This window comes from Catharus ustulatus, chromosome 1, assembly GCF_009819885.2.
Source record: "Catharus ustulatus isolate bCatUst1 chromosome 1, bCatUst1.pri.v2, whole genome shotgun sequence".
NCBI classification, from domain to species: Eukaryota; Metazoa; Chordata; class Aves; order Passeriformes; family Turdidae; genus Catharus; species Catharus ustulatus.
This window is the reverse complement of record NC_046221.1, coordinates 1,015,092-1,280,786: the sequence shown is the minus strand read 5'-3', so window position 1 is coordinate 1,280,786 and position 265,695 is coordinate 1,015,092. Positions and strand designations below refer to the sequence as shown.

At 53.4% G+C, this 265,695-nt stretch overlaps 17 protein-coding genes and 1 long non-coding RNA gene across 23 annotated transcripts in view; 11 read left to right on the top strand and 7 right to left on the bottom strand.

The window, feature by feature from the left end:
* Positions 1-53,042: 53,042 nt before the first annotated feature.
* CCDC12 (coiled-coil domain containing 12) lies at positions 53,043-68,561 on the bottom strand. Its single transcript, XM_033066755.1, has 7 exons — positions 68,342-68,561; positions 62,952-63,022; positions 56,222-56,301; positions 54,948-55,009; positions 54,387-54,421; positions 53,933-54,009; positions 53,043-53,701 (listed from the first exon to the last, which is right to left on the bottom strand). The coding sequence occupies exons 1-7, from the start codon at positions 68,465-68,467 to the stop codon at positions 53,622-53,624; spliced, it is 531 nt and encodes a 176-aa protein (XP_032922646.1). The 5' UTR covers positions 68,468-68,561; the 3' UTR covers positions 53,043-53,621.
* Positions 68,562-68,629: 68 nt separating this feature from the next.
* NBEAL2 (neurobeachin like 2) lies at positions 68,630-97,189 on the top strand. Its single transcript, XM_033066746.1, is given in 55 exon segments — positions 68,630-69,018; positions 73,515-73,603; positions 74,278-74,442; positions 75,419-75,500; positions 76,621-76,967; positions 77,040-77,122; positions 78,086-78,171; positions 79,128-79,413; positions 79,616-79,722; positions 80,198-80,275; positions 80,357-80,440; positions 80,554-80,652; positions 81,446-82,017; positions 82,107-82,239; positions 82,312-82,431; positions 82,513-82,843; positions 82,941-83,023; positions 83,130-83,222; positions 83,471-83,642; positions 84,040-84,173; positions 84,254-84,413; positions 84,487-84,589; positions 84,967-85,120; positions 85,242-85,400; positions 85,481-85,640; positions 85,788-85,873; positions 86,126-86,785; positions 86,858-87,036; positions 87,107-87,266; positions 88,004-88,141; positions 88,213-88,518; positions 88,610-88,759; positions 89,445-89,602; positions 89,682-89,806; positions 89,971-90,091; positions 90,167-90,324; positions 90,440-90,581; positions 90,583-90,760; positions 91,407-91,502; positions 91,580-91,704; positions 91,787-91,927; positions 92,010-92,140; positions 92,216-92,325; positions 92,405-92,522; positions 92,599-92,696; positions 92,776-92,892; positions 92,972-93,061; positions 93,179-93,288; positions 93,373-93,545; positions 93,917-94,011; positions 94,091-94,207; positions 94,289-94,450; positions 94,522-94,670; positions 95,944-96,079; positions 96,779-97,189. Coding segments are annotated over 55 exon segments (8,817 nt in total). The 5' UTR covers positions 68,630-68,715; the 3' UTR covers positions 96,884-97,189.
* Positions 97,190-98,157: 968 nt separating this feature from the next.
* Positions 98,158-103,379, top strand: LOC117008110 (D-threo-3-hydroxyaspartate dehydratase-like). Its single transcript, XM_033081698.1, has 8 exons — positions 98,158-98,245; positions 99,293-99,442; positions 100,300-100,580; positions 101,075-101,261; positions 102,341-102,462; positions 102,537-102,726; positions 102,807-102,912; positions 102,982-103,379. Exons 1-8 carry the CDS (start codon positions 98,226-98,228, stop codon positions 103,069-103,071), a joined length of 1,146 nt encoding a protein of 381 aa, XP_032937589.1. The 5' UTR covers positions 98,158-98,225; the 3' UTR covers positions 103,072-103,379.
* A 305-nt stretch (positions 103,380-103,684) lies between these two features.
* Positions 103,685-109,017, top strand: LOC117008114 (death domain-containing membrane protein NRADD-like). Its single transcript, XM_033081711.1, has 6 exons — positions 103,685-104,381; positions 105,213-105,297; positions 105,384-105,443; positions 107,604-107,778; positions 107,848-107,978; positions 108,841-109,017. Exons 1-6 carry the CDS (start codon positions 104,337-104,339, stop codon positions 108,975-108,977), a joined length of 633 nt encoding a protein of 210 aa, XP_032937602.1. The 5' UTR covers positions 103,685-104,336; the 3' UTR covers positions 108,978-109,017.
* A 715-nt stretch (positions 109,018-109,732) lies between these two features.
* SETD2 (SET domain containing 2, histone lysine methyltransferase) lies at positions 109,733-157,997 on the bottom strand. Of its 2 annotated transcripts, none has more exons than XM_033061392.1 (21): positions 157,866-157,997; positions 147,733-147,748; positions 140,080-144,473; positions 139,036-139,167; positions 138,070-138,198; positions 136,813-136,936; positions 135,764-135,841; positions 135,419-135,516; positions 133,307-133,433; positions 131,679-131,813; positions 131,214-131,342; positions 129,255-129,905; positions 121,893-121,941; positions 121,263-121,431; positions 118,387-119,065; positions 117,085-117,219; positions 116,836-116,975; positions 115,866-115,977; positions 112,104-112,184; positions 111,920-112,021; positions 109,733-110,497 (listed from the first exon to the last, which is right to left on the bottom strand). In XM_033061392.1, the coding sequence occupies exons 1-21, from the start codon at positions 157,901-157,903 to the stop codon at positions 110,336-110,338; spliced, it is 7,680 nt and encodes a 2,559-aa protein (XP_032917283.1). In that variant the 5' UTR covers positions 157,904-157,997; the 3' UTR covers positions 109,733-110,335. The 2 variants fall into 2 exon arrangements, with proteins under 2 accessions (XP_032917283.1, XP_032917291.1); XM_033061400.2 differs by having other exon boundaries at positions 110,130-110,497; positions 121,263-121,428.
* Positions 157,998-158,087: 90 nt separating this feature from the next.
* LOC116997774 lies at positions 158,088-159,365 on the top strand. Its single transcript, XM_033062874.1, has 2 exons — positions 158,088-158,572; positions 158,935-159,365. Exons 1-2 carry the CDS (start codon positions 158,128-158,130, stop codon positions 159,159-159,161), a joined length of 672 nt encoding a protein of 223 aa, XP_032918765.1. The 5' UTR covers positions 158,088-158,127; the 3' UTR covers positions 159,162-159,365.
* Positions 159,366-159,722: 357 nt separating this feature from the next.
* KIF9 (kinesin family member 9) lies at positions 159,723-178,348 on the bottom strand. 2 transcript variants are annotated; one of them, XM_033062856.1, is made up of 23 exons: positions 178,016-178,348; positions 177,477-177,554; positions 176,915-177,054; positions 176,131-176,218; positions 175,399-175,564; positions 175,161-175,267; positions 174,123-174,347; positions 173,102-173,185; positions 172,885-172,977; positions 172,209-172,356; positions 171,463-171,527; positions 170,749-170,826; positions 169,639-169,707; positions 168,918-169,019; positions 168,570-168,625; positions 168,085-168,229; positions 167,239-167,354; positions 166,483-166,647; positions 163,936-164,150; positions 163,378-163,557; positions 161,870-161,985; positions 161,069-161,173; positions 159,723-160,368 (listed from the first exon to the last, which is right to left on the bottom strand). In XM_033062856.1, exons 1-23 carry the CDS (start codon positions 178,259-178,261, stop codon positions 160,261-160,263), a joined length of 2,895 nt encoding a protein of 964 aa, XP_032918747.1. In that variant the 5' UTR covers positions 178,262-178,348; the 3' UTR covers positions 159,723-160,260. The 2 variants fall into 2 exon arrangements, with proteins under 2 accessions (XP_032918747.1, XP_032918754.1); XM_033062863.1 differs by lacking the exons at positions 159,723-160,368; positions 161,069-161,173; positions 161,870-161,985; positions 163,378-163,557; positions 168,085-168,229 and having other exon boundaries at positions 164,065-164,150.
* On the top strand, positions 178,301-193,059 carry KLHL18 (kelch like family member 18). Its single transcript, XM_033069670.1, has 10 exons — positions 178,301-178,348; positions 185,892-186,022; positions 186,153-186,293; positions 188,001-188,199; positions 189,238-189,398; positions 189,502-189,638; positions 190,672-190,894; positions 191,528-191,632; positions 191,809-191,920; positions 192,673-193,059. The coding sequence occupies exons 1-10, from the start codon at positions 178,301-178,303 to the stop codon at positions 193,057-193,059; spliced, it is 1,644 nt and encodes a 547-aa protein (XP_032925561.1).
* A 3,272-nt stretch (positions 193,060-196,331) lies between these two features.
* Positions 196,332-197,799, top strand: LOC117002332 (cathelicidin-2-like). Its single transcript, XM_033071320.2, has 4 exons — positions 196,332-196,667; positions 196,926-197,033; positions 197,131-197,214; positions 197,653-197,799. The coding sequence occupies exons 1-4, from the start codon at positions 196,494-196,496 to the stop codon at positions 197,761-197,763; spliced, it is 477 nt and encodes a 158-aa protein (XP_032927211.1). The 5' UTR covers positions 196,332-196,493; the 3' UTR covers positions 197,764-197,799.
* Positions 197,800-200,634: 2,835 nt separating this feature from the next.
* Positions 200,635-220,501, bottom strand: LOC117001041 (antimicrobial protein CAP18-like). Its single transcript, XM_033069206.1, has 4 exons — positions 219,929-220,501; positions 208,365-208,472; positions 208,184-208,267; positions 200,635-200,826 (listed from the first exon to the last, which is right to left on the bottom strand). The coding sequence occupies exons 1-4, from the start codon at positions 220,421-220,423 to the stop codon at positions 200,635-200,637; spliced, it is 879 nt and encodes a 292-aa protein (XP_032925097.1). The 5' UTR covers positions 220,424-220,501.
* On the bottom strand, positions 201,346-202,141 carry LOC117008042. The gene is made up of 3 exons (XR_004420241.1): positions 202,023-202,141; positions 201,507-201,732; positions 201,346-201,406 (listed from the first exon to the last, which is right to left on the bottom strand). It is a non-coding gene; the product is annotated as an uncharacterized LOC117008042 (long non-coding RNA).
* A 2,196-nt stretch (positions 220,502-222,697) lies between the features above and the next one.
* LOC117000989 (cathelicidin-2-like) lies at positions 222,698-224,295 on the top strand. Its single transcript, XM_033069122.1, has 4 exons — positions 222,698-223,181; positions 223,440-223,547; positions 223,642-223,761; positions 224,203-224,295. Exons 1-4 carry the CDS (start codon positions 223,008-223,010, stop codon positions 224,293-224,295), a joined length of 495 nt encoding a protein of 164 aa, XP_032925013.1. The 5' UTR covers positions 222,698-223,007.
* A 7,294-nt stretch (positions 224,296-231,589) lies between these two features.
* LOC117008037 (cathelicidin-2-like) lies at positions 231,590-232,852 on the bottom strand. The gene is made up of 4 exons (XM_033081556.1): positions 232,679-232,852; positions 232,313-232,420; positions 232,132-232,215; positions 231,590-231,685 (listed from the first exon to the last, which is right to left on the bottom strand). The coding sequence occupies exons 1-4, from the start codon at positions 232,850-232,852 to the stop codon at positions 231,590-231,592; spliced, it is 462 nt and encodes a 153-aa protein (XP_032937447.1).
* Positions 232,853-235,424: 2,572 nt separating this feature from the next.
* LOC117000953 (cathelicidin-2-like) lies at positions 235,425-237,025 on the top strand. The gene is made up of 4 exons (XM_033069072.1): positions 235,425-235,917; positions 236,176-236,283; positions 236,370-236,477; positions 236,933-237,025. The coding sequence occupies exons 1-4, from the start codon at positions 235,744-235,746 to the stop codon at positions 237,023-237,025; spliced, it is 483 nt and encodes a 160-aa protein (XP_032924963.1). The 5' UTR covers positions 235,425-235,743.
* A 2,880-nt stretch (positions 237,026-239,905) lies between these two features.
* On the top strand, positions 239,906-241,686 carry LOC117000924 (cathelicidin-2-like). Its single transcript, XM_033069011.1, has 4 exons — positions 239,906-240,389; positions 240,649-240,756; positions 240,851-241,030; positions 241,489-241,686. The coding sequence occupies exons 1-4, from the start codon at positions 240,216-240,218 to the stop codon at positions 241,684-241,686; spliced, it is 660 nt and encodes a 219-aa protein (XP_032924902.1). The 5' UTR covers positions 239,906-240,215.
* A 2,788-nt stretch (positions 241,687-244,474) lies between these two features.
* On the top strand, positions 244,475-245,821 carry LOC117000885 (cathelicidin-2-like). Its single transcript, XM_033068944.1, has 4 exons — positions 244,475-244,648; positions 244,907-245,014; positions 245,112-245,219; positions 245,717-245,821. The coding sequence occupies exons 1-4, from the start codon at positions 244,475-244,477 to the stop codon at positions 245,819-245,821; spliced, it is 495 nt and encodes a 164-aa protein (XP_032924835.1).
* A 1,543-nt stretch (positions 245,822-247,364) lies between these two features.
* Positions 247,365-248,744, bottom strand: LOC117001221 (cathelicidin-B1-like). Its single transcript, XM_033069354.1, has 4 exons — positions 248,174-248,744; positions 247,821-247,925; positions 247,642-247,725; positions 247,365-247,538 (listed from the first exon to the last, which is right to left on the bottom strand). Exons 1-4 carry the CDS (start codon positions 248,627-248,629, stop codon positions 247,410-247,412), a joined length of 774 nt encoding a protein of 257 aa, XP_032925245.1. The 5' UTR covers positions 248,630-248,744; the 3' UTR covers positions 247,365-247,409.
* Positions 248,745-259,114: 10,370 nt separating this feature from the next.
* Positions 259,115-265,695, top strand: part of LOC116993996 (zinc finger protein 777-like) — a 7,423-nt gene continuing 842 nt past the window's right edge. Inside the window, exons 1-7 of one of the 4 annotated variants that reach the window (XM_033055357.1) lie at positions 259,115-259,152; positions 259,816-260,085; positions 260,218-260,344; positions 260,775-260,960; positions 261,777-262,505; positions 263,102-263,209; positions 263,819-265,695. The exon at positions 263,819-265,695 is cut by the window's right edge and continues 842 nt beyond it. In XM_033055357.1, the coding sequence (XP_032911248.1) occupies positions 259,129-259,152; positions 259,816-260,085; positions 260,218-260,344; positions 260,775-260,960; positions 261,777-262,505; positions 263,102-263,209; positions 263,819-264,861 (2,487 nt within the window). In that variant the 5' untranslated portion in view covers positions 259,115-259,128 and the 3' untranslated portion in view covers positions 264,862-265,695. Of the gene's footprint in view, positions 259,153-259,815; positions 260,086-260,217; positions 260,345-260,774; positions 260,961-261,770; positions 262,506-263,101; positions 263,210-263,818 lie in introns of all 4 variants that reach the window. The other 3 variants (XM_033055350.1, XM_033055342.1, XM_033055366.1) reach the window with 3 other exon arrangements.

Sequence of the window (265,695 nt, the reverse complement as noted above, 5' to 3'; positions counted from 1 at the left end):
CAAGCAGGCAGGATCAGGTGCCTGAAGAGGATCAATTTAAAGCAGAGCTTTATGGGACATGAGCCAGCCTAAACATAGACCTGAGCTCTTCTTGCCAGGCTTGTCTTCAACCTCATTCTCTATCTAAACAAATCCTTCTTCCTTGAGAGCTGCAGGAGAGGAGGAATCAGAGAATCCTGGGATGGTTTCGGTTGGAAAGGAGTTAAAAACCACCCAGTTCTGGTTCCATGGACAGGGAACCTTCCAGGTTCTCCAGGGTTTGGACAAGAAGCCGTGTGTTGGGATATTTGGGAGGCCAGGCTGGATGAGGTGGAGCTGCTGGGACAAGAGTGTTGGATGTGGGAAATGAGGAAGGGCAGGCACAGCCCAAACCCATCCCAGATTCCAAATCCTTTCCCAATCTCTTCCCATCGGGATCCATCAGGAGGCAAATCTGCTGCTAAACTCCTTTGCTTCATCTCAGTAGCTCCAGGGTGACCCAGCCCTGGTGGTCACCACAAATATTGGGGTCTGGGCTTTGGAAAAAGGGGTTTTTCTAGGATATCAGCTCCCTTTCCCAGGATATCAGCCCCTTTTTCCAGGATATTGGCTCATTTTTCCACTCGGACCAGGGGGTGTTTTTCCCTCTGCCACACTGAAGAGGGTTTCAGGATTTTTTCCCATCCAGAAGAGGGACAAACCCCCAGACCCTGCAGGATAAAGGTGTGATCCCAGGGGCATTGCCATGTGTGTGTCTCCAGGCAGGAATTGGGTTTACATTCCTCCACTTCTGCTTTCTGCATGGACCAAAGCAACGAGCGGGAAAAGGCAAACCACAGGTGTATGTAAAAGGGAATTCCAATAAAAAAGAAACCTTTATTGATTCTCATGGGATCTTTCTCCTGTGTCTTTTCCTGTCTCCTGGACTCAGAAGCTCAAAAATCCCGTTGGGAACGCTTGGATGGAGGTGGGTTAGTTATTCCTCTGGGATCCTGCAGTTCATTAAGGATGCAGAAAGATGGGAGCGAGTTTCTCTGGAAATCCTTCAGGAAAATCTCACACTGGGTGGGCTTCAAAACCTCCTTAGGCTTGGGATTTTCAGGAGCCCTGGGAGCAATCCTGGTCAGCTCCCATCCGTGCTTCCAGGAGCTCTGGGGATGGAATTCCATCCTTATCCTTAGGCCTGGTTTAGCTCCTTAAATCGGAGAATTCCAGAATGGTTTGGGCTGGAAGGGATGATCCAGCGCCACCCATTTCAGGGTCTTTATCCTTCAGATCCAGAATCCAACAGGATGCCTAACGTCCAGAGGTAGGAGAAGGCCTGAGGGGCAGCTTCCTCTCCTAAAATTCTTCATTTTCTCTTGGTATCAGCTTCCCCATGTGGAGGTTTGGGATGTGGGAGAGCCTTGGCTGGAATTAAAATGTTTGGGATGGAGGGATCAGTGTGTGCCTGGTTTCCAAAATGCCCAGGGTTGCATCCTCTGGAATAGGGACACAAAATCCACTATCCCAGGCTGCTCCAAGCCCTGGATATAGAAGAGCTCCAGTCTCACTGAAATAAAATTCACCACTAAACTGGGCTTTGTGGAGTTTTCATTTTGGAATGGCTAAAATGGGAAGAGCTGCAGGAGGAGAGAATCCCAAGGAGGGTTTGATGGTGCTAGGCAGCCAGAGCAGTGGGAATGACATTCCATGATGGATCCCCCCATTTCCCTGGGATTGTACTTCACATTTACAGCAGGAGCAGCTCATGCCCTGTTCCAGCCTCTCCCTCTCCAGGGAACCCCCGAGGTGCCCCCAGACCTGGAGGGAGCTCCCTCCAAAATGGGGGAACAGGGCTGGAGGGACAAAAGGGACATTGGGCCAGTCCAGCTTGTCCCACCTTTCTGTTTATTCCTCAATTTCTCCTACTGGGATTTAGGGCCATGCTCAGGGAGATGCTGGGCAGCCTTTTATCCAGGGAAACCATGCAGGAAAAGCTCAGGCTCTGTGTGAGGAGAAGGAATGCTCAGATTTACTGAACTGAGTGATCCAATAAATTGTTTTCCCCATGGCTGGTTCATGGAAGTGGGTCTGGAGTGATCCCTAGGCCAGGACTGGAGAAGGGTTTAAAACTAAATAAGGGAAGATTCAGGCTGGATAAAAGGAAGATAATTTTAAGATGAAGGTGGGGATGGATTTTCCAGAGAAGCTGTGGCTGTCCCTGGATCCCTGCAAGTGTCCAAGCCAGGTTGGACACCAACCATGGATAATTTTCCCCCTGTGGCCGGCTGAGCTCCAAATCTCTGCAGTTCTCTCTCGAAGAACAAAACCTTCGGAAAACATTTTCCATTTCTCTTTGCCCCACGCGAGGATTAACAAGTAATATCGGCTCTGCTGAAGTGCCTTCATCTGCTCCTGGAAAAGAGGGAACATCCAACAGCCCCTGGAAAAGAGGGAACATCCAAGCAGCCAAACTTGGAGCAAGGAAACGCAATTTAATCCAAACGATGTCTGTTTGGAATCAACAGCCCTCGGAGCAGGGCAGGATGGAGACGTGCCAGAGGCAAACAGCTGGATTCCATATGCAGCACTGTGGGAATCCTGCTGGATGCAGGCATGGGGAATGATTTCCCTGGAGCAGCAGGTGGATCACAGAGCTGAGCTGGATTGGCTTCAGCCAGGGGTAAACTGAGGCCGTGGAGCCCTGGGGTGGGACCAGCCCGGCCATTCCATGAGCATCCCTGAGCTCCGGCCCCCAGACAGCTCCTGCAGGGCTCCCTGGATGTGTTTTATCCCGTCTAGGAGATGGCAAAGCAGAGAAATCACTGAAATGGTGAAGGAGAACCTGGAATTCTGGCTTTGAAAGGCTCTGTTTAACCTGGAGCTCTCTTTTCAAAGGCTGCTCATTCCTGTTTAACCTGGAATTCTCTTTCCAAAGGCTGCTCATTCCTGTTTAACCTGGAATTCTCGTTTCAAAGGCTGCTCATTCCCAGTGGATGCAGCTCCTGTGAGTTTGGGAAGGATTGGAGAGGGATGGAGAACATTTCCTGTGAGGAAAGGCTGGGAGAGTTGGGAATGTTCAGCCTGGAGAAGTTTGGGATGATCTCATTGTGCCTGAAGGAGCCACCAGAAAGATGGAGAGAGAAAATTTCCAAGGGATGGAGGGACAGGAGCCAGGGAATGGAGTAGCTGTGGATGGGATTTTGGGAAGGTGGGGAGCCCTGGCACAGGTTCCCAGAGAAGCTGCAGCTTCCACTTGAGGACTGGAAATTTCATTTGGGGTTTTGAAGGAAATCCACCCTCCCTGGGAACAACCAGAAGCAGAATCCTGTGAGGAAAATTCTCTTGGAAGAGCTGCAATAAATCCAGAGGAGCCAGCAAGGCTTGAAGGGCAGTGAGAGTTATTTGAGGCGAGGAAGAGGCGAAGGGAAAGAGGACACGAGACCAATCCCGAGGGATCCAAAGGATCCAAAACAATTCCTGTTGTTTGTTATTGTGCACATTCCCTTTGTCAGCTCCTATCTGCCGCTGCATCCTAAGGAAAAACAACTCTGGTGCATTCTGAATCATTTTCCTTGACAAAAACAGCTGAGGGACGTGGGGAACGGAGACTTGGGTTTCAGGCAAAAAAAAATTAAAAAAAAAAATCCAACGTTAAACAGCTGGAATGCTGCCAAAGGAATGCTGCAAATCCCTCTTTCCCTCAATCCCACGGTGAATTCCAGCCATGTTTGGAGGTTTTTTTTTTTTCTTCTCTTGGATTTGGCTCTGTCCTGCCTTGTCTGTCCATCCTTCCTCCAACGCCTTCCCCAAGCCTGGTGTGGGATTGGGGTAAAGGCACTTCCATAAATCCCCATCCAAGATCTTGGGAAGTGGGAATCCTGGGCAGGGTCCCAAAACACGAGGATGGAAAATTTGCAAAAAAAGAAAAAAAAAATTAAATTATTTGTTCAGAAAAAAAGGACTTGGGATTTTTCCAGTCAAAACTGGAAAACGGCTTAAAATCCAGGATGATTCCCATTAAAGGTTTGTTTCCAATAATTTCATGGAGCACTATAAAAATCAGAATATTATTATCATTATTATTGTTATTATTGTTATTATTGGTTTTTGGGGGGGGGGGGTTTGGGGGTTTTTTTGTTTTTTTGGTTTTTTTTTTTTCCCTTTAAGTTTGATGTCAAACTCTCCATGCCTCTAATTCACTGAAATTCTGGGAATGTCAGCTCTGGAATTGACTCCCGGATTTTAATCAGAGTGGATTCTCTTATTGTCCCCAAACCCAATGGAGACATGGGGGGGACACTGAGGGACAGTGACATCACTGAGGTCAAATTTGGGGATTCAATTATCCCATTTCTTTTAAATCCCACAAATCCATGTGAGGCTGTTTGGAGAATCGCATTACAGAGGCAAAATTGGTTTTTATTCTCTGCCCAGACAACTCTTTCCCAACAGGTAATAAACAACCTTCTCCTCATGCTTTGATTGGATTATGCTCTGGATCAAATCCAATTCCATGGGCATCTCCCGTCTCCAAACATCTCTGATCAGTTTATGCCGTCTGAAATGATTCATTTCCTCAATAAAGTCATTTTCCCTGGAAAATTCCATATATTTGATACATCCCCAGCTTCATTAGTCCTGTCCAGGGCAGAAGAAGCTTTTCCACCCTCTGGATTTCAGGAGGTTCCATGAAATCTCTCTCTGGAGCAAAGTGAGGAGGTTTTGTCCCTCCTTCTCAGGGCTTTGGACACCCACAAATTCCAGCCAGCTCCAAACATTTCCCTTTGTGCTTTGTGTTAAATCCAGCCCAATCCATTGGGGAGATTTCAAAAAACCTGGAAGACACGAAAGGCCTAAATCCTACGGGAATTTAAATCCTATAGAAATTGTTGCTTTGCACTCCTGAATTTTCCCTGGAAAATGTTACTGCTGGCATTTTCCAAATTCCCTTTTTCCTCATCACAGCAATTCCCAAAATATTTATGGGAGCTCCACCTGCTCTTATTCCCACCTGGATCCCTTCAGCAGATGAATTAAACCAAATCCATGTTTATTTTGTTCTCTCTTCCCAGGCAGGAAACAAAAATTCCCTGGAAAATTCCCTCCAAGGGGCAGAGGTTAAAGATCCTTTGCTCCCTGAAAATCTGGGATACTCCTGGTGCCACCACCAAGGGAAGAACCCAGATCCCAGCCAGTCTGATTTTTCCCTAAAGAGGGAAAAATCTAATTCCCTTCCATTCTAAAATATATCCTGGCAAAAAAGAGAGAAGAAAGAAAAAAAAAAAAAAGAGAAAAAAAGAAGAGGGAGAGACAAGAAATTCCAGAACTCTGGGAAGTTGGGAAGCTGTCAGAGAATTTTAAAAAAGAAAAATATTCTGAGCCAATTAAAAGCCAATAATGGTAATTTGCTTGTGTCATTAAACAAACCCTGCTGAGCTCTGGGGGGATAATATTCCAAGGGAAAACAGGGAGTGGGGATGGGAAGAAATTCCCTTTCCTTTGTCTGAAGCTCCTGAATTTTTCATTGCTCTGCAGGAGGAGAGATCCCAGGGCCGTGTCCCTGACTTCAACTTGCCTGACACAATTCCAAAGGAAAAGGGGCTGTTTCTCCAAGGTGGTCTGTATCCCACTGGGATTCATCCTGGGCTGCAATTTTCCTTTCACACAGATGCAGGAAGGAAGAAGTTCTGCTTTTCCTAGAGCTGGAAGGTCCCAGGTGGATCTGGGATCTCCATCCCTCTGCATCCTCTCTCTGAGTGTATTCCTGGATTGATACCCCTGGATTGAAATCCATGGATTGATATTCCTGTATTGATATCCATGGATTGATATCCCTGGATTGACACCCCTGGATTGATATCCATGGATTGATATCCCTGGATTTATATCCATAGATTGATACCCCTGGATTGTTATCCCTGGATTGGAATCCATGGATTGATATTCCTGTATTGATATCCATGGATTGATATCCCTGGATTGACACCCCTGGATTGATATCCATGGATTGATACCCCTGGATTTATATCCATGGATTTATACCCCTGGATTGATATTTATGGATTGATATCTATGGATTGATATGCATGGATTGATATCCCTGGATTTATATCCCTGGATTGATACCCCCGGATTTATATCCCTGGATTGATACCCCTGGATTTATATCCATGGATTGATATTCCTGTATTGATATCCATGGATTGATACCCCTGAATTTATATCCCTGGATTGACATCCCTGGGTTGATATCCATGGATTGGTACCCCAGGATTGATATCCCTGGATTTATATCCATGGATTGATACCCCTGGATTGGTACTCCTGAATTGATATGTATGGATTGATACCCCTGGATTTATATCCATGGATTGATATTCCTGTATTGATATCCATGGATTGATACCCCTGGATTTATATCCATGGATTGATATTCCTGTATTGATATCCATGGATTGATACCCCTGGATTTATATCCATGGATTTATATCCATGGATTGATATCCTTGGATTGATATCCTTGGACTGATATCCCTGGATTGGTATCCATGGATTTATATCCCTGGATTGATATCCTTGGACTGATATCCCTGGATTGGTATCCATGGATTTATATCCCTGGATTGATATCCTTGGACTGATATCCCTGGATTGGTATCCATGGATTTATATCCCTGGATTTATATCCATGGATTGATATTCCCGTATTGATATCCCTGGATTTATATCCATGGATTGATATCCCAGCTCCAGGACATCCCTTCTGCCTCAGCCCATCTGTCCCCACTCCGGTTTGTTCTTCCCAGCAGGAATAGTTTCTTTTTCAGTGCAGTAATTGTCCTTTTTTTCCTGTCCTGAGGCTCTGTGTTCTCCCCAGGAGCAGTGAACCCAGGGAATAAAGACACCCCTTTTCCCGGGAATGCTGAGCTCCTGCAGCACCAGGGACAAAATTAATGATGTTAATTAGGAACGTGCTCATTATAACCACCACCTTTTCCACTGATAAGCCTTTACTCCAAGAACTCCTGGCTCTGCAAACCCATGAATTTCCACTCCTAAATTTGGCTTTTCCAGGCATTTTCCATGGTGACAAATTCCATGAAGGCACGTTCCTTGATTTAATCAGGAGATTAACTAGACTCAGCCCTTGGCCTGAGCTCAAGTTTAAATCCCCCTCAGCTCTGGATGTGCTGCTTTCCTGATGGTTCCTCCTGGAGATGCTGCCAGGGGCTGGAAAAGCAGCAGCGCTTCCTACAAACATTTATTCCAGCCCCGGCACGGAGCGCCCAGCAGGAACCTCAGGATGTAAGACCAGCAGCCAGCTCTGGATGCTCTTTCTCCATGGAAAAACAGCATCCAGACAAAAGAGAACGGCTCCCAGGGAAGAGCAGGGCTCTAATGCACTCACCGAGTAATTACAGCGACAAAACCGTGCCCCCAGCTGGGAATTCTCTTCTGTGGAATAACGAGGAAAGTGGATTCTGTGCCTTTTTGTGGATCCTCGCTGCTCCCTTTCCATGTGGGCTTTGGGGCCTGCCCAGAGCTCCCCACATGAAAGAAAACACATCCAGGAAAATCTCTCCCACTTCTTCATGCAGATCCCAAAAAGTCCAAGCTCCCTCCCAGGGCAGGGAAAAGGGCACAAAGAGAGTGGGGAGAGTCCCTTTGGAATTTCATCTCCAGAGTCATCACCCCCTCAGTTCAGCATTTTTTTCCTCTGCAAATCTCACCCTCAGGGATGAATTTCCTCTCCTTATTCTAAGCATCCCTCTGGATTGATGGTTTCGATTTGGGAAGCAGAGTGCTGCTAATCCAGGGAGAACAATTCCTCTGCTTTAAATTCCCTATGGACCAATAATCCATGGGGATTGCCATTCCCGTGGAATAAAAAAAATAACATAAAAAGGGGAAGAGATCTCGTGACATAGCTGTAAAACCTCCCCAGAGAGTAATTCAGGGTGGGAATTGGAGAATCCTGGAATTTTGGTGTTGGGAAGGACCCCAAAGCCCATCCCATTCCATGGCAGGGACACCTCCCACTGTCCCAGGCTGCTCCAAGCCCCAGCCTGGCCTTGGATCAGGGATCCAGGGGCAGCCACAGCTCCCTCAGCCCTGCCATTCATGGAATTTCATCCCCCACCCATTTTTAGGGAGCCAGCCATGGATTGTTGGCTCTGGATCCAGAATTTGTGTTGTGAAGGTCAGGTCAGCCAGTGCTCAGGAATTTTCACTCCTGGGAAAGCGGGGGAAGTTCTTTCCTGCCTTTTTTTTCCTTTTCTGCCTGACTGGATTTGCCAGATCCCTTTCACCAAAGCCAGGCCCACTTAAGCTCAGCTCTAATTTAAGCAGGGAAGATCTTTCCAGCTCCTTCCAGCCTGGATCCCAGCACATTCCTGGGCAGCTCTGGCTCTCTCCTTGTCCTCCCTGCCTCCTTTTCCCTGTGCTCTCCATAAAAAGGATGGAACACCAGCTCCTCCCCTGTTTACAGCTCCAGTGACTCCACTCCATGCTTTTCCCTGGCCAAACTGACACCATTCCATGAAAAAAAAAAAATAAAAATAAACCCTCAGTCCAGCATGTTCTTCTAAACAGGACAGAAAGTCCAAACGCTGTCCTTGGAGGCACAGGAACACAAAAACACGGGAGGGGAGGTCAGTGCTGGTGCTGGAATTCCCCCTCCTGCTCCTCAAGAGCAGCATTGTCCTCGAATCCACCGGGAATGGCTGCGGGGCTGCGGCACGAGCTGGGATCAGCTGTGAGGAATTAGGGCAGGAGAAGCAGCCTGGCTTTCCCCCAGAGCTCCTGTGGCTTTGGGCAGCGGCCCCAGCTCCGCTCGGTGCACGCTGAGCCCAGCACGTGCCCTGCTCCAAGAGTTCAGGATGTTTCATTCCTAACCCGGGATTCCTGGGAGAATTCCCAGCCCTGACCCTGCCTTGGGCCTCTCCCCCTCGTCCCAGTTGGAATAAATTGGGCCAGCAGACCAGCTCCTTTGTAAGGCCTTTATTGAAAAGTCAGCTTGGGTGGGGAAGCTCGAGGGCCCAAAACCCCTGTGCCTTTGGTTTTAGCCCCTGGGAAAAATTGCATGAAGAGTCACAAGTCCAAAAAATAAGTAGAGTGTAAGTTAGTTTATCACAGGGTGAAAAAGTAAAATTTTAAGATTTTTTAGAATAGGAGTCTGGGGTCAAGATGGAGGAATTTGGGAGTGTTCTGTCCTTCTTTCTCCTTGTTCCTAGCATCCATCTTCTGGGTGATGTTGGCATGTTTGGATTGGTTTAGAGTAGAACTGGACTGTACAACATAGGTGATAGGTATTGGAAAATAACTGTAAATAATGTTTATGTAGTTTGTAGTATAAAAAGACAATGCCACCCTGAAGGTGGGCAGCATGCCTGGGAGTGACCTGCTGAGCGGACCTCAGTGATCAGGGAAAGAATCTGTTAGATAAGATAAAATAAACAACCTCAGAAACTGCAGGCGCCAACTCCTGAGTCCTTCTTCAGTTCTCGGGCTGAACAAGAGACTTTTAAACACACATAGGTGTGTCAAGCTCCTGAGAGGCACCAACAGGAGTGCAGCTTGGTTTTCTCAGGCAGAGCTGGGGCTCCCATCCTCATGAGAATCCCCAGAAAAGTAGAACTGCCTCCTTGTCGGGGGTGTCATTCTAGCCATGTACTGTTGAGTTGTGGTGACAGAATAAAGCAGCTCAAAATGATAAATTCATATTCTGCACTGTTTTCCCAACCTGGGAACACTATCCTCAGTCCCAGATGTCATTTTGGTCTCATTGTTTTAAGGGGTTTTTAACTCCGAATAGTGTCCCAGTGTCCTTTGCACTCTGTTCATTTGCATACAGATCAATGATGTCACCCTCCTCCCAGGCGCCATTCCAGGGGAGCAGCAGCAGCGTTACCTGATGGAAGGGAAAGGGCACATGGGTGAGACAATTGGGGACTGGAACAGAGTGAGGCCAATATTTTAACATTAACAATTAACATCAATTAGGAATCAGAACAGGGGAAGGCTTGAAATCTAGCATTAGCAAGTAACATGGAAACTTGTAACTTGCCAACAAACTTGGGAACTTGTTCCTAACATGGCCAAGGAGCTCCCAGAGCCCGAGGGGACTCAAATCCCTGGAGGTGGCACCTGGGGACACAGATCTGGAGATTTTTTCCCAACCCTGGGGATTCCTTATCCCCTGCTCCAGCCTCCAGCCAGCCTGGTGTCCCTTCACTGCCTCCAGTATTCCCATGGTTTTACTCTGCCGGGAAGCCCCAAACTGGATCCAGAGTCCTCTCCATTTCCACCAGGACCCCTCATTCTTTTCCATAAATCCCTTTTCCAGCTCACCTGGCAACAAAGCTGTGGGGTTGGGGATCCCAAATGATGGAATTGTTCATTCCAATCCTTTCCCTCAGCAGTTTCCCATAACTGACTCCTCGGTGATTCCTTCCTTTGTCTTTCCTTTTTAAAGCCCTGCCTTGCACTTTTCCCTCTCCCCAGGTCCCTCATCTCTCTTCCATGAGCACCAGCCCTTGGAAATCCTGCAGTCCCACTGCCTGGCTCCTAAAATATTTAAGGATGGAGGGAGGGCAGCCAGCTGGAAATTCTCTCATGCATTGGAGTGCTGAAACCATCTCATTCCCTGTTCCAGAGCGGGATTTCCCTCCCTTTTCCCTGCTTTTAGTGCTCCCTGGTCCCAGATGACATTTTTGGGATACACTGCACAGGCAGGGCACTCCAGCCTTCCCAGGAATATCCACTCATGGATCCACATCCAGCTGCCTCTCAGATCTCCAGTTTATGATGGCAGGGCCATAAAAGTGCCTCTGAGAGGGGCTGGTTTTGTGGGATTCCTTTGGGAATCGCTTGGAGGTGTCCTGGGATTCATCCCCTCACGGAGCACAGCCGGGGGGTGTTCCCAGTGCCCCGGCCAGATGGGACACACATTTCGGGAATCCAGATTTAAAGGCTCCATGGAATTCCTTTGTTTGTTTTCTTCCCAGAGTGGAGAGATAATTTAATAACCCAGCCCTTAATTAGTACCACAATTAACGAGATTTAGGAGCTGCAGCATGAGGACGTTCCCTGGAGCTCCTACAATCCCTTTCAAGTCCCATTGCTTCATCCTGGCCTTGGAAATTCCCAGGGCTCTGCTCCCCGAGCTGCACAAAGCCTCTGGAGCAGGTCCCACCCATTCCAGAGGCTCTCCAGGCTGGGAATTGTCACTCCTGGATTTATTCTCCATCAGTGGGAAGAGCCTGGGATGGAGGTGTGGGTGCAGACACAACAGGCACAGCAAGGTACCTGGAAAAATCCTTCCTGGACTTTTTCTGGGATCTTGGAGGGGCACATCCAGCTCTGGGCAGGACAGAGGGATCCTGAGCTGGGACAGGGCAGAACTTCTGTGGGGAATCCCAGTGGGATTGGAATTTCATTCCCATTTCCCACAATTTCCATCCCAAGTACGTGTGTTGGGTTGGCATGGCCAGGACTTGGGAGTGAGGGAAAATCCATGGGCAGGGAAAATCCACTATCCCAGGATGGTCAGAATTCCATCCAGCCCAGCCTTGGGCACTTCCAGGAATCCAGGAACACCCCCAGCTTCTCTGGGAATTCCAGCCTAGCTTCTCCCAACCCTCCAGCCAGGAATCCCTTCTCAATATCATCTAACCCTGCTGGTTTTGAGTTTTAATCCATCCCTCCTCATCCTGGCATTCCAGGTTCTTGGGAAAAGTCCCTCTCCATCTTTCTTGTAGCTCCCTTCAGGTTCTGGAAGGCTGCAAGACGGAATCCTGGAATGGTTTGTGTTGGAAAAGATTTTAAGGATCATCCAGTGCCACCCCTGCCATGGCAGGGACATTTCCCTGTGTCCCAGAGGGATCCATCCTGGTTTTGGACACTGCCAGGGATCCAGGGCAGCCACAGCAAATCTGGGAATCCCATCCCAGCCAGGAATTCCATCCCAAAATCCCATCTAAATCCACCCTCCTCCAGCTCAAAGCCATTCCCTGTGTCCTGTCCCTCCATCCCTTGTCCCCAGCCCCTCTCCAGCTCTCCTGGATCCCTCCAGGGGCTCTGAGCTCTCTCTCCTCCGGGCTGGAATCCTCTTGGGTGGGATTCACCTGCAGCTCCAGCCTCTCCCACGCTGCCACTGCATCCCAGTGGAACAAAGGGAGGGGAGCAGCTGGGTGGTCCCTCCTGCAGGACCCGGGATCCGAAGGGAGGAGAAGCTGCTGAGCTCTGGGAAAGCAGAGCCTGCAGGAAGCTGCTGGAGCCTCTGTGGTGAGCACACACATGGCAGCTGGGATTTCTGGCTGGATGGGATTTATTCCAGCCGTGGGGATGATTAGGATCAGGAAAAGGCACAGCTCACACGAGTTCTGCAAGGAGGGGGGAAGCAGCAGCACACCCCACACAATTCCAGGGAAAGCTGAAAAACCTTTCTCCCAGGGATAAGGAGGCTGAAGTTCAGGTGCAGGCACCCCTTGGATTGCAGCTCTGCAGCCTCTCCCTCACATCTGGAACTCCAAATCTCAGCAAAATCCCAAATTCCGGAGCTCCAGGAGGGCTGGGGGGATGTCTGGGCAGGACTGGATGATCCCTGTGGGTCAGCTCAGAATATTCCATGATTCCCCAGCTCTCCAAGGAGTGAGGTGGGGTTTCCATGGGCAGCTCCCTCCCGTTTTATCCAAATAATCCTCTCCATGGGGATGAAAGTTTTAATGGAGGGATTGCAAATTAGATCTCCTGCACAGCCAGGGGGACGGAATTCCCTCTTTCCCGTTCTGTTCCCTGCTCCCTGCTCTGCACAAGCATTCCTGGTGGGAAATTGTGATGAATTTGGCCTGACATTCAGGATTTCCCAGGATTTCTGCAGTCGGGTGATGCTGGGAGCTCTCCACACTGGGAATGTCACCCCCAGCTCTGTGTCTCATCTGTTCACACCAGGCACCTCCAAATCCAAGCTGGACCTGGCTCCTGAGGTGCCCAAATTCCAGCTGATCCCAAGGCACAAAGCTCCTGTCCCTCTGAGAGGATCCACTAAAACCTCTTCCAGCCCATCAGCTCCATCCATCCTGTACCTTTCCCTGCTTTTCCATGGATTTATTTACTCATCCTCCCCCTGTGCTCCATGAGCCATCCCTGCTTCCCAATCCAGCTGGGAAGTGAGAGGAGCCCGCTCAGTTTAGGGATTTTCCTTCGGTGTCACGTCACAGGACAGCCAGGAATGCCCTGGAGGGAGAGGGCACATCCCAAAATTCCCTCTTCCTCCATTTCACTCCGCCTGGGAGCCACCCATGTGGATTTTAAGGCTCTGCTCTGCGAGCTCTCAGGCCCCCATCCCATAGGAATGCTGTTCCCTCTCTCACAGAGGGAAATAATTGAAACCGAGGAGGGGAAAAAAAAAAAAAAAGGGGGAAGAAAGATTGGAGGGAGAACTAGGGAGTCTCCCAGGGATTCTCTGGAAAACAGGCAGCCCCTCCAGGCTTGGATTGCATCCCAGTCAGCCAGGGAGCAGGACTGGGAGGTTGCCACCCAACAGGACACTGGTCTGGGAAGGGACTGGAGAGCTGTGGGCTGGGAGTCCAGGCTGCATCCGGGGGATGAGACGGGATCTGAAGGCAGGGAAAGCAGGAGAGATGGGAAATTGTGCCTGGGGGAGGCTCTGAGTCCTTATCAGAGCCTGAGGGGCTCATTAACATCTCATTTGCATATTGTTACATTCGTTAATGTACCCAGATGATCACCAGCCTGTGCTGGTGCTGATGCAGTGCAGGGAAATCCTTGGAGTGCTCAGCAGCTGCTTCATCCCACTCTGGGATAATGTTGGGATTTCCCATCCCAGTCCGGGATAATGTTGGGATTTCCCATCCCACGTTGGGATAATGCTGGGATTTCCCATCCCGCTCTGGGATAATGCTGGGATTTCCCATCCCACTCTGGGATAATGTTGGGATTTCCCATCCCACTTTGGGATAATGTTGGGATTTCCCATCCCACTCTGGGATAATGTTGGGATTTCCCTTCCTACATCTCCTCCATCCCACTCTGGGATAATGTTGGGATTTCCCATCCCACTCTGGGATAATGTTGGAATTTCCCATCCCACGTTGGGATTTCCCATCCCACTCTGGGATAATGCTGGGATTTCCCATCCCACGTTGGGATTTCCCATCCCACTCTGGGATAATGCTGGGATTTCCCATCCCACTCTGGGATAATGCTGGGATTTCCCATCCCACTCTGGGATAATGCTGGGATTTCCCATCCCACGGTGGGATTTCCCATCCCACTCTGGGATAATGTTGGGATTTCCTATCCCACTCTGGGATAATGCTGGGATTTCCCATCCCACTCTGGGATAATGTTGGGATTTCCCATCCTGCATCTCTCCATCCCAGTCCAGGATAATGTTGGGATTTCCCATCCCACTCTGGGATAATGCTGGGATTTCCCATCCCTGCATCTCCCCCAGTCCTGTCCTGGCTCTGCTCCCCCCACGGAATGACCACTCCCCTTTCCAGTCCCTCTGGTCACTTTGGGGCAGTGCTCCAAGGTGACCAATTTGGGACAATAATCCCTGCTTTAAGCCTGAAGGATCCTTGGAATGCTTGCTGGATTCTCCCATCATCTCCAGGCAGGACAAGTGCAGGAAGCAAAGCTCTGCTCACAGTGCCAGTGATAAACACCCCCCATTCCTGACAATCTTTCCTCTGGAAAAGATGGATAGCCCAGCCAAGGAAAGCTGGACAATTTATTTGGAAGATTTAATCCCTTTCCTCATGGACAACCTGTCAGAGCATCCAAACACCTCCCAGTCCATCTGTTACCCAGGAAATGAGGAGGAGAGCAGGACTCCCAGCCACAGAGGGATTTTTTTATTGCCACTTCAGGGGATTATCCAGCATTTATCCTGTTTTGTCTGGAATTATTGACCCCCCCTTCCATCAGCCCTGCCCTTGCTCTGAGTGGTTTGGGATTTTCAGACTCTGATGAGATTCCAGGGATTGTCTATTAAATTTTAGCAGCCAATTAAAGCTCTGTCCTGCCAGGACTGGGGAAATATTGGGGAAAAAAATATTTGAGTTTGAATTTTTTTGCTGCCTCAAATTCAGATTGTTGCAATATGAGGGTTTTCTACCGTACTGTGACCCTTTAATCCTGAATTCCTGGAATGGTTTGGGTGAGAAGGGATCTTAAGGATCATCCCATTCCACCCCCTTCACACCTTCCAGGCTGCTCCAAGCCCTGCCCAGCCTGGCTTTGGACATTTCCAGGGATCCAGGGGCAGCCACAGCTGCTCTGGGCACCCTACAGGGCCTGCCCATCCTCATTTCCATTTGATATAAAGATCTTTGTGTCCAGATTTTTCCTTAATTTTTTTTTTTTTTGTCAGCATCCATGTTCACGTTCTCTTCCATGAGAAGCATTCCCTAAAAGTGGATTTTTTCTGTTCCCTCTCCATGGAGCTGGCTCATTTCCACCCTAAGTGTTCTCCCAAGGGGTTCTGCCTCCAAATTCCAGTTCTGCCTCCCTTTGGATCATGGTCCTGTCCTTAGGATCAGCTGTTTGCTCCCCTGGATTTCCCAGCATCATTTCTCCATCAGCCAGTGTAGAATATCGAGGGAGTTCCGCTCCTTTTTGAATCTGGTGACCCTCATGGAGGTGTTTTCCCTACACCAGAACGTGATGGAGGCCACCTGGGTCACCACCTAGAAGCAATCCAGCAGCAGGAATTCCTTCCAGGATGCAGGAGCCAGAAATATTTTTACAGCTCTGAACATTGAACAACTCCGATGGGGAGAGCTCACGGGATCTCCTGAGCAGACCCAAACAAGAGGATAATCAATTCCTTAGGGAGCAAAAGGTCAGAGGAAGGGATGGGAGGGCTGAGCCTGGAAAAACAGATCCCAAAAAAGCCATGGAAGGATCAGGGCAGAGCACACCAAGCTTTCACAGGGAGGGAAGGAGCTTTCCCAACACGGGGTGTTCCCTATCCCATGGAAGCGATGGCTCCGTGTGAAATCACCTCTTTCAGTTCACAGGAACTGGATTTTTCCCAATCTCCATGGGTTCAAAGCATTAATTCTTGGAGAGTCTTTGGGTTTTCCTTGTTTTTTTCCTGGTGAGGGCACCCTGGGACAGGCCCAGCTGAAAGGGAAGCTCCAGCACCAACCAGCATCCATGGCCCAGGAATTCTTGGCATTCCTGCCTCTCCTGTTGGGAATTCCAGGTTCCCCACCTGCTGCACAAGACTTTTCCCTTCCCCAGGAATCTTGGAAATCAAACCTAAACCCCAGGAAAATGATGGTGTTCCATCCTTGCAGCAATTCCCTCATTTTTAATTGGTTTAATTACAATTCCTGGGGATTGTCTGGAGCAGGAATCACCTCATAACCGGAGAGCTGTGGACAGCTGGATGGTCTGTTTGCTATTAATCCTTGATTTTGTGTTTTCCCAGGAAGGGTGGGGATAGGAATGCTGTGTTTACCAGCCCTGCTCACCTCCCACATTCCCCACGCTTCCAGAGGCAGTCACATCCCTCCACCAGGTGCCTGCTCCCCTTTTCCAGACCCTCAGCAGGGAAAGAATCACCCCAGGCCCCCCTTGGGCACACCCAGCTGGAGCCATGTGTGGAAGATCCTGGATGTCCCCCCATTCCAGCAGGGATGAAGGAGACCCCTGGAGCTGCCTCCCCTCCTTCCCACAGCTGGAATTCCCTGGGAGCAGCACACAAGGAAAGATGAACTCATGAGAAAATCCATGTCAGGCTCCACGGTCTGGGATCCCTCTTTGCCAGAGGTCCTTCCTGGAGGTGTGGGATGGGGGAGAGCAGTGGAGGCCAGCAGAGGAACGGAGGCTGGGAATTGTTGGCTGCTCTCCCTTCCCCTTGGAGTTTGTGGAGAATTCCGGATGGGGACACGGAGGGTGCTGGGCTCGGTGACATCCTGGCCCTGCTGGCTCTGGGTTCATCCCAAGAATTCCACACCCAGGTCAAGGAGCTTTGGGAGAGCAGAGGGGTCACCCAGCAGCCAGGAGAACATTCTGAGGGCAGCCGACTGTGCTGGGTGTTAAATCAGGGAGCCACGGAATCTTTGGGGTTGGGAAAGCCCTCCAGGATCGTGGGATTCCAATCCTGTCCCCACGTGCCACATCCACACAGATTTTAAATCCCCCTGGGGATGGGGCTCCACCTGGGAATCCTGTTCAGGGAAAGGAGGGAAATATTGCATGGAAAACACTTTTGTGGAGCACAGACCTTCGGATCTGACTGAAGGGAGCACCCCACAGGTGTCCGTGGGGATTTTACTGTCACTGGTTTTAGCTCGGATTGGAACCAAGCATCCTTCACTCCAGGGAATAAATCTCCCTAGATGTTCAGTCCAGGGGGGATCCAAGCAGCACCTTGGCATCTTCCAGGTGTGTTATGGAATGGTTTGGATTAAAAGGGACCTTAAAGATCATCCAGTGCCACCCCTGTCATGGCAGGGACACCTTCCCTGGCTGCTCCACCCCAGCCTTGGGCACTGCTAGGGATCCAGGGGCAGCCACAGCTCCTCTGGGAATTCCAGCCCAGCCAGGAATTCCATCCCAATATCCATCCATCCCTGCCCTCTGGCAGAGAAGCCATTCCCTGTGTCCTGTCCCTCCATCCTGTGTCCCTCCATCCCTTGTCCCCAGTTCCTCTCCAGCTCTCCTGGAGCCCCTTTGGGTCATTTCCCAATTTCCACCCTGCCCTCCCTTGGTCATTCCCTCTCCTCCTGTCCCTGTTCCCTGGAGCAGATCCCAAATCCCCCCAGCTGTCCCCTCCTGTCAAGGACTTGTGCAGAGCCACAAGAATCCCCCTGAGCCTCCTTTTCTCCTTCTGAGCCCCTTCCCAGCTCCTTCAGGAATTCTCCAGCCCCTTCCCAGCTCTGTTCCCTTCCCTGGACTCGCTCCAACCCCTCATAACAAACTCTGAAGCAGCACCAGGAGGTTCCAGGTGAGGAAGGAGAAGAATTTGTGTTATTCCAGCTGACAAGAAGCTCCAACCCCAGAGGAAAGCAGAGGAATGACATCACATCCCCCAAATTCCTTCTGGCTGATCCCTCATTTGCAAACCCAGTTTGTGGCCAAGAAAAAGCTGGGGACAAATGGAATCAGTACCCTGACCCGGATGACTCAGGAAATTTTACAGAATTAAAAATTTATTTTAGGGACAGCGGCTGTCACGTTGAACGGCACCGATCCAGCATTCCCAGGAATTCCAAGCTTTGTCCCAAAGGAAAATGTGGAGCATGGGAGAGACCCCTCAGCTGAGGCACAGGGTGGGAAAAGCCCACACAGCCTGGGAATTGTCATTCCTGGTTGACTTTGCCCAAGAACAATTCCACCAGCAGTGATTGCTATGGAAAAAAAACAAAGAAAAAACCCAAAAAAACAAACAAACAAACAAAAAAAAAAAAACCCCACACAAAAAAAAAACTCTCAAAGCAGACACAAATTTCTGTTGATTTTTTAAATTGGCTGTGTTGTTCTATGATGATCCAGAAATACATTCCATTGTCAGGAAATACAGCCCAGAAATCCATTCCATGATCCAGAAATCCATTCCATGATCCAGAAATACATTCCATGATCCAGAAATTCATTCCATGATCCAGAAATCCATTCCATGATCCAGAAATTCATTTCATTATCAGGAAATACAGCCCAGAAATCCATTCCAAGATGATCCAGAAATACATTCCATGATCCAGAACTGCAGCCCAGAAATCCATTCCATGATCCAGAAATACATTCCATCATCCAGAAATACATTCCATCATCCAGAAATACAATCCAGGGCAAGCTTTAATCAGAGAGATAATTTCTTTTATTACACAAAAATCAGGTAAATTTTTCCTGGATGGAAGTGTTTCCACCTCCATGCAGATCCATGGAATAAAAAAAAACATTAAATAAAAAAATCCCACAGGACCTTATTTTTCCAATAAAAATTGGCTTTTGCTTCTCCAAAAATACTTCACCAGTGGAATCTCATTTGCACAGCTGGAAACCAGAAAAAAAAAATTGGGGAAAAGCAGAGAAAAAAAGCGGGTCGGAGTGACAAGCTGAAATGTTCCAGCGTCTTTCCAAAGAGGAATGTTTCATCCCTGTTTAAAAGCGTTCCAGTCAGGTCTGCTCCTCCCTCCTCCATGTGCTCCCCATGGAATCAGAGCCGTGCCAGAGCTCCCAACATCTGCTCCCGGCTGCGTCAAGGAGCTGCTCAGACTCATCCCTCAAAAACCCATCCTGCTTTTCCTGGCTCCAGGCGGTGCCAGCTGGGAAGCAGAACCGGTGGCAGAGGCGCAGAGCAGGGAGGAGAAGCTCTGATGTCCCACAGAGCCTTTCCCTGAGGGGCTGGGAGAGCTCCTTGGAATTTGTGAGGATCCAGAGGGGAGGACAGGTGAGGTTTTGTTGGCTCACTGGGAATCATTTGTCTAGGGATGATGTTCCAGTGTTCCCAGATCTTCCTTCTCAGATAACACCGTGGTTTTGGAATATACAACAGCTGGGATGTGAATTTTGTGTTTCCTTCACTAAATCAGTCAAAGTCACTTAATCAGAAAGAGGTGAGGTTTTGATGGGATATGGGAAGGAATTGGCTTGCTCCAAGGTGAACCATGGGGAAAAGATGCTCATAAGGAGGATTATTCCCTAGAAATCCTGTCCTTTCTGGAATGTCTTGGATGAACAGGGTAGATAAAAGATGGGAGGGGAATTCCTGTTGGGAGGGCGGGAGGGACTGGAATGAGATTCCCAGAGAAGCTGCCCCTGTATCCCTGCAAGTATCCATGGCCAGCTTGGACAGGACTTGGAGCAACCTGGAATAGTGGGAGTGGACAAATCCTGCCCAGACCTGGAGCACACCAGGATGAATCCAGCTCCAAATGTCTCCAGGACAGATGGTGATTGCACGACTCCCACAGAAACAAGCAGGAAATCACGGAATCAGGGATTTATCAATTCTGGATGAGATCATCATTGATAAAGTTTCAATAAAAGCTTCCCAGGGGGGCTGGGAACATCCAGAACATCCGGCTTGTCCACATCCAAGGATGGACGTTCTGATTTTCCATGAGGAAAGTGTAGGGAGAAGCCAGGATCATTCAGGAAAACATCCCTGTGCTCAGGCTGTCTGTGGTGCAGACATTCCTCCCCTCTGGCATTCAGGAGGGGGTGTCGAGACAGGGAAAGAGGAGCGATCCCAAATCCTGCTGGGATGTCCCGTGCCAGGGTGTCCCACAGGAGCCAGGCCATCGCTGCCCTTGCTCCTCACCCACCCTGCCCGCACACGGCTCCGGGAACACAAACACATCCTGGCTCCGCACGGCGCGCCAGGATCAGGGAACAGCACATCCCGCCCAGATGTGCCTCCCGAAATTAAAACCCGCTGCGCTCAGAGGGTTCTGCTCCTCTCTGCCGGCAGATCCAAATTCCTCGCCTTATTTTGGGATTTGGATGGGAGCAGGATCCAAGATCAAACACACAGGGTCCAGATCTGCCTTGTTCCCCATTCCAGCGATTCCTCGTGCTTGGCAAAGGCAGCTGGCGAGGTCATTCCCACAGATGGTGGAGGAGCAGTCCCATCCCAAATTCTGGGCTTGAAAAGAAAGATTGGGATGAGTGGGAGGCTCAGCCACATCCCAGGGATGCAAGGATTGGGATGGAGCTTCCAGTCTTGTCCCTTTTCCTTTTCCACCTGTTCCTTTGTCTTCATCCAGATCCAAGCAGGAAAATTCAACCAAAGAAACCCCAAGTTACAAACACTGCTGGCAACTCTGGAAAAGCTCCAGTGGGAATATTTCAAGTTCCTTTTCCATTTGTTTTTTTGTTGTTGTTGTTTTTTGTTTTGGTTTGGGTTTTTTGTGTTTCCTTTGCTTTCAGTTAGAAGATCCCACCTGGATTTTTGTGTCCATCCCATTTTCTGCCAGAGCTTGTCCAAGGTTTATTTTGTGTATTTTTCCTGCCCACAAACAGATCCCTCTTGGACATGAACCCAGGAATCACCACTAGAGTTTAATTTTGAGTTTAATTTTGAGTTTAAATTTGGGGTTTTTTTTACTGCTTGGAGGTGATCCAACAAGCCCTGATATGCAAATCCCACTCTCATCCTGAATTAATCCATCAGGAAGGAATTCCAGAATGTGAATGAAAGAAAATAATCCTCTAAAAAGAAATTATCCTTTGGGAGTCTTGGACAGTTGAGAGGGTCCTTCCAGAGCCAGAGGGGAGGGAGAGAATCCCAATTTCTCTGGGAATAACCACTGGCTTGCTCCAAGGTGAGCCATGGGGAAAAGGTGCTTATAAGGAGGATTATTCCCTAGAAATCCTGTTCTTTCTGGAATGTCTTGGATGACCAAGGTAGATAAAAGTTGGGAGGGGAAAAAAGAAGAAAAAGGAGATAATATATATTAAAAAATCATCCTGCTGGCTGCTAGGATAAATCATGGAATTCTTTGGATTTTCCATTTTTCATGGAATTTTTTTAAATTTTGGAATTTCCTAAGCTGGATCCCAAACTCGACCCCCAAAATTAACATCCCATGATGGCATTCCCTTTTCCTGGGTGGCACAGAGGCTCCAAATCCACTTCCTTCTCCCTTCGGCACCAACCAGCCAAGGGTTCTGTTGTGCAAAATTCTGGGGAAATCCAACAAATCCAACTCTGGGATCATTCCTGCAGAATTTTTTAACTCCAAGTCCAGACCTTCTCCATTCCTGCGCTGCTCTGGACACCAAAGGTATGATTCCATTGTCCCATCCCATATTTACAGAACCCTGGCCACCAGCCAAGGAAGCACAACTGTGCCTGATCCCAAAATATCCCTCTGCCAGCTCCCTCTGGATTTTTCATGGCCACTGAGCAGAGGGATGGCTTTGAACCCCAACAGAGATCCCCAATAATGGAGCAAAGCCTTGAGGAAAGCCGGAATTCCGGCATGGAATGACGGAAGCGGAGACAACGGATGATGCAAAACATTTTGGGGGATGGCACGGGGCTGGAAATAAAAGAGACCTCTGGGGTCTGGTCTTCTCCTGACATGGGAGAAGTGGGAATTTGCACAAATCTGCAGCAGGAAAATCGTTTATAAAAAATACAGAGGCGGCTCCAGCGGGTGTGGAAGCGGAAGGGGAATTTCAGACACGTTCCAAGTAGCTCTTCCTGCACCTTTTTCATAGCAATGGGAAATAATCCTCTGGAAACAAGGCAGGTTATCCTGAAAAATGGGGCCTCTGGGTGTTGTTTTTCATTTCCTCTGAGTCCTTTAGAAAATGCAGCTGCTGGGAGAGAAATGAGGTTGTTAGAATCAAGGATTTTACAGTCAGACTCACTGGATAACCTGGAATTTATATTCCCCAGCCTGGATCATAAATCTAGGATAAAAAAAGTCTGGATTATCTACTCTTTTCTCTTTGCTGGGAGCTCTTTTTTTCCCCCGGCACGGTGAGTTTGATTCTGTCTGTGCAAAAAATTCCAGTTATAAATAAAGGCTGTGCTGCCTCTCCCTCAGTGCTTCCCATGGAATATTTTATAAAAGGACATTTCCCAAGGGGATTTCGCATCCCACTGAAAGGTTCCTTGTGGTGCTGAGCCCCAAACACCCTGACATGCAGGAATTGCTGAGTTTTTGGGAAAATTACAGGAGCAGAGAAGCCTGGAAATGAGAGGAAGAGGGAAAGAAGGTGGGAAGGAGGGGAAAACGGGATAATGGATTGAAACCAGAAAATTATCTTCATGTCACACCAAGAGAAGCAAACCAGGAGCATCCTATTTCCACCAGCAATTCCAAAGCCAAAAAAATTGTTGGAGAAGAGGATAAGTAAAGGAGAGGAAGCAGAGTGTGGGAATTACTGCGGAATTCAGTAGGGACAAAACCACAGCACAGAACTGGGGAAAGCCACAGGTGCATTCCAGGCACGGCCAGCCCAGCTCGGAGCAGATTGTGGAGTCAAGGCCTGCCATGGGCCACAGGGCTCAGCTTCCCACTGGGGCTTTTCCAGGGAAAAACGTGCAAACAGCAGGAGCAGGCCCAGCAGTTCCTGGCTGAGCAGGGGAGGGAGGGATGAAAGGATGGATGGAAGATGGATGGATGGATGATGGATGATGGATGGATGGATGAGGGATGATGGATGGATGGATGGATGGATGGATGGATGGATGGATGGATGATGGATGGATGGATGGATGGATGGATAGATGATGGATGGAGGATGGATGGATGGATGGATGGATGATGGATGGAGGATGGATGGATGGATGGATGGATGGATGGATGGATCATGGATGGATGATGGATGATAGATGGATGGATGGACGGATGGATGATGGATGGATGGATGGATGGATGGATAGATGGATGGATGGATGGACGGATTTTTTTTGGTTTTGTTTGTTGTTTTTTGTTGGGTTGGTTTGGTTTGGGTTGGTGGTTTTTTGTTTGTTTTGGGTTTCTTTTCTCTTTTCTTTTCTTTTCTTTTCTTTTCTTTTCTTTTCTTTTCTTTTCTTTTCTTTTCTTTTCTTTTCTTTTCTTTTCTTTTCTTTTCTTTTCTTTTCTTTTCTTTTCTTTTCTTTTTCTTTTCTTTTCTTTTCTTTTCTTTTCTTTCTTTTCTGTCCCATCAATCCCAGACACAAAGCTACAGCAGATTCCTCTCCCAGCACAGCTATTCCCAATCCCTGCTTCCCAAATAGCATCCAAGGCTTTGCCAGAACCACCTCTGCATTTTTTAGGATTTCTGGGATCATCCTCGCACTGAGGACTCTGGATTTGCAGAGCATCACAAGCTAAAATCCCAGATTTTGCTGGAGAGGGAATACGAAGGACACGTGAGGATTTCAGGATCACATTCCAGGCTGGGAATCGATGCTGGCTCTGTCCATCCCCAGCCTGGCTCGGGTTACAAACTCTTTCCAGGCAGGAAAATTGATCTCCCTCCCCAGCCCCGTCCTGCTGGATTAACCCTTGAGGCGCCCTGGGAATGCTGGAGCAGGGAAAAGCGTCCCGGACTTGGGGAAAGGCTGGAGTCAGGAAAATGAACATGGAAATCACTGAGGAAAGGAGAAATTCTTGGACCTCCTGAACTCTCAGCTCCTTCTCTGCTGGGATTTCACACTGGGGAATCCCTTGAAATCTCAGCTCTCAAAATCTCTTCTGTCTGCGCTGATTTTCCAGACTTTGCTCCCTGAGTTTCTCCCGTTCTCCCTGTGGTTTTTCCAGCCATTGCTCCCCATGATTCTCCTCTTTTATCTTTATTTTTCCAGCCATCATTTCTCCCTTTTCCCCTCTGCTTTTCCAGTCTTTTATCTTTGTTTTAGTCCCTTTTTCCCTTTGCTTTTCCAGCTTTTTCTGTGTGTGTTTCTCCCTTTTCCCCTTTGTTTTCCCTGCCTTTTCTCTCTATTTCTCCCTTTTTCCCCTTGTTTTTTCAGCCTTTGCTCCCTGAATTTCTCCTTTTCCCCCTTTGTTTTTCCAGCCTTTTCTCCCCCTATTCCTCCCTCTTCCCCTGTGTTTCTCTCCCTATCCCAAATCCTGACCCTGACCCTGTTGGGCTTCATTATGTCGGAAAAGGAGACACTTGGATATGAGACTTTCCAGGACAATTCCTCACTCATTTATCCAGAATAATATGGTTCCTGAGGAACACCTTTCCAGCAGAGATTACAATAATTTACCCTTCCCAGGCAGGCCACAGGGTTTTTGCCATCCCAGATCCTGGATGGATCAGCCTGAAATCTCCCAATCCCAAATAAAATTTGCTCTGGTGTTTTTCCACCTCCTCCTTTTCTCCCTGATTCCCAACAGGAATTCCTTTGTCCCTAATTGTCCTCATAATCTCCCAGTTGCTTCAACATGTATCCATGGCAGATTTTCCCTTTTCTGGTGAAAAATAAGGAATATTTTTATAGGAAAGAGAGGATTTTAAAGGTTTATCCCTGAACTCTGTCCCATATTCAGGGAAAAGAGACATCCATGGGGTCTGGAGGTAGCAATAATTTCATCCAGAGCCATAAATTATTCCAAAGGAAGCTCTGACAAATAATTGAGTCTCCTTCACTGCAGAAGGGGAGAAAATAAGATTTTGGAATCAGACTGGGAAGGACGTTTTGTAATAAACCCTGGATGTGATGGAAAAGCAACACCCAAGGTGAATGAACAATTCCCTGCCTGTTCACTCTCATTCCCACTCCCTGCTGCTTCCCATCCTTCCTCCTCATTTCCCAAGGGATTAAAATAACCAGGTCAAACGTGGGGCTCCTGTTATCACCTGGTTTTATTCCAGGTCCTTATCAGAACCATAAGGGATTAAGTGCTCTGAGGGGTTTTATGTTTTTATGATTATTAAGGAAATTCTCTTTCCCAAGAAGTTGTAGATCCCTAAATGCACAGGTGGGAATGGTTGGGATTTTGGAGCATTCACTAGAGGCAGGATTTGGTTTGGGATTAGGGAAGGGCCACGGAAACACCAGAGAAACTGGAAAACATGGAAGGATTCAGGAAGAGCTGCAACCAGCTGTCCTGGGGGAAATAACAGCTTAAACTTGGGAATCTCAGCTAGGTGACAGAATCCTGGAATGGTTTGGGTTGGAAGGGATCCTAAGGATCATCCCATTCCATGGGCAGGGACACCTTCCATTATCCCAGGCTCCAACCCAGCCTTGGACATTCCAGGGATCAGGGGCAGCCACAGCTGCTCTGGGAATTCCATCCCAGCCAGGAATCCCTTCCCAATATCCACCCATCCCTGCCCTCTGGCAGTGGGAATCCATTCCCTTGATCCATTACTCACATCCTAAGAAGATTCCAAATGAAGAGTAAGGGCTGTGCTTCCCAATCCAGCAATTCCAGGAAGATGTGGCCACCCAGGGAAACTGAGGCAGCTGGAAAAAAGGACCCAGGTGATTTATCCCAGGGATCCAAACACCACCTGAGGGAGAGATGGATCATGGAAAATCCTGGCTTGTTCCCACAGTGACTGACAGTGCCCAGACCATTCCTTTGAAAATGAAATCCAAGGTTTAGGCAATGACAGGAAGATGAAATCCCAACTTCAGTCAATCCTGGGATATTCCCACAATGTGGGACTGAGAAAAATGTTGGATGGGAGCACAAGGACATTGAAGGTAACACCTGGAGCAGCAAATTTATTGGAATGATGGTATTGATTTATTGGCATTGCCCCTGGATCCCTGGAAGTGTCCAAGCCAGGCTGGATGGGGTTGGAGGAACCTGGGACAGTGGGAGATGTCCCTGCCTTGGCGGGGGTGGCACTGGATGACCTTAACATTCCTTCCAACCCAAACCATTCCGTGATTTTCTCCTGCAGGAATACTGCTGCCCAAAGAGCAGAGCACGGCCTTCTCCTCAAGGACATCCATGGGTTTGATCCATGCAAAACTTCCCTGTGCATCCTCACCTGGAAATTCCTGATGCCCCCAGACCATCTCCAGGGAGTGGAGGCCAAGGGAATGTGGGATTTGTGGGGAGCAGGCAGTGGAAAAGACGATGGGAGAGGGAATAGGAATCTCAATAAGGAATCCAGAGCCACCAATGGAAGGAGACGGGAATGTTGAAAAAAAAAAAAATTGAGGGGAAAAATAATCAAAAGGCCCAAACATTGCTGGGTTTGGTGGAGAAACTCCACACAAAGAGAGCCTTTTTGGGAAAGAAAGACAAAGCGCTACCTTTGCTGGAATTCAGGGATACAGACGTCTCTTTTTGGGAATTGTTTACACCTGGACACCAGGGAGGGAACGGAACAGCCAAAAAAGACTGAGGGAACGTTGAAAAAATCTGTGTCGGGCCTGTGGGTTTTGTTTTATATGATTTGTTTATTTAAATGGGTTTTTTTCCTGATGAAGCAGCCACTGTTTGAAGAGCTGGAGCGTGGTGGGATCAAGGAACATTTTTAGGTCAGTGGTAGCTCTATTTATCATTTTTAAGACAAATTTGATTATCCTGATGGGAATTCAGGTCTTCAGGGAAAGCTGCCCAGTTGTCATATTAATCATTGCTTTTAGTGTTTTCCTTAGGCTTTGGGGTTTGGGTTTAATAGGGAATATTCATTTTTTTTTCCCCTTTTAATTTAGCTTTCAGTTGCCCCAGGGCTTTGGCCTGGGAACCTTTGCAGAGTGTTTTTCCAGCCTTGGAATTCTGGGAAGTCTGTTCACTCCTAGCATAGCCCTTGCTGCAGGTCCACCCCTCCTTCCACTAGTGGGATTCAGGGAATTCTTTCTTGGAAGAAGAAGAAATAAAGGAAAAAATTTCAGAGTGAAAATAAACATTTACAGTTCCAACTACGGAGCACATTGTTGTCCTTCCATTGGTTTTGTGGGACAATGGTCCTGTTTTTTTCTATAAACATGGAATCATGGAATGGTGTGGGTGGGAAGGGAGAGCAAAACCCATCCAGTGCCACTCCTGCCATGGCAGGGACACCTTCTGCTATCTCAGGGTGCTCCAAAACCCATCCTTGGAGATTCCAGGGGAAAATGGGACTGGATTGAGGGAGGAGGGGAGTGGAGGACACCAAAACCTCGGCCTCCTCCAGTACATCCCAGTGCTCCATGCAGAGACACTGGGAAGGAATGAAACCTTTGGAAAAGGGGGACCAGCGTTTCTGGAGGAGTTGGATCCTCTACAACAGCAAAGGAGTTTGGTTTGAGGATGTTTCTGGTTTGAGAATCTCCATGGAGTGGAAAACCAGGAAGGGAAATCCAGCTGCAGCAGGATCGACCGGCAGCGCCGCCGCTCCCGCTCCCTGAAATGAGAACAGGAAAGGAGTCAGGAAAACAGTCCGTAAAACTTAACTAGTGGCCATATTTAAGAGAAATTAGAGGAAATGGCCCCACATCCTGTGGAATTTGCCTTTGCCAAAGTCTGCAAAGCCCAGTCCCAGGGCCGGATTTAGAAAGGGAGCGGAGGCTTTAACGGCCAAAAACGTCGGGAAGGAAAAACGCTCCATGGCCACAAGAGTGAGGCTTCTGTTTGGGCTGGGATCGCTGGAAGCGTGGCCAGGACACGGGGCAGGAATGCCCCAGGTATTCCATGGAAATGTCTCCATTACCATTTCAGACATGGAAATGTCATTAGTGCTTCAATTACAGCACCAAGGGCATCCAGGAGATGCAGGGAAACACATCCAAGGTTTTAGAGGCAAAATCCATCACCCCTCAGCTACAGCTGCCTGCAGTTCAGCTTGAAATAATCCAAATTTTAAGCTCAGCCCAGTTCACTTTGCAAGAGGTCACAGGGAAGAAATTCAGGAATTTTTTATCCCTATGGAATGAAATGGCGCCACAAGGGATGGAATGGGAACATCAATTTGCGGTTGCAGCATGTCCCACGACAGTTTTGGGTGCTGCTCCCAATTTCCTAAATGTTTTCCATGAATTCCCTTCATGGCCCAGGTGCTGCTGTGCCTGATGATTTCCACCAGGAGCAAAGTTCAGATTCAGCTCCTGCAGAAGGGTGCTGGATTCAGTCCAGGATCTACAGGAATTCAGGAGGCAGCAAAACCATGAACTAAGGAAAACAGCAAGCCAGAATTCCCAATGTTCCTCTTCCAAGTGTCTCTCCCAGTTTTTGGACTTGTCCCATCACCTCTTCATCCCTCCCTTCCCTCACTCAAGGTCAAAACCATGGGAAATGCATTGCAGACATATAAAGAGGTTTAGACTCAATATTAGGGTTTTTTTTTCATGGAAAGGGGGGTAAATCATTGGAACAGACTGCTCAGGGCAGTGGTGGAATCACTACCCCTGGAAATGTTCCAGAAAAGGTAGATGTGGCACTCGAGGTTGTAATGCTGGACATGGTGGCAGCACTGGGTTGAGGGTTGGACTTGGTTTCAAAGGTCTTTTCCAACCTTAACAATTCTATAATTCCATTTCTGTCAGTGGGGTGTGCAGGCCATTTTTCATGGCTTGCATGAAGTCTGAAGGCAAACTGTTCTTCTTCCCCTTTTCCCTTTTTTCCTTCTTCCTCTCTTCCATTCTTCCTTTCTTCCCTTTTTTCCTTTTCCCTTCTGCACTTCCCTTTTTTCCTTCGCACTTTTTCCCATTTTTCCTTCTTCTTCCCTTCTTCATTTCTTCCCTTCTTCATTTCTTCCCTTCTTCCCTTCTTCTCTTCTTCCCTTCTTCCATTCTTTCCTTTTTCCCTTTTTTCCTTCTTCCCCTTTTCCATTCTTCCCCTTTTCTATTCTTCCTTTCTTCCCATTTTTCCTCCTTTCCTTCTGCACTTCTTCCCGTTTTTTCTCCTTCTTCCCTTTTTCCCTTCTTCCCTTCTTCCCCTCTTCCTTTCTTCCCTTGTTTCCTTCTCCAGAGGTTCTCCCCATACAAACAGAACCTTTGCACCTCCCTGTCACCCCCAGGAAAATCCCCATTAATTGGGATAAAAGGTCATGTCCATAAGGGATGTCACTGAAAAAACTCAAGGAGACTTGGATTGCTAAATCCATGAAAACCTCCTGCTCTCAGTTCTTCCTGATGTTCGGAGCAGCACCATGGGGATGGTGAGTGGGGCAGAGCAGATCCCATCTGGGGAAGGATTGTCCCTCCTCATCCCATGAAAATGAGGGTTTATAAGAGGCATTAAAATGCTGAATAATCCCCGTGGTGCAGATGGAGTGGCTGCTCTTTGTCTTTTCCAGAACCAGCCATTATCCCAGTGCTTCCCTATTTTTAGGAAGGGAAAATTCGTTTAGGATGGAGTTCTCAGTGGTAGACTTGGGATCACAGCAGGACTGAATTGTTGAGGTTGGAAAAGCCCTCCAAGGTGGAGTCTAACCCTTCCCCACCACTGACCATGCTCCCAAGTGTGACATCCACAGGGATATTAAATCCCTCCAAGAATGGGAACTCCATGGATTCCACCAGCCTGGAACTGGACTCACCACAGATCCCAGACGTGATCCCTCTGCCCAACAACAGGATCAGGAGAGAAAAGCTGGATCTCCTGGGCTATTCCACACAGATTTCCAAGCAGATATGTGACTCTGCTTGTGGGATCCACATGGGAGCAGGGACAGAGATTATCCCACCATGGAAAACATTCCTGTTTCCAGAATATAAAATGCCATTCAGTCCAAGGCCTGGTCATTTAAAATTAGTTCCTCCAATGCTGAAACAGAGGCTTCTCCCAGTGTCCAGCTCCTGCTTGGATCTCCCTCAGGTCCAATTTAAATGATCCATGTGTTTCATTCCCAAAATCCCTGGAGAACTGCTCGCATGTGCCGGCGCGCTCCGTGCCCGACGCCCAGGTTATTTTTATGACTTCCATGCTCAAGGAAGTGAGATCTGAAATTGAAATGTCATCTGCTGTCTGATCCCAATTCCCAGCTTTCTGACATCTCTTTTTTCCTTAACATATTCCAGATGAGCATGAAAAATCCCAGGAAAACATCCGCAGTTTATTTAATAAACTGAGGAGGATTTGTTATTTTCATTTTCCTGAGGTCTGAGGGAGCCCTTTGGGCAATGTTTTTCTGCGTTTTCCTTCCAAATTCCTGACACTTTGTTGGTATCAACATGTCCGGTTGCCTTTTTTTTTTCCTGCCCTGGATCTGCCTGCTGAGACTCCTGGCTCCGTGGTGTTGATGTGTATATGAACTCCAGAATTCCCTGGATTTTACGGCTCCCGCGGCGTTGCGGTGTTAGATTTCATAAATCGCGCATCACCTCCGCTCATATTCCCGGTTCTGGGCGTGATTCACGGCGTTGGGGAGCAGGAATTCAGCGGGATCTGGGAAGATGCTGACAGGACCACTCAGAGCCTGAGCCCCACTGAGGTTGTTCCCGACTTGTCTGGGGAATTCCTGTCTTGCTGGAGATGAGATACAGCAGGAATGTGCCTGTGGAGCGTCCTCACAGCACCAGCAGGCTGAGAATGCTGCACTCGAGCTGGGCCAGAGGAGTTAGGCTGGATTTTTGGGAAATTTCTTCCTGGAAAGAGCTGTCCAGCCCAGTGGAGTCTCCATTCCTGGAGAGGGATTTAAATCCATGCGGAGGTGGCACTTGGGGACGTGGTCAGTGGTGGGGACAGTTGGACTTGATATTGGAGATCTTTTCCAAACTTAATGATTCCCTGATTCCATCAAGGATCCAAAGAGCTCCAGACCAAGAAGAGGGGGATGTAAATCCTGCTTGGTGCTCCCAGTGTGGATCTGGGGCCCCTCAGCATCCTGAGAACCCCAATCCCCGTCCTGGCATGGGGATGCTGAGGTGGGATAAGGAGGAACATTCCACATCTCATTCCAAAGCTGATCCTGCCCACAGCCAGAGGGGATCACACAGGGATTCTCTTCCCAAATGTGGGATGTGACCCCCTCCAGCTCTCCCAGCTCTTCCCAAGCCAGACTTGGAGCTCCTCCCCAGCTGAAAGGAGCCAAGGCTGAACAAGAGAAGCAAAAGAATCCTGGGGTGGTTCTGATCCTCAGAGAATCCCACAGGAAAAAAGAAACTTGGAAAGGAGATAGCAACAAAAAAGAATAATTATAGCAACAATAATAAAAATCATTTCTTTAGGCCCTGTGTGGATGTTTTTAAAGCACAGCCAAACCAACCATCGAAGATTTGCAGAGCCCAGAGTGAAAAGAAAACTCAAAGACACAGAAACACAGAAGCAAAATATTTCAATGGCAAATCCTGGGAATTCATTCCTGCCAAAGGACTCTCCTGGAGTGTCCATGTTATTCAAGTAATGTCCAAAGAATAATAAGGGATGAGGTATCACAGGAAGAGTCTGATTACAGGAGATGGAGGGACAGGACACAGGGAATGGCTTCACTGCCAGAGGGCAGGGATGGATGGATATTGGGAAGGGATTCCTGGTTGGGATAGAATTCCCAGAGCAGCTGCGGTTGCCCCTGGATCCCTGGAATATCCAAAGCCAGGTTGGAGCAGCCTGGGACAGTGGGAGGTGTCCCTGCCATGGAACTGGGATGGATGGGATGATCCTTAAGCTCCCTTCCAACCCAACCCGTCCCAGGGTTCTATAAATGCACCCATCCCACCCAAGACCTCTGATTTCCTGCACCAATAAAACCCAAGAAAAATGGCCCAAAAGTTGGGCCAGAATTAAAAAAAAAAAAAAAAAAAAACAAAAACATTTGAAGCTCATGAGTCTCTGTCACCCTGAACGTTACAAGAAACAGAGATCAGCTTGGTTTCATTCATCTGACAGCAGGAATTTTTTCCAAATGGATGAGTTTTAAGCAGCTGTCACAAGCCCAAATTAACTCCCAACGCATGATCCATGAAAGTGGGCAGATAAATCATCCAGGAATGCCAGCCACACTCTCAGTGGGAAGAGAAATGGATCCACACTGTTTTTTCAGGGATGAGTTCAGCGATTTGGTGAGAGGAGGGGTGGCCAAAAAAACAACTGCCCTGACAGCTCCGGAAACAAATTGTTCCTTTTCCAGTCACCAAAACTCAGCTGAGGTTTTGTTTGCCTTTGTAACCTTCTTCATTCACCCCAAAAAGTCTCTGCCAGCCAGGGAAATGCTCTGCAGAGCCCAAATCCTGCCTGGATTTGAAGGGATCCCAAAATTAGAATCATTTACAATGTTCTGGAAGGAATCCCACAGAGCAAAGTGAAAAGAATTCATGAATGGGGCATGGAGCTACGGGAGGATGGAAGGATGGAATCTTCTCCTCGGTCATTCTGGGATGGAGGTGATGTGGGGATGGGGTGAGAGGCCCCAGTCCTGTCTCAGATTGGCCTCAAGTCCTCTCCCAGCTGGCAAACTGGGCTGAGGGAGGGTTTGGAGCCTCCCAGACTGGTGTCCCTGATGGCCACAGAAACCCCCATGGCCAAATTCACTCCTTGCCCTGTTTGTTCCTGTCTCAGCGGGAGGAGGAGTAGAAATATCAGATTTTTCCACTCCAAAATTTCTGCTGAGGTGTCAGAGCCGTGTTGTTTTGAAGGGAAAACAGGAATTACCTGGATCAGCCTGCACTCCTGGTGTGAGGGAGGGGTCTCACACTTTCCAAATCCTGGGAGCTGCTGCTTCCCTCAAGGACAAGAGAGATCAGGTTGGACTGGTTTGGCTTTTTGTCATTGTCATTCCGTGAATTCTGATGTCCCGTCCAGGGAAAAGTCCACCATCCATCTCTGTCCCATCTCATCACTGAGTCAGGGCCCATCCCAGAAAACACAGGATGAGCCATGGAAGTGACAGCTCCACCAGGGATTGGAGAAAATGGACCAAAAAACACAAAAATGTACCAAAAACTCCATCCAAGAAAGGAGTGGGAAAGGGGATTTTTGGGGAAACAGTGTTTTATCCAAGCAGGCTTGGACAGAAGATCCCTGGGGTTTGTGCATAATGGGAAATATCCAGGAAATCCCAGGATTGTCCCAGGCACTCGTCCCAGTGTTGGGATTCTGTCACTGCCTGTTGGAGGCCAATCCAAGCAGAGCTTCAGTTCTGATATTCCCAAAAATCTGGGCCAACAATCAAATCCATGCCCAGCCACTTCACTGTGCTATGGTCATGGAAAAATGAGTTGGAAATTTAATGAGGAGTGGGAAAAAAATCTCTGAGTCATGGAATGGTTTGGGTGGGAAGGGATCATGATGATCCCATTCCATGGGCAGGGACACCAACCTGGGTTTGGACACTTCCAGGGATCCAGTGTTGGTGTTTTGTCACCTTTTGTCTCCTTTTGTCACCTTTTTCCTTATCTACACCTCTTATCTCTTATCTGTCCAGGAATTTTCCAGAGCTCCACCTCAGCTGGAGCACCAAGCCAAGGAATTGGCGGTCCTGGTTCCCAAAGGTGGATCTCAAAGTGCTTTAGTTGGCTTTGGGATGCACCTCCAAACTTTTGGGAGCATTAAACAAGGAGCAGCCGCTTTGCAAAGCTCCAAAAACTCCCTCAGGATTCGTGTGGAATCGTCAGGGGCTCCCAAGAGAGACCCAATTAAAGCTAATTAAACACAATCACGGGTTAAAAAAAGTCATGGAGGGGTCGGGTTGGAATGACTTTAAGGATCATCTATTCCCAACCCCTGTGGCATGTAGAAATTCCATTTTCCAGCCCGGCTGGAGCAGGGCTTGGGTGATCCCAGCAGCACCATCAGTGATCCCAATCCAAGGGCTGGGAACTGCTGGGACATCCCTCCAGCCATGGCAGCATCTCCTCAGGCACATTTTTGGCCCAAAATCCTCTGGAATCTGGGGAAGAGGGAAGAGCTTTGCTCATTTTCCGCTGATTTATGGCAGGAATGTCAGGAGACGTGGAATTCCTTGTTGTTCCTGCAGGGGAATCACTCCTGGCAGGGAGATTCCCCACCAAGGCACCAACTTCCCTGGGCTTCCCATTCCTTCCTGCCAGCACAAATTGCAGGGAATGGGAGAGGGGACAAATTTTGGAGCGTCTGAAACGCAAGGTTTGGTGTCCTGCTCACCCAGGAGCCCCCGAGCAAACAGAGCTCCTCAAATCCGACTGGGAATGCAGGGGGGGAGGGAAGCTGAAGGAAAATAAATAATTTCTGGCTGCTCTGAATCAAAGCCTGTTACAATCAAAACAGTTCCCTGCTGCAGCAGGACCCTGGGGCCTCGTTCCCAAAAATTATGTGTGTGCTGGAAGCCACAGGGAAAAACTCTCTGACAGAGGAGACCTTCCCGCTGTCCAAGGGAGCCAGGGAATGCTTTGAATCCCAGATCTCTGTCCAGGCTCTCCCGGAGCTTGTGCAGCCTCTTTGTGCAGAGTCCAAGCTGGAGTGGGTTAATCCCGCACTGGATCCTGCCCCTGGGAATGCCCAGAGGGAAAAACGGGAAAGGAAATGAGGATTTGGGGGCTAAATTGAAATGGGAAGTGCACAAGAGAGCATTGAAGGAGGTTGGAGGGCACAAACGCCAGCAAGGAGCCCTGATCTGGTTTGTCTGAGTGTCACTGATTTCAGGGGAACTATTCTGATTTACAGGAATTATTCTGATTTACAGGTATTATTCTGATTTTCAGGAATTATTCCTGATTTTCAGGAATTATTCTGATTTACAGGCATTATTCCTGATTTTCAGGAATTATTCTGATTTACAGGCATTATTCCTGATTTTCAGGCATTATTCCTGATTTTCAGGAATTATTCTGATTTACAGGAACTATTCTAATTAACAGGAATTATTCTGATTTTCAGGAATTATTCTGGTTTTCAGGATTTATTCCTGGTTTTCAGGAGTAGGATGTGGATGCATGCACAGGAATGGAGCAGCTAAAATGGGAATTCAGAAATCTCATTGTGAGGGATCTCACGAGGTCCAGCAAGGGCAAAGTCCTGGACCCAGCTCGGGGCAATCCCAGGCACAAACACATTTGGGTGGAGAATGGATGGAGAGCCCTGAGGGAAGGATTTGGGATGTTCAGGGAGGAGGGGCTGGATGTGCCCACACCAGAGACTCCCCTGCCCCAGAGCTGATCCCAGGAGTGGGATGCAGGATTAGGGATGGGAATTCTGCCCCTCTGCCCCATCAGGTGAGACCTCATTGCAGAGCTGCCCTGGATCCAACAGCACAGGGACCTGGAGCCAGGCTGGGAGAGCTGGGAATGTTCATCTGGAGAGGAGAAACTCCAGGGAGAGCTCAGAGCCCCTGGCAGGGCCTGAAGGAATCCAGGAGAACTGGAGAGGGACTGGGGACAAGGGATGGAGGGACAGGACACAGGGAATGGCTGCACTGCCAGAGGGCAGGAATGGATGGATGGATGGATGGATGGATGGATGGATGGATGGATGGATGGATGGATGGATGGATGGATGGATGGACATTGGGACAGAATTCCCAGAGCAGCTGTGGCTGCCCCTGGATGCCTGGAGTGTCCAAGGCCAGGTTTGATCACCCTGGGACAGTGGGAGGTGTCCTTGCCCATCCAGGGGTGGCACTGGATGAACTTTAAGCTCCCTTCCCACCCAAAGCATTCCATGATTCCATCCATGACCTTGCCATGGTCAAAGGGAAATGAGTTCCACGCTCACCATCCATTAGGGATGAGCAGAGGACAAAAGGAACCTGCTCCAATTGTCCCAGCTCCCAGTCACGACCTTCTCTGAACTTCCATGGAGTGACCAGAGGCAGGAAAACCTGATTCCATGGAATTGGGGAATTGCCTGGATCCCTGGAGTGTCCAGGGCCAGGCTGGATCAACCTGGGACAGTGGGAGGTGTCCCTGCCATGGATGGGGTGGAATGAATGATCCTTCAGCTCCCTCCCAACCCAAACCATTCCCGGATTCTGTGGGAGGATGACACATCCGGGATTCCATCCCTAAGAGCCGCTGTTTTATGCTGGATATCCAGACATTTCCTTTTCCCACAGCAAAGGCTGCAAGCTCCACTTTTCCTCCGAGCCCTTCAGCAGCTCCAGGTCCTTCCCCATCCCAGAGTGACACCAGAGCCTGTCACAGGGATGGGACACAGAGCAGGACCCGGATCCTGCTACTCCAGAGGATCCCAAGAGCAGATCCCACCCCACCAAATCCCAGGTTGTGAGGAATCCACATGGAAAATCAGGGCAGCAGGATAAAGCAGCGATTTTCCTCATTCCCCAAGTGCAACCTGCGCTCCAGAAATTCCAGGTAAACTTCCTTGGCACCTTGAATTTCCTGAGGGGATGGAGAGGAGAGAAAACTGGGATCAAGCTCAGCCACCTGGGATCCCAATTTCCCTTTTTTCCCTCTCCTGGTGCTGCTGTAAGGACAGAATTCCTTTCACCCTGGATATATTCCAGGCCCTTTTTGTGGATACAGAGCTTGTTCTCCCTCCATGACCTGTCAGATTGGGCAGTGCTTGCATTTTTTAACCCCAAAAAGAGATGGAAATCCAGTCAGATCCCAAATTCTGATGGAGACATCACTGAAAGCAAAGAACTGGATGGATCCAAGGATATCCAGAGGTGCCTTCCAACCCCAGTTACTCTGATTTCCAGCAAAAATCCACAAAAGAAGGGCAGAATCCCTCTGCAAAAAAAAAAATTAAAAAGTGACCAAACCTCATTTTCTGTTTGATTCTCCAGCAACAAGGACATTCCATGGAGTGGAAATGTGGAAATGGAATGAAAGGAGAAGCTGGGAACAAGGAAGGTGGGAATTGGAGCTGAATAACCTCGGAGCAGTTACAATGGATCCTTGTCCTGCCCCTGGAATGTGGCCAGGAGGTGCTGAACAAGGAACTGCTCATTCCCTCGGTGACAGATAGGATTTCATGGCTTGGTTTTATGGGATGTGGCCATAAATCCATGGATTCTGCATGGCTGCAGTGGGCTGGGCTCCTGCTTATTCTTTCCTGGCTTAAAACAACTGGTGGGGAGTGAGGAACCAGCTGTGGGCAGATGTGGCACCTTCCAGGCTCCAAGGAGGATCCTGCATGGAATTCTCACTGGGCAGAGCTTTCCATGGATTGCAGAGAAACCCTGGAGCTGTTCTTGATTAAAATGATGAGCTGGACTTAAAACAGGACGAGGAGTCTGGGCCAGCTTTGGCTCAAGCCCATCCTGGGAAATCCAGCTTGTCCTGCCTTGCCCAGGCCTGAGAGCTGAGAAAATTCCTTGGAAAACAAGGAAGGGAATGGGATTTTCCAGCCTGAAAAATAATAATAGTAATAATAATAATAATAATAATAATAATAATAATAATAATAATAATAATAATATTTGGGGGGTGTTGTGGAGGATTCAGGTTCTTTGAAATATCCAAAGCTGATTTTACTGGGATCTCCAAGCTTGGCATAAATCCTGATAGGAGAGGTTGGGAAAAGAGAATATGTTGGGAGGAAACAACATTCCCACCTGGAAAGACCACAGGGATTTGGGGGAGTTCCTGCCAGAGAGGGATAAAAGGGGCTGGGCTGGAGTTCATCCCAAATTTTATGGATCCTGCTGAGGAAGAGGACGGGTAGAGAGGAGCCTGGATTGGGATGGGGACACCACAGGGTTCCTGCAGGTCCTTGGAGCTGGATTTAAGAAGGAATTGAGGGGGGGAAATGATCCCAGAGCACAAAATCCATCATTTTTGAGGGGTTTTCCTCATTTTTTATGATGGATAACTTGGCCACGTGAGGATGGAATGAAACAAATCCAGTGGGAATCTGGTCTGGAAGTCAAAGGAATGGTCAGAGAGACCCAGGGCTTCCTCCTGCTTGGAGCCCCCTCACCAAGCTCAGCTTCCATTCCCTGCCTTTATTCCCTTTTTCCCACTCAGTTTGTAGTGGATTATAGGAACACAGCTCCCATCCTTTTGGAGCCCCCTCCTGCCAGCTGGAATTCCAGGGAGGCAGAGAAATCCTTCCAAGGATTTCTGGAAGGTGAGATGTGGTTGTGCACGTCCCCATTATTCCAAAAAGAATCCTTTCCTGCCAGTGGGATGGGGCCAAAATGTTGGATTTGGGAATTGCCCCAGGGTTTCAAGGGTACCTGAGGCACCCTGGGCCTTCAGCTCCACAAATCCCAGATTTTCTCCTCACCAAGCAGAGCTGGCACAACACCTTGACCTCCACATCCTTTTGTCCCAAAGCAGCCATTCCTGGCAGAGGTTTGGGGAGTTTTCCCTTCCCTTTCCTGCTTTTCCGAGTGAAATTCAGTCTCCAGGCTCCTGTGCTCCTGCTGGGATGAGATTTGGAGGAGATGGTTTCCAACGTTTCGTTTGGGAGCCAAAAGGGAGGAAAAGCCACAACTAAAATTCCAATGAACGGTTTTACCAAGCTTGGGATGAGCCCAGGGATTTTAAGGAAAACCTCCAGGTGTCCCTGCAGCTTCCCAGCCACCAGGAACAGCCACTTTTCCATCAGATTTTTTCCACTTTTCCATCAGATTGGGAAGAGCAAAATGTTCTCCAGGAGCTTTAAATCTCCAGGGTGCAGGAGAACCTTCCCTGGAATTTCCCAGCTCCAGACTCATCCCAGAAAGTTGTGAAGTTAAACTTTATAGTCTGGGGTGATCCTTTCACTCTTCCCTTTCCTGGCCAGGAGCCAGGGCTGTTTCCTTGGCATCCCTCTGCTTTTCCTTGCCCTGATATTCCAGGTCTGCAGCGCCAGGAAAGGGAAGGATTTAAGGAAGGCTGGCAATGGGATGAATCCAGCAGGAGCTGAAGATCCATTCTGAGGCAAACCCAAGTGCTTTTCCTTGGGAATCCTCCCTGTCCTGGCAGTCTTTGACTCCACTGGGATTTGTTTTGTGGGCAAGCAGCGCTGCACAACCCTGGAATTCCAGAATTTGGGCTGGGAGGGATCTGAAGGATCATCCCATTCCCACTCCTGCCCTGGCAGGGACACCTCCCACTATCCCAGATTGTCCAACCTTGGACATTCCAGGGATCCAGGGGCAGCCACAGCTGCTCTGGGAATTCCATCCCAACCAGGAATCCCTTCCCAATATCCATCCATCCCTGCTCTTCTCCATTCCCTGTGTCCTGTCCCTCCATCCCTTGTCCCCAGCCCCTCTCCAGTTTTAAGTTTTCTCTGGATCCTTCTCCTCTCCAGGTTGAGCATTCCCAGCTCTCCCAGCCTGTCAGAATTCCCAGCATTTCCAATTCTTCTACTGAAGGGCTCCACCAGCAAAATCCTGACTCCGGTTTTCCTTAACTTCTGTCAGCAGGAACAGGAATTCCTGAGGGAAACAATGGTTTGATGAAACTGTGGGATTGTGAGGGTGGGAATGGGATCAGTCCTGCAGGAAAATTGGTTTTATTGGGAATTCTCAGCCTCTTGGCCAAGGAAATCCCTTCCCAAGTGGGGGCTGCAATCTCTGCCCAAACCCAGAATGAGTGAGAATTCCCAAAAATAGGAGGGGAGAGATGAGGCTGGGAAATGAAAAAATTTCATTGGGAATATCAGAATTCATGGATGACAAAACACCCAAGGAATAAAAAAAATAAAAAATAAAAAACCTCTCCAAAATTCCCAAACTGGAGCCAAACCCAAGAAAGAGCAACAACTTTCCTGCTTCCCTTGAGTCTTGTTTTCTGGGACAAGGATGGATGGAATCCCTCTTTTCCTTGGAATGGGCTTCCCAAGCTTTGAGGAGCTCCTGCTAAACTGAATCCCTGCTGTGCTTTGGATAATGGCTCATAAAAACCACTCAGGAGGGGTCAAAAAACACACAAAAACTCCACAAATGTTGGTTTTCCAAAAAAATTCCTGCCCTGGACATTCCCTGCTCCGAGGGGAAGTGAGGCAGGAAAGAAAATTCCATCATTTCCCGAAGGTTTGCAGAGGAGCAGGAGGGGGCTGAAGGTTCAAGGGATCTGAGCTCCAGCTCCACAGGAAGGGCAGAGATGCCCTCTCATGGGGGATCAGGGAATTTTCCCTCCAAAATCCCTTTTTCCCAGATTTTCAAGGCTTCTGAATTCATGGAAGTGGGATTCCATACTGCCCAACTCATCTTTTAGGGTTTTGGGAAGGAAAAGCCACCCTGGAGCATCACTGCCCAGTCAAAAGCTGCAAATCCCAGTTTTCCTCTCAATCCTTTTGCTGGAAAGCCTCTTTGGAAGGAAAAGGAAGGGAAAGGTTGAGCCTATGGAATGGTAAATGTTTTGGGAGGGACAGGAATTGTCCTTGTCCTTTAATAAATGATGGAGAGGAATCATGGAATGAGTCCTGGGTGTGCCTCCAACTCCAAGGCTGATCCCAAACATGGAAAAACTGATCCTGGTGGAAAGAGGAAGGGTTTTCCATGGGGTGGGGATGGTGGGAAGTGGAAGCTTCCCTCTGCTGCTTGGGATTGGGGCATGCTCCCCAAAGGAGGAATTTTATACCTGGAATATTTGGGATATTAAACCACACAAAGGGAATTCATGGGCTGGGAGGTTCTGGCTTCCAAAAATTCTTCCAGGCTGGGAATTGACCCAGGAATAGGAGAATTCTGGAGTCAGGGCCTTCATGGCTCCAGACTGCCTGGAAAGGATTGGATGGAAGGTGAAGGAGAGCAGGGATGTTGGAAAGGAATTCCTGGCAGGGATTTCCTGGAGAAGCTGGGGATTAATAATGGATTAATGTCCAATAATGGATTAATAAGTGATGATAGGAAAGAAATTGAGCAGCCTGGAGGGAAAACTCAGAGACAAAAAATTCGGCTTGGATTGGATGGAGGATTAGGAAAATTTCTGCTCAGTGGCTGAATCCCAGAATCCTGGAATGGTTTGGGATGGAAGGGGCTGAAAGCTCCATCCCATTCCTAAATCCCAATATCCCAGGGTGCTCCAAGTGTCCAGCCTGGCCTTGGACATTCCAGGGATCCAGGGCAGCCACAGCTGCTCAAGGAATTCCATCCCAGCCAGGAATTCCCTCCCAGTATCCATCCATCCCTGCCCTCTGGCAGTGGGAGCCATTCCCTGTGTCCTGCCCCTCCATCCCTGTCCCCAGCCCCTCTCCAGCTCTCCTGCAAGGGGCTCTGAGCTCTCCCTTTGTTCTCCAGGCTGAAGGGACAGGAAAAGGGATAATCCTGAAGGGATACTGGATTTTGGAGATTTTTGGACAGCCTGTTCCTATTCATATTCTTGTTCCTATTCCTGTTCCTATTCCTATTCCTGTTCCTATTCCTATCCCTGTTCCTGTTCCTATTCCTATTCCTGTTCCTATTCCTATTCCTGTTCCTATTCCTATCCCTGTTCCTGTTCCTATTCCTTTTCCTATTCTTATTCCTATTCCTATCCCTATTCCTATTCCTGTTCCTATTCCTGTTCCTATTCCTATCCCTATTCCTATTCCTGTTCCTATTCCTGTTCCTGTTCCTGTTCCTATTCCTTTTCCTATTCTTATTCTTATTCCTATTCCTATTCCTATTCCTATTCCTGTTCCTGTTCCTGTTCCTATTCCTGTTCCTATTCCTATTCCTATCCCTATTCCTATTCTTATTCCTATTCCTATTCCTATCCCTATTCCTGTTCCTATTCCTTTTCCTATTCCTATCCCTATTCCTATTCCTATTCCTGTTCCTATTCCTATTCCCATTCCTGTTCCCATTCCTGTTCCTATTCCTATTCCTATTCCTGTTCCTGTTCCTGTTCCCATTCCTGTTCCTATTCCTATTCCCATTCCCATTCCCATTCCCATTCCCATTCTCTGGATTTTGCTCCTTCCCTGGTCTCTGCACCTTTCTGGGATCATCCCTTCCCAGCCTTTCCATGTTTGTTCCCACCTTGCTGTCTCCCAGATCAGAATCCCACTGGGATTCTCTTCCTGACCCAATTCCAGCACTCCAAGACCTCTCCCCACCCCCTCACACATGGAAAGGTCTCTCTGTGGGGACCTGGGGAGCTCCAGGATAAAGGAGGGATCCTTGGAGAGGGAAATCCTTGGAGCAGAAGGTCTGGGAGGGTTTTTCCCTCCCTCATTCCATACCAGGTTCAAAAATCCATCTTTTCCCTCTGCTCCAGGGATGGGAAGGAGCTCCTGGAGAGCTTTCTCCATAGGCAAAGCATTCAGAATTCCAACTTAACGAGGAGATTTTACAGGTTTCCAAACATTCCCTGGCTCCAGGCTCTCCCCCTGTGGTGGATCCCCAGGCCAAGGCTTCCATGGGGGAATTATGATTTTGGAAAATTCCATTTGAAAGATCCCAAGGGAATTTATTAAGACTTCCTGTAAAAGGACAGGGAGTTTAATACAGAGGGGAAAATCAAAAAAAAAAAATTTAAATAAAAAAGGAGAGGAATTTTGATTTCCACCAGAACAGGACTTGACTTCATAAATTAAATTCCCTCATGGTCTCCCCCATCCTGTTCCCATCCCATTTTCCCCCCTCCTCATCCCATAAAACAGAGCCTGGGATCAATGCCCCATGTGTATGGGAATAAAGAGGAATCCTGGCATTCCCAGGATTTTCTGTGGGATGGGGCAGGGACAGAACTGCTGGGAAGGGCACAAATCCTGGGAATTTTCTTCCCTTCCAACCAAACTTTTCTGGGATTCTGGAATTCTATGGAAAAGCACTGAAATATTCCCAAAAATGTTTTTCTCGTGCTTTTCCTCGTGAACATCATTTATTTCCTCTTTTCCTGTCCGTTTTGTGTTGGGATTTCTCACAGGGAACCATCAGAGAGGGGAAAATCCTCATTCCATAGGGAAGGGAATCAGCCAGAGGCTTTCCCTCCATCCCAGTCATCCTGGTTTCCCTGGTGGATTTGACAGAATCCCAGGATTATGCCAAGCACTTTTTCCCAAATTAATTAATTTACCTCCTCAAATCAATTTTCCCAATAAATCCCACCTTTCCATAGCCAGGAATTTTTTTTTTCCCTCAAAGCCAAGGCCCAGCACCTCAATTCCCTCATCCTGGATTGCAGAGAGATCAGGATCTGACCTTCCCTTTTCCCAAGCAGCTCCTCAGTAATGTTGGAGTTCTGGCACCTCCTCCTTGGCTGCTTTCAGAGCTCACTCCAAGATTTAGGAATCGTGTTTCACTCCATATTAATGCCTGAAATTTTATTATCCCAGGATCATAAAAGCCCAGCTGCTGATGGCGGCCCCAGCCTCGGTTATTTCACCCTGCTGAATTCCTGGGACTGGATCCAGAGTTTCTGTGTCAGCGTGTGGAGAGAGCCCTCTGCAGATCGCTGGGTAAATCCATCCACTCTCAGGAAATAAATCCGTCCACTCTCAGGAAATATTCCAAGGGAGCTGCTTTCCTCCTGCAGGAAAATCCCTGGGAACGCACCAGGATCTGGGATCAGCCCTTCCCAAGGCCAGGTCACCCTTCAAGAACAAGTTTGTTTTATCCAGGACAATGATTCCCCCTTTTCCTGACATTTTTCCTGCTCTTCCATAGGAGGAGAGAACCTGACAAGGGACCAAATCCAGGATTTCCTGAGCTTTTTCCTCATTTTGGCTGAAGATGCACCAGAATTTGGTGAACTTCTCCTTCCACCATTCCCTTCTTTTCTCCCTAAAATGTTGGTTAGATGTGGAATCATAAAATCCTGGAATGGTTTGGAAGGATGATCCCACTCCATCCATGGAGAGACACCTCCCACTGTCCCAGGGTGATCCAAGCCCTGTCCAGCCTGGCCTTGGACACTTCCAGCGATCCAGGGGCAGCCACAGCTCCTCTGGGAATTCCATCCCAGCCCCAAAATCCCATCTAAACCCCAGGAGAACAGGGAAGAGCCCCTATGCTGGTTCAATCCACAGGGATCAGAATTTCCCAGGATTGCAATCATGGGAGCAGGGAAACTCCACCCTTTGCCCTCCACTGAGGTGTTAATTCCCAATAAAATCCTTGATCCAGAGCTACTGGAATTCCTGCACCTGCTAATGAGCTAATTAAACAAATTGTGCATGGAGTTGGTGCAGGGGTGGCTGGGACAGAGCAGAACAGCAGGATCACCATGGGGACATCGGGAGAGAAGCCCCTGGAAGTGCCTGGCACCATCTGGGATTTCCAAGGATGTTTGGATGTGGATTAGGAACCTAAAATTCCCTTTCCACTGAAATTATTCTCCACTTGGCTTCCAAGCACCATCCAATGAGAAATGTCCAGAAATCCTGCTCTTGTGCTATCCCAACTTTCTGGAGCTTTGGGACCAGGCAGAGCAGGAAATCTGGGACACCCTGGAATTCTGGAGCTGTGGAGCAGGAAGAGCTGGTAGAGGCAAGGAGAGGATCTTGGAAAAGGCAGGAACAATGAGGGCGAAGGGAAGAAACTCCAGCCAGGAGCAGGAAGGGAGGAAGGAAGCCAGGAGTGGAAAAATTCAGAAGTTTCCTTGTGGAAAGATATCCAGAATAGTGGAGAGGGTTTTCCTAAAGTCTGGGGATAGCTTGAGCACACCCCACCTCTCTGGGTGCTATTCCAGCTGAAAGAGCAAATCATGGAAAAGCCATTCCTAAAACCCTTCCAGGAGGTGGGAGAGGGACACCAGAGCAGGGGATCCAGCTGGATTTCTCCTGGTGGAATGTGACAACTCCAGGAACAGCAGGACCAGCACCTCCCCATCAGCCTTTGGGGTGAAAAGTGAAAATTTTGGGAAGTTTTGGGCTTGATGGTGCACAAAAGAATTTGAGATTGATTGGGTTGGAGTAGAAGAGGATCGTGGAACAGGATGATCCTGAAGGTCCCTTCCAAACCTCTCCATGATTTCATGATGGTTCAGGCATGGGAAAGGACCAAGGTGGAGCAGAACTTGCTCCAGGACATTCCCAACTCCCATTTCTCGCTGGATAAAGGATAAACCTCAGCAAAATCCAAGCACATCCCAACCCCTCATCCCACCCTGCTTTACAGCTCTGCAGGGACAAAGCTTCTGTCCACCCCAAGACAATCCCGCCCTGGAATCTTCTGCTTTTCCAGCACACACAGCGCGGCTGCGGGAGCGGCAAACGAGGCTGGAATAAATCAGGGAGAGCAGCAGGAGGGGCCCGGCATGCGGCTGGAATTAGTGGAGAGGGGAATTGTAAACAACTGGGGAAACGTGCCTGAAATTAATTTTTAGGACCTAATGGGATTTTGTTTGGAGCAGAGTCAAGAATGAGGAGCTTTCCATGGCAGAACGAGGCACTTTGCATAAATTTGCGTCCTGGCATGGGCTGGCTCTTCCCAGTCGTGCGTCCCTGCACGGCTGCAGGGAGGATTTGGGGATTGCTGTAGTCGCTATCCATGGCTCCTCTGGGGAAGTTTTCATGGCAACAGACACTTGAGAGCCAGGATTGCTGGGTTCTGGAATGGAGGAGAGGGAAAGGGAAGGACAAGTCACATCAAGCCCATGGTGTTGTCTGTGAACTGGAGGGAATTGTTAATTCCACAGGAAATGGGACTCCCCAGGATGGATTGAACCCTGTGGAAGAAGGGATGAGGTGTTTTGGGAAGTGAAAGGATCACAGAATAGGATCAGGGAATGGTTTGGGAGGGAAGGGACCTTCAGGATCATCCCGTTCCATCCATGGGAAGGGACACCTCCCACTACCCCACATTGCCCCTTCCAACCCAAACCAGTCTGGAATTCCATCCTTCCATGATCCTATGATCAGGAAATCCCTGCCAGCTCCCCAGAACCCTCAGTTTTCCCTGATCTCATCCCAGCAAAAGCCAAGGAATTAAATAATTTCCAATTGATTAAGCTGTGATTTAATTTGCAATTATGTTCATTCACCTCCCATCCCACTTCACACTCTGCTTGGAAATGGGATCCACATGGATCAAACTCACTGAAGTCAGTGAAAGTTTTTCCCTGGATTGCCAGAGGCTCCAGCTCTGCCTCTTTATCCCTTTGCAGGATATTTGGTTGGAATCTCCATCTCCAAAACACCACCAGGGATCAAAGAAGCATCGAGGAGCTTAAAAATTCCTTTCCTTTATTATTCCCACAGAATGAGGAAGGATTTCCATCCTCACTGGAGGCAATAAAATCCACCCATTGGATCATTGGGAAGTGGGAATGTTCAAACATGACTTCCAGCCAAATTTAAAGGTTCTTCATCAACCAAAATCAAAGGTCCTTCAACATCCAAACTCCTCCTTCATCAGCCAAACTTTTCCTTCATCATCCAAACTCAAAGATCGTTCAACATCCAAACTTCTCCTTCAACATCCAAACTTCTCCTTCATCATCCAAACTTCTCCATCAGCCAAGCTCGAATTTCCTCCATCTCCCAAACTTGAAGTTCCTTCATCAGCCAAATTCTTCCTGCATCTACCAAAATCGAAGTTCCTCCATCATACAAACTCAAAGTTCTTTCAACATCCAACTTTTCCTTCATCATCCAGACTTCTTCATCAGCCAAACTCCAAGATCCTTCATCAGCCAAACTCTTCATCTCCCGAACTCCTCCTTCATCTTCCAAACTCAAAGGTCCTTCAACATCCAAACTTTTCCTTCATGATCCAAATTTCAAGATCCTTCTTCATCTCCCAAACTCCTCCTTCATCAGCCAAACTCAAAGGTCCTTCATCAGCCAAGCTCCTCCTGATTTCCACAAATTTTAGGCAGAAAAAGGATGAAGGAGAGCAGAATCCTCCTGGGATTAAAGTGTGGAGTTACCTCCCAGCAGCACCTTCAGAAGAACCTTCCAGACTTTTTTAATACAACCCTGCTGCCCAAATACCTGTCCCAATTTTCCAGCTGGGAGAACATGGAAAGAGAGAACATGGAAAGAGAGAACATGGAAAGAGAGAACACGGAAAGAGAGAACACGGAAAGAGAAAACACGGAAAGAGAAAACACGGAAAGAGAGAACATGGAAAGACAGAACATGGAAAGAGCGAACATGGAAAGAGAGAACATGGAAAGAGAGAACGTGGAAAGAAAAAACATGGAAAGAGAGAACATGGAAAGAGAGAACATGGAAAGAGAGAACGTGGAAAGAGAGAACATGGAAAGACAGAACATGGAAAGAGAGAACACGGAAAGAGAGAACACGGAAAGAGAGAACACGGAAAGAGAGAACATGGAAAGAGAGAACATGGAAAGAGAGAACATGGAAAGAGAAGCTTTTCCTGCTATTTCAGGCCTCCCCAGGACTTCCAGGCATTTCCATTAATAAACTTTCCAGGCTGTCTTTTTCTTTGGCACAATCCAACCCCGACTCCAACGGAGACCAGCTGGGGAGTTTTTCTCTTTCTTGGCTCCGGGTGCTGACAGCCATGGGAAGAGCCCTCTCCTTACATCTCCAACCGCGGGAGCGTTTTGGAGCTCCCAGCTTTTGTTCCCTGCAGAGACACGGACAGGTCCTTCAGAAATCCCACACTTCAGCTGCTCCTCAGCTTTTCTGAAGGACACAATCCCAGTAGCTCCAGTGCCCCCGGGAAGCATTTTGGACAAGATCAAGCCAGGATGACTCTGCCAAGTATTCCCAGGGCAAGAACCACCCTCGGCTTCCCGAACATCCATAATTCTCCATTAAATACAGAGGAACGCCAAGTCCTTCCCTCTTTTCTCTTCATGTCATTATTTTTGGGAACAATAGGTCAAAATCCTGCAGCCGGGCAGCTGGAAAGGAAATACTCCCGGGAAAAACCACGGCAAAACTTTGCTGGTGCTACCTGGGTGGGATGAGCTCATCCAATTTCCACTTTTCCTCAATCCTTGTGATTCCCCGGAGGGAAAAATCCTTAATAAAGGCACAGATTTGCTATTTTTAGTTACATTTACAATCTCCAAACGCCTCCAAGATGTTTTTGTCCTTCCAGTCCATCTACCACAGAAGAGCTGTGGGAGGTTGGGCTCTTGTTGAAAATTCCTTTTTATTGGACGTTTTCTGCTCTCTAACAATCACGTCATAAATTCAGCAGGACTTTTATGGGAACTCCCAGGGTGTTTTTATTTCAAATATCATAATATGAGGGGGGGAAAGAAAAAATCCTACAGAGCTGGAAGCAGCTCCTGGTTTTCTTGTTTTAACAGGGATTTTTAAAGCAATAACAGTTCTGAACCAATGGCAAAAACTCTTCAGGAACGGCCTCAGTGGGCCAAGGAAAGGGGTTGGGATTCTGTTGAAATATTGGAATTTTCTGCTGGAAAAGGGAATCCAGGGGTGGGATTCTGCCCCTCTGCCCCCTCAGGTGGGACCCTGGATCCAACAGGACAGGGACCTGGAGCTGCTGGGGAGATCCAGAGATATGGAGCCATGCTGGGAGAGCTGGGAATGTTCCCCTGGAGAGGAGAAGCTCCAGGGAGAGCTCAGAGCCCCTGGAGGGATCCAGGAGAGCTGGAGAGGGACTGGGGACAAGGGATGGAGGGACAGGACACAGGGAATGGCTGCACTGCCAGAGGGCAGGAATGGATGATGGATGGATGGATGGATGGATGGATGGATGGATGGATGGATGGATGGATGGATGGATGGATATTGGGAAGGGATTCCTGGCTGGGATGGAATTCCCAGAGCAGCTGTGGTTGCCCCTGGATCTCTGGCAGTGCCCAAGGCCAGGCTGGATCACCCTGGGACAGTGGGAGGTGTCCCTGCCATGGCAGGGGTGGCACTGGATGAACTTTGATCTCCCTTCCCACCCAAAGCATTCCATGATTCCATGACCTTGCAATGGTCAAAGGGAAATGAGTTCCACACTCACCATCCATTAGGGATGAGCAGAGGACAAAAGGAACCTGCTCCAACTGTCCCAGCTCCCAGTCACGACCTTCTCTGAACTTCCATGGAGTGACCAGAGGCAGGAAAGCCTGATTCCATGGAACTGGGGAATTCCAGAAAGATTTGGGTTGCAAGGGAACTTAAGGCTCATCCCATCCATCCCACTTCCATGGGCAGGGACACCTCCCACTACCCCCAACCCTGCTCCAAACCCTGTCCAACCTGGCCTTGGACACTTCCAGGGATCCAGGGAAGTGCAACATGGGCAGCAGGAGCAGCTCTCCACCCAGGAATTCCCTTTGGATTTGATCCCAGCAGGAATGGGCTCCTCCCTGCCCAGGGCTCATTGCTGTTCCCAGGAATTTGGAGCAGGTTCTGGAGCAAATCCCACGGGCTGTGTCCAGCAGAGGCTGCTCCACCAAGCTCCAACATCCACATTTTCCATTCTCCCTGGAACAAGCACAGGAAAACTTCCCAAGGTAATTCCTGCAATGCTGGCTGGAAGAATTGGACAACAAACAAACCAGGCAGGAGGATAAAAGGATGGCAAAGTCCTGGGATAATTTTCCTGACTGGAAGTTTTGGAGTGCTTGGCCAGACCCCAGGGCTGGGAGTAGCTCTGCAGGGGGGTCTCATCCCTTTGGAAAGTACCAAAGAATTCCAAGAGCGGCCACCCCCACCCCCTCAGAGGCCATTTCTGATGTGGGGATTCCCAATTCCCACATCTGAGTATCCTGTGCTGTAGGAAACATCCCATGGGATCCCTCCACTCCCCTCCTGCCATTGCCACAGAGCTCCCAAAGCCCCTCCATCAACCATCCCAGAGCATCCCAGAGCCCTTCCCAAGCATTTTCCAAGCATCCCAAATGTTTAAGGAAAAAACTATTCCCAACAGCTCTGCTCAGACATCCCAAAGGAAAAATTCCCAGGAATTTTTTAGAAGGCTGGGACCTGTAGAGTCAGGCCAGCAGCCCAGCAGAGGGGTTTGTTCCCAGAAGCAACAACGATCCCAAATCCCCCCGGGGCTGGAAGAGGCGGCACAAACCTCGGCTGGGGCAGAGTCCGGCCGGGAACACCACAAAAGGAATTTCAGCAGCTGTCAAAAACTGGGAATTCCTTTCAAGTCCCTGCAGCAGATGGACACTTGAAAGGAAGACCTTGTCCGTGGGTGTGACCACTAAAACCACGCCTGGAGGGCCGGGGGCTTGGGATGAAGGTTCCTCTCCATCATCCCAGCAGGTTGGAGAATCCCAACCACTCCGGCACTCCAGGGCCGCTCCTGCTTCGTGTCACGGAGCCCTCGGAGGCTCCTCCAAATTCCAGCCCACCCTGGTGCCTTTTATCCCAGCCAAGAGCATCCCAGGGCCTGGTTTTTATAGGGCAGAGGGATGTCAGAACTTCCAAGGCTGGAGCGTGGAGAGCGCAGGAGGGAATCCAATGAAAAGAGGCAGGAGGTGGCATTTCCAGGGAGGGAGAAAGAAACATCCCAGTTTTTAAAAGGCCAGAATGTTGGTGGGGGATAATCCAGAGGGAATGGCCAGGAGGATCCTGAGGGATGGATGTGACCCTGGTGCCAGTTTGGGGCCGTGTCAGAGCTGTTCACATTTTCCCAACAAAAGGCTTTGACATCAGGCTCCAAATCAGCCAAAGGAAAACAGATTTTCCTATGGATGAAGGAATCCCTGATTTTCCATACAGGGATCCCTGCTCCTCACCAGAACCCAGCACCACACCAAGATCCCTGTCCCATTCCAGGATCTCTGTCCCATTCCAGTGTCCTGTCCCACACTGGGATTCTTGTCCCATGCTGGGATCCCTGCCCCACTCATGATCCCAGTCCCATATTGGGATCCCAGTCCCATTCCAGGATCCTTCTCCTGTACAGGGACCTCATTTCCATGCCAGGATCCTTGTCAGGATCCCTGTTCCACACTGAAGTCCCTGCTCCACACTGGGATCCCTGTCCCAGACTGAAATCCCAGTCCCACTCCATGATCCCTGTCCTGTGCTGGCACCCCAGTCCCATTCCAAGATCTGTGTCCCATGCCAGGATCCCATTCCCATATTGGGATCCCATTCCCACACCCAGATCGCAATCCCACACCCAGATCCCAATCCCACACCAGGATCCCAATCCCACACCCAGATCCCATTCCCACACCCAGATCCCAATCCCACATCAGGATCCCAATCCCACACCAGGATCCCAATCCCACACCCGGATCCCAGTCCTACACCAGGACCCCACATCTGTCCAGGGCTCTGGAATTTCAGCCTGGAATAAAAGTGAAAAACACATAGGAAAGGGAAAATTCAGGATATTTCATATGAGGTTTGTCCTAAATGAAAATATTGGGATTTTTCATTTCCAAGTCAGATTTTTCAGGAGAGCTGAAAGTGAAAATTATCCCTTCAGGGACTGGGAAAAGCTGTGCCTGGAACTGGAGCCAGTTTAAAGGGAATTTCTTTCCTTGAGAAGCAATGAGGAAAATTTCTTCTGCTTCCCACCTCTGGTCTGGCTTCAGCCAGGGAAGGAAGGGATGGATGGATGGATGGATGGATGGATGGATGGATGGATGGATGGATGGATGGATGGATGGATGGATGGATGGATGGATGGATGGGAATTCCAGCTGGCAGTATCCCAGTCAGGGATGCAAAGCCAGGCTTTATCCGGATTCTGGCTGTTGGACACGGCACAGTTTTGTGCATGGAGATCTGCTGACATCTACAGGGCATTCCAGAGATTCCATGGCTTCATGGAATCAGGGAATTCCAGAGCAATTTGGGTTGCAAGGGAATTTAAGGATCACCCCATCCATCCCAATTCCATGGGCAGGGACACTTCCCACTGTCCCAGGCTGCTCCAACCTGGCCTTGGACACTTCCAGGGAATTTTAGATTCCAGGAATCTTCCCAGTGCTTTTCCAGAAATATTTTGCCCCAGGACAAGGGTGAGGAGCACTTGGATGTCTCCCATCCAAGGAAAAATAGGGAAAACTGCCTGTTCAGGTGGTTGGGCTCCCAGCCCAGGTGTTTTCCCACCAGAGAATCCAGAGGGAATTCTGAGCCTGGCCCACCCCACACCTGGGAATGGCCCCTCCAAGGGGAGAGGAGGAGCAGGAATGGCTGCAAACACTGGGAACAGGAGAGCCAAGGAGAAGGAAGGAAGCTGGGAATGAAGGAGAAATCCAGGAATTTTCCAGTTGCTCTTTGCTCCCTGGCCTCCCCTGGAAGCAGGAATGGGATTCCTGCAGGTGGAAAATCCTCATGGAGGAGCAGGGAGCAGTGGGAAGCAGCAGATCCTGGCACAGGGACAAGGATCCATCACCCTGGGAATGATCCACCAGGGAAAAAGCAGCAGGATGTGGGAATTACCAGAACAGCTCTTGTCAGCTTGGCAGATCCCACCTGCTCCGCTTTTCCAGAGAAACAGGGCTGGGATCACCCCAGGAACCTGGATCACACAATAACCTGGATCAGCACATCCCAGGAATCGTGCCTGACCTGCTGTGGCCACCTCCAACTTCCATGGGCTCAATCCCACTGCTCCTCAAATTTCCATGGATTCAATCCCACTGCTCCTCCAACTTCCATGGGCTCAATCCCACTGCTCCTCAAATTTCCATGAACTCAATCCCACTGTTCCTCCCTCCAACTTCCATGGACTCAATCCCACTGCTCCTCCAACTTCCATGGATTCAACCCTGTTGCTCCTCAAACTTTCATGGATTCAATCCCACTGCTCCTCACATTTCCATGGATTCAATTCCACTGCACCTCCTCCAATTTCCATGGATTCAATCCCACTGCTCCTCAAATTTCCATGGATTCAATCCCACTGCTCCTCATATTTCCATGGACACAATCCCACTGCTCCTCCAACTTCCATGGGCTCAATCCCACTGCTCCTCCCTCCAACTTCCCTGGATTCAATCCCACTGCTCCTCCAATTTCCATGGATTCAATCCCACTGCTCCTCCAACTTCCATGGACTCAGTCCCACTGCTCCTCTTCCCACTCCTCTGCAGGACAAGCGACAACTTTTCCCACATGGAACTGTTTTATTAGGAAAAGATCCATTAACAATAAAAAACCCCAAGAGGGGGAACAGGAGCTCCTGGAGGGTCGGGAAATTCCGGGAGCAAAGGAAATCCCACGTGACACTCAGCTGGATGCAGAGCAGCCAACAATTCCTGAGCCACACAGCCCCTTCCCACAGGAATTCCAGGGCTGGATATTCCCAAATACTGAGCCTCAAGGAGTCTGTGCACAGGAACAGGAGCACCAATCCTGGGAAATGATCCAGCTTTTCCAACAGCTGTTGGAATCTCCCTCCTTTCCCAGCGAGTCTGGATTGACATTCCCAGCCCCAGCCTGGAGTTTTCCCACTTTTCCTTGCTCCAAGGAAGTTCCAGCTAACTGGGGGGTCTGTCCTGCTCCCATCAACCCCCCATGATCCCAGAAAGTTTTTCATGGAATTCCTCAGCAGCCAGAGAGGCTCCTTGGAGCTGCCTCTCCTCCAGGCACGGCAGGATTCGGGAAGTTTGGAAAAAAGGGATGAGCAGTCCCAAAAGGGGTCGGTGTGAGGCAGATCCAGAGCCTGTTCCTGATGGATTCTCCTCAGTCAGAGTCGCTCCCCTCCTGCTTTGCTGATCCCACAGCCGCTGCCAGCTCCTCCTCCTGCCCCTTCAAGCGCTCTCCTGCGGGAGAAAATCCATGGAGAAGGGATGGAGGGGTTGGATTGGGAGTGAGGGACCCCACAGCCTTCCCTTGGCACAATCCACGTGCTCCTGGAGCCTTCTGGGGAAGCTCCTTGGGACCAACATCTTCCCAGATGGATCTGGGAAGGGATCCAGCCCCACCAATCCCTCCCTGGCTCCCAGCATGGATCATGGAATCCCTCTGGAAATTCCCTCTGGAAATTCCCTCACGGATCAGCTCGGCGATGGCTCTCTGCGTCCTCTTCTCCAGCTTCTCCAGCTTCTTGGCCACATCCCGCTTCAAATCCCTGGGAAGGGAGCAGCCAGGTCAGGACAATCCCACAGCCAGGCAGGGCCCACCCTTCCCAGGGGAAATTCCTTCTTTTCCCAAGTGCCACCACTCCAAAACCAGCCCATTCCTCGGTGACAATAATTCCAAAGAATCGGCAGGAAAAGGGAATTGTGTCTTCCCCCACAGCCAGGAGGGTTTTCCAATTCCATGGAATGCTCAGGGTTGGAAGGGTCCTTAAAGATCAGCTCATTCCAACCCCCCACAGGATTTTCCTGGCATTTTTAACCCTCAGATCAGGTTTTCCTGGATATTTCCAGCACAATCTCAAGGTGTTGGAACCCCCTGCTGCCTCCAACACCCTTTTCCTGGGAGCAGCATTCCACAGGCACTCACCAGTCAGGTTTCCTGGGAGCCAAGTTTGCCAAATCCTAGGGAAGGAGAGGAGACATCAGTGAAAGCCAAAGGCAACATTCCAGCCTGGACCTGGCATGGAGCAGCTCCAGATTCCCAGATACAGATTTCCAGCTCTGGATTCCCAGATCCAGATTTCCAACTCTGGATTTTCCAATCCAGATTTCCAGCTCTGGATTTCCCAGATCCTGATTCCCAGTTCTAGATTCCCAGATCCAGATTTCCCAGATCCTGATTTCCCAGATCCTGATTTCCCAGATCCTGATTTCCAGCTCTGGATTCCCAAATCCTGATTTCCCAATCCAGATTTCCAGTTTCAGATTTCCCACTGCAGAATCCCAGACCCAGATTTCCCAATCTGGATTCCCAGCTCTGGATTCCCAAATCCTGATTTCCCAATCCAGATTTCCAGTATAAGATTTCCTGCTCCAGATTTCCCACTCCAGAATCCCAGACCCAGATTTCCCAATCCAGATTTCCAGACCCAGATTTCCCAGTGCAGATTCCCAGCTCTGGATTCCCAGGAATTCCAGCTTTACCTACCACCTCATCGATGATGGGCTCCGGCTTGGCCGCTTCCAGCTGCTCCTTCACCGTGTCCTCCACTAGATGGGGGAACAGGATCAGTGTTGGAAAACTGGGAATTCCATCAGAGCTCCAGGCTGGGCTCCCAAAAGCTTCCCCAAAACCCCATTCCCACAGCTTTACTTAAAAACATGGGAGTGCATCCCTTTGGTATCCAAACCCTTCTGGAGACTTCTAAATATTATCTGGAATTATGGAAGCCTCTTGTCCCAACATCTGCAGAGATTAGCTGCTGCAAAGGTTGGGAATTTTGCTCTCCCTGACTCATTTCCAGGCCTGGGACACTTTGGAGTCGAGCCCAGGTCTTGGGGAAAGGTCTGGAGATGTCTGGGATAATGGGAAAACACTCAAGGAAAAAGCCACAGGGAGCACAGCCCACTCCAGCACATGGATTTCATGGAATCAAGGACAATTTCAGCTGGAAAAGCCCTCTTGGATTGAGTCCAAACATTCCCAGCACTGCCCATGTCCCCAAGTGCCACACCCACAGGGATTTCAATCCCTCCAGGAATGGGGCTCCACCACTGAGGGACAATTGGAATTTTCCCAATATCCAACCTGGCTATTCCCCCTCTCCCATCCCTGCTCCCTGGGAGCAGATCCTGATCCCCCCAGCTCCTGTCAGGGAGTTGTGCAGAGCCAGAAGGTTCCCCCAGAGCCTCCTTTTCTCCAGGATAACATTCCCAGCTCCCTCAGGAATTCCCCAGCTCCCTGGACACACTCCAGCCTTCCCATGGCTTTCCTTTCCCATGGAAGTTTTAGGCTCCTACAAAAACACAAGGAAAAGCAGTGCCCAAATTCCCAGCCATTCCCAGCCCTCCCTTTTTATTCAGGGCACTTTTCAAGGGAATTATTCCAGAAAAGTTCCAATTTCAGGATCCAGGGAACTCCCTCACATCCCCCTCAGGTGATTTATGGAAGTTGCAGGTGAGGAAATTCCAGCCCCAACGCCCTCAACTCTGGACTAAGATTTCCTTCAAGATAAATCCAACCAAAACCAGCCAGAATTTCCAGGAGGCTCCTCCAGGGAGGCTCCTCTGAGGATGAATCCTTGGATTTGGGCCTGGGAGTGTTGCCACCCCTCTTGTGCAATGCTGGGTGTGAATATATTCCAGATATTCCAACCACTCCAGGCTCCATGGACACCTCATCCCAGCAGATCTCCCACCTTGGGAAGAGCAGGGAGCTTCCCAAGCCCTGGTTTCCCTTCCCACATTCCCAGTTTCTCCCACCTGAGGCCGGTTTGGCCGGGGGCAGCTTCCTCTTCTTCAGCTCCGCGTCCTCGGGATCGTAATTCCGCAGCTTGATCTCCCTGGGAAAAGTGGGAAGAGCATGAGAAAAATCCAGGAAAAATCCAGGAAAAGCAGGGATGTTGGAATCAGGAGCCAGAGACAGCTGAAATCATGGAATTGTTGAGGTTGGAAAAGCCTCCAAGATCATCAAATCCATTGATCCAGCCAAAGCCCCCATGGATCTGTGTCCCACATCCATGGATCACCAAGCATAGGGACTCTCATTCCCCTATTCCATGAGGAATATTCCCAATATCCACCCTGAGCCTCCCCTGGCACAGCCTGAGGCCATTCCCTCGTGTCCTGTCCCTGTTCCCTGGAGAAGAACCCAACTCCCACCTGGCTCCAAGCTTTTGGGTCTAAAAACTGGGATACTGAGGATGGAAACCTCAGGGAAGAACCAAAATCATGGAAAAAATTCTTTCAGGGAAAGCCAGGAGGAAGAAAAGGATTATTGGTTATCCAAGCATTTCTGGAAGTGCCAAAATCAGGGAGCAAATCCCAGTTCTGGAATAAATGGATGGTGGAGCCGAGGGAATGAGGAACCCAAACAGTACCTGGAAGTTTTCCATGTTTTCATCTCCTCCAGGAAAACTCAGGAGTCAGGATTGAGCCACAATTCCAGGATATTCCCATCTAATTTGGGCTTTAATTGGACACCCTCATTCCCATGAGTGATTCCTCACTGGAGCCAAACCCTGCAAGCCTCAAGACGAATTCCCAAAGCCACAATCCCAGAAAATCCAGCTGGCAGGAGCTCATCCAGGACACTCCTGAGGCCACGGGATCCATGGGATACATGGACAGCTCAGCCCACAGGGATAATGAAGGGGATGAGGCTCAGGGAATTGGATTAATCGGGATAAACACTCCAAGAGAAGCTTGGGAAGCAGAGGACCAGGATTTTATGGAAAGCACCAAAAAAATCCAACCTTGGAAGTCAGGAGAGCATGGGTGGAAAATCCAACCCTTCCCAGTCCAGCACAGGAATCTCTGGGCCAAGAGTCTGGGGAACACCGGGATGTGCTCCAGGACCTCACTCAGGTAAATTATGGAATTTGAGAATGGAAGTGACCCTTGGGATCAGGGCCATGGGCAGGGACACCCCTCATGATCCCAGAGTGCTCCAAGCCCCATCCTTGGACACTCACAGGGATCCAGGGGCAGCCACAGCTGCTCTGGGAATTCCAGCCCAGCCCCTCCCCACCCTCCCAGCCTGGAATTCTCTCCCAAAAAGGAATTGGGAGGATTTGGGGAGTGCAGCATTCCACTGGGAATCCATGGGCACTGCCAGGGGTGGCACATTTCCTGGTTTGGCATGGGAATATCCTAAATCCACATTTCCCTCAGGCCTGGAGCTCCTGGCTGGGGAAGCAGGAGGGATCCCAGCTTTTTTGGGAGGAGGCCCTTGGCAGCGGCACGCCGGGAATGTGCGGAATGCCCGGAGTGTTCCCGATGGAAACCAGGCCCCTCTGAGCTTGGCTGGTGCTTCACTGTTCCAGCCCCAAGGGTTTTATGGAACAAACAAGTCCATGGATTTTTCCAGGCCTTCTGGCTGTGACAGCAGCACTGGGAATGGTTTTGCCATGAAAAGCTGGAGCAGGGATTTCCTCCGGGGTCACGGGCTCCTTGCTCCTGTCGTTATTCCCAAAAGTCACTTGGAGCTGCTTCAGGAGCAGCTTCCCAATCCTGCTCCCTGAGGATGAGAATTTCACCTCCAGGAACAGCAGGAAAAATGTCTGGAGATCATGGAATCATCCTGGAATGGGCTGGGTTGGGAGGGAGCTGAAGGATGATCCCATTCCATGGCAGGGACAGCTCCCACTGTCCCAGGCTGATCCAGCCTGGCCTTGGGAACTTCCAGGGATCCAGGGGCAGCCACAGCTGCTCTGGGAATTCCAGCCCAGCCAGGAATCCCTTCCCAATATCCATCCATCCCTGCCCTTCTCCATTCCCTGTGTCCTGTCCCTCCATCCCTTGTCCCCAGTCCCTCTCCAGCTCTCCTGGATCCCTTCAGGCCCTGCCAGGGGCTCTGAGCTCTCCCTGGAGCTTCTCCTCTCCAGGGGAACATTCCCAGCTCTCCCAGCTTGGATCCAGCCCTGGAATTCTCTGGATTTGCTCCAGCAGGTGCTGCTGACATTCCCAGATTCCTCACCCAAGGCACTGAAGGAGGAACAGGCAGAGATCCAGGAGAACCCACCCTGAGGAAAAGCTCTTCCCTGGAAAAGCTCCCAAGTGTGTCCAAGCCCATCCTGCTCCCAGAGAGGCTCTGCAAGGAAGAAATCCCAAAAAATCCCACCTCCCTCCACACCAAACTTGCCAGGCTGGTTGGCTTTCCACGATGTGTTCCCTGCTGGATTAAGGACTGGGAGACATCCAGGTGATCCAGAAGATGCCAAATCCATCAGGATTCCCATCCTGTTCCCACAGGGAGTTTCAATATCCATAAATAAAACCAGGACAAAGGCCCCATTCCATGTGGAGTGTGGGATCCTGGGATTCCAAACCATTCCCACCCAACCATGGAACAAAGGACAAACCTCATCCATGTTTTTCTGCGGCTCCTCCAGGCTGGGATGGATCCAAACCCAACTTCCACCCTTGAGGTTCAACCAAAGGGAGCCCTGGAGGCACCTTGGGAGCACCCAGATAACATCCAGGATAACTGCTGGAATTCCCAGGATCAGATCCATGATCCTGGAGCCAGCACAAGGATTGGGAGCAGAAAATGCTCCAGGCTTCCTCTCATTCCCAGGAATTCTGACACCCAAAAATCCATGCCCTAAACACCAAGGGGTGGATGAATTCCCACTAATGATTCCTGGGAAAAAGCAGAGTGCTGGGAAGAGCCAAGGAATGTGCAGCCAAGGGCTGGAAGGAGCAGGGTGTCACCTCTGGAAATGTGGAAAAACTCCAGGATCACTCTCCAGGAGGACCCAGCCAGGACTGAGATCACTGGAAGCTCCCTGGATCCTTCACCAGGGATGGATCAGCTCCATCCTGAGGGAAAATCCTCAGCACCCTCAGCTCCAGAGGGAGGAAGGCACAAAACATGGATCAGAACCTCCAGGATGGAATTTTTCCGATGCTCTCAGCTTCCAGGTAGATTCAATCCCTGTTTTCCAGCTTGGAGTAAAATGTGGCAGATCCCAGCTTTGCCCACTCCCATTCCCACCCCTGCTCCTTTTCCTGAGCACATTCCCCATGGGAAGGGATCCCTGGGATTCTCCATATCCCAGTCCAATCAAACCCTCCCCCTGTCTCAGCTCAGTCCTGATTTTTTTTTTTTTCCATTCTTTTCCTCATCCTCACCCCCTTTCCAGACATTTCCACACTCTGGGATGAAGGGAATCACGTCCTGGCGAGCCCAGCCCCCTCTGGAGCAGAATCCCGAGGGATTTTCAGGCAGGGATTAACAAACAAAAGCGCAGGGGACCTGCCCGGTGACATTCCAGAGGCAGAATTCCTCAGGGAGATCGAGTTTCCCAGCCTGCTCCTCCCCCAGAGCTGGAACTCCCAAGGAGAACTCGGTGTCCAAGGGCAGGAAAAGTAGATTCATTTTTCCTGAAGCTGGAAAAGCGAATTTATTTTTGTGCCATCCCATTCCAAGCTTTTCCTTGTGATATAAATGAGAAATAAAAGTTTTAATTTGCAATAAAATTTGGATTGTTTCATTTTATACAGATAAAGCTGGGGAGCAAAGAGGGCTCACGTTTCACCTGAATTTTAGTTTCCAGCTTTTTTTTATAGCGTGTTTTTTTGTGGTAATTAATAATTTTTGGTTTTTTGCTGTCATAATTTTTTTAGGTGAGCAGTGGTACCTGAAATAAATAATTTATGTGAAATATATATTTTTAATACATATATATTAAGGTTTTAGGAGTTTGTTTCATAGATAAGCATTTGGGTTTGGCAGATAAAGCCAGTAGAAATTGGGAAGTTTTGGTTTTTGCAGATAGACAAATAGACTTTAATTTATTAATAAAATAAAGGCAGGAAGTCTGATTTTGTAAAATTAATCAGAATATTGTAAAGTCTGACTTTACAAACTGGGAGTAGATAGAAATTATTTAGAAACATCATATTCATAACAGGGGGATTTAAAAGAGAATTATTTAATCCCATTTTTCCTCTCTCTCAAGTGTCACTTCTATTTACACAAACCTCAATACTTTTATGATTAACACGAATTTTTATCAATTATCACACTTGGATTTTTAGCTCCACTTTTCCCAGGGAATTCCAGGCTCCAGCAGGTCCCCAATTCCCAAACCCAGCGTTTTACCCCGCGGGAATGAGACGGAAAGGCTGAGATCCTCCCACACCCTTTTCCTGGGAAAGGTGGAGCAGCAGCTCTGCTTCCTGCTCCACACAAAAATCCAAACGATCCAAGTTTCAGGGAGAATTCCCAGAGTTTGGATCGGGGGTCAGAGCTGGGGATTTGCAGGAAAATGAGAAGGAAAAACGGGATGGGGAGGTTGGATTGGAGCAGGAAGTGGCCAAAAAAAATTGGGAGCACAATCCAGGAAAAATGTTGGGAAAACTGGAGCTGAGGGGATCCTGTCCTTCCTGCAGCTGCTGGAACAGGAAAGTTGGGAATTCCATCCCTGGAAGGGTGACAGGAGCAGCCTGGGGTAGTGGGAGCTGTCCCTGCCCTTGGAATGGGATCATCCTGAAGGCTCATTCCAGCATTCCATGGAATGCCTTCCCCAGGGAACTTCTGGAAAAATCAGCAGAGGGGAAAACATGGGGAAGGGGTCAGAGAATCCCAGAATTCCAGAATGGGTGGCTTGGAAGGGACTTAAGGATGATCCCACTGCATGGGCAGGGACACTTCCATTATCTCAGACTTGGGCACTTCCAGGGATGGAATTTGATGGGATTTCCCCATATCCTAAGTAGCTGAGAGGGAATTCCCTAAATCCATTCATAACCAGAGGGAAAAGCAGGAAAAAATATTCTTGGCTACCTCCCAGGATGACTCCATGCCCTGGCAGGGAGCTCCAGCTCCTCCTTCCCAGAGTTTTCCCTCTCCAGTCATTCCTGAGGGGGCAGAGCCTGGGATTAGCTGGGAATGCAGAGCCTGAGGAGGATTCTCAGGATCACAGGGATCCAGGAAGCTTCCAAGCCAATCCACGCTGGAATTCCACACCTGGATGGGCTGAGATGGAGCTGAAGCAGCCAGGAGAGAAAAATCCCAGGATTCTGCTCCATCCATTCCCTGAACCATCACTTCCCTATCCCAGAAAATTCCTTCTGCTTGGAAAATCCAGCCCAGCTCCTGGAAGTGTTTTGGAGGGAAGGGAGATTCCAGCCACCAGGACTCCTCCTTTCCCAAATCCAGATGAAATTCCAGCAGATTTTTTCCCTTTTTCCCCAGGCCAGCAGTGCCCAGCAATTCCCTTTTCCACAGGGAAATCCAAATCCAAGAGGAAATCAAGGGATGGGCTCTTCCAGATCCAATTCCCATGGGGAAAATGGACATTCCACGAGAAAACAACAGCAAATCAGAAGTTGGGAATTATCCAGGCAAAAATTTGGGATTCAAACATTCTCACGGAGCAGATTTTGCTGGAATTTGCCTTGGGAAATTCCCTCTGGATCCCAACAAAACAGGAAAATCCATAGAAAAGTGAAGTTTCCCCCCCACCCCAAAAGGGGGAAATCCCAAAGAATTCCATGAATTTGAGGAGAAAACCAGGATGGAATCTCCCACTCCACACTTTCCTCTCCACCTGCAACTTCCCTGGATTTCCCAGGAAATCATCCTGAGGCAGAGGAAGGATTTTGTCTGGATCTGCCACCGGATGAAGGAAAATCCATGGAAAATCTCATTTCCTGGTGCTGCTGAATGCCACAGAGCCCCTGGATCCCTCCAGGCAATCCCAGGATAAAATCAGCCCCAAGCAGGATTTTTTTGGGGGGATTTGGAGGATGAATTCCTCATTCCACATCTGCAGGGGTGGGAAAACCAACCCGGATTCCATCGGCTGTGGCTCCAGTGGCAGCGCTGGAATCCGAGAGCTCCCGATCCTTTTATTATTCAGGAGCTTCCCAAGCTCTGGTTTCACCTCCAGAGCCTTTCCTGGCACCAGCTCCAAGCACAGAAAGTTCCCTCTCCCAGGAAATTTGGTGCTTCCAGCCCCAAATCCCTGGGGGATTTTTCTCTGTCATTCCCCCCCCCAAAAAAAAAAGAAAAAAAAAAATAAAAGGAGGATTTATTTCATTTTTCCCTGGTTCATTTCTCCCACAGAGGAAGGTTTTAGGGATAAATCCATGGGAATAGGCCACATTCCATGTTTTCCACACAAATTTGTGATCCCAAAAAAAGCCCTGGTGGGATTTTCCCAGCAGGAAAACGCCTTTGGAATCAGCTGGGTCTGCCTCAGCTGCGATTGTGTCCCTGTTTTCCAGGGAAAATAGCCACAGGAATCCATGGAAAAACACCAATCCCTGCTCAATCCATGCAGGAATGGCTGGGAATTCAGCTCAACCTCAGGTTTTCCCTCTCAATCCGTGGAATTTTTCCTCCAAGTTGAATCCACCTCATCCCAAATTATTTGGACCCAAATTCCTACAGAAAATTCCTATTTAATCACAGAGAGCCAAGGGAAAAATCCTCCTGGGAAACACATTCCAGAGGGAAAAGGGGGAATAAAGAAGGAATTACCTGTGTTTGACTGGCTCCTCTTCCTCATCTTCTCTGGGAATTTTGGATTCAGGTTCTCCAGTCTCCTTGTTCTGCAAAAAAAAAAAAAAAAAGGGATAATCCCTGAGATTTTGGTTTCTCTGGAAAAGCAGGAGAGCAAACAGCCCCAAAATCCTCTGGGACTGGGATATTTTTGGGAATCATAGGAAGAAAGGATTTGGGAATGAGTGATGAGAAGCCATAAAAATTTGGGAATTCACAGAGCAGGGTTCTTTTCTTCACTAATTTCTCTTTTCCAGTTCCTCTGGAATAGGGAAAGAGGATCTGGCAGCACCAGAAAAAAAGCAGTGGAATTCCCACTTCCAATCATTATCCAGGCAGGAGCAGGGGTGGAATGAGCACTGGAATGAGCAGCTATGGAATTCTGGAATTCTGGAAGGAAACAAATTTCCCAACTTCCCAAAAAAAGCAAGAGCAGCCCCAGATTTCCCAGGAATGGCAGCAAGGATGGACACAGCACACACTGCTCAGCTCCACTTATCCCAACTTTTATTCCATGGAAGATGATTGGGAATAAGGAGATTTTAGCCCTCTCCATTCCTAAATTTCCTAAAAATTTCCATTTTTTCCCTTTTTTTTTGGTGCCTTTTCCTACAGGCACAAAAGGCTTGGATGGGAAGGGATCCTAAGGATGATCCCATTCCATGGGCAGGGAATTCCCACTATCCCACACTGCTCCAAGCCAGCCTTGGACACTTCCAGGGATGAGGCAGCCATGGAATTCCCTGGGAATCCCTTCCCAATATCCCAACCCTGCCCTCTGGCCCTCTGGAACATTCCCTGTGTCCCATCCCTTCTCCCAGCTCCAGGATCCCAATATTATCCAGGAGCTCTTCCAGGCCTGGGAATGTTTCCCAAACTGCTGACTCATTCCCTGGATTTCTCTTTTCTCAAACTCTGTTCCACAATCCAGGTTAAAAATTACATTCCCAGCAAACAGGGAAAGGAGCCAGGGGCTGGAATTTCAAGTTCAGCTCCTGCTCCAAGGGCAAGGAAAATATTCCCTTTTTTTTTTTTTTAAAGGGAAAACCAACAATAATCATCCCTCAAATTCCAAATTAATTGTTTTAATTCCCGTTTTAAAGCCCATTAAAACTTTGGGATACTCCCAGGAATTCCCTGCTCCTCAAATTCAATAAAAACTGGGAAGAGCCCTCTGGAATTTTCTGCTGGTCAATGTTTAGCTACCCTTGAATCTGTGGAATTCCAAGTCCCTTCCCACACTCTGAGTCCTTCCCCATTCCTTTCCTCTCTTCATTCCCCTCACTCCTGCTGGAATTTTATCCACAGGGTTCAAAGATAAGGAAACACTTGGCAAAAACATTCCCAAGGAGCCCTGGCTGTTCCCACTCCTGACAATTCCTGTTTTTCCCTGGCTGTTGGAATATTGGGATATTCCCATCACAAGCTTCCCCAAAATTCCCAATTTCAGCTTCTTTCCTATTAAACCCCAAGTGTTTTTAAAGGCTTGGGGATATTCCTAGAAAATCAGGGCAAAGGTTTTCCAGGAAGCTGTGGGAAAAAAAGGGAGGGAAAGGAAAGACTTCCCTAAAACAGGAATGGATCCCTCTCTGCCCTCCAGGAGTTTTATCCTGGCTGGAAAAACTTCCCAGGGCTCTGTTTCCACAGCAACACTTTTCCCAAGCCTTTGGCACTCCATTGCTCCAGCAAAACAAATCCCAGCAGGGAATAAAAAACAGCAAAGTTTACATAAAATAAAAAAAAAAATACAGCTGGGTTGTTTTGGGAACGTTTTTTAAAATACATTTTACAATACATTAATTTGTTGTATATTTATAGTTTTTTATATATAGTAAAAAAATTTTTGGGAATTATTTAGTGTGGTTGGTTTTTTGGGTTTGTTTTTTTTTAGAGTATGTGTGTTTTGTGGTTTTAATTTTTTTTTTATTATTTCTTAATTTGGGTGGTGGTTTTGGCTTTTTGTTGATAATTGTCCTGTCAGTAGCAGGGTTTTTATCACACATTCACAGGCTGTTATTTTAATTAGGTGGGGAGCTTAAGCATAATATTTTTTAAAAAAAAATATGTTTAATTTTTGTTATTACAAAAAAAATTAAAACTTACATTTATACAGAAAAGCTATTTCAGCATTGTATATATATGTATATTTATATTTCTGTATATTTATATTTCTGTATATTTATATTTACTTATGTATATGTATATATATATAGCATTTATTTCAATAGTTGTAAGAGTTTCAATATTTCAGTTTAGTTCAGTAACAGCAGGAAAATCCTGTGGGAAGAGCAGTGCCAGCCCTTCCTCCTGCTGCAGCCTCTCCCACCAGGAAGGGATCCCAAATATTGTCCCAGCAAGGAAATTTTTCCTTAAATTGTGAGAAAAGTCCCTCATCCCTTACTTTTCACAGAAAGAAAGGAAAAGTGGGAATCCCAAAGCAGGAATTCCTAAATTCCCAGATTTTCACTTAAATTCTCTGGAATATTTTCCCACAAAAAGCTTTCCCACAGCTCAGCCTCTGCTGGATTCCCTGGGGAATTCCAGCACTGCAGACAAAGGAGGTTCCTGGAGCAGATTCCCATTTTTTCCACAAAATTTCCAAGCAGGAATCTCTTTATTCCATTGATTTCTTCTCCTCTCCCGTTATTTTTTCCACCTAAAGATTTTTGGAGAATTTTCCTTGAGGGAATCTGACCTGAAAACTGAGGGAGCAGACAGAAGAAATTCCCTTTTTCCCCTGTTTTTGGTGCCTCCAACCCTGAGAATCCCAAAAAACCCTGAATTTTTCCACAGGCAGGACACAATCCAGGTTTCCCCATTCCCATTATTTTCAGGGAAAAAAAATAATGTCACTGGAGTGACAGGAAAACTGCAGGAAAAGCAGAATTCCTTAACATAAGGGATGCAAGAAATGGGGAAAATTGGGATATTTTCCTTCTTTCAGCTTCTCCCTAATTTTTAGGAAGTCCTGGACTTCCAAGCATTTTTTTTTCCAGTGCAAATCCATTGCCCTTGAAACGTTTCCCAGAGATCTGAAGCTCAGGATCATTTGCATTCCCTGCATTTCTGGAATTAAGGCTGGAAAACAAAGGGATGAGCTGTCAAAGGGAACAGAACCAACCGGGAATAAAGGAAAGGGATAAAAGCCAGGAAAAGCCTTTCACAGCTCCCAAAAAAAACAGGAAAAAAAAAAAGAAAAAAAGCAGGAAAAAGCTTCCCAAGGACCTTGAGCTGCTCCACAAAATCTGCTGGAATTTTCACCAGCTCAGGATTGTCCTGGGGCGGCTCCTCCTGGAATATCCAGCGTTGATTCCCTTTAAAACCTGGAATTCCTGTTGGAATCACAGCCTCAGGTTTGCTTCCCTATGGATTCCAGGCCTGGAATGTTCTGGGTTCCCAGTCCATGGAACTGGATGAGCTTTAAGGCCCTTTCCCAAAAGAAATCTGGGATTTCAGGATACTCCTATCTTTAACAAAGCAGGAATTTCAATCCAGACCTTTTCCACATCACGACAGAATTCCCAAATTTCTCCCCTAAGGGCTGGGAAAAGTCTCCCTCCATATCCAAGCTCTTTTCCAGGAGTTTGGAGCTCCAGTGTCCATCCTCCATCCCTCTGGAATGACACTGGATCCACCCAGTTGGAAAAATTTCTTTCCCACCCTCAGCTTTCCATTCTCAGAAAACCAGGAATTCTCTGTTAAAAAGCAAAGAGCTGCTTGGAATTCCCTGCCTTAGGAATGGGATGACCTTGAAGGTCCTTCCCAACAAAGCATTCCATGAAAAAGAAGGAAAATCAGCAGAATTCCCAACGGGAATGCTGGCACAGCTGACCCCAGGGAGGCTCCTTGTCACTCCTCATTTCCATGGATCCCATCCCAAAGCTCAGCAAAAAGAGCAAATCCAGCTGGAATTGCAGGAGATGAAAGGAGTTTGGGATCCAATTTTAATCCTTTTTTAATGGAGAGGGATGAAAAGGGGAAATTATGGAAAATCTCTGTGTCCATTGCCATGGAGATGGGAATGGCAGGGGAGATTAACGAGCAGCAGGAAAATCCAATCCTGGCAATTTTCTGCTGGATTTTTTTTTAGGAATTAACCCTCCCATGGAAAAATCCTGGCAGGAAACAGGGAGGTTGTATTCAAGGAAAAGAAGGAAAATTGTTGGAATGGGAGTTTTTTCCAAGATTTTGCCTCCACTGGTAATGGGAAAAGAGGGTCTGAGTTCTGGAATCCTGGAATTCTTGGAGATGGAGTGCAACCTTGGTCCCCAAGGGCCAATCCACAGGGATTCCAACCCCTGCAGAAATGGGAATTCCCAGGGAGCAGGATCTCAAATAATATCCCAAATATTCCAGAGGCAGCACACGGAGGGGGTGAGGAATGGGAAGTGCCAAATCCTGTGTCCCACCACATCCCAAAAATCTCGGGATCCACGTGGGACCCTCTGAGACCCCAAAATCCTCAAATCCTGTCCCACCCAAAGAAATGAGCATCCCTAATATCCAAAAAAACCTCAGGATCCACGTGGGATCCTCTGATTCTCCCCCAGCCCCTCTGGGACCCCAAAATCCTCCAATTCTCTGTCCAATCGTATCCCAAATAACAGAGAATCCACCTGGGATCCTCGGATTCTCCCCCAGCCCCACTCCAGCCCCTCTGGGACCCCAAAACCCAGAAACCCTGTCCCAAACAAAGAATTGGGGATCCCAAATATCCCAAATAACTCAGTATATACATGGGACCCTCTGACACCCCAAAAATCCTCAATTCCTGTCCCACCACATCCCAAATAACTCAGGATCCATGTGGGATTCCTATAACACCTCCAGCCCTTCTGGGACCCCCAAAATCCTCAATTCCTGTCCCATCACACCCCAAATAACTCAGGATATACATGGGACCCTCTGACACCTCTAGCCACTCTGAGACCCCCAAAATCCTCAATTCCTGTCCCATCACATCCCAAATAAATCAGTATATACATGGGACCCTCTGACACCTCCAGCCCCTGTGGGATCCCAAAAATCTTCAATTCCTGTCCCACCACATCCCAAATAACTCAGGATCCACGTGGGACTCTCTAACACCCCCAGTCCCTCTGGGACCCCCCAAATCCTCAATTCCTGTCCCATCACATCCCAAATAAATCAGTATATACATGGGACCCTCTGACACCTCTAGCCGCTCTGGGACCCCCAAAATCCTCAATTCCTGTCCCACCACATCCCAAAATAACTTGGCCCCTCTGGCTCTCCCCCAGCACCCCCAGGCCTCTCCAGCCCCTCCAGGCCCTTTCCGCAGCCTCGGCCCCACCGCGGGTCCCGTCCCAACGCTTCCCCCGCGCTCCCCGCGCCCAGCCCGGCCCCACCTGCAGCGTGCGCTGCCTCAGCGCCTTCAGCCGCTCCCGCCGCTTCAGCGCCTCCTCCTCCAGCCGCCCCAAAACCAATCCCTCGGCCTCCGCCGGGCCTTCCATGCCGCCCCCGGGCGCCGCCATCTTGTTCCCTTGTCCCGCCTGCCGTACAGCGCGCGGTGCGCATGCGCGCCAGGCCGGGCGTGCCGAGCGCCGAGAGCATCGATGCGGGAAATTGATGGGGGGGTGGGAGTGGGAAGGTAAAAAAAATTAAATATTCACTATTTGAAAATGGTTTAAATTGAGATTAAAACGGAAAATAAGGAGAAAACGGCGGGTTTTGTTTGTTCAGGGTGTCTCCAAGGGGGAGCAGGGCTTAGCTGCGCTAATTAATGTTAATTATTTGGGGGGGTGGGGTGGGGCTGTGCCTTGCTCACCCCCTTTTATCAGCCCGTTATGAATATGGAAATGCGGGAACAGGGGAGGAGGAGAAGCAGATAATGGGGAACGGGCGCTTCCTCTCGGCCCAGCAGGTGGAGGGGAGTCCCCGCCCCCCCCACACCTGGGGGAGGTGCCCGGGCTGGGATTGGGGGGGTCCGGGGGGGCGGAGCCGCCGCTCGTTCCCAGCCGGGCCGGCCCCGGGCATGGCTTCCCGGGAGCGGCTGTGCGAGCTCTGGATGCTCTACTTCGCCAAGGTGAGCCGGGCTCCGGGCACCCCCCGGGCGGGCACAGGGGCGGGGGTACCCCCGCACCCCCCCCCCCCACCCCCGCTGGTCACACCCCCCTGTGCCCCCCCACCCCCCAATCCCGCCCCCCGCTGTGTCCCCATCCCCTCCTGTCCCCCTTTGTCGCATCCCCCCGTTCACTGTGTCCCCCCCTCCACGCCCGAGCTGCGCTGTCACATCCTGCGTGTCCCCAAACCGCCCCCCCCGTTGTGTCCGCGCCACCCCCGTGCTCCCCCCCCCACGCCCCGTTTGTCACCGTGTCCCCACCCCCCGCACGCCGTTGTCACCTGCGGGGTGTCCCCAAACCCGCTTGGCTCCCAGCGCCATCCGTGACCCCCCCGGGGACACCGCGGGGACCCCCCCGCCCATCGCGCTCCCCCTTTCCCGCAGGGAATTTGGGGTCCCTCTGCCCCTCTCGGCCCTGCCCGGGGGGTTTGGGGGGTCCCTGAAACCCCCCCGGGAGGTTTTTTGGGGGTTCCGCGTGTCCCCTCCGCTCCCGGCGCCACCGCCCGGCGACAGGTGCGCGGTGACATTGGAACGGCGACAGGGTGGGGACAGCGGGCTCTGACGGGGGGGGGGGGCTCGGTTTTGGGGACCCTCTGCTGAGTCCTGGGGGTGTCCCCAAGAGGGTCCCTGGGTGGGGACGCCCCCCAGGCCACCCCAAAAGTGCCTCGTGCTTCGTTTTGTCCTTAATTACCCCGGGGGGGCGGGTCCTGGGGGAGAGGTGGCACCCAAGTGTCACCCCCGGCCCGTGTCACCCCCCCGCCGCGGGTTGGGGTGACCTGATGGATTTCGGGGGGAAATTGCTCCCCCAAAAGCTCGCCGTGTCCCGGGGAGGTGGCCGGGGACGCCAGGAGGGTGGGGGACATCCATGGGGCCATCCACAATGTCACCCAGGACCCTCCTTCACCCCAGAACAAGGTCACCCCACTTTGGGGGGACACAGAGGGCTTGGACACGTGCTGTGACATCGGGGGGTGACATCGGGACAGGTGCCACTCTATCTGGGTGGCTGTGACTGTGTGGGGACAGGTGCCACACCACTGAGGTGTCTGTGGTTGTACAGGGACAGGTGCCACATGGGGAAAGTGTCCATGGTCCCATGGGGACAGGTGCCACAGCCTCAAGGCATCTGTGGTCATCCAGGTGCCACACCCCTGAGGTGACCATGGCCCTGTGGGGACAGGTGCCACACACTTGAGGTGACCATGGTGATGTGGGGACAGGTGCCACACCACTGAGGTGTCTGTGGTCCTCTGGGGACAGGTGCCACACACCTGAGGTGACCATGGTGATATGGGGACAGGTGCCACATGGTTGAGGTGTCCATAGTCGCAGGGGACAGGTGCCACTTGGTCCAGCTGTGTGGGGACAGGTGCCACTGTGCCAGGTGCCCATCTGGGGACAAGTGCCATCCATCAGGTGGGTGTGTGGTGGCAGGGCACACAGATCACGCTGTCGAGTGTCCGTGGGGACACTGTGGTGTCACCAGACTCTGATGGCCCTGCAGGGTCCCATCGTGCTGTCAGGGCATCTGCAGGGAGACAGGTGGCACCCACAGGGGGACAGGTGCCACTTTTCGGGGTGTCCTGCTCACTATGGATGGCCATGCCACCTCTGAGGCACTGGGGACATGGCCAGGGCCCAGTGTCACTTCCCCAGGAGGTCATTTAGCAAAACCCCGTGTCCCCAAGGCCCTGGCAAGGACAAGGCTGGGGGGACATGGCCCAGGTGATGGCAGTGTCACCTGAATGGCAGTGGCCCTGTGGGTGGCCCGGGGATGGCCGCGTTATCTCCGGTGGCTTTAAACCAGGACCGAGCTCCTGTCACCGGCGCTGGCAGGGGACAGGGCTGTCCCCTCCGAAGGGGTCGGCGGGAGCGTGAACCCGCGGGGTCACTCGGTGCCACCCGCGGCGCTCCGTGCAGGGGGGGTGACATCCCGGTGGCTTTGTCGCTGTCACTTTTTGGGAAACTCCCGGCGGAGGGGCGGCATTCCCGGTTCGGGTTCCCGGTTCTGCTTCCCGGTTCTGCGCTCCCGGCTCGGATTCCCGGTTCTGCGCTCCCGGTTCTGCGCTCCCGGCTCGGATTCCCGGTCCTGCGCTCCCGGTTCTGCGTTCCCTGCTCGGATTCCCGGTTCTGCATTCCCTCCCGGTTCTGCGCTCCCTCCCGGTTCTGCGCTCCCGGTTCTGCGCTCCCGGCTCGGATTCCCGGTCCTGCGCTCCCGGTTCTGCATTCCCGGCTCGGATTCCCGGTTCTGCGCTCCCGGTTCTGAGTTCCCAGCTCGGATTCCCGGTTCTGCACTCCCGGCTCGGATTCCCGGTTCTGCGCTCCCAGTTCGGGTTCCCGGTTCTGCACTCCCTCCCGGTTCTGCACTCCCTCCCGGTTCTGCGTTCCCGGCGCTCCCAGGCGGCTCCGCGCCGGCCGAGCCCAGAAGCGGCCGAACCGGCTCTGCCAGCCGGGAACCGGCTGCGACAGCACCGGGGAGCGGCACCGCCACCGGCACCGGCACCGCGGGCTCGGGAGGGCACAGCCGGAGCTCCGGGACAGCCGCTCCCGGTGGGCGCACCGGGAATTTCGGGACCCCAGCCCTGGGTTTGGGATGCAGCTCCGGGTGGGTGCCCCGGGAATTTTGGAACAGCAGCTCCAGGTGGGCGCACCGGGAATTTCGGGAGCTCAGTTCCGGGTGAGTGCCCCGGGAATTTTGGGACAGCAGCTCCAGGTGGGAGCGCCGGGAATTTCAGGGTGCAGCCCCGGGTGGGTTCCGCAGGAATTTCGGGACCCCGGCTCCGGGAGGGCGCACCGGGAATTTCAGGGTGCAGCCCCGGGTGGGTTCCGCAGGAATTTCGGGATGCTGAGAACCGGCAAACTCAACGCTGGGCAGGGACAGGGCAGGATTTGGGGTTGGATTTTCAGGGAATACCGGGATAAGCTTGGGGGCACCGCGGTGTCCCCGAGCGGAGCCGGTGTCCCCAAGCGGAGCCGGCAGCGGGGCAGGAAGCGCCGTTGGGGCCGCGGGTGACTTGGCATTTCCTGAGCTCTGGGGCTTTTTTGGTGGCTTTGCACAAGCGACAGCGGTGACAAAAAAAGGGGGGGGCCCCCCCCTAAACACCCCACACACGCACACCCCGTTCCGGCCCCGCTGCGCCGGCGCTGCTCCCACGGCTGCGGGGTCATGGATGGCCGCGGCCACCCCCAGGGACAGGTACCGGCTCTGGGGACACCCCGCTGGTCCCCAGGGATGCGGGAGCTCGGGGTGGAGCGGGAAATGCGGGGGGGGAGGATTTTGGGGTCCCCCCCGCTCGCCTGGGGGAGGCATCGGAGCCCCGGGATCCCGGAAAATGGGGAGGCTGGTCCCCGTGGGAATGGGGGGACACCCCGGGGGGCTGCGCTGGGACTTGGGGGACCCCAAGGTGGCACTCTGGGGTCCTCAGGGATCGGGGGTGACCCCAGGGTGCTGCATCGGGGTGTGGGGGTCCCCACGGTGGGACCCTGGGGTGCACAGGGACTGGGGTGACCCCAAATTGATGCATTGGAGCCCCCAGGGCTGAGAGTGACCCCAAAGGGCAGCGCTGGATACTCAAGGACCCTAAAGGTGTCACACTGGGGTGCTCAGGGCTCTGTGTGACCCCGAGGTGCATTATTGGGGTGTTCAGGGATGGGGGTGACCCTAAAGGTGCCACATGTGATGGCCAGGACAGTGGGTGACCCCAAGGAGCAGCACTGGGGTGCGGAGGAGCATGGGGCACCCCAAAGGTGCCCTGTAGGGATTGCTCAGGGACTGGGGTGACCCTAAAGGTGTCACTGAGGTGCTCAGGGTTGGGGGTGACCCTAAAGGTGTCACTGGGTGCTCAGGGACTGGGGTGATCCTAAAGGTGTCACTGAGGTGCTCAGGGACTGGGGTGACCCTAAAGGTGTCACTGAGGTGCTCAGGGACTGGGGTGACCCTAAAGGTGTCACTGGGGTGCTCAGGGACTGGGGTGACCCCAGGGTGCCCTGTTGGGGTGCTCAGGCTGTGGGTGGGGGTGTCCAGCCTGGGTGAGCCCCCTCTGTCCCCGTTGTCCCCCCGCTGTCCCCTCTGTCCCCGTTGTCCCCTCCGCTGTCCCTGCTGTCCCCACTGTCCCCATTGCACAGCCACGGCTGGGCCGGGCAGGACCCACTGTGTCCTGATTGGCTGCAGGGACAGGTGCTCTGCAAGCTGATTGGTCGGTGAGTTCCACAGGTTGAGCCGTGCTGGGCTCTGATTGGCTCAGCACCTCCACAGGTTGTGCGTTTCTGTGCTGTGATTGGTCAGCGAGCCCACAGGTAGTGCTGTGCTGGGCTCTGATTGGTCGGAGGCTCCCAGGGGGTGTGTCACACACCTGGGTGGGCGTGGCTGCTATCTCTGGCTGTGATTGGCCAGTCCCTGTGGGTGGGGCCCATGGAGGGCTGTGATTGGCTGCTGTTCCCAGCCCCGCCCTCCCTTGCAGAAGGACCTGTCCTACCTGCAGCAGTGGCTGGAGGCCTTCGTCACCAGCTTCGAGAGGGTCATCGCCCTGCCCTCGCTGGAGCCCCGCAGGTGGGACCCCAAAACCCTGGGGTGACCCCGCTGAGTGACCCCAAACATCCCTGAGTGACCCCAAACACCCTTGAGTGACCCCAACATCCCTGGGTGACCTCACACTGCTTTGAGTGACCCCAAACATCCCCGAGGGACCCCAAACCACCTTGAGTGACCCCAAACAACCTCTGTGTGACCCCAGACATCCTTGAGTGACCCCACACCGCCTTGAGTGACCCCACACCACCTTGAGTGACCCCAAACACCCCTGAGTGACCCCAAACCACCTTGAGTGACCCCAAACACCCCTGAGTGACCCCACCCATGATGACCCCAGAAGCAATGGGTGACCCCTTTAAGTGACCACCAGCATTGCTGAGTGACCTCCAACACCGCTCAATGACCACTCTGGGTGACCCCAGCACCCCAAATGGCCCCCCCAAGTGATTCCATTGATGACCCCAACATCCCTGAGTGACCCCCCCCCGAGTGACACCCCACACCCCTAAGTGACCCCAAATCCTCGGGTGTCCCCAAACCCCCCGTGGGGCCCCAGACCCGCGGGTTGCTGTGTGTGGGGGTTGTGGCTCCTCATCCGCTCTCCGTGGTCGGAACCATCCGGTGCCGCGGGCGGGGTTTGGGGGGGCCGTGGGGACAGGGGGGGTCACATCCTGCACCCCGATCCCGCCCAGGCCGGAGGATCCGGGCTCGGAGATCCCGGCGCTGCCGCGGGAGGTGCTGCAGGTGCTGAGCCAGAGGCTGGGACACAGCGTGGCCCTGGGGACACGGGACGGGGACAGGGGGACGGGGCTGGGCCAGGCCCTGCTGCTCCTCAAGTTCTTCATCATCATCTGCAGGTGGGTGACCCCAAATCCCTCCATCCCCCTTTACCCACTTGCTCCCAGTCCCGAATTCCCAGCATGGAGCAGCTCCAGTGTCCCCCATCCCCAGGTCCCAGTTTGTCCCAGCGTCTCCTCTGAAGTGCATCCCATCTTTAAAAATAAAATAAAATATTAATACTACTAATACTAACTATACTGCTTCTGATAATAGTAATAATAGTAATAATATTAATTATAACAAAAGTAGTAATAACGGTAATAGTAACAATAATAATAGTAATGGTAATAATAGTAATAGTAACAGTAGTAATAGTAGTAATGGTGATAATAATAATAATGCAAAATAATAAAAATTTTTAAAGTATAATCATTAAAAAATAATGTTATTAACCCCCAAAATTCTGTCATTCCTCCCCAATGCAGTGTCCCTCCAGAAGTGCATCACGTCTGTAAAAACAACAATTAGAAAACCATGATTATCCATAATAATATTAATAAATAATAAATTTATTTATAAATTATTATTATTAAATATATTTATTATAAATTATTCATTTAATAAAAATATAGTAATTGAAAACTATTATACCTGCCCAAAATTTCATCATTCCCTCCCAGTGGAGTATTCTCTCCAAAATGCATTATATTTCTAAAAATATTAATTAGAAAATCATTAATAATAATAATAATAGTAATGTAATACAATAAAAATATAATTATCAAAAACCATCATTCCCCAAAATTCCATCATTGCCCCCCAAATTGCAATACATCTTTAAAATTATAATAATAAATGTTATTTTTATTGTTACTAGTAATATTTAGTAATACAATGGAATATTAAAAATTGTTTCAAATATAATAATAATAATGTTTAATAGTATTTTCCCTGCCCCAAGCACTTTATTCCCTCCCAAATTTCCTCCTTCCCCTTCCCAAATTTCCTCCCCTCTCTCCATGCCGGATGAATTCCTGATGTTTTCCTTTCCAGGAACCTGGAGAACATCCAGCCTGACAGGACCCCCGGCTGCCTCCCGCACGTGCTGCGGCTGCTGCGGCTCTGCGGGAACCAGGTGGGAACGGGAGTGGGAACGGGAGCGGGAATGGGAGCAAGAATGGGAGCAAGAATGGGAGTGGGGGCAGGAATGGGAGCGGGAATGGGAGCAGGAATGGGAGCAGGAATTGGAGCAGGAAGGGGAATGGGAGCGGGAACAGGAATGGGAACGGAAATGGGAACAGGAGTGGGAATGAGAACGGTAACAAGAATGGGAACAGGAATGGGAATGGGAACGGGAATGGGAGTGGGAACAGGAATGGAAGCGAGAATGGGAATGGGAGTGGAAATGGGAATGAGAATGGGAACGGGAGTGAGAACGGAATTGGGAATGTGAGCAGGACTGGGAATGGGACTGGGAACAGGAATGGGAGTGGAAATGGGAATGGGAGTTGGAATGCGAATGGGAACGAAAATGGGAATGGGAGTGGGAACAAGAATGGGAATGGGAGTGGGAACAAGAATGGGTATGAGAACAGGAACGGGAACACTCATGGGAGTAGGAACAGGAGCAGGAATGGGAACTGTCATAGGAACTGTCATGGAAATGGGAACGGGAATAGGAGCAGTCATGGGAATGGGAACGGTCATGAGAATGGGAACGGTCATGAGAATGGGAACGGTCATGGGAACGGGAAAGGTCATGGGAATGGGAACGGTGATGGGAACGGTGATGGGAATGGGAACAGTCATGGGAACGGGAAAGGTCATGGGAACGGTGATGGGAACGGTCATGGAAACAGGAACAGGAATGGGAACGGTCATGGGCAGGGCCTGATTGGCTGGGGAGGGGCTCACTGCTGATTGGTCCATATGTTATGTGAATCTGGGTTCTGATTGGTCAGGAGCTCTACGGGTTGTGCTGTGCGGGGATTTGATTGGTCAGTCCATCCACGGGTTGTGTGACTGAGTTGTGATTGGCCAGCATCCCTGTAGGTTGTGCCATACTGGATGCTGATTGGTCAGTGCATCCCAGCTTGTGCTGCTCTGAGCTCTGATTGATTGATTGATTGATTGATTGATTGATTGATTGATTGATGATCCCATTCTCCCCACACAAAGCAGAGTTTCCCCCCACAACAAAACACATCCCATTTTTTTGGAGCGTGTCAGGGATTAAAGCTCGGCTTTCCCGGCAGCTGCGGAGCATCCCAGGGGACGAGCGGAGCCGGACACAGCTGGGAAACGGGACACAGCTGGGAAATGGGACACAGCTGGGAAATGGGACACAGCTGGAGAAGGGAACACAGCTGGGAAATGGGACACAGCTGGGAAATGGGACACAGCTGGAGAAGGGAACACAGCTGGAGAGCCGGGAGAATGGGGCACAGCTGGAAAATGGGGCACAGATTGAGAAGGGGACACGACTGGAAAACGGGACACAGCTGGAGACGCGGACCCAGCTGGAGAACGGGATGCTCCACGCCCTGCACCTCTGCGAGTGCTTCCTCGACCCCTACCAGACCTGGCGGCGGCAGCTGAGCGGGTGAGGGACACCCCCACACCCCAAAATCCCTCCCCATCCTGCCTTCCCCCACCCTCACCCCTCTTTTTCCAGGGAATCCATCAGCGCCAAGGAGAAGAACAAATACAAGTTCGCCCCCGCCCCGCTGCCCCCCGAGTTCGGTGCCTTTTTCCAAGGTAAAGTCGGGATTTGGGAAAGGGAAAGGTGGTGTGGTATCCTGAAGTGTGGAGGGTGTCCAGGGATTGTGGGGGTGCTGGGGCAGGAGTGGCATCAGGGAATATTTATGGGATCCATGGAGGGATGTTGTATTCAGGGCTAGGTACTGATCCAAGGACCCAAAAAGATCCTAAATCTGCTCGAAGTTATCCTGTACTCATCCTATAAATGTGGGGTCCCACAGCTGCTCCAGGTTATCCTGTACTCATCCCATAAATGTGGGATCCCACTTCTGCTCCAAATTATCCTGTACTGATCCCGTAAATGTGGGGTCCCACACCTGCTCCAGGTTATCCTGCACTCATCCCATAAATGTGAGTCCCACACCTGCTCCAGGTTATCCTGTACCTCTCTCAGGATTATTATAGGATTCCATGGCAAATAGAGGATCCTATACCTGTTCCAAGTTATCCTACACCTGCCCCAGAAATTTAGGATCCTGTACATGCTCCCGTGCCCTGGGAAGAGGAAAGGGATCCCAAAGCAGGAACTGAGCCAGCACCACCTGCAGAACCCACAAAAAGCAACACAAAGGGGGATTTTTTCCAGGGAAGCCCCAAAAATCCCCTTTTGAGGCAGCACCGTTGCAAAAATCCCCTCGAACTCTGCCCCGTAAATCCCCGACTGAACCCGAGTGTGGCACAAATCCCCTTTTTTGGGGACAAAACCTCGTTCTTGGCACAACCAGAGCTGGGAAACCTGGAGCATCCCCATCCTCTCCATCACCAGCAGGGTCCAGCACCCCCATGGGGTGGATTTGAGTAGGAAAGGGATTTTTCTCTATTTTTTGGGGGTAGAAAAATTATTTTTCTTGCCTATTTTTAGCTAGAAAAGAGCGTTTTTCTGTGGGGTTTTGTTTTTTGGTTTTGTTGTTTTTTTCTGTTTGCTCCTCTGCTGAAATCTTTCCCTCCTCATCCTCACAGAGAGTTTCCAAGCTGGGAAGCAGCTCCCAGAAACGATCCAGCTCCGGATTATCCATCTTTTTGGAGCCATCCTCTCTGGATCCAAGGTACCCTTGGCAAGCAGATGGGGAGGAGCTGGGCTCCTCATTCCAGGGATAAATCCCAAAGGTTTATTCATTCCAAGGCTGGAATTAAAACACTGAATTTTCCAAAGCTTTTAAAAAATCCTGTTTAACATTCCAGCTTTAAATTCAGTGGGATCAACTCAGAAACATTAAATTATGTAATTAAATTGAAGAATTAAAATAAATAATAAAATAAAACAAGATAATAAATCAGAACAAAATGGTGAATAATATAATAAAATTATTTAAATAATTTATTAAATTAAGAATTAAAGAATGCAATAAAACAAAGTGATAAAATATAACTAGATAATTAAATAAAATAATTAAATTAAGTAATAAAATGAAATAATTAAATAACAGGAATAATAAAGCAAAATGTGTAAATAATTAAATTATTTTTAAATAATTAAATCAAATCCTGTTCTTAATTTAATAAATCTTTTTAAATCTTAATAATAAAAATCTTAAGAATTAAAATCTTAAGAATTAAAATCTTAATAATAAAAATCTTAATAGTTTCATAAATCTTTTCTTAAATTATTAAATTGTTAAATATAATAAAGATCAAATTACTGAATCAACTTATTTTCTTGAACTATTAAATTTAATTTTTTAAATTAATTTAAATTAGTTTTAAATTAATTTTAAATAATTAATTTATGGGAAGCTTTTAAGTTGCAGCTTCACCTCCAGTTCACCTCTGGGCCAGAAGCTGAAAAATCCTTGGATTAATAAATAAATTAATGGATTAATAAATAAATTTGGAGCTGAAATCAGCTTTAATTTCCGCAGCAATTAAAAACCAATTCCAATCAATAACTCCAAAATCGGCTGTAAATCAATTCACACCCCCAGGGTAAAATCTGTCGATAAATAACGGGCTCAGTGTCGGGTTTCTGTCGCGACGGAATTCCCACGTGTCCCCAACCCCGCAGCCCAACGCGCTCCAGGCCATCACGCCGGCGGCGCTGGAGGTGCTGCTGGGGGTGCTGCAGCGGGGTGGCAGCGGGGCCCCCCCGTCCCCCGCGCTGCTGGAGGTGACGCTGCGCTCCGTGGTGGCCGCCGTGCACGTCCTGCACGGCTCCAGCCCCGGCGCCGGCCCCGTGTCCCTGCGGAACCTACTGGATGGATACTTCAGGGTGCTCAACTCCCACCTGCCCGCGGCATCCCTGGCGCCCGAGGCGGCCGGCGGCCTCATCGCGCTGCGGGTGCTCATGTTGGGTAGGTTGGGGATGGGATGGGCTTTGGGAATGTGGGGATGGGATGGGATGGGATGGGATGGGATGGGATGGGCTGGGATGGGATGGGATGGGATGGGATGGGATGGGATGGGATGGGATGGGATGGGATGGGATGGGATGGGATGGGATGGGATGGGATGGGATGGGATGGGATGGGGCTGAGCCAGGCTCTCTGTCTGCAGACGCCATCCCGGCCATGCTGAGCTGCCAGGACCGGCCGGTGCTCCAGGCCGTGTTCCTCAGCAACAACTGCTTCGAGCACATCATCCGCCTGCTCCAGAACAGCAAGGTGTGGGCTGGCGCCATCATCGTCCTCATCCCCGTCCTCATTTCCATCCTCATCGTCCATCCCCATCATCCATCCTCATCCTTCATACCAGTCCTCATCCTCATTTCCATCCCCATCCTTTATCCCCATCCTTCATTCCCATCCTCATCCTCATTTCCATCCCCATCCTTCATCATCCTTCATCCCCATCCTTCATCCCCATAGTGCATCCCCATCCTTCATCCCATCCTCATCCCCATCCTCATCCCCTTCCTGATGCTAAACAATCCCTGAGGTTTAGGGTGACACCAAGTTTGGACACCTTCATCTCCATCCTCCCCCTTCCCAGCTCTAAATGATGTGACACGCTGGTGTGTCCCTTTTGGTGACACCAGGGTTGGGCACCTCCACCTCCATCCTCACCATTCCTGAACAATCCTGGGACACATCCCCAGAACCATTTCCCTGTGTCCCATGCCCACCCCGTGTCCCACAGCTCTACCTCGGCAGCTCACGGGAGGTGGATGAAACCCGGGATGAGGCTCCCACACGGAATGGGGATGGATTCCAGCAGGTACCCCCCAAAACCCACCCCTCACCCCTGGTGTCCCCGTTCCCGTGTCCCAGCAGCTCCCCCATTCCCGTGTCCCCGCAGGTCAGCGCCTGCAGCTCCGACGCCATCGCTGTCCACGCCCTCGGCGTGCTCACGGCCATCATGAGCAACTCGCCCTCGGCCAAGGTGGGCAGGGGACCTCCCCTGAGGGGGGACACCCCAAAACCAGTGGGATTTGGGTGTTTTTATCCGGGTTGAGGCAGGGCTCAGCTGGGATCCTGCTGTCCCTGTGCTTCCAGGAGGTGTTCAAGGAGCGCATCGGCTACGCTCACCTCTTCGAGGTGCTGAGGAGCCAGGGCCAGCCCACCCAGCGTCTGCTCCAGGAGCTCCTCAACATGGTGAGCACCATTCCCACTTTTCCTGGCTCCAGGCAAAGCTCTCAGCACTGGGAGTTCCTGTGGATCTCAGCCCCCCTTTCTGAGCACCCCCGTCCTCTCCACTCTGCTGGTTTCTCAGCAGCTTCCTCCCGAGGGGTCCTTGGGCATCTTTCGCTTGGACTTTACTTGGGTTTGGGAGTTTTGAGCCCTTTTGGATGTGGAACTGCTCACTCTGGACACAGGAGGGTCTCCAAGGTGCTTCATGCATGAGGGTCTCCGAGATCCTTGATTTGTGGAGGCCTCCAAGACACTTCATGCACAGAGATTCTTAATGCTCCAAGATTCTGGATGCACAAGAATCTTCAGAATGCTTGGTGCATGAGGGCCTCCAAGATCCTTGATACATGGAGGTCTCCAAGATTTTTGATGCTTGGGGATGCACAGTACCTCCAAAACTATGCATGGGAGTCTCCAAGATCCTTAATCCCTGAGGACCTCCAAGATCCCTGATGCATGGAGGTTCCTCAGATTCCTGATGCATGGAGTCTCCAGAATTCTTTATGCACAGGATCTCTGAAAGGATTGATGCATAAGAGTCTCTGACCTACTTGATGCACGAGGGTCTCCAAGATCTTTAATCCATGAGGGTCTCTGAGACCCTTGGTGTTTGGGGTCTCCAAATTCTGGATGCATGGGAGCCCCCAAGATCCTGGATGCACAAGGGTCTGCACAAGGTCTCTGCTGCAGTCCCTGGGTTGGATCCATCCCTCCCCAAGCCCTGGAGCTGCACCAACCCCTTCTTGTGTCCCTGCAGGCAGTGGAGGGTGACCACAGCTCCTTCCCAGTGCACCCCATCCGCAACGAGCAGCCCCTGCTGATCCTGCTGGCCTGGCTGCCGGCGCTGGAGTGCCGGGATCTCCAGGTGCTCCTGTCGGCGTGGCTGCGGCGGCTCTGCGAGGCCTCCCTGCCCAGCCGCCTCACCTGCGTCAAGGCAGGCATGGTGGGCTCCCTGCTGGGCGCCCTGGCCACCGAGCCAGCGCTGCCCAGTGCCTGCTCCCAAAACCTGCTGGAGCTGCTGCGCTCCTTGGGCAGCCTCTCCATCCGGCCCGGGGAGCTGCGGCAGCTCCTGCGGCTGCTGCGGCGTGAGCGGGGCCGGGGGCCGCATCCCTACGTGGCTCCGGTCATCCGGGCACTGTCCGGCATGGCCAGGGGTGAGGGCCCTCCCCGGGCGCTGCAGAGCTTCGACCTGAGCCCCGGCATGGCCGGCATCATGGTGCCCACCATCCAGAAGTGGCCCGGCGGCGCCTTCGCCTTCCACGCCTGGCTGTGCCTGAGCGAGGAGGAGCCGGAGCCGCCGGCGAGGCCCAAGAGGAGGCAGCTCTACAGGTGATGCTCGCTGGAGGGGGTGAGGTGAGGGTGGGGAGGGGCAGCAGCACCATCCCCACCGTGGTTTTCTCCATGGTTTTCTCCACCAGCTTCTTCACGGCGGGCGGGACGGGCTTTGAGGCGTTCTTCACGGCGGGCGGCGTGCTGGTGGTGGCCGTGTGCACCAAGAAGGACTACATGACGGTGGCACTGCCGGAGTTTGCCTTCAATGACTCGGCTTGGGTGAGGATCATCCCCGTCCCTGTCCCCATCAGGGCCACCACAATGCCCTGATGTCCCTCTCTGTCCCCCCAGCACTGCGTTGACATCGTCCACGTTGCCGGCCGCCGGCCCTTCGGCCAGAACATCGTCAGCATCTACGCCGACGGACACCTGCGGAAAACGGCGCAGCTCCGCTTCCCGTCCCTCCACGAGGTGAGGGATCCTCCCAGCGCCCACCCAGTCCCTTCTGCACAGCCTCACTGGGGGCTGAGTGTGATCCCTTCTCCCTCCCAGTCCTTCACCTCCTGCTGCATCGGCTCCGCGGGCCACCGGACCACCACGACGGCCGCCACCACTGCCAGCCACGCTCCGGCATCCCATGGGCCGGAGCTGGTCTTCCCCCAGCACCCTGTGCTGGCACGCTCCCAGTCTGTCCCTGCCACCCTTGGTCCCCACTCTTGGACCCCCACCCAGCTGCCCACGGAGGGGGTGGTGGCCACCACGGCAGCTGGCAGCCAGGACATGGAGTGGGGCAGCCCCACCTCGCTGGAGGGGCACCTGGGCTCCGTGGCCATCTTCTGCGAGGCTCTGCAGCAAACCCAGGTCAAGGCTCTGTTCTGTGCAGGTACATCAGGGTGGGACGTGGAGGATGTCCCCAGGGTGCTGGTGGTGACCGGGGGTCTCTCCACCATGTCCCAGCTCACCCCAGTGCTCTCCCCCAGGACCAAATGTCGCATCCCCGTTCACGCTGGAAGGTGACTTGGTGGAGCTCAGCAGTAAACTCTTGCTGTACTACACCCCCCAGGTGAGCAGAGCCACGCCCCTGGGGACAGGGACAGTGCTGGTGGACCCTGTGCCACCAGGGATGTGTCCAGGAGCATGAGGATGCTCCCATGGTGTTTCTTTTCCAGGCCTGCAGGAACAACATCTGCTTGGACCTCTCTCCCAGCCACGGCTTGGACGGGAGGCTGACGGGACACAAGGTGGTCAACTGGGACATCAAGGTAGGCTGGGCTCAGGGTGACCAGGGGACACCTTCTGGGCCACAGTCCCAGGGCAGGACCCCCACAGGTCCCCTGGACCCTGCAGGGACTCTGCCTGGGTGTTGGGTCCATCTGTCCCACAGGTCTTCAGCATCCAGGGTGGGCCCTGTGGGTGATGCTGGGGGATAGGTGACTTTTGGGGACCCCAGGTGTCTCCTCCTCCATGCTGCTGTCACCACCCAGCAAAGCCTCTCCCCTCCCTCCCCCAGGATGTGGTCAACTGTGTGGGTGGCATGGGGGTGCTCCTGCCCCTGCTCGAGCAAGTGGTGTCCAAGACAGAGGAGCCCGAGGATGAGCAGGAGACCAACGACCTGGTGGGGCCGGAGCTGACATCCTCCAGGAACGCCCAGGGCATGCTCATCCCACTGGGAAAGTCCTCAGGTGAGGATTCAGGGGATGTGAAGCAGGAGCTGTGCTGCTCAGGTGGCTGGAGGTGATCACGGAGGGGTTCCTGGACGTGGCAGGTGTCCACATGGCAGGAGAGGTCCTGTGTGAGGCTCCAGGAGTTACAGGGTAATGGAGAAACCACTTGGGATGTTGTTATGACCCAATTAGTCACAAACAAAGGAAGGGTGGCTCCAGGAGCCTTTGGCATGAGTGGAATGTGCTTTCTCCCAATATCCAGCTGCTCATTCCCAAGCTCAAAGCAGCAGAGGCTTCCACCTCCTTAAATCTGGAGAAAACAGGAGAGCAGGGTGAAAAGTTTGGAGAGACAGTGTGGGATCTCCAGGAAGGGGTTTGGGTGGGCCCAGGGCTCACAGGTGCCGGTGCCCTGCAGAGAGCAGACTGGAGAGGAACAGCGTGGCCGCCTTCCTGCTGCTGGTGAAGAATTTCCTGCGGAACCACGCCGTGAACCAGGAGAGCCTGGTGCAGTGCCACGGGCCAGCCATCATCGCAGCACTGCTGCACAAGGTGCGTGAGGCTCCCAAACCCCACCCCACCGTCCTTGCCGTTCCCAAGGCGCTGGAAGTGTCCCCTGTCACCCGTGGCAGGTCCCCGGCTCGCTGCTGGACATGAGCACCTTGATGGCCTCGCAGATCCTCATGGAGCAGGTGGCGTCCGAGGGCAGCGGGCTCCTGCTGCACCTCCTCTACCAGCACCTCCTCTTCGACTTCCGCATCTGGAGCAACAGCGACTTCGCCGTGCGCTTAGGTGGGAGCTGGAAATCCTGGGAATGTCCAATCCCACGTGGCCTCCGTGGGATCCTGACACCTTCCCCCTGCAGGTCACATCCAGTACCTGGCCAATGTGGTCAAGGACCACAAGCAGCGCATCCGCAAGAAGTACGGGGTGCAGTTCATCCTGGACTCCATCCGGACCTACTACGGGTGAGTTGCCATGTGGGGCTGGAATCCTGGAATGCTCATGGGGTGGGACTGGGGCTGGGCTTCACCCCTGGGAGCTGCAGTTTGGCTAAACACCGTTTTTGTGGGATAATGTCCCTCCTTCCAGAGTGGGAGCGTTGTGGTGGGTGCAGAACCTTCCATGTCCCATCCCTGAGCCCATGCCCAGCTCTAAAATCCAACCCCCAGCAGCCACCAAGAGTGTGGTGGCTTCTGCTGCAAGAAGACCCAAAAGTGTGGAGTGGATCTGTCCCAGGGGCAGATCCCTGGAGCTCCTCAGGCTTTGTGTTGGGATTTGGGATGACGCTGGAGGTGTTTGGTGGGTGACAAGGGACACATCCCCACGGGTGTCTGTCCATCAGCACCTCCAGGGAGAAGACCACAGCCACCGACGACATCAGGACAGTGCAGACGTCCCTTTTCAGCCTGGTGAAGGATTTCTTCTGCCGGAGCTTCTCCGGGGAGGAGATGCAGAGCTTGCTGAACTACCTGGCTGGGGCACAGGATGAGCAGCAGGTGTGTCACCGGCCACGCTGTGCTCCCCAAACCCCCCAGTGAAACATGGGCTGGGGAGAAGCCATTGAGGTCCTGGTGGGACCCTCGGGGGGCAGTGGACAACCATCCCGGTGTGCTGCAGGTCTGTGGGGCGCTGGAGGTGATCCACAGCCTGCTGAAGGGCTCCCCAGCCCAGGAGCAGCTCTTCGCCTTCCTCTTCGAGCCAGGCCACGTGGAGCTGCTCTTCTCCCTGCTGGTGCAGAAGAAGTTCTCGGATGAAGTGCGGGAAAGGGTCTTCAAGGTAGGGAGGATCCCCATCAGCCACCTCCTGCTGTCCCAGCAGGGATGTCACAGCCAGGTGGCCTCTTGCTGTCCCACCAGATCCTCTACAAGATGCTGAAGTACGAGAAGGTCCCCGAGCGCAGCAAGAGCCGCCTGAAGCTGAAGGACATCGGGTACCACGGGCTCATCTCCTACCTCAGCGACATTCCTGGCTCCATGCTGCTCTTCCGCTGCCTCTCGGAGCAGGTCCTGGGAGCAGGTACCGTGTGCCAAAGAAACCAGGCCACCATCCCAGCAGTGGGATCATCGCTGGGGCATCCCACGAGGCTCAGCTGGGCTGGGTCTTTGGTGGCTTTTGGGGACAGCAGGAGGTGTCCCACCACTGTGCTGCTCTCCTTGTCCACAGACCCTCCCAACTACAAGGACCTGGTGGCCGTGGTGTACCTGTCCCACCGGGCTGAGCTGAGCATCCGACTCGACATCTGCCGCAAGGTGAGCAGGGCAGGGACACAACGGGAGGGGACAGAGGTGTCACCTGGGGACTGAGCTCCTTGGACACCCAGCTGTGCCCAAACGTGGGGATGGATGGTGACATGGATCTGCCAGCATGGAAATGGTGCAGCTCCAGCACCCTGTGATGGTTTTGGAGGATCTGGGGTGCTCCTGTTCATGGGGTGGGTCGATCCACCAAGAGCTGAGGCAGCAGCGTCCAATGTCCTTCTCCTTCTCCTCCTCCTTCTCCAGCTCTTCCACCTGATCTATGCGCAGCAGGACCTGGTGAAGCAGCTGGCCAGGTTGGCCGGCTGGCAGGACACGCTCACCAAGCTCTACGTGAAGGAATCCTACGAGTGCCGCCAGCCCAGCCTGAGCACCTCGGGCTGCCCGGAGCTGCTGCGCCTCTCAGAGCCCCCCGGCAAGGACAGGCTGAGCCCTCCGCCCGCCGAGCTCCAGGAGCTCGATGTCTTCCTCCCGCTGGGATACGAGGCCTCGGACCAGGAGCTCTCCGAGGGTTTCTCCGACCACTCCATCTCCCCGAGCGGCCGCACCAAGTCCTTCCACTCCTACAACTTCAAGTCCTTCGACTCCTCGGACCGGGCCAGCCGCTCGTCCTCCAACCCCGGGGACGGTCCCCCCTTCGACGGCGTCTACCACCCGCTGTCCCCCTTCTCCACCTCGCCCTTCGACCTGGGGCTGGACCTGGCCAGCACCAGCTCCATGGCCACGGCCGAGAGCGGCACCCAGACCCCGGCCAGCGGCCCCGGCACCCCCTCACCGCTGGAGAGCTTCAAACCCTTCCCGGGAATGCGAGCACGCAAGAGCTCCAGCCTGTCCAACGTCCTGGACGAGAGCAGCTACCAGGACGTGCTGCCCAGCGACAACATCTCCAACACCAGCAACCCCCAGGTGAGCCCCACACCCTCATCCCCACCGTCCTGCAGCACCGTGGGCACCTCTCACCTCCCTGTCCGCCGGCAGCAAACCCCCGAGGAGGAGCTGTGCAACCTGCTGACCAACATCATCTTCTCGGTGACGTGGCGCGGGGTGGAGGGCTGGGACGAGGCGGCCTGGAGGGAGCGCGGCCAGGTCTTCTCGGTGCTCACCAAGCTGGGCACGGCCTGCGAGCTGGTGAGGCCCCCGGACGAGATCAAGCGCAGGTGAGGCTCGGCCGCTCCCGGGGCTGCACCCCAGGGAAGGGCAGCCTGTGGAGCTGCTGCTGTCCCACAGCCTGCTGGAGATGATGCTGGAGTCGGCGCTGACGGACCTCAAGGAGTCGGGCCCGGCCGCGCTGCCCGGGCTCACCCACAACGCCCTCAAGCTGCTGCGGCTGCTCCAGGATTTCCTCTTCTCCGAGGGACACAACAACCAGGCCCTGTGGAGCGAGAAGGTGGATGGGAATGAGCGGGGATTCCTGCTCCCAAGCCTCAGATCTGCTAATCCCTAATGTCAATCCTGGCTCTAAACCCTAACCCCACCTGCAGAACTTGGATGTAACCTCAGGCTTATTCCTGAAGTGCAATCAAAGCCTAATCTTAACCTTGGGAAATAACCTCACCCTCAAGCCTTGAATTAAATCAAAGCCTAACCCAACCTCTGCCTTGTTGGCAATCTTAAATTGAATCCCAGTCTTAATCCTTAGACCTTAATCCTAACCCCTAATCCTAAATCTAATCTTAAACCCTTTCCATAAATGCAACCCTTCCTACTTTAAACCCTGAATTTAAATCCTAATTTATAAACTCCAAATGTAACTGCACCTCCTAAATCATGGTTCTAAACCTTAACTCCACATCTTTGTCATAAAGCCCAACCCTTAATCCTAATCTTAACCCTAACACTTTCTGTAAACCTAAACCCCAACCTTAACTCACAGCCTGTAATCTCACAGTCCTTCCTACATCCTAACCCTCAACCTTACTGCTGTACCTTTGTCCTAAAGCTCAACCCTAACTCCAACCCTATACCCCAGCCCTAATCCTGACCCCTGAGCCCCAACCTCACGCCAAACCCAGACTAGTTAGTCACGAGTTGAGTTCTGATCCTAAACCCAAGGAGGGCTGGGTGGCGGGGCTGGAGCCGCTGGCTGGGATTGCTGCGGGGCGGGGGCTCACGGTGTCCCCCCAGATCTACGAGGGGGTCAGCAGCCTGCTGGACAAGCTGGGCGTGTGGCACCACCTGGCCAACGGCACCCCCGACCTCAAGGAGATGGCGCAGACGGGGCTGCGGGTGCTGCTGGGGTACATCCTGCTGCAGGACCCCCAGGTGGGTGCCCCCTCTCCGCGCACCGCGGCGGCACCGCGGCGGCCCCGCCTGACGTCCCCTGTCCCCTCCAGCTGCACTCCCTGGCCTACGTGAAGCTGCACAGCCTCCTGCAGACCACGTCGGCCCCGCGGAGGGACGAGGCTTGCTACCTGCTGGGCAAGCTGGAGACGCCGCTGCGGCGCTCCCTGGATTCCAGGTCGGAGATCTTCTCCTGGTTGGTGCCCATCATCCGCACGCTCATGGATCAGTGCTACGAGACCCTGCAGCTGCAGCAGTTCCTGCCCTCGCTGCCCCCCACCAACGGCAGCCCCACCTTCTACGAGGATTTCCAGCTCTTCTGCACCACCCCAGAGTGGAGGGGCTTCATCGAGAAGCACGTGGGTGCTTTCGGGGGAATCATTGTTGTGGGGTTTATCTGGATGATGGGTGGTGGGTACCAAGCCTGGAAATACCTCTCTGCTCATCCAGGTGCAGCCCACCATGGCCCAGTTTGAGATGGACACGTTTGCCAGGAGCCACGACCTGATGTCCAATTTCTGGAACGCCTGTTACGATGCCATGATGAGCAGCTCCCAGCGCCGCGAGCAGGAGAAGGCGGCCAGCCGCAAGTTGTTCCAGGTACTGCCTGCTCCTTGTCCCTGGGGTGGCACCCTGGGGACAGCTTTGTCCTGGGGACACTCTCTTCATCCTGGGATGTCATTCTGGGTTCTCCTTATCCTGGGGACATGCTCCTCACCCTAAGGATGTCATCTAAGGGATGTGCTCCTTTATCCTGGGCACACTCCTCACCCCTGGGGTGTCACTCTGGGTGCCCTTTATCCTGGGGACATGCTCCTCACCCTAAGGATGTCATCCAGGGGATGTGCTCCTTTATCCTGGGCACACTCCTCACCCCTGGGGTGTCACTCTGGGTGCCCTTTATCCTGGGGACATGCTCCTCACCCTAAGGATGTCATCCAAGGGATGTGCTCCTTTATCCTGGGGTCAGGCTGCTCACCCCAAGGGTGTCAAGCAGGGAATATGCTCCTCACTCTGGGGATGTCATTCTAGGAATGTGCTCCTCTCCCTGGGGTGTTAATCCTGGGGTTGTGCTCTTCACCCCAGGGATGCCATCCTGGGGACATTGCCTTCAGGAAGCGCTCCTCCTCCTGGAGATGTTGTCCTGGGGATGTGCTCCTCATCCTGGGGATATCATCCCAAGGATGCACTCCTCATCCCAACCACGTCATCCTGGGAATGTTCTCCTTACCCTATGGATGTCCCCAGCCCCTGTTGTCGCTTCACTCTGGTGTCCCCTCGGCAGGAGCTGGTGCTGGAGCCGGCGGCGAAGCGCTGCAAGGCGGAGAACGCCCGGCACGCCAACGTCCTCAAGCAGACCAACAACCAGCAGAGCACCGTGCTGAAGCAGTGGCGCTCCCTGTGCCGCCTGCTCACCTCGCCCCGCTCCGCCTGGGCCGACCGGTGAGTCCCCGCCTCGTCCCCAGGGATGGGTGGCACAGCCAGGGCTCCCCGGGGTGCCTCACCCCCTGCCTCACCCCAGGAACCCGCCGGAGGTTCGCTGGAAGCTGTCCAGTGCCGAGACCTACTCCCGGATGAGGCTGAAGCTGGTGCCCAACCTCAATTTCGACCAACACTTGGAGGCCAGCGCCCTACGGGACAATCTGGGTGAGGTGGTGGCACCTGGGGGTCCCCCTGTGCTGCAGGCAAGGTGTCACTGATAGGGTTGGGCTGGGAGATGTCGTGGACAGTATTAAATTTGGGAGCCCTTCACAGGAATTGCCCCCAGCTCAGGGGGGTGGTGGATCCTGCTGAGCCCCTCCTCATTTCAGGAGCTGACCACCTGCAGAACCCTGCCGAGTCCCTCCCGCTCGCCATGGCCAAGGAGGCCAAGGTGAGCGAGCTGGAGGATGACCAGCTGGCCGAGGAGGACCTCCCTGTCCTGGACAACCAGTGAGTGACCCCAGCCCTGCCACAGTGCCGTCCCACTGATGTCAGCAGAGTGTCCTCACCCTCTGTGCCACGCAGGGCTGAGCCCAAGGAGCAGAACCAGCGGGAGAAGCTGGTGGTGTCGGAGGACTGCGAGCTCATCACGACAGTGGCCGTGGTCCCTGGGCGCCTGGAGGTGACGACCCAGCACGTTTATTTCTACGATGGCAGCAGCGAGAAGGAGGAGACGGAGGGAGGTAATGGCAGGCACTCCTTGGGGGGGTGGGGATCCCTGCCCAGCCCCATCCCTGCCTTGGGAACAGCGGGATGGTGACACCTGGGGGGACCTCTGCGTCCACCCACCCTCGGCAGGGATCGGCTACGACTTCAAGCGCCCCTTGTCCCACCTGCGCGAGGTCCACCTGCGCCGCTACAACCTGCGCCGCTCCGCCCTCGAGCTCTTCTTCATCGACCAGGCCAACTACTTCCTCAACTTCAGAAAGAAGGTGGGGACCCCCTCATCCCCTCCCACATCCCTCCCAGGGCCCGAGCTCTGGCCATTCCACGTCCTCCTGTCCCCGCCAGGTGAGGAACAAGGTGTATTCCTCCATCCTTGGCCTGCGGCCCCCCAACCAGACTTATTTCGGCAGCCGGTCCCCCCAGGAGCTGCTCAAAGCCTCGGGGCTCACACAGGTACCAGCCCCACCACACCTGTCCCCATTCCATGTGTCCCCTTCCCAGGTGGAAGAGGGGAGGGTGACAGTGTGGGATGGGGATGTCCATTGGATGTGGATGTGGGCATGGACATGGACACAGACATGGGACCAGGGATGGACATGGACAGAGGATGAAAGATGGCTTTTAGGAATGGCCATGGGACCAGGGATGGACATGGACATGGAATCAGGGATGGCTGTGGATCTGGGAGTGACCATGGGACCAACTAGGGATCGCCATGGCCATGGACATGGACAGAGGATGAAGGATAGCTGTTGGGAATGGCCATGGGACCAAGGATGGCAATGGAATGAGGACAATCATGGGAACAAAGGACAACCACAGGACATAGGATGGTCTGAGAGTAGGGATGTCCATGGAACAGGGGATAGTTGTGGGATGGGGTTGGCTGTTGGACCAGAGGTGGCTGGAGAACAGGGATGGCCGTGGGGTGGACAGGGCCACAGTTCCGGGGACAACTGTGGGACCAGTGATGACCATAGGACTGGGGACAGCTTTGGAACCAGGAATGACCAAGGAATGGGCACTGCCATGTGCTGGGGGGTGTCTGCCCTGTCTCCTCCACCACCAAACCCATCTCCTCCCTCTCCCTTCTCTCCAGAAATGGGTCCTGCGGGAGATCTCCAACTTTGAGTACCTCATGCAGCTGAACACCATCGCGGGGCGTACCTACAACGACCTGTCCCAGTACCCCGTGGTGAGCCCCTGCCTCCCCCACTGTCCCCACAGCCACCCTGTGCTCCCCCACCTCACCCACCTCCCACCCTCACCCAGTTCCCCTGGATCCTGCGGGATTACGTCTCGGAGACCCTGGACCTCACCAACCCGGCCGTGTTCCGGGACCTGTCCAAGCCCATCGGGGTGGCCAACGAGCGGCACGCCCGGGACGTCAAGGAGAAGTGAGCACCCCACAAACAAAGGTTTGGGGACATGGGGAGCACCTGGTTGGCTCCTGCTGGACCCCTCCCACCTGGCCTGCAGGTACGAGAGCTTCGAGGACCCCACGGGCACGGTGGACAAGTTCCACTACGGCACTCACTACTCCAACGCCGCCGGGGTCATGCACTACCTGATCCGCACCGAGCCCTTCACCACCCTCCACATCCAGCTGCAGAGCGGCAGGTGGGCACCCAGCAGGTGGCTTCTGCAGAGGGGACACCGTGGGGACACGACCAGGATCCAGCCAGGTGTCCTGTGCCCCCAGGTTTGACTGCTCGGACCGGCAGTTCCACTCAGTGCCGGCGGCGTGGCAAGCCCGCATGGAGAACCCGGTGGATGTCAAGGAGCTCATCCCAGAGTTCTTCTACTTCCCGGAGTTCCTGGAGAACCAGAATGGTAAGGGACACCATTGTCACCAGCTGGGGAGCACAGGGGGCTCTGTGTCCCTCATCATCCCCATCCTGCCCGCAGGGTTTGACCTGGGCTGTCTGCAGCTCTCCAATGAGAAGGTTGGGGACGTGGTGCTGCCGCGGTGGGCGCGCTCCCGCGAGGATTTCATCCACCAGCACCGCAAAGCCCTGGTGAGATGGGGGAGCCCCTTCAGCCCTGGGGGCGTTCTGGGGCCATTCCCACCCCACCTGACACCCCATCCTTGGACAGGAGTCGGAATATGTCTCCGCCCACCTCCACGAGTGGATCGACCTCATTTTTGGGTACAAACAGCGCGGCCCGGCCGCTGTGGAGGCCCTCAACGTCTTCTACTACTGCACCTACGAGGGTGAGCTGTGGGGCAAAGGGAGGGGACACCCACCAGGGACGTGTCCCCCTGTGACTGTGACCATCCCCATCCTCAGGGGCCGTGGACCTGGACGCCATCACCGACGAGACGCAGCGCAAGGCTCTGGAGGGCATCATCAGCAACTTTGGGCAGACGCCCTGCCAGCTGCTCAAGGTAGCTCAGACCCTCCCACCCCCCAAACCAGCCCCTTTTGGGGTTCCCCCCATTTCTGATGGGTGCTCTGCCCCCCCAGGAGCCCCACCCAGCCCGGCTGTCGGCAGAGAGCGCTGCCCGCAGGCTGGCCCAGCTGGACACCCGCTCCCCCAACGTCTTCGAGAACCTGGACCAGCTCAAGTCCTTCTTTGTGGAGGTGAGGGCACCCCCAGGGCTGCAGGACTGGGAGTGGGGAGTGGCCAGGAGGGTGCCCAGCAGCTGCTGTGTCCCCACAGGGCATCAGTGACGGGGTGGCCCTGGTGCAGGCCGTGGTCCCCAAGAACCAGGCGCATTCCTTCATCACTCAGGGATCCCCCGACATCCTGGTGAGTCTGGGGAAACTGAGGCACAGGGATGTTTTGCTGGTCCAGGGAGGTCCAGGACCAAACCAGGGAGGATCCCAGCAGTGAGAGCAGTGTCACCTCCCCTTCCCCTCTGCCCAGGTCACCGTGAGTGCCAACGGCTTGTTGGGGACCCATAACTGGCTGCCCTACGACAAGAACATCTCCAACTACTTCAGCTTCACCAAAGACCCCACTGTCACCAACACCAAGTGAGTCACCGGGGCACAGGGTCCCAGGGATGGTCCCTGGAGGTGGCACCAATCCACCAGCACCATCCCACATCCCCCTCACAGGACCCAGCGCTTCCTGCAGGGCCCCTTCGCCCCCGGGGCCGACCTGAGCTCCCGCACGCTGGCCGTGTCCCCCGACGGGAAGCTGCTTTTCAGCGGGGGACATTGGGACAACAGCCTCCGTGTCACCTCGCTGGCCAAGGGCAAGGTCGTGGGGCACATCACCCGGCACATAGGTGTGTTCTCCTCCCGTGATGGTGATGATGATGATGATGGGGCTGTAGGGCCATGGCAGGAGGCAGGTGACACCACGAGCAGGTGACACCACGAACAGGTGACACTTTGACCTGGTGACACCACGAGCAGGTGACACCACGAGCTGGTGACACCATCAGGGGCATCTCCCAGTGTCCCCATCTCCCGGGCACAGTCCAGGTTCCAACCTCAGAGCTGGAGTGGGGTGAGGAGCAGCAGCTCCACACCCCAAAATACATCTTGGAATGGGATTGGCAGCAATTCCACATCCAAAAACACATCGTGGTGCCATCCCATGGAGTCAGGGGTGGGAGGGGACTGGCACCTCATGGTGTCTCTCTGGCTGTCACAGATGTTGTCACCTGCCTGTCACTCGACCTCTGCGGCATCTACCTCATTTCTGGCTCGCGGGACACCACCTGCATGGTGTGGCAGGTCCTACAGCAGGTAGGGGCTCGAGGAGCAGGGGGAGTTTGTTGTGGGCACTGCCAGCAGGTCATTGATGTCCCGCTGTCCCCAACTCCAGGGTGGCTTTTCCAGCGGCTTGGCTCCCAAACCCGTCCAGGTGCTTTACGGCCACGACGCCGAGGTGACGTGCGTGGCCATCAGCACCGAGCTGGACATGGCCGTGTCCGGCTCCAAGGTGAGCTGGTGGGGCCGTGGGGTGGGCGTGGGATGGGCAGTGCCACCACCATGGTCACCCTGTGTCCCCTTCCTCCCCCAGGACGGCACCATCATCACCCACACCGTGCGCCGGGGTCTCTTCATCCGCTCCCTGCGGCCGCCCGGCGAGAGTTGTCCCCCCGCCGTCCTGTCCCACCTGGCCGTGGGGCCCGAGGGACAGGTGGTGGCCCAAACCGCCGTGGGGCAACCCTCCTGCTCCAAGGTACGTCCAGGTGTCCCCACTGTCCCCTCCCAGCCACCACCACCCCCACGCTCCCCCTGTGCTCCTTGCAGGACAGGTTCGCGCTGCACCTGTACTCGGTGAACGGGAAACTCCTGTCCTCCGTCCCGCTGGACCGGGAGGTGACAGCCATGTGCCTGACCGAGGACTTCGTGGTGCTGGGGACCTCGGAGTGTGGGCTGGAGATCCGTGAGCTCCAGAGGTGAGGGTGCCTGTGCCCTGTCCCGGTCCCGCTGTGCCCTTGGGGTGTCCCATGCCATGGTGTCCCATGCCATGGGTCGTGTCCTATATTGTGGTGCCCCATGCCGTGGTCTCCATGCCATGATGTCCCATGCCATGGGTCATGTCCCATGCCATGGGTTGTGTCCCATGTTGTGGTGTCCCATGCCATGGGTCATGTCCCATGCCGTGGTGTCCATGCCATGATGTCCCATGCCATGGGTCGTGTCCCATGCTGTGGTGTCCATGCCATGGTGTCCCATGTTGTGGTGTCCCATGCCATGGGTCATGGCCCATGTGTTGGTGTCCCATGCCATGGGTCATGTCCCATGTCATGGTGTCCATGCCACGATGTCCCATGCCATGGTGTCCATGCCATGGGTCATGTCCCATGTTGTGGTGTCCCATGCCGTGGTGTCCATGCCATGGTGTCCATGCCATGGGTCATGTCCCATGCCATGGTGTCCATACCATGATGTCCCATGCCATGGTGTCCATGCCATGATGTCCCATGCCATAGTGTCCCATGTTGTGGTGTCCCATGCCATGGGTCATGTCCCATGCCATGGTGTCCATGCCATGATGTCCCATGCCATGGGTCATGTCCCATGTTTTGGTGTCCCATGCCATGGGTTGTGTCCCGTGTTGTGGTGTCCCATGACATGGGTCCTGTCCCATATTGTGGTGTCCATGCCATGGTGTCCCATGCCATGGGTCCTGTCCCATGTTTTGGTGTCCCATGCCATGGGTCATGTCCCATGTTGTGGTGTCCATGCCATGATGTCCCATGCCATGGTTCATGTCCCATGTTGTGGTGTCCATGCCATGATGTCCCATGCCATGGGTCATGTCCCATGCCGTGGTGTCCATGCCATGGGTAATGTCCCATGTCACGGTGTCCCATGCCATGGTGTCCCGCACCATGGTGTCCATGCCATGGTGTCCATGCCATGGGTCCTGTCCCATATCGTGGTGTCCATGCCATGGTGTCCCATGCCATGGGTCATGTCCCATGTCATGGGTCCTGTCCCATGTTGTGGTGTCCATGCCATGGTGTCCCATGCCATGGTTCATGTCCCATGTTGTGGTGTCCATACCATGATGTCCCATGCCATGGTGTCCCACACCATGGTGTCCCATGCCATGGTGTCCATGCCATGGGTCCTGTCCCATGTTTTGGTGTCCCATGCCATGGGTCATGTCCCATGCCGTGGTGTCCCATGCCATGGTGTCCCACGCCGTGGCCGTGTCCCCAGCCTCAGGGCGGCCGTGCCCCCCGTGCCCATGCGGGTGCCTGTGCGCAGCGTGTCCGTCACCAAGGAGAAGAGCCACATCCTGGTGGGGCTGGAGGATGGAAAACTCATCGTGGTGGGCGCTGGGCAGCCCGCAGAGGTGAGCAGGACCTCACCGCCAGGTCAGGGTGGGAGGGGGATGTCCCTCGGTGTCCCTCAGGTGTTCCCAGGGTGGGGACATCGGTGTGTCCTCTCCAGAGCTGAGGGGGACCGGGGTGGGGAAGGGGATGTGGGAGAGAGATGGAGGGAAGGGGGGATGGAGAAGAGGATGAGGGTCTGGAAGGGGATGGGGATGGTGAAGAGGATGGAGATGGAGAAGAGGGTGAGGATCTGGAAGATGAGGATGGGGATGGAGAAGGAGAAGAGGATTGGATGGAGAAGCAGATGAGTATCTGGGAAGGAATGAGGAGGAAGAATGAGGTGAGAATCTGGAAGGAGATTGGGGTGGAGAAGGGGATGAGGACCTTGGAATGGGATGGGGATGGAGAGGATGAGAATGGGAATGGAGAAGTGGATGGGGAACTGGAAGGAGATGGGGATGAGGATCTCGGAATGGGATGGGGAGGGAGATGAAGAGGATGAGGATGGGCATGGAGAAGTGAATGAGGCACTAGAAGGAGATGGGGATGGAGAAGGGGATGAGGATCTTGGAATGGGATGGGGATGAAAGGGATGGGGATGAAAAGGATGAGGATGGGCATGGAGAAGTGAATGAGTATGTGGAATGGGATGATGAAAGGGACGAGGAAGGGGCAGGATGAAGGATGTGGGGATGGGAAAGGCTCTCCCCTGTCCCCAGGTGCGGCCGGGCCAGTTCCACCGGCGGCTGTGGCGTTCCACGCGGCGCATCTCCCAGGTGTCGGCCGGAGAGACGGAATACAACCCCTCCGAGGGCAGGGCCTAGGCTGGCACCCACCCCCACCCACCCACCCCGGGCCCTGAGCCCCCCACACGGACTGGGGGGGCCCCGAGAGCCCTGCCCCGCCCCACATCCGTGGCCTTATCCAGCCCCGCTGGGGTGCGCAGCCCCCCTGGATTTTCGGGAGACGCTTCCCCCGCTCTCACAGCGGGATGGGGGACAGGAGGAGGTGGGGACCCCTCGCTGGGAAAGGGGGGTGGCACAGCCCCCCCTCCCCCCGCCGTGCCCGCTGGCCAGGAGCCGGCAGCGTGTGGGTGTCCCCCCTGATTTTTTATTTCTATCTGTTTTTAGAGCTTTTACAGAAAAAGAATTGTTATTAATAATAATAATTAATAATATATCTGTGAGAAATCACGGTGTGACGCCCGTGGCTGTGCCAAGGTGGGGACACAACCCCTCCTGTGTGTGTCCCTCAGTGTCCCCCCATTGTGGTGTCCTGCATGGGGAACCCAGCACAGGCTGTGCCAGGCACTTGTGTCATGAGCAGCTCTGTGCCCACCTGTCACGAGTTTGTGAGGTCTCAGCAGCTCTGCACACACACGTGTCACGAGTGTCGGGGTGGTCTCAGCACCTGTGCACACGTGTGACAAGTTTGGGGGGGGTCTCAGCAACTGTACACACACCTGTCATGAGTGTGGGGGTCCTCAGCAGGAGCTGGACTTAAATGTGACGAGTTGGGGGGGTCTCAGCAGCTGTGCACCCCCATGTCACGAGTTTAGGGGGTCTCACCACCTCCCCACACGTATGACACGAATTTAGGGGTCTCAGCAGCTTTGCATCACCCTGTCACGAGTTTAGGGGGTCTCAGCAGCCCCCCACACGTGCATCATGTGTTTTGGGGGGGTCTCAGCTGCTCTTCACATGCAGGTCATGACTTTAGGGGGTCTCAGCAGCTCCCCACATCTGTGACACGAATTTAGGGGGTCTCAGCAGCTTTGCATCCCCATGTCATGAGTTTAGGGGGGCTCAGCAGCATCAGCTGTGTCCCCCCACGTCCCAGGCAGGGGCTCCCCAGCAGCCCCCCACACGTGTCACGAATTTCGGGGGTGCCACCCCCCGCCGTTTGTCCCGTGTCACCAGCCGGGGGTCTCTGCAGCCCCCGCAGCACGTCCCGCTCTCGCTGTCCCTGCGTGTCCCCCCCGTGTCCCTCCCGTCCCCGGAGCTTGGCAGCCTGTCCCGGCCGCGTGTCCTCCGCTGGCCCTGCCACCCCGGCGAGGCCCCTCGCTGGCAGTGACCCTTGTCCCCGCTCTGGCGGCGGTGCCACCGCGTCACGTGCGGCTCGGGCCACCCGCGGGGCCACCGCGGAGCAGGAGCCACGGACGGAGCCATGGACGGACACACGGACAGGTGGGCAGGGCAGGGAGGGGGCAGGGAGGGGACAGGTGACACCGCGGTGGCGGGGACACGGGGTCACGCTGCTGGAGGGTGTTCCCGTCCCGCTGGAGGTTGGATCGGTGCCTCTGCTGCCGGATTTTGGCTCGGGTGGATCCAGCCTAGCTGACCCAGTTTTGGGCATTCTGTCCCAAAGATCCCCCCGCGAGTGTCCCTTTTCCCAGCTTTCCCAGTCCCAGCTTTCCCAGTCCCAGCTTTCCCAGTCCCAGCTTTCCCAGTCCCAGTTTTCCCAGTCCCAGGTTTCCTATCCCAGTTTTCACAGTCCCAGCTGTCCCCAGTCCCAGGTGTCCCATCCCAGCTTTCCCGTCCCAGTTTTCCCAGTCCCAGTTTTCCCAGTTCCAGGTTTCCCAGCCCAGGTGTCCCAGTTGCAGGTTTCCCATCCTAGTTTTCACAGTCCCAGGTGTCCCATCCCAGCTTTCCCAGTCCCAGGTGTCCCATCCCAGTTTCCCTAGTCCCAGTTTCCCTAGTCCCAGGTTTCCCATCCCAGGTGTCCCAGTCCCAGTTTTCCTAGTCCCAGTTTTCCCAGTTCCAGCTTTCCCATCCCAGTTTTCCCAGTTCCAGCTTTCCCATCCCGGTTTTCCCAGTCCCAGCTTTCCCAGTCCCAGTTTTCCTAGTCCCAGTTTTCCTAGTCCCAGTTTTCCCAATCCCAGCTTTCCCATCCCAGATTTCCCAGTCCCAGGTGTCCCCCACGTCCCACTCCTCAGTTTCCCACTCTCCCATATCCCAGCCCCAGCACACACCCGACTCCAGGAAAGCCCTGGACTGTGCCCAAGGAGCAAGGGACACCCTGGCGCTGCTCCAGCACCGTCCCCACCCAGAATTCCCCCAGTGCCAGGTCCTTGGGGGAGCCACAGCCCCCACCTGGGATCGGGGACCCCCAGCACCCCCCTCTGGGGTGTGGGGTGGTGCTGGGAGGGTGTAGGGTGGGCACAGGGGGCTCTGGGGCTGCAGGCTGGGTTCACAGCAGGTTCCCCCACTGCTGCCCCCTCCCCACATTCCCAGCTCGTGGCTGGGAGCCCCCCTGGAGCAGTTGCCCACCCCAGCACTGACCCTGGACCTGGCCACGCTGCGTGGGAACGCCGAGAGGATGCGGGAGCGGTGCCGGGCCCTGGGGCTGCGCCTGCGCCCCCACGTCAAAACACACAAAACCCTGTGAGTGTGACCCCTGAAACCCCCAGTATCCCCAGTATCCACCCAGTGTCTCCCCAGAATTCCCCTCCATCCCTCTGTGCCCCCTCAATATCCCTCAATCTTCACCCACTTTTCCCACCAACATCTCCCCATCCTCACCACAAATTCCTTCTCCAGCATCCCCCCATCCTCCCAGCATCCCCCATCCTCCCAGCATCCCCCACCCTCCCCATCAGCATCCCACCAGCTTCCTCCCCAGTATCCCCCAGTATTTCCCAGTATCCCTCCCAGCACTCCCCCATCTTCCTCTCAGGACATCCCACCTGCCCACCCAGTATCTCCCAATCCTGCCCCAGTTTTCTTCAGCATTCCCCCAGTTTCACCTCCAGCCTCTCCCCAATATCCCTCCCAGCATTCCTCAGCTTGCCCCCAAACATCCCAACATTATTCCTGCAGATTCCTCCCAGTATCCCCCCATCCTCTCCTTTAGCACCCCTCAACTTCTCTCAGGCATCTTCCCAGAATCCCTCCCAACACCCCCTCATCAGCCCCAGGTATTTCCCCAACCTCCCAGTAACCCCTCACCATCCTCCCAGTATCCCACATCCTCTCCCTTGCACCCAGTACCCCTCCAGCATCTTCCCAGAATCCTTCCCAGCACCTCCTCATCCTCCCTCTCACCATCCCCACCCTCCTCATCCTCCCTCTCACCATCCCCACCCTCCCCCCAGTATCTCCCCAGTATCCTCCCAGTACTCCCAATTCTCCTTTAGCTCCCACCCTCCCTCCAGCACCTTCCGAGGATCCCTCCCAGCACCTCCCCAGCATTCCCTCCTCTTCATCCTCCTCCTCCTCCTCCCTCAATCCCTGATTCCCAGGGAAGGGGCGGATCTGGCCACGGGCGGGACCCGCCGGGGCATCGTGGTGTCCACTCTGGCCGAAGCTCGTTTTTTCGCGGCCGGGGGCTTCGATGACATCCTGTACGCGTTCCCCGTGCCCCGCTGGCGTCTGGCCGAGTGTGCAGAGCTGGCCCAGCGCCTCCAGGAATTCCAGGTGCTCCTGGACAGCCCCCAGGGGCTGGAGATGCTGCTGCAGAACCCCCTTCCCGGTGGGAAGCGCTGGCTCGTCTGGCTCAAGCTGGACTGCGGGAATGGCCGGGGTAGGTGACCCCCAAATCCCATCCTGGGCTGTGGGGAGGGGACATCGTGTGCTGTCCCCAGGGGTTTCATCCAGGATGGGCCATGGGGTGCTCTGAGTGCCCCCCGGATCCAGCAACTCAACCAGGATGGGGCATTGAAGTCCCTAAATGTTATTAATCAAAGATGTTCCTCAGGGAACGACGTCCTGCGTCCCTCCAAGCCACCAGGTCCTCTATCCCAGCCATGAAGGAGCATCTAAAGCCCCCCAAAATCATTATTTAAGGATGCTTCATGGGAAGGAATCCCCATGTCCCTCCAGATCCTCCATCCCCACCACGAAGGAGCATCTCAGCCCCTCCAAAGTCATTTTCCCATCCGTGCCTGGGAAGCACAGCAATCAGCCCCAATGAGATTCCCAAACCCCCAGCCCCACATCCCCACGGCCAGGATGCTCCATGGGGGCGATGTCCCAGTGTCCCCAACCCCCCTCCCACGCTCGTGTCCCCCTCCCCAGCCGGGATTCGTCCCTCGGATCCCGAGGCGCTGACCCTGGCTCGCTCCATCGCCCTGGGCCACCCGGAGCTGGTGACACTGGTGGGGATCTACGCGCACTGCGGGAACACCTACGGCTGTCGCGACATCCCGGCCATCCAGGCCATCGCCAGGGACACCACGACCGCCGTGCTGGAATTCGTCACCGCGTGAGTGGCCGGGATGAGCGGGATTCCGGGGATCTGGGGACAGGAAGGGTCAAGGCGGCCGCTGTCCCCTGCCCGAAGCGCGGTTGGGGCTGTAAATGCGAATCACCCCCATAAAGGGGCCCTCAAAGCCCCCCCGGGGGGCACCGGCGCCTTTGATGTGGCAGCGGTGGCGAGCTGTGACCTGGGGCATTGTCCCCTCCCTCCCCCCTGTCACCCTTTCATCCCGCCGGGGGTTCGCATCCTGCAGGGAATTGCAGCCGGATGGTTCCTGCTGGGAAAAGGGGGGAGGGAGCTCCCCCCATCCGCCTGGGACGGGGATGTGCCCACCTGGGGACACGTCCTGGGGGTCATCGGCCCGGCTCAGCCCGTGGTGGCACTGGGTGGTGGTGGGGACACCCCAGATCCCATCCCCTACCCAAAATCTGGGGGGTTCCCAGGCACATCTGGGGGTCCAGAAATACCTGGGAGGGATCCCAAGCACATCTGGGGGGTTCGGGCACATCTGGGAGGGGTCCCAGGCACCACCGGAGGTGCCCTGACACATCCTGGGGGCATTTCTGGCACATCTGGGAAGGGCCTGGCACAGCTGGGGGGATCCCAGGCACATCTGGTGGCACTCTCACACATCTTGAGGAGGTCTCCAGCACATCTGGGGGCTCCCAGAAACAGCTGGAGGCGTCTCCAGCACATCTGGGGGTTCTCAGTCACATCTGGGAGTGCTTTAAAACATCTGGGGGTGTCCAGTTCATGCGGGTGGATCTCTGGCACATCTGGATGGTGCTCTGCCACATCTGGGGGGAATCTGGAGGGACACACACCAGCCCTGAGTCTTTGAGGGGGCACATCTGGCTGGCACCTGGGCACATCTGGATGTGTCCCCAGCACATCTTGTGTTCTCCCTGGCGTGCTGAGGGAGGCTCTGTCACATCTGGATGGCTCCCTTGAGTGTTTGGGGCACATCTGGGGGTCCAGAGGTGAAGGACCCACCTCTGGTCTTGTTCCCGGCGGTGTCCGGGGGTGACAGACCCAGCTCTGGCCACCCGGTGTGACATCCCCGATCATCCCCCGTGTGTCCCCAGGCTGCGGCAGGCGGGGATCCCGTGTCCCCAGGCCACCATCGGCTCCACCCCGTCCTGCAGCCACCCGGTGCCGGAGATGTCGCAGCTCACCGAGGTGCACCCGGGCAATTACCTGTTCTACGGTGAGCAATTTCACGCGTTCTACGTGTCCCCCGAGGGTGGGACACGGCCAGGCTGAGCCTTTATCCCCCCGCAGACCTGCAGCAGACCCAGCTGGGCTCGTGCCGGCCCGAGGAGGTGGCGATCCGTGTCCTCACCAGGGTCATCGGCCACTATCGCCACCGCGGGCAGCTGCTCGTGGACTGCGGCTGGTCCGGCCTGAGCCTGCACGGCCGCGACCAGGGACCCCCGGGCTGTGCCGCCATCGAGGGCCACCCCCAGCTCCGGTGACACCCGCGGGGACGTGCGGAGGGGTGGGGGGACAGGCTGGGGTGAGAGGTGACACCCGTGCTTCGTGTCCCCGCAGGCTGGTGGGGCTGACCCAGGAGCACGGGCAGGTGGAGGCTGTGGATGGGCAGCTGGATTTCGAGCAATTCCCGGTGGGAAGCACCTTGGCGCTCATCCCGTACCATGTGAGTGTCACCCCGCGTGTCCCCTCGGTGCCAGCGCTGTGTCACGGCTCAGTGTCCCCTCTGTCACAGGCCTGTGCCACGGCTGCCATGCACCCCGTGTACTTCGTGCACGCTGCCGGGAAGGTGGTGGAGCTCTGGCGCCCCGTGCGCGGCTGGTAGAGAGGAGAGAGAGGAGATTCTGGGGGGATGCACCCGCACCCAGACCCTGCACCCACCTTGGACCAAGACCCTGCACCCACCCTGGACCAAGACTCTGCACCCCCAGCGAGACCCTGCACCCGCTCCAGGTCCTGCATGGGATGCTGCATCCACTCCCACACCCATTCCCACTCCCTGCACCCACTCCCACACCCATTCCCACTCCACGTCCCTCCACCCCCGCCAGGAGTCCCCGCCCACGCTGACACCCTGCGCTCCCCCCAGGTGCTGCACCCACACCGGGGCTCAATAAAGCTGCTTCTCCCGCTTCCAGGCATTTATTCTCGCGGGGAAGAGCCGTGGGGAGGTGGAGGGGGGAGTGGGTGACGCCGTCCCTTCATTGCCCTGGATCCCAGTTCGGACCAGTACGGTCCAAGTTGGACCCGTTCCGATGGGCGAGCCCCGGGCGGGACTCGAACCTGCGACTCCCGGAGGTGCGAGGGGCGGGGTCCGGATCTGGCCACGCCCATCATTTCGCGCGCAGCCAATGGGAGCGCGCCCCGCCCGGCCCTGCCCGGGGGAGCCACGCCCAGCCCGGCCCGGCCCAGGCGCGACGGGGCGGCCGAGAGGAGCCGAGCGGGGCCGGACGGAGCCGAACCGGGACCGAGCGGGGCCGGACAGAGCCGAACCGGGACCCAGCCGGGACCGAGCGGGGCCGGACGGAGCCGAACCGGGACCGAGCGGGGCTGAACCGGGACTCAACCGGGACCGAGCGGGGCCGAACCAGGACCGAGCGGGGCCGAACCGGGACCCAGCCGGGACCGAGCGGGGCCGGACGGAGCCGAACCGCGACCCAGCGGGGCCGGACGGAGACGAACCGGGACCGAGCCGGGACCCAGTGGCGCCGAACGGAGCCGAATCGGGACTGAGCCGGGCCGAACGGAGCCGAACTGGGACCCGGTGGGACTGAACGGAGCCGAGCCGGGACCCAGCAACGCCGAGCGGGGCCGAACCGGGACAGAGCAGAGCCGAATCGGGACGGAGCGGGAACCCAGCGGGATTGAACGGGGCCGAACCGGGACAGAGCGGGAACCCAGCGGGACCGAACGGAGCCGAACCGGGACCCAGCGGAGTTGAACGGGATCAACGAGACAGAGCAGGGACCCAGCGGAGCCGAACGGAGGCCGAGCGGTGCCGGACGGGACCGAAGCGGTTCGGAGCGGTTCGGTGCCGCTCGGTCTCGGTTCGGCCCGGCCCGGAGCGGGGACCCCGGGCCGGTCCCGGCGATGCGGCCGCTGCCGGTGCCGCTGCTGCTGCTGCTGCTGAGCCCGGTGCGGGCGGGACGGGACCGGGACGGGATCGGGACCGGGATGGGTCGGGCCGGGACCGGGATTGGGACCGGGCCGGGACCGGGATGGGTCGGGCCGGGGCCGGGACCGGGATGGGTCGGGCCGGGACCGGGATGGGTCGGGCCGGGTCTCCGCTGCCCCCGGGGCGCTCCGGGTCACTTCGCTCCGTGGCTTTTGGTGAAGTTTTTTGGGTTTGGTTCCGTTAAGTTTGGGCCATTTCGGTTCAGTCCCTTTTCTTTCATTTTATTCCATTTCCCTCCATTTTTTTTCTCTTTATTTTCTTATATTTTCCCGGGTTTTTTTCTTTTTATTTTCCTTTTTTATAATTTTATTTTTATTATCCTTTTTATTTTTTCTTTTATTTTTATTTTCCTCTTTCATTTCATTCGCCTTTTTTGAATTTCACTTTATTTTCCTCTTTTATTTATTTTTTTTCTTTTTTATTGTCTTTATTTTTCGCTGTTTTATTTCATCTCATCCTATTTTACTTTCCTTATTTTCCTTTATTTCAAATTATTTTCCTTGCACTTTAATTTAGCTCAGCTTTTCCCTTCCTTTCTCTTTTACTTCGTTTCTTTCTTTTCATCGTTTCCATTCCAATGCCATTTACCTCATTTTTATTTACTATTTATTTCCTTTCCTTTTTACAATTTCCGCGCTTTTATTTATTTCCCTTTCTCATCATTATTTATTTTTACTACTCCTCAACTCCCACTCATTGCCCCCCATTTTCCATGGGTTTTTTGGGGAGGTTCCCAGCGGGAATTCGCAGATTTGGGGGAAACTGAGGCAGGATCTCCGCTGTGCCCGCAGGTACCGGAGCGGCTCGGGGGCTGCCCCCCGTGTCCCCCCGGTGTCCCCGAGCCCTGCGACAGCCGCTGCCCACCCTGCACCCGCAGTGAGTACCCCCCAAACCACCCCCAACCCAGCGACACCCCCCAAAAACAAAACCCCAAAAAACCCCAAAATGCCCCAAACCCGCAGCGCGGAGCCCCGCGGAGGAGGAGCCGGAGGAGCCGTGCCCGCCCTGCCCGCCCTGCACCGGTGAGTGACACCGGGACCCCGCAGGGGACACTGCCAGGGGGGACCCTCTGTGCCTCAGTTTCCCTTCTGTGCCTCAGTTTCCCTTTTGTGTCTCACTTTCCCCATGTCGCTCCTTAATTTCCATTTTTTGTGCCTGTTTCTCCCTGTGGTGCCTCAGTTTCCCTTTTTTGCCCTTCCCTCGTGTCATTCTTTATTTACCTTTCGTGCCTCAGTTTCCCTTTCGTGCCTCAGTTTCCCCATGTTGCTCCTTAATTCCCTTTTTTTGTGCCTGTTTTTCCTTGTGGTGCCTCACTTTCCCATGTCCTTCCTCAGTTTCCCTTCATTGTGTCTCTTTCCTCATGTAATTCTTTATTTACCTTTTGTGCCTCAGTTTCCCCAGGTTGCTCCTTAACTCTCCTTTTTTGTGCCTGTTTTTCCTTGTGGTGCCTCAGTTTCCCTTTTGTGCCCTTCCCTCGTGTCTCTTTCCTCGTGTCATTCCTTAATTTCCCTTTTTTGTGCCTGTTTTTCCTCGTGGTGCCTGTTTCCCTTCATCCTATCGCTTTCCTCGTGTCATTCCTTTATTTCCCACTTTGTGCCTCAGTTTCCCCCATCCTGCTTCATTTTCCTTACATCGTACCTCAGTTTCCCCACATCATTCCCTAATTTCCCCTTGTCCTGCCTCAGTTTCCCCATGTCCTACTTTACTTTCCTCGTGTTGTGCCTGTTTTCCTTTTTTACCTCATTCCCTTTTTGTGCCTCAGTTTCTCCCTTTTTACCTCGTTCCCTTTTGTGCCTCAGATTCCCTTTTTCACCACATTCCCTCTTTGTGTCTCATTCCCCCTTTTTAACCTCATTCCCCCTTTTTGTGCCTCAGTTTCTCCCTTTTTATCCCATTCCCTCTTTTTGTGCCTCAGTTTCCCTTTCCACCTCATTCCCTTTTGGTGCCTCCATTTCACTTTTTCACCTCCTTCCCTTTTTGTGCCTCAGTTTCCCGTTTTTCACCTCATCCTCCTTTTTCACCTTACTCCCTTTTTGTGCCTCAGTTTCCCATCTTTTACCTCATTCCCTTTCTGAGCCTCAGTTTCCCTTTTGTCCCTCATTCCCTTTTTGTGCCTCAATTTTCCCTTTTCCACCTCATTCCCCTTTTTGCACCTCAGTTTCCCTTTTCCCCCTCATTCCCCCTCACTGTACCTCAGTTTCCTTGTTTTATCTCATTCCCTTTTGTGCCTCAGTTTCCCTTTTTTCACCTCATTCCCTTTCTGTGTCTCAGCTTCTCTTTTTCACCTCATTCCCTTTTTGGGCCTCAGTTTCCCATTTTTTACCTCATCCCCCTTTTTCACCTCATTCCCTTTTTGGGCCTCAGTTTCCCTTGTTTATTCGCTCTTTTCTGCCTCATTCCCCCTATTTCACCTCATCCCCTTGTACCTGTTTCCCCTTTTCTCCCTCAATTCCCCCTTTTGGTGCCTCAGTTTCCCCTTTTCCCCCTCATTCCCTTTTTGTCCCTCATTCCCCTTTTTACACCTCAGTTTCCCTTTCCCCCCTCACTCCCTCTCACTGTGCCTCAGTTTCCCCTTTTTCCCCTCATTCCCCTTTTATCTCTCATTCCCCTTTCTGTGCCTCAGTTTCCCTTTTTCCCCTCATTCCCCTTTCTGTGCCTCAATTTTCCCTTTTTCCCCTCATTCCCCTTTCTGTGCCTCAATTTTCCCTTTTTCCCCTCATTCCCCTTTCTGTGCCTCAATTTTCCCTTTTTCCCCTCATTCCCCTTTTTCCACCCCAGTTTCCTTTTTCCCCCTCATTCCCCTTTCTGTGCCTCAGTTTCCCTTTTTCCCCTCATTCCCCTTTTTCCCCTCATTCCCCTTTGTGCCTCAGTTTCCCTTTCCCCCCTCATTCCCCTTTTCCCCCTCATTCCCCTTTTCCCCCTCATTCCCCTTTTTCCACCCCGCTTTCCCTTTTTCCCCCTCATTCCCCTTTCTGTGCCTCAGTTTCCCTTTCCCCCCTCATTCCCCCTCACTGTGCCTCAGTTTCCCCCCGTGTCCCCCTTGGGGTGACTCTGAGGTGTCCCCAAACCTCCAGCAGTGTCCCCACACCGGGGGTCTCACCCCTTTACCCCTCTCCAAGGGGAAACTGAGGCACGGCCTGCAATGTCCGCTCCCCCTTCCCTTTCTTTTTGGGGTTCCTCAGACGAGGCCGCGGCGCCGCTCCCTGAGGGGACCCCTCCGGTGTGGGGGGACCCCCGAGTGACCCCGCCGGTGTCGGGGGCTCCCCCCGAGGCGCCCCCCGGGGACATCATCCCCCTGTACTGCGCCCTCCTGGCTGCGCTCGTCGTGGGGCTCGTGGCCTACGTGGCCTTCAAGTGGTGAGTGGGGTGTGACGGGGTTTGGGGACCCTGGTGACACCCTGGTGACACCCCGGTGTCTCCCCGCAGCTGGGACACCTGCAGGAAGAAGCGGCAGCTGGACAAGGCGAGGGACACGGGGGACACGGGGGACGTGGAGAAGCTGCGGGGGGACAGCGGCCTGGGGCCCGAGAGCGCCGGCCTGGAGCCACCACGGGCCCGTGAGCGGCTTGGGGACACGAAGAGATGGGGCTGGGGACACTCAGAGCTGGGGTTGGGGACACACAGAGCTGGGGCTGGGGACACACAGATGGGGATTTGGGGACACTCAGAGCTGGGGTTGGGGACACTCAGAGCTGGGGTTGGGGACACACAGAGCTGGGGTTGGGGACACTCGGAGATGGGGCTGGGGACACTCAGAGCTGGGGTTGGGGACACACAGAGCTGGGGTTGGGGACACTCAGAGCTGGGGCTGGGGACACACAGAGCTGGGGTTGGGGACACACAGCCCTGGGGGAATTTGGGGTGAGATCCGAGGGTTTGGGGACACCCAGCCCTGGGGAGGGTCAGGGTGTGGGGGCACCTAAGAATTTTGGCAGAAATGGTGATGGGATAATGGGATGGGGATGGGATGGGATTTGGGATGGGATGGGATTTGGGATGGGAATGGGATTTGGGATGGAATGGGATGGGATTGGGGATGGGATTTGGGATGGGATTGGGGATGGGATAATGGGATGGGATGGGGATGGGATGGGATTTGGGATGGGATTGGGGATGGGATTTGGGATGGGATGATGGGGTGGGATGGGATGGGACTGGGGATGGGATTTGGGATGGGGATGGGATTTGGGATGGGATAGGATATGGGATGGAATAGGGATAGGAATTGGATGGGATTTGGGATGGGATGGGATTTGGGATGGGGGTAGGAATGGGATGGGATTACAGAGTACCTGGATGGGGTCGGGAATCCCCCAGTGAGATCGGGGTGGGGTCGGCGCTCCCCTACACCCCCGGCGGTCCGGAGCCGCCCCCATCCCGGTGTGGAATCGCGGGCTGCTGACCCCTTCCCTCCCGCAGCGACCCCCGAGGTGTCCCCGCGGCGCCAGGAGGAGCCGGGAGAGCTGGAGCGGCTCCTGGAGCTGGGAGCGCCCGGCAGCGAGCGGCGCGGCCCCGGCCCCGCGGTGGCACCGGGGGATGTCACCTCTGCCGTGTGACACTCCCGGCCACACCGGCGCTGCTCCCGCCTCCCGATGGATTCCTGCTTCTTTTTTTTTTTTTACGTGGGTTTTGTACTTTTTTAGGGATTATGGGGGTGGGATGGGGACCTTTGGTGGCTGGTCCTTGGATGGGGACATTAAACGTGTCACTGGGTGCCACCAGGGGTTGTGTCCGTGTGTCCGTGCCTGTTCCAGAGATGTGTCCGTGTGTCCCTGGGGCGTGTCCCTTCAGGTGTCTGAGTATCCTCAGGTGTCCGTGTGTCCCTGGGATGGGTCCATGTGTCCCTGGGATGTGTCCCCTCGGGTATCCCCCAGTGTCCCCAGCTGTCCATGAGTCCCCTCAGGTGTCTGTGTGTCATCAGGATTTGTGTCCCTGGGTGTCCCTGCACCCCTGGGATGTCACCACTCAGGTGGCCCAGATTTCCCCAGGGCCCAGAGTTCCCTGGGATTTGTGTCCTTGGGCATCCAGGTGTCCCCAGGTGTGTCCCAGACCCAGCCCAAGGTGTGGGTGGCCCTAGGAAGAGGAGGGGACACCATAAAGGCTCCAAGGCAGGTGGCACTGGGGACAGAAAAAGCCATTTTTAACCCCAAACTTCCCAGGGAGTCCAGATTCCTGGGAATGCTGAGGGTGGCAGGAGGTCCCCAAGGGAGAGGGGACATCCCAAGCCAGGTCCCCTTTGTGTTGATTCTGGTGTTCAGGGTTACTTTGGGTTTGTTTTGTTTTGGTTTTTTTTTCTTTTGATTTTTTATTTCTCTTTTTTTGCTCTTTTTTTTTACATAAAAAGTTCCGTAAAAATTGGATAAAGTAAAATGCTCAAAGCAGTAAAATCAATCTTATCAACATGGCCAGAAATCCGCAGTATTTACAGGGAAACGGAGGAAACCTCGCAGAACCAAAAGGAAAAACCAAGGAAACAACCAAAAAAAAAAAAAAATTTTAAAATCCAGGAATAACCCCCAAAGTCTCCTGCCAAACGTTCCCGTGGGATTGGCACGTTTGGGGCTAAAAGCAACAGGGGAAAAAAAGCAAATTATTATCAATATATTCACATATACGTTAAAATATAATACAGAGCTTGGGAGCAGCGCCGGGAGAGCCAGGCTTGGCAAAGCCTGGATCAGCAAAACCAGGCTTAGCAAAGCCTGGATCAGCAAAGCCAGGCTTGGCAAAGCCTGGATCAGCAAAACCAGGCTTGGCAAAGCCCAGCTCATCCTCAGCGACGGGAACCAAGTTTGTTTTTCCTTAAAAAACCAATCATCGTCATAATAATAATAATAATTAATAATAATAATAATAAATTCACAGGTTGGTGGCTGGGAAGGGCCAGTCCCGAGGCTGGGGGTTATTCCAGGGGCTATTCCAGCTCCGTGTCCTCTTTGGGCTTGTAGAGGATCCCGAATTTCTGCATGTACTTCTTGATGTACTCCTTGGTTTTGTGTTTGACGTTCTCGTTGCACTCCAGGTCCTCGGGGTTCTTGCAGTACTTGAGCTCCTTGTTCATCACTCCGTGGGTCAGCTGTGGGAGGTGGGAATGGCACAGGAATGTCACAGCAATGTCAGAATTCCTGCCCCAGAATTCCCACCAAGCCCAAGCCTGGGCACTCCCCAAGCCACGCTGCTCCAACTTCCCAAATATTCCCTTTTATTTCCAGATATTCCCTGAGCCACTGTTATCTTATTCCCTAAATATTCCCTAAATAGTTGGTAGTGTTCCCTCAATAGCTGCTGTTATTTTCCAAACATTGCCCAAGCTATTGTTAAATTACTCCTCAAATATTCCTCAAGTATTCCCTAAATATTGCCTAAATATCCCCCAAATATTCCCTAAATACTGCCTAAAATCTTCCTCAAATATTCCCCAAATATTCCCCAAATAATCCCCAAACATTCCTCAAATATTCCCTAAATATTCCCTGAATAGTCCTCAAATATTCCCCAATTATTTGGTACAGTATCTGCTGTTACTTTCCAAATACTCCTAAGATATTTTCCTATTACTCCCCAAATATTCCCCATTATTTCCAGATATTGCCCAAGCTGTTATTGTATTACTCCCCAAATATTCCTCAAGTATTACTCAAATATTCCCTAAATATTGCCTAAATATTCCCTGAATAGTCCTCAAATATTCCCCAATTATTTGGTACTGTTCCCTCAGTATCTGCTGTTACTTTCCAAACATTCCCAAGCTATTTTCCTGTTACTCCCCAAATATTCCTTGTTCTTCCTCAAATATTCCCTGAGCTGCTGTCACTGTTACCCAAATCTTTCCTTACATTCCCTATCACTCCCTAAATTATTTTTCTATTACTTCCCACATATTCCCCAAATAATTCCCAATATTCAATTTCCTATTATTTCCCAAATATTTCCTCTTATTCACAAATATTCCCCAAGTTATTCTATTATTGCCCAGTTATTCCCCAAATCTTTTCTATTATTCCCTAAATATTTCCTATTATTCCTCCATATTATTTATCAATTATTCCCCAATTATTCACTGTTATTCCCCAAATATTCCCTAAATATTTCCTGTTGTTCTCCCAGTATCCCCCCACCATTTCTCCTCCCTCATGCTCCCAGGAGCTGGAGGCAGTTGGAATGACACAATCCCATTTCCTGGGGCATCTCTTTGTCCCCATGTCCCCACACCCCATTGTCCCTGTACCTCCCATGTCCCCATGCCCCACATCCCTGTGTCCCTGTGTCCCCATGTCCCTGTATCCATGTCCCCATGTCCCCACATCCTGTGTCCCTGTATCCACATCCCCATGCCCCACATGTCCATGTCCCTGTACCCTCCACACCCTGTCCCTGTGTGTGTGACCATGTCCCTGTGTCTCTGTATCCATGTTCCCGCACTCCTCGTGTTCCCAAGTCCTTGTACCCCATGTCCCTGTGTCCCCATGTCCCCCCTCCCCATGTCCCCCACTCCCACCTTGCGTGCTAGGTGTTTGAAGTCCTCGGTGGTGGTGATCCGGCCCACCTTGCAGTCGGGTTTCCGGTAGGGATTCAGGCACTGCACGATGAACTGGGACATCTGTGGGGGACAGCACCAGATCCAGCTCCCTGCTCCCATCCCATCCCCATATCCCCATCCCAATCCCAATCCCATCCCTCACCTCTTTCCTGAACACCTCCTTGCTCTTCTTGGCCAGCTCACTGGACGTGTCAGCTTCCGCCGTCTTGGGCTTCTTGGAAGACTGGAGATGGGAAAACAGGGATGGCAACGCTTCCCTTGGGGACAGTGCTCCTGTCCCACAGCCTGGTGGGCAGCACACGCCTCCAGCCCATTCCCAGGGACATTCCCAGCCCATTCCCAGGGACATTCCCAGCCCATTCCTGGTGCTCTTCCCAGCCTTATCCCAGTTAACTTCCCTGCCCCACTCCTGGAGCATTCCCCAGTTCAATCCTGGTGAACTTTCAGGTGAGTTTCCCAGTTCATCCCAGTGAACTTGCCAGCCCAATCCCAGTCTGATCCAGGCACACTTCCCAGCTCATTCCTGGTGAGCTTCCCAGCCCAGTCCTGGAATGCTCCACACCCCAAAGCAGGCATTTCCCAGCCCAATCCCAGTGAGCTCCCCATCCCAATACCAGCACAATTCCCACTCTGATCCCAGCACAGTCCCAGCATTTCCCAGCCTTGCTCCTGGCACTCCCCAGCTCGGTCCCAACACATTTCCCAGCCCAATCCTGGCACAATTCCCAGCACACTCCTGGGCTGGGAGGCACAGGGACCACTCCTTGCTCTTGTTTTCTTTGGGAAAAAAAAAGCTGGAAAAAGAGCAGGAATGGGTCCTGGGGCAGTCAGGCTGGTCCATAGTGGGAATCAGTGCTGTGGTGGTGGATTTCCCTTCAGGAATTCCCCAGGAGGGCTGGGGCCCCCCACAAGCATTCACACGGATTATCTTTAGCTACAGGCAAGATAAAGGGAATTTCCTCGGAATTTGTGGCTGCTTCCCTCAGTACTGATCCCTGATTTACTAACGGAGTAGAATCGGCTCCAGCTGCATCCCGGGGCCCATCCCTTCATGCTGGATCCACACCCACCTCCCACACGCTCCCATCCCAAGCCCTGTGATCTCCTTGGAGCCCAAGAAGGGAACAGCAGCACCCCTGCACCATTTCCTGGGAGAGGTTTGGGATCCAGGTCATCCCAGCTTGGATTGTAAGGACAGGAAGAGCAAAAGGATTTGTTAAAGGTTTGGAAAGCTGGGGGAGGATTCCCTTCTCCTTCTGCTCTTTGATGATGCCCCAATATTTCTTTTAATTGAAAAAATCCCACTTTTAAGAAGTATTTAACACTGCAAAAAGCAGGGAATAAATCCCTTTCAATCCCTAAAAATGTGTCTGGCTGGAGGGCAGAGCTGCAAACTCCCGGGAGCAAAGGGACAGGGTGTAAATCAGCCGTGCCAGGGAGGTTTTATGGCCCAGGCTTGGCCCAGCAGGGACATCAAAGCTCCGGCCCCAGGCTCGGCTGCCACTTCAAAAGGCCGGGAATGGGGAGCAGATGGCTCTGGATGGCTCTGGCACCAAACCCTGCAGTGCTCCATCGGCAAATCCCTCACCATTCCCAAACCCTGGTCATTCCCCAGCCCTTCCCAAACCCCTCATCAATCCCAAACTCTTCTCGAATCCCTCACCATTCCCCAACCCTTCCCAAACTCTGGTCATTCCCCAACCCTTCTCAAATCCCTCATCAATCCCAAATCCCTGGTCATTCCCAAACCCTTCCCAAACTCTTCTCAAACCTCTGGTCATTTCCAAACCCTTCCCAAACCCCTCATCAATCCCAAACCCTTCTCAAATCCCTTGTCATTCCCAAACCCTTCTAAAACCCCTGGTCATTCCCAAACCCTTCCCAAACCCTTCTCAAATCCCTCACCATTCCCAAACCCTTCTCAAATCCCTCACCATTCCCAAACCCTTCCCAAATCCCTCATTAATCCCAAACCCTTCCCAAATCCCTCACCATTCCCAAACCCCTCATCAATCCCAAACCCTTCCCAAACTACTCGTCATTCCCAAATCCTTCCCAAATCCCTCACCATTCCCAAATCCCTCACCATTCCCAAACCATTCATCATTCCCAAACCCATCCCAAACCCCTTGTCACTCCCAAACCCTTCCCAAATCCCTCACCATTCCCAAATCCCTCATCATTCCCAAACCTCTTGTCCTTCCCAAACCCTTCATTCCCAAACCCTTTGTCATCCCCAAACCCTTCTACTGCCCCAAATCCTTTTCCACCCCAAAATCCTTCTCCACCCCAAATCCTTCTCCATCCCCAAACCCTTCTCCATCATGAATCCCCTCTTCATCACCCAATCTTTCTCCACCCCAAATTCCTTCTCCTCTTTCCAAGGGAAAACCAGGATTTTAAGTGTGCTTTAAAGGGAACAGTGACCCTGGCTTCCCACTCCTCTTGTGCCTTTCCATCAAAATCCTCCCCCACGGCCCAGGAACACCGGGAATAGCAGCAGCAGCTGTTGGATGGTGCCGGTGGGTTTAATCCCTCCTGGGTGGGTTTAATCCATTTGGGAAAGGTGTGGGGTGGGGAGGAGAGTAAAAAATCCAAGGAATGTGGTTGTAATTTCAGGGTGGAAGCGTCCGAGGCAGGAGCTGCGACCATGGGAATTCAGTGCCAGGAAAAACCCGACCTTCCGGCCATCCTGGCCCAGAAGAAAAGGAATGAAAGCTCTGGAGTGAGTAGGAACCACCTCAGCCTGAGGTCAGCCAGAGTCATGGCTCATTTAGGAGTGAGGGACTCGTGGATTCAGGGAAATTCAGGGATTTGGGGTTTGGAGTAAGCCACAAAACCTGGAAGGAGCAGCTGGTTCATGTCCAGCCTGAGGTGAAGCCCTCGGCTTCTCTTTATCCCCATTTATGGGATAAAATCCCACAGTGATTCCCTTGCTGCTCCCTCTGCTGTGCAGGCAGCACCAAGACCCTCAAAATTCCACAGGGAAACAGCTCCCAAGCTGGAAAGCACCAGCACAGCTCTATTTCCTTGCTCAGAAAATCCCAACCTTCTCCTCAGCACCTGGTTCCCATCCCAGGGATTTTCCCAAACATCTCCAAGCTGCTCTCCACCACTGAACTCCAGCTCATCCCTCCACAGGGATGCATTTCCCAGCTATTCCAGCTTCCAATCTCCCTTTAGAGCCTCCAAGTCACATTTTCTTGATCAATCCCAATATCTGCAACCCCAATATTTGCAAATATCTGCAAACAATATTTGTAACCCCACGGTCCCAGCGTATCAGGGAATGTCATGGGATAAATGTGACACTGATCCAGGGATAAAAATCCTTGAAAAGGTTTCCCTGGATTCCTCTGTGGAAGCAACAGCCTCCTGGTTGAGCAGGGAGTGCCAGCTCTGAGCTCATTTTCCAATTAACTTTTTTCCAGGAGATATTTGTCTGTAATTTTGTCGGGAGTGAACTCGCCAGGAATCCTGGCAGGAGCACTTGGAGGCGTTCTGGGAATGGGATTAACCCTTGGGATCCTGGCAGCACATGGAAAGGCAACAGCAGCCACGTGGGATGTTCCTGGGTGCTGCAGGATGGACACACCTCAGGAAAATCCTGGGAATGTGGGAGCACAGGAGCAGAGGGATTGATTCCTTTCTTTCCATGGACTTTCTCCAGCTTTTTAAGGAATCAGAAAGATATGGGACAGGCTCCTGAGCCACACCTTTAGTTTGACCTTTTCCACTGTTGTTTCCCCCTCATTCCCATTTTTCTGGCCAGCTCCACACACAGGGCAGAACTTCAGGGAAGTCCACTCGAGCTGTGGCCAGTGGGGCCACTCCAAAGGATCTGGGGTCACTTCTGTCCCTCTGCCAGCTCCACACTGCCCTCCCAAAGATTTGTCCCCCTCACCTTCATGGGGTTCTCGTCGTACGTGGGGGTCCCCAGGTCCATCTCGGCCTCGTGCTCCAGGCTGGCGTCGTCCCCTGGGCTGTCCCAGGTTGGAGGATCCCACTGGGTTTGTCTGGAGGAAGGAAAACAGACCACTGTCACCTCCCTGGAGAAACTCATGGATGATCCCATCAGCTGGGACATCTGGATTCCATCAGCCATCAGAATTCCTGACGCGCGGAATTCACGGCCTTGCTCTTCTCCAAGTTGGAGAAGGTTAAAACCAAGCAGGAACTGAAAAATGGGAATCTGCAGAGTTTTCTACCATGGTGGCACTGTGGGATCAAGGGATGTTCATCACCAGGATGGGATTCTCAGCATGGAAAGGTGGGAATATCCCAGCAGAGAGCCAGGGAAGGCTCAGCCTCCACCAAGCTGGGTCTCCTTATCTAATCCCAAGACTTCCAAACAACACAATTCACCGTTTCCTACTCCACTGGTTGGAATTCCAGGTGTTTGAAGGTCTCCTGTGTGCCAGGGAGCAGGAAGGAATCCAAAAGGGAGATGGAATTGTGTGCCAGGAAGAACTGACAGCAGGAAATGGGTAAGGAAGAAAATCTTCCTGCTTATCCCTTCAGAGGTGGATCCCCATGGAGTTGGAAATTTTTTAAAAGTCTTTTTTAGAAGCCTAAAAGTCATTACAATTTCAGGTAAATTCATAGGGATTGATCCAAAATCTGTTTAATTTCCAAAACTGATGGCAAAGGTGTAGGAAAACCACTGGGAAAATTGTGTTTCTCCCTATGGAGGTGGGAGCTGGGCTCTTGTCCCAAAAAACAAGCGACAGGATGAGAGGGAATGGCCTAAGGGGATGCTCAGGTTGGATATTGGGAAAACTCCTTCATGGAAAGGGTGGAGTGCCCATCCCAGAGGGACTCAAAGCCCCGTGGATGTGGCACTTGGGGACAGGGGACAGCCATGTCACACCCACCTGGTGACCACGTGGTAGTAGTAGATCTTGCCCTCAGGATCCCGGGCTGTTTTCCAGTTGGGAGGGAGGACGATGGTTTTGGGTTTGGGAGGGGAGGGCGGGGGCAGATCCAGGAGGTTGTTGGTGACCACCAGCTCTGGCTGCAAACAGCATGAAAGGGATGAAGAGAAAGTTGTTAGGGATCATGAAGGGTGCCCTGGCAGCTCTTTATCCCATGGGAAAACCCTGCCCATCCCTTTGGATCCTCACCTGTTGGATGGGCTGGGGCTGCCCGGCTGCCACGATGGTGGTGACGGCCGTGGGCGGCTGCACGATGACTCCCTGTGGATGAGCTGTGTAGATCTGCTGGCCCTGGATGTACTGGAGACCTGGCTGGGCATAGCTCTGCAACAGGGAATCATACTCAGCTGCTTTTCCCAAAAAAAAAAAAAATCCTTTACTGCAGGAGTGCAGCTGCCACCAGACCATGGTGCTCCAAGCACCAACCTGGCCTTGGACACCTCCAGGGATCCTCCAGGGATAGCCACAGCTTCTCTGGGAATTCCGTCCCAGGCCTTCCCCACCCTCCCAGCCAGGAATTCCTTCCTAATATTATCCTTAGATTTTTGTAATAGAATTAATTCTGGTAGCTCCAGCCTCTACTTCCAAAAGCCTGTGGAATTTGAGCTCCCACATCCATGTTTTACTCATTTACTCAGCTTTTATCCACAAATCTCCCTTCAACAGTCAAAAAACCAAAATATCCCTGCAAGTTGAAAATTCCTGATTGGCCCTAAAAACTATGGAACCATCATCCCTGGATGAGTTCAGTATTCCCCATCCCTGGATGTGTTCAGTATCTCCCATCCCTGGATGAGTTCAGTATTCCCTACCCCTGGATGTGTTCAATATTCTCCATCCCTGGATGTGTTCAGTATTCCCCATCCCTGGATGTGTTCAGTATCTCCCATCCCTGGATGTTTTCAATATTCCCCATCTCTGGATGTTTTCAGTATTCCCCATCCCTGGACATATTCAATATTCCCCATCACTGGATGTGTTCAGTATTCCCTACCCCTGGATGTGTTCAGTATTCCCCATCCCTGGATGTTTTCAATATTCCCCATCACTGGATGTGTTCAGTATTCCCTACCCCTGGATGTTTTCAATATTCCCTATCCCTGGATGTGTTCAGTATTCCCCATCCCTGGATGTGTTCAGTATTCCCCATCCCTGGATGTGTGTTCAGTATCTCCCATCCCTTGGAATGTCCCAGACCAGGTTGGACAAGACTTGGAGCAGCCTGGGACAGTGGAAGGTGTCCCTGCCCATGGCAGTGAGTGGCACTGGACACTCTTTAAGGTTCCTTCCAACCTTTCACATTCCAGGATTCCGTGATTCCCCAATTTATGCCGTTTATAGAAGGAAAACACCCAGAATGTGCTTTTCTCCTACTCTTGGGTAGGAAGTTCTCTGAGAAGAGCTAAGAAGATGCTCCAATAAGAGAAGTAACAGTGAGTAACTCTTGTGTTTTTCCCAGCTGGTTCCATGGGTGTTCCCAGCTGGAATTACCTGGACGATGGGCGGGGTGGTCTGCGAGTAGGGCGAGGTCACTCCGTACACGGTCTGGCAGGTCTGGCCCTGGTAGTAGATGGCAGGTTGGGACTGTGCTGGGGAGTAGGGCTGCTGGACAGCCACGGGCTGCTGGCTGGAATCCCACACTCCATAACTCTGGCTCTGCACCGCCCCGGCCGCGGCCACGGGCAGCACGGTGGCCACGTTGGCCTCCTGGTGCACCACGGCGTCGCTCTGCGCCACGTACTGCGGCGTGGTCACCTCCATGGTGGTGGCCACGTGCTGCACCACGGGCACCGGCTGCGGGGTGCTCAGGGCCGGCTCCACCGTGTGCCCCACCAAAGTCTGGGAATGCTCATATCCCGCTGGAGAGCACATGGAGTCCATGCTGGGCGTGGGCAGCAGCACCTTGCCGGCGTTGGGGTTGCTGGGATCCACGTAGGCCTGCATGGGGTAGCCTGGTGGGTAGCCAATGAAGCTGTGGTGGGAGGTTCCGTAGCCCATGGAGTCGTAGGGAAGTGGGGAGGTCATTCCCAGGTTTTGGAGCTGCTGTTGTTGTTTCTGGGCTTCCCTCTGCGCCACCTCCTGCTCGAAGAGCTTGCGGCGCTCCTCCGTGGACAGCTTGTTGCGGTCCTTGGGCCGGACTTTCTTCTTGGAAGATGCTGGGGTGTCGTACCTGGGAGAGGGGGAATGGGGAAAGAGGCTGTGAGGACTCAGGAAGCTCCAGCAGCAAAAGGTCAGTGGAAAACCTGGGATGCCCAACAACAGGAATTCCTAAAAACATTCCCGTTTTTCCAGCTGTTTGACCAATTCAAGACAAGCACCCACTGGTCCTGCTCATCCCCAGGGAGCCAGGGAGGGATGAGTAATCCCAATGGATTGGCCAACATCAGCCTGGTGCTGATGGAGATGCAAGGATGCCACAGAAGCTGTGCAGAGGAGCTGCTCCAGGATACCTGGAGAGGGAGGGAACATCTCCAAAAGAACCCAGAGAAAGGTCACAATCTGCAGGGCCCTGCTGGAAACACTCTGCCATGTTTTCCCAAACAAGGAATTTGGAAAAGACTCCCAAACAAGAGAAACTCACAACACAGCACCTTCCTCCAAAAAATTCCAGTGCTGGGGTGAGAATTCCATCTTTCTAGTCCAGAACTCCCACTTGGGAGCTGCAGACACAGCAAAGAACAAGGGAATCACAAGCAGCACATTCCTGTTTGGAATTCTGCTTGCTCCCAGACCGCAGCTTCAGCTTCAAAAAATAATGGTGTGGATGGGTTTTTTTAATTCCTTAAGAGTTTTCATCCCAAAATGCGCAGCAGCTGGAGGGATTTTTCCAGGGAATTAAGGGAGGAGGGAAAAAAAAAAGCCTAAGGACTTTGATCAAAGCCCAACCAAGGAAAATTTCAGATCAAAGGTGGATATTTCCAGACGTTACGAGTGTGGTAAAACAGGGATTACAAGGAAAAATGCTTTGCAGCCTTAATATAATGGATTCTACAAAGCATCCAGGATATTCTCCATATATTCTGTGTTCCTGGGATCCATTTACATATCAAAAGCACATTGCTACCAACAGATCTGCTGGAGCTGTTTCCTGGCATTCCCAGAGGAGCTGCAGGATCCGTTAATGGGAACCTCATTGCCCAGAGGAGTTTGAGTTCCCTAATTAAAGTCTTTCCTGGCAGTGCCTGGAGAGTTTGGAAGAGAAGCAGCTGCCATGGAGGGAGTGGGAAGAAGGGAACTGAGGGTTTAGTGTTCCTTTCTCCATTTATTTGGTTCTTTTCCTTATTAAATCCTTGGGATGACAAAGGGGGATGCTCAGAGTGGGGAGAACATTCCCAGAGAAGGAATTTCGTCCTTCACCAACATGGACACAGGGGGAAGAGCCAGAGCAGCAACTCCTCACCCAAAAAATGCTTGTTTTGTTTAAAACAACCCCCAAAACCCAGGATTTACTTCCTGGGGATGTTTCCAGGCTCATTACAGAGGGATAGATTTACATCTGTATTTTTTTCCCAGATGTTTCCAACTTGCTCAGCTCAGCTCAACGCGAGGTTTCCTCGTCTGGCTGACTCGGCACCAATTGTTCCCTAATTATGGAGTGGCTTTGAGAGGGACAACAGAGAAGTGACTTCTTTAAAGGAAATTCCACGGTATTTTTGCTGCCTTTAACACGATCTCCATTCTCTCTGAACTGCAAGACATGCAATATTTTCCTTCTCTTCATTAGGAGATCCATGCTGAGCCATGGCAAGGAAGGGAAGGCAGGAGACCTGGCACCAGCCTGCTGGGATCACACCCACCTGGAATGCTGTCCTTACAGGTATTTTTAGGGAATAACAACTCAATCAAGGAAGTTCTGGTTTGGGCACTGCTCCCTCCTGTACAGGCAGAGATTGCTCCAAGTTCAGAATAATTCCCAGCACACTGGGAAGAGGGGGAGCAGGAGAAGGGAATGGGTTCTGAAGGACCCAGGGAGCTCTTTGCATTATGAGGGCTGCACCCTGGAATTCCTGGATTCCCCATCCCTGGCAGTGTCCCAGGCCAGGTTGGACAGGGTTTGGAGCACCCTGGGGCAGTGGAAGGTGTCCCCATGGCAGGGTGGGACCGGATGGGCTTTAAGGTCCTTCCAACCCAAACCATTCCATGATCCCTAATTTCAGTGCAGGGCTTCCCTCATTTCCCACCTCATTCCCAAAACACACTTGAAGATGGAGGTGCAGATTATCCCAGAGAAGAACCTGGATTGAATCTCACCACCAGGATTCCTCCAGGAGAAAAGTCCCCTCCCCAGCCCTGGGGGATTCCAGGCTCGTTTTTCCTGGAGATTTGACCCAGGAATGTGAATATGGCAGCTCCCTGCCACCACTTGCCTGTCCTCTGGCCTCTTTGTGCCCCTCTCGTAGGCTGAGGATGGAGGGGACAGGGAATCTCTCCTTCTCTTCCTCTCCTTGCTCTGGCTCTGCCGCTCGGGGTCGCGCTCTCGGCTCAGGATGGGATTTTTGGGAGTGGGGGTCTGATCCCGGAGCCCACGGTCAGCTGTTGGGAAAACAGGGAAAGAAAGGAGGGAAATTTTATCATTTGGGTGTTAAGAGCTCCCCTCTCTCAGAAACAGCCTCAAGTTGTGCCAGGGGACGTTCAGGGAATTTTTCTCATGGAAAAGGCTGGCTTAAGGACAGGGCAGTGGTGGAGTCCCCATCCCTGGAGGGATTTAAAAGCCTTGTGGATGTGACACTTGGGGACATGGATCAGTGGTGGCCCTGGAAGTTCTTGGAGGGCTTTTCCAAGCTCCCCAGTTCCATGATTTTAATTCCAGGTTGCTCCATATCACCCTCAGGGCCCATCTCCCCCCACCCAGTGCTCAGATCATCCTCCCTATTCCCAGGAGCTGTTTCCCAGGAGGAGGAGTTATGGAGGCAGAACATCCTTTGACATTCCAAACTGGGAAAATGAAGCAGTTTCTGGGAGCAGAGAGGAAAACCTGGGAAAAGGTGAGCACTTACCACTGTTCTCCTTTTCTGCTTGGCTCTTCTTGGGGATGCGATAAACCTCCTGTGGAAAAGCCACGAGCAGGGTCAGAATTCAGGCTGCCCCCAAACCACCCCAAACAGCCAAGAATCACATAAACCACACCAGAAACCACCAAAAAAGGGTCCATTGAAGGAAAGTTCTGGGGGTTTTGTGGTGCTTTCCATATATTTCCTCTGCTCAGTGTTTGATTTTTGGTGGGTTTTGGTGGAATTTTGGGCCAAGAGCTCCGGGCAGAGCTGTAGGATCCTCCATGGTGATGGAAGCTCCTGCTGTCCCTGCCCTGCTCTCCAAGGCAGTTTGAGATAACCCAGCAAGGAGCAGGGAGATTAAACCTGTGGGTGATTCCCACAGATCCCTCCTGACTGGAGACATCCCATGGCTCTGGTGGCCAACATCTGCTGCCCTGGATCCCTGGAAGTGTCCAAGGCCAGGCTGGATCACCCTGGGACAGTGGGAGGTGTCCCTGCCATGGCAGGGGTGGCACTGGGTGATCACAAAGCACCTGGGAAGAAATGGAAGAAGAGCTGGGAATGAGGATGAGAACTTCCCTAAAGTCCAGGTTTAGCACAACATCCTTGTTAAACCCCTCTGGACTGGGCAGGAATAACTCTTCCCATGTCACTGGAATTATCTGTGCATCCCTCCAATTAAGAAATGAGGTTTATTAATTAGCACCTTTCCATGTTCCACTGTATTTTTAATTGGAATATTCTGGTATTCCCAGTGTAAATCTCATTTCACCTCAGTGATGTTGAGGTTTTACAGCATTCCTGACTGTCCAAGTGCTGGAAGGTTGGGGAAAAAAAAGCTCCCTTTTGTTTAATTCCAGTTTTTATCAAGCCCTTGCTCTGTTCCCTTCCTGAAGGAATTAAATATTCCCATGAATTCCCAATTATTTCCAGCAGAATGTGATGAACCAGCTGGTTTGTGCCTGATGGAGCATCCCTGATGGAACAGCAGCTGCATCCCAAAAAAAAACCCCATTAAATCATAGAGGAGATGCTCAGTTTAACAAAAACAAATTGTTTTGGGGAGCTGTGCTGACATTCCAGCTTTTCCAGGGCACCTTCCCCAAAATCTCCTTTAATTTAGGCCCTGGATGAGGCAGAGTGGGGGAAAAGATGGATTTAACAATTCCTGGGGGGTGAAGGCTGCTCCACTTGGGAATTTAAAGCTTTCACATGCTCAGAAATGTGGAGTTTACCTTGACTTGACTTTCAGATTTTACAGAATATCCTCTTTTCTTTTAATTCCTTGAGTTTTTAAAGCTGTTTGGGAATTAATTAACGGGTGGCTCAGGGGGCTCATTAGCAATGTGTCCACCCCCAGCTCTAGATGGGCTAAAAATGAGAATTTCCTTTAGCAAAAAAAAAAAAAAAAAAAAAAAAAGGGAAGGAGAAGAAACCCTGTTGTGGTTTGTCCACGAGGCAAAACCACTTCAAAAGTGCTGCTTCTGGTTAAAAAAAAAAGGGATTTGGGCCAAGATTTTTAGGTTTTTAAAGAAAATTTGCTTTTCTGTGGAGCCCAAACGCAGCACGTGGAGTTTGAGGCATCTACAAAAGAGAGGCATTAAAAATCCCCAAAAATGCCCTTTAAAATAAAGTTTTTAAATTTTATTTATGTGTTTGCTGTGGGCTATGATACTTCAAATCCAGGGGGTTTTTTTATTAAAGAAACAAAGCAGCAGCTCCATGTTTGGGGTGGGGAGGGATGCAGGATGAGCCCATAATTACACAGGATTGATACATTTATATATTTATATTTATAAATGATGCAATCCATATAATGTCTGATCATGGAATGGTTTGGGTTGGAAGCTCATCCAAATCCAACCATGGGCAGGGACACCTCCCACTATCCCAGGGTGCTCCAGGCCCCATCCAGCCATAATCTATGGATTTAATTTTATTTTCCTACAGAACTCCATGGGAATGACTTTGCCTCTCACTTCCTCCTGTGGGATGGAGGTGACCACAGGGGTAGGCTCCAGCCAGTTTTGCCTTTTTTTTTTTTTGCTTTTTTTCCCCCCATATTAAACTCCTAAAAATGTTCATTTTCACATCTGCACATCCAAAAAATCCCCCCAGTCCGTCCTGGCTGCTCCCAACCACCAAGGAATGGGATCATGGATGAAGTGCCCAGAGCAGAAGGACAACACAACAGTTGGGAAGAGCTGAACTGCACCAACTCCCCAGCTCCTACAAAAATCTGCCCCATTAAAGAGCAGGATGGGGAACGGGAAATCACCGGGAAAAGGCTCAGTGGGAAGAGAAGGAGCACCTGGAGTGAGGGGACTCAGCAATCCTACCATGCCTTGCTTTAGGCTCACCAGGACATTGGGGGAGCCCATTCATTCCAGGATCCATCCCAACAAACTGGCCAGCCCTAAAAAGTCCAGGAAGCCCAAAACCCAAGATGATTTTGAGCAAGGAGGGAGCTCTCCTGTTGGAGCCTCCAGCATCCCTTCCATGTGGGAAGATGGAGGCAGCAAAGCCTTTGAACCAGGAACAAACGGAGGGATTTGTCCAAATTGCTCCATGAAAAGCAGATGGTGGTCAGGCCAGGCTGGGGAAACTCCCAAGAAAAGTTGATTTTATTTTTGGAAACGGAAGCTGCTGGCTCGGAGCTGCAGAATTCCTCAACGCCGCGACCGCCGCTAACGGGCTCCAAATGGCTCCCGAGCTCCCAGCACAACTTTGAAGGGGTTGCAGGGAAAATTAAATGCAGAAGGAAAAGTGACACGAGTCTCTTCGACACAAAAGAGGGAGGAAAAAAATGGGATTTAGGCTGTCCAGCCTCAGGCACAACCTTGGCTTGGGAAAGGGGAGAGCTGCAGGATGGAGTCACTGCTCAAAGGATTCAGGGGGAGAGGAAGGTTGTGTCTTCCTGGAACCTTCTCCACAAATCTGTCCCTCAGCTGCCAGTCATTCCTGAATTTACAGCTGGACTCCATGAGCTTGGAGGTCTTCTCCAACCTTAGTGATTCCATGAGTTTATCCCATGATTTTATAAACTTCTGTTGACTTGTTGAAGGAACACAGCACAACCAAATCCATCCCCTGCCAGGCTGGGTCCTGTCCTGTCCTCTCCAGCATGATCCCAAGGGATGGAGCAGAGCAGGAGGAAGGACCAACACCATGAAACCCCAGCTTGAAGGCCAGAAAATCCCACAGCAAACCACAGCCTGGCTGCTCCCCAGTCCTACTGCTTTCCCCAATTATTCCTTGCTCTAAGATATAACAAATTATAAAATTCCTGATTAAAGCATGGGATGTGCATGCTGGAGCTGGAGCCAGGCACTCCAGGATGGTTTCAGTGGGAAAGGGACAGGCAAGAGCAGCTTCAAGGGGCTTTACCAGGATAAATCAGAGGAGACTTGGAAAGATCATCCATGGGGAAGATGGAAGCTCAGATGCCTTTGGTCACTCAAGATGTCCCTTTCAGGGTGAAATGGCCTTCAGGGGAGGTTCAGGTTGGATAATGGGAAAATTCCTCATGGAAAGAGTTGTCCAGCCCTGGCACAGCTGGAATCCCCATGCCTGGAGGGATTTAAAATCCTTGTGGATGTGGCACTTGGGGACAGTGGTGGCCTCAGCAGTGCTGGGGGATGGTTGGACTCAGTCATCCCTGAGGGTTTTTCAACCTCACCAATTCCCTGATTCCACGATTATTAAGCTCCCAGATGGGTGCAAATTAAAAAAAAATAAAATAAAAGAGTCCACTTTGGCCCAAGTCAGGGTGAGGACTCAGCCTTGAGCTCCAAGTCACTGCATACGCTCCCAAGAAGTACCCAACTAAAACTTTCAAACCCAGGATTGGCTCTTCCAAAAGATTTTTCCTAAAACCAAGACCTTCTCCAAGGCACAAGGAAAGGGGCTGTGGATCCTCAGAGCCACAACCCCCAGAAGGTGAGAGGCTCCTCTGGGGTGGAGAAGATTCCCAGGTGAGGCAGAGCAGCACCAAAACATCCTCTCTGTCCCTCAGCTCAGCCCTCAAGAGGATGTTGGGAAGAGCTTCCCAAGCTTGGCCCTACGGTGTGTCCTGGAGATTCCAAGAGCTCAGTTGGCCATCACACCACGCATCACCTCCAGCCTCTCCACACAGATCAGCCCACAGAGCCTTACCTGAGCACAATGCACCTGGGAGAACCAGGTGGAAGCACCAGCAGTGCCCTGGCTGGGTGCCCACAGGCAGCCCTGGGCACTGGGAGGGAGTTTTCAGCCCGGGAGGAGCCATGCAGCGCTTCCTCGGAGAGCGGGAACGGCGCCCACGAGCCCGGGCTGAAAACTCATCCCGTGGGGAATGTCAGTGTGTGTCATGCCCAGCACTCCTCACAGAGTGTTGGGAGCCCTGGAAGGACTTACAAGTCCTGTGTGTAGAGGTAGAGAAAAAAATCAAGCTCACTTAAATCCTTTCAGGCCAGGAGCTGGGATTTCCCCGGAGCGACGTCCATTGCCGGCAATGGACGCACCAAAATAACGTCGGCATCCCCGAGTTAACCACCTCTGTCCTCCTTTCACCTATCACACTGCTCATGCATCAGCCAGCTTCCCAACCATCTTCCCGGCTCTTGGCGCTATGTCCTCTCCCTTCTTCCGCACGGAGTTGGAGAAAAGGAGCCCCTTGGTCAGCTCTGGCTGCCCGGAGAAGCTGGATGGAAACGGTGGAAATCACAAGGGGGTCATCAGCAAGGCTGGAGAGGACAGCGCTTAAGTCACCACGTTTCCGACCCTCCCGCCCCCCAGCCAAGGTCTGGTGCTCCACCACTCCAAAATCCCGGCTTTTCCAAAGCTTGGATGTGCTGGGGGTGAGTTATCCATCCCCCTTCCAGCTTGGATTTGTCTTTTAATCCGGGGTGGGCTTTGGTGGCACCTCATGAGGTGACAGTTGGACAGAGGTAGTTAACTCCCAGAGCCATGAAAAGTCCAGGACAGGGTAAATTCCCAGCTCCCAGTTTCCCTAAAATTGTTTTATAGGAGAGAAATGAGCTGTCACAGCCCCATGGCACAATCCTGCTTTTCTTTTATGAGATCAAACCCCAACCCTACAACCACAGCACGACCTGGGGCTCATTAATAAACACACAGAGAGGATGAGAATCCACATCTAAAATATGGGAATGTGTCAGGACTCCATGGTCCGACCACAACTTCAACAAAACTCTGTAGATTCCCAAGCTGAGCTTCTCCAAGCTCCAAAGAAAACACAAATGCTGGGGATGAAACGACACCATCAGATCAAATTTGGTCTCAAACCAAATTTTGGGGGAGTTTTGTGAATTTTCACACATTTTATTAATATTTTATCATTTTCTCTGTGCTGTTCCCAAGGAGCAGCTCAGTCTGAATACCCAAAAGCAGAGCAGGACTAAGGCCTGACTTAACTTTTAGTTTAAAACAGGTTGGACTTGATCTTGGAGGTCTTTTCCAACCTTAACAATTCTCTTGGCAATGATGGAAAAGGAATTTTCCCAATTTAACCACAAATTCAACCTGACGGTGTCGCTTCAAGAGGAAAACCACACCGAGATTCTGCAAATTCAAATTTGGTAAATGATCAGATCCACTTGGGAAAAAAAGGAAGGAAAACACCAAACCACAACCCAACCTCTCTACAGAAATGTGTTTTACTTCATTTCTTCCCCCTCTAAGATTTGTGTCACAAATGATTGTGCCCAAAATCTGTGAATGTTCAGGAGTATCTGATCCTCCTGAAAAATTCAGACTAAGGTAAAATGTCCCTGGATTCTCCTGGGAATCTCTGCATTTCTAAATCCTGGTGTCTGCAGCTCCAGGAATGGCACAAGCAAAGCTTAAGGTGAAGCCTCCTCCACCTGTACCAGTGCCACAGCACAATTAACACCCATTATTTTAATTAGCCTCTTTCAATCATTGCTCATTATCAAAGTCAATAGGTAAACAGCTCTATGATGCATCAGAAAACAGAAATTTGCTTCAAACTACTTCCAGTAATTAAAGCTGGGCTGGTGGTTCATTAAGAGAAGGGCAGAAGAGGCTCCCAGTCCCACCAAGCCCACAAGAAACTGGAATTGCAGCAGCGCCTTCAATTCCTGCTGGATCCTCAGGAATCACTGGGTTTGGATTTATAAAGAGCCCTCCTGCCCTTGAATACAAGGAATATAAAATAATACAGGGAATGCAATCCTACAGGAGCAGCAGAGCGGTGAAGGGCTCCCAAAGATCCAAAGAAACCCAAGGAATGAGGGAATGTTGAGAGGAGAGTGAGATCCACAGAACCATGGAATGGTTTGGATGGGGAGGGACATTAAAGGACAACCAGTGCCACCCCTGCCACAGGCAGGGACCTCCCACCATCCCAGGTTGCTCCAAGCTCCAACCCAGCCTTGGACACTTCCAGGGATCCAAGGCAGCCACAGCATCTCTGGAAACCTGAGCCACCTTCAAAGGAGGAATTAATTCCTTCTTAACCACTGATCTAAATCTTTCCTCTTTTAGTTTAGAACATCACTGGAATGTCATCCTACATCCCATCCAAAAGAAGCTGTTGGCTGCAGATCCCATTGGGACAGGGACACGATTCCAGAGGACAGAGGGAGCCACCAAGCCCTTCTCCTGAAGAGTTTTTCTGCTCCAGGAGACCTTGATGGGACTGAAACCACTGAAGTCCCAAATAACACCCAAATCTGGGCATTTCCAACTGCAAACACCCAGCAGAGCCTTTGAGAGAACCTGGCATGGCCAACAGACCCTTCTCTGGAGGCTCCACATGGTGCAGATGAAAAGCAGAGGACAAGAAAAGCTGGGGATGTTGGGATAATTGAATTCAGAGCATCCCAGAATGGCTGGGTTGGGGAAAACTTTAAGGATCCTCCAATTCCACTCCCTGTCATGGGCAGGGACACCTTCCACTACTCCAGGTTGCTCCAAGCCCTGTCCAACCTTGGACATTTCCAGGATGGGGTATTTAGGAGTAGCCTTGAGGATGGAATTCAGGAGCAGACAGTCCATCCATCTGTCTCAACACTGAGGGGTCTGGGCCATTTCTACTCAAAATGCTCATGGAAATTTCAATCCCTCAGAGCTGCCCTTTCCCTGGACAGTCTAAGAAACAAGGGGATGACTGAGGGGTGTCCAAACCCAACCAGCTGCTGGCTCCACCAACACCTGGACGTTTCTCAGGTCACACCCAGGACAGCTGGCACCAGAGGATTTATATGGAAAGCACTTTTTGTGTAGAAAAGTTACCAAATATTGACCAGAAGACAACAAACCAGCCCCATCTGCACCACACCACCACCAAATCCACGTTTTCCTTAGCTCCAGGTGCTGGAGCTGCCCGGAGCTGCCTCTTACCTTGAGCTCCTTCCAGCTGTCGAGCAGCCTGGTGGCCAAGTCGCTGACATCCACGATTTTATCCGTCTGCTCCTGGCTCCTCTCGCTCTCCACGTCAGAAACTCCTTCCTCCTCATCCTGTGACGGCGTTTCCATGGCCATGGGCTCCTCCAGCTTCGCTCCATTGCTCTCCTTGACCTCTGCCTCAGGCTCAGCCTCCAGCTCTGCAGGCTGGGCTTTGCTGCTCTCCACCGGTGCCTCCACAGCAGTTTTGATGTCCTGCTGCTGCTGCTGCTGCTGCTGCTCCTCTGGCACCTCCATTGGAGCAGCCTCCAGCTGGTCCAGGTCCTCCTTGCCCTCCTTCCCTTCCAGCTCGCTGGTGGTGTCCGAGATGGCGCTGTCCATGCTGTTCTCACTGATGATCTTCAGCCTCCTGAACACCAACTTCTTGGGGGTGTCTGTGTCCCCTTCCACGCTCTGCTTGGCCAGGAGCTCGGGGGTGTTGAGGGGGGTGTGTGCCCGGGACGTGTTCTCGCTGGAGTAGCCGTCGCCCTCGCTGAGCTGCGGCACGGCCGTCTTGGTCTGAGCCCAGCGCTGGATGATGGGCAGCACCTTGCTCTCCTCCAGCATGTTCTTGGTAGGGATGGGCAGCAGCTCCAGGGTTTTCATGATCTAAGGGTAAGGACAAGCAGGGTGTTGTCAGAGACAGCAGGATTTAAAGCTGTGGTCGACCTGGAATAATTCGCTTTTCTCAGGAAGAATTAATTCTGCAGTATCAAGGTGATCACGGAATCCCAGAATGGTTTGGGTGGCAAGGGATCTTCAGGATCATCCACTGCCCTTCCTGTCATGGCAGGGACACCTCCCACTAGCCCAGGCTGCTCCAAGCCCCATCCAACCTGGCCTTGGACATTTCCAGGGATGGGAAGTCCACAACTTCTCTGGACAACCTGTGCTGGGACCTCATCACCCTCACAGCCAAGAATTCCTTCCTAATATCCCATTTAAAATCTAAATATCTGATCTGATCTAATGATGGTTACAGGGAAGGATTTCTTCATGGAAAGGGTTGTTAAACACTGGAATGGTCTGCTCAGGGAGGTGGTGGAGTCCCACCCCAAGGAACACCTGGAGGTGGCACTCAGAGCTCTGGGCTGGGGACAAGGTGGTCGTGCTGGTTTTGTATTAACTGGCACTTAGAAGAGGGAATTTATGGAAGTTTGCTTTTTGAGAACTTCCTTCGTGACTTGATGGGACTAATAAGAGACTGGTTTGGGTGTTGATAGCCTGGGAAACTAATTGGAGGATTTGGTCTGTCTCTGTGAATTTATATTTTGAAGTGAGTAAAAAGTCTTAAATATATCAAAATTGACAAATCCAAACCACTACAGTGGGGATTAGGCACAGCTTGGACTCCATGACCTTAAACTTCCAGATGTCTTTGGACATCCAATCCCAAATTACTTGTGGAAAACTGAAACATTCCAGTTCCACTTCAGATCGTCAGGATCTCAGAATCCCTGTGCTCCAGCACAGAATAAACAGCAACAGCAACAACCTTTAAGTGTGGCTCATGGAATCCACCTCAGGGATTTAAGGAAAACCACAGGAGCAAATTCCTTCCATTTATTAAGGATCTGCCTGAGGGCAGAAGTCTCAGGCCTGTAGTTCTGAGGCACCTGAGGGTGTTTTCCATGAACACTTGGCACAGATTTGTATTTAAAAAAACAGAAGGAAAAGAAAATCCTCGTGATCCCGAGCATTCTGGAAAGCTGCCAAAACCCTTTTCCCTGAAAAGGGCTGGGCCAGCCCTGGCACAGGCCAGTGTCCCCATTCCTGGAGGGATTTCAGAGCCCTGTGGATGTGGCACTTGGGGACAAGGGTGAGTGATGGCCTCAGCAGTGCTGGGGAATGGCTGGACTCGATCTTAAAGGGCTTTTCCCACCTCGAGGATTCTCCCAATCCCAGGAAATCACTGACCTCCAGCTGCAGCTTCAGATTGTTGGCAGTGCTTCCTCTGCCATCTCCCAGCTCTGTCATCCAGATCCAGAGCAGGGACAAGCCGTGACACTCCAGGAAGGACTTCAGGCAGGACTGCGAGTGCGTGTTCTGCAGAGCCAGACATGGGAACAGTCACACACTTCAGGCCAAACCATGGAAAACTGCTCCACTGGGACCATGGGCAAAGCCATGGCAGAGCCAGAACTCGGCTCTGAGCAGGTCCAAGCTGATCTGAGCAGCTGGAACTGCTGGGATTGGAGCTGGGATGCAGCAGCTGCATTCCAACCACTACAGCTCATAGTGGGCAACAAAACTGAAGGATAATGGATCCTGGAGCTGTTTGGGATGCAGGAAAAAGGGCAGGAACTGCCTCCCCCATTCCCCCTCTTGCTCTGAGGATGAACAGGACATGGATCCCTCCCTTCCCTTCCTGCCCCTCCTCACCTGGATGAGTTTGAGGCAGGTGAGTTTCTGCTCCAGGGTTTCGATGCGGACCATGAGGCGGGACAAGCTCAGCACCTGGTTTTTATCAGAGAGGCCCTCGCCGTTCTCCAGCAGCGCCTCCAGCTCCCCATCCACCTGCACAGCCAAAGGAAAACACCCTCAGGCTCAGCCCAGGCAACTTTCCAACCTCCCTTTTCCCTAAGGAAAGGTACATTTTAGCTCTGGTGGGAATTCCAGGTGGCTGCACCAAAACCCTCCCAGGCCTGAATTTACCTTTTCATGCAGGAAAACAAACTAAGAAATTACCTTTAACTGCAGGTCAAATCTATTCTTTATACTCTGAATTGTATAAATTATCAATTTGTAATGATTTATGGATTATAAACTGGAACAGATTATAATCCTTACAACCAGAGATTCCCTCTCCACACAGACACTGGAGTATCATCCTCTCATTTAGTGACTAATTAGTGTTTTAAAACACCCTAAACATGATTCAGGAATTATTTCTTGGCTTCCTCACTTTCCATAAATGATTTAGGAATTATTTCTTGGCTCCTCACTTTCCATAAATGATGTAGGAATTATTTCTAGGTTTCCTCATTCTCTGACACTGGACTATCACCCTCTCATTTAGTGACTAATTAGCATTTTAAAACACACTATAAATGATTTAGGAACTATTTATTGGTTTCCTCACTCTCTATAAATGATTTAGGAATTATTTCTTGGCTTTCTCACTCTCTATAAATGATTTAGGAATTATTTCTTGGTTTCCTCCCTCTCTGATACAGCAAATCAACATTAAACTGGCATTTTTAAATTTCCCCAAAGAATTAGGAATAAATCTTCTCCACAGGAATAGAGGTTTGTCACTTCAAGGATGGAACAATTACAATTTGTAGGAATTAGAGAAGAGCCTGTGCAGGTTCTTGCAGAAGATTTCACCCAGAAAAATTCCTCTTGTTCTGGATTCTCTGCACTTTTTCCACATGGTGTGAACCCATCTCTACAATTCCATGTGTTGTCTTTAAAATTCCACCTCCCAGCCTGGAGATGACAAAACTCTGCCCTTGGAGCTGTCAAATTTCAGGTGATGCCCTAAATGGTCAAGCCAATATTGTTCATCCTTCATCAATGTTTAGAAATCATAGACAGCAACCCAAATTTTTAAATCTATGTGGAATTTATGGTGGGTTTTAGTTAGGGATGAGAAAATACTGGACCTGGGAAAGTCACTCAGGGACATTAAATAACCAGGAGAAAGGAAATACAGATTTAACTAAAGATCCAAGAAAACACAAATCTTGAGGGGCCTTGTGAAATAAAACCATTGGAGTTGGAAAAGACCTGCAAGATCAGCAATCCAACCTTTAATGACACATCCATGGAAAAGCCTGAACCCTGAGGCCATCAGGAATCATCTCCCAAAGGAACAGTGAGAGGCTCAGCTCGGATATTGCCGAAATTCCTCCATGGAAAGGGCTGGTGCTGCAGGAATCCCCATCCATGGAGGGGTTCAAACCCACATGGATGTGGCTCTTGGGGACATGGGTGGTCCTGGCAGTGCTGGGCTCAGTCCCAGAGGGGTTTTGCAGCCTTGGGGCTGGCGGGAGGGCCGAACTCACCGAGTCCTTTTTGCGGGAGCGTTCCTTCTTCATCTTCCCTCCGGCCGCGCGGATGCTGACCCTGTTCTCCCCTCCCAGGTACCCCCGGCAGTTGGAGGAGCCACAGAAACATTTCTGGGCCTCTTTGCTGTGGGGGGGACACAAAGGGAGCATCAACAACAGCTCAACCCCACCCACAGCCACCTCTGCACCTTCAGCAGGCGGGAATGGGAATGGCTCTGCGTGGAAAATCCAAATAAATCTTTATTCCCAAGCCAATCCTGCCTCAATTCCAGGCTCTCCAAGGGTCAAGAACCAGGAATCACAGAGGAAAAGGTGGAGCTGGTGGGGTTGACAACTTCTTATCCCACATTGCCATCAATATCCTCATTTTCCTAAGGAATTTATCCTCAGGATTATGCATCCATTAGGAAAAGCTTGCATTTCACAGCATTTTATAGCTATGAATATATATAAGATATTCACTATGTTATATTATTCAGTATTTTAGAACATATATATTATATATATATTGAATTTTAGAGCTCAAAACAGGATAAAGAATGAGCTCAGGATTCATGGAAGCAGCAAAATCCACATGGAAAATTTGTTTTGGATGTTCAGCCATGGGTAATAAATACAATAAATATAATAAATGCAATAAATGCAATAAATATAATTCCCAAGGAATATTTCTACCAGGCCTCTGTGTTTCCCACTTGACACACCATCCATTTTAAACTCCATTCCACAATTTCTTGGGAAAACGCTGTGGTTTTATTTTAAATATGTGGAACCCACTGGAGGAAGGTGGCTCTGCAGTGGTAAGAAGCAGGGAAGCTCAATTCCAGGAATTTCTAGGAAGGAGGAATAATCTTAAAATGCAACTAAAAACTCATTCCTGGTTACAGGAAGGGCTTGGAGAAGGATCCAGAAGGGAAAAGAAGGGATGTTCCTCAAGTTGTACTTCCCCAAAGAGTAATGGAGAAATTTTAGGCTCAGGTTTAGCACAGGGATCCAAATTCCAGGCTGGAGCTTTCCCTGCAGCCCTGGATTAGGCCAGGAAGAGGGGATGAGCTACCCAGGGGCTTTTACAGCTCCTCAGGTACTTGTAAAGCCATAAAACAGAGCGGGAAGAACGAGAATTCTTGAGGAATACCTGGAGCTTGGCTAATTAATAATCAGACAGGGAGAAGCAGGGAGAGTAATTACAGTAATTTCACGATTATAAGCCACATTACAATACAGGATGTGATAAAAGATATCTGTTCTATCACCATCTGTTGAGGGTGGGGCAGCGATCCTGATCTCCACAGCAGATATTCTGCTAATGGGCATCCATTCAAACCAGGCAGGGCAGTGTTCTTTATCTTTTCACAGCCCATCCTTCCTCCAGCCAGTCATTTTCTGCTCATGGCCATTGAGTCCCACTGTGGGACTGATAAAATTACTGCATCCCATTGGGAGTTGCTGCAGACAGGGGGAAGAGCCCAACATTTCTTACCAAGATAAAAACAGAGGGTTTGGGACACTAAGGGAGCCCCTTTCTCCACTGGACTCCAGAGGAAAACCGGATTTCTCCACATCACCACTGGAGCTCCGGAGGGAAACTGCACCTTGTACAGGAGCACTGCTCCAACTGAGCCACATCTGTCACTGCAGGAGGATGCAGCCACCATGGAATGGGACTGCTGCCAACACCCTGCCTGACGGGTGTCAGGTTGTACTCTGACTGTGTCAGGGTTTGGGGTTTGTTCTTTGTAGTGCTGTATTTCTATTTTAATTTCCCTAGTAAAGAACTGTTATTCCTAATTCCCATATCTTTGCCTGAGAGCTGCTTGATTTCAAAATTATAATAATTTGGAGGGAGGGGGTTTACATTCTTCATTTGAAATAGAGGCTCCTGCCTTTCTCAGCAGACACCTGTCCTCCAAACTAAAACAGCAACTTTTCGTTCTTTGTCCATATATCAGCCACACCTGATTATAAACCGCACTTCAGGTTTGGACCAAAATTTTAGTCAAAATGGTGCAGTTTATAATCGTGAAATCACTGTAATTATCTGGGAAGGGATGGAGCAGGAGCCCTGGGGAGGAGGGAAGATGGAGCTGCTGTGGCAGGAAGGGGACGTACCCGTATCTCTGGAACTGGTAATCGAACGTCAGCTCCGAGCCCGACGGGACCAGCTTGGTGGTGAAAAAGCCAACCCGCAGCTGCCCGTTCACAGTCCACTGGGGAAAAAAGATGTCAGGAGTTATTCCAGCCTGGACTCCAGGTCTGCTCTCCCTGAAGCACATCAATCCTTGGAAAAGCAGCACTGAGGAGTTTCACACCGGGCAAAGCGCCTGGATTAAATCAATCCAGTTGTTCTCGTGTCGCTGATACAACAGCAACCAAAACACCCAAAATAAAGAAGGAAAATGTTTCACCCTGAGCTCTCCTGGAGGAGGAGGTGCTGGATTTGATCCAGCATTTTACCTTTTGGGTCTCACAGTTTGGCTCACAGCTGTGGTTCATGAAGCGGGAGCAGTTTCCTTTCTGGGTGGCATCGATGATCTGAGAAGGAACAAGAAATACAAGAAAAGGTTCATTCCTTGGAATGAGGAGCAGCCCAAACACAAGCCATGCAGCAAGCATCACCTTTCCACTCTTCATTTGATGTTCTCCATCTTTATTCTAGAGACTGGGGCTTGTTAGGACATTAATTCCCCCCAAAAACAGAACTTAGGTACACAGCTCCTAATTTTCCAGAGCTCTCCAGCTGGAGGCAGATCCTGGATTTTGTTTCTGATACAGCCATGAGGGGTTGGGACAGTGAATTTTTCTCCCACATGCCTCATACTCCAAGGGAAAAACCACCCCAGGAATAAAAACTCCTTTTATAACTGGAAATACTCCTTTGTGACACTTAAAATCACACAATAATCCCAAAAATCCTTTTTTTTTTTAGGAGGAAAAACACCCAGGAAAAGCCACTCTGAGTATTTTTAGTTCCTTTTCTCTCAAGCTCCCCAGACATAGAAAGTCCTGACAGGAGAGACAAGGAGAATAAGAGATGGAATTTCTATTTATCCCCCTTGTTCTCACAAGCTCCACATCCCATGGTTGAAGCAGCCATAAATAATTAAGGATATCCCATATATAAATATTCCAGTGGCAATCCTGCACAAAGGGACTTTGCCAGCTTAAAATATCCCAATTTCACTGAGTTGAATGTGAAAGGAAATGTGGATTATTGCTGTATTTGGGCACCCAAAAAGGGTGAGCTTGGTTTGGAGCATCTTCTCAAACTTTTCTCCCATGGATGGAACAATGTGCCATGCTCCATCTTTTCCTTTGGAAGGACACTGGGATACATTTAAGCTGCCACAATTTTGTTGGAATTGAGCACTGGGTTAAAAAATTCTAAAGCTGGAAGTTTCCCTTCCTCAGGAAAATATTCCCAAAGGATTCAGGATGTTGCTCCATGGATTCCCAAGGAGTTGGTGCTGTACCCAGCTAAATCCAGCCTTTCCCAAAGCCAATACCTCATCATTCTTCAGGGCCATGAAATAATAATGGATGTTCTTGTTCCTGGCATATTCCTTCACCCGTGCCTTGAATTCCTTGTGATCCAGCACTTCCCCACAGTATTCCAAAACAAAAGTGTTGCTGCAAGAGGAAGGGAAAAACATCAATTTTCTTAGCAAAAAAAAAAAACACTGATAAATACAAAATAATCCCTGTTCAGGTGGATTCTCTGAACACAACTCCCAGCCTGGCCATCCTTGTGGTGTGTGCCTAAAACTCAGGGAATTCTGATTAATTTGGGATTTTATGCTGTCACATGGGAAGGTGACAGAAGGATGAAGCTCCCCTTGGAGCAGGATTTGTTCTATATATTTAATATATTCACAGAATTACAGGATGGCTTGGGTTGGAAGTGAACTTTGAGATTGTCCCATTCCATGGGCAGGGACACCTCCCACTGTCCCAGGCTGCATCCAACCCGTCCTTGGACACTTCCAGGGATCCAGGGCAGCCACAGCTGCTCAGGGCAGCTGGGCCAGAGCTGGCAAACACTTTCCAAGAGGGAATTTTCCCAATTTCCAGCCTGAGGCCGTTCCCTCTCCTCCTGTCCCTGTTCCCTGGAGTAGAGCCCGACCCTCCCTGTCCCCTCCTGTCAGGGAGTTGTGCAGAGCCACAGGGGCTCCCCTGAGCCTCCTTTTCTCCTTTTCCCAGCTCCCTCAGCCCCTCCTGGGGCTCCAGCCCCTTCCCAGCTCTGTTCCCTTTCCAGGGCACACTCCTGGGCACACCCTTCTCCCAGAAAATCTCATCCTGGTCTCCCCATCCTGATCCAGGAGATTTCAGTGTCTTCACTGCTCTCTCCTTTCCTGGCCTCACCTAAATCAGCACTTGGAATTACAGCCCTGAGTTAACAACAGGAGGAAAGATCCCCTCAGGATATTCTTGCTGTCCAAAGGGGAGGAGGAGGATTCAGAAAGAGAAGTTTTGCAGAGATGGGAACAGAAGAATGGACAGAACTGGAGTGAAGCAGGGACAGAGAAAGGGGAGGCAGATTCATCCCAGGAATTAACCATGGAAAGGCTGCTGGGAAACCAGGAAGAGCAAAACCAAAGTGGGAGATCAAACAGAAGATGCCAAAGAGGAAGAGAGACACCCAGCAGGGACAAGGCCGAGCTGGAAGAACCTCAGCCTCTCAGGGAAATCCAGACCCACAGGTCCTTTTCCCTGCAGGAGGGAGGAAAAGAGCAGGAAGAGGCTGTGGAAGAGGGAAGGCTTACGATGGCAGGTCCTTGGCAGCTCTGAGCCCCCAGCCCTTCTTCTCAGTCAGGATCACCTCCACATCCGCGTGCTGCTTCTTCTGGAAGCGCCGGTTGGAGCAGTAGTCACCGTTAGGACAGCGGGAAGAGCTGAGGGAAGGGAAGAGAACAGAGCAAATCAACTCCCAGCAGGAGAACAGCACCAACAGAGAGGGTTCTGATGGGAAATAAATCCCAAATAATCGTCATGAATTCCGTGTGAAACCTTCCAATGTGGTTTGCTATAAAAAGCACAACCACGTGATTGTCAACATGCAAATGCAGAGCGTTTCTTTCTGGGAAGATAAAAATATTTGGAATGCTGGTCCTGCTGTATTTCTGTAGCAGGGCACCCCAGTGGGGAGAACTGGGCTTTTCTCCCCTTGTTTTGGGGGTTATTCCTTCAAGATATTCCCTGCCCTAGGTCTGGTCTATGAGATAAAAGCAAAACTTGGGATTCTACCAGGTAATTCCAACCCTTCCACAATCCTTGTGCCAGGGGGAATCCCCAAGCACCCTGTCCCTGCCTCCAGCTCCCATGGAGCAGCAAACCTCTTCCAGAGGGAAGAGGAGACACCAGCCATAGGCTGGAGAGGCTCTGGGGAAAGGAGATCCAAGAGCTTGTGAGGTCCAGATCATCCACAGATTTCAATCATGGAACCATGGAATGGTTTGGGTGGGAAGGGACCTTAAGGATCATTTCATTCCATGGGCAGGGACATTCCCACTAATCCCAGGCTGCTCCAAGTCCCATCCAAGCCCTGAAACCTTCCCCAGGCTGCTCCAAGCCCCATCCAAGCCCTGAAACCTTCCAGGGATGGAGCAGCCACAGCTTCTGCTGGCAGCTCCAGGCCAGCACAGACACTTCACTGCTCCCTCCCAGGAATTCCTGGGTTATTTGAGGGATTCCCAGGGTATCTCCAGGCCAGTCCATGGATCCCCACTCACCACTCGATCATGAGCAGGCGATTGAGGCAATCCTCTCCACAGGCCACCTCCCCCTGTGCCCGCTCCTCCTTGGACAGAGGGGGACACTCACACAGCATCCGCTTGATATCCCGGTGGGATTTGTTCTTCTTCCTGGGGAAGCCAAGGAATGGAAATACAGGTGAGACAGCAGCCAGGTGGGGAAATTCCTCCTCAATCTTATCAGTGGTTTTTGGAAAAAATGGAAAATAAATTTCTGAACAATCCTAGGATAACCACCAGGAGAGACAGGAATAACCAGGGACTCTTGGTGGTGACTTTGTGATGATAAAAAGTGATTTCTTAAAGAGAGCTGTTTTTCCTATTTAGCTGTTTTTCCTTTCTCCTCCCTGTCTATGTTTATTTGGACATCCCTATTTTAATAAGGCAAATTGGAGAGCAAATTACTTCAGCCTCTGCTTTGCTGTCAATTGAGAGGATGAAAAACAGGAGAAAACCAGAGTCAGACAAAAAGCAGAGCATCCACTAATTCATATTTTAACTTCCATGAAGGATTTGGGAATGCTCTGGAGTGTGGATCTCAACAAGGCAAAAAAATCCATAAGAAAAAGAAAAACAAATTATGGCCATTAGATCTAAAAAAGCTCCTCTGAGATGATAAATAAAACATTGAAGTAACCAAAAGCTTTGGAAAAGCATCTTGTTTGTCCAAAAGCTTTCCCACACCCAGAGAGAATTCCCTGTGCCAACAGAAAGCTGGCATTTGGGGACATTAAATAGGCAGAAATGGTAAAGCTATAAAAGATATAAATTAATCAACCTTTCCCTCTGATTCTCCCATTTTCCAACCCTTCTCGGCACTTGGGACTGTCTAGGTCAAGCTGGGGGATTCTCTCCAGGAGAAGAGAACCAAGGTGGTTTTGCCAGGTGTGGGGAATGCAACATCCCTGCCCCTCCCTCCAAAGGATGCCAGTTTGGCCATAAAAACCCAACCATCCTGGAACCAAATGGAAGTGAACTCCCAAACTTGCACCAGGAATTAAGACAAGGATAAAGCAGAGTTACCTCTCTGTCAAGTAGACGTTCTCCTCGATGAGGTCAAAGTAGCAGGGCATCTTCCCCTGCTTGGCAAACTCCTTCCAGCGCTGGGGGTCCCTGAAGTCGTCCATGATGCACAACCTGCCCACCATGGAGGAATCCTGTGGTGCTGGCTCCACCTGCTCCCCCTCCAGCTTCCCCTTCCTCTTCTCCCCGGAGTCGCCATCGCTCTCCGAGTCGCTCTCCAACTCCGGCCGCCGTTTTTTTGGTGGGCCTCGTTCTTTCATGTCGTTTTTTTCCAAAGCTTTCACCTCCTCCTTCTTCTCCCCGCCCGGCACCGGCTCCTTGGTGGAATTGCTGCTGATCTCATGTGCCTGCACCGAGCCCGTTTCCTTCTGCCCGGGCAGCTGGGATTTTCCAGAGGGGCTGGGAAAGCAGGGCTTGCACTCCTCATCCCAACGCTCATCCTCTTCAAACTCCTCGTGGTCTTCCGTGAGGGAATCGGGCACCTGCCCTTGGATGCGTTCGTAGTTCACCGCGGAGGCTCTGCTGCCTGCCCTCGCATCCCAGTAACCGTTGCCTTGCCAGTAGCTCTGGGAGCTGGGATAGGCTCCCGAGCCCGGCTGGTAAACGTAGCCTGAGTACACCCCAAAGCTGCTGTCTGGCTGCTGGTAGGTGCTGCTGGGTTTCTCTGACTGGGAGAAGTCCCAGCCCACAGCACCCACCTCCTCCGGGGCACGGAAGCCATCCAGCCTGGAGTAGTCTCCGAGGCCGGACTGGTTCAGCCCGCCCTGCCCTTGTCGACTGTCAGGCTTGGAAGAGCCCATCTGGTGTCGGGACGCGTCAGTGCCTTCCAGACTCTCCGGGACACAGAAGGGCTGCTCCTCCGGCCGGCCCACGGGCCTCCCCACGGCCACCACATCCGGCAGCACCATCCTCTCCTCCGTGCCGGCTTTGCCGTGGCAATCGGCCGTCAGGTCGGCCTGGCTCGTGCTGTCCACGCCGTCGCTCTGGGCCTGGCACGGATCTGCCCGCAGCTCCTCCGGCTCCTTCCTGCTCAGCTCCGTGGAGCTCGCCGGACTCTTCTCCATCCCCCTGGGAGAACACCTGCTCTCCACCTGGGGACCACCTTTACTCCCCGTGTTTTCTGACCTCTCCTCATAGTAGGGTCTGCTGGGCTCGGGCCGCTCGTCATCCCAGTGGTCGGAGAAGCGCCGGTTGCTCCGGGAGGAGCCCGGGCTGTTCTCCTCCATGGCTATGGTGGAATTCTTGGGAACCACCACGACCGACTGGAGCCTCTTCCGTGGCGTCCCATCATCGGAATCCGAGTCCTCCGTGTCGCTGTCCTCGCTGCCCCCCTCGCTGTCGCTGTCCCCCGTGTCGGAATAATCGTCGTGGCCGGCGGGAATGAATTCCGAGGTGTTGCCGCTGCTGTCGCACGTCGGGGCTTGGGTCACCATCTCCATGTCCTCTGCAGTGACAATGACATCGGAGGAGGGATACAAAGCGTCTGGAAAAGCTGAAGCCACCAAGGGCTCGTTCTTCTCATCCCTCTCGGCCGCTACACCAGGACACTGAACCCTTGGCTCATCCAGCTCAGCTCCCTCGGTGGAAACTGCACTTTCCTCCACGACCTCTCTGCCGCGGTGCTCCAGCGGCACTTCTGAATAGTAGGAATGTTCATTCTGGAACGATGACTTGCCTTTTGTTGAGCCAAGATCAACGGGCTGAGCATCCAACTCCAGCATCTCTTCAGCTTCTGAATGCTGCAGCGGTTCCTGGTGCACAGCCGGTGGTGGCACATCCCATTTGGAGGAGACGCTTTCCTCCGGCACGGGATGATCCCACTGGAGCCTCTGGGAACAGCCATCCTGGGAGGAATCCCTGCTCGAGCTTTCCACTGCCAGGCTGATTCTCTGGGAAGGCTGCCCGTGCTCATCCTCCCCGGCAGATTTGGAATGGGAATCCTCCGCGCTCTCATAATCGCATGTCACCGTCTGCGGCTCCACCGGCACGTCCAGGAAAGTCTCGGATGTCACTTTCAAATCCGCGGGTTCCGCTTCGATTTCCACTTCCGAGTGGTACAAACCAGGGGTGGCATCGTCGGAAATGTAGCAAAAAACGGGTTCTTTGGTTTTGTCACATGGAGTCACCTCCTCATCCAACTTCTTAAGGACAGTTTTAGCGGGATCTACATTCACGACAGGGAGAGCAGCGGCTTCCTCCAGCTGCTGCGGCTCCAGAGGCTCCGCTTCCTGGAACAGGCTGTTGCACTCGCTGGACTGGACCCGGGACTCATCCAGCTCTTGCTCTTGGGACACATCCGTGCTCTCAACCCCATTGGATGGCAATGGATATGACGGGCTCATCTTGATGGCAGGCGACGCTTCCGACCGACCCGGGCCGTGGTCGGAGGGCGCAGCGACATCCTCTGCTTTGGAGGCACTGGAGGTTGCCAGACCCTCATCCTGGCCCTCCGGGGAGCCGTTCACGCTCGATTCCGTGGGGAAACACGTTCTTAAGGGATCGTGTTTTGCCTTTAAGAACGTTTCTTGCTCCTTAACACTGTCGTGGCCTTCGTTTGCTGCAAGTTCCTCAGATTTTGAGTTCGCCAAACCCGCCTTGGACTCGTCGACCTTTGGCAAAGCGGGAGAATCGTTGAACTGATTTAACGGAGAAAGTGTTTTTTCCCTTTCCAACTTTTTCACACTGGACACCCTGATCTCACTGTTCTTTACACAAGAGGTCTCTAAATCTAGAGAATTAGACTTGGACTTGATTTCTTCACTCGATTCTGTACAACAGAAAGAACTCTTAAATTTATCAGGCTTTGGTGCGGGGGCCTTGGAAGGGGTGGATTTATAGCGGGAGGAATTCACATTACTGTCGGGCTTGGAATGGGATGTCCCCTTCCGATAGCCCAGTTCATCGAGGGGAGAGCACCTTTTGGATACTTCACTTTCGGAAGTCCTTTTGGAATCGCGATCGGCTTTTGAAGACGACCTCCCTCGCCTGTCCACGTCGGCGTGAGACGATTCCACTTTGCTGTCCCTGTCCGACTTGGAGTAAGAGGACCTCGAGTCTCTGTAGGAGGAGGAGGAATGGGAGGACGTACGCCGGGAGTCGCTGGACCTGGAATGTGTCCTCCTGTACTCATCCTCCGAGTCCGAGCTCTCCCGCGCCCGGCTGTCCGCGTACGACCGGGAATACCGCGACCGCTCCCGGTACGGGGAGCTCCGGTGGTACCGGCGGTCGGAGTCGTAGTAATGCGAGCGCTCCGACCTCGAGTAGGAGGAGCTGGTTCGGGAGCTGCGATCGGAGCGGGAACGGGAATGAGACCGGCTTCGCCTCCTCTCTCTGTCCGAGCGCGAGCGGGACGACGAGTACCGCGAGTCCCTCTCCGATTTGGAATAGCTCGAGTACTTCTCATCCCTGTCCGACCTGGAGCGTGACGAGGACTTGCTCAGGTCATCCCCCCGGAGCGACGTGGAGCTCCGTCTGGAATCCCTCTCCTTTTCCGTGCTGGAGATCTTCTGCTCATGCGACCGCTGGCTGGAGGAGGTCCTCACGGAATCCTCGTCGGACTCGGAGCCCTGCAGCGCGCCGTCCGACTGGGAGAACTTCCTCTTGGCCCCCTGCCTCCGGGAGCACATGGGAGCACCCTTCGAGCCGTCAGAAACCTCATCCTCCTTCCCAATATGGGAATCTTCCTTCGGCGGGGTTATCTCCGTCTGCTCGGGCGCGGTTTGAGCCACGCGTTCCTCCGAGCCGCGCGACGCCGGATCCTGCTTGGCGTCCGGCTCCAAGGCCTCCCTGGGCAGCGCGTGGCTCGGCTCCCTCGGCACGGGGGCTTCGGTTTCGCCGGGCGGCGACAGCAGCAGCGCCGGCATCGGCGTCACCGGCGGCGGCGGCGGGGCCGTGGCTCCGGGAACCGGCATCGGTGACGCCGGCGGTGGCGGCGGGGGCGGAGGAGGCGGCGGCGTGGGAGGAAAATCCACGGCCAAGGCCACCGGTTCCGTTACCGGAGCCGCCGGAGCCGGGGGTGGCTTTGCCGTGACGTTCAGTAAATGTTTTTTAAAATGAATCTTCCCCAGTTCTACCTTCGGTTTTGGAGGGGAAGATTCCTCAGTTGAACTGGCGGTGTCCCCCAGGTCCAGTTTATTTTTGGGGTTAAAATCAGTGGGAAGGGGAACCGCTGGAGGGGTGGGAGTTTCATTTTGTTTCTCGTTTCCCAGAGCAGCCAGGAATCGATTGGGTAAAGTTTTCTTGGTTAAACTAAAGCTGAAAGACACTTTTTGTCTTCCCTGCTCCTCAAGGTTAACCTTGGTTTTGGTGCCTTTGGGCAAAAAGCGGCTCGAGGCGACGCCTTTGAACACGGGGCCTTTGATAAAACCGGCTCTCGGCACCGTTTCAGGCTTGCCCTGCGGAAGAAAAAGAAGATGCTGTTGGAGGAATTGGATTTTGAGGGGTTTGAACTCAGTTCTGCAGCGTTTTCTTTCACCTGGTGAATTTTTCATGATGATAAAAGAGAAATGCATACCCTGGGTCTGTCTTCATTGCCCCACTCTGTCCTGAAAAAATCAATTCCTCAGACTGCTCCAGCTTGAAACTAAGCCTCCTCTGAGGTTTGGGCTGAGGCTTTTTATCTGACTATTAATGACCAAGCTCAAAGTCCTTTTATCATTTAATTCTTATTTTCTTTAAAGAGAGTTCAGCTTATGAAGTTAATTGAGGGCAAAACTCTGCTTTTTTATGCTGTTTCTGTGGACCCAGGCTACAAAAGACTCTGAGTTTAAAGCTTAAAGTGCATTTGTTTTCATGTGACTCTACCTGGATGCAACTTTCCAGTATTGGAGAAGGCTCCAGGGAGAGCTCAGAGCTCCTTCCAGGGTTTGAAGGGGTTCCAGGAGAGCTGGAGAGGGACTGGGATGGAGGGACAGGACACAGGGAATGGCTGCACTGCCAGAGGGCACGGATGGATGGATGGATATTGGGAAGGGATTCCTGGCTGGGATGGAATTCCCAGAGCAGCTGTGGCTGCCCCTGGATCCCTGGCAGTGTCCCAGGCCAGGCTGGACACTTGGATCACCCTGGGACAGTGGGAGGTGTCCCTGCCATGGCAGGGGTGGCACTGGGTGATCCTGAAGGTCCCTCCCACCTAAACCATTCTGGGACTGGGCAATCTGGTTCTAGCATAAACCAGACCAACAACAATTACAGCAGGAATTTAAACCCCATCCTTTCCCACCTTCCCCCAACAGCCTTCTCCTGGTCATTACTAACTCCTGCAAGTCCCCAGGCTCAGGCCCAGCCCAGCATTAATTAACAGCTCCCCAGGAATTCCCATCAGGACCCAGTGGTGCGCGATGACTCCGCCACCTCTGGATCAACCGACTGCTCCAAGCTCCACGTCCTTCCCACCAGGAGATTCTGGCTGCCCCCTGCCCAGGAGCTCACTCAGTACCTTCCAAGCCCAAACCCAGGAATTTTCAGAGCACACAGCACCCATATTCACTCATTTGGGCATTTCTCCCTCTGTTTTAAATCTTAGAGCTCATCTGTGTCCAAGGAATAAAATCCTGGAGATCAGGTGGGAAAAGGGCTTTGTTGTCAACAGCCCTTATCTCCAAAAATCCTAACTGCACCAGAATCACAGAATTCTGGAAAGGTTTGGGGGGAAGGGATCCTCAGGATCATCCCATTTCACCCCTGCCATGGGCAGGGAGACCTTCCACTGTCCCAGACTGCTCCAATTCCCAACCTGGTCTTGGACACTTCCAGGGATCCAGGGGCAGCCACAGCTGCTCTGGGAATTCCATTTTGTGTGCTCACCCTAATTCCAATGGAAAGCGTTGTATCCAAATTGTCCAGAGCTGGGTTTTGCTGCTGTAGCTGTGCCATGAGCACATTTTTGGCAGCAGCAGCAGTTTCCTACAGCCCCCTGTGAATTATTAAGGATTTTGTTATCCTTTAACTCATGGAAAACAACGTGGAGCAGCTCAAGCTCAAAGCAGTGCAGTAAATGATTAATGAGACATTGGTGGATTAGAAATCCTGGGTTTTTTGCACCCTGGGACATCACATATCCCAAAAAATCCTCTTTTCCAACACACTGGGGGTTTCACTGAGAGTACCTTTTAATGGTCTATCCTTGACCTGTCCTGGTGACCCAACAGCATCAAATTCCCTTCACTGTGGGAAAACTGGGCACAAAACCCAAAAGCATTTCCTTGAAATCCATGTTTTTTATGATGGGACATTTCAGAGATGATTTTAAAGGAGTTTCATGGCTAAAAGAGCACCCAAAACATTTGTTTTGGAAAAAAGGAGCATCTCCAGCTCTGAAATGGGCTCCTCTCACCACAACTCACAACCATCTCCACAAAGTCCTGCTGAAAATGCCATCCCTGCTTTCCAGAGAATCCACACATCAAAAGTGATCCTGGGGATAATCCACAAGTTTTTATCAATTAATTGAAAGAAAAATGAAGGAGAATATGAACACTACTGACTGAGGCCACACTCGTGTAGAAGTTCAGCCTCCTGGAAAGGGAGGGAACAGCATTTTGGGGGATTCCTGGATTAATTATTATCCTTACAACCAGAAATTCCCACTTTTTTTTTTACTGCAACCTGGGACAACAGAAGCAAGCAAGCTCCTCTCCAAGGATCTCCACAGATCTGAACCTAAATTCTTATCAGGGACTGGATTCTTAAATCATATTAATTATAAATAATAAATGAATAAATGTACAGTTAAAAATATTGGAACCAGCAATTCAGAGTTTTCCTTCTTGCTAAAACTTTGATACCATTATTTAAGTGTCAACATTTTGATCAAAATCCTTCTAATTTCAAGCACAACAGATTGGGAATAAGGGGGTTTGGACAGATCCAACTTTTCCCAAATATGGGATCTGCAGTCACAAAAGAGCTGCCACATTTCCATTCCTCCCCTTCCCACAGTCAGCTCAGCAGAGCTGCCACGTTCCAGGATATTTCCCCTCACGTGTTCACCTTTCCAGGGATTTTTTTCCTTAAATAACAGCAACTTGAACAAAATAATGATTTTCCAGAATTTCAAACACTCTCCACAGGTAACTTGGTAAATGGAATAGGTGGGAATTCCTGGGAAAGCTCTGCAGGAGAAGAGGAATTCTCCTTCCTCTCATGTTTTACAGAAAAGGAACATTACCCAAAATGGAAAAAAAAAAAATACATCTAAAATGATTAACAGCTCTCATTCCAAAGTCAGGAGATTAAAATCTATCCCAGGCCTCCAAGTTTTCTCTTTTCCCAATAAATTCATTGAGTCACAGGCAGCAAAACTCATTATTTTTACAAATTAAGTCTTTAAATAATCAGCATCAACCCACACCAAGCTGTGCCATCAGCGCCCATGTGCTTGTGGCAAAAGTGGTACTGGAATTATTGCCCTTCCTTCCCAAATTTAATGGGAATTATCACCCCTCCTTCCCAAATTTAATGAGAATTATCACCCCTCATTCCCAAATTTAATGAGAATGAATTATTGCCCTTCCTTTCCAAATTTAATGGGAATTATTGCCCTTCCTTTCCAAATTTAATGGGAATTATTGCCCTTCCTTCCCAAGAATGTCTCAAACCAACCCAGTTGGGCTCACAGGAGATCCAGGAATGCTGAAATTGATTTTTACTCACCTCATTTTCTTCTTCTCTATTGCAATCCAGCCGGGGAAACATGGAAAAAAAAAAGAGAGAAGAAGGTGTGAAAATCAGGTAGGAACCAGAAATGTAACCCTGTACACCTGGGTTTGGGATGGGATGGGTTTGGGACATGGAGTGAGGGAAACACCGACACAAACCCTGCTCTGAGGGGAGCACAGCACAGCTGGGAGGCTCCAAAAATCCCTGGAAAATCCCACATGGATTAAGGCAGAGCAAACCTTTTTGGAGAGAGCTGCTGCTGCCTTGGTGTTGTCTCCAACACACTGCAGGAATCAAACCTTCAAAAATGTGATTGAAAAAGGTGGATTTGGGATTCTTTCCATTGGAGTATTTTCCTGAATAGCTGGAAGTTTCTGCCTCTCACTGACAGAAATTAAAGATATTAATGAAGGTCTGACTGCTGTGCATCTGCCCTGGCTATTTGCATAATTAATCCCTATCCTGGCAGCTTGAAAATGAATTAATTAGGATCGTTCTCCATGCTGAGCCAACAGGAAAGTTGGGTTTTCTCAATTTTCCACTCAAGTTCTCTGCCTCAATCCCACAGTGAAGATGTTTCTCCTCAGGGAAGAGGGAACAGGAGCACAACTCCCTCTTCTTGCTTTGCTCAATTCCCTGCAGAGTGTCAGGGAATTTTTTGGCCCTACCAACACACCTCAGGCAAGACATCAACAGCTCACCCATCCCTCTGTCCTGGATCTGCAGAGATCCCAAAATCCCTCTCCAACACAGCACAGAGCTGGAATTTTCCTACATTTTATCAGCTTTTCAAAGAAAACTTCCACCTCAAGCATCAGCTCAATGAGAAATATCCAAATTCTGGAAGAAAAAGTCAAAATTTTCATTTCAGAGCAACCCGGACGCGGTGACGGAAGCAGAACCGCCCACGTTCCCACTGAAACCATCACCAGCTGGGAACTGGGAGCAAAGGGAAGTGCTGGGAAGAACTTTCCCCTCAGGAATATTCTCCTGCCCCTCCAAGGCTCCCATCCAATTGATCCAGCTTATTAAAATTATTCCCAGAGTAGCACCAAGGGGGCTGAATCCATCCAAGAGCTGGGAGTTGCGGATGGGATTTAATGGGGCCAGGCAAAGCAGGAATTCCAAACCCCACAGATTCAGGAGCACCCTGAGACTGGAATTAAGGCCCAAAAGGAGTTTGCAATTTCAGGGTCATCAAAAGAGGAGTTTGGGTCTCTCAGGAAGCATCATGTGGTTTGGGTTTGAGGTTTTGTGGGGTCAGCACTCAACAAAAACCTTGCACTTGATGATTTAAGGGTCTTTCCCAACCTCAGTGATTCCAGGAAGATTTTCCAGACTTCCTAAACAGATGCAGCAGAAAACCACAACCACCAGGTGGAAGCTGAGGGTTCTAAAGCAAAAATAACTCCCTTTATACACAAACATCCATCTTTAATCAGCTGTATATTGGGAGAGAGGTAATTAAATTTTGTGTTTATAATTAACAACAAGGATAATTAATGACAGGAGAAAGGAGAGTCACAGAATCCTTCAAATCCCAGAAAATCCTGCATGAAAAAGAGAGAGGAAACAGGTGATCCCCATCCCTGGAAGTGTCCAAGGCCAGGCTGGATGGGAACTGGAGCAACCTGGGATAGTGGGATGGGACAGGATGATCCCATTCCAACCCAAACCATTTGGGATTCTGGGATTCCATCCATTAAAATAAAAAGTGTTGACCTTCCTAAAAGTAGTTATAGATTCCATTTCCTTCCCAGCCTCTTCCTTCTCCCCAGATTAAATAAAAAATAAAAAAATAAAAAATTAAAAAAAAATAAAAAATAAAAATAGAATTCCAGGATTAGGGAAGGCGCTGCCGTTCCCTCAGGAACCTCGTGCTCAATTCCTCCCACACTGAGATGAAGTTACATAAAATCCTCCTGCTCCAAGCTCAGGATCCATCCCAACACACAACCCAGCACTTTTCCAGCACTTTTCCAGCTCCACAGGTTTGGAGCAATTCCCTCAGCTGCACCTTGCTCCCTGCAGGCACCAAAAACCAAATTGGGATGAAAAAATGAACATGGAATTCCTTCCTGGGAAAACCCAAAATATAACTGAACACCCTGAGAAGTGCTGAAGAAATTTTTAAAATAACCTAAAAAACCACAAAAGCAACCATAGAACAAAAAAATAACCCCACCACCAGGAAGTTTCACCACCTCTGATCTGTTTCCAGTAGCTTGATGCACTAATTTTGTTAAAAACCAAAAATTAAACACCAATTAAATTCCAGGAAAAGCTTTTTTAAGGCTACAGAACCACACTGATATCAAAATTCTTTACATGGGTCACATTTCCATGTTTTTTTTAATATGGACCCACATTTCAACCAAAATTTGTTATTTGAGACCAAATTTTGACTAAAATTCCTCACATGGAGCCATATTTTGACTAAATTTCTTATATTAAAACTTTATCAGCTTCTCTCCTGATGGAAACATCCCAATTTTGTCATGGGAATGGTGATAAAAAGTAAAATTTAACTTTAATTCTAGGGTTCAGCAGCTCCAGCATTTTTTGGTGCTTCAACAGGTTGAGCTGAAGGAGATTTCTCCCTTTGTTAAATGCAACCCACACAATAATTGAGATTTTATCCTGGTTTTCCTTATGTAAAAGGAGCCCAAAAAATGCCCTCAGGCTTCTAAAGTCTAAAAGACAAAACTTTAGGAACTTCATCTCCCCTAAATACTGAGGTTTTTTTCTTTTCTTCCCTTTAAAAGAAGAAAATATGGAACTTTTTTTTCTCTAAGTATCAGCAGCCCAAGAGCCCTGGGAGCTGAAAGGGTCCATTCCCAGCAGGAATTCAGCTCAGGAATTCACAGGGATCCATCTGAAAGCCACCTCCATGTCCAAAGAAAGGCAACCAAATGCCAGGAAATTGGGAATTAACCTGTTTTGTTCAGGCTGGTTTAGCACAAAATATCCTGGAATTCCATGGAGCATCACCCTCATCCACACCAGGGCTAAGGCAGCAAACCAAACCAAACCAAACCTCAGGTGGAAATCTGGAATTCCAACAGGATCCAAAGGAATTCTCCAGGTGGGTTTTACCATTTTTATTGGATGCTGCATCCATTTGTGCTGGGAGCTGGGGAGGAAATTCCCTCTTGCTGCTCTCATTACAGAATCTCAAAATTCCAGAATGCAAGGGACCTAAAGCTCATCCCATTCCCAGCCCTTTAACACTTCCAGGGATGGAACATCCAGAGTTTCTTTAGGAAAACTGCTCCAGTGCCTCACTCCCCTCACCAGGAATTCCTTCCACATATCTATCCCAAATTTCCCCCTCAATTTCCATCCTCCAAACTGAAGAATTTGCTGGAACACCCCCTGAAAGTGCCTTTGCTCCTCTGTTTATGAATCCCCAACGTGGGATAAAAAGCAAGGACAAAAGTGCAGCTGTCCCTGTGCTTCATGGAATATGAATGGAATATTGGGAGGAATTCCTGGGAAGTCTTTCATGCAGAGCACTGGGCTTTTAATATCCCAAGGTGTCCCTGCTCCCAAAAACACCACACTGCAAATGGGGAATGGACAAGCAGGAAAAGAGCTGGGAAGGTAACAGGAAATCCTGCTCCTTCCCCAAAAAAAACATGGAGAATGGAAAGGAAAAAGCACTCATGTGAGGAAGGAAAATCCCTGGAAAAAATCTGATTTAATCAGGAGGTGGAATCCAAGCTGAGTTCCCTGGAAAATGAGGTCAAAGTACCTGTGCTGCAGCACTTCCCCAAATCCAGCTCTCCTGCTTCCCTAAATCTCCATTTCCTGGTTTAGACAACATTCCCATGAGAGTTTGGAGCTGGAAGTTTGGAGCAAAGGAAGTGACACCATTTCTCCTGTGCTGGAATAGGAAAGAGCAGGGAGGGCTTGATATTCCAGGGAGAGAAGGAGATAAATATATTGAAAATAAGGATTTATCCTTTCATTTATCAAAAAGAGGAGGGAATGAGTGACTTCATTTATTCATTATTCCATAATTTATCTGTTATAATTCCAGGATTTTAGAGAAGTCAAGGATGGGTTTCAGGAAAAAGATCCAGTAAAGAAACAAATACCCAGATTATTCCCAAACTCCCCCAAAATCCTGCTTTTCGCTTTCTGCCCAGGGCACACCTGAAGAAGAAATTCCACTTGAAATCCTGACAGGAATCAGGAAAAGCAAAGATGGGAAAGGGATTTACCTGGTACAGGGAGGGAGAGGATGAGGATGAGGATGAGGATGGGGGTGGAAGTGGGACCCAAAACAGGCACAAACCCCCACTGGAATTCCAAATTTTCCCCTCCTCCTCTGGGAGCAGGGAAGGAGATTCCAGCAGCACCTTCCCATAAATCAGTGGCCATGGGATCACTTCCCAGGTAATCCCTGCCTCAAATTCCCCCTTGGGCACAAAGAGCCATCCAAGGAAAAATCCCACAGGGAAAAGGGAATTCAAACTGCATTTTCCCAACTTAAATCCCAAAATCTGGGCACATCCCTGAGTCCCTCCAGGGTGCAGAGGGAAGGAGGGGCCTGGATCCACACCCAAATGCACTCCAGGATGGTTTCCCAGGGATTTCTCCCTGTGGAACACCATGGGTGGCAATTGTACCAAGAACCCAAAAATCCACATTAAAACCCAGCTGTACAAGGAACCCCCAAATCCAAAATTCCATGGAAACTCTGGGCACAGGTGTGGGGCACTGCTGGGATCAGAGCAGCCAAGTGCATCATTTCACTCTGGATTTTCCCCCCTAACAATTCCTAATTCAAATTAAAACTGTCCTAAAGCCAAGGTTAGGCCAGGCTTAAAGCTCAGGCTTTGTCTCACCATCAAAACATTTCCCCTACCAGCACAAAGACTGAAAATGTAGGAATTAGTGGGAATAGTAGGGAAAAAAAAAACAATTTTATAATTTTGCACAAATCCCAAAATTATCTGTGCCAAGTTCCTCTGTTCAAGTTGCTTTTTTTAAGTTGTTCTTTGTAAATTCCTCAATTTAAGTTAGACTAAGTTTGAGCAGGAAAAGGATTTCAGGAGGAAGTCCTGAAAACTTGAGGAATTTAGGAATTTTAAAATAATAATCAGAAAAATCCTAGTTTACTTACAATTGTTGCTACCAGGGATTCATTGCCAAGGATGAGGATTCATTCCCAGGGATTGGGATTCATTCCCAGCCCCTGGAGGTGCTGAGGCTCCACCTGAGCTGAGCAAAGAATTTGAGATTTGTGCTAAAAATCTCAGAGCAGCAAAGCAACGCCCCTCCCTCAAAGGGGCAGGATTTGGGAATGGCCCCCAGCATCCAGCACTCAGCTTTCCGGGGAAAATCAGGGATTTCCAGCCCCTGGCCCCACCCCGGGGGATTTTCCATCAATGGGGCAGCAAATTCCAACCCGGATCTGATGGAGCCTGAATGACATCACCCCCCCAGGCACTGCACGGCACCTTTGTCTCCCAAAATGCTCGGGAAATAAGGAATTCTGTCTTTGGGACACAGATTGAAGCCATCCTGTCCCCTCCATCCCAAAATTCACACTGTGGCAAAACCATGAAATTTCAACGTCACCACTCCTAATGCAACAAGAAATATTCCCAAAATTCACCAGATCAAAGCCCCAAGTATCCAATTCTGAGTCCAAACTCTTCCCAAATTTACCAAGAAAGCAATTCCCAATCATGAGGTGACCCTGAAATCCCAAATCCTCCAAATGCAGGGGAGCAGCTGCAACCTGCAACCCAAAAAACATAAAACAGCACACTGCAAGGCCAGTCCTGGCTGAGCTCAGAGTCACTCCTTTGACAAAAATAAATAGAAATAAATAGAAGTAAATAGAAATAAATAAAAATTCTCCACGGGTTTATTTCTTACCTAATTATAGCTGAAGTTTAATGTCCTGGGATTTTGCCCAGCAGGAGCAGGGACACCTTGGGAATTGCTCTCAATTCCACAGGAGAGAATAAATCCCTTTCATGCTCCTTTACAGCAGAAATTTGCCATAAAATTCCAAACTGGGAATGGGTTCTGCACGCAAACACCAAGCACCAGGCTCTGGAGTTTTTTCCTGTTGGATTTCCACACTGCAAAAAGCTGGGAATTATATTTCCTGCTACCTGGGAATGACACACTTTGGATTTCCAGCTGGAAAACTTCTGCTGCTGCATTTCAAACAGGAAGGGAATAATGGAATTACAGAGATGCTGGGGAAGCTGGAAAATCTTGGAGCAATCCAGAGGGAATCCACTGGAAATGGGGCTCCACAAGGAGCTCCAGCTCCTTCCTGATCCAGCCTGATGACTCTTCCTCACATCAACATTTTGGGACTAAATTTGGACTTCTAGTTCATATTCTCCTGAATTTTAGGCCCAGTTTCATGTCATTTTTGGGGATTGTAGACTCTGGGGTGGATCCCAACAAGCTGAAGCTCACAGGAGAGGTGCAGTTCTGGAGAATTTTTTGGGAAGTTTACTTCCAAAAAACAGGAAAAGTCAGGAAAAAAATCAAGGAGAAAAAAAACCTGTTCTGGTGGTTTGTTTTTTTTTTTTTAACACTCCATCAACCAGAGCCACACTTGGACATCCTCAAGACTTTTCCTCAAGGAGTTTTAAAATTCTGGAAGGAAAAATGCCCATTAAAAACAGGTGTTTATAAATCCTCTCTTCCCTTCTAAATATCCAAACAAATCCTATTTACAATTCCATCAGCAGATCTGGGAACAGGCTGCCCCAAGGAGCTCCAGCTGCCCCATTCCTGGAAATATCCCAGGACAGGATCCCAAATTCCCCATTCAAACAAAAAAAGTGCATTTTCTTTAAATAATCCAACTTTCCAGACACATTAAAGCTGGAAAACCCATGGACACACTCAGGCAGCAAGAGTCAAATTTCTCCTTTTTCCTTCTCCATCCCACAGCCTGTGGGACCATCATTAATTCCCTTAATAAAGGGGAGGAGCATTCCAAGGAAATGCAGGTGGAAAACTCAGCTTTTCCCTCCCCTCAGCATCTCCCAGGTGGATTGGAACACACTCCAGGATCTAAATGTGAGTGTTTAACCACAGCACGTTTGCCAGGAGCTTGTGCAGAAGGAACCAACCTTATGGATGGTTTTCCTTAGGGAAAGGCAGAAAATAGAATCCAGATTCCCAGAAAAAAGCCATCCAGTCCCAAAGTGACACCAACAGGGAACTGCCTGGGAGAGTCTACAGCTCCAATGAACATTAAAAATAAAATAATAATCCTTGGGAACAGCCACAACCACAACCAAAAACCTGAAGTTCCAGACTGTCTGAATCTGCATCAGGTCATGTTAACAAAACCAAGAGAATGTTCCACACCCTGATCCTAAATCCCAACCCTCCAGACCACCAAGCCCCAGCAGGATCACCAGGATGGCTGGAAAAGCATCTTCCCCCAAAAGGGAGCTGAATTCCTGTTGGGGGGAGCTCCAGAAGCAGATGGATAAATGTAGTTTCCATTATGACAGAAGGGCATGAGGAAAATAAATCCTTGGAGTCTCAACTCTGTCCTGCCATGGAGGTGTCACTGGTCCAAGAGGTGCCTGCATCCTCAGGATGGGGATGATCTTGGAATCTTCTTCCAGGAAAGCACCAGGAGATGGAAGTGGCTGCTGCTCACAGCAGGATACAAACATCCATCCATGTCCATCAGGAACAGCTTGGACAGGGAAGCTGTGGCTGCTCCTGGATGTCTGGAAGTGCTCAAGGCCAAGCTGGAGCAGCCTGGGACGGTGGAAGGTGTCCTTGCCCATGGCATGGGTGGCACTGGATGAGCTTTGAGGTCCCTTCTAAGCCAAACCAGTCTGGGATTCCAAGCAGCTCCATGGAGAAGCTCCATGTGGGACGTGGTGGCAGCTCCGAGCTCTGGGAATTGGGGTGGCCCAAATTCAGGCATCCAAAGAGTCAAGGAGACCTGGTTCTGCTGGAGACCAAAGTTCCCAGGAATCCAAGCTCTGGCTGACAGGTGGACATGGACAGCGACCCACGAGGTAAAACCAAGCCAGAGTTCCTTTCCTACAGGAAAATTCCAGTCACAGCCATCAGCATGGAGGTGCCATCGTTCTGCTCCCAGCTCAGCATCCACCTCCTCCAGCCAGCCTGGAGCTCCAGCTCAGCAGCATCCCTGGAATGTCCAAGGCCAGGTTGGACAGGGCTTGGAGCAGCGTGAGACGGTGGAAGGTTGAGATGATCCTCAGGGCATCTTCCCACCCAAAGCATCCAGTGAATAATTCCCAGGAAAAGTAAGGCTGAGCCTGAGGATTCACCAAGCTCTGATCAACCCTCTCCAAGCAGCACAATCCCAACGTTCTGAGCTCCAAAAGCAACTCATCCCAAAAAACCAACCCTGCACATCCCTCCTCATCCCACCCCGCGGCGGGTACAGAACGGGGGAAGCCACCAACATCCCGCAGCCAGCACGGTTGGGTGTGAATTCCACTCTGCCCAAACACCCAACAGATCCTCAGACACTCCTAACAACCTTCAGCCCATTATCCCAAACAATCCTTTTCTCCAGGTAAAAGTTCTGGGCTAGGAAAAGCACATCCAAACGAGGGCACGCCGCAAACGAACGTGACTCGCACGCGGACGGAACGCTGGGATTCCAGGTGGGGATGGGGACAAACCTAAAAACACCAGGACACCTCCCAAAAACTTCCTAACACAGAGCATCCACCCCAAGGAAACCCCAAAATCAGAGCAATTAATCCGTAATTCCATTTAAAAGTCATCAGAGGAGCTGCTCCAGCTCCTTTCAACAGCCCAGGTTGGGGCCACTGGACATTTTTAGACAACAAACATCGACGTGAGACAACCTGGACACTTCTGGACACCAAATTCCAAGTGCCAGACCAATCCTGGGCACAAGGATCCCTCCACACACTCCAAAGTAAAACACCTGAATTAGCCTAAAAGTTTTAGGACAAACAAGAGAGTCCTTTGGACCCGGGAGGTCTCCAGGAAAGGATCATCCCACCAGGGTTAAACTGAAGTAAACCAGGATTTATTCCCATCCCGGGAGCCACGTCTGGCAAAACACAACCTGGATTCCAAATGAAATCCTCCATTCCTCACTAATTTTAGAAGGCTCAGCCACCGGCACCGTTTCAGCTGCAACAAGGGGAAGCTGTTCCTCAGCTGCTCCAGGTGGGCACGGGCAGAACTCGCTCAAAAAAGGTTTGCTCTGTTGTCCCTGCTCAAAAAAACCACCATTTGTAGCTTTGCCTCCAAATCCGGCCATCGCTCGGGGGGTGCTCCATGCCAGACGTCTGCTCCTTCCACCCCTGAGCTGGCAAAGTTTATGGAGCCCCTGAATCCTTCGCCAAGAAAGTCTAAAAATGTAAAAATAGCGTTGAGAACCAGCGGGAAACGGGTGGGGGGGGAGAAACCCAGCAGGGACGGAGCGACTTCTCAGGAGAGGCGATAAAGCCGGAGGCCCTGGCGGGATCAAGGGGGTGGGTTGGTGAAATTCCCCATCCAGAGGAGAACCAGAGTTCCCGGCCATTAGACTGCTCCCCCTTCCCTGGCTCCTTCCTCCTGGCAGAAAATGGGGTCAGGGCAGGGGCCGCCCGGGGGGAGAGAATTCCAAGGGTAAAAGCAAGACGAGGCTCGGTAACTAGGAAAAATAGCATTAATAACAATAATAATAAAGAAGGTACTGAAAAATGGCCCCGCGGGGAGGCCGGGACACGTCCACACGCTCCGCCCGGCTCCCCCCGCGCACCCCCGGGCAGGGACGGGACAGGGAAGGGGACACGGGCAGGGGCAGCGGGGACACAGCCCCCGAGCCGAGCCCGACCCGCCAGCCCCGGCGCGGCCGCTCCCGCCGCCCGCTCTCCGCCCTCCCTGCGCTCCCTGCCCGCCCTCCCCGCGCCCGCCCCGGCCGCGGCCATCACGCAAGGCCGGGGATGCGCGGCCTACCCCGGACCGGCGGGAGGACGGAGGGAAGGGGAAGGGCGGCGGGGCAGGGAAAGGGAAGGGGCAAAGGAAGGGGAATGGGAAGGGGAACGGGAAGGGGAAAGGGCAGCGGCCCGGCCGCCGGCGGTCGCGCGGTGCCGGCGGGCCCGAGGCCGCGGAGGGCCCGCGCTTACTCCGGCGTGGGGTGCTCCGGGTCGTAGAAATCCCCCATGGTGGGTGGGCGGGCGCGGGGCTCCGCAAGTGCCCCCTGGCCGGGGAGGCCCCGCTCGCCCCGTCGGGGCTCCTCACATGGTCCGGCGGGGCCCCCCCGCCACCCGCGCCCAGCCCGGCCCGGCCCCGCCGCGATCCGCCCCGGCCGCCGGCTCCTCCTCCCGCGGCACCGCGCAGCACCGGGAGCCCTCCGGGAGCGGCGGCCGAGCCCCGGGACACGCCGGCATGGGGCCCGGGATGTCGCCGCTGTCAGCCGCGGCCCCGCCGGGGATTTGCTGGGCACACGGCGGGATCACCCCCGAGATCGGCGAGGCCACAGCGGGCACCGGGAGCACGCCGGAATCAGCCGCGGTGCCAGCGGGATCCCACCGGGATGGATCCCACCGGGATCAGCCTCAGCACCACCGGGACTTCCTTGGGAGCATGTTGGGATTATTCCAGGGATCGCCGGGAATCGGCCTGGGTGTCACTGGGATCCCACTGGGACCCAGGAAGGGGTCAGGGGCACAGCGGGATCAGCCGCGGGACTGCCGGGATCTCCTCCAGGTCAGCCACTGCATCACCAGCATCTCCTCAGGATCATCAAGATCAGCCACAGGATCACTAAAATCTGCCCAGGATCACCAGGCTCATGCCAGGCTCACCCTTGGGATCACCAAGGCCACACCAGGTTCAGCCTCACTTATTTTCCTGGGGTCTCAGTGGGATTCCCCTGAGCCCACACCAGGACAGGCTGTGGGATCTCCTTGGGATCACCCCTGGGATCCTCAGGATCTCACCAGGAGCAGATGGGAGATCGCAGGGGCCACACCTGGATGAGCTGCAGGGCTGCCAGGATCACCAGGGCTGCACCTGGATCACTCCTGGGACAGGCAGGATCTTACTGGGATCTCTCAGCATCGCACTGGGATCACCCCCAGGATCATGGACATCACACCTGGACACCAACACCTCTTGGCACCAGATCTCTGGGGCTGTTCCTGGCCTCATTTGCCCTAAAAATCACTAAAATCCTTCTTTTTCCTTTCACAGGTGATTTCCCATCTTCCCAATCCCTGGAAGAGCTTCTCCATGGAATGGTGTCAGAGCACTTCAGGAGATCCAGCTGCTTCTATGATGCCTGTTCACATGGAATCCTCCAAACCACGTTTACAGCTTCCAATATTGAGATTTCTGGGATTTCCCCAGATTTGGGAGCATGGTGTGAGCAGGAGGAACCCACAGGGATGAGGTGGGAAGCAGAGGAGAGGTGGATATAGAACAAAGGAAGGTTTAGTTCCAGCTGTGTGGAAGCATTTTCTTGGGAAATCCAGCCTGGCCTGAATTCCCAGCAGCTTTTTGAACGTCTGGAATTGGATCATTACAAGAAAAAGGTGATATCTGGGATGTTCTCCAATGCCCTTCTGGGGGGCAGGTGCTCTTATGGGGACAGAGGGAAGCTCCAATAAATTCAAGCAAACTGAGCACCGTGGATTCATTCACTTTCCCAGTTTTCCATGTAAATGGGGGTAGCATGTGGAAAATCTGGGATGCCTGAATTAGGGATGTTCCCGCCATGGCTGGTGCTGGTTTTGGCAGTTCCTGACAGCTGTGGGGTGTGGGGTATTGACTTTGGGGCTTCCAGCATTCTCCTTCCAGCTTCCCAAACAGTTTTGAGGGAGCTGGAAGGGCTCATCCTGGAGAAGAGGAGGCTCAGGTGGCACCTTCTGGCTCCCTGCAATTCCCTGGAAGAAGGCTGGAGCTTCCAGGTGACAGGACAAGAGGGAAGGGCCTCGATATTGGGAAAATTCCTTCCTGGAAAAGGCTCTTCAGCCCTGGCACAGGGTGCCCAGGGGAGAGGTGGAATCCCCATCCCTGGAGGGATTTAAAAGCCGTGTGGATGTGGCACTTGGGGAGATAGTCAGGGTTGGTCTTGACAGTGCTGAAGGATGATTGGACTTGATCTTGGAGGGCTTTTCCAACCAAAGCCATTCCATATTTCCCCAGAAATTAATCTTTGTTTCATTCCCTTCTCCAGGCAGATCCAACAGGCCAAGGCATGACTTGTTGCTCCAATGGGAACAAGCCCAGGAGAGCTGCAGCTCGAGCACCAGAGGGAATCAGGAGCAGCCTGGGTTATCCACAGCAACCTCTGTGCCATGACCCTGCCTTTTCCAGAGGCTCAGGAAAACAAGTGGTGCTGTTGGAGCTGCCTGGCTCGTGTCCTGTGCACACAGCGGGATCGATTCCCAGCAACTCCCTGCCTGCCCAAAGGTTGGGTGCTTTGTTTTCCTGCTGTTTATTTTTATTAATCTATCGTGGACGTGAGCACAAGGCACTTCCTGAGGTGGCATTCCTTCAGGAATGCTGGGATCCAGCCTATGTGTTGGGTGGGCAGGACAGGGCTTTCTTCTTCCCAGCAGCCGGGACGGGTTCGGGTTTCCTGCGCATTTTCCGGAGGGTTGCCGTGGTCCTGTTGAAGGATTGCTGGGAACAGGGAACACAAAGGGATCACTGAGCTTGGCTCAGCTCTCAGAGCACAGTTCTCACCTGGAAAAGCTTTTTTTCCTGAAAAATAAAACCAAATGCCTTCCCACACTTTCCAAGCAGTGCTGGAAAAAGCTGAGAAAATTCCAATCCCAGCAGGCTCCAAGGAGGGGACAGGAATCTCTAGGAATTCTCCAGAGCACTGAAAAGCTGCTTTTGAGATATTTTCATGGAATCCCAGAATTATTTCAGTTAAAGATTATCCCAATCCACCCCATTCCATGGACAAGGACACCTCCCACTGTCCCAGGCTGCTCCAGCCCCAATGTCCAGCCTGGCCTTGGACACTTCCAGGGATCCAGGGGTGGCCACAGCTTCTCTGGGAATTTCATTCCAGTCTCTCTCCACCCTCCCAGCCAGGAATTCCATCCCAATATCCCATCCATCCCTGCCCCCTGGCAGTGGGAAGCCATTCCTTGTGTCCTCCACTCCATCTCTTGTTTCTCTCCAGCTCTTCAGGGCCTGGAAGGGCTCTGAGATCTCTCTGAACATTCCCAGCTCTCTCTAGGTCAATTTGTTCTGGCCAGGTTGGACAGGGCTTGGAGCACCCTGGCATAGTGGAAGATGTTCCTGGTCATGGCAGGGGCTGGGACTGGATGATCCAGGTGGTCTCTTCCATCCCAGTCCATTCTGGGGTTACCTTTTGATCTGTCTTCATCCTGGCCCTGTAGAAGGACACGGAGCGCGGGCCGTCCGGCAGCACCGCCTCCTGCATCTGCTCAAACTTGTCCTGCTCATCTTCATCCTGCCAGGGAAAACATTCCCCATTCCATGAGCAAAACACACACCTGGACACCTGGGACAACCATCCCCTTTGCTGCACCAAGCAGCACCTCAGCCAGGAAAACCCTGGAAGTGAGAGATTCCCTTTTCCACACCTTGGAGGAGCAGCTTTGGGCAAAAACCTGCAAGGGTTGGGATTTTCCTGCAGGAAAAATGAACATTCCCAGCTCTCCCAGCAGCTCCAAGTCCCTGTGCTGATGGATCCAGGGCTGGGGGGGGTCTCACCTCAGAGGGGCAGAATTGCAGAACTCCCCTCTTCTGGTCACACATTTTTAGATGCAAGAATTCTGAGAAACAGGGAGTTGAACAGAAATGTGCTTTTCAGGAAAGGACTCCACTCCCCACAGTGGTGGCTCCTGCCACAGGACTGGTACTGAGCAGTGCCACAAGAGTTTGGCTGCAAACCTGGGATCCCAAAGGCTGGGAATCAGGCTCCCAAACATCCAAAATCCCAAACATTGCCCAGTTCCTGATATTCCTGATTTAGCTTCTAAACACTGAAGGGAATGTGACAGCAGGATGTAGCTTCAGATATTCCCTTTGTGCCTCACTCAGTCTCCTTCTCCTTTTTCTCCTCCTCCTTGCACAGGCTCCCTCATTCCCTCACCACCCCACACGTGGCTCCTGAGGGGAATCAGCAGAACTCAGGATAACTCACCAGGCACGTGACTCTGTTTATAGGAATCATTCCAGGTCTGATGTTCCCACCAGGCTTCAGAGCTTCCCTCACATGTTCAGGGATATAGAAGGATTCATTGTACCAGATCTCAAACTCTGTGTAGCAAAGAGGGGCAATTAATGGCTGTAATTAATGACCCAAAAGACAGCATGGATTGGTTGTCCCTGTGGAGCTCATGAGACAGGAGCTCAGAACTCCAGCATTTGGAGTTTAAACGATTGGAAAAGTGAATTTAAAGAGGCTGTTGGCTGTGCTGAGTGGCCAGAGGTGGTGGCCAGCTCTGGGGACAATCCCCTGGCCATGAGAAGGCACCACTCCTGCAGCCCCCAGAGTCCCTTTGGAATGGGCAGCACAGCTAGGGCTCAGATTTCAATCCCACCCACTCAAACACAGCCATTTGCCATCCCATAATAGGCAGTGAGAACACACAGCAGGTGGGAATTATGTCCTTATTAATCCTGGGCATTTCCCAGGCACTCCACTCCTGATCTGGGTGAATCCTGGATGTTTAAACAAACAACAAACATCTGGAGCCCCCCAAAAATGCCAAAGTCAGATCCAACAGAAAGCAGTGGCACAGTTGTGATTGGGTCCTGTTTATCCCTGGAATGATGGGAATGATTATCCCATTTCTTCCAGCGTGGGATGCTCTGATGGATCCAAGCTGTCCCCTGGCAAATGTTGCCATGTGCACAGCATCCAAATGTTTGGGAGTCTGGAATTCCTCCAGTGACTGGCAAATCCAGGGATACAGCAGGGGCAGTTTGAATCCACAGATTTCAAGGTGGAGCCCACCAGGAATTTGCAGGGATTTCCCAGGCAGAGCTGTGGCCAAGCTCTTTTTCCTGATAAGGCTCTGGAACCCAGAAATCACATAGGGACAGAGGAATTTGGAATCCAGAGGCAAAGCCCTATCCCAGGGCAATTCCTTAACCACCACCTCTAGTAAATAAAATCAAGGATGAGATCTGGGGTCAGCAGTGTAAAATTCCTTGTGGGAGGCTTTTTCTCCCATGAAAGGGTGGGACCAAGGTGTAGAGGGACATTTCCTGGGAGATAGGATCTGCAGCAATTCAAGGTTAGGTCAGAGAACCCCACCTGATTATGGATAAAATCCAGTCTGGAAGGCAACAGGAAAAAGGACAACAGAGAATGGTGATTTGGCAAGGGGCTGGAGGGACAGGACACAGGAAATGTTCCCACTGCCAGAGGAGAGGGTTAGATGGGATTTTGGGATGGAATTCCTGGCTGGGAGGGACTGGGATGGAATTCCCAGAGAAGATGTGGCTGCCCCTGGATCCCTGTGAGTGTCCAAGGGTTGGACATTGGGGCTTGGATCAGCCTGGGATAGTGGGAGGAGATTGGAACTGGACAAGCTTTAAGGTCCCTTCCAACCCAAACCATTCTGGGATTCCATGATGTTTGGGGGTGCTCCAGTGTGGATTTATCCCAGCTGAGCTGGAAGCTGATGAGCTGGTGCTCTGTACCTGAGATGAGCCTTTTCCTGCACTTATCCACGAGCTGCTGGCAGTACTGGATCTCTGCCTTCAGGTCCTGCAGCTCAGTAAAGCCAGCCTTGTGCTCCTCCTTCAGCTCTTTCAGCTTCAGGATGAGAGAAAACTCCTCCTCATCAATGATCACCTGTCCTTTCTCATCCACATATTCTCCTGGAGAGGGAGAAAAGGAAGGGAAGGTTCTGGTGAGGGTGGAGAGCAGGGACAGGGCTCTGTGACACCTGAGGGAGGGTCTGACTTGACTCCCAGGGGAAATATCCCTGGGATTGTTTAAATGGGTGTTGGAAAGGAATTCCTGGCTGGGAGGATGGGCTGGCACAGGGTGCTCAGAGAAGCTGTGGCTGTCCCTGGATCCCTGGAATTGTCCAAGACCAGGTTGGTTTTGGTTTGGAGAACCTGGGATAGTGGAAGATATGGCAGAGGTGGAGTGGGATGATCCTTAACATCCCTTCCAACCCAAACCACTCCATGGTTCTATCACCAGCCAAAATTCCTCAAAGCCCAGAGCTCCATCCCATGCTGCCTCCTCACCCTCCTGCCTCCTCTTCTGCTTCTGAGCCTCCAGAGCCTCCTTGATGGCCTCCATCTGCTGCTTGATGCGGTTGATTTTCTGTGCCACAGAGAGGCTCCTCTTCTTCCTGGAGATGAGGATCCTCTTGTTCTCCCTGAAGACGCGGTGGATGACGCGGCCAGCCTGCTTCTTGAACAGCTCAAACGCCTCGTGCTTGGATGGAGGGGACCTGGAACTGGATACAGACACAGGAGGTCACTCTGTCCTGCCCTGCAGAGTGCAATCATGGAATGGTTCAGCTTGGAAAAGCTCTCCAAGATCATGGAGTCCAACCATCCCCCAGCGGATGTTACACGGATGGGGACTCCAACCCTGCCTTGGGCAGCTGGGCCAGGACTGGACAGCCCATTCCAGGAAGGATTTTCCAAATTTCCACCTGGACAGCCCATTCCAGGAAGGATTTTCCAAATTTCCACCCTGGACAGCCCATTCCAGGAAGGAATTTTCCAAATTTTCAACCTGAGGCTGTTCCCTCTCCTTCTGTCTCTGTTCCTGGAGCAGATCCCAAATCCCCTCCAGCTGTCCCCTCCTGTCAGGGAGTTGTGCAGAGCCACAAGTTCCCCCTGAGCCTCCTTTTCTCCTTCTGAACCCCTTTCCCAGCTTCCTCAGGAATTCTTCAGCCCCTTCTCAGCTCCATTTCCTTCCCAGGACACCCTCCAGCCCCTCCAGGGGCTGCTCAGAACTGGACATTCCTGTGCCAACCCCAACACCCACTGCCCCCCAGGCTACTCCCAGAAGAAAGTTCTTCACACAGACACCACACTGCTCAGGAGATGCCTCAGAACTGAGAATTCCCTGGAAAGCCAGTCTTTCATGAGTTGAATTTTCACAAAAATAATGGATATTGTTCCTCCCTATTGTTAAACAAATGCCTTTGCTCTTCCCATGCTGCATTCCCAGCATGGATCAATCCCCTCTGCCAGCCAAACCCAAGGCTCCAAGGGTTGGCCAGCTCCACAGCTCTGCTGCCATGCCTTGGAAATCCTGCCTGTTTTCCAAGTCACAATTCCAAGAACCATTCCCAACTTTTCTGTGAAGTGGCTTTGATGGCAGCATGTCCCTGTGAACAAATTGGTTATTCCAGTATGAGCCACTCCAGGCAGAAAAAAAGGAGAATGTCACAGTGCACAGCTGCTGCTCTGTGCTGTTGAAATTCCTGGAGAGCAGAGCCCAAACAGAAAACCATGGAATGATTTGGATTGGAGAGGACCTTAAAGCTCATCTCATCCCAATGCAGGTACCCAGAAGTTTCCACATTCCTCAGTCCAAACCCAGCTCCTGCCTTCCCTGAGTGACCTCTTAAGGGCATTTTCCATCTCCTCCAGGGCTGTGTGATACTGTCCCTGTGCCAAAACGCTGGCACAGGGCTGTAAACAACATCCCCTGGGCACAGTGCCACAGCTCCAGCTCCCAGAGCCAGCTCTGAGCTGCTGGGAGTGCTCTGGGATGTGGCTCCTGCAGCTGCAGCAGCCTGTCCTGCCAGCCCTGGGAATGCCAGAGCGACACAAATCCTGTGTGGAGGGAATGGAAACCCGGTGAGGAGCTCCAGGAGGGAATTCTGCAGCAGCTTCACTGCTCTGCTGGAGCCAGAAACCACACCCTGGGCTGATTGCCAGTGTGGCCAGAAGGAAATGAGGAGGGCAGAAGGAATTCTGCCCCTCTGCCCCCTCAGGTGGGACCCCACCTGCAGAGCTGCCCTGGATCCAACAGCACCAGGACCTGGAGCTGCTGGGGAGATCCTGAGATCTGGAGCCAGGCTGGGAGAGCTGGGAATGTTCCCCTGGAGAGGAGAAGCTCCAGGGAGAGCTCAGAGCCCATGGAAGAGCCTGAAGGGATCCAGGAGAGCTGGAGAGGGACTGGGGACAAGAGATGGAGGGACAGGACACAGGGAATGGCTCCCACTGGATAGATGGGATATTGGGAAGGGATTCCTGGCTGGGATGGAATTCCCAGAGCAGCTGTGGATGCCCCTGGATCCCTGGAATGTCCAAGGCCAGATTGGACACTTGGAGCAACCTGGAACAGTGGAAGGTGTCCCTGCCATGGCAGGGGTGGAATGGGATAAACCCTAAATTCCCTTCCAACCCAAGCCAGCCTGGAATTCTGTGATTCTACTGATCCATTTCCATGACTGTGGGCATTTCTGGCTGGATCTCAGGTCTCCCTGCAGTCTTCCCACTCACCAAAGGGATGCTGCAGTTTTCAGAGATTAAAGAATCAAATGAATTTGCATAAAATAAAATTAAAATTTAAAAATTAAATTATTTGAAGTTTTTAAAAAATTCAAGAGCAACTGCTCAGGGCAGAGCTGGAAGCACAGAAGTGACCCCCACCACTGTCATTTGGAGCTCAGGGTGTTCTCACCACCACTCCTGGCCTGTATTCCCTGAAAATCTCCAAATGTCTCCCCTTTTCCTTGGAGTTGTACTCAGGGAACACAATCCAACCATTCCAGTGCAAAGCACTCTCTGGAAAAGGGGATTTACTCCCTCACTGGGAAAACCTACCTGAGCTTCTGGAAATCCTCCCCTGAAGGTGAGATTAAAACTTCTTCATCACTGTCCTGGTCATTTCCTTCCTCTTCCTCATCCTCATCCAGATTCTTGATGGGACTTTTGGGTGGTGAGAAATCATCCTGACTTGGCTCAGGAGGGCTCCCAGTTCTTTCCTTCCTGACAGGGGGGAAAGGATGAACCAGATTCATTAAATTCTTCACCAGAGGAAGCAAAACACGCTGTGGGTTTGGCTTTGCTGAGTTAAAAACTGGTGATCTGAGGTACCAGATTAGAAGAAGGTGATCCTCTACCAAAGTTTCCAGAGAAATATTCACTGACAAGGAATCAAATCAGCCTTGTTGCCATAAATCCCTGATTCTCAGAGTGGAGGAGCTGCCCTGGGTGCTGCTCTTGGGGCACCACAAGGATTGGGGACAACAGCTGGGAAAGGCCCTGAGGGGGACAGGAGGTGCCAGGGAAGAGGGGCAGGACAAGGGGAAACAGCCCCAAGCTGTGCCAAGGTGGGATATTGGGAAAATTCCTTCCCAAAAAGGCTGTCCAGCCCTGGCCCAGCTGCTCAGGACAGAGGTAGAGTCCCCATGGCTGGAGGGATTTAGGAGCCCTGTGGATGTGGCACTTGGGGACATGGTCAGGGGTGGCCTTGGCATTGCTGGGGACTCTGTGATCTTGGAGGGCTTTTCCAACCTTGATAATTCCATGATTCCACAATTATCAGAGGTAAAGGAGAGGTGTGTGTGCTTAACTCACTCATCATCCTTCTTGGCTTCCTTCTCCCCTTCAGGAATGGGGGATGTAGCATGAGTTTCAGTCTCCAGAGTCTCCTCATCCTCTTCCTGCACCAAATCCTCATCCATATCACTTTCCTGGAAGCAGGAAGGAATAATAACCCATTTGTGCACCTCATGGGAGCTGTTCAGGGCTCACCCAGCAGCTCCTCCATGCCCTGGCAGTGAAAAACTCTGAGAGGGCCCACAGGAGGATTTATGGATTAAGTGGGATTGATACACTTGGCTGCAGAAATTATAAGGATTAAAAAAGGGATCTCAGCAGAGATCATCTTCTCCAAGCCAGTGCCAGACAGGTCACTTTGGAGATTGCATTGTACAGGACAAGGGGAGGGGGCTTAAAACCAAAAGGGGCACAACTTAAATGGGATATTGGGAAGCAATTCCTGGCTGGGAGGGTGGGCAGGCACAGGGATGGAATTCCCAGAGTAGCTGTGGCTGCCCCTGGATCCCTGGAAGTGTCCAAGGCCAGATTGGATTTGGTTTGGAGCAACCCAGAATAGTGGGAGGTGTCCCTGCCCATGGAATGGGATGATCTTTAATGTTCCTTCCAACCCAAACCTTTCTGGGATTCTAATTCCCATTTCATAAATCACTCTGTGCAGATAAAGGGCCCAGTTAATCCCTCTGCTGCCAGGAATTCCTCTTTGTTAATGGTGCATCTCTGCTCTGGACACATTTTTTGGCAAACTCACCCCACTGCCATTTCTGAGTTCGATTTCAACAAGGAAAATCTGCTTTATACAATTCCCATTTTGGCAGCAAAGGAGCCAATTCCAAGGTGGATCAAGCACCAGGCATTAATTACCATGTCCTCCTGCTCCTCCTGCTCCTCCTGGGCCTCATCCAAATGCAAATCAGAACTAGAACTAGAGTCAGACTCAGCTGCCATGTCTCTCTGTCCCAGCCCATACTTTTTCCAGAGCCTGGACTCCACTTCTTCCTCCTGTTGGCTAAGGAAAAAGCAGCCCTTTAGGAACCCTGTGATCCCTGCCAAAGCCAGATTCCCAAAGAAAAACCCCTTCTGCCTGTGGTTTAATCCCTCAACACCCCTCCCATCATTCTGTCCACTCTCCTCCTCTCCTTTTCCATGATATTCCTTTAGGGCTCTTTAATATTAAAGGGTTTTGATGATTATTTTAATACTTTTAATGGGACAAACCATACTAATTCTGCTCTTGTTTGAACCTTTACTCCAGGTTGGAGGGGGTTTGGAGCAGCCTGGGATAGTGGGAGGTGTCCCTGCCCATGGGATGGAACCTTAAGGTTCCCTTCTGGAATCTCTGAACTTACCTTACAATCACTTTGAACTGTCTAAACACCTCCTGGATCTGCCTGACATTCACAATCTGAGGAAGAGAGGTACAAAGGCATTGATTTTGGTATTAATTTATAAAGGAGCTCCAAATAAATCAGTTTAAAGGGGTTTAAGATTAAGGAAAAGTCTCCTGGAGCATCCAAACAGCAAAAATGGAATGAAAACATGCAACAGACTTAACATGCAAAACAGAAATTAAATTACAATTCTGTAGTGGCTTTGGGTGAAAAACAGCCTCTTCAAAAGGCATTTTCACTGCTCCTCTCTTGAGGGAAAAGGGGATTGAAGGATTTAAGGATTTAAATCCTTTTTTCACCACGCACACTGATTTCCTTAATGACTCCTCTGAGGTATTTCTGGACTTGGGATCTGATTTCTGCTCTCTGGGCTGTAGTCAGGGGGTTGTAACTGGAGGAACGATTTGCCTAAAGAAAAAAAGATGGAAAAGTGAGAATCAGGGAGTTACAGAAAGCTGAGGGAGCCTGTGAGAATGACAGGGACACAGCTTTGGGCAGGACAAGCTGTGGTGGTTTTAAACTAAAGGAGGAGAGATTCAGGCTGGATTTAAGGAAGGAATTCCTGGCTGGGAGGGTGGCACAGGGTGGGCAGAGCAGCTGTGGCTGCCCCTGGATCCCTGGCAGTGCCCAAGGCCAGGCTGGATTTTGGGGCTGGAGCAGCTGGGACAGTGGGGGTGTCCCTGCCCTGGAATGGGATGGGCTTTGAGGTCCCTTCTAACCCAAACCATTCTGGAATTCTGTGATTCCACTGGTCTGGCAAACACCTGGAATTGCTGTGCCCATTTCTGCTTGGGATTCTCATCACCTGACTTGGCAGGAGATGGGATTTGGGAGCAAGCAACCAACCAAAGAGCTTCAAGAGTCTGGAAAAAAACCCAAAATCCAAACCTCCAGTGGCTGGGGACTGAAATTCCAACACAATCCCTCTGTGTGGGATGTTCAGAGGTTTCCCTAAGTCCCAGAGGATGGTGCTGGGAGCAGAGGGAGGGACACAACCCCACTGGACAGTGAATTCACTGCTCCTCACCAAGCAGTCATGCATGATCAGCTCTTGCTTCAGGAGATGGATCTCCTCCTCCAGAGCCTTCACTGATGCCTAACAAGGAAAAAAAAAAGTGAGAAAATTATTAAATTATATTAAGAAAAAAAAAAACCTGCTAAAAGCAGCACAAAATTGGCTGCTGGAGAATATCCCAGATCCCAGCTCCCTCAGGGCTTGCAGCAGGGAATCAGTGGCTCTGGAAATCAGTTTGATTTTCTTTTGATTAGCTCCCTACAGGACAGTTTCTGCTGGGATCTGTCTGCAGAGCCTGCCCAAGCCATCAAAGAAAGGCCACTGCTTTTTAATGGGATGATTTCCTGGTCTGGAATTGCAGGGAGCATCAAATTCCAGGCTCTGGGATATTATCCTGGAAGCCAAGCATTGTGCAGGGCTCACCTCTGCCCTGAACTCAGCAGCTCTGCCAGAAACTGGGACAAAGGAGAGATTTCCCTGGGCTGGATTTGGCTGAATTTCTCCATAACATGGAATATCTTCAAGGATTCACTATTTAAAATGTGTTTCCAGAAAGGTGAGCACAAAAATCTTGGGATTCAGGGAGAAGTGGGCACTGAACTGCTTTGAAGTGACCTCTGGAGCACAAAAGCACAAAGTTTCCTTCCAATTTTAGCTCTTCCTGTTTGGTTTTCACTCTGAAAGTGATATCCTGTGATCCCTTCCTTTAAATTATTTCCTTAATTAACCAAGTTTTCTAATTGTTCTGTTACCAGCAGCAACAGGGATAAAGCTGCAGGAGGACTGGAGATGATTTCCCTGCATGTCAGGGGAATAATTCACCATAAAATCTCTCTGTTGAGAGCTGGATCTCATCAGAAAAATGTGGGAAATGCAGAAGAAAGAATTCCCAGGAAGAAGATGCATGGCTGGGGCTCAGACCATGGAACTCTAATTAAAAACCTATAAAAAGGTTTAACATTGATCCACTTTATCACCCACCTAAAATCAGCAGTGCCAGCTTGGCTGAGGAAGGGTCATTTATGAAACTACCTCATTTTCCTCTGGTTTTTCAGGTTATGATCCTAAATGTTAATTGTAATATAATAATATTGCCCCTCCTCCAGGGCCCCCTGTCCCTACCTCTCGATAAAAAGGTTTGTTGGGGACAGGCTCTGCTGTCACCCAGTTCATCCTGGTGGCAAAACGAAGGGAGGACAGCTGGAAAACAAAGGTTTAAAGTAAATAAAAGAAATATTGGCAGAAATGTCATTCTCCTAATCTTTCTACTTAATTCCAGCAGATCCAAAAGCAGAAAAATATGAATTCTGTGAATTGTTCCAGGTAATTCCTTCCTGTTTGCTACAGATCCAGCTCACACAGGGGGATTTTCACCCATTTTATCATTTACAGGTTAAAAAACAACCTCTGGGAGGTTCCTCCTGATTCCTGCTCCAGCAAGGAGCCAGCTCTGCTGGGCAATTCCAGGGAGTCCAGGAGGTGATGCCCCATGGAAACACATTAAATAATAATAATAATAAAAATAATAAAAATTTTAAAATAATAAAAAATAATAATAAACATACAATAATAATAATAATAATAATAATAATAATAATAATAATAATAATAATAATAATAATAATAATCTCTCCAGAGCTTCAATCTGAGCAGCTCCTGCCTGCTCTGCTTCAGGCTCTCATCTAACAGGAGTCTGGGGCTGACCCTTTGGGACAAGATGAGCTCTGCAAAGTTTGGAATGAATCAGGCAGGAGGTTTCCCTGTCAAAACCCTGCAGACTGCTCCTTAAACCAAGCAGGATCAAGGCCTGGATTCTGCAGGAATTCCTCAACTCACAGTCTCTTCCAGATGCTCAGCTTCCCCATAGATGTTTGTCACCAGGACAGTGTTGCAGTTTCCCCCTAGAAAAAAAAATAATAATAAAAATAAAGCAGATAATAAAATTTGGGGTGATTTTTTTTGTTGTTTCTGTTTCTGCAGTGTATTTTATTGTGTGCTGATTCAAATAAAGGAGAGGAATCCCAGAATGGTTTGGGGTGGAAGGGACTTCAGTGATCATCATCCCTGCCACTGTTCCAGGTGCCCCAAGCCCTGTCCAGCCTTGGACATTTCCAGGGAACACCCACAGCTTCTCTGGGAATTCCAGCCCAGCCTCCCAGGCAGGAATTCCTTCCCAATATCCCACCTAAATCATCTTTCAATTTAAAGAAGCACAAAGTACACACCAGAGTGTAACTGTTGCTCCAAAGGGCACAGAAAAAGAGGCAGAGTGACAAAAAAAAGGTGAAATTTGTGTCTGGATGCAGGAAGGGAATGGGAATAAAAGCTCTGAATTGCAGGTGTTTGTAAAGGTTCTGTTTTTCAGGATAATGGATGAGCAGCTGGATCCCTGGCAGTGTCCTGGCAGATCCCTTGGATCACCCTGGGACAGTGGGAGATGTCCCTGCCATGGCAGAGGTGGAATGGATGATCCTTAAGCTCCCTTCCAACCTAAACCATTCCAGGATAAATTCCACCCTTAGGACTTGCTGTGCCCATTGAAACACCATTTTTACAGGAGCTGTTGGAGTTGCAGCTCTTACCCAGTGAGTCTTTGAGGACATGGGTGAGTTTGCTCTGCCTGAAGGGGATGTGCTCCCTCTTGGGATCAGCCAGGGCAATCACCAGCTGCTCCAGGAACGTCAGGGATTTGTTGATGTAGGAGGCCTCGATCCGGACCTGGCCCTCAGACTGCAATGGAGAGCAGCAGGAAACAGTTCTGGTCACACAGCAGGACAGGAGTGCTCCTGAGCAAGGGAAAACTCTGCAGGGCTGAGGTGGTTTGGATTCTGCTCAGTGCAGAATGTCACAGAGTCAGGGAATTGCTGAGGTTGGAAAAGATCCAGTGGAACCATCCCCTGACCGTGTCCCCAAGTGCCACATCCACAGAGATCCTAAATCCTGCCAGGAATGGGGACTCCAGCCCTGCCTGGGCAGCTGGGCCAGGCTTGGACAGCCCATTCCAGGAAGGAATTTTCCCAACATCCAACCTGAAGCTGTTCCCTCCTGTCCCTGTTTCCTGGGAGCAGATCCCAAATCCCCCTGGCTGTCCCCTCCTGTCAGGGACTTGTGCAGAGCCACAAGTTCCCCTTGAGCCTCCTTTTCTCCTTCAGAGTCCCTTTCCAGCTCCCTCAGCCTCTCCTGGTGCTCCAGCCCCTTCCCAGCTGTGTTCCCTTCCCTGTTTTTCCCAAGGGAACCTGAGGAGCTCCCATCACTCACCCCAGTCTTGCTCAGCCTCTCAGATCCTGCCAGGTCAATCAGGGTGATTTTAGATTTAAGGCATTTGTGATTTGTGTAATCTCTGGAACGACACTGAGGCAGAGAGGAAGAGGAACTGCACTTAGGAGCAGAAATACAGGAAAAAACAGACTGCAAAGATCCTCTTGGGTCCCTAGAAAGTCATTCCAGTCCATAGGAACAAGGCTGGAGCTCTCACCTCAATGAACATGGTGAAGATGCAGTGGGATCTGGAGGAATTCTTATTCAGGGAGTGCTCTCCTATCACTCTGTTGGTCTCACCCTGCCAATGGAAAGAAAATTCCAGGCTCAGCTCATGGAACTGTGGCTTTTTGAGGATAAACCTGGCAACATCAAAGAGCTCCCCAGGCTTCAAATGGCACTGAAAATTCCCACAGGTGTGATGGTCACAAATCTGAAACTCCTCCAGGAACACAAAGGGATGTTGGAAGGGGCCTTGAAGTCCATCTCATTCATCCCTGCCATGGCAGGAACACCTTCCACTACCCCAGGGTGCTCCAAACTGGCCTTGGGCGTTCCAGGGACAGCTGCTCTGGGAATTCCAGCCCAGCTAGGAATCCCTTCCCAATATTCCATCTAAATATTCTCTCTTTCATTTTGAAGCCATTCCCTGTGTCCTGTCCCTCCATCCCTTGTCCCCAGCCCCTCTCCAGCTCTCCTGGATCCCTTCAGGCCCTGCCAGGGACTCTGAGCTCTCTCTGGAGCTTTCTCCCAGCCATCATCATCCTCCTCCTACTCTTTAAAAAGGAAAAGGCAGTTCCTGCATATTCCAGAGCTCAGGACAGCACTGGGTTATTAAAAAAATGCCAGAGAAAGATTTTAAGGAAACCATTTGGCTCTGGGTGAGGATCCACTTCCTGCAGCCACATCCAATTATTTATCCCTGTTCTCCTCACCAGCTGAAGCAGCCATGAGGAAAAGAAAGATGCTGATCTCAAAAATTAAAGTTCCCTCACAAACTTCTCAGCCCCTGCTGCCCATTCCAACATTGCCATGATCATCCCAAACCATCTTTTCTTGGAGCATCCTCCAGAATCCCTGAGCCAGAGAGGTTTTCCTTGCAAAACCAAGAGTTTCCAGTTTTTCTCCTCAGGGATGATCAACAGGGATGGCTGAACCTCATTCCACCATCTCAGCCACTCCTCCTTCAGCCAGCACCCACAACCACAGGATTGAAGGGAATTTTTGGATCCTCTTGCCTCAAAAAGGAGATGCAGAGCCTCTTCCTCGTGGCTGACAGGGTGGATGGAGAGTCCCTTGACATAAACCCCCTGGGGACCATCCATGACTGTCAGCTGGTTGTCCTTGCACCCTCGGCCCAGCGCCGGCGCCAGGAGGTCAAACAAGGTTTCATTGTAGATCTCCAGGTAGGAAATTCGGACAGTGACCAGGATATTGAGGAATTCTGCAGCTGATTTGAAGATCTGCACCAAGATAAAGGGGTTGTGTCCACTCACAGGCAGGATTTTCAGTTATTTGTGGAGATATTTGTGTTGATATGAGATGTGGATGGGTGTGATATAAGTAGATGTGAGATATCAACAGGTATAAAATAGAAATAGATGTAAAATATAAATAAATACATTGAGGTGCACACAAGACATAAAATTCTGCAATATAGAGATAGATATTTATAGAGAGATAGTTCTGAACAGCTCCAAGTGCATCTAGGGGTGTGTGGGGCTAAATGTGAGCTCTGAGGACTCAGCTTGGGTTTGGATTTAATGATCTTACAGAATCATGGAATTCTGGAATGGTTTGGGTTGGAAGGGACCTTAAACCTCACCCAATTCCACCCCTGCCATAGACAGGGACACCTCCCACTGTCCCAGGCTGCTCCAAGCCCCTTCCAGCCTGGCCTTGCACAATTCCAGGGATCCAGGGGCAGCCACAGCTGCTCTGGGCACCTGTGCCAGTGTCTCTGTGCCTTAGAGGAGTTTTTAAATTATTTTATGATCACTTTTAACCTGATTTCTCAAAGGAACACTTTGGAAAACACCTCTTTTGAAGGCTCAGTGACATTTGGGGAGCAGCAACAACTTCAACAGGAACTAAAGAGGAACAACCTCTGAGAACAACAATAAAACTCCTTTATTCTTTAACCACCATCCCTGGGGTAAAATGAAGGGAAAAACCCCACATAAAACTTACTCACTGTGTTCAGACACTTTTCTATCAGCAAGAGCTGATGATAGAAGAGTGTTCTTGGTGTTCCTCCCTCCCCTTTTCCCAGGTACCTGCTGGATAGCTCTGGGGATGATGCCTCGGTTTCTGTACTCAGAGGCTGCTCCCGTCATGGTGTAGGTTTTGCCAGCCCCAGTCTGCCCATAGCACATGATGGTGCCTAAAAAAAAAAAAAATCCAAAAAACAAAAGGACAAACTCAGGAGGGAGCCTCCAACAGAGCAGCAAATGGTTCTCAGCTCAAATCCAATCTCTTGTAAAGATCAAAAGAAGGATAATTGCAGTAAATCACCGTTGTAGCCCTGCAAAGCTTTGGACACCAAGTCCTTTGCCACGGCCTCATAAACCATTTCCTGGGAGGCGTTGTGGAGGAGCCCATCCAGCTTGAAGGACCAGTCAGTCTGAGTGTTATTCACAATTCCTCCCCTGGGACTCTTTCTGATGTAGATATCGATGCTCTGCAACCCAAAAAGAGAGGGAGATCCACTCAGCAGCCCTGAGGGGTTTCAGCGATTGAGGAGCTGGGATTAAGTTGAAAAGGGAGCACAGGGTTATTTTACTGCCTTGGATGGTTCTAGATGTGCTAAAAATATCTGGTAATGCCCTCAAATTTCTGGTGATAAATATTATAAATAAAAGGAAATGTGGTTAAGCTCATCTGTTTAACTTTCAGTGATTTTGTGCCTCGGGGAAATTCTTAATTAAGGAAGAGAAGGCAAAGGGAGGAATTTGCATAAGAGGGGATGGAAATAGACTGTGCCAAACTGTGGTTAGCACTGGGAATTCCTCATGGATCAGCCAGTCCCAGTCCTTTGGAGGATTTTCCTGGTGATTATACCACAGGAATTACATTTTCCATCCTCACACTTGCTGTGACAAAACCACTGCCAAGCAGGAACACACAAACCAACACTCCCCAAACCCTTATCCACGGCCTCAAGGGCTGGAAAAAATCCTGCCTTTCCACTGGAAAAGCTGAAATCAAACTCCAAACCTTTCCTGCTTCCAATTTCTTTCACTCTACCTTGTTGTCTGACCCAAGCTTGATCATATCTTGGGCAAAATGAGAGGTTGGCTTGACCCGCACGAACGCCAGGACGCGCTTTGGTGATCTGAGGAGAGAGGCAAAAAAGAGGAAAAGAAGAACCTTGCATTCCCTAAACTGAAATTTATATTATTTGTCAGCAAAAGGTGAGGCAGAGGAGTCAAAAATTCAAAATAAAGTGTTGGCAATCATCCAGCTGCAGTTTTTATTCCACATTAAAAGCAACTGTAGGCAAAGAGTTGCTGAAATTTCTGTCCAGCCTTGCCCTGCTTGGAAAAGTGAGGATGTGGAATGAGAAGGGTCAGAGTGATCCTGATTTCCTGATTTCCTCATGTGTTCCAGGCTCAGGAGTGTTGGTAACACCAATTTTCCTCCTCCCAGCCTTGGAAAGCAAAACATTTGCAGGAATGGGAGAGGGATTTTCTTTTGCCACAGGCAGCCTTTTTAGAAATAACTGGAATTCCCAATAAACAGCTGATTTTCAATTTCCTGGAGGAAATTTCCATAGGCTGGAGGAGCTGCTGAGTAAAACCCACACGAGGAAGGCTCAGGGATGATCCAGCTGCTAAAGCCACATGCACTGAGGAATTTTAAATCCCTGGAAATGTGGAGATCCCAAGTTTTCCCTCAAACACTTCCTCCAGACAGCCTGTGCTCAGTAACTGTGCTATAACTAGTAGTCAACTTCTAGTTTGGGACAAAATCTTTGGGATTTCTGGTGCATTCAGGATTGATCTCAACCAGGGGAACATTTAGGGGATACCTGGGGCTGTGACCCTCGTGTTCTGTATCAGAGAGCAGTGAGGAAATGATGCTCTCCTGCTCCTCATCCTTCTGCTTCTCCTGCTCCTGCTCCTCCTCCTGGTCCTGCTCTTGTTTTTGTTCCTGCTCCTGTTCCTGGTCCTGGAATTTCACAGAGGTCACAGAAAAAAAACCCAGTGTTGGAGCAGTTGGGAATTATTTCTCCAAAGCAAGAAAAACAGCAGGGAAAGAAGGAAGGGAAAATATTTTGTGGAAAAAGCTCCACTAGGAATCAGAGAGAGAACAAATCCTAAATCAGTGGTGTTTTCCTTGTTGCAAAATGCCCTTTGTGGGGCTTTGGAAGGTGAGGACAAAAGCAATTATTGCTGGGAGTGGTTATGAACACAAGGAGCTGGGAAGGAATTCCCAGAGAAGCTGTGGCTGCCCTGGATCCCTGGAAGTGTCCAAGGCCAGGCTGGACACTGGGGTCAGGGAGATGTCCCTGCCCATGGCACTGGGTGGGATTTAAGGTCCTTTCCCACCCAAACCATTCCAGGATTCTGTCTGGGCCCAGCTGGAATTACCGTTTGTTCGCTCTCTGCTTTGGATACAGAACTTTCACTCTGTTCCAGCCCCTCCAAATTCGCCTGCTCGTCTTCCTCCTGCCAGGGAAAAACAGCCCCAGCCCCACATGAAAAACTCCTCTGGAGACACAGGGGGCATCTCCAAAGTCTTGAGAGTGGGAGGTTCCCCGTCCCACACCTCAGCAGAGCAGATTTTGGCAGCATTTTGGGAAAAATTCATCTGTAAGGGTTGGGACTTGTCCGGGGAAGCTGTGACTGCCCCTGCATCCCTGGAAATGTCCAAGGCCAGGCTGGACAGTTCTGGGAGCACCCTTGGATAGTGGAAGGTGTCCCTGCCTTTGGCAGAGGGTGGATTTGGATGATCCTGAAGGTCCCTCCCGTTTAAATCACCCAGTGTTTCTCTTCAGCGCGCCTCCCGACGTGTGTGGGGGCTGATGCCCGGGGGGCTGCTGCCGCCTGTGCGGAGTTACGACCTCCGATCACCCATTGAGGAGAGGAGGATGAACCCCCGAAGATCCCCCCCACCATCCCTGTCCCACCTGCGGACCCGGTCCAGCCGAGTCCGGGATGGCGTCCGGGGTCGCCATGGCAGCGTCCACTTCCGGGCTCTCTATGGCAACGGCGACTTCCGGGAGAGCCCGGAAGTGGCTCCGCGTACGGCGGCCGGGCGGGGCCAGCGCGCGGCGGGGGCGAAGCAGGACGGCAGCGGCACGGGAGTGGCGGGGACGATGCTGGAAGCGGCGGCGGCGGCGGACCCGGAGCTGGATCCCGAGGATCTGGTGCATTTCTCGGTGGGAGACCTGCCCAGCCGCGGGTATGGAGTGATGGGCGAGATCCGACGGCAGGGAAAGCTCTGCGATGTGACGCTCAAGGTGCGGCCCGGCCCCCGGGGGCGGGCGGGGGCGAGAGACCACCCGAGCCCGGAGGGGTCTGAGCGGGGCTGAGAGACCCCGAGCGCTGGGGGAGAGTGAGGGACCCCTCGGTTCTTGATGGGGATGAGGGACCCGACCATTCCGAGGGCTGAGCGGGGCTGAGAGACCTCGAGCTCTGGCGGGCAGTGAGCCCCAGTCCTTGGGGGGACATTGAGCGGTGACCTCGAGCCCTGAGGAGGGCACGGATTTTGGGGTGGGGGCTCAGGGGGATGCTGAGGAGACTTCGCCCAGTCCCCTTAAGAGGGAGCTGAGGGAGCCCCTGGTCCCTGAGGGGGGCTGAGGGACCCCAGCCTCAGAAAGGGGAGATGAAGGATCCCCCTCGCCATTCCTGAGGGACCCCAGCCTCAGAAGGGGGAGATGAAGGATTCCCCCCGCCATTCCTGAGCGACCCCAGCCTCAGAAGGGGGAGATTAAGGATTCCCCTCGCCGTTCCTGAGGGATCCCAGCTTCTGGAGGAGGAATTTGAGGAACCCGCAGATCCCTGAGGGAGGACCCCAGCCCTAAATGGAGGGGGCTGAGGGACTCCCCAGTCTCTTTTCCAGAGGGAAGGAGGCAGCTGGAGTTCCCTCAGACCCCTGTGGTGGGGGATAAAGGGGAGAGGAGCTGGAGCCCCCCTTCTGCTTTGGCAGCAGAGAGAGACAGAGCTGAGACCCCCCCAAACCCCTTTAGGGGGTGTCAGGGGCTCTTGGACCTTCCCAGCCCTGGAGGTCTCAGAGGGCCCATGGATCCAGGTTTATGGACCAACCTTTCCCTAGGAACCCATTCCCTTATAGGAACATCCCTTCTTAGCATCGAATAAAAATGAATCCAGCAGCGTGGTGAATGCTCAGGATGGTGTCCCTGGCTCTGCAGGGAATGGCTGGGAGGGCTCACAGAGTGTCCTGTGCCAGGCAGGAGCTGCTGGAATCCCTCAGGATTGCAGCCTCGGAGGAGTTGGTGGGGTGGGAGCCACACGCAGCTCTGAGTCACTGCAGAATTAACTCTGCAGTTTAATTAAACGGGAAGGTGCTCCCAGCCTACTCACCCTGAAACCTGCCAGGGGAAGGAGCTGGTGGGGGCTGGGCCTGCCTCTGAGAAGGGATGTGGGATGGGGAGCATTCCATGGATACGGGGATGAGGCACTGAGGCTTGGGATCCTCCTTGGAAATGGTTGTTCCTTCTGCAGGGTGGTGTTGGTGACAGCGTGGGCTGGAATCTGGGGGAATTCTGTGTCAAGGCTGATTGGGATGCAGAGTGTAGTGTTTTTAGGATTAAACTGGGTGTTGGTGTGGCAGGAGAAGATGACCAGGTCCTGGCAGTCCCATGTTTCTGGGAGACAATAGGGGGAGGTCTGTGATCCCAGTCTTATCTTGGATAAATTCCTCACCGTTGTTTCTGAAATTCCTGTGAATAATTATCCATTTCTGTGGGTTTTCCATGGCAAAGAGCTGTTTAAATCCTCTTGATCCCTGCAGAGATTTAAAAGATATTACCGAAGATCAAAACCATCACAGAACAGTTTGAGATGGAAGGAACCTTAAGGATCATTAGGAACCTTAGGATGGGCAGGGACACTTTCCACTGTCCCAGGCTGCTCCAAGCGCTGTCCAGCCTGGCCTAGGACACTGCCAGGGGTAGCCACAGCTTCTCTGGGAATCCATTCACCCTCACAGGGAAGAATTCCTTCCCAAAATCCCAAAGACAGATCCCAGCAGCAGCTGCTACATTATTAGTCCTCTGTCCATGTTGTTTCAAGCATTCCAGCTTTCCCTCCTACACCCACAGCTTGGAATTCCAAGCATTTCATTCATTTGATTCCTCTCCTTGCCTTGAGTCATCCTGTGAAAAGATCCCACCTTGTGCTGCCTCTGCCTGTGGACACCCCTTTTCCCATGGAGATGGAATTAGTGCAGCCAAGCCTTCCCTCCCCATTCCCAGGAACAGGCTGCCTGCTCCAGCTGCTGGAGCTTTAAGCAGGAATTTTTCTCAACTTGAAGCTGGAGGTGGCTTTGGATCACTCAGGCTCCCCAAACTCATCCAGCACAAACTGTCTCTGCCCTGCCCTGGCTTGGGAATGTTTTCCTGCTGTAAATCCAGGGTGGGTTCCCAGCAGGGACAGAGTTTGGATGATTCTTACTCAGAAGGAGGGAAGGAATGTGAAGGTCATGGAGCTGCTCCAGGAGAGGAGAAGCTCCAGGGAATGCTCAGAGCCCCTGCAGGGCCTGAAGGGATCCAGGAGAGCTGGAGAGGGACTGGGGACAAGGGATGGAGGGACAGGGATGGATGGATGGATATTGGGAAGGGATTCAATTCCCAGAGCAGCTGTGGCTGCCCCTGGATCCCTGGAATGTCCCAGGCCAGGCTGGACAGGGCTTGGAGCACTCTGGGACAGTGGAAGATGTCCCTGCCATGGCAGAAATGGAACTGGATGATCCTTAAGATCCCTTCCAAACCCCAGACCATTCCAGGATTTTCTGATTCAACTTTGAGAACCATTCCAAGTCCAGCACAGAGGAACCCCCAGGTGGATTCTGGTGCTCCCATATCACTGCAGTGAATTTATTCCACTTTTTCCACTTGTCTGTCCCATCTCTAAACCACAAAGCTTCCAAACACCCCTTTGTCCCAGAAGTTGGATCTTGATGTGCCCAGCTCTGGCTCATGGATTTGGAAAGTTCTTTTCTCTCCCTGTCTCTTTAACAGCTGCAGGTCAGGGCTGCTCCTGATGTTCCCTCACAGCTCCCTTTGGAGCCTCTCCGAAATGTTTAATTAAATATTCATTTGCTGGGAACACAGATGGATGGACTGGAGGGAGGAGGGGAGGGAGGAGACACACCTCAGTCTGTGGTTAGTCCTTTTCCTTTGGAAAAAAAATTAGGAGTTTTGCTTAGCAAAGCCAAATTTCTGCTTTCTTCTCTGAGAATCACCGGGCTGGGCATTGGTGTGGTCATTAAAAATCCAACCAAACCCTTTTCCCCAACTGATCCCATCCCAGTTGTGTTCTGGAAGGTGAGGTTGTGCTTTCCTCCTCATCCAGCACTGGTGGTGATGGAAAAGATGATGGAGGTTCAACAAGGCAGGGAAACACCAGGGCTGGAATAATCATGGAGAGAGCAGAAATGAGACTTCTGAGCTTTTTTTGTTTCAGTTTGGCGGGGTTTGAGGCTTTGAACTGCAACTGTGGACAAGCCAAGGCGCAGAATTCCTCTCTGAGAAACTCTCTCCCTTCCTTTTAGTGGATTTCCAGTCTTCTTCCCTTTGCAGCTCCCAACTAAACACCCCAAGAATTCCGGCTCACCGACAATTCCGGCGTTTGGGGCTCTTACTCCCTGAGCTGCAGATCCTGATCTGATTTTTACCAGCACACAAGCAGCTCTTCAGTGCCTGTGTTCTTCCTGAGCATTGTTTCATCCTTGCAGGATGAAAGCAGCCTGGGCAGCTTTGTTTTGTGGGATGTGCTGTGTGTGCTCCGGCCAAGCTCCGAGCGCTCTCAGGGGACACATCAGAGGCTGCTGGAATGCACCGCTCCAGGAACCAGGGAAAACAGATCCATGCTATTCCTTCATTACAAATGAAGAGGGAATCAATCCCTTCCTAGCTCCTGCTGGTGCCATGCTGGCACCTCCAGAAATCCTGACCAAGAGGGAAGGTTTGTGCCTTCCCAAATCCTTGGAGAGCGGAGTTGACGTGAGCTCATCTTGCTGCTGCAGCTCCGAGCTGCTCCAATGCCATTTTTCCATGACTGACTCCAAGACTAATTAGAAAAGTCTCCTAAAATATAATCCAGGTCTGGCAAGCTGAAATAATTCCCAGCTGTGGAGAGAGTACAATATTTGCTTTGTGTCCAATCCCAATGGCACTGGCAGGTCCTAGCCCTGGTGGCTTCTCTGCCCTCCTGATCCCAGTTTTTCCAGAGCTGGTAACTCCAAACCCCCCAAACTGCAGCAGTTGCACCCCTGAGAGCTGGTGCAGAGGTGGAGGAGCCTCTGGATAAGTGGAATTCCAGACAGCTCAGGCTGCCTGCCTGATTCCAGCAGGATCCTTGAAAACTCAGTGCCTGGCTGTGCTGCAGATGTTGGAGCATGTTTGGGAATCCTCCAGGAAAACAGCCCTGGAAAGAGAGGGAATATCTGTTTTAGGGGAGAGATTGGAAAAGCAGATGATCCATTGTGCACAGAGAGCTGCAGGATGAGGATGTGATTCCAGCCTTGTCAACAGACAGGAATTATTTGGGATTCTGCCTGGATGTGATTCCCCTGAGCTCTCAGCTGTTCCCTTGCAGAAAACATGAGGATTTTCAGTTCTAGAATCACACAAAATTTCTTTCTGCTGTTCCTTCAGGAATGTTGAGGAGGGCTGATCCCTTGGGATGCTCCTTGTCCATGTGGGAAATGGAGGGACTGGAATTCTGAAAAGCAGTTGGGTTTCTCTGCTGGCAGGGAATTCTCTGGGAATGTGGCTTTGTTGTACATCCAGAGGGGATGTGTCCTCTGCCTCAAAGGAATTGGTCACCATGTTATGGAGTCCTGGAAGGGTTTGGGCTGGAGGAACACAAGGAGCCTTTCTCCCACCTACACCATTTCCTGGGGAGAAAGGCTCCTTGTGCCCTGGAATTTGTTAACATTTGGGGCTGTGGGGGCAGATCCCTTTGTTACCGCTCAGAGACACGTCAGGAGGGAATTCTGGGATTCCTGGGGTCAGGAAAAGTTCCTTTTTGCCTTAAAAGCAAAGGATTTAAAATTATAAATTGTAAACCAGAGCATCCTGGAGTGGTGTCAGGAGGAGGATGAGCTCTTTCCCACTTTCTCCTTAGGTGACTCCATGAGGAGAGGGCATTAATTTAGTCATGGAAAGGGAGGTAGGGAGCACTTTGGGAAAGAAGAGATGAGGATGAGCTGAATGGACTCATCCTTGGAAGGATTTTCCCTATTCCACAGGAAAAACTTGTCCTTTGGCTGCAGCAGGGAATGCAGCTGTTCTTGGGGACTCACCATGAAGCGCTGATGGAATGAACATAATGATGGTTTTAGAGCAGAGATCCCAATTTCTGCCTCTCCCCAAGGGCTCTCCACCATTCCAGGAGCGAGTGCCAAACAGAAGGAATCCCAGTTTTGTCTGGGAATATTTCCCAGGCTCTGCTGATGCAGCTCCATGGATCTCACTGCTCACAGGGAGGGCAGACCCAAGGGATTTCATCCCAGGGATGATTTCATCCCAGCTGTCATTATCCCAGCAGGAATCTTGCAGGATGCCTGGGGATGTTTGCTCCTGCAAGGCCCAGGGCTGTTGGAGATAATGAAGTTGTTTGGTGGGGTCACAGCAGGAACTGCAGCTTGGTGGAACTGTTCAGCCTTGGACAGGCACTTGGGCCATGGAATCATGGAATGGTTCAGCTTGGAAAAGCCCTCTTGGATCAGTGAGTCCAGTCATGACCCACCACTGCCCTGGGCTGTCCTTCCAAAGCCTCACCACCCTTTCCATGAGGAAATTTCCCAAATTTCCAGCCTGAGGCTGTTCCCTCTCCTGTCCCTGTTCCCTGGAGCAGAGCCTGACCCCCCCCCAGCTGTCCCCTCCTGTCAGGGACTCGTGCAGAGCCACAAAAACCCCCCTGAGCCTCCTTTTCTCCTTCTGAGCCCCTTTCCCAGCTCCCTCAGGAATTCTCCAGCCCCTTCTCAGCTCTGTTCCCTTCCCTGGACACCCTCCAGCTCCTCAATGTCACTCTTGTCATGAGGGGCCCAGAGCTGCCACCTGGGCTCTGTAATTCACAGTTATTTGGTGGAATAAGGACCTTTTTCTCCTCCTTGGGTCACAGTACAGGCGTGGGGTTTGAGTAAACATAACCTTGGTGTTGAAATTCCTGTTATCTTCAGTTCTAAAGATAATTTTTCTTATAAATAGAAGGTCATTGTGTGCATTTAAAGCAGGTGTTTCACTTTAAGAGGTGCCTGTTCAATTTTAGCACCACTTTTCATTTATTAAAAAGCTGAAATGAGATTTGGACAGTTGTGATTTTTGGCAACTTGGGCTTAGGGGGAAATGAAAGTCAAGTAAAATGTTGCTTTTCTTACACACTCAGCCTGAATGGGAGCACTCATCCAAACAAACCAAATGAACTCTTGCAGTTGGAGTGAATTCCTCACAGAATTTTGGAGATAAGAGCAGCCCTTGTTCTTTCACCTTTCAGAAACAGCGAAAGGAGAACTGAAGCTTTTCTGTGTTTTGGGATGTTTGAGATGCCCAGGAAGGGATTTTCCAGCAGCATGAGGGAGTGTCAATAATGGGATTTATTATTGATAAACTCCATTTATTTTAGTGGTGGGTTGGGCCAGGAGCAATGATGATGGAATGATCCATGGGGAGGGGATGGAGCTGCTGAGCAGGTCGGGTGTTCCTGAGCCTCAGGGCTGGAATGTGGACAGGCCAGGCAGCAAATTTGTCCCCATGGTCACCCTGTCTGTGGCTGCCCTTCCCACTGGGAATTCCCAAACCCAGAGCTCCAGCACTGGGGGATTTCCCTGTCCTGAGTTTCCCCTTGGACCTCAGGACATGGAGAGTCCCATGCTCACCTGGCAGGGAGGGAGGGAATGAAAATCCAAGGGATTTGGGGAGGGGCTGCCAGCTCTCAGGTTCTGGAATCACTTCCCTTTATGGCCTTGCCTTATGAAATTTGCTGTGTTTTTGCATCTTTAAAGCTCTGTGCTCTCTGTGTGCAGGACCAGGGAGCTTTGTCCTCCATCCCCTCATGGACCTGGGCCCTCCTGACTCCTTTTCCCAGAGATTCCCCATCCCACCCTGTGCACAGGAGGAGCTGGCAGTGATTCTGCAGATACCTTGGAGCCTCTGGGATGTTTTCCATGTGCTTTTGGGTTAGGAGCAGGGATTGATTCAGCCCTTCATCCCTTCAAGTCCCACACAAATATAAATGTGAAGGGTTTTTTCCCATGAGCTCTCATAGTCCTGACCACTTCACTTCCTGATTTCACTCTGGGAATCAGCAATGCTGCAAAATCCAGACCAGGATTTGTGCAGCATAATCCAGGCACAGAGGAGAGGATGGGCAGGGATTCAGGACAGAGACAAAGCTCTCCCAAAGTGCCTCCTTTTTTCCATCTGGCAGGAATTTTGCTTTTTAAACCCCTGGCAAGTTTGTGTTTACTGGGTCTGGGGGAGAAGGGAGGCACTGTTGGGAATCATGGAATTCCTGAATCCAAACAACATTCCTGTTACCTCTGGAGATGACATGGGGTGAGGATTTTGCAGAGGAGAAGGAAAAGACTCTGGATAACCTGGAGGGAAGGGCCCTGCTGTGCCAGCTGCTTTGACCCATTAAAACAAAGCTCCAATGGGGAAATTTTTGTTGAAGTGAGGAAAAATGGGCAGATTGACATGGAAATTAGGGACAAAAAGCTCTGAGAGAAGCAATCAGAGAAAAATTACTTGAATACCTGGATGCTGCAGGGGATCCCTGGGGCTGATCCCTCTCCCTCCCTGCTCCCTGTCTCAGGTTGGGGACCATAAATTCAGCGCTCACCGGATCGTGCTGGCAGCTTCCATCCCCTACTTCCACGCCATGTTCACCAACGACATGATGGAGTGCAAGCAGGATGAGATTGTCATGCAGGGCATGGATCCCAGGTAAAATCCCCAGGGAAAATCACCCTGCCTCTGCTCTCTGTGTCAGTGATCCCACAGAACGTTCTGCTGTTGGCAGAGCTCTGTTCCAGCTGGAGTTCAGTGATTTTCTGCCCTTTCTCCCTGCTTTTAGTGCACTGGAGGCTCTGATCAACTTTGCCTACAATGGTCACCTGGCCATAGACCAGCAGAATGTGCAGTCCCTGCTCATGGGGGCGAGTTTCCTGCAGCTGCAGAACATCAAGGATGCTTGTTGTACCTTCCTCAGGGAGAGGTGAGTGGGGCTGGGGGGATCCTGGGGGGATTCAGTCACCTGTGTCCAGCTTGGGAGGAGCAGGGTGTGTCCCAAAACACGGCATCTGTAGATTATGGAACACAGAATGGGTTGGGAGAGACCTTAAATCCCATCCTAATCCACCCCCTGCCATGGCAGGGACACTTCCCACTGTCCCAGGCTGCTCCAAGCCCTGTCCAACCTGGCCTGGGACACTGCCAGGGATCCAGGGGAATTCCATCCCAGGGTCTCACCACTTTCCCAGCCAGGAATTTTTTCCCAATATCCCATCCATCCTTCCCCTCTGGCAGTGGGAAGCCATTCCCCCTACTGCTACCATTCTCATTCCCTTCAGAATAACTTGTCACTCCTTTATAGGGACAGAAATCAACACCCAGAGCAAAACTGAGGAGATATTTCCCTTTTTGAGAGCCCATCCTGGCAGGAATTGCCCTTCCTGCTGCCATGTGTGCTAAAGGGGAGGAACACAGTGCCTCAGCCCAGGAGCTGGACAGGAAACTGTGGCAGAGCCCCAAATTGGTCCCAGGTTTTTCAATTTCCTCACTGGTGTTTGGCTGTGAGGCTGTTCCAGCAGCATGGAGATGGAAAGCTGGGATACTCTTTGTCCACATTCCACATGGATTCTCAACTGTGCCAGGAGTGTGACATGTTCAGTTTTCCCAGCTTGGCTTCTCTGCAGCTGCTCAGGGCATTCTGTGGTGTGATGTTAAACACACCCACCAAATACAGGGATTGGCCACCAAAATTCTCCCAAATCCACCAGGAGCAGCCAGGTGTCCTAAGTGAAGTCCTGCCTTTGAGAGCACAGCTGCCAGTTTGGGTAATAACCAAAAATTTGTGGGTTCTGGCCACCCTGGAGAGCTGGGACATGGACACTGAGCTCTCCTTCTTAAGTGGAATTGAGAATTGAGATATTTTTAGGCAGCTGTGTTGTAACCAAGCCCTGAGGGAGCCCTCAGAGTCACCATCATGTGACTGTTCCCCACCCAACAGCACAAGGACCTGGAGCTGCTGGAGAGTCCAGAGGAGCCCCCAGAGCTGCTCCAGGGCTGGAGCCAGGCTGGGAGAGCTGGGAATGTTCATCTGGAGAGGAGCAGCTCCAGGGAGAGCTCAGAGCCCCTGGCAGGGTCTGAAGGGATCCAGGAGAGCTGGAGAGGGACTGGGGACAAGGGATGGAGGGACAGGACACAGGGAATGGCTTCGCTGCCACAGGGCAGGGTGGATGGATATTGGGAAGGGATTCCTGGCTGGGATGGAATTCCCAGAGCAGCTGTGGATGCTCCCAGAGCCACCTGGATCTATCCAATGCCTCTGTGGCAGGGACAAGGGGACATTTGTGTTTTCCATCCTCTGGCTCTGCCTTGGGTTCACCTGGAGCTCCCTGTGCAGATCAGCTCTGGATGAGTTGGAATCAGCCATCACTGGAGAGGACACATCCTGCACTGCACTGTGTGTCCTGCAAGGCTTCTGTGCTTCCCAGAATCCTGGAATGCTTTGGGTTGGAAAAGACCTTAAAGCACAAACCATTCCACCCCCTGCCATGGCAGGGACACCTCCCACTGTCCCAGGCTGCTCCAAACCCCAATATCCAACCTGTCCTTGAACACTTCCAGGGATCCAGGGGCAGCCACAGCCTCTCTTCCATGAACCTGACATTGCAGTTGCTCTCCTGCTCCCCTTTTCCAGGCTCCATCCCAAGAACTGCCTGGGTGTCAGGCAGTTTGCCGAGACCATGATGTGCACGGTGCTCTACGACGCCGCCAACAGCTTCACCCACCAGCACTTCGTGGAGGTCTCCATGTCCGAGGAGTTCCTGGCCCTGCCCTTTGAGGATGTCCTGGAGCTCGTTTCCAGGGATGAGCTCAATGTGAAATCTGAAGAGCAGGTGGGTGAAAGTGGTTTGCCCTTCACTCAGTCAGGATTGAATGAATAAGAGATGGATTTTCTTGTTCGGACTTGGTTATTTATTAAATCTTGTCTGAAGTACAGAGAGTTCTGCAACACTTCCAGCTACCAGCTGAAAGTGAGCAAAAATGGAGGTGAATCCAGCTAGTTACAAGGTCTTTTAAAGCCTAACTATCCAATTAAGAGCTAATTTCTATGTTATTAATACTTTTGACCCAATGACCAAACACCTGTGACCCTCACTTTCTATCTAATCCAAAAACTACCTGAAATCATGAAGAAGAAACAAGAAGGAAGAAAGAATCAACATCCCAGAACATCCATCTTGTCCCATACCCTAAACCCCAATTTCCAAACCTTTCACCATGTGAGATTACACACTTCTACCCAAACTACACACCGGTGATTCCAGCTCCATCACTCAATTTTGGAAGCCTTCTCCAAGGCCTCAGGTCACAAGGAGTGTTCTTTTGGGGGTCAGTGTCAGAAAGCACAGAAAGTTTAAAACTCCCAGGCTTCAAGGTTCCAATAGGTGGGAGAGCTGGGAGTGTTCATCTGGAGAGGAGAGAGCTCAGAGCCCCTGGCAGGGCCTGAAGGGATCCAGGAGAGCTGGAGAGGGACTGGGGACAAGGGATGGAGGGACAGGACACAGGGAATGGCTTCACTGCCAGAGGGCAGGGATGGGTGGATGGATGGATGGGTGGATGGATGGATGATGGATGGATGGATGGATGGATGGATGGATGGATGGATGGATGGATGGATGGATGGATGGATACTGGGAAGGGATTCCTGGCTGGGAAGGTGAGCAGGGACTGGCACAGAGTAGCTGTGGCTGCTCCTGGGTCTCTGGAAGTGTCCAAGGCCAGGTTGGATGGGGCTTGGAGCAGCCTGGGACAGTGGGAGGTGTCCCTTGAGGTTCCTTCCAACCCAAACCATTCCAAGATTTCGTATCACTTCATTCCCATCCACTTTCACAACCCCCAAACTCCAAGTTGCCCCTGCTGTCTCCTGTCAGGTATTTGAGGCTGCCTTGGCCTGGATCCGCTACGACCGAGAGCAGAGGGAATCCTTCCTGCCCGAGCTGCTGTCCAAAATCCGGCTGCCCCTGTGCCGGCCGCAGTTCCTCACGGACCGCGTGCAGCAGGACGACCTGGTGCGCTGCTGCCACAAGTGCAGGTGGGGCTTGGACACAGAGCCAGCAGGGGGGGCAAGTCACATCCTTCCATCCAGATCCACAGAGTCAGCTCTCCTCTTTAACCACTCCACGGTTGGGTTCCAGGGATCTGGTTGACGAAGCCAAGGATTATCACCTGATGCCGGAGCGCCGGCCCCACCTCCCGGCGTTCAAGACGCGGCCGCGGTGCTGCACGTCCATCGCAGGGCTGATCTACGCCGTGGGGGGACTCAACTCAGCAGGTACCTTGCAGTGGAAACACCACCAGGGGCTGGCTGGGATGATGGCTTGCTGGAATTCCCTCCTGTAGAAGTGTAGAGCAGTTTTTCCTCCTCCATGCAACACTTTGACCTTTCCAGGGAAACCCTCAGGGTGGTTGTGCCCATGGTTTAGCATCTTCCATCTGCAATCCTGTCCAGGTGAGGCTTATTTAGGACATATCCCTCAAGGATGGTGTCCTTGCCTGGAGCCCCAAGCAGGATTTGCAGAGATCTCCACGATATTGTCAGGGATTACAACACTTTGACATGAGCCTCACCATGGCATGAAAAGGGAACAGAAAGTGACCCAGGAAAAAGCAACACTACAGATGGGACTTGCAGATCTATGCTGCCCCTTGGAGGACAGTGGAGGTGCCACTTCCACAGAGGGAACCTGTCAAGGCTCCAGGAGAGCTGGGAAATGTTCCCAATCTTTTTGAGTGTGGGTACAATGGGAATTGTTCAGAGCAGGATCTCTGTGGGTGAGCAGGGATGTGTGGTTGTGGGAACAGGTAGGCTGGAATAGGATGTGTCAGCCCAGGATAGCACAGAGAATCCCAGAATGGTCTGGATTGGAAGGGACCTTAAGGATCATCCCATTCCCACCCCCTGCTGTGGGCAGGGACACCTCCCACTGTCCCAGGCTGCTCCAAGCCCTGTCCATCCTGGCCTTGGACACTTCCAGGGATCCAGGGGCAGTCACAGGTTCTCTGAGCCAGGCCCTCACCTCCCTTACAGGGAAGAATTTCTTGCCCTGACCCAGGTGCAGCACTTTGCATTTGGCCTTGTTGAATCTCAAGAGATCCCATTCCTTGAACTTTTCCAGGTCCCTTCAGATGCCATCCCATCCTAAGCAGATGTTTTTCCCAGCTGTTTTCCCAAAGAAAAGCCGACCAATTCCCCATACCCAACCCCATCTTTAGGCACGCAGCAGCACCCCCTAACCACCCCCTCACTCTCCCAGGGCTTCATCAGCTCTCCCCTCTTTTAATTTGAGTAGCAAATTTCTATGCAGGCGACTCTCTGAACGTGGTGGAGGTGTTTGACCCCATTGCCAACCGCTGGGAGAAGTGCCAGCCCATGGCCACGGCGCGGAGCCGCGTCGGCGTGGCCGTGCTCAACGGGCTGCTCTACGCCATCGGCGGCTACGACGGCCAGCTGAGGCTCAGCACCGTGGAGGTTTACAACCCTGACACCGACTCCTGGTCCAAAGTGGAAAGCATGAACAGTAAGAGGAGGTACATGCAGCTCACTGGGAGGAGATTGATGGAGAAGGGAAAAATGAGGTTGGAGGAAGGTGGTGGGCACCCAGCAGGGGAAAAACGGGAAAGGAGGAGTGGGGTGGTGTGGGAGCAGCTGGGATTTGCTTGGTTGGGATTTCCTGCATCTTTTCTGGTGCAACCTGCTCAGAGTCAAGCTCTGCTCCCAGGGTACAAGGATAGGATGAGGGGAAATGGTCTCAAACTGTGCCAGGGGAGTTCAGGTTGGAAAATTTCTTGGAAAGGGTTGTCCAGCCCTGGCCCAGGCTATCCAGGGCAGGAGTGGAGGGTTTCTGTGGAGCTCCCTCAGCCACTCCTGGTGCTCCAGCCCCTTCCCCATCTCCATTCCCTTCTCTGGACACTCTCCAGCCCTTCAATGACTTTTTTTGTTGTGAAGTGCCCAAATCCAAACCCAGGATTCAAGGTGCTCCTACCATGAGCACCTTTCCCCTCTGTGAGCTCAGAGTTCAAGTGGGACTGAGCAGTTTGGAGGTGAATCCAGGGAAAAGGCAGTTTGGTGGGATGGCACAGGCAGAGTGTGTGGGGTCACAGTGTTGGGGACAGGGTGGCAGCACCTCCAGCCACCTCACAGGGTCCTGCTGTCCCTTGCAGCGCCATGGGAACGGTGGTGCTGGATGGGCAGATCTACGTGTGTGGTGGATACGATGGAAACTCATCCCTCAACTCAGTGGAGTCCTACTCTCCAGAAACAAACAAGTAAGAGCCCTTTGTGTCCCAGAGCTTTCCCAGGAGTTTCCCTTTTGGTGTTCTGTGTCCTGGCACCATGGGCATCTGGGCTGAGTGGGGAAAGAAGAGATGGTGGAATCCAACACTAAAAAAAATCATGGAATAATCAGTGGGAGTCTTGCTAAGCTCTCCTCTCTGGCTCCCAGGTGGACAGCAGTGACCCCCATGAGCTCCAACCGCAGCGCTGCCGGAGTCACCGTGTTCGAGGGCCGGATCTACGTGTCCGGGGGGCACGATGGGCTCCAGATCTTCAACAGTGTAAGGCCCTGGGGCCCTGGGCAGGGCTCACCCACTGCACCTCAGGATGGGACTGGAAGCCTCCCTGTCCTTTCCCTGAGCCTCCAAACAGCCCCAAGTGGTTGTGCCACCACATTCTGTCACTTCCTCTCGTAACAGAAAAGCCTGAGGTGGGACAGAAGTGACTCATTTATCCAGTCAGGGCCATGGAGATGTTCTGAGGCTGGAGCCCCTTGGGTATAGACACAGGCTGGGAGAGAAGAGAAGGTTCCAGAGAGACCTCTGAGCCCTTTCCAGGGCATAAAGGGGTTCCAGGAGAGCTGGAGAGAGACTTGGGACAAGGCATGGAGGGACAGGACAAGGGGGAATGGCTCTAAGCTGAAGGAGGGGAGATTTAGGTGGGATATTGGGAAAGAATTCCTGGCTGGGAGAGTGGGGAGGCCCTGCTCAGGGTGCCCAGAGCAGCTGTGACTGACCCTGGCCAGGCTGCACAGGGCTTGGAGCAGCCTGGGACAGTGAAAGGTGTCCCTGCCATGGCAGGGAGTGACACTGCATGAGCTTTAAAGTCTCTTCCAACCCAAATCCTTCAGGCACAACCCCACAGCAGCTGACCTTTGAACTGAAGGCAGTTCAGTCCTCTCAGCTGCTCCTACTGCCCCAGACTCCATTTGAAAAACCCAAATCCACCCCCAGCCTGTTCCAGCACAGTGAGGACATTCACAGGGCCATTCCCAAGCAGCATCACCCCTAACTCAGCATGTTCCCCACGGCAGGTGGAATACTACAACCCCCACACGTCCAGCTGGCACGCCGTGGCGCCCATGCTGAACAAACGGTGCCGGCACGGCGCGGCCGCGCTGGGCAGCCGCATGTTCGTGTGCGGCGGCTACGACGGCTCCGGCTTCCTGAGCGCCGCCGAGGTCTACAGCTCCATGGGCGAGCAGTGGTACCTGATCGTGCCCATGAACACCCGGCGCAGCCGCGTGTCCCTCGTGGCCAACTGCGGCCGGCTCTACGCCGTGGGCGGCTACGACGGACAGTCCAACCTCAGCTCGGTGGAGATGTACGACCCCGAGACCAACCGCTGGACGTTCATGGCGCCCATGGTGTGCCACGAGGGCGGCGTGGGCGTGGGCTGCGTGCCGCTGCTCACCATCTGACGCGGGGGGATTTCGGGGAAATGAGCGTGCCAGGATTTCCAGGTGCTCGATGCAAACATAGACTTGGCAGAGTAATCCCCACCTGTAAGTTTTTGGGCTGAAGGTCCTGAAAGGTGAAATGTGGTGAGTTGATGGGCGAGCAAAGATTGCTGAGCCTCTCCTGGAGCTGAGGCTGAGCAGATCCATCCATCCACCCACCCATCCCTCGTCGGTTTTCCTGCGGTTGCGCCTTCAGGAAGCGCCGTTGGGGGCTGGGGGAGGGGACCGGGCTTCATTGTGACATAAAAACGGCCGCTTGAAGGACTTGGAAAATCCACCTACACCTTCTGGGAGGAGCAGAACCACCTGAGCCCCCTCCAGGGGCGTCAGCAAAGATTTGGGGGGTCCTGGTTGCACAGGGGGGCCTCCAAACAGGACAAACACGGCGCTGTCACTTCCAGGAGTTTCTTACACAAGACACCTCCAGTTTCTCGTACGTTCCTCAGCTTGATGTGGAAAACTTCTCCACAAGAGCCACAGGATGGAGAAACCAGGAAGAGGAAAAGTTCAGTTAAACCAGGATTGTTTGGGCAAGCTCTGGAGAAGGACAGATGGATAGACTCCAGACAACAGCCTGAGGGTTACAAAATGGAAAACAGATTATCAGGATGTCCTTTAAGTTAAATATCAAGGTATTTTCCAAACCCAAGAGGCAGCTGGAGCAGAAAGGCTGGGATATTTTAGGAGAGGCAAGGACAATACGTTGTGAATTTGTTGTGCTCTGCTGGGAAAGGTCTTTGCCATGGGTTTTGTGCCAGGAAACTTTGGAGTGCTGGCAGAGCCAAAGAGCTGCCTGGCAGCATCTTCCCTGCGTCAACCCTTCAGCCCCTCTCCTGCATGACCCACAATCCACATCCCTCCGGAGCTCTCCGTGCCCGGCTCTTCCCGTGCCACCCTGGCACAGCCATACCTCCTCCGGGCAGGCAGGGCCAGGCAGCAGGAATGGCACCTGCTCCCAAATCCAGGGATTTGGGATCTCCCAATGTTCCAAGGGGCTGGGAGCTGGGAGCTGGGAGGAGTCTGTGTGTCTGTTCGTGCTCCCAGCATCCCTGGGATTCACTCTGCCTGTACGTGTGGGTGTCTCTATGGGGGTACTGTGTATATTTTAGGGTCTATCATGAGCATATCTGGTTATAAATGTGATCTATCAGTACATATCCATTTATCTCACATCTATCCACTGCTGGCTTCCCAGGAATGGGAATCCTTTGGACTTTTCTGTGCTGCTCAGACTTTAAAAGGAAACAAAAAGAAAAAACATGAATACTTGGATCAGAATGAAGTTGTTGCCCGTGGCATCTTCTCCAGGATCCCTCTCAATGGTCTCCATGGGCAGAAGAGGCTCTGGTGAGCCGCTCTCCTGGTGTTCCATTATCCCTTTTCTCTCCCACCATCTCCAACTTAGGGCTTGTGTCCGTAAGAATGGGAATATTGGAACAAATACCTCTGGAACAGCAGCAGCTCCTCTGACACCAGGGCTGTCCGTGGCCCCTGGGCTTCCAGAGCTCTGTTCCCAGGAACAGGAATCCCAAGAGACTCAGGAGTCTCCCAGATGTGCTTCCTGGGATTCCTTCCCCAGGGATTTCTTTGCTTTTCCGTTGGTGATGAAGCAAAGAGAAAGGGGACAGGAAAATACTGAATTTTGGGGAAACGAGACCCTCTCACCCAGGGAAGGCAAACTGGGAGAGCAGGATCCACACAGTGCAGTCCTCGGCAAACTTTGAATCCGAGGAAAACGTGGGCGTGGGGTGTTTGGATCAATCTGAACAGGGTGAGGGGGATTTAAATAAACCCTAAATCCTGTGAAAAAACTGAGAGAGGGGAGGGAGCTCCTGTTTTTTCTCTCTGTGGGAACCAGGAGGATGCTGTGGCTCCCAGCTCGGGAGGAGCAGGATCTCAATTGGACCAGCGTGCCAAAAAACTGGGAGCAAGCACAGGGAAGGGGCCACGGAGGGGGATCGGCCGTGCCGAGCTCCAGCATCGCCGCATCTCCTGCAGGTCCAGGCGCGTTCCCCCCGCGGCACCGGGCCAAAGAAAACAGCGGCAATCCGATCCCTTCGCGCGGCACGGGGGCCGCAGTTTACCCCGGAGCCGGAGCCGGAGCTGGGGGCCCCGAGCCGAGCCCGATCCCGGGGCTACAGCCGAGCCGAGGGCTCGCTGCCGGCGGTGCCACCCGCATGGAGCTGCTGCTGGGGGCCGTGCTGCTGGCCGTGAGCGCTGCCGTGCCCCCGGCCGTGCCCCCGGCCGTGCCCGCGCCCCGGGAGCTGGCACGCTCCGTGCTGGAGACGCACGGGCAGGAGCTGCGGCTGCTGCGGCTGCTGGGAGTCGCCAGGACGGTAGGAAAAGGGGTGCGGGTCCGGGGGGATGCTCCCGGCTCGGGCACCCATCCCGTGCGGGTCCCCACGGAGCTTTTCTCCCGGCAGAGCTTCGACTGGGGGACGCACTTCAGCATCAACTTCACGGCCCGGCAGCCGCCCTGCCCCAAGCCCGCCCCGGACCCCCGCGGCTGCCGGGGCCGCCCGGGCAGGGTGAGCGCGGGGTGGGACCCCCAAACCCGGGGGCACAGGGGTGGGACCCCCAAACCCGGGGGCAGAGCGGACCCCGGGGTGCTGACCCTGCTCTGTCCCCCAGGTGCAGCGCTGCTCCGCCCAGGTGTCCGTGTTCACCTTCCTGCCCGACGTGCCGCTGTCGATGGTGGAGTGCGGCCGGGAGCCGGTGAGGCTCCGGGAGCCCATCCTGGGGGTGGGACGCGTGTCCCCCTCATTTCTGGGTTTTTTTTGGCTCTGGAGTGAAATCCCCTTTTTTTTCTACCCGCAGCAGCTTGGTGACAGTGCCCAGCCCCGCTCCTCTGGCACCAAACCAGGTCTCTCATCTTCCCACTCCTCATCATCATCATCATCCTCGGCACCCCCACCGCGGCCCCGGCCCCCGCCCAGCGCGTCCCTGCAGGGACCGTCCCGCCGCCCCCTGTCCCCAGCAGAGCTGCAATAAAGAGATTTGGGGCTCGGCCGTGTGCGTGTGTGGGGCTGGCGCTTTGGGGGTCCCGGGGGCACCCTCGGCCTTGGCCGACAGCCATGGGGCAAGGCTGGGCTTGTGCAGCCCTGGGGCACCAAGCTGGCACGGGCAGCGTGTCACCAGCAGGGACCCCGAGGGCTCCTGGCCCCCCAAATGCCCCCGAGCCCAGCCAAGGGCTCCGCAAGGGTGCGGACCCCGAGGGCTTCAGATGCCACGTCCCATCCCCGGGGACACAGCGGGACCCCCCCGCACCGCGTGTCCCCACAAAACCGCGCCTCTGCGCCTTGGGGCTGGGCGTTTGCCAAGGGTGGGGCCCCGGGGCGGGTCCCCAAGCTCCCGTCGGGGATAAAAGGAGCCCGGGGGTGGCCTTGGCGACAGCGATGGCGAGCTCGTGGATGCTGCTGCTGGCGGTGCTGGGGGGAGCCTGCGCCCTCCCCGCCCCGGAGCCCTTCGCCTACACCCAGGCGCTGGCCCAGGCTGTGGATTCCTACAACCAGCGCCCAGAGGTGAAGAATGCCTTCAGGCTGCTCAGCGCCGAGCCCGAGCCCGACCCGGTGAGTGTCCCCGACCTGGCATCCCCCCACGGGTGACAACCCCCGGGGTACCCCACTCGGGACCCCCTATCTGTGATCCCCCATTGGTGTCGCACCCTTCACACCCATCCCGATCCCCCCTTGTGAGCGCTCAGCGCTGACCCTGAGCCCACGGCAGTGATCGCCACCCCCTGCTAGTGACACTGCCACTCCTGAGCCCCCAAACTGCGGACCCCTCTCCTGTCACCTCCCGCTGCTGTCACCCACCCGTGTCCCCAGGGCGTGGAGCTGAGCTCGCTGCAGGCATTCAACTTCAGCATGATGGAGACGGAGTGTGCCGCCAGCGCCCGCAGCGACCCCGAGGACTGCGCCTTCAAGGAGAACGGGGTGAGCACCAGGAGGAGGAGGAGGAGGGGGAGAAATTGGGGCACGGGGCCCCGGTGCCATCGCCAGGGTGACACCGCGTGGCCCCGTGTCCCCCCAGGTCATCCAGGAGTGCGTGGCGTCGGTGAAGATCCGGCAGGAGTCCCCTGAGATCGACCTGAACTGCTCCGACGCCTCCTCCAACGTGAGTCAAGGGAGCCTGGGGCACCTGTTGGTGGGGAGGAAGAGGAGGGTCCGTCCCCCTGCCCCACGACCCCTCAAAGTGACACCCCAATGGCTCCAGAGGAGGGTGGGGGGTCCTGGGGAGCTCTCAGGTGCTGGGTGGGCTGTGCCAGCTCTGGGGTCCTGCAGGGTTGAGGTGCAGAGTCCCAGGAGTGGGTCCTGGGTTTTGGGTGTGGAGTGCAGGGCCCCAGGTGGGGAGTTCTGGGTGAGGTTTGGGTGTGGGAACATGGGTGAGGTGCCGGTGTTGGATTGTGGATATGGGGTCCCAAGTGTCCCTGGTGTGGGGACACGAGTGGTGGCTCTGGTTTGGGATCCTGGGGATGGGGATGGGGTCCCAGACGTGGTCCCACGGGCGAGTCCCACACCCCCGCAGCCCCTGACCCCACCATCCCTCCTGCAGCCAGTTCTGGTCGAGCGTGGCCGCTTCGGGCGATTCGTGCGCAAATTCCGGCGCTTCCGACCCAAGATCAAGGTCCGCGGTGAGGTGCACGTCTCCGTGAGAGTCGGCTGAGCAATAAAGGGGCCACCAGGATTGGCTGTGTGAACACCACACTCTCGAGTCTCTGTCATTTGGGGAAACTGAGGCACGGGTGGGACACGGGGCTGCTCCCCCACATCATCCTCAAGGGCTTGGTGTCAAGGGGACGTGGAGTCGGACTGGGGACAGGGATGGGGAGCCAAGACCCCAAAAAAGGATCATCCCCACGGTGTCACTGTCCCCACAGTGTCATTGTCCCCATGGTGGCATTATTCTCACTGCATCTTGTTCCCCCCAAACCAGCGGTGATGGCAAAGGGAAATGGGGGGGACACAGGGGACACTGTGAGCCCTCCAGGGAGCTGCAAGGGAGGGGCTTGGGGGGATTCAGGTTCCGAGGGGACCCCCATGATGGATCCAGTCTGGGACAGGGACATTGTGGGGGCAGAGCTGGGGGACTCAGGGACCTCTGTGCTCCAAAAGTGGCTGGAGCAGGGTGATGGCTGCAGCCCCCTGCGGGTGTCCCTCCTGTCCCCCCAATATTCCTGTGGATCTGCACCCCACAAACATCTCTGTGTAGAGCCCCAAGGTGTCCTGAGGACAGGGAAGGACAATCCCAGGGGTCCAAGTGGCTGCAGGAAGATGGGGCCCGTGCTGTGCCCATTTTGGGGGAGCTGATCCTGCTTCCCCTGGACCTTCTGTCACCATCCCCATCCCAATCCTCGTGTCCCCTTTGTGACAGTGTGCCTGGGGATACAATACAGGATGTGATAAAAGGTATCTGTTCTGTCCCCATCTCTTGAGGGTGGGGGCAGTGATCCTTATCTCTGTGGGAGATATTCTGCTAATGGGCCATCCATTGAAACCAGGCAGGGCATTGTTCTTTATCTTTTCACAGCCCATCCTTCCTCCAGCCAGTCATTTTCTGCTCATGGCCATTGAGTCCCACTGTGGCACTGATAAAATTACTGCATCTCACTGGGAGTTGCTCCAGCCAGGGGGAAGAGCCCAACATTTCGTACCAAGATAAAAACAGAGGCTTTGGGACACTAAGGGAGCCCCTTTCTCCACTGGACTCCAGAGGAAAACCGGATTTCTCCACATCACCACTGGAGCTCCGGAGGGAAACTGCACCTTGTACAGGAGCACTGCTCCAGCTGAGCCACATCTGTCACTGCAGGAGGATGCAGCCACCATGGAATGGGACTGCTGCCAACACCCTGCCTGACGGGTGTCAGGTTGTACTCTGACTGTGTCAGGGTTTGGGGTTTGTTCTTTGTAGTACTGTATTTCTATTTTAATTTCCCTAGTAAAGAACTGTTATTCCTAATTCCCACATCTTTGCCTGATAGCCCCTTGATTTCAAAATCATAATAATTTGGAGGGAGGGGGTTTACATTCTCCATTTCAAAGAGAGGCTCCTGCCTTTCTTAGCAGACACCTCTCCTCCAAGCTAGGACACTGGGGCAGATCTGGGGTCCCCCCACCTCTTGAAGGCCATGGAGAGGCAAAGGGACCCCTGCAGGTGCTGCCAGCTCAGGGACCCCCCAGCAGTCCCTCCCCAAATCCAGCTGCTTCCCGACACTGCCCTGCCGTTTGCTGCCAGTGTCACAGGGGGGACACGAGGATGGGGATGGTGACAGAAAGTCCGGGGGAAGCAGAATCAGCTCCCCCAAATGGGAACAGCACCGGCACCACACTCCTGCAGCCACTTGGACCCCTGGGATTGTCCTTCCCTGTCCTCAGGACACCTTGAGGCTCTATACAGAGGTGTTTGTGGGGTACAGATCCACAGGAATATTGGGGGGACAGGAGGGACACCCGCAGGGGGCTGCAGCCATCACCCTGCTCCAGCCACGTTTGGGGCACAGGGGTCCTCACATGGGGCACCATTTGACGGCGGTGGAAAAGAAGGGACGGGGTCTTCATGATTTGCAAGCAGACATGAAGCCGTTTATTGATCCACAAAGCAAAGTTTATATACTTTTTCTATTGTGACTAAAAATAGCGCAACAATAGTATTCGTGGAACTGAGATATACTGCTTACTTGTAACTAGATAACATTGCTCAATCCAGGCCTCGTTTATGCTAGCCAGCAAGATACAATATTTCCCGCAAATCCCCGTACAAACTGCAGGCTAAGCAGTCTCTACCAAGTATCAACTTTTGCATTACTTCTCCAAAATCCTGCTTGCTTCTGCAAAGACTTGGGCCTACTCACTCCTGCCAAGGCTTGCGGCCTACCATGGCTGACACATCCACATCGGTAGAGACAAGCTGAGCAGTTCTAGCAGTTCTGATCTCCAGTTGTATTCCCACACCTGAATCCCTCAGCTCTGCCCCCACTATGTCCCTGTCCCAAACTGGGTCCATCATGGGGGTCCCCTCGGAACCTGAAATCCCTGCAGCCTCTCCCTTGCAGCTCCCTGGAGGGCTCACAGTGTCCCCTGTGTTCCCCCCATTTCCCTTTGCCATCACTGCTGGTTTGGGGGGAACAAGATGCAGTGAGAATAATGCCACCATGGGGACAATGACACTGTGGGGATAGGGACACGGTGGGGATGATCCCTTTTTGGGGTCTTGGCTCCCCATCCCTGTCTCCAGTCCGACTCCACGTCCCCTTGGCACCAAGCCCGTGAGGATGATGTGGGGGAGCAGCCCCATGTCCCACCCGTGCCTCAGTTTCCCCAAATGACAGAGACTCGAGGAGTGTGGTGCTCACACAGCCACTCCTGGTGGCCCCTTTATTGCTCAGCGCAGTTTCAGGGAGACGTGCAGCTGATCTTAGAGCTTGGGCAGGAACCTCTACCCCTGGGGTGGGTAGGGCCGGCCCTAGGATGGGAATCGCCGACCCTGGATTTGGTGTGGCTGGCCCTGGGGTGGGAAGCGCTGGCCCTGGGGCAGTTAGGGCTGCATGTTTCCCGGCAAAGGCTGGACCTTGGACGGGAAGCGTTGGATGTTGGGTGGTGTAGGCTGGGTCTTGGGCAGGAGGGAAAGGATCTTGCTCAGTAAGGAATCGAGCTTGGGTAGTAAGTGTGAGGCCTTGCTCATGAAGCTCCCGAAGCGCCCAACAAGACCGCGCACGACCAGAACCGTCTGCAGGAGAGATGGGGGGTCAGGGGGTGGGGGAGTGCAGGAACGCTCCCTTGGGACCACACCAGGAATCCTACCCAGGCACCCAGACCCTGGGATTGCACCCAGGATCGCACCCGGGATTCCCCCAGGGACCCCATCCCCAGCATCCCAAACCAGAGCCACCACTCGTGTCCCCACACCAGGGACACTTGGGACCCCATATCCACAATCCAACACCCGGCACCTCACCCATGTTCCCACACCCAAACCTCACCCAGAACTCCCCACCTGGGGCCCTGCACTCCACACCCAAAACCCAGGACCCGCTCCTGGGACTCTGCACCTAAACCCTGCAGGACCCCAGAGCTGGCACAGCCCACCCAGCACCTGAGAGCTCCCCAGGACCCCCCACCCTCCTCTGGAGACATTGGGGTGACACTTTTAGGGGTCGTGGGGCAGGGGGACGGACCCTCCCCTCCCTCCCCACCCACGGGTGTCCTCGGCTCCCTTCACTCACGTCGGAGGAGCTTTCGGAGCAGTTCAGGTCGATCTCGGGGGATTCCTGCAGCATCTTCACCGTCCCCAAGCACTTCAGGATGACCTGGGGGGGCACGGGGCCATGCGGTGTCACCCTGGGGATGGCGCCGGGGCCCCGTGCCCCAATTCCTCCCTCTCCTCCTCCTCCTGCTCCTGGTGCTCACCCCGTTCTCCTTGAAGGCGCAGTCCTCGGGGTCGCTGCGGGCGCTGGCGGCACACTCCGTCTCCATCATGCTGAAGTTGAATGCCTGCAGCGAGCTCAGCTCCACGCCCTGGGGACACGGGTGGGTGACAGCAGCGGGAGGTGACAGGAGAGGGGTCCGCAGTTTGGGGCTCAGGAGTGGCAGTGTCACCAGCAAGTTTGTGTAAATACTCAGGTCTGAAGTGACACTTGATAGAGGAAAAATGGTATTAAATCTTTCAGTTTTAAATCCCCCTGTTATGAATATGATGTTTCTAAAGAATTTCTATCTACTCCCAGTTTGTAAAATCAGACATTACAATAGTCCGGTAGATTTTGCAAAACCAAACTTCTACCTTTGCTTTATCAATGACTGCCTATCCACAGAGACCCAAACTTGCCGATTTCTGCCGGTTTTATCGACCAAGACCAGATGGTATCTCTGGGACTGACTTCCAGAGAAGTAGCACGGATGTTTATTTCAGCCAGTACTACTCACCTGGTAAAATTATGACTACAGGAAAACAGAAATCGTTGATTACTTCAAGAGACCACACTATAGGAAGGAGCTGAGATCGAGATTGGTCGGAGCGTGGAGTGGGCAGTGACCCCTCCTGCCTCCCCAGCGCTACTTTGCTCTGCCTGTAGAAAATAAAACAATCGAAATGTTGCTAAAAATGGAGACTATTGTTTCCGCTTTATGACACCTCCTTCCAAACCGCTCAGTTATTCCCATTTTCCCTGTGCATCCCACCTGTGATTTAACAGCAAGAGAAAGAGTTTCAGAAGAGATGTCATGCACTGCTATTTCATTTTTAGGTGCCTGCAGCAGCACTAAAGAGATTTGGGGCTCGGCCGTGTGCGTGTGTGGGGCTGGCGCTTTGGGGGTCCCGGGGGCACCCTCGGCCTTGGCCAACAGCCATGGGGCAAGGCTGGGCTTGTGCAGCCCTGGGGCACCAAGCTGGCACGGGCAGCGTGTCACCAGCAGGGACCCCGAGGGCTCCTGGCCCCCCAAATGCCCCCGAGCCCAGCCAAGGGCTCCGCAAGGGTGGGGACCCCGAGGGCTTCAGATGCCACGTCCCATCCCCGGGGACACAGCGGGACCCCCCCGCACCGCGTGTCCCCACAAAACCGCGCCTCTGCGCCTTGGGGCTGGGCGTTTGCCAAGGGTGGGGCCCCGGGGCGGGTCCCCAAGCTCCCGTCGGGGATAAAAGGAGCCCGCGGGTGGCCTTGGTGACAGCGATGGCGAGCTCGTGGATGCTGCTGCTGGCGGTGCTGGGGGGAGCCTGCGCCCTCCCCGCCCCGGTGTCCTTCACTTACACCCAGGCGCTGGCCGAAGCTGTGAATTCCTACAACAAGTACCCAGAGGTGAAGAATGCCTTCAGGCTGCTCAGCGCCGAGCCCCAGCCCGACCCGGTGAGTGTCCCCGACCTCGCATCCCCCCACGGGTGACAACCCCCGGGGTCCCCCACTCGGGACCTCCTATCTGTGATTCCTAATTGGTGTCGCACCCTTCACACCCATCCCGATCCCCCCTTGTGAGCGCTCAGCGCTGACCCTGAGCCCACGGCAGTGATCGCCACCCCCTGCTGGTGACACTGCCACTCCTGACCCCCCAAACTGCGGACCCCTCTCCTGTCACCTCCCGCTGCTGTCACCCACCCGTGTCCCCAGGGCGTGGAGGTGAGCTCGCTGCAGTCATTCAACTTCAGCATGATGGAGACGGAGTGTGCCGCCAGCGCCCGCAGCGACCCCGAGGACTGCGCCTTCAAGGAGAACGGGGTGAGCACCAGGAGGAGGAGGAGGGGGAGGAATTGGGGCACGGGACCCCGGTGCCATCCCCAGGGTGACACCGCATGGCCCCGTGTCCCCCCAGGTCATCCTGAAGTGCTTCGGGACGCAGGAGATGCTGCACGAAACCCCCGTGTTCGACGTGAGCTGCTCCGATGCCTCCTCCGACATCTCCTCTGACGGCTCCTCCGACGTGAGTGAAGGGAACCGGGAGCACCCGTGGGTGGGGAGGGGAGGGAGGGTCCGTCCCCCTGCCTCACGACTCCTCAAAGTGACACCCCAATATCTCCAGAGTAGGGTGGGGGGTCCTGGGGAGCTCTCAGGTGCTGGGTGGGCTGTGCCAGCTCTGGGGTCCTGCAGGGTTTAGGTGCAGAGTCCCAGGAGCGGGTCCTGGGTTTTGGGTGTGGAGTGCAGGGCCCCAGGTGGGGAGTTCTGGGTGAGGTTTGGGTGTGGGAACATGGGTGAGGTCCTGGGTGTTGGATTGTGGATATGGGGTCCCAAGTGTCCCTGGTGTGGGGACACGAGTGGTGGCTCTGGTTTGGGATCCTGGGGATGGGGTCCCTGGGGGAATCCCGGGTGCGATCCTGGGTGGAATCCCAGGGACTGGGTGCCTGGGTAGGGTCCCAGGTGTTGTCCCAAGGGAGCATTCCTGTACTCCCCCACCCCCTGACCCCCCATCTCTCCTGCAGAAGGTTCTGTTCGTGCGTGGCCTTGTTGGGCACTTCGGGAGCTTCATGGGCAAGGTCTCACGCTTACTGCCCAAGCCCGATTCCTTACTGCCCAAGATCACTTCCATCCTGCCCGAGGTCCAGCCTACACCGCCCAACATACAACGCTTCCCATCCAATGTCCAGCCTTTGCCGGGAATCATGCAGCCCTACCTGTCCCAGGGCCAGCCCTACCTGTCCCAGGGCCAGCCCTACCAAACCCAGGCCCAGCCCTACTTGACCCAGGGCCAGCCCTACCTGTCCCAGGCCCAGCCCTACCAGCCCCAGGCCCAGCCCTACCAACCCCAGGCCCAGCCCTACCTGCCCCAGGGCCAACCCTACCTGCCCCAGGCCCAGCGCTTCCCACCAATGGTCCAGCCCTACCTGGCCCAGGCCCAGCGCTTCCCAACCCAGGGCCAGCCCTACCTGGCCCAGGCCCAGCGCTTCCCAACCCAGGGCCAGCCCTACCTGGCCCAGGCCCAACCCTACCTGCCCCAGGGCCAGCGCTTCCCAACCCAGGGCCAGCCCTACCTGGCCCAGGCCCAGCGCTTCCCAACCCAGGGCCAGCCCTACCTGGCCCAGGCCCAGCGCTTCCCAACCCAGGGCCAGCCCTACCTGGCCCAGGCCCAGCGCTTCCCAACCCAGGGCCAGCCCTACCTGGCCCAGGCCCAGCGCTTCCTAACCCAGGCCCAGCCCTACCTGGCCCAGGCCCAGCGCTTCCCAACCCAGGGCCAGCCCTACCTGGCCCAGGCCCAGCGTTTCCATACCCAGGGCCAGCCCTACCTGGCCCAGGGTCGACGTTTCCCATCCTAGGGCCGGTCCTACCCAGACCAGAGGTAGCGGTTCCCGCCCAAGCTCTAACATCAACTGCACAGCTCCGTGAAACTGCGCTGAGCAATAAAGGGGCCACCAGGAGTGGCTGTGTGAACATCACACTCCTCAAGTCTCTGTCATTTGGGGAAACTGAGGCACGGGTGGGACACCGGGCTGCTCCCCCACATCATCCTCAAGGGCTTGGTGCCAAGGGGACGTGGAGTCGGACTGGGGACAGGGATGGGGAGCCAGAACCCGAAATAAGGATCATCCCCACAGTGTCATTGTCCCCACAGTGTCATTGTCCCCATGCTGGCATTATTGTCACTGCATCTTTTTACCCCTGAACCAGTGGTGATGGCAAAGGGAATTGGCAGAAGGGACACAGGGGACACTGTGAGCCCTCCAGGGAGCTGCAAGGGAGGGGCTGGGGGGATTCCAGGTTACGAGGGGACCCTCATGATGGACCCAGTTTGGGACAGGGACATTGTGGGGTCAGAGCTGGGTGACTCAGGGACCTCTGTGCCCCACAAAGTGGCTGGAGCAGGGTGATGGCTGCAGCCCCCTGCGGTGTCCCTCCTGTCCCCCCAATATTCCTGTGTATCTGTACCTCACAAACACCTCTGTGTGGAGCCCCAAGGTGTCTTGAGGACAGGGAAGGACAATCCCAGGGGTCCAAGTGGCTGCAAGAAGGTGGGACCCGTGCTGTGCCCATTTTGGGGGAGCTGATCCTCCTCCCTCCAGACCTTCTGTCACCATCCCCATCCCCATCCTCATGTCCCCTTTGTGACAGTGTGCCTGGGGATACAATACAGGATGTGATAAAAGGTATCTGTTCTGTCCCCATCTCTTGAGGGTGGAGAAGTGATCCTTATCTCTGTGGGAAATAATCTGCTAATGGCCCATCCATTGAAACCAGGCAGGGCACTGTTCTTTATCTTTTCACAACCCATCCTTCCTCCAGCCAGTCGTTTTCTGCTCATGGCCATTGAGTCCCACTGTGGGACTGATAAAATTACTGCATCCCATTGGGAGTTGCTCCAGCCAGGGGGAAGGGCCCAACATTTCTTACCAAGATAAAAACAGAGGCTTTGGGACACTAAGGGAGCCCCTTTCTCCACTGGACTCCAGAGGAAAACCGGATTTCTCCACATCACCGCTGGAGCTCCGGAGGGAAACTGCACCTTGTACAGGAGCACTGCTCCAGCTGAGCCACATCTGTCACTGCAGGAGGATGCAGCCACCATGGAATGGGACTGCTGCCAACACCCTGCCTGACGGGTGTCAGGTTGTACTCTGACTGTGTCAGGGTTTGGGGTTTGTTCTTTGTAGTGCTGTATTTCTATTTTAATTTCCCTAGTAAAGAACTGTTATTCCTAATTCCCATATCTTTGCCTGAGAGCTGCTTGATTTCAAAATCATAATAATTTGGAGGGAGGAGGTTTACATTCTCCATTTCAAAGAGAGGCTCCTGCCTTTCTTAGCAGACACCTCTCCTCCAAGCTAGGACACTGGGGCAGGTCTGGGGTCCCCCCACCTCTTGAAGGCCATGGAGAGGCAAAGGGACCCCTGCAGGTGCTGCCAGCTCAGGGACCCCCAGCAGTCCCTCCCCAAATCCAGTTGCTTCTCGACCCTGCCCTGCCATTTGCTGCCAGTGTCACAGGGGGGACACGAGGATGGGGATGGTGACAGAAGGCCCTGGGGAAGCAGAATCAGCTCCCCCTAAATGGGCACAGCACCGGGACCACACTCCTGCAGGGACTTGGACCCCTGGGATTGTCCTTCCCTGTCCTCAGAACACCTTCGTCCTTGTCAGAGAGGTGTTTGTGGGGTACAGATCCACAGGAATATTGGGGGGACAGGAGGGACACCCGCAGGGGGCTGCAGCCATCACCCTGCTCCAGCCACGTTTGGGGCACAGGGGTCCTCACACGAGTCACCATTTGATGGTGGTGAAAAAGAAGGGACGGGGTCTTCATGATTTGCAAGGAGCCATGAAGCCGTTTTTTGATCCACAAAACAAAGTTTATATACTTTTTCTATTGTTACTAAAACTAGCGCAACAATAGTATTCGTGGAACTGAGATATATTGCTTACTTGTAACTAGATAACATTGCTCAATCCAGGCCTTGTTTATGCTAGCCAGCAAGATATATTTCCCGCAAATCCCCGTACAAACTGCAGGCTAAGCAGTCTCTACCAAGTACCAACTTTTGCATTACTTCTCCAAAATCCCATTTGCTTCTGCCAAGGTTTGGGCCTACTCACTCCTGCCAAGGCTTGCGGCCTACCATGGCTGACAGATCCACATGGGCAGTGACAAGCTGAGCAGTTCTAGCAGTTCTGATCTCCAGTTGTATTCCCACACCTGTGTCCCTCAGCTCTGCCCCCACAATGTCCCTGTCCCAAACTGGGTCCATCAGGGGGGTCCCCTCGGAACCTGAAATCCCTGCAGCCTCTCCCTTGCAGCTCCCTGGAGGGCTCACAGTGTCCCCTGTGTTCCCCTCATTTCCCTTTGCCATCACCGCTGGTTTGGGGGGAACGAGATGCAGTGAGAATAATGCCACCATGGGGACAATGACACTGTGGGGACAATGACACAGTGAGGATGATCCCTTTTTGGGGTCTTGGCTCCCCATCCCTGTCTCCAGTCCGACTCCACGTCCCCTTGGTACCAAGCCCGTGAGGATGATGTGGGGGAGCAGCCCCGTGTCCCACTCGTGCCTCAGTTTCCCCAAATGACAGAGACTCGAGAGTGTGATGTTCACACAGCCACTCCTGGTGGCCCCTTTATTGCTCAGACCCGTTTCCCGCACACCAAGCAGCGCTTCCATCCGAACTTCAACTTTAGCACCAAGCAACCGAAACCACCACGCTCCACCAGAACCGGCTGCCGGAGGGATGGGAGCGTCAGGGGGTCTGGGGGTGTGGGACCCCCCATTTGAGACCACACCTGGGCCTCACCGAGGGACCCCATCCCCAGGATCCCACCCAGGATCCCAAACCAGAGCCACCACTCGTGTCCCCACACCAGGGACACTTGGGACCCCATATCCACAATCCAACACCCAGCACCTCACCCATGTTCCCACACCCAAACCTCACCCAGAACTCCCCACCTGGGGCCCTGCACTCCACACCCAAAACCCAGGACCCACTCCTGGGACTCTGCACCTAAACCCTGCAGGACCCCAGAGCTGGCACAGCCCACCCAGCACCTGAGAGCTCCCCAGGACCCCCCACCCTCCTCTGGAGCCATCGGGGTGTCACTTTGAGGGGTCGTGGGGCAGGGGGATGGACCGTCCCCTCCCTCCCCACCCACGGGCGCCCCCAGCTCTCCCCACTCACGTCGGAGGAGGCGTCGGAGCAGCTCACGTCGATCTCAGGGGATTCCTGCTGCATCTTCACCATCCCCAAGCACTTCAGGATGACCTGGGGGGACACGGGGCCATGCGGTATCACCCTGGCGATGGCACCGGGGCCCCGTGCCCGAATTTATCCCCCTCCTCCTCCTCCTCCTGGTGCTCACCCCGTTCTCCTTGAAGGCGCAGTCCTCGGGGTCGCTGCGGGCGCTGGCGGCACACTCCGTCTCCATCATGCTGAAGTTGAATGACTGCAGCGAGCTCAGCTCCACGCCCTGGGGACACGGGTGGGTGACAACAGCGGCAGGTGACAGGAGAGGGGTCCGCAGTTTGGGGCTCAGGAGTGGCAGTGTCACCAGCAGGTTTGTGTAAATACTCAGGTCTGAAGTGACACTTGATAGAGGAAAAATGGGATTAAATCTTTCAGTTTTAAATCCCCCTGTTATGAATATGATGTTTCTAAAGAATTTCTATCTACTCCCAGTTTGTAAAATCAGACATTACAATAGTCCGGTAGATTTTGCAAAACCAAACTTCTACCTTTGCTTTATCAATGACTGCCTATCCACAGAGACCCAAACTTGCCGATTTCTGCCGGTTTTATCGACCAAGACCAGATGGTATCTCTGGGACTGACTTCCAGAGAAGAAGCACGGATGTTTATTTCGGCCAGCACTAGTCACCTGGTAAAATTGTGACTGCAAGAAAACAGAAATAGTTGATTACTACAAGAGACCACACTATAGGATGGAGCTGAGATCGAGATTGGATGGAGCGTGGAGTGGGCAGTGACCCCTCCTGCCTCCCCAGCGCTGCTTTGATCTCTCTGTGTAAAATAAAGGAATCGAAATGTTGCTAAAAATGGAGACTTCTGTTTCCGCTTTATGACACTTCCTTCCAAACCGCTCAGTTATTCTCATTTTCCCTGCGCATTCCCCCTATGATTTAACAGCAAGAGAAAGAGTTTCAGAAGAGATGTCATGCACTGCTATTTCATTTTTAGGTGCCTGCAGCAGCACTAAAGAGATTTGGGGCTCGGCCGTGTGCGTGTGTGGGGCTGGCGCTTTGGGGGTCCCGGGGGCACCCTCGGCCTTGGCCAACAGCCATGGGGCAAGGCTGGGCTTGTGCAGCCCTGGGGCACCAAGCTGGCACGGGCAGCGTGTCACCAGCAGGGACCCCGAGGGCTCCTGGCCCCCCAAATGCCCCCGAGCCCAGCCAAGGGCTCCGCAAGGGTGCGGACCCCGAGGGCTTCAGATGCCACGTCCCATCCCCGGGGACACAGCGGGACCCCCCCGCACCGCGTGTCCCCACAAAACCGCGCCTCTGCGCCTTGGGGCTGGGCGTTTGCCAAGGGTGGGGCCCCGGGGCGGGTCCCCAAGCTCCCGTCGGGGATAAAAGGAGCCCGGGGGTGGCCTTGGCGACAGCGATGGCGAGCTCGTGGATGCTGCTGCTGGCGGTGCTGGGGGGAGCCTGCGCCCTCCCCGCCCCGGAGCCCTTCGCCTACACCCAGGCGCTGGCCCAGGCTGTGAATTCCTACAACCAGCGCCCAGAGGTGAAGAATGCCTTCAGGCTGCTCAGCGCCGAGCCCCAGCCCGAGCCGGTGAGTGTCCCCGAGCTGGCATCTCCCCACGGGTGACAACCCCCGGGGTCCCCCACTCGGGACCCCCTATCTGTGATCCCCCATTGGTGTCGCACCCTTCACACCCATCCCGATCCCCCCTTGTGAGCGCTCAGCGCTGACCCTGAGTCCACGGCAGTGATCGCCACCCCCCTGCTGGTGACACTGCCACTCCTGAGCCCCAAACTGCGGACCCCTCTCCTGTCACCTCCCGCTGCTGTCACCCACCCGTGTCCCCAGGGCGTGGAGCTGAGCTCGCTGCAGTCATTCAACTTCAGCATGATGGAGACGGAGTGTGCCGCCAGCGCCCGCAGCGACCCCGAGGACTGCGCCTTCAAGGAGAACGGGGTGAGCACCAGGAGGAGGAGGAGGGGGAGGAATTGGGGCACGGGACCCCGGTGCCATCCCTAGGGTGACACCACGTGGCCCCGTGTCCCCCCAGGTCATCCTGAAGTGCTTGGGGATGGTGAAGATGCAGCAGGAATCCCCTGAGATCGACGTGAGCTGCTCCGACGCCTCCTCCGACATCTCCTCTGACGCCTCCTCCTACGTGAGTGAAGGGAGCCGAGGACACCCGTGGGTGGGGAGGGAGAGGAGGGTCCGTCCCCCTGCCCCACGACCCCTCAAAGTGACACCCCAATATCTCCAGAGTAGGGTGGGGGGTCCTGGGGAGCTCTCAGGTGCTGGGTGGGCTGTGCCAGCTCTGGGGTCCTGCAGGGTTTAGGTGCAGAGTCCCAGGAGCGGGTCCTGGGTTTTGGGTGTGGAGTGCAGGGCCCCAGGTGGGGAGTTCTGGGTGAGGTTTGGGTGTGGGAACATGGGTGAGGTGCCGGGTGTTGGATTGTGGATATGGGGTCCCAAGTGTCCCTGGTGTGGGGACACGAGTGGTGGCTCTGGTTTGGGATCCTGGGGATGGGGTCCCTGGGGGAATCCCGGGTGCGATCCTGGGTGGAATCCCAGGGACTGGGTCCCTGGGTAGGATCCCAGGTGTGGTCCCAAGGGAGCGTTCCTGCACTCCCCCACCCCCTGACCCCCCATCTCTCCTGCAGACGGTTCTGGTTGAGCGTGACCTTGTTGGGCGCTTCGGGAACTTCATGAGCAAGGCCTCGCGCTTACTGCCCAAGCTCGATTCCTTACTGACCAAGATCAGTTCTGTCCTGCCCAAGACCCAGCCTACACCACCCAAAATCCAACGCTTCCCGTCCAAGGTCCAGCCTTTGCCGGGAAACATGCAGCCCTACCTGTCCCAGGGCCAGCGCTTCCCAAATCAGGGCCAGTCCTACCTGCCCCAGGGCCAGCCCTACCTGCCCCAGGGCCAGCGCTTCCCACCCCAGGGCCAGCCCTACCTGCCCCAGGGCCAGCGCTTCCCACCCCAGGGCCAGCCCTACCTGCCCCAGGGTCAGCGCTTCCCACCACAGGTCCAGCCCTACCTGCCCCAGGGCCACCACCGCCCACCACAGGTCCAGCCCTACCTGCCCCAGGCCCAGCGCTTCCCACCCCAGGGCCAGCGCTTCCCAACCCAGGGCCAGCCCTACCTGGCCCAGGGCCACCGTTTCCCATCCTAGGGCCTGCCCTACCCACCCCAGGGATAGCGGTTCCCGCCCAAGCTCTAAGGTGAACTGCACGGCTCCGTGAAATGGGGCTGAACAATAAAGGGGCCACCAGGAATGGTTGTGTGAACACCACACTCCTCGAGTCTCTGTCATTTGGGGAAACTGAGGCACGGGTGGGACACGGGGCTGCTCCCCCACATCATCCTCAAGGGCTTGGTGCCAAGGGGACGTGGAGTCGGACTGGAGACAGGGATGGGGAGCCAGAACCCGAAATAAGGATCATCCCCACGGTGTCACTGTCCCCACAGTGTCATTGTCCCCATGGTGGCATTATTCTCACTGCATCTTTTTACCCCTGAACCAGCAGTGATGGCAAAGGGAAATCGGGGGGACTCCGGGGACACTGTGAGCCCTCCAGGGAGCTGCAAGGGAGGGACTGGGGGGGTTTTCAGATTCCGAGGGGACCGCCATGATGGACCCAGTTTGGGACAGAGACATTGTGGGGGCAGAGCTGGGGGACTCAGGGACCTCTGTGCCCCACAAAGTGGCTGGGGCAGGGTGATGGCTGCAGCCCCCTGCGGGTGTCCCTCCTGTCCCCCCAATACTCCTGTGTATCTGTACCTCACAAACACCTCTGTGGAGAGCCCCAAGATGTCCTGAGGACAGGGAAGGACAATCCCAGGGGTCCAATTGGCTGCAGGAGGGTGGTGCCAGTGCTGTGCCCATTTTTGGGGGAGCTGATCCTCCTCCCGCCAGACCTTCTGTCACCATCCCCATCCCCATCCTCATGTCCCCTTTGTGACAGTGTGTTTGGGGATACAATACAGGATGTGATAAAAGGTATCTGTTCTGTCCCCATCTCTTGAGGGTGGGGGTAGTGATCCTTATCTCTGTGGGAAATAATCTGCTAATGGCCCATCCATTGAAACCAGGCAGGGCAGTGTTCTTTATCTTTTCACAGCCCATCCTTCCTCCAGCCAGTCATTTTCTGCTCATGGCCATTGAGTCCCACTGTGGCACTGATAAAATTACTGCATCCCATTGGGAGTTGCTCCAGCCAGGGAGAAAAGCCCAGCATTTCTTACCAAGATAAAAACAGAGGTTTTGGGACACTAAGGGAGCCCCTTTCTCCACTGGACTCCAGAGGAAAACCGGATTTCTCCACATCACCACTGGAGCTCTGGAGGGAAACTGCACCTTGTACAGGAGCACTGCTCCAACTGAGCCACATCTGTCACTGCAGGAGGATGCAGCCACCATGGGATGGGACTGCTGCCAACACCCTGCCTGACGGGTGTCAGGTTGTACTCTGACTTTGTCAGGGATTGGGGTTTGTTCTTTGTAGTACTGTATTTCTATTTTAATTTCCCTAGTAAAGAACTGTTATTCCTAATTCCCATATCTTTGACTGAGAGCCGATTGATTTCAAAATGATTATAGTACAGTAATTTCACGCTTACAAGCCGCACTGACTATAAGCTGCGTCTCCAGGTGTTGGTAAACATTTCATTCTTTGTCCACACACAAGCCGCACCCAATTATAAGCCACCCTGTTGTTCGCAGCAAGGACCCGCGAGTCCCCCGCCATCCCCCGAGCCGCGGTGCCAGCAGGAGGGAGCCCCCTGCCTCCCCGGGCTGCGCTACCTGAAGGAGGGAGCTCACCCGCCTCCCCCCCGCTGTGCTGCCGGCATGGAGCCCGGCTCTGCTCACATGCAACAGAATAACCAATTTGTAACAATCACGCTGTCCCGGGTTTTACTGGCAGATGCTCGATTCAGCACCTCGGTTTGCGCTTCTGGGGTTGGAAATGTATGAAAATTATTCACATATTAGCTGCTGGTGAATGTAAGTCGCATTTCTGGGGTGGGAGCAAAATTTTAGTCAAAATGGTGCGGTTTGTAATCGTTAAATTACTGTAATTTGGAGGGTGGGGCTTACATTCTCCATTTCAAAGAGAGGCTCCTGCCTTTCTTAGCAGACACCTCTCCTCCAAACTAAGACCGATTTTGGTGCCCAACGTGGGGCTCGAGGGCATCGAGACATAAAAGGAATAACAGTTCTTGAGTCACCTAATTTTTATTGTGCTGCTAAAGAAACCTCATTAGGTGGCAATACATTGTCTATTTTACCCTGGTTTGGGTGGCACACGGTTGTGGCTCTATTTCTCCCATTTGCAGGTCCTTATCTAAACATGAGTCTCATAATTGGATTACTTAATTAAGGCCAGTTTGCTTTATGGGTTAACAAGGTGAGGAATTCATGGATCTGTAACTTCCTTTGGAAGGTGGACACATGGATCCAGGGCGATCACACACTCGCTGTATGTTTTTGGAGTTAGGTTAATAATGGTACCTACTGTGAGGAAATGACACCAGGGGAAATTTTCTCCCAACCCTTCACCCAGATTTTTGGGTCTACCCCACCACTTTCTGAAGGATTCAAATCTCCTCCAAATGCTAATGATATCATACAACAGCTGGTGTTACTGATAGATTTTTCCTATTTAACATTTAGAGATAAGGGGGAATTGAGCTGAATAAAAACCTTCATACCTACTCCAGGAAATAGAGATGGAACTGCAGACATTGACCCTGCCCCAGAAACTAGGGATGCTGCCCCGGAGCCAGACCCAGCCCCACAGCCCACCTCAGAAAGGAACCACCTGGAGTGGGTGGGGGTTCTAGTGAAGGAGATGAGCCAGATGCTGAAGGAGTACCTTTCCCCAGCTGGTGAGAGATCCTCCCCCTGCCCTAAAAAAGGAGAATCCAATGATGCTGCAGTGGAACCTACAAAGGTTACATCTGTCCAGGTTCCAACGAAACCACAGGGACACTCACAGCCAGCAGCAGTCGCCCCTGTGGAAACTAGGAAGTGTAAGACGAAAACAAAGCACCTGGACAATAAGGATAATAAAGGAGGGCCCTCACAACCAGCAGGGGAACCAGAGGTTGAGATCATCACTGAGTCCCTGTCATCTGCCCCAGGAGTGGAAACACAACCCCACCATCTGCTATGGACTGATCCAGGCTGCACTGGAAAAGGGTGAAGTTCCAGAACACCTTCAATACGTCGATGACATCATTGTGTGGGAGAACATGGCAGTGGAGGTATTTGAGAAAGGAGAGAAAATCATCCAGATTCTGCTGGGAGCCAGCTTTGCCATTAAAAAAGCAAAGTCAAAGGACCTGCCCGAGAGATCCAGTTCCTGGGAGTAAAGTGGCAAGATGGACGGCGCCAGATCCCCACTGAGGTCATCAATAAGATCACCGCGATGGATTCACTAACCAACAAAGAGGAAACACAAACTTTCCTAGGTGCCATAGGCTTTTGAAGAATGCACATTCCTGAGTACAGTCAGATTGTGAGCCCTCTCTACCTGGTCACCCGTAAGAAGAATGATTTTCACTGAGGTGCTGAGCATCAGAAAGCCTTTGCCCAGATCAAGCAGGAGATCGCTCATGCAGTAACCTGTGGTTTTTCTTTTTTTGGTCCCTGGTGGTATTTACCAGGGCCAGAGAGTGCTAACATTTAGCTGTCTCTCAGAAAGCTCACATTTAGCCAGCAGAGAAAGACCGGAGTTCTTTCTTGACGAGTTCCACAAGAGTCTTTATTTCATGGAAAGGTGGTCAAGAAGAGATTCTCTCAGAACAAAGGGCAGACAGCCATATTTATCGGTTCAGGGAGGATTCAAACTACAACCAATAAAAGTTTATACAAAGAACAGCATCCAATCTAAGTGAGAATTTCTAAAGGTGAACTGACCAATAAAATAATTTCACTACCATAAGGCGCACCGGACTATAAGGCGCACCCCCCGGAAGTCGGCAAATTTCGCAACGTTGTAGATCATATAAGGCGCACCGGACTATAAGGCGCACTTTTTTTTGGCAGCGAGGAGCCACGGGGCACGCAACAAAGTAACGAAGAAGTGGCAGGTGCTCAATTTGCAAACATTTTTCAAAGATTGGTGTAGCTTTTAAATTTAGCACCAGGGGTCCTCCCCGTGCAGCAGGTCCTGGAACTCCCGCCCACTCCCGGCGCCGTTTGGCACGGCTCACGACTCCCACCGCGCGACTGGGCTGCGTCCCAGCTTCCACTTGGCCTGCGGCCGCGCCGCTTCTCCCCGCTTCCCCAGGGCTGCACCGCTTTTCTGTGTCGGCGGCGGCGGTCACGACATCTCTCGTTGCCTGTCGCCGCCTCTTGCTGCTTTTACGCGGTGTTGGTGGTGGCGGCGGTCACACCACCTCTCGCCGCTTTCCGCAGTCGCAAAGGTTGCGCCGCGGCCACCGCCACTTTGCCGCGGTCAAAGGGGCTGCGCTGCCACCGCCACTTTACCGTGGCCACAAGGGTTGTGCTGCCACCACCGCCGCTTTATCCCGGCCGCCCAGTCCGCGCCACCTCTGCTCTGATGGCGCCGCCGGGCGGGCTCTGCTCGGCGCTGTTGTGGGCTCGCACTTCTCTTTCCCCCCATGCCTGGGCTGGGGCTACCTGGCTTTTCAATTCCTCTGCGCCCAGGTCGGGACCAGCACCACATGGTTCCTCATTCCCCCCGCTCCCATGCCCGGAGTAGCGCCGCCTGGCTTCTTGTTCTGCCCACGCCCGGGCTGGGGCTGCCGGCAGCTCCCTCCTTCCCCTCACGGCTCCTGCCGGTTGTGGCCGCCCGCACCCGTCCCCCCGCCTCACGACTCGGCGTTCTTGCAGCACTGCCCACCCATTGCAGTTCGAACTTCTAGTTTGGCAAATTTCGCATATTTGTCCATCACATAAGGCGCACCGGACTATAAGGCGTGCTTCCAGGTTCAGGGGAAATATTTAGTCATAATGGTGCGCCTTATAGTCGTGAAATTACTGTACACAGACTAATTTCAAACCAATTATCTTCCAAACTGTTAGGAGAGTGACCAAATTCTTAAGGAATTTTGCTCAACCTTGGTATCTAGGATACCTTATTGATTATAGCAAGTTCGAGGGGCCAGTGGAAGATGGCTTTGGAGGAATTGCATCATCCACAGTAGCTCTTGGCCCAGCAAGGACAGGACCAGAGGTGAAGAATGTGCTTTATTCTACAGCCAGGAACCATGGCTTGTCCTGGAGCCTTTGGCAGAAGGTACCTGGTGAGACTAGAGGCCGACCTCTGGGATTCTGGAGCTGAAGCTACAGAGAGTCTGAAACCAATTACACTCACACAGACAAGGAGATCTTGGCTGCCTATGAAGGAGTCCAAGCTACTGCAGCAGTGGTCGGCACTGAAGCACAACTCCTCCTGGCACCTCGACTACCAGGGCAGGGGTGGATGTTCAAAGGAAAGGTTCCCTCTACCCACCACACCATCCTGGGCCTTGAAAAACATGTCCTTTGGTGGCATGGTAACCCTGAGAAAATTGAGTCAGACAATAGGACGCATTTCAAAAACGGCCCTATCAACACCTTGGCCAGAGAACATGGCATCAAATGGATATATCACATCCCTTATCATGCACCAGCTGCTGGGAAAGATGAACAGTGCAATAAGTTACTCAAGATCACATTGAAAGCACTTGGAGGGGAAACTCTCAATAATTGAGGAAAAAACTTAGCAAAGGCCACCTGGATGTTCAATATGCAAGGGTCCATAAATTGAGCTGGTCCTGGTCCTGCCCAGTCTGAACCCTTGCACACAGTGGACGGAGATAAAGTCCCTGTTGGACACATATAAAGTATTTCAGGAAAAACTGTTTGGATTGGTCCCATCGGGGCAAGGACAAACCAAGCCGTGAGTGTGTCTTTGCTCAAGGACCTGGTTACACTTGGTGGGTAATGCAAAATCATGGAGAAACCCATTGTGAACCACAAGGAAACCGAATCATAGGTGAGAACGGTGTGTAAGGTGTCATTATGCAGATGGTAATAGAATAAGGGGTGAATACTGTCTTGGGTTATAGAACAGTATTTGATAAAAGGTATCTATTCTATCAGCATCTACTGAGGGTGAGGAAGTGATCCTGATCTCTGTGGGAGATATTCTGCTAATGGGCCATCCATTGAAACCAGGCAGGGCAGTGTTCTTTATCTTTTCACAACCCATCCTTCCTCCAGCCAGTCATTTTCTGCTCATGGCCATTGAGTCCCACAGTGGGACTGATAAAATTACTGCATCCCATTGGGAGTTGCTCCAGACAGGGGGAAGAGCCCAACATTTCTTACCAAGATAAAAACAGAGGTTTTGGGACACTAAGGGAGCCCCTTTCTCCACTGGACTCCACAGGAAAACCGGATTTCTCCACATCCCCACTGGAGCTCCGGAGGGAAACTGCACCTTGTACAGGAGCACTGCTCCAACTGAGCCACATCTGTCACTGCAGGAGGATGCAGCCACCATGGAATGGGACTGCTGCCAACACCCTGCCTGACGGGTGTCAGGTTGTACTCTGACTGTGTCAGGGTTTGGGGTTTGTTCTTTGTAGTGCTGTATTTCTATTTTAATTTCCCTAGTAAAGAACTGTTATTCCTAATTCCCATATCTTTGCCTGAGAGCGGTTCAATTTCAAAATCATAATAATTTGGAGGGAGGGGGTTTACATTCTCCATTTCAAAAAGAGGCTCCTGCCTTTCTTAGCAGACACCTCTCCTGCAAACTAGGACACTGGGGCAGATCTGGGGTCCCCCCACCTCTTGAAGGCCATGGAGAGGCAAAGGGACCCCTGCAGGTGCTGCCAGCTCAGGGACCCCCCAGCAGTCCCTCCCCAAATCCAGCTGCTTCCCGACCCTACCCTGCTGTTCACTGCCAGTGTCACAGGGGGGACACGAGGATGGGGATGGTGACAGAAGGTTCGGAGGGAGGAGGATCAGTTCCCCAAAATGGGCACAGCACCGGGACCACACTCCTGCAGGGACTTGGACCCCTGGGATTGTCCTTCCCTGTCCTCAGGACACCTTGGGGCTCTGCACAGAGGTGTTTGTGGGGTACAGATCCACAGGAATATTGGAGGGACAGGAGGGACACCCGCAGGGGGCTGCAGCCATCACCCTGCTCCAGCCATATTTGGGGCACAGAGGTCCCTGAGTCCCCCAGCTCTGCCCCCACAATGTCCCTGTCCCAAACTGGGTCCATCATGGGGGTCCCCTCGGAACCTGAAATCCCCCAGCCCCTCCCTTGCAGCTCCCTGGAAGGCTCACAGTGTCCCCTGTGTCCCCCTCCCATTTCCCTTTGCCATCACCACTGGTTTGGGTAGAACAAGATGCAGGGAGAATAATGCCACCATGGGGACAATGACACTGTGGGGACAGTGACACCGTGGGGATGATCCTTTTTTGGGGTCCAGGCTCCCCATCCCTGTCCCCAGTTCGACTCCATGTCCCCTTGGCACCAAGCCCTTGAGGATGTTGTTGGGGAGCAGCCCCGTGTCCCACCCGTGCCTCAGTTTCCCCAAATGACAGAGACTCGAGGAGTGTGGTGCTCACACAGCCACTCCTGGTGGCCCCTTTATTGCTCAGCCCCATTTCAAGCAGCGCAAGCACTCCCTCCAGCCGAATCCGGACTTGGACACCAGTTGTCCGAAGCCGCCACGCTCCACCAGATTCGACTGCCAGAGAGATTGCGGGGTCAGGGGGTGCGGGGGTGAGGGAACCGAACTTGGGACCACACCTGGGACCCACCCAGGGACCCCATCCCCAGGATGCCTCCCAGGACCCCAAACCAGAGCCACCACTCGTGTCCCCACACCAGGGACACTTGGGACCCCATATCCACAATCCAACACCCGGCACCTCACCCATGTTCCCACACCCAAATCTCACCCAGAACTCCCCACCTGGGGCCCTGCACGCCACACCCAAATCTCAGGACCCGCTCCTGGGACTCTGCACCTAAACCCTGCAGGACCCCAGAGCTGGCACAGCCCACCCAGCACCTGAGAGCTCCCCAGGACCCCCCACCCTCCTCTGGAGACATTGGGGTGTCACTTTGAGGGGTCGTGGGGCAGGGGGACGGACCCTCCCCTCCCTCCCCACCCACGGGTGCCCCGGCTCCCTTCACTCACGACGGAGGAGGATTTAGAGCAGCTCACGTCGACCTCGGGGGATTCCTGCTGCATCTTCACCATCCCCAAGCACTCCAGGATGACCTGGGGGGACACGGGGCCACGCGGTGTCACCCTGGCGATGGCACAGGGGTCCCGTGCCCCAATTCCTCCCCCTCCTCCTCCTCCTGGTGCTCACCCCGTTCTCCTTGAAGGCGCAGTCCTCGGGGTCGCTGCGGGCGCTGGCGGCACACTCCGTCTCCATCATGCTGAAGTTGAATGCCTGCAGCGAGCTCAGCTCCACGCCCTGGGGACACGGGTGGGTGACAGCAGCGGGAGGTGACAGGAGAGGGGTCCGCAGTTTTGGGGGCTCAGGAGTGGCAGTGTCACCAGCAGGGGGTGGCGATCACTGCCGTGGGCTCAGGGTCAGCGCTGAGCGCTCACAAGGGGGGATCGGGATGGGTGTGAAGGGTGCGACACCAATGGGGGATCACAGATAGGGGGTCCCGAGTGGGGGACCCCGGGGGTTGTCACCCGTGGGGGGATGCCAGCTCGGGGACACTCACCGGCTCGGGCTGGGGCTCGGCGCTGAGCAGCCTGAAGGCATTCTTCACCTCTGGGCGCTGGTTGTAGGAATTCACAGCCTGGGCCAGCGCCTGGGTGTAGGCGAAGGGCTCCGGGGCGGGGAGGGCGCAGGCTCCCCCCAGCACCGCCAGCAGCAGCATCCACGAGCTCGCCATCGCTGTCGCCAAGGCCACCCCCGGGCTCCTTTTATCCCCGACGGGAGCTTGGGGACCCGCCCCGGGGCCCCACCCTTGGCAAACGCCCAGCCCCAAGGCGCAGAGGCGCGGTTTTGTGGGGACACGCGGTGCGGGGGGGTCCCGCTGTGTCCCCGGGGATGGGACGTGGCATCTGAAGCCCTCGGGGTCCCCACCCTTGCGGAGCCCTTGGCTGGGCTCGGGGGCATTTGGGGGGCCAGGAGCCCTCGGGGTCCCTGCTGGTGACACGCTGCCCGTGCCAGCTTGGTGCCCCAGGGCTGCACAAGCCCAGCCTTGCCCCATGGCTGTTGGCCAAGGCCGAGGGTGCCCCCGGGACCCCCAAAGCGCCAGCCCCACACACGCACACGGCCGAGCCCCAAATCTCTTTAGTGCTGCTACAGGCACCTAAAAATGAAATAGCAGTGCATGACATCTCTTCTGAAACTCTTTCTCTTGCTGTTAAATCACAGGTGGGATGCACTGGGAAAATGAGAATAACTGAGGAGTTTGGAAGGAGATGTTATAAAGGAGAAATAAAAGTCTCAATTTTTAGCAAAATTTCAATTCCTTTATTTTATACAGACAGAGCAAAGCAGCGCTGGGGATGCAGGAGGGGTCACTGCCCACTCCACGCTCCGACCAATCTCGATCTCAGCTCCTTCCCATAGTGTGGTCTCTTGTAGTAATCAATAATTTTTGTTTTCTCACTGTCATAATTCTACCAGGTGGGCAGTGGTGGCCGAAATAAACATCCGTGTAACGTCTCTGGGAGTCATTCCCATAGATACCGTCTGGTCTTGGGAGATAAAACCGACAGAAATCGGCAAGTTCGGTTCTTTGAAGACAGGCAGTCATTGATAAAACAAAATAAATTGATAAAACATTGATAAAACCAAGGCAGGAAGTTTGATTTTGCAAAATCTATGGGACTATTGTAAAGTCTGATTTACCAAACTGGAATTAGATAGAAATTCTTTAGAAAAATAATATTCATAACAAGGGGATTTCAATGAGAATTATTTAATCCCATTATTCTTCTCTCAGAAGCGTCACTTCAGACCTGAGTATTTACACAAACCTCAATGCTTTTATGATGAACACAAATCTTTTATCAATTTTGACAAAGGCGGGAGGAAGTTGGAGGAAATTTGGAAGGAATTAAAGAATTTGGAGGGAATGTGGAAAGTAGCAGGGAAGAATTTTGAAGGAATTGTAGCATTTAAAGGGAATTTGTAAGAAGTGGGGGACAGTTTGGCAGGAATTGGGCAAGACCAGGAGGGAAGCAGAGAGAGCAGTCAGGCCCTGGGGATAACAGCCCTTTCCAGGAAGGAATTTTCCCCCTATCCAACCTCAGCCTCCCCCGGCACAGCTTGAGGCCATTCCCTCTCCTGTCGCTGTTCCATGGGAGAAGAACCTGACCCTTGCCTGGCTCAGGCCTTTCATCCCCACCAGGCTCTGGAGCACCCATGGCCATGTCTGTCACCAGTGTCACCCCCTGGTCACACATTCCCTGCCCTGGACACCCCAATGCCAGGGGGGACCCCAAACCCTGTGGCCTCTCCCCTGCTGGCTGAAGGTGCTGACAGACACACCCATCCCCAATGACCCGGGGACCAAACTGTCCCCCACTTCTTAAAAAATTCCCTTTAAATGCTACAATTCCTTCCAAATTCTTCCCTGCTACTTCCTACATTCCCTCCAAATTCTTCAATTCCTTCCAAATTTCCTCCAAATTCCTCCCACCTCTGTCATAATTGATAACAGAATTCGGTTAATCATGAAAGTACTGAGGTTTGTGTAAATACTAAGGTCTGAAGTGACACTTAAGAGAGAGGAAAAATGGAATTAAATCATTTTGTTTTAAATACCCCTGTTATGAATATTATGTTTCTATAGGATTACCATCTACTGCCGGTTTGTAACATCAGACTTTACAATAGTCTGATAGATTTTGCAAAATCAAACTTCCTGCCTTGGAGGTATCAATGTTCTATCAATTTATTTTGCTTTATCAATGACTGCCTGTCTTCAAAGACCCGAACTTGCCGATTTCTGCCGGTTTTATCGACCAAGACCAGATGGTATCTATGGGAATGACTCCCAGAGACGTTACACGGATGTTTATTTCGGCCACCACTGCCCACCTGGCAAGATTATGACAGCGAGAAAACAAAAATTATTGATTACTGCAAGAGACCTCAGTATAGGAAGGAGCTGAGATCGAGATTGGTCAGAGCGTGGAGTGGGCAGTGACCCCTCCTGCCTCCCCAGCGCTGCTTTGCTCTGCCTGTATAAAATAAAACAATTGAAATTTTGCTAAAAATTGAGACTTTTGTTTCTCCTTTATAACATCTCCTTCCAAACTCCTCAGTTATTCCCATTTTCCCTGTGCATCCCACCTGTGATTTAACAGCAAGAGAAAGAGTTTCAGAAGAGATGTCATGCACTGCTATTTCATTTTTAGGTGCCTGTAGCAGCACTAAAGAGATTTGGGGCTCGGCAGTGTGCGTGTGAGGGGCTGGCGCTTTGGGGGTCCCGGGGGCACCCTCGGCCTTGGCCAACAGCCATGGGGCAAGGCTGGGCTTGTGCAGCCCTGGGGCACCAAGCTGGCACGGGCAGCGTGTCACCAGCAGGGACCCCGAGGGCTCCTGGCCCCCCAAATGCCCCCGAGCCCAGCCAAGGGCTCCGCAAGGGTGGGGACCCCGAGGGCTTCAGATGCCACGTCCCATCCCCGGGGACACAGCGGGACCCCCCCGCACCGCGTGTCCCCACAAAACCGCGCCTCTGCGCCTTGGGGCTGGGCGTTTGCCAAGGGTGGGGCCCCGGGGCGGGTCCCCAAGCTCCCGTCGGGGATAAAAGGAGCCCGGGGGTGGCCTTGGCGACAGCGATGGCGAGCTCGTGGATGCTGCTGCTGGCGGTGCTGGGGGGAGCCTGCGCCCTCCCCGCCCCGGAGCCCTTCGCCTACACCCAGGCGCTGGCCCAGGCTGTGAATTCCTACAACCAGCGCCCAGAGGTGAAGAATGCCTTCAGGCTGCTCAGCGCCGAGCCCCAGCCCGAGCCGGTGAGTGTCCCCGACCTGGCATCCCCCCACGGGTGACAACCCCCGGGGTCCCCCACTCGGGACCCCCTATCTGTGATCCCCCATTGGTGTCGCACCCTTCACACCCAACCCGATCCCCCCTTGTGAGCGCTCAGCGCTGACCCTGAGTCCACGGCAGTGATCGCCACCCCATGCTGGTGACACTACCACTCCTGACCCCCCAAACTGCGGACCCCTCTCCTGTCACCTCCCGCTGCTGTCACCCACCCGTGTCCCCAGGGCGTGGAGCTGAGCTCGCTGCAGGCATTCAGCTTCAGCATGATGGAGACGGAGTGTGCCGCCAGCGCCCGCAGCGACCCCGAGGACTGCGCCTTCAAGGAGAACGGGGTGAGCACCAGGAGGAGGAGGAGAGGGAGAAATTGGGGCACGGGGCCCCCGTGTCATGCCCAGGGTGACACCGCGTGGCCCCGTGTTCTTCCAGATCATCCGAGAGTGCGTGGCGTCGGTGAAGATGCTGAAGGAGTTCCCCGAGATCGACCTGAAATGCTCCGACGCCTCCTCTGACGCCTCTTCCGACATTTCCTCCGACGAGACCTCAGACGTGAGTGAAGGGAGCCGGGGCACCCCTGGGTGTGGAGGGAGGGGAGGGTCCGTCCCCCTGCCCCACGACCCCTCAAAGTGACACCCCAATGTCTCCAGAGGAGGGTGGGGGGTCCTGGGGAGCTCTCAGGTGCTGGGTGGGCTGTGCCAGCTCTGGGGTCCTGCAGGGTTTAGGTGCAGAGTCCCAGGAGCGGGTCCTGGGTTTTGGGTGTGGAGTGCAGGGCCCCAGGTGGGGAGTTCTGGGTGAGGTTTGGGTGTGGGAACATGGGTGAGGTGCCGGGTGTTGGATTGTGGATATGGGGTCCCAAGTGTCCCTGGTGTGGGGACACGAGTGGTGGCTCTGGTTTGGGATCCTGGGGATGGGGTCCCAAGGGGGTCCCAGATGTGGTCCCAAGGGGTTCCCACACCCCCGCCGCCCCTGACTCCCACATCTCTCCGACAGCCGGGTCTGGTCGAGCGTGGCGGCTTCGGGCGCTCCGAGAGCAAGATCAACTTCAAATTCAGGATCTGCTTGATCTGCGCGAAATGGGGCTGAGCAATAAAGGGGCCACCAGGAGTGGCTGTGTGAACATCACACTCCTCGAGTCTCTGTCATTTGGGGAAACTGAGGCACGGGTGGGACACAGGGCTGCTCCCCCACATCATCCTCAAGGGCTTGGTGCCAAGGGGACGTGGAGTCGGACTGGGGACAGGGCTTGGGATCCAGGACCCCAAATAAGGATCATCCCCACAGTGTCACTGTCCCCACAGTGTCATTGTCCCGATGGTGGCATTATTCTCCCTGCATCTTGTTCTACCCAAACCAGTGGTGATGCCAAAGGGAAATGGGAGGTGGACACAGGGGACACTGTGAGCCCTCCAGGGAGCTGCAAGGGAGGGGCTGGGGGGGGTTTCAGTTTCCGAGGGGACTCCCATGATGGACCCAGTCTGGGACAGGGACATTGTGGGGGCAGAGCTGGGGGACTCAGGGACCTCTGTGCCCCAAACGTGGTTGGAGCAGGGTGATGGCTGCAGCCCCCTGTGGGTGTCCCTCCTGTCCCCCAATATTCCTGTGGATCTGTACCCCACAAACACCTCTGTGTGGAGCCCCAAGGTGTCCTGAGGACAGGGAAGGACAATCCCAGGGGTCCAAGTGGCTGCAGGAGGGTGGGGCCTGTGCTGTGTCCATTGTGGGGGACCTGATCCTGCTTCCCCTGGACCTTCTGTCACCATCCCCATCCCCATCCTCGTGTCCCCTTTGTGACAGTGTGTCTGGGGATACAATACAGGATGTGATAAAAGGTATCTGTTCTATCACCACCTTTTTAGGGTGGGATCAGTGATCCTTATCTCTGTGGGAGATATTCTGCTAATGACCCATCCATTGAAACCAGGCAGGGCATTGTTCTTTATCTTTTCACAGCCCATCCTTCCTCCAGCCAGTCATTTTCTGCTCATGGCCATTGAGTCCCACTGTGGGACTGATAAAATTACTGCATCCCATTGGGAGTTGCTCCAGCCAGGGAGAAAAGCCCAACATTTCTTACCAAGATAAAACAGAGGTTTTGGGACACTAAGGGAGCCCTTTCTCCACTGGACTCCAGAGGGAAACCGGATTTCTCCACATCACCACTGGAGCTGCGGAGGGAAACTGCACCTTGTACAGGAGCACTGCTCCAACTGAGCCACATCTGTCACTGCAGGAGGATGCAGCCACCATGGAATGGGACTGCTGCCAACACCCTGCCTGACGGGTGTCAGGTTGTACTCTGACTGTGTCAGGGTTTGGGGTTTGATCTTTGTAGCACTGTATTTCTATTTTAATTTCCCTAGTAAAGAACAGTTATTCCTAATTCCCATATCTTTGACTGAGAGCCGCTTGATTTCAAAATGATTATAGTACAGTAATTTCGTGCTTACAAGCCGCACTGACTGTAAGCCGCGTCTCCAGGTGTTGGTAAACATTTCGTTCTTTGTCCACACACAAGCCGCACCCAATTATAAGCCGCCCTGTTGTTCGCAGCAAGGACCCGCGAGTCCCCCGCCTCCCCCCGAGCCGCCGTGCCAGCAGGAAAGAGCCCCCTGCCTCCCCGGGCTGCGCTGCCTGAAGGAGGGAGCTCACCCGCCTCCCCCCCGCTGTGCTCCCAGCATGGAGCCCGGCTGCACTCACGCGCAACAGAATAACCAATTTGTAACAATCACGCTGTCCCGGGTTTTACTGGCAGATGCTCGATTCAGCACCTCGGTTTGCGCTTCTGGGGTTGGAAATGTATGAAAATTATTCACATATTAGCTGCTGGTGAGTGTAAGCCGCATTTCTGGGGTGGGAGCAAAATTTTAGTCAAAATGGTGCGGTTTGTAATCGTTAAATTACTGTAATTTGGAGGGAGGGGCTTACATTCTCCATTTCAAAGAGAGACTCCTGCCTTTCTTAGCAGACACCTCTCCTCCAAACTAAGACTGATTTTGGTGCCCAACGTGGGGCTCGAGGGCATCGAGAGATAAAAGGAATAACAATTCTTGAGTCACCTAATTTTTATTGTGCTGATAAAGAAACCTCATTAGGTGGCAATACATTGTCTACTTTACCCTGGTTTGGGTGGCACACGGTTGTGGCTCTATTTCTCCCATTTGCAGGTCCTTATCTAAACATGGGTGTCATAATTAGATTACTTAATTAAGGCCAGTTTGCTTTATGGGTTAACAAGGTGAGGAATTCATAGATTTGTAACTTCCTTTGGAAGGTGGACACATGGATCCAGGGCAATCACACACTCACTGCATGTTTTTGGAGTTAGGTTAATAATGGTACCTACTGTGAGGAAATGACACCAGGGGAAATTTTCTCCCAACCCTTCACCCAGATTTTTGGGTCTACCCCACCACTTTTTGAAGGATTCAAATCTCCTCCAAATGCTAATGATATCATACAGCAGCTGGTGTTATTGATAGGTTTTTCTTATTTAACATTTAGAGATAAGGGGGAATTGAGCTGAATAACAACCCTGATAACTACCCCAGGAAATAGTGATGGAACTGCAGACATTGTCCCTGCCCCAGAAACTAGGGATGTTGCCCTGGAGCCAGACCCAGCCACACAGCCCACCTCAGAAAGGAACCACCAGGAGTGGATGGGGGTTCTAGTGAAGGAGATGAGCCAGATGATGAAGGAGTACCTTTCCCCAGATGGTGAGAGATCCTCCCCCTGGCCTTAAAAATGAGAATCCAATGATGCTGCAGTGGAACCTACAAAGGTTACATCTGTCCAGGTTCCAACGAAACCACAGGGACACTCACAGCCAGCAGCAGTCGCCCCTGTGGAAACTAGGAAGTCTAAGACGAAAACAAAGCACCTGGACAATATAGATAATAAAGGAGGGCCCTCACAACCAGCAGGGGAACCAGAGGTTGAGATCGTCACTGAGTCCCTGTCGTCTGCCCCAGGGGTGGAAACACAACCCCACCATCTGCTATGGACTGATCCAGGCTGCACTGGAAAAGGGTGAAGCTCCAGAACACCTGCAATACGTCGATGACATCATTGTGTGGGAGAACATGGCAGTGGAGGTATTTGAGAAAGGAGAGAAAATCATCCAGATTCTGCTGGGAGCCAGCTTTGCCATTAAAAAAGCAAAGTCAAAGGACCAGCCCGAGAGATCCAGTTCCTGGGAGTAAAGTGGCAAGATGGACAGTGCCAGATCCCCACTGAGGTCATCAATAAGATCACTGTGATGGATTCACTAACCAACAAAGAGGAAACACAAACTTTCCTAGGTGCCATAGGCTTTTGGAGAATGCACATCGCTGACTACAGCCAGATTGTGAGCCCTCTCTACCTGGTCACCCGTAAGAAGAGCGATTTCCATTGGGGTGCTGAGCATCAGAAAGCCTTTGCCCAGATCAAGCAGGAGATCACTCATGCAGTAGCCTGTGCCTTTTCTTTTTTTGGTCCCTGGTGGTATTTACCAGGGCCAGAGAGTGCTAACATTTAGCTGTCTCTCAGAAAGCTCACATTTAGCCAGCAGAGAAAGACCGGAGTTCTTACTTGACGAGTTCCACAAGAGTCTTTATTTCATACAAAGGTGGTCAAGCAGAGATTCTCTCGGAACAAAGGGCAGACAGCCATATTTATCGGTTCTGGGAGGATTCAAACTACAACCAATACAAGTTAATATGAAGAACAGCATCCAATCTAAGTGAGAATTTCTAAAGGTGAACTGACCAATTACAATAATTTCAATACCATAAGGCGCACCAGACTATAAGGCACACCCCCTAGAAGTCGGCAAATTTTGCAACTTTGTAGATCATATAAGGCGCACCGGACTATAAGGTGCACTTTTTTTTGGCAGCGAGGAGCCGCGCAACACGCAACAAAGTAACAAATTACTGGCAGGTGCTCAATTTGCAAACATTTTTCAAAGATTGCTGTAGTTTGAAATGCAGTCCCAGGCACCCTCCCCATGCAGCAGGCCCCGGCACTCCCACCCGCCCCCGGCGCCGTCTGGCACGGCTCACGGCTCCCACCGCGCGGCTGCACTGCTTCCTGGCTTCCACATGGTCTGCGGCCGCGCCGCTTCTTCCCGCTTCCCCAGGGTTGCACCGCTTGTCGCCGCTTTTCTGCGGCAGCGGTCGGGACGCCTCTCGCCGCCTCTTGCTGCTTTTCCGCGGCGTTGCTGTTGGTGGCGGCCACACCACCTCTCGCCACTTTCCGCAGCCGATGGGGCTGCGCCACGGCCGCCGCCACTTTGCCACGGTCACCTAGGCCGCACCACTGCTGCTCCGATGCCGCTGCCGGGTGGGCTCTGCTTGGGGCGGTTGTGGGTTTGCACTTTTCTTCCCCCCATACCTGGGCTGGGGCTGCCTGGCTTTTCGATTCCCCTGCACCCAGGTCGGGGCCAGCACCGCATGGCTTCTCATTCCCCCCTTCTCTATCCCCCATACCTGGAGTAGCGCCACCTAGCTTCTTGTTCCGCCCACGCCCAGGCTGGGGTTGCCGGCAGCTCCCTCCTTCCCCTCACGGCTCCTGCCGGTTGTGGCCGCCCGCACCCGTCCCCCCGCCTAACGACTCGGCGTTCTTGCAGCACTGCCCACCCATTGTGGTTCAAACTTCCAGTTTGGCAAATTTCGCATATTTGTCCATCATATAAGGTGCACCGGACTATAAGGCGTGCTTCCAGGTTCAGGGGAAAATTTAGTCAAAAGGGTGCGCCTTATAGTCGTGAAATTACTGTACACAGACTACTTTCGAACCAATTATCTTCCAAAGTGTTAGGAGAGTGACCAAATTCTTAAGGAATTTTGCTCAACCTTGGTATCTAGGATACCTTATCGATTATAGCAAGTTCGAGGGGCCAGTGGAAGATGGCTTTGGAGGAATTGCATCATCCACAGTAGCTCTTGGCCCAGCCAGGACAGGACCAGAGGTGAAGAATGTGCTTTATTCTACAGCCAGGAACCATGGCTTGTCCTGGAGCCCCTGGCAGAAGGTGCCTGGGGAGACTAGAGGCCGACCTCTGGGATTCTGGAGCCGAAGCTACAGAGGGTCTGAAACCAATTACACTCACACAGACAAGGAGATCTTGGCTGCCTATGAAGGAGTCCAAGCTGCTGCAGCAGTGGTCGGCACGGAAGCACACCTCCTCCCGCACCTCGACTACCAGGGAAGGGGTGGATGTTCAAAGGAAAGGTTCCCTCTACCCCCCACACCATCCTGGGCCTTGATAAACATGTCCTTTGGTGGCATGGTAACCCTGAGAAAATTGAGTCAGACAATGGGACGCATTTCAAAAACGGCCCTATCAACACCTGGGTCAGAGAACACGGCATCGAATGGATATATCACATCCCTTACCATGCACCAGCTGCCAGGAAAGATGAACAGTGCAACAAGTTACTCAAGATCACACTGAAAGCACTTGGAGGGGAAAATCTCAATAATTGAGGAAAAAGCTTAGCAAAGGCCAGCTGGATGTGCAACATGCAAGGGTCCATAAATTGAGCTGGTCCTGGTCCTGCCCAGTCTGAACCCTTGCACACAGTGGACGGAGACAAAGTCCCAGTTGGACACATATAAAGTATTTTAGGAAAAACTGTATGGATTAGTCCCACCGTGGGCAAGGGCAAACTAATCCGTGAGTGTGTCTTTACTCAGGGACCTGGTTACACTTGGTGAGTAATGCAGAAAGATGGAGAAACCCATTGTGAACCACAAGGAAACCGAATCATAGGTGAGAACAGTGTGTAAGGTGTGATTATGCAGATGGTAATAGAATAAGGGGTGAATACTGTCTTGGGTATCAGTACAGGATGTGATAAAAGGTTTCTATTACATCAGCATCTATTGAGGGTGGGGCAGTGATCCTGATCTCCACGGCAGATATTCTGCTAATGGTCCATCCATTCAAACCAGGCAGGGCATTGTTCTTTATCTTTTCACAGCCCATCCTTCCTCCAGCCAGTCATTTTCTGCTCATGGCCATTGAGTCCCACTGTGGGACTGATAAAATTACTGCATCCCATTGGGAGTTGCTCCAGCCAGGGGGAAGAGCCCAACATTTATTACCAAGATAAAAACAGAGGTTTTGGGACACTAAGGGAGCCCCTTTCTCCACTGGACTCCACAGGAAAACCGGATTTCTCCACATCCCCACTGGAGCTCCGGAGGGAAACTGCACCTTGTACAGGAGCACTGCTCCAGCTGAGCCACATCTGTCACTGCAGGAGGATGCAGCCACCATGGAATGGGACTGCTGCCAACACCCTGCCTGACGGGTGTCAGGCTGTACTCTGACTGTGTCAGGGTTTGGGGTTTGTTCTTTGTAGTGCTGTATTTCTATTTTAATTTCTCTAGTAAAGAACTGTTATTGCTAATTCCCATATCTTTTTCTGAGAGCCGCTCGATTTCAAAATCATAATAATTTGGAGGGAGGGGGTTTATATTCTCCATTTCAAAAAGAGGCTCCAACCATTCTTAGCAGACACCGGTCCTCCAAACTAGGACACTGGGGCAGATCTGGGGTCCCCCCACCTCTTGAAGGTCATGGAGAGGCAAAGGGACCCCTGCAGCTGCTGCCAGCTCAGGGCCCCCCCAGCAGTCCCTCCCCAAATCCAGTTGCTTCTCGGCCCTGCCCTGCCGTTCGCTGCCAGTGTCACAAGGGGGACACGAGGATGGGGATGGTGACAGAAGGTCCTGGGGAAGCAGAATCAGCTCCCCCTAAATGGGCACAGCACCGGCACCACACTCCTGCAGGAACTTGGACCCCTGGGATTGTCCTTCCCTGTCCTCAGGGCACCTTGGGGCTCTACACAGAGGTGTTTGTGGGGTACAGATGCACAGGAATATTGGGGGGACAGGAGGGACACCCGCAGGGGGCTGCAGCCATCACCCTGCTCCAGTCACGTTTCAGGCACAGAGGTCCCTGTGTCCCCCAGCTCTGACCCCACAATGTCCCTGTCCCAAACTGGGTCCATCATTGGGGTCCCCTCGGAACCTGAAATCCCCACAGCCTCTCCCTTGCAGCTCCCTGGAGGGCTCACAGTGTCCCCTGTGTGCCCCCCATTTCCCTTTGCCATCACCGCTGGTTTGGGGGAACGAGATGCAGTGAGAATAATGCCACCATGGGGACAATGACACGGTGGGGACAGTGACACTGTGGGGATGGTCCTTTTTTGGGGTCCAGTCTCCACATCCCTGTCCCCAGTCTGACTCCATGTCCCCTTGGCACCAAGCCCTTGAGGATGATGTGGGGGAGCAGCCCCGTGTCCCACCCGTGCCTCAGTTTCCCCAAATGACAGAGACTCAAGGAGTGAGGTGTTCACACAGCCACTCCTGGTGGCCCCTTTATTGCTCAGTTTCCCCATTTCGCGCAGATCAAGCACACACTCCCTCTGACATTTATCTTGGGCGCCAATCGTCCGAAGCCACCACGCTCGACCAGACCCAGCTGCCGGAGAGATGTCGGGGTCAGAGAGTTCAAGGGTGCAGGTCCCAACCTTGGGACCACACCTGGGACCCACCCAGGGACCCCATCCCCAGGATCCCAAACCAGAGCCACCACTCGTGTCCCCACACCAGGGACACTTGGGACCCCATATCCACAATCCAACACCCGGCACCTCACCCGTGTTCCCACACCCAAACCTCACCCAGAACTCCCCACCTGGGGCCCTGCACTCCACACCCAAAACCCAGGACCCTGCTCCTGGGACTCTGCACCTAAACCCTGCAGGACCCCAGAGCTGGCACAGCCCACCCAGCACCTGAGAGCTCCCCAGGACCCCCCACCCTCCTCTGGGGACATCGGGGTGTCACTTTGAGGGGTCGTGGGGCAGGGCGACGGACCCTCCCCTCCCTCCCCACCCACGGGTGACCTCGGCTCCCTTCACTCACGTCGGAGGAGGATTCCGAACAGCTCACGTCGACCTCGGGGGATTCCTGCTGCATCTTCACAGTCCCCAAGCACTCCAGGATGACCTGGGGGGACACGGGGCCACGCGGTGTCACCCTGGGCATGGCACCGGGGTCCCGTGCCCCAATTCCTCCCCCTCCTCCTCCTCCTCCTGGTGCTCACCCCGTTCTCCTTGAAGGCGCAGTCCTCGGGGTCGCTGCGGGCGCTGGCGGCACACTCCGTCTCCATCATGCTGAAGTTGAATGCCTGCAGCGAGCTCAGCTCCACGCCCTGGGGACACGGGTGGGTGACAGCAGCGGGAGGTGACAGGAGAGGGGTCCGCAGTTTGGGGGGTCAGGAGTGGCAGTGTCACCAGCAGGGGGTGGCGATCACTGCCGTGGGCTCAGGGTCAGCGCTGAGCGCTCACAAGGGGGGATCGGGATGGGTGTGAAGGGTGCGACACCAATGGGGGATCACAGATAGGGGGTCCCGAGTGGGGGACCCCGGGGGTTGTCACCCGTGGGGGGATGCCAGGTCGGGGACACTCACCGGCTCGGGCTGGGGCTCGGCGCTGAGCAGCCTGAAGGCATTCTTCACCTCTGGGCGCTGGTTGTAGGAATTCACAGCCTGGGCCAGCGCCTGGGTGTAGGCGAAGGGCTCCGGGGCGGGGAGGGCGCAGGCTCCCCCCAGCACCGCCAGCAGCAGCATCCACGAGCTCGCCATCGCCATCGCTGTCGCCAAGGCCACCCCCGGGCTCCTTTTATCCCCGACGGGAGCTTGGGGACCCGCCCCGGGGCCCCACCCTTGGCAAACGCCCAGCCCCAAGGCGCAGAGGCGCGGTTTTGTGGGGACACGCGGTGCGGGGGGGTCCCGCTGTGTCCCCGGGGATGGGACGTGGCATCTGAAGCCCTCGGGGTCCCCACCCTTGCGGAGCCCTTGGCTGGGCTCGGGGGCATTTGGGGGGCCAGGAGCCCTCGGGGTCCCTGCTGGTGACACGCTGCCCGTGCCAGCTTGGTGCCCCAGGGCTGCACAAGCCCAGCCTTGCCCCATGGCTGTTGGCCAAGACCGAGGGTGCCCCCGGGACCCCCAAAGCGCCAGCCCCACACACGCACACGGCCGAGCCCCAAATCTCTTTAGTGCTGCTACAGGCACCTAAAAATGAAATAGCAGTGCATGACATCTCTTCTGAAACTCTTTCTCTTGCTGTTAAATCACAGGTGGGATGCACTGGGAAAATGGGAATAATTGAGGAGTTTGGATGGAGATGTTATAAAGGAGAAACAAAAGTCTCTATTTTTAGCAAAATTTTGATTGTTTTATTTTACACAGGCAGAGCAAAGTAGCGCTGGGGAGGCAGGAGGGGTCACTGCCCACTCCACGCTCCGACCAATCTTGATTTCAGTTGCTCCCTATACTGAGGTCTCTTGTAGTAATCAATGATTTCTGTTTTCTCGCTGTCATTATCTCGCCAGGTGGGCAGTGGTGGCCGAAATAAACATCCGTGTAACGTCTCTGGGAGTCATTCCCATAGATACCATCTGGTCTTGGGAGATAAAACGGACAGAAATCGGCAAGTTCGGGTCTTTGAAGATAGGCAGTCATTGATGAAGCAAAAAAAATTGATAAAACATTGATAAAACCAAGGCAGAAAGTTTGATTTTGCAACATCTATCGGAGTATTGTAAAGTCCGATGTTACAAACTGGAAGTAGACAGAAATTCTTTAGAAATGTAATATTCATAACAGGGGGATTTAAAAGCAAATTATTTAATCCCATTTTTCCTCTCTCTTAAGCGTCACCTCTGATCTGAGTATCTACACAAACCTCAATACTTTTATGATGAACACAAATCTTTTATCATCTATGATAGAGGTGGGAGGAACTTGGAGGAAATTCTGCAGGAATTGAAGAATTTGGAGGGAATGTGGGAAGTAGCAGGGAAGAATTTTGAAGGAATTGTAGCATTTAAAGGGAATTTGTAAGAAGTGGGGGACAGTTTGGTCCCCGGGTCATTGGGGATGGGTGTGTCTGTCAGCACCTTCAGCCAGCAGGGGAGAGGCCACAGGGTTTGGGGTCCCCCCTGGCATTGGGGTGTCCAGGGCAGGGAATGTGTGACCAGGGGGTGACACTGGTGACAGACATGGCCATGGGTGCTCCAGAGCCTGGTGGGGATGAAAGGCCTGAGCCAGGCAAGGGTCAGGTTCTTCTCCCATGGAACAGCGACAGGAGAGGGAATGGCCTCAAGCTGTGCCCGGGGAGGCTGAGGTTGGATAGGGGGAAAATTCCTTCCTGGAAAGGGCTGTTATCCCCAGGGCCTGACTGCTCTCTCTGCTTCCCTCCTGGTCTTGCCCAATTCCTGCCAAACTGTCCCCCACTTCTTACAAATTCCCTTTAAATGCTACAATTCCTTCCAAGTTCTTCCCTGCTACTTCCCACATTCCCTCCAAATTTCCTCCAAATTCCTCCCACCTCTGCCATAATTGTTAAAAGATTTGTGTTCATCATAAAAGCATTGAGGTTTGTGTAAATACTCACGTCTGAAGTGACACTTCTGAGAGAAGAAAAATTGGATTAAATAATTCTCATTGAAATCCCCTTGTTATGAATATAATTTTTCTAAAGAATTTCTATCTACTACCTGTTTGTAAAATCAGACTTTACAATAGTCTCATAGATTTTGCAAAATCAAACTTCCTGCCTTGGTTTTATCAATGTTTTATCAATTTTTTTTGTTTTATCAATGACTGCCTGTTTTCAAAGACCCGAACTTGCCGATTTCTGTCAGTTTTATCTCCCAAGACCAGATGGTATCTATGGGAATGACTCCCAGAGACGTTACACGGATGTTTATTTCGGCCACCACTGCCCACCTGGCAAGATTATGACAGCAAGAAAACAGAAATCATTGATTACTACAAGAGACCACACTATAGGAATGAGCTGAGATCGAGATTGGATGGAGCGTGGAGTGGGCAGTGACCCCTCCTGCCTCCCCAGCGCTGCTTTGCTCTGTCTGTATAAAATAAAACAATCGAAATTTTGCTAAAAATGGAGACTATTGTTTCCTCTTTATGACACCTCCTTCCAAACTCCTCAGTTATTCTCATTTCCCCTGCGCATTCCCCCTGTGATTTAACAGCAAGAGAAAGAGTTTCAGAAGAGATGTCATGCACTGCTATTTCATTTTTAGGTGCCTGTAGCAGCACTAAAGAGATTTGGGGCTCGGCCGTGTGCGTGTGAGGGGCTGGCGCTTTGGGGGTCCCGGGGGCACCCTCGGCCTTGGCCAACAGCCATGGGGCAAGGCTGGGCTTGTGCAGCCCTGGGGCACCAAGCTGGCACGGGCAGCGTGTCACCAGCAGGGACCCCGAGGGCTCCTGGCCCCCCAAATGCCCCCGAGCCCAGCCAAGGGCTCCGCAAGGGTGGGGACCCCGAGGGCTTCAGATGCCACGTCCCATCCCCGGGGACACAGCGGGACCCCCCCGCACCGCGTGTCCCCACAAAACCGCGCCTCTGCGCCTTGGGGCTGGGCGTTTGCCAAGGGTGGGGCCCCGGGGCGGGTCCCCAAGCTCCCGTCGGGGATAAAAGGAGCCCGGGGGTGGCCTTGGCGACAGCGATGGCGAGCTCGTGGATGCTGCTGCTGGCGGTGCTGGGGGGAGCCTGCGCCCTCCCCGCCCCGGAGCCCTTCGCCTACACCCAGGCGCTGGCCCAGGCTGTGAATTCCTACAACCAGCGCCCAGAGGTGAAGAATGCCTTCAGGCTGCTCAGCGCCGAGCCCCAGCCCGAGCCGGTGAGTGTCCCCGACCTGGCATCCCCCCACCGGTGACAACCCCCGGGGTCCCCCACTCGGGACCCCCTATCTGTGATCCCCCATTGGTGTCGCACCCTTCACACCCATCCCGATCCCCCCTTGTGAGCGCTCAGCGCTGACCCTGAGCCCACGGCAGTGATCGCCACCCCCTGCTGGTGACACTGCCACTCCTGACCCCCCAAACTGCGGACCCCTCTCCTGTCACCTCCCGCTGCTGTCACCCACCCGTGTCCCCAGGGCGTGGAGCTGAGCTCGCTGCAGGCATTCAACTTCAGCATGATGGAGACGGAGTGTGCCGCCAGCGCCCGCATCGACCCCGAGGACTGCGCCTTCAAGGAGAACGGGGTGAGCTCCAGGAGGAGGAGGAGGGGCAGAAATTGGGGCACGGGGCCCCGGTGCCATCCCTAGGTTTACGCCGCGTGTTCCTCCAGATCATCCGAGAGTGCGTGGCGTCAGTGAAGATGCTGAAGGAGTTCCCCGAGATCGACCTGAAATGCTCCGACGCCTCCTCCGACATTTCCTCCGACGAGCCCTCAGACGTGAGTGAAGGGAGCCGAGGTCACCCGTGGGTGGGGAGGGAGGGGAGGGTCCGTCCCCCTGCCCCACGACCCCTCAAAGTGACACCCCGATGGCTCCAGAGGAGGGTGGGGGGTCCTGGGGAACTCTCAGGTGCTGGGTGGGCTGTGCCAGCTCTGGGGTCCTGCAGGGTTTAGGTGCAGAGTCCCAGGAGCGGGTCCTGGGTTTTGGGTGTGGAGTGCAGGGCCCCAGGTGGGGAGTTCTGGGTGAGGTTTGGGTGTGGGAACATGGGTGAGGTGCCGGGTGTTGGATTGTGGATATGGGGTCCCAAGTGTCCCTGGTGTGGGGACACGAGTGGTGGCTCCGGTGTGCGATCCTGGGAGGAATCCTGGGGATGGGGTCCCTGGGGGGGTCCCAGGTGTGGCCCCAAGGGGTTCCCACACCCCCTCACCCCCTGACACCCACATCTCTCCGGCAGCCGGGTCTGGTCGAGCGTGGCGGCTTCGGGCGCTCTGAGCGCAAGATCAACTTCAAATTCAGGATCTGCTTGATCTGCTTGAAATGGGGCTGAGCAATAAAGGGGCCACCAGGAGTGGCTGTGTGAACATCACACTCCTCGAGTCTCTGTCATTTGGGGAAACTGAGGCACGGGTGGGACACAGGGCTGCTCCCCCACATCATCCTCAAGGGCTTGGTGCCAAGGGGACATGGAGTCGGACTGGGGACAGGGATGGGGTGCCAGGACCCCAAAAAAGGATCATCCCCACCGTGTCATTGTCCCCATGGTGGCATTATTCTCACTGCATCTTGTTCCCCTAAACCAGCAGTGATGGCAAAGGGAAATGGGGGGGACACAGGGGATACTGTGAGTCCTCCAGGGAGCTGCAAGGGAGGGACTGGGGGGGTTTCAGGTTCCGAGGGGACCCTCATGATGGACCCAGTTTGGGACAGGGACATTGTGGGGGCAGAGCTGGGGGACTCAGGGACCTCTGTGCCCCACAAAGTGGCTGGAGCAGGGTGATGGCTGCAGCCCCCTGCGGGTGTCCCTCCCTTCCCCCCAATATTCCTGTGGATCTGCACCCCACAAACACCTCTGTGTAGAGCCCCAAGGTGTCCTGAGGACAGGAAAGGACAATCCCAGGGGTCCAAGTGGCTGCAGGAGTGTGGTGCTGGTGCTGTGCCCATTTAGGGGGAGCTGATTCTGCTTCCCCTGGACCTTCTGTCACCATCCCCATCCTTGTGTCCCCCCTGTGACACTGGCTGCGAACAGCAGGACAGGGCCGGGAAACAGCTGGATTTGGGGAGGGACTGTTGGGCGGTCCCTGAGCTGGCAGCACCTGCAGGGGTCCCTTTGCCTCCCCATGGCCTTCAAGAGGTGGAGGGACCCCAGATCTGCCCCAGTGTCCTAGTTTGGAGGAGAGGTGTCTGCTAAGAAAGGCAGGAGCCTCTATTTCAAATGAAGAATGTAAACCTCCTCCCTCCAAATTATTATGATTTTGAAATCAAGCAGCTCTCAGGCAAAGATATGGGCATTAGGAATAACAGTTCTTTACTAGGGAAATTAAAATAGAAATACAGCACTACAAAGAACAAACCCCAAACCCTGACACAGTCAGAGTACAACCTGACACCCGTCAGGCAGGGTGTTGGCAGCAGTCCCATCCCATGGTGGCTGCATCCTCCTGCAGTGACAGATGTGGCTCAGCTGGAGCAGTGCTCCTGTACAAGGTGCAGTTTCCCTCCGCAGCTCCAGTGGTGATGTGGAGAAATCCGGTTTTCCTCTGGAGTCCAGTGGAGAAAGGGGTTTCCTTAGTGTCCCAAAACCTCTGTTTTTATCTTGGTAAGAAATGTTGGGCTCTTCCCCCTGGCTGGAGCAACTCCCAATGGGATGCAGTAATTTTATCAGTCCCACTGTGGGACTCAATGGCCATGAGCAGAAAATGACTGGCTGGAGGAAGGATGGGTTGTGAAAAGATAAAGAACACTGTCCCAGTTGGTTTCAATGCATGGCCCATTAGTAGAACATCTTCCACGGAGATCAGGATCACTGCCCCACCCTCAACACATGGTGATACAATAGATACCTTTTATCACATCCTGTATTGTAACCCAAGACATTTTCCACCCCTTATTCTATTACCATCTGCATAATCACACCTTACACACCATTCTCACCTAAGATTTGGTTTCCCTGCAGTACACAATGGGTTTCTCCATCTTTCTGCCTTACCCACCAAGTGTAACCAGGTCCTTGAGTGAAGTCTATCCCACGGATGGGTTTGTCCTTGCCCTTGGTGGGACGAATCCAAACAGTCTTTCCTAAAATGCCTTTCATGAGCACTACAGGGACTTTATCTCCGTCCACTGTGGGCAAGGGTTCAAACTGGGAAGGGCCAGCTCGATTGATGGACCCTTGGGTGTTGACCATCCAGTGGCTTTTGCTGAGTTCGTTTCCCAATTCTTGAAGGTTCCCCCACCAAGTGCTTTCAGTGTGGTCTTGAGTAGCCCGTTGCACTGTTCAACTTTCCCTGCAGCTGGTGCATGGTAAGGGATGTGATATATCCATTCAATGCCATGTTCGATTCCTTCCAAATTTCCTCCGAATTCCTCCCACCGCTGCCATAATTGTTAAAAGATTTGTGTTCATCATAAAATTATTGAGGTTTGTGTAAATACTCTGGTCTGAAGTGACACTTCAGAGAGAGGAAAAATGGGATTAAATTATTCTCTTTTAAATCCCCCTGTTATGAACATGATGTTTCTAAAGAATTTCTATCTACTACCTGTTTGTAACATCAAACTTTACAATAGTCCCATAGATTTTGCAAAATCAAACTTCCTGCCTTGGTTTTATCAATGTTTTATCAATGTTTTTTTTTGCTTTATCAATGACTGCCTATCTTCAAAGACCCGAACTTGCCGATTTCTGTCCGTTTTATCTCCCAAGACCAGATGGTGTCTATGGGAATGACTCCCAGAGACGTTACACGGATGTTTATTTCGGCCACCACTGCCCACCTGGCAAGATTATGACAGTGAGAAAACAAAAATTATTGATTACTGCAAGAGACCACACTATAGGAAGGAGCTGAGATCGAGATTGGATGGAGTGTGGAGTGGGCAGTGACCCCTCCTGCATCCCCAGCGCTGCTTTGCTCTGCCTCTGTAAAATAAAACAATCAAAATGTTGCTAAAAATTGAGACTTTTGTTTCTCCTTTATAACATCTCCATCCAAACTCCTCAATTATTCCCATTTTCCCAGTGCATCCCACCTGTGATTTAACAGCAAGAGAAAGAGTTTCAGAAGAGATGTCATGCACTGCTATTTCATTTTTAGGTGCCTGTAGCAGCACTAAAGAGATTTGGGGCTCGGCAGTGTGCGTGTGAGGGGCTGGCGCTTTGGGGGTCCCGGGGGCACCCTCGGCCTTGGCCAACAGCCATGGGGCAAGGCTGGGCTTGTGCAGCCCTGGGGCACCAAGCTGGCACGGGCAGCGTGTCACCAGCAGGGACCCCGAGGGCTCCTGGCCCCCCAAATGCCCCCGAGCCCAGCCAAGGGCTCCGCAAGGGTGGGGACCCCGAGGGCTTCAGATGCCACGTCCCATCCCCGGGGACACAGCGGGACCCCCCCGCACCGCGTGTCCCCACAAAACCGCGCCTCTGCGCCTTGGGGCTGGGCGTTTGCCAAGGGTGGGGCCCCGGGGCGGGTCCCCAAGCTCCCGTCGGGGATAAAAGGAGCCCGGGGGTGGCCTTGGCGACAGCGATGGCGAGCTCGTGGATGCTGCTGCTGGCGGTGTTGGGGGGAGCCTGCGCCCTCCCCGCCCCGGAGCCCTTCGCCTACACCCAGGCGCTGGCCCAGGCTGTGAATTCCTACAACCAGCGCCCAGAGGTGAAGAATGCCTTCAGGCTGCTCAGCGCCGAGCCCGAGCCCAACCCGGTGAGTGTCCCCGACCTGGCATCCCCCCACGGGTGACAACCCCCGGGGTCCCCCACTCGGGACCCCCTATCTGTGATCCCCCATTGGTGTCGCACCCTTCACACCCATCCCGATCCCCCCTTGTGAGCGCTCAGCGCTGACCCTGAGCCCACGGCAGTGATCGCCACCCCCCTGCTGGTGACACTGCCACTCCTGACCCCCCAAACTGCGGACCCCTCTCCTGTCACCTCCCGCTGCTGTCACCCACCCGTGTCCCCAGGGCGTGGAGCTGAGCTCGCTGCAGTCATTCAGCTTCAGCATGATGGAGACGGAGTGTGCCGCCAGCGCCCGCATCGACCCCAAGAACTGCGACTTCAAGGAGAACGGGGTGAGCACCAGGAGGAGGAGGAGAGGGAGGAATTGGGGCACAGGACCCCGGTGCCATCCCTAGGGTGACACCGCGTGGCCCCATGTCCCCCCAGGTCATCCTGGAGTGCTTGGCGATGGTGAAGATGCAGCAGGAGTCCCCCGATATCGACCTGAAATGCTCCGACGCCTCCTCCGACATCTCCTCTGACGCCTCCTCTGACATCTCCTCCGATGCCTCCTCCGATGCCTCCTCCGACGCCTCCTCCGACATCTCCTCCGACGCCTCCACCGACGTGAGTGAAGGGAGCCGGGGCACCCATGGGTGGGGAGGGAGGGGAGGGTCCGTCCCCCTGCCTCCCGACCCCTAAAAGTGTCACCCCAATGTCTCCAGAGGAGGGTGGGGGATCCTGGGGAGCTCTCAGGTGCTGGGTGGGCTGTGCCAGCTCTGGGGTCCTGCAGGGTTTAGGTGCAGAGTCCCAGGAGCGGGGTCCTGGGTTTTGGGTGTGGAGTGCAGGGCCCCAGGTGGGGAGTTCTGGGTGAGGTTTGGGTGTGGGAACATGGGTGAGGTGCCGGGTGTTGGATTGTGGATATGGGGTCCCAAGTGTCCCTGGTGTGGGGACACGAGTGGTGGCTCTGGTTTGGGATCCTCGGTGGGATCCTGGGGATGGGGTCCCTGGATGGGTCCCAGGTGTGGTCCCAAGGGGGGGTTCCCACACACCCTCACCCCCTGACCCCCCCATCTCTCCGGCAGCCGGGTCTGGTCGAGAGTGGCCACATCGGGCGCTTTGGAAGCGTCATGAGCAAGGCCTCGCCCAAGTTCGGTTCCTTCCTGCCCCAGGGACCACGCCTCCCCCCCAGACGCCCAGGCTTCCCGCCCCAGCGCCCACGCTTCCCGCCCCAGCGCCCACGCTTCCCACCCCAGCGCCCACCCTACCCGATCAGGATCTAAGGTCAGCTGCACGTCTCTGTGAAACTGCGCTGAGCAATAAAGGGGCCACCAGGAGTGGCTGTGTGAACACCACACTCCTCGAGTCTCTGTCATTTGGGGAAACTGATGCACGGGTGGGACACGGGGCTGCTCCCCCACATCATCCTCAAGGCCTTGGTGCCAAGGGGACGTGGAGTCGGACTGGGGACAGGGATGGGGTGCCAGGACCCCAAAAAAGGATCATCCCCACCGTGTCATTGTCCCCATGGTGGCATTATTCTCACTGCATCTTGTTCCCCCCAAACCAGCGGTGATGGCTAAGGGAGATGGGGGGGACACAGGGGACACTGTGAGCCCCCCAGGGAACTGCAAGGGAGGGGCTGGGGGGATTTCAGGTTCCGAGGGGACTCCCATGATGGACCCTGTTTGGGACAGGGACATTGTGGGGGCAGAGCTGGGTGTCTCAGGTGTGGGAATACAACTAGAGATCAGAACTGCCAGAACTGCTCAGCTTGTCACTGCCCATGTGGATCTGTCAGCCATGGTAGGCCGCAAGCCTTGGCAGGAGTGAGTAGGCCCAAGCCTTGGCAGGAGTGAGTAGGCCAAAGCCTTGGTAGAAGTAAGCAGGATTTTGGAGGAGGAATGCAAAAAATAAGAAGGTGCATGGGACAAAGTGCTTAGACTGCAGTTTCTATGGGGATTTGCAGGAAATATTGGATCTACCTGGCTAGTTTAAAGGAGGTCTGGATTGAGCAATGTTATCTAGCTACAAGTAAGCAATATAGCTCAATTCCACGAATAGCATTGGTGTGCTATTTTTAGTAACAATAGAAAAAGTATATAAACTTTGCTTTGTGGATCAATAAACGGCTTCATGGCTCCTTGCAAATCATGAAGACCCTGTCCCTTCTTTTCCACCGCCATCAAATGGTGCCCCATGTGAGGACCCCTGTGCCGCAAACGTGGCTGGAGCAGGGTGATGGCTGCAGCCCCCTGCGGGTGTCCCTCCTGTCCCCCCAATATTCCTGTGGATCTGTACCCCACAAACACCTCTGTGTAGAGCCCCAAGGTGTCCTGAGGACAGGGAAGGACAATCCCAGGGGTCCAAGTGGCTGCAGGACTGCGGTGCCTGTGCTGTGCGCATTTTGGGGGAGCTGATTCTGCTTCCCCAGGGCCTTCTGTCACCATCCCCATCCTCGTGTCCCCCTTGTGACACTGGCAGCAAACGGCAGGGCAGGGCCGGGAAGCAGCTGGATTTGGGGAGGGACTGCTGGGTGGTCCCTGAGCTGGCAGCACCTGCAGGGGTCCCTTTGCCTCTCCATGGCCTTCAAGAGGTGGGGGACTCCAGATCTGCCCCAGTGAGCGCCACCAACTTGTCACACCCCCCCATTCATGATCCCCAGGGTGTTCCCAGCTCTCACAGATCCTTGCTGTGCCCAGGGGAATTCTGGGGGGTCCGGGACCGCTCAGGGGTCCTCCTTGGGGTGCAATGACACTCAGGGTGACACCAGGAGTCATGCAGGGATTTTTAATTGCAGTGAAACACCCGGGTAGAGGGCACAGGCAGGACACACAGGCTGGGGACACAGCAATGTCACCCCTCAGGGTTTGGGTGCCTTGAGATTAAGCCTATCCCGGATCCAAATCCGGCCGCACTGGAAGAAATCCCGGAAAACCTGTTTGATCTTGCCAAAGAAATCTTTGACCTTGGATTTCCAGACCCGGCCAAACTGGGAAGACAAATAACAGGGTCAGACCTTGGGGAGGTGGGAGGGGACCTGGGGAACCCCTGGCAGTCCAGGGGACACGGAGCCATTCCAGCCCCTTCTTACCGTGGCCGGAGCCTTCTCACAGGAGAGCTCCACCGTGGGCTGCTGCCCCTCCAGGAAAACAGAGCCCTGGCACAAGGTCACCGCCTGTGGGGCACACAGGGGACACAGGAGAGCACAACCCCCTCGTGCCTCAGTTTCCCCACCAGATAATCCCCAGCTCCCACAGGACAAAGCCTCACCCCGAGCCAGCGGCTCCTGCAGCTGCCATTGGTCATTCCTGGTGTCCGGCATGTGGTTTCCTCCAGGGTGAAGCTCAGCTCCTTCCGGCTCTGCAGGTCTGAGGGCTGGGAAAAGGGACAGGATCCATCAGGGATCCACCACCCCCAGTGCCCAGCCCCAAAACTGGCCAGTGCCAGCCCCAGGAGTGGCCACATCCAGCCCGGAACGGGTCAGGCTCAGCCCTGATTTGTGCTCAACCCCTCAGGGGTCAAAACCTGAAAACGGGACAGATACACCCCAAGGAGGGCTGGAGTGGCACTGGGTACTTCCCAATCCTGAAGTTTCCCCGGCAAAGGGAGAGATGTAATGTACTTCCATCTCATTTTTAGGTGCCTGTAGATGCACTAAAGAGATGTGGGGCTCGGCCGTGTGCGTGTGTGGGGCTGGTGCTTTGGGGGTCCCGGGGGCACCCTCGGCCTTGGCCAACAGCCATGGGGCAAGGCTGGGCTTGTGCAGCCCTGGGGCACCAAGCTGGCACGGGCAGCGTGTCACCAGCAGGGACCCCGAGGGCTCCTGGCCCCCCGAATGCCCCCGAGCCCAGCCAAGGGCTCTGCAAGGGTGGGGACCCCGAGGGCTTCAGATGCCACGTCCCATCCCCGGGGACACAGCGGGACCCCCCCGCACCGCGTGTCCCCACAAAACCGCGCCTCTGCGCCTTGGGGCTGGGCGTTTGCCAAGGGTGGGGCCCCGGGGCGGGTCCCCAAGCTCCCGTCGGGGATAAAAGGAGCCCGGGGGTGGCCTTGGCGACAGCGATGGCGATGGCGAGCTCGTGGATGCTGCTGCTGGCGGTGCTGGGGGGAGCCTGCGCCCTCCCCGCCCCGGAGCCCTTCGCCTACACCCAGGCGCTGGCCCAGGCTGTGGATTCCTACAACCAGCGCCCAGAGGTGAAGAATGCCTTCAGGCTGCTCAGCGCCGAGCCCCAGCCCGAGCCGGTGAGTGTCCCCGACCTGGCATCCCCCCACGGGTGACAACCCCCGGGGTCCCCCACTCGGGACCCCCTATCTGTGATCCCCCATTGGTGTCGCACCCTTCACACCCAACCCGATCCCCCCTTGTGAGCGCTCAGCGCTGACCCTGAGCCCACGGCAGTGATCGCCACCCCCTGCTGGTGACACTGCCACTCCTGACCCCCCAAACTGCGGACCCCTCTCCTGTCACCTCCCGCTGCTGTCACCCACCCGTGTCCCCAGGGCGTGGAGCTGAGCTCGCTGCAGGCATTCAACTTCAGCATGATGGAGACGGAGTGTGCCGCCAGCGCCCGCAGCGACCCCGAGGACTGCGCCTTCAAGGAGAACGGGGTGAGCACCAGGAGTAGGAGGAGGAGGGGGAGAAATTGGGGCACGGGACCCCGGTGCCATCCCCAGGGTGACACCGCGTGGCCCTGTGTCCCCCCAGGTCATCCTGGAGTGCTTGGGGAAGGTGAAGATGCAGCAGGACATCCCCGAGATCGACCTGAACTGTTTCGATGACCCCTCCGACATCTCCTCCGAAGTCTCCTCCGACGTGAGTGAAGGGAGCCGGGGCACCCGTGGGTGTGGAGGGAGGGGAGGGTCCGTCCCCCTGCCCCACGACCCCTCAAAGTGACACCCCGATGGCTCCAGAGGAGGGTGGGGGGTGTCGTGGGGAGTTCTCAGGTGCTGGGTGGGCTGTGCCAGCTCTGGAGTCCTGGAGGGTTTAGGTGCAGAGTCCCAGGAGCGGGTCCTGGGTTTTAGGTGAGGAGTGCAAGGCCCCAGGTGGGGAGTTCTGGGTGAGATTTGGGTGTGGTAACATGGGTGAGGGTCCCAGGTGTCCAAAGTGTCCCTGGTGTGGGGACACGAGTGGTGGCTCTGGTTTGGGATCCTGGGTGTGGAATAGCCCTGGTTTGGGATCCTGGGTGAGATCCTGGGGATGGGGTCCCTGGGTGGGATCCTGGGGATGGGGTCCCTGGGGGGGGTCCCAGACGTGGTCCCATGGGCGGGTCCCACACCCCCGCAGCCCCTGACCCCCCATCTCTCTGGCAGCCGGGTCTGGTCGATCATGGCCACTTCGGGCGCTTCAAGCGCGAAGCACGGCACTCCAAGCGCAGGCTCCATATCCACGGGAAGGTCTGCTTGAAATGGGGCTGAGCAATAAAGGGGCCACCAGGAGTGGCTGTGTGAGCACCACACTCCTCGAGTCTCTGTCATTTGGGGAAACTGAGGCACAGGTGTGACACGGGGCTGCTCCCCCACATCATCCTCAAGGGCTTGGTGCCAAGGGGACATGGAGTCGGACGGGGGACAGGGATGGGGAGCCTGGACCCCAAATAAGGATCATCCCCACGGTGTCACTGTCCCCACAGTGTCATTGTCCCCATGGTGGCATTATTGTCACTGCATCTTGTTCCCCCAAACCAGCAGGGATGGCAAAGGGAAATGGGGGGGACACAGGGGACACTGTGAGCCCTCCAGGGAGCTGCAAGGGAGGGGCTGCGGGGATTTCAGGTTCCGAGGGGACCCCCATGATGGACCCAGTTTGGGACAGGGACATTGTGGGGGCAGAGCTGGGGGACTCAGGTGTGGGAATACAACTGGAGATCAGAACTGCCAGAACTGCTCAGCTTGTCACTGCCCATGTGGATCTGTCAGCCATGGTAGGCCGCAAGCCTTGGCAGGAGTGAGTAGGCCCAAGCCTTGGCAGGAGTGAGTAGGCCCAAGCCTTGGCAGGAGTGAGTAGGCCCAAGCCTTGGCAGAAGTAAGCAGGATTTTGGAGGAGGAATGCAAAAATAAGAAGGTACTTGGTAGAGAGTGCTTAGCCTGCAGTTTCTATGGGGATTTGCAGGAAATATTGGATCTACCTGGCTACCATAAACGAGACCTACATTGAGCAATGTTATCTAGTTACAAGTAAGTAATATACCTCAGTTCCACGAATACCATTGGTGTGCTATTTTTAGTAACAATAGAAAAAGTATATAAACTTTGCTTTGTGGATCAATAAACGGCTTCATGGCTCCTTGCAAATCATGAAGACCCCGTCCCTTCTTTTTCACCGCCATCAAATGGTGCCTCGTGTGAGGACCCCTGTGCCGCAAACGTGGCTGGAGCAGGGTGATGGCTGCAGCCCCCTGCGGGTGTCCCTCCCTTCCCCCCAATATTCCTGTGCATCTGTACCCCACAAACACCTCTGTGTGGAGCCCCAAGGTGTCCTAAGGACAGGGAAGGACAATCCCAGGGGTCCAAGTCCCTGCAGGACTGCGGTGCCGGTGCTGTGCCCATTTAGGGGGAGCTGATTCTGCTTCCCAAGGGCCGTCTGTCACCATCCCCATCCTCGTGTCCCCCTTGTGACACTGGCAGCAAACGGCAGGGCAGGGCCGGGAAGCAACTGGATTTGGGGAGGGACTGCTGGGGGGTCCCTGAGTTGGCAGCACCTGCAGGGGTCCCTTTGCCTCTCCATGGCCTTCAAGAGGTGGGGGAACACCAGATCTGCCCCAGTGAGCGCCCCCCAATCGTGACACCCCCCATTCATGATCCCCAGGGTGTTCCCAGCTCTCACAGATCCTTGCTGTGCCCAGGGGAATTTTGGGGGGTCCGGGACCGCTCGAGGGTCCTCCTTGGGGTGCAATGACACTCAGGGTGACACCAGGAGTCATGCAGGGATTTTTAATTGCAGTGAAACACCCGGGTAGAGGGCACAGGCAGGACACACAGGCTGGGGACACAGCAATGTCACCCCTCAGGGTTTGGGTGCCTTGAGATTAAGCCTATCCCGGATCCAAATCCGGCCGCACTGGAAGAAACCTCGGAAACGCTGTTTGATCTTGCCAAAGAAATCTTTGACCTTGGATTTCCAGACCCGGCCAAACTGGGAAGACAAATAACAGGGTCAGACCTTGGGGAGGTGGGGAGGGGACCTGGGGAACCCCTGGCAGCCCAGGGGACACGGAGCCATTCCAGTCCCTTCTTACCGTGGCCGGAGCCTTCTCACAGGAGAGCTCCACCGTGGGCTGCTGCCCCTCCAGGAAAACAGAGCCCTGGCACAAGGTCACCGCCTGTGGGGCACACAGGGGACACAGGAGAGCACAACCCCCTCGTGCCTCAGTTTCCCCACCAGATAATCCCCAGTTCCCACAGGACAAAGCCTCACCCCGAGCCAGCGGCTCCTGCAGCTGCCATTGGTCATTCCTGGTGTCCGGCACGTCGTTTCCTCCAGGGTGAAGCTCAGCTCCTTCCGGCTCTGCAGGTCTGAGGGCTGGGAAAAGGGACAGGATCCATCAGGGATCCACCACCCCCAGTGCCCAGCCCCAAAACTGGCCAGTGCCAGCTCCAGGAGTGGTCACATCCAGCCCGGAACGGGTCAGGCTCAGCCCGGACTTGTGCTCAATCCCTCAGGGGTCAAACCCTGAAAACGCAACAGATCCACCCCAAGAAGGGCTGGAGTGGCACTGGGCATTTCCCACTCCTGCAGTTTCCCCTGGAAAAGGAAAGCTCAGTACTCACCCACCCGGGCCGGGGCAGAGTCTCCCGGAGCCGCAGGACGTAGGGACTGACAGCCCTGGCATTGAGCAGCTCCACGGCCGCTGCCACCACGTCCCCATAGCTCAGGGTCCCTGGTGAGGACAACGTGCTTCCATTCCATCCATCCCGAGTTGCGGTGGATCCATGTGGTGCCGTTGTGGTGGCTCCAGCCAGCCCCAGCAGCAGCAGTGGCAGCAGTGGCAGCGCTCGGCACAGCCCCATCCCAGCTCCTGGATCCTGGATCCTGCTTCCCACCGAGTCACCAGCACTTTTATGGCAGCTGCCGGGGGGCTGGGACAGCGGGGCATTCCAGGTGGGATGATTCTGGCCAGCAGCCCAGTCCAGCCCGCCCTGTCCCCATCCCTGGGGATGGGTGTGTCTATCAGCACCTTCAGCCAGTAGGGGAGAGGCCACAGGGTTTGGGGTCCCCCCTGGCATTGGGGTGTCCAGGGCAGGGAATGTGTGACCAGGGGGTGACACTGGTGACAGACATGGCCATGGGTGCTCCAGAGCCTGGTGGGGATGAAAGGCCTGAGCCAGGCAAGGGTCAGGTTCTTCTCCCATGGAACAGTGACAGGAGAGGGAATGGCCTCAAGCTGTGCCAGGGGAGGCTGAGGTTGGATAGGGGGAAAATTCCTTCCTGGAAAGGGCTGTCCAGCTCTGGCACAGCTGCTCAGGACTGTGGTAGAGTCCCCTTTGGTGAAGGGATTTGACACCCATGTGGATGTGGCACTTGGGGACACGGTCCCTGGTGGCCTTGGTCGTGCTGGGAATGGTTGGAGTCGATGGTCCCCGAGGATTTTTCCCCTCAGCAGTTCCTTGATTGAAGACAGATGGGTCTTTGAGCCCAGGGGTGATTTATGGCCTGTCCCCTGTAATCACAGTGGTTCCTGTTCCACCAAACAGCCGAGGTGGGAGCGGCCGCCCTCCCCCAGGGGTGCAGGAAGCTCCAGGAGGACACCCAGGATCCTGCCCTGAGGGTGACCCTCAGTTCAGCCCCCTGGAGCCACCCAGCAGCTTCGGAACTGGGAGCAGTGCAGGCTGTGGAAAACACCCTCATCGATCCCAGGGGACACAGACACCAGGGGTGGCACCTGCAAGTGCCCAGGCAGGGATGGGGTCTGTCCCTGCCCTGCAGCACAGCCCCCCCTGAGCCTGGAGCCCTCCAGGTGCAGCCAGCTCCCACCTGCCATGGAAAAGGGACCTGGCTGGGATTATCCTGCAGCAGCCCAGGCTCACCTCCAGAACCTCCAGGGATGGGGATTCCAACACATCCCCAGGGCCTGACTGCTCTCTCTGCTTCCCTCCTGGTCTTGCCCAGTTCCTTCCAAACCGTCCCCCACTTCTTACAAATTCCCTTTAAATGCTACAATTCCTTCCAAATTCTTCCCTGCTACTTCCCACATTCCCTCCAATTTCTTCAATTGTTTCCGAATTTCCTCCAAGTTCCTCCCACCTCTGTCATTATTGATAAAAGATTTGTGTTCATCATAAAAGCATTGAGGATTGTGTAAATACTCAGGTCTGAAGTGACACTTCAGAGAGAGGAAAAATGGGATTAAATAATTCTCTTTTAAATCCCCCTATTATGAATAATATATTTCTAAAGAATTTCTATCTACTCCCAGTTTGTAAAACCAGACTTTACAATAGTCTGATAGATTTTGCAAAATCAAACTTCCTGCCTTTGTTTTATCAATGACTGCCTATCTATAAAATCTGATCTTCCCGAATTTCTGGCAGTTTTATCTCCCAAGACCAGATGGTATTTATGGGACTGACTCCCAGAGATGTTACACGGATGTTTATTTCGGCAACCAATGCCCACTTGGCAAAATTATGACAGAAAGAAAACAAAAATTTTGAGAATGAAAAAGGGAAAATTCAGTAGGTTATTATCAGGAAGTTATCATTCCCCGAAATTTCCCACCCCTGACAGGAAGGGGAGTGCATCCCGCCCAAAAGCAAACCTTGAGCTCTAAGCTGGGGAAATTCCCTGCTCTTAAATCTATCCCCTTGTTTATTTGATCTTCCCAAGACTTTGCTGCCCTTCCTCGTTGCAGAAAAGCCACAGGTTTGTCTTGGAGCTGTGCCCACAGCCAGACCTTGACCTGACCTGACCAGGGGAAGCTTCTCATCCCCAGGCAGGGGTAGGACTGGATGGGCTTTAAGGCCCTTCCAATCCAGCAATTCTGGGATTCTGGGATACTGAAGGGAGGGCACAGCTGGTCCATCATGGAATCATCCTGGAGTGGTTTGGGTCAGAACAGACAAAAAAAATCCCATTCCATACCATGCCCTGCCATGGCAGGGACACCTCCCACTGTCCCAGGCTGCTCCAAGCCCTGTCCAGCCTGCCTAGGACACTGCCAGGGATCCGTAAATTCTCTGGGCACCCTGTGCCAGGGACTCCCCACCCTCCCAACCAGGAATTCCTTCCCAATATCCATCCATCCCTGCCCTCTGGCAGTGAAGCCATTCCCTGTGTCCTGTCCCTCCATCCCTTGTCCCCAGTCCCTCTCCAGCTCTCCTGGATCCCTTCAGGCCCTGCCAGGGGCTCTGAGCTCTCCCTGGAGCTTCTCCTCTCCAGGGGAACATTCCCAGCTCTCCCCTGGAGCAGCCCTGGAGCAGCTCAAGGGGCTCCTCTGGACTCGCTCCAGCGGCTCCGTGTCCCTGCCCGGTCCCTGCCCGGTCCCTCCGTGTCCCCGTTTCCCGCTCCGTGTCCCCATTTCCCGCTCCAGGCCCCGGCGCGTCCCTGGTTTCCACAGCAACGGTACGACCCTGGTCCCCATGGCAACCACGGCGAAAGAGGCGTGAGCACGCAGAGCACGCACGTCAACGCACGCACGCTTCCGGGCTATGCCACACCCCCTGCTTTGCCTCGCGGCTCGACCCGGAAGTGGCGCGTTCCCGATCACAGGGCGGCGCCATGTTGGGAAGGTGTACAGCATCCGGGCCGCTCGGCCGGCGCTGATTGGTGGAGTGCGGCACGTGATCTTCAGCTCGCACTGCGATTGGGCGGCGGTGCCGCTATTTCCGCGCGCGTTGCGGGTCGGGGGTCGTGAGGGGAACTTGGGAATGGGGGAGGGGGCCGGCAACCCCCGGCCTCAAAGCACGCCTGTGTTATAGATACTCGTGACAAATCGAAGGAGCCAGTTTAGATTAATTATAGAAAATTTATTAGTAAGCGGATTTAGCAAGCGATAACTGAGCAAAACAGCGCTGGGCGGCCAGGGAGTCATTGCTCCGCCAATGGCTCGCACCAAAAACCAGTTTTAGTTCGTTTTTATACAGTCTATTTTCCAGTTCTTGTGGTTGCTCGTTCTGATTTGCTGGTGTACTCTGCGATTTTAGCAAGCAGGGGCGAGGAGTTGCTCGGGGGTCACTTCCATCTCCTGGTGGGAATTGATGAGGGTCTGGTGTGATCTTTCTTAGCACTCCTCTGGTATTGTTCTGTCTCTGTAGTCCGGTGGGGGCTCCTTTTTGTTTACTCAACAGGAAGAGGTTCTAACGAGTAACTCTTGTCTGTAAGCACTTACTGAACAAGATTTGATAACAAAGCACATTCCATTACACCTGGAGCTGGGAAAAAAGTGGCTCCGGAGACATTTCAGCGGTTTTATTGGCTTTGAAGGCCCATTTCACCATGTGACGGCACTGGCGGGCAGGAATGTTTTTACAAGAATTGCATAATCATGGAATTGTTGAGATGGCAAAACCTTCAGAGATGCCCAAGCCCAGCACTGCCCCGTGTCCCCCAGTGTCCCCACATCCACATGGCTTTTAAATCCCTCCAGGGATGGGGATTCCACCTCTCCCCTGGGCACCCTGTGCCAGGGCTGAAGAGCCCTTTCCAGGAAAGAATTCTCCCCTTGAGGCCCTTCCCTCTTGTCCTGTCACCTGGGAGCAGAACCAGACCCCTCCTGGCTCCAGCCTTCTTCCAGGGAATTGCAGGGAGCCAGAAGGTGCCCCCTGAGCCTCCTCTTCTCCAGGATGAGCCCTTCCAGCTCCCTCAAAACTGTTTGGAAGCTGGAAGGAGAATGCTGGAAGCCCCAAAGTCAATACCCCACACCCCTCAGCTGTCAGGAACTGCCAAAACCAGCACCAGCCATGGCGGGAACATCCCTAATTCAGGCATCCCAGATTTTCCAGATGCTACCCCCATTTACATGGAAAACTGGGAAAGTGAATGAATCCATGGTGCTCAGTTTGCTTGAATTTATTGGAGCTTCCCTCTGTCCCCATTACTGCTTTTCTCCAAAGCCTCTCAATCAATCCCAATTCATGACAGGCCCCACATTCCCAGTTTTACCTCCCCCAATCCTCCTTTGCCACGTTTGTCCTCCTGAACTCCCCCAGGATTGGGGGTGATCGAGTGTTGTGCCTCAGGAAATCCCATCCCAGTTTCCCCCCGGAGTCACGGCTTCTCGATCTCCGTCAAGTTGTCAATCTGGATGACAATGGGCCAGATGCTCTTCACTTGGGAGAACCCCCGGACCTCAAACCTCTGGCACAGGGATTCCAACATGTACTCGACCACCTTCAGCACGTCCTGGATCATGTCCTGCAGCACCGACACCCGGGATTTCTGGGGTCGTGCGCTTCTTTGAAGCTTGCGGATGGCTCCAGCATCCGCCACAGGCTCTGCTCCTTTCCTCGCCCCTTCAACCACAACTGGGGCAGGGGGTGAAGCCTCAGTTCCCAAAATCCCCTGTGGGGCACATTGCGTGTCTGATGTCACCCCCTCGGCGTTCCCAGCGCTCTGGAGCTCACGCGGCACGGCCGCGTCTGTCAGAGGACAAACCGCGGGGTTCGTCCCCTGCGCGGCGGCGCAGCAGCCGGAGCAGCGCCTCCAGGGAGGCCCCAACCTGCGGTAGGGCTGGTAGCGCCGCACGATGTCCCTGGCACTGCGGATCATCCTGCCGCAGCGGGATCGCCGCTGCGCCAGCCGGCTCCTCCTGGCCCGGCGGTGCTGGTGGTAGTTGTGTTCCCTTAGGGAGAAGGGATTGGGGGGGCACGGCGGTCCTGGCTCGTTCCGAAGGCAGTAGTTGTGGTCCTTGGCCACCAATGCTCTCAGCTCCTCCACCCTCAGCTCCTGAGCTCCTGCCAGAATTGTCACTTCTCCCAAGGTGGGTCCATGGTGTTGGACGTCCCCGTGATTCCACTCCCCAGGGTCATACCACAGGTGTTCCCAAGGATACAGGCTCTGCTGTTCTATCATGGAATGAAACAGGAATGTCTCACTCTGTGTTTGGTCTTCCATGAATTCAGGTTTATCCTCCACTTCCTCTTTCACAAGCCATGTCTGGACTTCGCACTCCACTCCACTGTCCGCTTCCAACTCACTCCTTCCCTTGTGACAGCCAAAATTCTGGAACCTCCTGTCCTGGTGACACCACAACGTGTTCCATTCTGCTGAGAGAGGATGGGAAGGGGTTGGATCCTGGCTGGAGCAGGGAGAGGAACATCCCTTCGTGGTCCAGGACCGCCCAGGCTCCACATCCCAATCTCTGCCAGACATCAGGAGAGCCAAGCACTGGGAGAACCCCTGGGAGTGGCCCAGGGATGGGGCTGGAGCAGGAGGGAGCAGGACTCACCTGGACACAAGGTCTCTGGCCCCTGGTACCCACTGGCTTCAGGCCACCCTCCAGAGGAAGGCTCCTCCAGACAGCTCCCAGTGGGTCCTGCAGGGAAAACAGTGGATGTCACCAGCCAGGCTGGGAATCCTGACTCTCCACATCCATGGGAGTGAAGGAACAGCCCTGTCCTTGTCCCCACCAGGAGTCCCAGCTGCTCCTTGGCCAGGGGGATGGAGGAGGGAGCCCCACCCTGGATGCAGGTTCCATCCCACAGGGTTGGGATGCTGCTGCTCACCTGGGGATGGGCAGATCCAGGGCTCTTCCCCACGCTCCAGTCGGTGCAGGATGTCGGGCTTGGGGCCTGGATAACCTGGGAGTGGGACAGAGGGTGTCATACTGTCCCTGATCACAGGAAAATCAAGGACTGGGACACCCCAGCTGTGCTTCACCATGCATGGAAACACCTCTGGGATGGAGGAAAAGCAAGGGAGGAACCAGAGCTGCTGCCAGAGAGGGATTTATTCCTGCGAGCGCTGATGGAATTGTGGGAAGCAGCTCCCAGTTCCACTGACATTTCCCAGCGAGGAAATGTCTCCTGCTCATCCTGGGAGCAGCTCCCAGGGGAGGGACATCCCACCGTGCTCCCTGATCTTAGGGAATCATTTCCAGGGGTGCTCAAACCCAGCCCCAAATCCTGCTTTTTCCAGGATCAGCCCCTGTAAGGGACAACTTCTCAGAGGAGGGATTGGACAACCATGTGGATGCAGCAGTTGGACACATGGATTAGTGGTGGCCTGAGAAGTGCTGGGGAACAGCTGGACTCGGCCATCTCCAGAGCCTTTTCCACCCTCAGCCACTCTGGGATTCTGGGATTCAGCGCTCTGGGAGCCTGGGATGGGATCTGAGGGAAGCCCTACCCAGGGTGATTCCCAGCATTACCCAGGGAGGTCAGGAGCTCGTAGGTGTCTGCCACAACGTCCCGGTACAGCTCCCGCTGCCCCGCCGGGAGTGCGTCCCACTCAGCCCGGCTCAGGAACACCATCACGTCCTCGAAGGTCACTGGCTCCTGCCACAGGATCAGGGATCACACTCTCCTCAGGGATCACAGCTCCCTCAGGGATCACACCCTCCTCAGAGATCACAGCTTCCCTCAAGGGTCACACCCTCCTCAGGGATCACACCCTCCCTCCCAAGAGAAGCGTTTCTCAGCCCAGAGGAGCTCTCAGGACATGAGGCCATGGATGGGACTGGTGTTTCCCACCAGGGTGGGAATTATGGATCTGGGAGAAGGACAGGCTGGAATCCAGCCCCAAACACCAGAATCCAGCACCTTGGGATGCATTTTACCATTCCTACCAGGAGCACTCCATGATTCCTCTGGGATTGGGATAGTCCAGGACCCCAGTCCACCTGGAGCTGGGCACAGGGAGATTCCCAGCAGCCCCCTGTGACCCCTCCCCTCCCCCAGGGCTCATCCCAGGAAATCCCTCGGGAGCGATCCCAATGGGAATGGGGGAACAGAGGGGCAGCAGAGAGAGGGATGTGTGGGGGAAATGTGGGGGGTGATGGGGGTTTTGGGGTAGGGGGGTGATGGAGGTGGGATTGGGGGCGTGGAATGGGGTTTTTAGGGGCTGATGGGGATTTTGGGAGTGATGGGGATTTTTTGGGGGGGTGACGGGGTGGGGGTTGATGGGGGTGGTCTTCAGGGCAGAATTTCATGGAAGTGCGGGGCAATCGAGGGGGTGATGGGGTGGGATCGGGGGTGTGATGGCGGTGATGTGGGGGGGTGATTTGGGATTTTGGGGTGGGGCTGGGGGGATGATGGGGGTCCCTGGCCGTTGGAGGCGGAGCCCCGCCAGCAGCTGCCGAGGGGGCGCTGCGGGACCCCCCTGGATCGGGGGGGGGCCGGGAAGGAACGGACATCGAGGGCCCTGGCGGCGACTCGGGACTCCCCCTGCCATTACCGGCTCCTACCTGCTCCTGCCCCGCCATGGTTGCCAGGGAGCCCCGGGGGTCGCGGGGGGGGCCCGGCAGGTTCCGGGGGATCCCAGCACTTCCCGCGGCCTCTCCCGCACGCGCTTCCGGCGCATGCCCCGCCCACACCGGAAGCGCCGCCATGACGGACCGGAAGCGGCGCCCCGGAAGCGCCGCAGTGACCCCGGCACGTGAGGCGGACCCGGATCCGCGGGGTGCAAATCCTGCCGGGAATGCGCAATGCGGCCCTGCCGTGGGCGGCCGTGGCACGGCCGGGGAGCCCTTCCCAGGAGGGGTGTGCCCAGCGGGCCCTCCCCTGAGGCCGTTTCCTCCTGTCATTTCCTTGTTTCCTGCGAGCAGAGCCCGACCCCACCCAGATCCAGCCCGCTCCGGTCCTGCTTGGCCTCCAGAATCATTGATTCTCCCGAAATCCCAAATTTAGCATGAAAATCCCCAGGTTTTCCAGCAGAGATTATCTCAGATCTGATCTCGACTCTGGTTTTCCCGTGGCCTTGCCTGAGGCCTGGGCTCGTGTTGCCCGCTGCCCTCACATCCCTCCCTGACGGATCCTGGATAAGCCTCCTAAGATTTCCCTCTTTTCTTGGATAAATTTCCCGACGATTCTGTATGTTCCATGTGCAGCTTCTCCACGATTCCCTTCCCACCAACCCACATACAAGCAGTTTCCATCTATCCCCTGGAATTCTCCCTGGAATTCGCTTGTCCTGCATGGACCTTTCATATCTGTGCCACCAAAAGCCAGAAACTGGGAATGAGTCAAATTCCAGCGTATCCTAGGGATCCTCGGGAGCGGCCAGGACTAATTGCTTATCTCTAAACAGATCCAGCGAGTCTGGTTAGGTTTGATGACAATCCCAGCACCTGGAACTGTGGGGGTTATTGGAGCACCAGAAGCAGGATCTGGGATTGCTGTTGATAAAAAGCTGGATGGATGATCCTTACATTCATGACAGAGGTGCAGGAAGAGCAGGACCCCCAAGACAAAATTTTGGGGAGAAGTTCCCTCCAGCTCATCCCTTATCCAGAACCGGCCCTTTCCTCTCCCTGTGTCCGGCAGCTCCGGCTCCCATTGACCTTTCCGGGGTCACCGTGGTGACATCGGGGCCAATGTCCAGGCGGGGCTCCGGGACAGCCGCGGTGACACCATGAGGCTGTGGCTGCTCTGCGCTGTCACCGCCGCCGTGGCCGTGGCCGGAGTGGCCGGAGCCGGAGCTGACCACGGCGACCTCGGGATGGCAGGACGCGGGAGAGAGGTGGGCAGTGGCTGGAGAGGGGGAAAACGGGGAATAACGGGGCTGGGAATGCGGGGAATGCCAGAGCCCCGCTCCTCGGGGCTGCCCCTGCACCGCGCCCTGCCCGGGCACCCGGACAAATCCCCGGAACAGCTTTTCCACAGCTTTTCCAGCCTCCTCGTTCTAGCGGGGCTGGGCTCTGCATTCCCGGTTCCCGGCGCGGCCCCGGCCCCTCGCGGCCGCGGGATCGCACAACCTCCGAAGGTCCGCGGGGATGGCGAGGGGGCACGGGGAGGACACGGCGGGACGGGGCTCGGCGGCGTTCCCATCCCGCTCCACGGGCAGCTCCCGGGGCTGCCCGCACTCCCAGCGCTGCGCTCCGGGAGATCCCGACCCGACCCGACCCTTCCCTCCGCAGGGCCGGCGGCGGCCGCACAGACCCTGCTCCGGCTGCTTCTCCGTGCTGAGCGAGGTGAGCCGGCGCCGCCGGGATGCGGGAATGCGGGAATTCGGGAATGCGGGGAGCGGGATCGGGGCTCGCGGGATAGATGGGGATGGGGATGGGGATGGGGATGGGGATGGGATGGGGATGGGATGGGATGGGATGGGGATGGGATGGGATGGGATGGGATGGGGATGGGGATGGGGATGGGGATGGGGATGGGGATGGGATGGGGATGGGATGGGATGGGATGGGATGGGATGGGATGGGGATGGGATGGGGATGGGGATGGGGATGGGATGGGGATGGGATGGGATGGATGGGATGGGATGGGATGGGATGGGATGGGATGGGATGGGATGGGATGGGATGGGATGGGATGGGGATGGGATGGGATGGGGATGGGGATGGGGATGGGATGGGATGGGATGGGGATGGGGATGGGACGGGACGGGACGGGACGGGACGGGATGGGGATGGGGATGGGATGGGATGGGATGGGGATGGGATGGGGATGGGGATGGGGATGGGGTGGGATGGGATGGGATGGGATGGGATGGCATCTCCCTCTCCCAGGGCTCCGTTTGACACCGCACTCACTCCCGCAGGGCAGAGCCAGGAGGGAGAGCCCGGAGCCAGCCCAGCCCGCGGGACGCCCCGGGCGCATCCCGCTGCTGTGACAGGTGACAGCGGAGCCCTGGCAGGACCCCGGGCCCGTCGGGGACCCGTCGGCAGCCCCCGCGGGGCCTTGCAGGAGACACCGAGCACCCGAGAGCGCGGCGGGAGCGATGCCAGAGCCTGGGAATGCTGCTGGACACTGGGAGCAGCTCCGGGCCAGGAGAGAGCTCGCTCCCTGCTCTGAGCTGAGCCCCCCGCCCTTCCCACCCCACAAAATGCTTCTGGGGCAGCTGCCCCCGCTTTGCCAAGCCCCCAAATAAAGCTGGAACACCAGAGGGAGCAGATGTGTTTGGGGGGACACATACAGGGTGGATGACCCCCAACAGTGTCACCCTGCACTGGGCTGGGCTGGGTGGGAGTGTGGGGACACCGGGGATCCGAGCCAACCCGTGGGGTGTCACACAGGGGGATTGCGGGGGGACCCCAGGGACCATGGGGCTGGGGGACCCTCCAGAGGCTCTGATGCTGCTGGTCCCTCAGGAATGTCAGTTCAAGGTGTGGAAGGTCCCCCGGAATGCTGGATCACAGGGATAGGGAGATCCCCCAGGAATCTGGTCCCAGGGGAGGTGGGGCTGGAGGACCCCCCAGCGATGCCGGTCCTGGGGGTCCCTCAGGGCTCCCGGTTCAGGGAATGGCAGATCCCCAAGAGTGCTGGATCGCAGAGATGGAGCGGGTGTCAGGAATGCTGGTCCCTGAGGAGGTGGGGCTGGTCCTGGGGGTCCCACTGGGCTCCCACTTCAGGGCCCGGCGAGTGCCCGAGGGGTGTCCAGGGGTCCGGCCGTGGTGGCCCCGGCCACCTGACCCCGCCCATTTCCTAGCCCCGCCCCTTTTAGCCCCGCCCCTTGACGTAACCACGCCCCCTCCCTCGGGCCCCGCCCCGGCTCTTGCTCCTCCCGCCCGCCAGGGGGCGCCGCTTCCCGCGCGGTGCCGCTGTGGCGGACGGCGCCCCCTGTGGGCCCGGTGGCGGCGCGGACGCACAGGGGGCCCGAGGCGGCGGTGGCGGCCGCGGCCATGTCCCGCCGGGGGCCCGCGCAGGTCAGGGCCCGCCCGGACCACGGGCCGCGGGCCAGGATGCGTGACGGGACACGGGACGGGGCGGGCCGCAGCGGTGCTGCGGCAGGGGCGTGCAGGGAGCCAACGGGGGAAGTGGGACTGGGAATGCGGGGGGTCCTTCAGGGTCCTGGGCGTGGGGGGAGGGAGGTGGCGTGGGGGGGTCCTTGAGGGGGGGCAGCTCGGGGGTCTCCGGGAGAGCTGGTTCGGGGGCACTGAGGGGTCCCCCAGGGGAGGTGGGCTGGGGAAACACCCAGGGGTGCTGGCTCTGGGAGTCAGGGGTGTCCCTCTGGGTCTGGGAATGGATGACAACTCAGGAGGGCGGGGGGGTCCCCAGGGATGCCAGTTCTTAGGGATGAAGGGATCTCCCAGGGATGATGGTCCTGGGAGAGGCGGAACTGGGGAACCCTCCAAAGGTGCTGGTCCTGGGGGGTTCCCCTGGGTGCCTATTGAGGGGGTCTCTCCTTGGTCCTTGGGAAGGTGGGCACAGGGACACACGGGGGTGGCAACCAGGCTCTGGCAGATCCCTGCGGAATTGGGGTCTGGGGGAATCCCTCGGAGCCACCGGGGGGTCCTGAGCGGGTCCCCATTCCCTGAGCACCCTCTGGCCAGGGTGGTGGCCAAGCCCTGACCCTGAGTCCCCCGCAGGTGTCGGGCAGCCTCCGGCAGAAGGGGGTGCCAGGCACGGCCCCGTCGGAGCTGCAGGAGCTGCAGAGCCGCACGGAGTGCGCGGAGCGGCGGCTCCTGGCCTGCGAGAACCTGGTCGGGGAGCTGGGCAGCGGCCTGGCCGCCCTGGGCACCGTCCTGCAGAGCTACGGGCAGCTGCAGCAGCGCCTGCTCAACCTGGAGAACCTCCTCAAGAACAGGAACTTCTGGATCCTGCGCCTGCCCCCCAGCTCCAAGGGGGAGATCCCCAAGGTAGCGGCGGCCGCCTCCCAAGGATCCTGCGGGACTGTGGAAGGGTTGGGGGCTGAGCCCCTGCGCGTCCCCAGAGTGGGGCTGGACGTGTCCTGAGCCCCATGGTTCCAGGGGAATTCCCTGTCATTCCAGGTGCCGCTCACCTTCGATGATATCTCGGTGTATTTCAATGAGCTGGAGTGGGAGAGGCTGGAGCGCTGGCAGAAGGATCTGTACAGGGCCGTGATGAGGGGCAACTACGAGACCTTGGTGTCCCTGGGTAAGGCTGGGGGCTGTAGCTCATGGAATCATGGAGTAGCCTGGGTTTGGAAGGCTGTGAGGTGATGAGGCCCTGGCACAGGTTGCCTGCATCCCTGGAAGTGTCCAAGGCCAGCCTGGATGGTGCTTGGAACAACCTGGGATGGTGGAGGGTGTCCCTGACTTCCACTAGAGGGAAATGTTCCAGCCAAAGCTTTTCCCTCATTTGGGATTTTAGTTCATGTTCTGCTGGTTAGGGTCCTCTCTGCCTCAGGTGCGTCTGTGTTTGGGAGTGGATCTTGCCTTGGAGACAAGGAAGTGCTTGGAGTAGGGATGAGGTGTTTATGTTTCTGCTAGGACTGGGATAGGGGACAAGGGTCACTGCTGGAATGTGCTTAGCTAAAGACATGGCCAAATCCTAATCAACCCCCCATCCTCTGCCCCACGACCAGACTACGCCGTGTCCAAGCCCGACATCCTGTCCTGGATGGAGAGGGATGAAGAGCTCGGTGACAAAGAGGGTCAGGAGCCCCCATGGACACGGTCTGGGCATGGTCAGGAGCCCCCCCGGGCAGCAGGAGAGATGGACAAGGCAGATGAGGCTCCAGGAGATGAAAACCCCGTGGAAGCTGGCCCAGGTGGGTGCCAGGAAGAGGTGGCTGTTCCTGGAGATCTCGCCTTTGTTAGGAAGGAAGTGCTCACTCCATAGATTAAAGCACCCAGGAGCAGCGTGAATCTTCATTCCAAGAGGAATGGTTGTGCTTGGTTGGGTGAATCCCACAGAGGAAAGCAGTCAAAGCTTTCAGGAGGGTCTGGAGCAGTGGGAAAGGCCTCCTGTGAGCCTGGGGCTTCCAGAGACATTCCTGCCTGCTGTGGAGGGACAGGAAGCATGCTGGAAAGTGAGGAACTGGGAGCTGAGGTGGGAGGAGGAGGCTGGAGCTGCTCTGCCTGTCCTGGGGGAACAGAGGAGTCTGGGGAGCCTTGGGGCATGGATTTGGAGTGGGAGAGCTGGGTGAGAAGGTGGGAGGTGCTGGAAAGGGGCAGACAGACCCGGACAGAGCTGGGAGCAGTGGAGATGTGAGAAGAGCCATGGCTGAGGGCTCTTTCCTGCAGATTCAGGAGCTGGGAAGGTTAAAGGCACCCCAGGAGAAGGTGGGCAGGTGCTGTCCCATGGGAAAACTCACCTGGAGCCCAGGTGGGAGTTTGGGGGTTGGACTGGAGGAGAGGAAAAGGGACACAGAGGGACGTTTCATTTGGGGTCCATGGTCTTTTACTCAGGGCTTCTCTGCTGTGTGGATCCTGCCACGGGGCCAAGGAGGGGGCTCTGCCATTGGGGTTGGAGCTGTTTGTGTCTCTGCTGGGGCTGGGAGAGGGGACCAGGGTCACTTTGGGAATCTGGCAGGATAAAGGTGCAGCCAAATCCTAATAAAACCTGTTCTCTGCCCCAGCAGCAGACAGTGCCAAGTCTAAGCCCAACGGCCGCACCTGCATCAAGAGGGATGAAGAGCCCAGCTCATGGACACAGAATGGGGACAGCCAGAAAACCCCACAGATACAGACTGGGAACCGCCCGAAATCCCCACGGACACGGAGTGGGAACAGCCAGAAAACCCCGCAGATACAGACTGGAGACAGCCAGGACTCCCCACCTACACAGATTAGGGACAGCCCAAAGTCCTCATGGACACGGAGTGGGAACAGCCAGAAAACCCTACAGACACAGACTGGGGACAGACAGAACTCCCCACAGACACAGATTAGGGACAGCCCAAAGTCCTCATGGACACGGAGTGGGAACAGCCAGAAAACCCTACAGACACAGACTGGGGACAGCCAGAACCCCCCACAGACACAGACTGGGGACAGCCCTAAGTCCTCATGGACACGGAGTGGGAACAGCCCAAAGTCCCCAAGGAGACAGACTGGGAACAGCCCAAAGTCTCCAAGGACACAGATTGGGAACAGCCCAAAGTCCCCAAGGACACAGACTGGGAACAGCCCGAAATCCCCACAGGCACACACTGAGGACAGCCAGACACTGCCTCAGACACAGAATGGGGACAGTCAGAACCCCCTCCAGACAAGTGTCCCCAACAATGAGAAGCCCTCACAGACACCAGAAGAGATGGAGCAGCAGGAAAAGGCTTTGGGAGAGGATCCCATGCCGGTAGAAGCTGGCCCAGGTGAGTTCCAGGGCTGCCAGGGAGGATGTACTTCCCCTTCCCCAGCTCTCCAGGGCTCTGGCAGTGTCCAGGGCAGAGGGCATAGCCCTGGTGCTTGGAGAGGCATTGCCAGGGAGCCTTGGGATGTTGGGACAGTGGAAGAGGGTCTGGACACAGGAATGCAGCCTGTGGAGATGGTGAGGTGAGGCTGCTCCATGAGGAAATGGCATGTGTCACCTTGGTGTCCTTCCTCTCAGCCCTCTCTCTGTATTTGGTCCATGTGTGGCTTCACTCCTGACACCTCCCAGCCTTTCCATAGAATTGCTGGGGTTGGAGAAGCCCTCTGAGACCACTGGGTCTAACTGTCCCCCAGCACTGCCAAGGCCCCGTGTCCCCAGATGCCACATCCACAAGGCATCTGAACACCTGGAACGGGGGGGTCCACCACTGCCTGTTGCAGGGCTGACCAGCCCTCTCCAGAAGGAATTTTCCTGATGGCTGATGCACATCCTGGCTCTTGAGCTGCAGCTTTCTCCAGCAATCCCTGGTTCATAATGCTGGAGCGGGGACCTGGGATGTCTCCATGGGTCTTTCAAATCCTTGTTCCCTGCAAACAGAATCCCCCATCCTGATGATGACTGTGACATCCCTGGGGGACCATCAGCCAGGGGTGGTGGCAGAGGAGGAGCCGGACATGGAGGAGGACCCAGCAGAGCCTGACACTGGTGAGTCACCCTGTGCTGGGGACACAGGGCCTGGCAGGTGGGTGGGAAGCAGCTTCCAGAGCTGATGGGCTTGAAATAGGGAGGGAAAATGAAGTTTCAGGGATTCCTTTTATTTTTTCCTACAACATCTTGTGGACTTAGAGGTGCCACTGGTCTCAATGGCACCCATGGAGGGCTCAGCCTGGGAGCCCTGTGGGGATGGGCACTCCATCCCTGCCCCGGGCTGCTGTGCCAGGGCTGGACAGCCTTTTTGGGGAAGGAATTTTCAAAATATGCAACCTGAACCTCCCCTGGCACAGCTTGAGGCAATTTCTCCTTGCCCTGTCCCTGTTTCCTGGGAGCAGAGCCTGACCCCCCCAGCTGTCCCTTCCTGTCAGGGAGTTGTGCAGAGCCAGGAGTTCCCCCTGAGCCTCCTTTTCTCCAGGCTGAGCCCCTTTCCAGCTCTGTTCCCTTCCCTGGACACCCTCCAGCCCCTCAATGTCTTTCTTGTCATGAGAGGCCCAGACCTGCCCCTGGGACTGGAGGTGCCCCAGCAGTGCCAGCACAGGGAGGGGCCCTGGTGCTGTGTCACACTGGAGCTGGCACCAACACGGTGTCTCTCTGTTCCAGAGGAAGCCTCACCCATGGAAGATGAAACACCGTGCAAAGGGGTTTCTCCCGAGGACATCAAGGTAAAGGAAGAGGAGCCTGAGCTGCTGGCAGAGGAATCCACACCCTCTCCTGGCTCAGAGATCCAGAAATGTCCCAAAAACGAGCTGGTGAAAGCCAAGAGCAAGAAGAAGCCGAACCGTTGCGAGGCCAGCAACCTCCTGATGGGCAACTGCCGGCGCGGGTACGTGCGGGAATGGTCCCACCCCTGCACGGAGTGCGGGAAGCGCTTCCGCCTCAAGATCAACCTCATCATCCACCAGCGCAGCCACGCCAAGGAGGGGCCCTACGAGTGCCCCGTGTGCGAGATCGGCTTCAGCAACAAGCGGCACCTGGACCTTCACCGCAGCATCCACGTCAAGGACAGAGCCTTCGGCGCCAAGGTCTGGGGCAACGTCCACCCCGAGCTGCGCATCCGCCCGCGCAGGGACCTGTGCGGTGGCACCCACGGGCCGCCCGGTGCTGGCCACGCTGGGGGGCCCTGGCTGGGCCAGCCCAAGGAGGAGCCGGACAGAGAGGGCCTGTCCGCCTCTGGGTTCACACGGCCGCCCGATTCCAGGCTGAAGTGCCCCTACTGCAAGAAGTTCCTGTCCTGCTCCGTGTCGCTGCGGCGGCACCTCCAGACCCACTTGCGGGAGCGGCCCTACTGCTGCAGCTCCTGCAACAAGTGCTTCACCCGCAGCAATCACCTCGTGCGCCACAAGAAGATCCACGAGCGGGCCCTGGCGGCGCTCCAGCGGGAGGCCAACGCCCAGCCCCCTGCTGCTATCCCGGCATCCCTGCAGCACAGGGCTCCCGAGGCCAACAGGAGCCCTTCCCAAGGGAATGGCAGCCCTGAGGCTGCGAAACCGAGCCTGCCCAACGTGCTGCTGTTGGGAGCGACATCACTGGAGCACCAGGGCAAAGGCTCCTCGCTCCCTGAGTGCATCAGGAAAGCTGTGCAGCCCGTGGTCCAGCTGGGATCGAGGGCAGTGGCTTCGGAAATGACCCTGGGACAGATCTGAGCTGTGCGCATCCCTGGAGAGAAGCTGCGAGTTTGTTGGGTTTGCACCTGGTGGGACACCAGGATTGGGAATCTGCTGCGTTTTAGGAGCTTCCTGGGTTATAGAAAGAATGGGAAGCTTGGAGATAACAACAGAGAGCAAATTGCAGAAGCCTCCAGTGATCCATTATGCTTCACCATTCCACTGACTTGCTCCTGTTGGTTGATATTTGGAATTTTCCTAAGCTGACATTCCTGGGAGATGACCAGGTGAATCCTGGTCAAACAGGAGCAGAGCTTTTGCATTCCTTGATGTTGAAGCTGACCTCTTGCATAAGGGGAACACAACTAAAGAGGGCAGGGAGAAGGGAAAGGAGCTGGCAACGTTCCCAAGCAGCGCTTTGCTTCATGGACCAAGCTTCCTGAGACACCAGATGGAGAGTGACATCTCTGAGACCCCACCACGTCCTTGCCACCCCCCACGCTGGGGAGATCAGCCAACACCCCCTCCAGCAGGCTGGGAACACTGGAGCCTTGCACTGGAAGATCCACAGGACAAACCAAACCCCAGTGTTCTGTGCTGGTGTATTCCAGGGATCCTGGCAGGTCCATCAGGGAGGCCACAGGCACCCTTGGGAGACCATCCTGCATGGGTGCACAGTGATTTTAGGAATACTTGACAGGTCAGCAGCAGCAGTACCCCTGATCCTCATGGATCTGCCTGCACAGAGCAGCCCCTCAGCTCTGGAGGAAACTCGCACTCTCCCACCTGCAGCTCATCCCCTTTTGCCCAAATTCCCACCATAACGAATTCTATGGGAAAACAGTTCTGCAGCTACCTCAGTCGGGGAGGGGG

Excerpts from the sequence above, each read along its gene's own strand:
- LOC117002332 (XM_033071320.2), top strand. The coding sequence starts at position 196,494 with ATGGCGAGCTCGTGGATGCTGCTGCTGGCGGTGCTGGGGGGAGCCTGC. Across the intron at positions 196,668-196,925 it reads CCGAGCCCGAGCCCGACCCG|GGCGTGGAGCTGAGCTCGCT; the intron begins GTGAGTGTCCCC and ends CCGTGTCCCCAG. Across the intron at positions 197,215-197,652 it reads GCTCCGACGCCTCCTCCAAC|CCAGTTCTGGTCGAGCGTGG; the intron begins GTGAGTCAAGGG and ends TCCCTCCTGCAG.
- CCDC12 (XM_033066755.1), bottom strand. The coding sequence starts at position 68,467 with ATGGCGGCGCCCGGGGGCGGCATGGAAGGCCCGGCGGAGGCCGAGGGA. Across the intron at positions 56,302-62,951 it reads GAGGAGCCAGTCAAACACAG|GGAGATCAAGCTGCGGAATT; the intron begins GTAATTCCTTCT and ends CACTTTTCCCAG. Across the intron at positions 54,010-54,386 it reads GCTCCCAGGAAACCTGACTG|GGATTTGAAGCGGGATGTGG; the intron begins GTGAGTGCCTGT and ends CTCCCTTCCCAG.
- LOC117008037 (XM_033081556.1), bottom strand. The coding sequence starts at position 232,852 with ATGGCGAGCTCGTGGATGCTGCTGCTGGCGGTGCTGGGGGGAGCCTGC. Across the intron at positions 232,216-232,312 it reads GCGCCTTCAAGGAGAACGGG|GTCATCCTGGAGTGCTTGGG; the intron begins GTGAGCACCAGG and ends GTGTCCCCCCAG. Across the intron at positions 231,686-232,131 it reads GTTCGGAATCCTCCTCCGAC|CTGGGTCTGGTCGAGCGTGG; the intron begins GTGAGTGAAGGG and ends TCTCTCCGGCAG.
- LOC116997774 (XM_033062874.1), top strand. The coding sequence starts at position 158,128 with ATGGGGCCCGGGATGTCGCCGCTGTCAGCCGCGGCCCCGCCGGGGATT. Across the intron at positions 158,573-158,934 it reads GATCACCAAGGCCACACCAG|GTGATTTCCCATCTTCCCAA; the intron begins GTTCAGCCTCAC and ends TTCCTTTCACAG.
- KLHL18 (XM_033069670.1), top strand. The coding sequence starts at position 178,301 with ATGGGCGAGATCCGACGGCAGGGAAAGCTCTGCGATGTGACGCTCAAG. Across the intron at positions 189,399-189,501 it reads CGCTGCTGCCACAAGTGCAG|GGATCTGGTTGACGAAGCCA; the intron begins GTGGGGCTTGGA and ends GTTGGGTTCCAG. Across the intron at positions 191,633-191,808 it reads TACTCTCCAGAAACAAACAA|GTGGACAGCAGTGACCCCCA; the intron begins GTAAGAGCCCTT and ends TCTGGCTCCCAG.
- LOC117000885 (XM_033068944.1), top strand. The coding sequence starts at position 244,475 with ATGGCGAGCTCGTGGATGCTGCTGCTGGCGGTGCTGGGGGGAGCCTGC. Across the intron at positions 245,015-245,111 it reads GCGCCTTCAAGGAGAACGGG|GTCATCCTGGAGTGCTTGGG; the intron begins GTGAGCACCAGG and ends GTGTCCCCCCAG. Across the intron at positions 245,220-245,716 it reads CCTCCGAAGTCTCCTCCGAC|CCGGGTCTGGTCGATCATGG; the intron begins GTGAGTGAAGGG and ends TCTCTCTGGCAG.
- LOC117001041 (XM_033069206.1), bottom strand. The coding sequence starts at position 220,423 with ATGGGGCAAGGCTGGGCTTGTGCAGCCCTGGGGCACCAAGCTGGCACG. Across the intron at positions 208,473-219,928 it reads CCGAGCCCCAGCCCGAGCCG|GGCGTGGAGCTGAGCTCGCT; the intron begins GTGAGTGTCCCC and ends CCGTGTCCCCAG. Across the intron at positions 208,268-208,364 it reads GCGCCTTCAAGGAGAACGGG|GTCATCCTGAAGTGCTTGGG; the intron begins GTGAGCACCAGG and ends GTGTCCCCCCAG.
- LOC117000953 (XM_033069072.1), top strand. The coding sequence starts at position 235,744 with ATGGCGAGCTCGTGGATGCTGCTGCTGGCGGTGCTGGGGGGAGCCTGC. Across the intron at positions 235,918-236,175 it reads CCGAGCCCCAGCCCGAGCCG|GGCGTGGAGCTGAGCTCGCT; the intron begins GTGAGTGTCCCC and ends CCGTGTCCCCAG. Across the intron at positions 236,478-236,932 it reads CCTCCGACGAGCCCTCAGAC|CCGGGTCTGGTCGAGCGTGG; the intron begins GTGAGTGAAGGG and ends TCTCTCCGGCAG.
- SETD2 (XM_033061392.1), bottom strand. The coding sequence starts at position 157,903 with ATGGGGGATTTCTACGACCCGGAGCACCCCACGCCGGA. Across the intron at positions 121,942-129,254 it reads ACAGCTGGAAGGAGCTCAAG|GAGGTTTATCGCATCCCCAA; the intron begins GTAAGAGGCAGC and ends GCTTTTCCACAG. Across the intron at positions 115,978-116,835 it reads TACTACCACGTGGTCACCAG|ACAAACCCAGTGGGATCCTC; the intron begins GTGGGTGTGACA and ends TCCTTCCTCCAG.
- KIF9 (XM_033062856.1), bottom strand. The coding sequence starts at position 178,261 with ATGCACCAGATCCTCGGGATCCAGCTCCGGGTCCGCCGCCGCCGCCGC. Across the intron at positions 169,708-170,748 it reads ACAAACCTTTTTATCGAGAG|GCATCAGTGAAGGCTCTGGA; the intron begins GTAGGGACAGGG and ends TTTCCTTGTTAG. Across the intron at positions 166,648-167,238 it reads GAAGCCAAGAAGGATGATGA|GAAGGAAAGAACTGGGAGCC; the intron begins GTGAGTTAAGCA and ends CCCCCCTGTCAG.
- LOC117008110 (XM_033081698.1), top strand. The coding sequence starts at position 98,226 with ATGGACGGACACACGGACAG. Across the intron at positions 101,262-102,340 it reads GTGCTGGAATTCGTCACCGC|GCTGCGGCAGGCGGGGATCC; the intron begins GTGAGTGGCCGG and ends GTGTGTCCCCAG. Across the intron at positions 102,913-102,981 it reads TGGCGCTCATCCCGTACCAT|GCCTGTGCCACGGCTGCCAT; the intron begins GTGAGTGTCACC and ends CCTCTGTCACAG.
- LOC117001221 (XM_033069354.1), bottom strand. The coding sequence starts at position 248,629 with ATGCCAGGGGGGACCCCAAACCCTGTGGCCTCTCCCCTACTGGCTGAA. Across the intron at positions 247,726-247,820 it reads GCAGGAGCCGCTGGCTCGGG|GCGGTGACCTTGTGCCAGGG; the intron begins GTGAGGCTTTGT and ends TGTGCCCCACAG. Across the intron at positions 247,539-247,641 it reads GTGAGAAGGCTCCGGCCACG|TTTGGCCGGGTCTGGAAATC; the intron begins GTAAGAAGGGAC and ends TTGTCTTCCCAG.
- LOC117000924 (XM_033069011.1), top strand. The coding sequence starts at position 240,216 with ATGGCGAGCTCGTGGATGCTGCTGCTGGCGGTGTTGGGGGGAGCCTGC. Across the intron at positions 240,757-240,850 it reads GCGACTTCAAGGAGAACGGG|GTCATCCTGGAGTGCTTGGC; the intron begins GTGAGCACCAGG and ends ATGTCCCCCCAG. Across the intron at positions 241,031-241,488 it reads CCTCCGACGCCTCCACCGAC|CCGGGTCTGGTCGAGAGTGG; the intron begins GTGAGTGAAGGG and ends TCTCTCCGGCAG.
- LOC117008114 (XM_033081711.1), top strand. The coding sequence starts at position 104,337 with ATGCGGCCGCTGCCGGTGCCGCTGCTGCTGCTGCTGCTGAGCCCG. Across the intron at positions 104,382-105,212 it reads TGCTGCTGCTGCTGAGCCCG|GTACCGGAGCGGCTCGGGGG; the intron begins GTGCGGGCGGGA and ends CTGTGCCCGCAG. Across the intron at positions 107,979-108,840 it reads CCTGGAGCCACCACGGGCCC|CGACCCCCGAGGTGTCCCCG; the intron begins GTGAGCGGCTTG and ends TCCCTCCCGCAG.
- LOC117000989 (XM_033069122.1), top strand. The coding sequence starts at position 223,008 with ATGGCGAGCTCGTGGATGCTGCTGCTGGCGGTGCTGGGGGGAGCCTGC. Across the intron at positions 223,548-223,641 it reads GCGCCTTCAAGGAGAACGGG|ATCATCCGAGAGTGCGTGGC; the intron begins GTGAGCACCAGG and ends GTGTTCTTCCAG. Across the intron at positions 223,762-224,202 it reads CCTCCGACGAGACCTCAGAC|CCGGGTCTGGTCGAGCGTGG; the intron begins GTGAGTGAAGGG and ends TCTCTCCGACAG.